The sequence below is a fragment of the Rhinolophus hipposideros genome, assembly GCF_964194185.1.
Source record: "Rhinolophus hipposideros genome assembly, chromosome: 2".
Classification (NCBI taxonomy): domain Eukaryota; kingdom Metazoa; phylum Chordata; class Mammalia; order Chiroptera; family Rhinolophidae; genus Rhinolophus; species Rhinolophus hipposideros.
Window position 1 is genome coordinate 39,056,253 of NC_138048.1, and position 288,358 is coordinate 39,344,610.

The following is a 288,358-nucleotide window of genomic DNA, read 5'->3' on the forward strand; positions in this document are numbered from 1 at the left end:
GCCAAACACTCTCCTGAGCTCATTTGGGTACTTTTGATATTGTTCGGGAGTCACTGTGTGAGTGCTTGTCTTACTTCTCTGAACAGTCTATAAATTACTTGACAGCACAGAGAGGTTCTTCTACTTTTTATGTATGTTTCCTTTGTTTTACTTTGAGATAAACAAGCTTCAGTTTAGGCACAAATGTTCCATCCATGTTTATTGAGTGGAACAAAATAAAATTCCGGATCACAAAACACTGGAATTTAATGACCCTTTACATAGTCAATCTTGTGTGATATTCAACAGGTAGATAAGGGAAATGGTGAAGGGAATATTAGAAGATGGGGGGAGGGGTTGCCAATAATAACTTGTCCAAAATTCTAATACATCTGGTAAGTTCCTCTATCATCATTTCATTAATAATCATTGTCATAGTGAAGTATTGTTACTGATAAGATATCTCCTATATCATTCAGGAGGCTTTGAGCAGGAAAAGTTAAAAACCAGTACCCTATTACAGCCATTGAATACATGATCTGTACAATGAAGTTTTCTTAGAAAATACAGCGACTTATAAAAAAGATGTTGCACTAAACCACAGCAGTTTAGGACCAGATGAGTGTCTGTTTAGTTCTACAAATCAAGAATAAAGGCCCAACTAATATTGATTTCAAGGTTGTAACAATAAACGGGTTTGGGCTTGTCAAATTCTGGGAAAAAAGTTTTTCTCTAGAGACATTCAAATTGGGAATAAACAAATATTAAAACTATTTGCTCCACATGATGTCCCCAGAAATGAATTTAGTTCTCTTTGAAATAGAGAATGACAGGAGTAGCTTGTCACCTACAGCACTTAGTGCCGTTAATGTTTTGTTTTGTTTTCTAAATATTCAATAGGCATTACAATGCCAAAAGCTTTCTCCTACAAAATAGGCACTAGGCATTTTCAGAGAGCCTAGCTCATGAAATCCTCTAAGTCACCTATGGGGTGTTAATATCCTCCTTTTTTCAGATGAGGAGAACAGAGATTAATGAGTTTAAACAAATACCCAGTTACACAATTGCAAATGGGAAAACCAGGATTCAGTATTCATATTTCAGTTTTTTGGTGTTTTTTTTTAACTTTTAAATCCAAGGTCAGACAGATATTGCCTATTAGGTTGGTGCAAAAGTCATTGCGGTTTTTGCAATTGTTAACCTTTTAAACCACAATTACTTTTGCACCAACCTAATACTTATTATATACAGTCATGCACCACTTAATGTCGGGGATACGTTGTTAGAAATCTGTCGTTAGGCAATATTGTCTTGTGAACATGATAGACTGAACTTCCACAAAGGAAGATGGCATAGTGTACTACTGTAATTGTATGTACTATTCTTTATCTGGCTGGCAACGTAGGTTTGTTTACACCAGCATCATCACAAACATGTAAGTAATGTGTCGCGCTACCATGGCAACCGCAAAGTCACCAAGCAAAAAGAATTTTTCAGCTCCATTATAATCTTATGAGACCACCGTTGTATATCCCGTTGTATATGCGGTCCATTGTTGATTGAAACATTGTTATGTGGTGCGTGACTGTAACTATATAACATGTAGAATTAGATAACTTATAGAATTAGAATAGAAACTTGCTTCATAATTTTAATTTTAAAATAAAACCAAATATTAAATTAGGATGAATGGTAGCTTTTAGAAAAGCAGTAATAGAATTCTTGTTTTATTTTTCACCTATTATCTTCTCTATATAAATTTTAGCCAGAGATTCTTATTGAGCATCTCAGGCCAAGTAGTAGTTTTGGTACTAAATACTGACTGAAATGTGTTCTTTTCCTTACTTTTACACCCATTATAATTCTGCTTTCTTTCAAGTAAAGAGACAGATATCAAGGAGATATTTCTCCAGTAGTTATTAAAGATCCCAGTTACTGTCTCATCACTGTCTGTGAAGGGATCCATTGTTCTGCTCACCAGAAGGCCTACCATTGTAATAGTCCAGCATTGTGTGTTTTCACAGGCATCCTAGAATTAGAATGGTGATTACAACTAGGAAAGAAGTCAAGTTCACATAAAAATCATTTGCAATAGAATTCCAGGATTTTTAACTCATTTAAAATTATGTAACTTGTTTAAAGATTCTTTTAATCCGTTTTGAGGTTTCCTCTTCATGTAGACTATTTAAACCTCTATTAAGTAGCATTTCTTGGGCCTCTCACCAAAGGCAGGACTAACTCTAAGGCAAGGGGGTGGGGACACAAGGATCTCAGCCAAACACTTACTTCCTGTAGCACTGTGAACCAGTAGGGTGATAACCATGGGCCTCAGATAACCCATCACAAAGGTTCCACGATGGGAGCAGAGCTGCAATGCTTTAAGGTTGACAGAATATAGCTCACGCAATTTGCACCAATCCAATCTCCCATACACAGCCGTTGTCCTCATGTCTCGAATTTGAAAAAATGAAGAACAGCATTCCTTGACCACACAGTCCAGTGGTTTGAATCTTCCAGTTTTGTTGTTCTTTTGTCTTGAAAGAGGGCTTGTCAAATCAGAATGAAAAGAATTCTTTAAAGCGTGAGAAAATTCAAATTTCCTATTTAAAGCCTGGAGTTCATTAGCAGGAATATAGTCACTTATTTCAAGGGTCACTGGGTTACACAGAAGAGCCTGTTCTCTCTGCTATCCAAGTCCCAAAGCATTCAACTGAAAACAGTTCAGAAACACTCCTAAGTCTATTAGCTTTCTATGAGACCTAACTCATCTTTGTTTTGCTCTGTCTTGTGACTTTGTCAAGTGACAAGTCAAGGTCCCTGTTTGATTATATGCTATCCCTTTTTTTCTTGATCACTTTTCAGTTAAGTAATTGTTTGAATTTAATTGGTTGTAATGATAAAACTTTGTTTATATTACATGGCAATTTTCTTTTGTCAATGACAGTTAACTACTTTATTACTTACTGCCCAATACAAAAATTTTACTTGGAAGAAATAGTTTTGTTTTGTTTTTAATTGGGCTACTTTTATTGTGTATGCATGTATTAAGGCTAAATTCTAAATTTTGGCAAATAAGAGAAATTGCCTGTTGTTAACATTACATACAGAGTTAGACTAGAAACAAAGAGATTTTACAATGTTATAATACTGAAAGATAGGATGTAATGCACACAGGCTTCAGAGACTAACAGACCCAGGTTTGGACTCTGCTTCAAGACTTAACCAGTCCGAGACATTTCTGAACTTAAATGTATCTCATCTATGAAGTAAAAATATCAACACCAACCCTATGCAGATTTCTTGAAAATTATAGATGATATGTAAAAAGCACAGTATTTTATCTAATGTTAGCTATTACTTGTTTAAGCTTTGCCATTAACCAACTATGTCATCTTGAGAGAGTTAATTTTTTTGTGTTTCAGGTTCCTCTGATAAATAGCGGGCAGGACTAAATAATTCCTTCCTTTTCTGTCATAACTCAGTTAATAAGTAAACACTCTCAATTGGTTCTTTGTATAATTTTACATTAGCCAGAGTTTTTTCATTTAAAATTTTCCAGGAAAGTAAAGATGACATTAGTTGCAATTTGAACAGTAATGTGCAGACAAGTTGACAAAAACAAAATGGTCAGCAGAAAGTGTTTCTACATGGAATGATGGGACAAGAACCAGAGCAAAAGCAATCATATTTATAAAATAAAATCATAGGATAGTGGTTTAATAATCAGTTTAAAGAACTTATATTATAATTCTCTATCATATTTAATGAACGACCCTGAAAAAAAACACTCAGAAAGTTTAATAAACCTGCTTAATCTCAGCTTAACTTTGCATTCCCATGGGGCATAAAAAGGAAATAAATACATTAAATGTGATTACCTTTATACTTGTTATTTATTTCTGTTTATATCACATTTATAATATCTGTTTTTCTGCCTTGCAGGGGAAACAATTTTTAAAAATGACCCCTAAGCTTTATTTCTCATCAGTAGTAGTAGGCTTTACGTTTTGTTTCTACCTTGATATAGCTGTATTATTTTTCTAAATATATTTTGCAAACACAACTTTATTAAGCCATAAACCATGTTTAATAATTCAAAGCATAAAGACAGTAACAGACAATATGAAATCTACAAACATACACTTTCTTGTTTACAAATGCATCAGAAGGGACGTGGACATCCTTTCATCTGTTTACGAAAAAGGAGTCAAGACACCTGAGCAAAAGAGTTTCCAAACTAAGTGCTTCTAAAGAGCTTTTCTCATCTGAAATCTGTATGTTAAATTTGGAGTAAATAAACCTTATGAGAAAATCAGTATTACAGATGGGATTAAGGATATGGCTAACTAGACTCCAACTAATAGTTTTTTCTATAATAGAACAGCTCATCGTCAAACAGTAAGATAAGAAACAATAACAATAATAAAGTATTAGTAGCAACACTAAAACTATCTTCCTTTCAGCTTTTAATAATAGGCTCTATGACTCAGGACTTTAGTATATTATGCCTTGCCTGGGAGTATGTTTCTTGCATTAAATTCAAAAAATATGTTTATGAACTACATAACTATAGGTTAAGTAATTTGAAATTTCATATAATACCTTGAGCCCATCTATAATGGTATATTAAAACTCTATATTCTCTAAAACAAAAAACCAACCACTTTTTAAACAACTAAAGGTATCAAAGCATGACTGACTCTAGAAAGCTCTCCCATTTTACTCTAAGCACTGAGTATGACATTTTACAAAATTTCTAATTCTAATTTGAAAAAAAAAATTATCAATTTTTTTTGGTTTTGGTTTTTATCAATTACCTCCAAGGCAACCCTTAAGGCCACTGCTCTTGGAACTCATTCTATTTCCTTCCCAACTACATTCCTCCAACAATACAAATCCCTGTTCCAGGGGAGCAAAAAACAAAACAAACCTATTGGTCATCTTCTCCAATTCTAGTGTGGTAACCATCAGGGTCAGTTCTAAGGAGGAAGAAAATCATGGATACAACTTCCTTCTTACGCAGATACTTCACAGCTTTATTTATATTTGTACTTTTATTTATTATTCTTCTATGAATTGGGAAACTGGGACAAGTAGAAAATAACAACGGGTAATTAAAGCTACAGGGAAACTCTCAAACTCTACTTAAACCTCCCTCAAAAGAGGGTATAAGATTATATACTTGTTTTATACCACTGGAAGAGGATTAATTTATCATGCTGGGACAACAAGGGGGAAATAAAATGATCTTGAACTTTTTTAAAAAAGTACTTATTTTCTTTAGGATTCTCAAAAGAACTCAGGATTCTGTGAGTCTGGCTAAAGAATGACAAGGAAGGAGCTTTACCTTGTGTGACTATGTTTTCAATACCGATGGCTAGAGAACACCAGAGGCACAGTTCGGAAGGAAAACCCCATATCTTATTAACAAGTGACAAAAAGAAAACTGAACATTGGTTAGAGATGGGGAGGTGATAGTGGTATCCTCTCCAAGAACAGTAGCAATCACCCCACCCCACCCCGAGGTATAACCAAATCAAATACAAAGTGGCACAATTTCAACAAAGTACTGAAGATGAAGAATACAACATGAATTTCTAGCCAAAGGGAAAAGAACGTGAGAAAAGTAGGAAATGAGAAGTTTCCACTTGGACAATATCAGGAGACATTACTCAAAATAATGAAATTGTACAGCTTCCATCCTAAGAAAAGTTAGCGAAAATTAAGCCAACTAAATACATGAGTGAAATACGCATGAATTTTGGAAACCACGGCTCCAGCGTGAGTCCCACTACAGCCTAATGGGAGTAAGTAGGAAGCCATCCCACTACTGGGTTTAGTGTTAAAAGTCTCAACGTTGCTTTGCTTTTACTACCTCTTTCAGCTTGAGGATCTCAGCATACAAGCAGCTCTCTCTTTGACAGACAAGAACAACGACAGAGAAAAAACTATAAAACTAAACACAAGGGAAACCTATAGTAACTTCAACTTGCTACAGGCTTTCATGGGGCAGCACTTTGTTTTTGCCCATACGCCTCAGCAGGCCAGGTTTCTGAGCCTTAGCATCACCTCCTGCCTCAGCTTGCTTGGTGCTGTCTCTTCCGGAAGGCTTCTGCTTTCTAGACCTCGAGAAGGTCTGACAGACACAGCTGAAGAAACGACCGAAGCAGTGTGGTGGTGATGCCAAAGATGTCACTGCAGGAGAAGAGGGCCCAGGCTCCGGGGACATTGAAAGCTCATGGGGCTGGATCTGATATTCCCGCTGCGTCATACAAGCACCCTCATCCTGCTGACTCTGTAATCTGTCCTGCAAGCAGAAGAAGTTAAAAGCTCTTAATGACAATGCACATATGCAGAAAGGACACGACCCTGTGAGCAGTTCTTTCGTGCTCTGTCTGGGCCCAAGGATCCCTGTGTGTTCCGCCAGCTCCTTATCCTCAATTCACTCATTCCAGGTGAAGAGTTACCATTATTTTTCCCATGGAAGTGTGGCAAGCCCAGAATGCCAGCCATGCCTCATCCCTACCTCAGTGGGAAGGTCAGGATCGTCTTCCTGGGCACTGAGTAGTGTTGACTCTGTATCTACGGCCTCATTTTCTTCCCTTTGTGATGGTAGCAAAGGTGTTGGAGGAAGGGTGGGGTAGTGGGGCCCCACTTTCTCCTTTTTCTTCGTCTTTCTCATTCTCTTTGCCCTTACGACATTCCTAAAATGTCTATGCTGTTTGGGGAGTGGATCTAGCTTTTTCTTCCGGACTGAAGGCATGAAAGGATCTTGGGAAGCATCACCCACGTGACTCTCAGATGGCCCCTCCAAAGGCTCTGATGATGATTCCAAACTTCTGCTCAGAAGGTCATTCTCCCATAGGTGGAATCTATCCTCTATATCTTTAGTATCTGGTGATGTGCTCAAGTCGTCAGTGACATGTTTTGAGATGGGAGATTCCCAACCTGTCTCATTGAGGATTTTTTTTTTACTCCCTATGCTGATCCCAGCCAGCTTTGCAGAACAAGGAACACACCACAAAAGGACCAAGATTCAAATTCTAAAGGAATTAGTAGACTGACTCTTTCTGACGATTTATCCTCGGTTATAATAGACACAACAGCTGTACCAATCTCAGATTCCTCCTCTGGACTTATCTAAAAATGTCCATTGGCCTTCAAAAATAGAGTCTTCAGGTTGTTCTTGGCCTGAGAGATACAGATTCCCTATAAGGAGAAAGAAAGTCATTGAAGTGATTGCTCCATGGTTCCTCCTAATCACACTAAATCCATGGTTTAATAAGACTAATTCACTTCTTAGTTTTCCACAGTGGCTTGCCAGTACGAACAAGTGGAAATTGAGTAAGTGAATGAAAATATGAATAGACTAATATGTCAATGTACAATGACTGCTATGAGATGAGGCTTCTCTGTAGGGAAAGTTATAGAGTAATAGACTGCTAATAAGGACATGGGAACTGCGGACAACCTAATCCAATTCCACAAATTTACAGAGGTTCAGGAAGTTGATTTTCAAGTAAGATAATGACCTGCCTAAAGGTGTGGCGGGCATTTTTTTTCTGTGAAGGGCCAGATAGTAAATTATTTTAGGCTCTGTAGGCCATAGGTTCTGTCCCAAATATTCATCTCTACATTGTAGCACATCCATAGATAATAAGTACACAAATAATCATGGCTGTGTTCCAATAAAACTTTACTTACAAAAACAGGTGGTAGTACAGATTTGACAGTAGGCTGTCATTTGCTAACCCCTGGCCTAAAGTCATACAACTAGTTAACAGCATAACTGGGAATAGAAATCAAGTCACCTAACTCCCAGCAAGTGTTCTTTCCACGAAAAGAATAGACTACAGAATGAGAAAGAGCTTTTTCAATTAAAAGAGGAGTTTTAAAGGAAGAAGAGATCAAAATATGTCTGGGTATGTAGTACTTTTAAGACGATTTCTGATGACCCTTAGTCATTTATACAAATAGCTAGTGGCTGAATTCTGAACTGGTCAGTTTTCAGACAGATCCATCAGTTGGGCAAGGAGTGGAACAGACTGCATATTTTCTATCACAGCTGCCTAAGAAAGCATTCTATTTCATCCCTTGTTGACTGAGGAGAAAAATCCTATAGATAGCTAATGGAAAATATTTTCATTGTTCGTTTTGTGAAATTATCATGGCCTGTTGGACACAATTCCAGAAACAGTCCAGTGGTCGAAAGTTTCAAGTAACTAGCATGGAGGCGAAGATAGGATAAATATCTAAGAAGCTAAAACCTCATTTCCTAACCCAAGATGCTCTTTAATAATGCAAGTGACCCTAGTATTAAAGATTAAGTTGCCCAGAGTCCTAAGGTTATTTTTAAATTCTGGGCTTTCTGGGAACTCCGAATTCCATCCAGAATTATCAGATCTGGATGGAATTTTTATTTCCACCCCTAATGTGTTCCTCACGTCATTACTTTTCCTTCAAAACGTAGATGCTTAACAAATATTTGCTGAATGATGGATTAATAGATGGATGAGTGAATTAATGAATGAATCAACAAACCAAATGCTTTTAGAAAGTTCCTTGGTTTGTGACTGTAAAGAACAAAGCAGAGTTGGAACATTCTGCAAGAGGACGTCTAGTAGTTTTTAAGTCGCCCTTCCATGAAGCCCACAGTGCCTTCACATAGCAAATGTCAATAAAAGTTTCATGAATGGATTAATGAATTTGATGTAAGCTCCTTAGAATATATGTCAAGTCCAAACGATATTGCTTGTCACAAAAAAAAATCGTATCTAAGGACAGAATTTATGAACTAACATGTTAACATGGAATTTTTTGTAATTAGCTTCAATTTCACGGTTAAGAAAGTTTGGCAAACTCTTCAAGAGAGATAAAAGTTCTACATAATAAATAAGAGAATGTAGGCTCTAGTTCTGTGAGAAGCAACTATGAAGGCAGCAACTATAGATGCAGCAAAAACGTGGGGACAGAACTGAAAAAGAGAAGCCAGCTGGCCTCTAAAGCTAGTGGCTGAGAGGCCTTGTCAATGGCTCTACATCAGGCCTCCATCATGCGTTAGCTGTACTCTGACAAGGCCCCACTCCCTCTAATCCATCCTCCCCAAAGGAGCTAGAATGATCTTTCAAAAACAAATCTGATCGTGTCACTCTCCGATTTAAAGCTCTGTTCCCTGGTTCCCCAGCAAGATACAGGTCCCTTGTGATCTGACCCCACGTCATCTGTCCAACTTCAAGTCCACCACTCACCCTCATATATCTTATGTTGCTGAGCAAAACAGACTACTTGCCATTTCCTGAGAGCACTCTTCATACTTTTTTAAAATACTCTTCATTTTGCCTGCAATGCCCCTTTCCCTCTTCACCACATGCCCTAGCTATAGTATCACCTCTTCTAAGAAGACTTAGCTGATTTTCTCAGGCAGAAAAAAATGGATTCAATTCAGGTAACATTTTGTACCTACAAAATTGTAGGTACAAAATTGTACCTAGAGCTTCAGGTGTTGGAGGACAACACTGAGCAGCTCTGGCCAGGACTCAGAGCTATAAATCCAGCTACCAATCCAGAGCCTGTGATGTGTGTAGCTGGCTTCACTCAGAAAAGAAAGAACTGCTCAGCAATGGTTAACACTACTCGGCTGATTCTGTACTAGAAGCATCCTCCCACCCACTTCTCCACTAAATCACAGTAGTGCTGCCTAAGGAGGTCCTACAATTAGATTCCTGGCTCCCTGCAGCCCCTCTTCCCTCCTGCCTCTATCACGTTTTTCTCTCTCCCGGTAAATTCTCAACACCCCTTGACCATCTCTCCCTCCCCACCCTGCTCCATGTGGAGCCTCCCCCAAATCTCAGTGATCCCTGGATTGCCAGTCTTTATCCAGAATCTGCTATTGCATTCCTACAGGACACACAGCCAACTTCAGGCCCTGACTCTCCATTTTGATGCCCCACCTGAGGAACCTCTCCCCAAAGGCTAGATGTGCTGAAATGTGGGATGCTGTTCATTGAACCCACAGAGGCCGTTTGCCTGACAAGATCCAAAAGAAATGTGTACTACATGAGTCTCACTGAATCTGAAGTCCATGATTCCCCTGTATTTCACACATCAGAAATTACTGGGAGTATAATACATATGAATTCACATGTCACAATCTGAACACACCTGTCTCCATAAACCTGTTGCACTTCAACATTAATTATGACTGATTTCCCCCCCTACCCCCCTCCCCGCTTTCGCATATTACTTGAAGCAACTGAGAGTATTAAAGCCCTTGGATGAATTTGCTGCCTAAGCAGACTAAAAGTCAACTTAGAAGTCCTAAAACAACAAATGTTTGGCCACGGAACTTCTGGTTGGTCCTGCAGAATGGACAAAAGAAAAATTTCACTAATCACTGTTGACGGTGAAGTGACTCCCTCTTTAAAAATGGGAAATAAATGATTGGTATGAGCCAACTTTACCTCTCAGTGACTCTTCAGAGAATTAAATAACTGAAGCATCAGACAACAATTTTCTTTGAAGATGACTTTTCATATTAAAAGAAAATCTGAAGAGCTAGTCTCAAAAGGAAAGAAAATGAATAATATGTGAGGGCAACTACTCATTCCTGAGTATACAGTGACAAAAAGACTAAAATATGGTAATAAACATCACAGGCTGTCACATTACAAATTAACTATAGTTTCATATTCAGCGTAACATTTTTTGAGAGACTACTCTAAATTAGATAATGAGAAAATTATTTGATATGGCTACCAAAAATGTACATAGATCAATATAATTTAAGTCAGTTGTTTTCTAACTTTAGCAGGCATGAGAATCACACGGAGGACTTCTAAAACAGATTGCTGGGCCCCATCCCTAGTGTTTCTGACTCAGTGGGTCTGGATAATCAAATGAGAATATATATTTCTAACAAGTTCCTGGGTAGTGCAGTTGGTCTGTAAACTGCACTTTGAAAAGGAACCACTGAATTAGATCATCTCAGCTGTAAGATGAGACACATTGACTCAGAAAAGCTTAAGGGGGGGAGGGCATTCCTAACCACTTATTATGGCCAAACGAAGCTGTATCAAGTCAGAAATGATTATGTGCTGCTGCATTGAATCCTCCAGCCATGCTGCCTTCCTAACTACATTTTGAGCTTTTAGGAGGATATGGCCAGAAAGCAATATGCTTGAAACGTGAATACTACATATTAACACTGGGCTTACCAGCGGGTCTTTTCTTCATGAGCACTTCTGTTCTCCCACAACTGTCCTTCCAGTCTCAACCTGGGACTAGCTGCACGCTTCAGAATGTAAATGTCAAAGAAGCTCTCTATTAAAAAGCTAGGAATGCACATATAAAGTAGTCATGAAATAGTTTCATCTTTAAGCAAAATATTTGCATATTATCCCTTTATTAAGTTCTTGCTGCTTTCTAAAATCTCATCATCTCATTTTAAAACTTTACCCCTCTGGGCTGAAACTGGTGCAAAAAAAAAGGGATGTTGTAACCTTTGATCTAGCCTAATAAAATAGTAACAAATAGCACACTTAATGGGTAGTTAAATCTGATAATATTTTGTGTTGAATTTTCTGTAGTAATTCGATTAAAATCACCATTCAATTAAGATCACCAAAGGTTTATAGTATTGCATATTTGGTCTTAAAATAGGCTATATTAATTTGGTGTCTTTATTTATTAACCTAAATACTTCAAGTCGAGTTTCATCCAAATATAATTTAGTATAACCATTAGTATTAGTACTGTTTAAAAACTTCAGCTAGCTCACATCATTATGGTGCTTAAAATTCCAATTAAAGAGAGAGAAACACTAATTGGAAAGAGAGTACATTACAAAAGCTGTATAAATATGACCACCATAATATTGCTGCTTCTTAAAGGTTCTGGGGAACCAATTCATGCTAGCTCCTCTGTGTTCTCCTTCCATCAGCAGGGACTCTGGAAAAAGACTATCCCCCCTCAAAGCAAACTGAATCGTTCAGAATCACTGAATTGTTTGGTCCCATCTATTCCTGCCACAGTTCCTAGCCAAAGACTCAGTCAGTGATCTTGGGCTCTCTTCATGCCTTCTGTAATGACAGCTTTGGAGCATTCCAAAATACTTTAGTACTTCCTTTTTTTAACCATAAATTGCACATAACTCTTCTAATTCTCAGTCTATAATTTCTCATAAAACTCTTTGAGATCCTCTGGTGAAGATAAGTGGCAAGAATTATTGGACTTTAAATTGTTATCGTTCAATGTTATATGCACGGGATCATAACACTATGGCTTTGGTTCTCTCATAAAACTAAACCATGAAGCCATTCCTTTTATTTCAAGCTTAGCAGCACACCGGCCCATGGGTGAAGCAATATAAACACTTGAGTAAAACCAAATCTCTTCTGCAAAAACAGACTTGCAACTCAGTGGTGTATAAACTCTCCTCTGAAACTGTGAAGTCTGTAGTCCTCAGGCCACCCAAGTAGAATGGTGAGAATGACGTTCACAGGTTAAAGCAGGATAGGCCTGAGAACTGGCTGTAATTATAGAACTTAGGTTTGTCCCAGCTCCACCACTCTGTTACCCTAAGAAAGTCACCAAGTATGTGATTGTTTTCTGGGGAAAAGGTGAGACCTCAGGTTTACAGAATTAGTTTAATCAAAATTATTGGTTCATGACAACTCTCATCATTGCTCCTTGCATGGCCTTCTTTTTTGATTTATTGTCTTAAATGTTCATTTTTAACATATATACTTGTGGGGACAGAGCCCCAGAGAGCAGTTTCCAGGCTCTTGGCCTCACATCGAAAGGTGCTGGCTCAGGTAGTAGATGGCTGTCAGCTGTGGCTAGTTGGCTGTCAGCTATAACCCATGAGCCATTGGCCACTAAAATAACTGCCCCGGCTGCACTGGGGAGTGGAGTCGAGGAGAGTCGTCAGTCGGTTGGCAGAAAAGCGGACAGCAGGTCGCACGTCATGTGAATCCAGCCGCTAGTGAGACTATAGTGGTATGACTTCCCTACCTATGGCTCTATGGGTGTTCCTTTCTGGCCTAGCCACATCCTGCGTTCTTATGTGGGGAGCGGGAGCAGAGACCCTCGCAGGCCACCCCGCATGACAATACTCTTAGGTATATAACTGAGAAAAAATCATGCAAAACGTGCACTGGAAATATGCATATAAATGTTCATAAATGCACTATTTACAATACAAAAAAACCTGGAAAAAATCCAAATGTCCATTGTTAGAATAAAGTGGTAGACTCTCACAATGGAATAGTAAACAACAGTTGAAGAAATTACAGTTACCTACAACAATTTGGAGTCATTGTTTCTGAGCCTCTTTTTTGCCCTCTTAAATGTACACAATAATACACCCACTTTAGCTTTTTCTGAGGATTAAGCAGATTTTTACTGCATATAAAAATCCTTTGAAAGTTATAACTAATAAATGTTATTTTCCTCCTATATTTTCTATTACTTCTCCACTCATACAAGAATAATCTAGAAACATCATAGTGAAGAACAGGAAAACCATATAATCTGGAGGATACATATTTGGAGTTACATTGCAGAGGTTCAAACCTCTAATCCAGCAATTATTTTCTGTGTGGACTCAGGTAAATTAATTAACCTCTCTAAACCTCAGTTTTCTCTTATATGAAATGGAGACAAAATTAGTACCTACTAAAGAGAGCTTCATTGAGGTAATTCAAGTGTTTATTTAGCACACTGCCTGATAACACCGTAAGTGTTCACATCGTTAATAATTATTATACTAATAGGGATCTCTTACATTTGTCAAATGGACAGAGTTGCTTTCCCTTATCTTTACTAACCTTTCACTATTCCAACACATGCAGACCATGTGTGCACACATATATTTTCTTTGCTTCTGCTTGTGCTTTAGGTGCTCATACTAGATTAGGATTGAGGGTAATAAATAAGCACAATAATAGGCATGGAGTTCCTGCCTTGGACACCAGGACAGAAACAGGCACAATTCTGTTAAGACTATCGCACCCTTAAATATAAAGTTCTTCTCAGAAAAATTTTGCCCAGAATTTCTATTAAGAGCAAGGTTCATTTGCATTTTATTATTTAAAAGACCGGCAAATGGGGACAGGCAACCATTTTCACAATCTAAATAGAGTAATAAAACATGTGGGAATAATTCTTTAAATGTAACACAACCTAACTGGAGTAAAAATGATGAAACTACAGTATTGAGACCTAACATTTTGAAGAATGTGTTTTACATTTGTTGAATTCATTAAGCCAGTCCTGGGCAGGTCATAATGGAAGAATCTGGGACCTGAAACTAGACCCGCCACCAAGGAGGGATGACCCAGCTGCAGGTGCTGGGAAAATGTCCGGTCTGGCAGGCAGAAAAAAGGGCTGAAGAATATGGCAGTACATAAGAGTTGATCATGCACCCAGGAAATTGGCATCAGGAGGCAAACATGAAATAGCAGAAGTTCACTCAATGTGAAAGCACAGCATGGTGCCAAGGAATCCAGAAGCAAAAAGTGTCCCCAAATTTAAGCAGACAGTGTCAGATATCCTAATCTGGGATAGCAGAGCCTAGTCAGCCTATGGTGCAGAGGCTGGTGCAGTTGCTAAGAGAGAGGGGGACTGGCAAATGTGAGGTAGGGTCCTGTGTGTTCTCACAGGACCTGGGCAAACCTGGCAAATCTCTACAACAGGAGCTCAATTCTGGGTAATGAGATGAAAATCCAGATACAAGAACTGCAGCACAACGTAGATAGATACTATATCCAAGGAACAAGAGACATATACGCATACGAGTCTAGAAATTATGGCATAAACCACAGGCTGACTAGAAGCCAAACTAACCTATTGCGGAAAAACAAAAGTATTGGGTTAGAGTTCCTTAAATGCCTCCTCTCCCAGGTCAAGTCTAACCACAGAGAGCTGGGAAGGCTCAGTGAACAAGCTGCGGACATGGTGAGAAGAAGGCAGTAGAAACTGGAGAATAGGAAGGACTTGACATAACAAGATCAGGAAAACCAGGCCTGCAGTTCTGAAATTACCATCAACATAATTATCCTGAAACTTTCAAAACAATAAGTAGCAGCACTCTTATTTAAACCAAATCCCAGTACAACAACCACAATGATAATTAGGAAAGTCCATGTGAGTTTTGTTTTTTGAACTTGACCTATAGTAAAAAGAAAGTCTTGTTTTTTCTTCCCTATCCACAGAAAATTGAAAAGCAGCTCTTTCCCTGTCATCCCCTCCTTTTCATTACTATGTGAATTTAACCTATGAGAATGAATTGCCTTTTGAATTTCCTTTCATCTCTGAGATACAAAGGCTTCTTTTTGTCCTTGTCCTCCCTCTAAAAAACAATAAAGATATTTTGCAGTTCTTTGCCAGGCTGAAAGTAACAGCTCCTAACAGGACCCTAAAGCACTGCACTCTGATAATAAAATGCAGTATAAAAGTTGTTTATGTATTTAGCAAACCACTATGATCTACTACCTGCCACAAAATGCCACACATACACAAATGACTGTCACACCCATAGCCCAATTCATTTAAAAGAAGAATCACCACAAAGCCATCCTCAAGGGTCTCCTCTTTTGGGTGTGAACATTCATGAGACAGATAAAAAGTAGTTTCATAAGCCAGACATGCCCCGTTTCTGCTGTGGCGGCCTACCCCTTTCAAGTGGGATGACTACTGGCAGCTTAGATCGCTAGACTCTGCAGACACAACCAATCAACAACTGGTAAGCATCTTCACAGTGGATGTGAGCATGTCCTAATGAGCAAGTGATCTTTAGCTAAATAGGTATTCATGAGCAACTGCTCCTGGAATGCTCCCAAGCCTGATAATTAACAGCTGTGTGCTACAATTAATTTTTATTTATGCCTTAGATATTCAGGCAAGATATTATTTCTTGTGTATGACAGATTCATACTTCATGCTGAGTCTTAAAGCAACAGCAGTAAGAAAACAACATCAATTTTGTTTTTGTTTCTATTTTCTTCTTAATTCAACTGGTCTATAATTTGTCTCAAAACATTGTGCTGCCTTGTATTTGGCAAGCAAATTCCAGAGCCCATGCAAAGGACCATGAGGGGGTGAGGGAGGCGGGGAAGAAGGCAAAGGCATCCAAGGCTTTCCCCAGGCATTCACAAATCCTTAGAGGGTGCCAGAAGGGACAATCTAAGTTAAGGCAATGACACTGTGGTCTCAGCAGTCTTAATTCACCTCTGTGGCCCCTGTGGCCTCTGTGGGTATGTTATTTCAGCAATTGTTAATTGAATGTCCACTATGCATATGGTACTGTTCAAAGGTTTGCAAAGTGAAGAAATTAGATAGTGTTTTTCCAGGTTCTTTCCAGCTGTATTATTTTACAAGTTAGTAAATCTAGAAAATACTCAGACTGGGACCTCATATTACACAAAGAAAAAAAAATCATAATGTAAAGTGCCATCAATAAGCACCAAATATAAGAGGGAGTGTTGTAAAACCAGAGAGGAGAGAGTGCATTGAAGGCCAGGTTGAAGACTTATGCCAAACTCCAGCATGCATCAGGGTTTCTTAAAACGCATCAATGGGCCCCGAAATTTACATTTCTCACAACTTTCCAGGTAGTGGTGATGCTGCTGGTTGAGAACTACATCTTGAGACCCAACGCTCCGTGGGAAGCCATCAAAGTTTACTGCACAGGAGTAAATCATGATGGAAGCAGTGTGTTTGGAGAAGTTAATCTAGAAATAGTGGGTAGGATCAACTAGAAGGAGTTCAATAGATTTATAACAGGCCCCAGGGAGGGAAGTGGTGCAGGCCAGAGGACTTAGATTTCAGAGAAGAACTGGCTTGACTAACAGCAAGAATTGACTTGAGTAGCAAATTGGGTATTTAGTGACTTTATTTAGCTCAGAAGGATTCCTGATACATAGAATGGAACCTTGAATAAGAATAATTTAGCAAAGCTGTTACCGAATGTCTCCAAGGATAAAGAATCCCTTGGAAACCACAGCTAACCTTAATATGGAGCTGTCCAGATCTGAGAGGTACAGGAGCCATTATCCACATTTCTCTCAAGTGTCTCACAGTACTTGAAATTCCCACCATTTGAGTCACTACTTTGGGTTAAGGTGTGTTAAAGATCGTTTGGTGTGTATTATCCTGAACCTCAATTAGAAACTCTTGCTCCTTTGTCACCACCAAAGGACAAAAGTGGTTTTTCTCTTGAAACTCCAGCTTTAGGAACTCAGCTCTCCTTAATATGCTCTTTCATGATGAGTAATCTGGATCTGCACACATTTCAGCTAGTAATTTAAGACATAAGAAGCTCTGTAACTTTACTACATGGAGAGGAATTTTGAAACAGAAGTTATATATGCATGTCAGCAAACTGCAGGTACGTGATTACTGAGTTGTTTTTTTCTAGCTTGTCTTCAAAGGATCTGCCCTGCTTTACTGTTTCAGGGCAGCCAGCCAAGGCCTCTTAGCACCCACCTCTTTTCTCAGCTTCCCCAAGCCAAATGTCCCAGCAGATTTAGCTACTGAACTCCCATCTGCCCTGCCCTGCACCTCAAAACAAAGGTCATCCCTAAACTTCATCATAAGGTTACAGAGTTTAAACCCAGTCATAGGGGAATCTACCTGGTCACACTGAGCGGCTTATTCCCAAGACCTGGTCCCTCCTTGCTTTGGCATTCATGGTATATGCCAAAGTCCCTGTCTCTATTTCTTGTGGATGTGGGGCCTATTGACGCTGATATTTGTCACTGTCAACCCAGGCCCTGTACCAACCCTTTTTCAAACATTTCAGAGTGAATTTATAGCTCTCTGTAATCCACCCAATCCCTTCCCCCCACTCCCTCAAGAAAGGAACAAGAGAAAGAGCTTTAATAATGGTCTTTGCTATTCATTGTCCGAAGTACAAAGCTTCCATAGCTCAGTAACCATGTGGAACAGATTCCAGCCGGATTCCCCAGCCATCCTCTCCCTGCTCCTCTCCAATTTGCCTGTACCATGGTAGTCTACTCAGTCCCCCTCTGCCCAGGTCACTTAGGGTTTCTCCGTCCTTTATGCAGTCACCCTTCTCCTGGGCAAGGAAGAGAGCTCTATTCTGTCTCCTAGTCAGCTGCTTAGGGGCTTGCTACTACCTTGTCCTGCTGGTACTTACTAAGTGTCAGGCCGTAGGCCAGATGCCGAGGATACAAAGATGAATTACAAACAAGTAAATAAACATCGTTCCATTTTTCCTGAAGCTTTCAGGCTGGTATTCAGGTACTGCTGCTCTGCCTTCCTAAATTTAGATAAAGGACCACAAAATTAATGTGGAAGTGAGAATCCTAATACTGTTTGGAAATAGGCCAGAGTTTTCGTTTTTCTTTTTCTTTCTTTTTTTTTTTTTAATAGTCAATGTTTACCTCAATTTGTACGAAGTCTGCTTGAAAATTGCTTAAAAGGAAGAAAACAGGATATACACCTGTTCCAGTCTGTTTGATGGCCCAGACAGAAAAGCATTTCTAAAGATTTTGTCACAGTGTAATACAATCTCCCTTGGTTGTTGCCCCAGGTGCCTTCCCTTCATTGAAATCTATCATTAAAAGAGGCTCCTACACGTCAGATGAAATGAAATGGGAAAAATAAAAGAAAGTCCTTTTCCTACCTTGCAAAGTTGACAATAGTAAAAAATGTATTCATGAAATTTTGTTTCTAATGCAAACATCAACTTTTCACCTAGCAGCAAAGTTCTTTTTTTCACTTTTTTGCTAATGTGTTTCTGAGTATAAAAGTAATACATGCTTATTGTAGAAAATTTTAGAAAATACCGGGAAGTATAAAGAGAAGAAATCATCTGTAAACTTACTGACTAGAAATAATCACTTCTAATATTTTGTTTTATTTCCTTCCAGTTTTCTTTGTTTTTCTATATACCCTCACTATTAGACAAAAAAACATGTCCTTGTAGACTTAAATATTTGAAAACATCAGCAAGGTTAAGTCTATGTACTTATAATGAGGTAATTTCTCCCATTCATGTAAGCCCCAATATTTTGTGAAAGAGAGATCCCTACTTCTCATTTACTCTAAAGTTTACCTTGAAATCACACCAAAGGAAAAAGGGAAAAAAGGAAACAAAATTACTGATAATAAAATCTCTTTAGTTAATTGAGGAATAGGGCACTCCTGCAAACTGCACTTCCCTCCATGAAGAATTCCAGTCACCTCGAAAAAAGTGAGGCTGGTGTCCAATTCTCTCTTCAGACCTACAAGAAGGTATTTAAGATTTCACAGTAGAGCCCAATCTCCTGGCTATAGACCCTCATCCTGGAAGCATACAAGGTATTAAAAAAGAACAAAAAAGTAAAGTTCAGAATTCCAGTTTGCAAATTTGAGGTAACCTGGCCTGGCAACAATCTATAATTTAAAAAAAAGAAGTCAAAAAAAAAAATTCAGGGATTTTTATTAATTGACATGAGCTTGACATGAGCCAATGTGTGGTATGTTTTCCATAAAAGCAACAGAAAAAAAAAAAAAACACGTTTAAAAACCTAATAATGTGCATTTTATATGGTGTTTTCAGGTGATAAACCATTTTCTTTTTTGTTTGTTAATTTTAAAATATATCTTAATTTTTAAATAACCAGTATTTTGAACATAGCTTCATAGCTATGTTGATTTTATTTTAAAAGGAGCACATAATCTTTCCAAACACTTCTACTATATTTTGTTCTCTAAACAGCCCTAGGAGGTGACTGAGTAGGCAGAGGAATATTGCTGCTATGCCAGTTTCAGAGAACAATGTCTTTTAGAGTGTGGAAATGTTCAATGACTTATCCAAGAGCACACAGGAAGTCAAAAGACATGGAGTTAGAAACTTTTCTTTTAAATACACCATTCTTTTCAGACAATCTATTTCGAGAATTTTTCATAGCAATATGGTTTGTCTATCTTTTGTCCCATTCAAAACTGTATAGCATTCTATCCAATTCTGTCATAAAACACATTTTAAGAGGAAACTTGGTTGTCTCACGTTGGCCCCAGAGGAGGGTGACAAGATTTTGAGAACTATAGGAACTATCTTGTATGATCGATAATGGATAAAGGAACTTTGTATATTTAGCTTGCAAAGAGAAGATCAAGAGGAGATACGAGACCTCTTTTAATGTTTCAAAAGACATTCAAACGCGCAAGTGAGCAGACTTGGTTCATGTTGCTCCAAATATAAGGCAGGAACAATGGACAGAACTTCAGAAGAAACAGATTCCTACACAGTTAAGAGATTTGTCTTTTGAACCAATGGAACTGTTCCACTGGAGGAAACTGCTCTCTCTAAAAGACAACGAACTCCTCTGCACTGGACATATTGAAGGAAAAGCTGTCAGGAATGCTGTGATGACTTTTTTGGTTCCTGTAGCTTTCGTGGACTTTCCTTTTATTTTTCTTGGCTCACTAATGCAACGTACAATGTACAGAATGTGAGAAAAAAGAAACTGTTATGGGCCAAGTGTTTCCAAACTGTTTTTCCCCAACGATAAGAATCTCCTGGGTTGGCTGGTGGCCCCTGCAGAATCAGAAGCTGCAGAGAGGGCTCAGAGGAGGAACCTGGGAGACTGTTGGTTTTACAAGTGCCCCCAGGTGATTTTTGTCATCATGGAAGTTTGAGAAACACTTTTCAAAACATTTGTGCATTTAATTCTCACAGCAATCCTGGCGGGCAGATGAGAAACTGAAGTTGAATTATTTAGCAGTGAGCCCAGATACACAGCTGTGAAGTGGCAGAGTACGGATTTGCACTCAGGGAGTTTGACCTGGACTCTGAGATCATTTTTACCCTCCATGAGATTCTGAAAGAAATACATGAAGGTAGTGGGTAACTTGAACATGGGTTTTATTAGATGTGCTTTTTTTGTTTGTTTGTTTTTAAAATAAGTCATGAGTTGTTGGCATGCAGGGTAAAATTGGAGGAATGCAATTGGAATTATTCTGATTTAAGGTGATACTATGTTGAAGTTCACTTTTTTGACGTCCATGAATAATTGGGAAAAGGGTGTCCTAACAAAATAAATAATTTCAACATCATTACAAAGAGAACAACATTTTTATGCACTAAGTAGAAGCAATTTACATGCATACAATTAATGTGCTAATTTCAGTGATCTTTAGCTATTCATTAAAAGAGGCCTGGCAGGTCCTATACTTGGCAACACATTGTTAGTCATTTCCTGCTATGACTTTATGTACTCAAATGTAATTAACCATCTATAATTTAAGACTTTTCACTAATTAAATAGCCCTGTCTCTCATTATGTCCAAATTAGAGAGGTTAGTATGTGGATAAATATGTTTGTATTTGGTACATTATTCAGAGATAATACAGATTTCTCTGTATGTGGCAACAAAGACCAGTAATGTGGTTGACAGTCTTTAACACAGAGCAGAAGGGAATGTTAGAATGCCAAGAAAGACCTTTTCACTTAAAAATCTGAGCAGCAGAGGAAAAGTATTCTCTTTGAGATGAGCTTATGTTCAGCCTTGTAAACCCACCGAAGTCTGGATTTGTGGACTTTCAGGGAATAATACAAGGATCATTTGTTTTTTCAGGCCTTTGCCTGAGAGATGAAATGGAATGAGGGTTCAGGGAGCAAAGGAGTTAAAGGTTGTGTTTGCAGGAATGTGTTAGCTGACATTGATCAATGGGTAATTTTGTGATTGTAGGTTTATTCACACGGAGGGTTCGAAAAACAGATCAATAATAAAGCAATGGTGAAGATGCCAAAGAAAAGGTGATTAATGAAAAATATGGTGGAGGTGCAATCTGCCATGTTGTATAAAAGCTCCTTCATTCAGCACCCTATAAATAAAAATATGCATCAGATGGAAAGAGAACTTTCCCTTGGAATGTCTTTAGAGCCAGGCAGAATCTCATCAGAGCCCATGCTTCAAAGAGCAGTTCCTCTTGTCCACAGAAGCAAGTTTAAATTCTCTTGTGTAAAGTCTCTGTAAGCAGTTCCACTCTTGCATTATTCATGATTCTGACATCTTACAACATGAGCAGAGTTCTAATAGTGATTTCCAATTTTATTTCCTGTGTTATGTTTTAACGATGCTATTTAGTTTGCATTTAACTTTGCCTCCATAATATCTCGTTACATTTCCTTGTGTAGCATTTAATTATGGTAGCAGTACTATAACCTACTAATATATAGACAAGAATTTAGTGTAGCCTTTAAAGAATTTGTTGCTTTTAAAGCCAGTGCTTTGTTCCATCATTTTCATTGTGCCAATTTAATACATAATGATGAGTGTTGGGCATCCCAGCTCCTTAGACCAGGGAACTGATAATAACAAATAATGAGCTGTGCTAACAGTGAATACCAAAATCTAAAACAACCAAACATAACAGTGGGTTGTATGTCTTTCTTAGGGTGAGAACAACTTCCTAAATATATAACCTCAGGAAGGGTTAACCTAGGTAATCTTGTGAAGAAGCTGAAAACTTCACTCTTCCCAGTTTGGTGTCCCCCTATTCATCGTCCTTTTGTGGAAGCCCAGGCTTTTTTCCCCATTGAACTTTGCTTTTATAAAAGGATTTGACAACAGTCTAGATTATATCAAGTCAGGGAATATCCTCTCCACATTTCCAGTGTATCTAAGTCTTATTTATTAGTTTGGAATGTCAGTCCCTATTTCAATTATTCCATCAGATAGTAGATAAGTCATGGGTAGTATCTGAGTACCAAACGTGACACCAATTTTCCTTCCAGAAAATTGGAAAGAAGTTTTCTAATAGTCCAGAGAGAATATATCTACACTGTATTAAGGGTAAAATTAAATGCTTTCAATTAACCTCTTAATTTGGTCCATGGGTTAGTCACAGAGTTGAGAAATACAATGATTCTTTTACAACTTTTATGAGACAATTTAAGCATCTTTACTGATAATCAAATGACTACCAGATATACTCCTCTCCATAAATAGTGTAACATCTAAGAAAATTATGTTTATGTGTAATATGTGCTATGTATGTGTCATGCGGGACAGCCTTCGGGGCATCTGGTCCTGCTCCCCACATAGGAATGCAGGATGTGACTAGACCAAAAAGGAACACCCACGGAGCCATAGATAGGGGAGTCATATCAATATATTCTCTCTGGCGGCCAGGCGAGACACACGCAGTAGCAGCCACAGGATCCGCAGTCCGCCATTCACTTCTCTGCCTGCCAACCAACCAACCAACCAATCAACACAGCCCCACAGTTACATCAGTAGCCAATTGGCTAGCCAGTTACGCTGATGGCCAACCAATCACAGTTGATGGTCATTCACTACCTGAGCCAGCACCTCCCCACGGGAGAGTCTGGAAACTGCTTTTCTGGGACTCTGTCCCCTCAGTATGTAATATACTGTATGAAAAGCAAGTATTATATTCCAGTTGCTTTACATACATTATGTCATTCAAGAACTCTGCATACACTTGTATCCTGGACAAAGGTGTGCAGACGAGCAGGCAGAAGTTCGGGCTGAAATCCAGCCCAGGTTTTCCTTGCCAAATTTAGGAAGACACATGGACATTGATAGCCCCAATAAATTAATGTTTTTTTTTACTAACTTGTCCTCCGAAAGGGGCACCTTTTTCTAATTCATATAAAAGCACTAGTGTTTTTGTGCTAGTGTTAGCCAAATTTGTGCTAGTGTTAGCCAAATTTCATTTCATACTCAGAACAACTCCATGAGGAATGTATGCTTATAGATGAAGAATACAAGAGTCAGAGAGCTTAAATAACTTATTTCAAGCCCCACAACTACTAAGACATATCAGAAGTTGACATGAGACCTTTAAATACCATGCCTTCTTCCAAAAAAGGGAAAGTGGTGGGGAGGACTCACGTATTTCCTTTATCTATTTCTGCTTAGCTCAATTGTTCGAAGCACTGTGCTAATGAAACTATAAAGCCAGCAGGTTTAGTTAAAGGCAGTGAACTCTACTTCGTGCTAAATCATGGCAGCACTCTTTCTAGATGTATGCTACTTTGGGACACAAAACAAGGGAAAGAGGGAGGGTAGTGTAGTTCACTGATGCCCAAACTTTAGTGGGCTTCAGCGTCACTTAGGAAGGTCGTTAAACAAGATTGCCAGACCCTCACCCACAGGGTTTCTGATTCAGTAGGTCTGGGACTGAACTGAGAATGTGCATGTGTCACAAGTTTCCAGGTGACGCCGATGCTGCTCACCCAGGGACCATATTGGTCCAGTGTACAGGTCTATACATTTAAAAAATTAAAATTAAAACTAAAAAAAATCCATTAGTTTGCAAGTAACTCAGGAATGTTATCTAAGAACATAAAAAAAGCACAGGTCTTGGATCTTTTTGCCTCTGTTCAAATGAAACTACTTGCAGGATTATAATGGTATCTGTAGCTTTCTCTTTACAGCCACCTTGTAGTAAAGATTAAAATAAGAGATAACAGGACACCAAACTGACTAGTTTGGTGTTAGATTTACCTTGTAATATTATTATCTCTGGGAGAAATGGTACTGCTGAAAATGTAAGAAAAGAAGGAATTGGAAGCCTGCCATACTAATTACATATTTATTCTTATCCCTTTACTCATTTTTGATATATATGGACAATCACAGTGAATCAAAGCATTTCTCTCAGTATCCTTCTTAAAGTATGAAATTAATATTCCAATAAAATGTTTAGTAGAGGGTATCTATCCAATTTAAAATTAAAGGAACATGCTTGTATGGTGTCATGAATTCCTTCCACAAAATATTTCCTTTGTGCAGAGATACTTTATGGTAAATCTTAAAATAACCCTATTTTGTAAGGATAACTTAGAGCAGTGTCTGGTGAATTCCCCTATTGCTACCTACTCCCCACACACCCTAAGGAATAATCTACACAAAATAACTTGATCTTATCCATGTATGCAGTCAGCTAGTGTGGTGTGAAAAGGCATTGTTAATCATCGTAGTAATCAATACGTATCACACCATAATCAATACGGCTAGTGTACCACCTGAGTGATCTCGTAAACCAATTCTGTCAACACATACTGAATAATTATCTAAGGCCACCATCCATTTATCCATAGGGGATCCAGAATAGCCTTGTCCTTAGTTTTTTTTCTTTTTCTTACTGTGTTTTTTTTTTTTTTTCTGTCCCTTTCATTCTTTTAATCTTCTTTTAAAGAATCTCAATCCTCCTACTGTTATGAAGGGGAAAAAAATAGTAATAATAACCCACAATAAGGCAATCCATTTTCTGAATGGTGGAACAGTAGATTCACAGCACTTAATTAGAGCTCATTTAAGAGAGTTTTCTTAATCTTCAGGACAAATCCCTCAAGGGTAATAGTGATGCAATTGTTTGATGTCTTTCACTCAGCTGGTTGGCTCACCTTTGGAGTTCTGAGTTATGTTTGGGGGAAAAAAATCAGACAGGTGGGCTTGTCTTGATTACCATGGAAGCAGCACTGTCCTGACAGTTTGGTCACAGTTCTGGAAATCAAGTTTTTCTGGCTCTGAGTTACTGACAAGTCTGTCTCTGGCTTTAAGGACAGACTTGCTTAGAGAGCTGTTTTCTTTGATGAGGTTGTCAAACTAACAGTAATCACACTGTAACAATAAGGCTTTTTCTCTTTTTGTTAAAGCTACAGGTAGAAGGTGGTTACCTGGTTTTCATGTGAACTATCAGAAATGAGAATTTATTACAGCCTTTTAAAAGGGAAAAACTACTGAAAAAATTTTAATTAAAAAATGTAATTGCGATCATCTGAAATGAACCTAAAATTCAATATGTCATATAAGAAATCTTCATTAGAAGTCCAGGGTATCTTCTTGTACAGTCATGTGCTATTTTAACGATAGTAGTATGTTCTGAGAAATGTATCATTAGGCAATTTCATTGTGCATACACAGAGTGCGCTGACACAAACCTAGATGGTATAGCCTACTATTCACACAGGCTATATAATATACCACCATCATCTACGTGGTCCGTCATTGACCAAAACATTGTGTGACTTTATGTGGTAGACCAAAGCTAGAATGGTAATTGACCTGGATTTTAAAAGGATCAGATTTGCCTCTTTTTCTCAATTTGTCTTCTCAAAGAATTTTTCTTAGCTCCTCAATTCTCAACTGATAACAATAATAAGAATAAAAATAATACTGTAGAAGGATCACTGGTGAGGCAGAACTTTAACTTTTCTACTGAAAGAATATGCATTTTAAACATTGCCAATCCCCTTAGCTTCTACAAGTGCAGACATCAATTAGCTGCGGGAAGAACCACTTTTAATTAAGTAGTGTAAGACAAATAAGCATCCAAGTTATGGGGTAAAGGTATAAATGCCTTCCTTTTTATTTTTCCCTCATGACTAAAGTAGTTTCACCCCAAATCCCTTGGAATAGTGTGGGGACTGAGCCAGGAGTGCAGTTTCCAGGCTCTTGCCCTCATATGGAAAGGTGCTCACTTGGTTGATGGTAGTAAATGGCCATCAACTGTGATTGGATGGCCATCAGCTGTAACCAGTGAGCCATTGGCCACTAATATAACTGCCGTGGCTACGCTAGCAGAAAATGGGGGCTAGCAAGAAGATGGTGGCTGAGCTACCAAGAGCGGATTGCAGTTAGCACAGTGGATTGCAGCTTGCAAGTGGGGTTTGTTGGTTGTCAGAGAGAAGTGGACAGCAGGTTTTGGATCGTGTGGCTCCTGCTTCCTGTATCTCCAACCCAGCCACCAGCACGAATATAATGGTGTCGTGCAGGGCGGCCTGCGGGGTCTCAGCTCCCGCTCCCCACATAAGAACGCAGGACATGTGAGGCCAAAAAAGGAACACCCACGGAGCCATAGGTAGGGGAGTCATACCACTATAGTCTCTCCGGCGGCCCTATAGTCTCACTAGAGATTGGATCCACACGATCTGCAACCTGCTGTCCGCTTCTCTGCCTTCCAACCCACCGACTGACTCCCCAACCAGCATAGCCGCGGCAGTTTTATCAGTGGCTAATTGGCTAACTGGTTATAGATGACAGCCAACTAGCCACAGCTGATGGACATTTGTGGGGACAGAGCCCCAGAAAGCAGTTTCCAGGCTCTCAGCCTCACACAGAAAGGTGCTGGCTCGGGTAGTAGATGGCCATCAGCTGTGGCTAATTGGCCGTCAGCTGTTACCAGTTAGCTAATTAGCCACTGATAAAACTGCAGGTGCTGCGCTGGTTGGTGAGTGGAGTCAAGTCGAGTCGGTTGGTTGGCAGGCAGAGAAGCGGACAGCAGGTTGCAGGTCATGTGACTCCAGCCTCCAGTGAAACCATAGTGGTATGACCCCTATTTATGGCTCCATGGGTGTTCCTTTTTGGCCTCACCATATTCTGTGTTCTTTTATGGGGAGTGGGACTAGAGACCCTGCATGCCATCCTACATGACAAATAGGAAGCTTTAATTATGCTGGGATGGGAATGGGAAATTTCTAAGATTATTTCTGGAAAGAAAACAATGGAAAACTTCACAACTGAGGTTGCAGGTTATTCAAACATCTTTAGCTGATTAAGGCTGACATGGCTGAGGTAAGCTGGTGGTTTAGGATCTCATGAGTTGCTCAGAGAAACTCGCCATTAGAAACAGATTTCAGACTAGAGAACCAGGCTCCAGATTAGGCCTGGATTGTCTTAAACACAAATTACTTCTGTGGAAAAGTTGCCTGAACCAGCCACTCTGACATAATTTGCTTTGCCACAGGAAAAAAACAAAAACAAAACAAAAACTGTGTGAGTACATGTATATTTGAGCACATGTATGGGCAAACCTAAGAGCTATATGACATTAGAGGTCTGTCTGCTGACACTGGGTGACCATGTGTGTGGACAGAGCTCCAAAGAGCAGTTTCCAGGCTCTCGGCCTCACATAGCAAGGTGCTCGCTCAGGTAGTAAATGGCCATCAACTGTGATTGGATGGCCATCAGCTGTGGCTAGTTGGCCATTAGCTGTAACCAGTGAGCCATTGGCCACTAATATAACTGCTGTGACTACGCTAGCAGAAAATGGGGGCTACCAAGAAGATGGTGGCTGGCAAGCGCGGATTGCGTGGAGGAGAGTTGAGGAGAGTCGGTCAGTTGGCAGAAAAGCGGACAGCAGGTCGCACGTCGTGTGAATCCAGCCTCCAGTGAGACTATCGTGGTATGACTCCCCTACCTATGGCTCCGTGGGTGTTCCTTTTTGGCCTCACCATGTCCTACATTCTTATGTGGGGAGCGGGAGCTGAGACCCTGCCGGATGCCCTGCGTGACACCATGGCTGGGATGACCCTGGCAAGAATGCTTCCACTCCCTATGCAGATCTGCACCTTGAACAGCCTCAGCTGGGCATAATATGAAAACACTACCATTTTCAACAGCCAACACCTAACCAGTGTGGCCAGAGGCTGCAGGCAAGCTTTTCGTTGATGGGATTTGACTATAATTTGACTATAATTCCAGCTAATCACAGGATCTGAGATGGCCTTTGGGTTCCTGGGCTCTGTCAGGACAGAGATGTTCTTATAATGCGACGATAGTTGCTCCAGGACATGTTGAATAATATATGTAAAGAAATACGACTCGATTTTATTCTGGGATTTATAATTGCTGATGAGTCTGTGCAAAACTTCATCACCTAACATTTTTTTCAAAGCTTACTATATGCCAGACACTGGCAAACACTTCACACATATTAACTCACTTAATCTTCACCATGTTTTATTCTACAAAGGGAACTGCTTTGACAAAAGATCACACAATTATTAAATGGAGAGCAAGGATTCAAACTCAGTCCCATCTGACTCAAAAACAATTTAGCAACAGAATAATTCAGCTATCATTGCCAATCTCAAATTTCAAATGCTATTATGAAAATCTTTTAGTAAAGAAAATAATAATTAGCTGGAGCCCTGTTCATTTAAGGAGTTAGCTACTTAATCTTTTAAAATAAATACCCTCAGAGATAAAACTGACTTCTTAGAGAAAAACAGATGCAGTGCTATATAAAAGTTACATGTTCAGAGAATAACTTCTAACAAATTCTGAGGGGAGTGTAGTCAATGAGGTTGTCAATATACTTAATGCTTTACCTATGTACATGTTTTACACTGTACAACCCACCTTCACATACCTAATCTTAATTGTTCTCAATAGATGGCCTTTACAGGCCTTGAGAATTGAAAGGAATTAAAGTTTAATTTGCCAAGTTGAAGAGGTTTATGTTTAAAAAAGACATTTAAGAACTCTTAGCAACGATCCAAGCAAAAACTACTGTACTTTCTTGATTTCCTACTTCTGTTAGTGGTCCCACTATGGTCCTAGTCATCCAAACTTAAAACACCGAGGTCACTTCTCGTTCTCCCCTTTCCTTTTTCTTTAGAGTCAGTAAGTCACCAAGGCCTGTGACTCTTCATTTGTATATTTATTTATTTAATTATTCCCTCATCCTTGAGGTTTTCCTTTCTAGATCAACCATCAGCCCTTATAAATTCTACTAAATTTATCACCCCCCACAATATTCCAAGCCTCTTAATTGACCTGTCTATTTTCAGTCTCGCCTCTCCTACAATTCCAAGGTTGACTTCCTAAAACACTACTGTGTATATCAGTTTCAATGGTGCTCTTTTTGAATATTCAATAATAGAATAAATCCTTAGCCTAGCATTGAAGAGAATTCACAACAGAGCCTCAACCTGAATTTCCAGCTTGCTTTCTATGGCTGTGCTCCTAACCTCATTGTTTTGCTCCAACCTAAATGGACTACATCCGGTCTCCCCCAGATATCTTGTATTTTCCTGTCTCTGGCTTTTTTACTTCATTTCTCTAACAAAAGTGTTCCTTTTCTCTTACTATCAACCTATATTTACTTGTGCCGCCTTTCATAGTCCAGTTTAGATTCCTTTTCCATAGGAAACTCCCCTGGCCATCCCAAACAAAAGGAATACCCCATCCTAAGTGCCAGGTGTCTATTCCACTTATTTGGCACACAATTATTTCATGGAATTACCGGTTCCTTTTCATATCTTTATTTGAACTAGATTATAGAAACTTGCAAGTAGGAACTACTTCATATATATTGTTAATCTCTTGTGACACTTGTTGTTACATATATATTTATACTTATTCTATTATATATTTTATATTGTATTTAAATATTCATATTTCTGCCTCACAAGTTTCTAATTATTTTGGGAAATCTACCCCTTTGTGAAGATTTGTTTCCATGACCCTGAAAGAAATAAAACAGAGTGATGGCAGCAGATTGGGACTAGTCAGGTCAAATTTAGCTTCTGTTTTAGTTGCTACTTAACATTAAGCTCTTTTTTTCAGAGCCCTAAGGTGAGCTATCTGTCTAGTGACTAAATCAGTTCTGTTCTTCCTCATGTACAGACCGTAATTGGCATAAACCTTCAATTTCTGCAGATATGCCAAGTATCACCTGTGTGACTTCGTGACTCAGATGGATTTTACAACTCATACCAAAGAAAAAAGCCTCTTTGATGACCAGTGACATCCCTTAAGCTGACAAATCACTTCCTTGTTACCCCTGGCATCTCCCTCACCTAGTGCGTTAGTAAGTGGCAGCTCTAAGAGAGGCTGTAAGTTAAAGTGAAAAATAAGAACCAGTACCAGTCATTTAAATACTGAGAGGCCTTAGGCAGACCAGTTTTTTTAAATTAGCCATTCTGAGAAAGATATAGGATTTTGCTGTTAAGATCAAAAAGCTAAGTCCCATAGCTTTCTTGTGTGGCAGATTTTAATGTCTGGGAGAAGTTTTAACTGTGACTCAGATGGTGGCTAGTCATATACATTGTGCCTTATATAAACGAGTTAACATCTTCCTTAAATTTGCTTAGATGAGCATTATCGATATGAATTCTGCCATTTCAGACCGTGTTTCCCCAAAAATAAGACCTTGCTGGACCATCAGCTCTAATGTGTCTTTTGAAGCAAAAATTAATATAAGACCTGGTCATATTTTAATATAAGGCCGAGTCTTATATAATACAAGACTGGATAGAATATAATATGATATAATATAATACTGGGTATAATATAATATAATATAATACTGGGTCTTATATAAGACCCAGGATAATATAATATAATGTAATGTAGTGTAATATAATATAATACCAGGTGTAACATAATATAATACCAGGTATAATATAAGACAGGGTCTTATATAATGTAATATAAGACTGGGTCTTATATTAATTTTTGCTCCAAAAGATGCATTAGAGCTGATGGTCTGGCTAGGTCTTATTTTCGGGGAAACACACAACTGAGATTCAAAACTGCCTGGGGAGCTCTGGTGGACGAGAGACCAGTTGCTAAAATCTACTTGTCTAAGGGACAGTGGGACCTCTTGGAAGATAGTTCTTCCTAAGAAAAGAGGGATTTGGGCCCAAAGTCCCAGCTAATACCATCATCTTGGTTTCTGCCATTCCAGCCCACCAGGGACTCATATCTGGGTCCTAAGTAGACAGAAACTGTGAGGAAAAACTAAAAGACATTGGAGTACAAGTTACTAGTACTTTGGAAGAATTCTGATAAAGGATAACCCCCAAAATGGGAAATAGGTATTCCTCCTCACCCCAATTCACGACAGAATCACCCAAATTTCAGTGGTGGCAGCAGTCCCCAGCAGAAGAGGCAGCAGTGCAGGAGCAATTAGCAGCAAGGAGTGGCAGTACCTGCACCTGGGAGAAGCAGTGGCGCTGTGCAAACGCACCAGTGGTGCCTAAAGACACCATACGGTACATAAACAGTCTTGTTGACGAGCACACGAGCACCATCCTTGCTGCCTTCTCAGAAATACCTGAGCAAGGGCAATAAAGCTGTTCAGAGGACTAGAGTCCAGCAATGCCAGTGACAGCCACTGAAATATGGTACAACTATCAAAAAGACCTCGTTTTCCCTGAGGGTACCTTGAGTAGAAAAAAATATGTAGTTAAAGTTTACTGAGTACTTTGAACACATCAGTGTTTTTTTTGATTTCCAGTCCTTTGATACTCAAGTCACTTCTATATGACAGGTATTAATATTTTCTTCATTTTATAAATGAGAAACCTGAGTCTGAAGGAGATTAAGTAATTGATCCCAGGGCCAGGAGCTGATCAGTGATAGCTTGGGGATTCAAACCCAAGCTGTGAAGTTCCAGAGTCTGATGATGCGTAACCACTAAGGCGTTCAGGCCTCTTGCTTGAGCTGGACACCTGAAATATAATGAATGTCAACTGTAATTGAAAAATTAAAGGCGGGGGAGGTGAAGGGGAATTAGAGGTTCAAATTTCCAGGTATAAAACAAATAACTCATGGGGATGTAATGTACAGCATGGGGAATATAGTCAATAATATTGTGATAGCGTGGTACAGAGTCAGATGGTTGCTGGACTTATGGTGGTCACTTCTTTAGGTCTATAAATGCTGAATAACTATCGTGTACCCTTGATACTAATATCATATTGTATGTTAGCTATAGTTTAATAAAAATATTTTTAAATGATTTAAAAAGGTGCTAGAAGGGGCTTGTAAAAGCTAAATATAAATTATTTGTTCCAACAAAAGCCAGAATGGTGTAGCTGTTTAACACTAGTAGTTGAGAATTCTCTAAAGCTAGGTGACGATCAGGACCCCACTCTGTAAACTCTGTAAAATGATCCAGGGAATCACCATATCCTGCTAAAAGTACATCCCAGAGCAGGCAGCATGACAACCAACCAGACCAACTGAGGCAGGTGCAAGATTCTTGACAATTCCTGCAGCCGCTGCCACACCATCTTTAAGATTTCATGGCAAGTGCTTAGAGGTTAGCACATTTTGGGGGGCGGGGGGGTTATTAACCCTTTGATGTGGGCAGAGGGAGAGCAAGAGGAGGTATTCTACTCTCTGCACGTTGGGAAGGCTCATTATTTATTGGTACTTTCCCAGGCTAGGTGTTTGGGAGACTGGAATTTCTCCTAATTTTTCCTGGATAAGCACTTCCTCACCCTTAGTATCAGTTTTTCTATGTTGTAAAATGAGGGAGTTCAGGGCACTGCACAGATAGGAGACTGAAACACACCCCCAGTATTTCTGAGAAGGAAGCCAGAGAGGTGATGGGAGGGTGGGCAAAATGGGTAGAAGAGCTCAAAAGGAACAAATTTCCAGTTATAAAATAAATAAGTCATGGGGATGCAATGAAATGATGGCGACTTTGGATAACAATATTATATTGCATATTTTAAAGTTGCTAAGAGTGTAAATCTTCACAGTCTTCCTCACAAGAAAAAAGAATTGTCACTATATATGGTGACAAATGGCAACTAGACTTATTGTGGTGATCATTTTGCAGTGCTTACAAATGTTGAATCATTATGCTGCACACTTGAAATAAATGTAATGATATATGTCACTTATTCCTCAATTTTAAAAATAATAAAAAATAAAATATGGGAGTTGGAACTGTTCACATCTGAATTTTTCTATTTGACTAAGAAAGACTGAATCAGAAAACTGGAAAAGAGGCTTTTACATATTTACTGTAAACCTTTACTATGCTAAAAAAACAAAAAAGAAAAAAGAAAATTAACATTTCAAAAAATAACCAATGAAGATAGGGCTTAAGGACAGTAGTGACAGTAAGACAGACAAAAGAGGTAACAGAAAACAAGAGAGAGGGAAAGAAGGCATCCCAGTTATAGTCGCTCCTGGAGAGGGGTAAAAGGTTTTCTCCAGGTTTTAACAGAAATAGATTAAGCCTTTCTTCAGTGTGTTAAAACATCCTGCAGGGTATTTTATGGGCCAAGATAAGTCAGAGCTTTCTCCATTCAAGACCCAATATACAAAAGGAATGAGGTGGAGAACACTAAGAAGTTCTGAAAGTGACTCTGTGGGCTGACAATCAGGGACACATTTCTTGACCTTGTAAACAACGGGATTTTTGGTTTCATCTCCTTTAAAAGCGAGTGAAACCTTTGTCCCTTAGAATGTTTTAAACCAACCTAGACAAAGAGTGCTCTGTTTTAGAAACATTCTGTATTGTATTAAAGAGCACACGGCAGAGAACGGTCTGGTGGAGATCCCTGGAGGAAAGAACTGGGTGACCTATAACTTCTCTATTCTTGTGCATTTCTGCTATCTTAAACCCTTTGCTGAAAGCAGTCAGATCCCTGAGGAATGGAGAATTGAAATACAACAGGTGGCTTGGCTGGCTTTTTCCAACAGATGTAGAAGAAGCATGCCAAGCATTCTGTCACCAGCATCACCCAGCTCTCTCTCTCTCTCTCTCTCTCTCTCTCTCTCTCTCTCTCTGTCCTCTTTTTCACATACACACACACACAGCACATGCACACTCATCACCCATACCTCTTCTCCAGCCCTGTCTTTCTGGAAGGGGCTTATACAGGCAAAATAAGGAAGAAGGCTTTACTATTGTGCAGTGTTAGAGCTCCCAGAAAGTGGTACCCATGCAAGAGGCCAGTCAGGCTTTTTATCTTATATTTTGTCTACCAGTGTACTCAATTAGATCTACCGGTAGGCAGTTGTGGCTAGGAACCTAAAAACAAACAAACAAACAACAACAACAAGGCATCCTGAAATGTAAAAAACAATAAGAATAGGTTCACTCAGGAATGGATTCCATACTGATTCTAAATACGAACAAAAACAAAACAAACCACCAAGTAGAAAAACTGAGCTGAGATTATGGTACTGTCCATTAAAACTTTCGTGTCATATTTTATAATATCAGATTTTAGAAAACAATGTAAAGATAATTTTCAATATAGAAAATTGGAAGGCAGGATGCAGGAGAGAGGGAAGAAGAATCATGTAACTCCCATTTTCTTAAATGCCATCATATTTTTACCAAGTATTTAGCATGTATTACACAAAAAAAATATTATCCCTGCCCTCAAGTGGCTTTCAGCTTACTAGAGAAAAATCAGCATGCAAACACCCAATTATAATAAAAGGGAGTATTTTTATAACTGAGACAAAACAAGCATGATAACACATAGGAAGGAAGGATTCTGACTGTGAGATACTGGTTAGGGTCATCAGAGAAAGCTTCATAAAAATGAGGAGGTCGAGGAGAAGTCAGAGGAAAATATATATTTTTATCACTTAATAATCTTACATTACCCCCAGTTTGCAGATGACAAAAATTAAAGCTCAAAGGGATTAAATAACATTCCCAAGATAGTAAAAGTGTTAAGAGACAGAACTTGTGCCCTGGCCTCTTTATGTCTGCCCTGTCCTTCCCTGTACCTAGATAGTAACCCTTGAACTGATCCATCAGGATGAGAAGGGTCTTAATAAATGGAGACTGAGAGGTCAACACGAGTAAAGACACAGAGGAATGAAAGTGCACTGCACATTTGATGAACTTCAAGAAATTTAACGAGGCTGGAGCACCAATCACATGGGTAGGCATACAAGATGAGATTGCAAACATTTTTAAGTGACAAATGGAGGCCAAAAAAATTCAACTCTTAGAAAAATAGAAATCAAAGTCACCCTCTCAGTTGCTTATCTATGTCTCCCCCACTCTCAGGTCAATCTTGATTTAAGAATGCTCTATTACATAGGGGGCATATATGTTAGATACTAAATATTCAATGGATGACTAAAATCATGATTCTTTTAACAATCAGATGAGAGATGAATGAAATATTTTAAAGTATGACTTATTAATCAACTTGAAGAGAAAGGAAGTGCAGAGGAAGATCAAAATGGGAACGTATAGCCTAGAGAAATCAAATACATAGATTATCTTCAAATCAATATTAAATAGTCCTCAAAGGACTAGAAATTCTATTTCTGGCACACGTAAACCTATTGCCAAACTTTAGAAAATGGGATAGGCGGAAGAAAGGCATTTGGTGTATATAATTTGTACAAAAAAACCCCAGAAAAGTAAATGTCTCTTTGGCTGTTGTCAGAAATTAAGCTTTATGTAGAACTTTCAAATTCAGCCTAACTGTTAAACTTCACAAAATGCTTTATCTCGTAACTCAATTTATTCTCAGGCTATAATTACACCAAACACATGATCTACAAGATGTACACTTAGTAATTGAGATTATTGTAGTCAACCATATCCACATTACACGATAAAATCCTTCTATACATGGTAATCAAATTAACTCAGCAAATGTTCATTCTTTTCAAGACTATGCCTTGTATTCAAAGAATTAAATCTGAATACATTCTCCTTAGTACTACTTCACTACTTACAGAAAATGGGTGTTCACGTTTATATGCTTCATTATCTTTATAAAATATCAAACAAAAGTACTTGCTATATTTCCCTGCCAAGTTAAGAAAAATCCATGAATTTACCGGGTTTCTATTGACCCAGTAAATGTAAGACAGAAATCTAAAGGCACTTAACATTGTTTATGTGGAAAATATATCAAATTCTATTCTGAAAGTATACTGACCTATAAAAAGTATTTGTCTTGCTCTGGTAAATAGGAGCCCTATGTAAATGGATATCTCAGCTTAAACTGAAGTTTACTGTGTTCTAATCAGAACTGATGTATCAGATCACTTAATGATGTCCTTGTTACACAGGAGAACCATCCATTCCCCAGCCTGTCTGCACTGCAGCACATTGTACTCGACCAAACCCATAATGAATCAAGGAAGTCAAATTTTTTAATCCTACAAAATTGATAAATCTCTGAAGATACATCATAACAAAAAGATAACTTGTTGAAGTTTTCATTCTCAAAAATACATTCCTCAGAAGTAAAAATAGCAAACAATTTTCAAAATGGGTTTTGTACAGTCTTGCAGCCCAGAAGATCAAGAATCCAAAGGCATTGTGGGTATTCAGACTCCAAGAATAGCAATTCTGTCACGCCTGTGACCTTGTAAAGCACTTAAAAGGGTATTATGAATCTAAATTTACATTCAGCATTTTTTCAGAATAACTTTCTTTCACTTTCTCTTGCATTTTGCTCTGTCTACACCATAGCAAAGTATGGAATAAGATGTCCCTTTAAAACTGACCTCAGTTGTCACCCAATGGCAAGTCCTCCTTTACTCCTCAAGCTCCATTTAAACCTCTCTCCTCTGTGCTCCAATAGCCCCTATGCACAACTCTAAAGCTGCAGTTACTTACACTCCTCGACAATCTTTGACTTACTTGTCTACTGGTCAGGAAGAACAAGGGGCATGACTTATTCAACCATGTTTTCCTATAGCCTAGCTCAGGATCTGGGACAGAGTAGCTGCTCAACAAATGTGACTTTGAATGAATAAATGACAAATGAACAATACCTACTTATATGATAGAAAGATAATTTTGTACATGTGTCCAAAATTACATCTACAGACCTTTTCTATTTATTACCTCTCTTATTTTCTAATATACAATGATATCCTAATTTTGGCTACTGTGCATAATCTGGCACATTTTGACTTTAAGCACTGTGATTTCCATCAGGCAGCATACCTCATCCCGGGTAAAAAATAAATAAATAAATACATACATACATACATACATACATACATACATATATATATATATATATATATATATATATATATATATAAAAACTCACACACACATATGTTTTACCTAAATATTACTTGAAACAATGGCATGGGTTTATGAACACAGTGATGAATAAATAATCTTAAACTCAGTGAATAAATAATCTGAAATTTATGTTCCACTGTGACTTGTGTATATAATTCTTCAGGCAAGGTGCTGTCAATAGGTAGCTTCAAAAAATAATGAACGTTTGCAGCAATAATTTCATGGGTTGACTGAAACTTAATAGCCTTTATTTCCAATTTAGGCTTGTGATATGCTTCAGTAGAAACAGTTTCAAATGATATACGTATAGTAACAATACTATCTAACCCTCTCTTATTTTGTTAATCCTTTGTTGCTGTTTTATTTGGTTTTGTGTTTATAGGTATAGCAGACTGTGTAAGCCACTTCATTTTTTACTTTGTGGCATCTGTCTCAGCCTCTCTCAGTCAACTTTCCAGTCTCCAGGAGATGGATGTCCAATGACTAATTATCTGAGTGATGAGGATCCTTGCTTCAGCTTGCTACTACCTACCTCTTTCTTGGTCCTATTCAGCATCGGGTAAAGGAGGAAACAAAGACAACAAAATCTAGATTAGTTCATCCTGCTTATTGTCAGTAGATCAAACAGGGAACAAGGTTAAGACTCTCAAATTAAAAGTCTTGGGGGTTCATAGCTATGGAAAAGTTTGACTGCCAGGGATCCAGAATCCAATGAGCTTGAGTTTGCAGGCCCACATGTACAGAGACAACTGAGCAACTCATCAATATGTACAGAGTACAAAAAAAAAAAAAAAGAACAGAGAAGGAAAAATAAATAAATAAAATAAGCTATACAAAAAAAAATATGTACAGAGTACAATTTTAGCACTCTGAAAAAGGAAGGAATTCACAAAAAAACAGGGTAGTATTAAAACCCTTGTGTTGCTGAGTGCATGATATACAGCAGAACAGTCTTTAAAATAATGGTTCTTATTCAGGGGTATGCATCAGGTTGAGATGGTCTTATAAAATTACACATAGTTGGTGTCTCCTAGAACAAATGAAACAAAAGCTTCAGAGGTGGCCTTTTAAAAACAGTAGTTTAAAAACAATCAATCAACCTCTCCAAGTGGGTCTGAGGCACATTTTTGATACTAATAAACCATTGTTTAATTATTGTTCGGATAATTTGATGGGAAAAAAATGAATAAAATGGCGTAAGGTAGTGAAAGAGCAAAAATTCATTGTCAGGGCTTTCCCTTTGGATCTTCTGTCATGGTGGTCCTGGCAACAATGGCTACTAAACTTTCACGATACTGATGTTCAGAGTAGTGTCTCACACCACTGGCTCATTCTGCAAAAGAACAGGTCAAGCCAATAAACATAGTAATCACTTTGAATCACCTTTTGTCTAAAATACTTAAAAAATCACACATTTAGACAAAATTTCACCAAGGGTTTATTTTTAAGCCCAATGAATAAACTGCAGTGGATAATGAGAGTTCATTCAGTGATCCCCTTTACCTGCTCTAGAATTAAAGAGATGCTCATACAAGTCTAGAAACTAGATAACATATGAAAGTGAATCTACCATGCTACTAAGCCATATCATTTTAAAATACTGTGAGATAGTACTAGAGAAAACGTATATGAACCAGGGTAAGTTTCTTCTCTTCCAGAGTGGATGCCAAAGTCATTGAGCCTAACGAGATGAGAGCAGCAGTACAGGCAGAAATAAAATTTCAATGGAAACATAATATCTGGGGTAGGAATGATAAAAGACACATTCATCCTTTGGTTCAAGTGAAATGACTCTTCTATCGAGTTAAAATAGAAGGGAAAAGAACACCAAAAAGTGACCTCTTTACCAGAATCAATGATTCCCTGAACAGACATCAAGAATGCTTCTACGTTCTCAACAGTGCTCGTCATCTTGCTGGCCTTCAGTCAACGTTAATAATTATAACGTGTCTGTCCCCACTGTGACCTCTGAGAGAACTTGTCTTCCAAGCCCTTTCTCCTGAGAAGAGCATCCCTCTCCTTCTGCTCCAGGGCCCGCCCATTTCCTTAAGCAGAGATGGCCCTCCTCCAGACCCAGACCATTCCTGCTGGCAGCTCTTGCCTGGATCCAATTGGCCTCAGCTGGAGGTCCAGATGGCTCATTCCTTATTCCCCAGCAGGGTTTCAGCAGCATCCGCCCCTTCCTGGTCTCTTTGCCATTAGTGCCATCGGGCCTTGAATGTTTTCCCTAAATCCTAACAGCAGCTTAGTTAAGCTTTTGGATTTTATTCCCATAGAATAGAGTCAGCAATAGAAGGAAGACAGCTTCAGAAAGGCTATGATATCTTTATACGATGTAAATGAGCGAGGTCCAATTGTGCAGTATTTGGAAAGTTGGTTTTTATTCATGGTATTTACTGAACATATAAATGACCTTTACATCTATATGTCTGTGTCTATCAATATAGAGACATCCATGTAGCAATTGATAGATATGTCAGAATGACAGACGGACAGAATCTGTTTGAAAAATACCATAATACACATAAATGGACATAATAAATATAGATATATAGAGATACAATAGATAGATATCCACATCTATAGCTATACCTATATACACATAAAATTTTAAAAATTATACCAAATAGGCGCCCTGTTTAAAAAAGTTATAACTTTTTTATAATATATCTTTATAAAAGATAAATCTATATCCACAGTCATCTATCTATATAACCATTCTTAAAGAGTTTCTGCCAATTTGTCAGTTTACCTGTGGTTGTCGTACTATACAAGATTTTCACCAAATTTGAAGAATATGTTTGAGATGATATGCCTTCAAATACAGCCTCCATGTCAAATGCAAAATTCAACCTGGGAGACTTTCTACAGTAGCCAAAACTGATAATATATTTTCACCTGAGTTGAAGTATATACTTGGAAAGGTCTGACTTAAGACATGGGTTGTATCACATATACAAATTTCCCTTTGTGAAGCCCAAAGAACCTGTCAGTCATCTTTCAGAACAGGTGAATTGAGGAACTGTGTTAGTTTCCTAGGGTTCCTATAACAAATCACCACAAACTGAGTGGCTTCCAGCATCGGAAATGTATTCTCTCACAGTTTGGAAGACTAGATGTCTGAAATCAGTGTGTAGGCAGAGCCATGCTCCCTCTGAAGGCTCTGGAGAGGAACCCTTCCTTTCCCCTCTAGCTCTTGGTGGTCTCTGGCAATCCTTGGCATTGCTTAGTTCGTGGCAGCGTAACGCTGCCTCAGTCTTCACAAGGCCTTCTTCCTTGTGTCTCTGCTGTGTCTTCAGAGCTCTTCCATTTAGGACCCACCCTGGTCCAGTGTAACCTCATTAACTTGATTACCTGTGTAAATACCTGATTTCCAAATAAGATCATGTTTCCAAATATAGTACTGGAGGTTAGGACTTTAACATATCTTTTGGAGGAACACAATTTAATAAACAACAGGAACCATTTAACCAATATGGGTGGGAAACCCACCTTATGCCAGGCTAAACACCAGTCTGAGGAGATAGGCCTCAGGCTGTAATATGCTAGGAACACAGAAAATAAATTAGACTGCAACTAGGACCCTAACAATGATAAAGAAAAAATTATTGTCCAAACTAAAATACTTTTGATAGTGAAAATGAGTGCAATGAATAATTATGCCAGAACAAAGGGTATAAACAAGTACTGTCTTGAACAAACTGTGATATGTATTCACCTTAGCCCCAAAGGGAAAAATTTTAGACTCTTAAATTACAAGTATTATTTTGCATTTGAGTTGCTTCTCAAATGGCAACTCCATGTAAGGTGCTCTAGGGTTGGGTACTGCAGGGATTTTTAATGATGCATAGTAATTTCTTTAGAGCAACACGAGTTTATTGAAAGAAATTATTTATAAGTATTGAGGTGTTTTAGTTTACCTAATCATCTGCAACTGGTTTTGTTGTGAACTTTTTCATGCACTTATAAATAGAATTATCTACGTTTAAGTCTGAATCTCATTTTCAAATTATGTTAGTTGGCAGCTCCCAAAGAACTGTCTCTATGTTGTTTCCCCTTAGTGAATTTGATCACATTTGGCAGGAATGTTACTGATTATCTTCCCTGAATCTTGTTTCTCATGCCACCAAAATTAAACCCATCATCTAAATACTTAAGAATAGACTGTACAAGAAGTGCTTAGCTATCCAAAGTCACTGAAATTCAAATGCAATAATAGAGTGAAAAGTTTGCTTTGGTTTTAATTTTTGCAAGAAAAAAATGCAGGAAAAATAAAACTCAACCAGCCGATAGTTTGATAGTATTGAAAAGTAGGTCAGTTCACAGAATAAAAGGATGACTGTTTAATTAACTAGAAGCTTGAAATCCCAAAGTGGGAAAACCACTGTGTTTATCCTTTTCGAGATTAGCCTTTTTGACATCTTATATATCTGTCTGGGTCCTGGGAAATAATAAATTACACGGTTTGGATCTCCTAGATTACCAACGCACAATGTTAGTTAGGTACTAGCGTAGCTAAATAAAAATAAACAACACAAGTCTACAGACATTTTTGTTGCTATTTAGGATATACTTACACATATAACCAGAAAAATGCAATACAAACTGGTGCCCGCAACAAGAAATAAGAGCATCTTAAAGCAAGATGTCAACAGTGTGGACTAGTATCCTAAAGAAATTCTCTGCATGTTCTAAGTGCTGCTCCTTGCAGGTGAGAAGATAGAAGAGAATATACCAAGAGAGAAAGAGAATGCACAAAGGTACAAACAGAGGAGAGAGGAAGGAACTAACATTTATTGAGTAACTAGTACATGCTAGTCAGAGTACTGGCCACCTTACCTACATTATTATCTAACATGGCACTTACAGCAAGCCTGAGATGTAGGTACAAGTGACAAATAAATCATTAAAGCGACACAGCTAGAAGGCAGCAGAGAGAATATCTGAGCAAAGATTGTCTGAATCCAGGACCTATTTTTGTGTCATGCTCCCCCATGGGGCCTATCCCACACCGTAGGGAGACTGGCCTAGCAGCACCCAAGGCCCTCGTGATAGAAAGGCACAGGGTCTCCTGAGCAAAAGAATCTCAGCTCTCTGGAGTACTTCTGCAGGAAATGTTACCACGCTGAGGGGAAGTTTCCTAATTTGGAAATTGGCACATAATCTTCATTTTGTCTTCTACAACTATTTAGAGGAATAAGACTTTGGTTATTATGAGAAAATATGTAGGATAAAAAGTGACTTTAAACAGCTGCCTGTGGGAGTAATTTTTAGCAGCTTGAATTTATATTAAAATAAGCTCTAACGTAAGTATAAATGTGATGAGTCAATATACTGCCATTTTGTATATTTCAGAGCCACTTTTCTTTACTTATTTGACATGAATCACCAGATTTCATTTTCCTCTCACATACAAAGGACTATACTGGAGGGGAGGGGAAAAATACTTATCTAACTCATTCTAGAAGTTGTTCAGCTTGGCTGCACACTTAGGGGTCAAAGTTCCAAAAGTTTCCAAATAATTACAACATGGATAGTCTATATAGGAATGACTAACCGCTAAAAGGTATCCTAGATAAAGAAATTCTTTGGACTGATATAACTTTTAATGTGTACTTTCTCATTAGTGGATAAGAATCTATGGGTTTCTTAATTCACAATGACAAAAGGACCTACTGATGCCATCTCTTTACCTCTACATATGGGGCCTTATTTCTACTAGTTAATTAGTATTGGAAAAGCCATGTAAAATCCTAAGATAAAATGGCTATGCATTATACATATGAGATGTTGGTGAACGTGCCATCAGATGCATTACCTGAGTTTTCTTAAACTGAAATATGGATTCTGCTTAAGGTGCTTCTTATTCCTTAAGATGGGAATTTTAGCAAGTTAAGTTTCATACTCATTAAACTCAAGGTTTTAGCCAGGTAACCCCAAGAAGATAGTAATGTGTAAAGATGCATCCCTGCCTCGATTAATTGGGCAGATGTGTAATGCATTAACTTATAAAATAAACAGATTAAGAGCAAGACAATGTTCCTTCCTCTGTAATTTGTGAAAGAAAACTATCTAGGAAAAGGAAAGGGGGCAGGTGGAAAAAGTTAAACGCATTTACAATGTTACTGGACAGAGTCAAATAATAGCTCCCTCAGTTTAGAACACTGGCTCATTTGAAGACTTGTACTATGTGCCAGGCATTCGAGGTACAACTCAACACGACAGACACAGGGCTTGTAGTCTAGTCAGGGAGGCATACAAGGAAGTCAGCAATAAACACAGAGCGTGGTAAGTGATGAGGAGATGGCTCTCAGACTTGGAATATCAAGGAAGATTTCTTGGAGAAAGCGATATCTAAGCTGAGGCATACTACATGAGGATGAGTTACCTAGATAAGGATTTGGGGTGGACTGGGATGGGAGTCAGAGTGGGGAAAGGGTTTACCAGGGATGTTCAAGACAAAGGTAACCATAAGTAAAAGGGCCTATGACATATTCATATTATATTCCAGAAACTAAAAACCATTCAGTATGCCTGCAGCAAGAGAGCTCCTTAGCGAGGGCCTGCTTCATACAAATACACTGAGTGACACAGTTATGAACCTTACCGTCAACGAGGTTCAATCTATTTGGGCAGATGAAACTGAACTGTGAATCAGTCACGGACTAACTACATAGGAAAGCAGTGTTCAAAGAAGATCAGATCCAGGAGGGAAAAGGGGACTTCACTTTGCTGCCTCCTCTCATTAGCATCCCTCATGCACTGTGACAGTTTTGTGGCACTGAAGCGCAGGCCACCCATAACAACTCAAGCTACTTAGAAGATGTTTAACATCTGTCTAAGTATGCTCTCTGGTTCTCTTGCAAGAGGAAGAGGTAAACCAAAAGTGCACAAGGAAATACAAGTGAGTGTCAGTATTTGACTGAGGATAAGAGCATGTGGTAAAGAAGCCACATGGCAAAAGCATCAGGTAAGCTAGGAGAGGGCAAGAGGTGGTCAAGAATTTAGTGAGTCAATACATATGGCCCTTTGATCTGAGTGGGAGTTCAGTAAGTGGACCAGAAAATTGCAACAGGAGGTATATATAGTAAAGAGGATAATTTTAGTATTCCCTAGGGAAATTCTAAGACCTAGTCACAAAACTATTGGGGAAAAAGTGTGCCCTGAGCTACCTTTTAAATATCAAATCCCTTATAATCTCAGACAAATTGTGGAAAGAAACTCCAGCTGCTTCCATCACTAGAAAAGGCAAATTAAGACTGAGACAGCCACATGAATTTTAATGCACTAGTCACTGCAGGGGTCAATCTTCATAAGGCTTATATGTCACCCTTAAATGGGTCATTTTCCATAGAGGGTTATTAGATACTTGAATTAGTCACGAGTTTGGAGACATTATCCTTCTTTGTTGGTGTGGACTTACTGCTCTTTTTGTGGTAGTGAGGATCCCATCACTTGGAGGTTTCTATGGGAAGGTCCACCAGCGAGAGGATGGCTAGGACTTGCTCTGCAGTTTTTTCCAGTGTACAGTTTAGATGGTCGTGTGTGTGTGTGTGTGTGTGTGTGTGTGCGTCTTATAAGAAAAAAGAACAGAGATGAAGAAGAAAAAAAAGTGAAGAGAATGGAATGAGCCAGATAAAAGTGCAAACGAACAGAAAGAACATGCAAGAAAAAAAATGAAAGGAAAGACAAGGAAACAAAAATAAAATAAGGATAGAAAGTGAGGAAATAATTGTTTAGGTGAAGACTATCATTTATATAAATTTTTACATATACAAACAAAACTATATGTTGTTTCAGGGATTCACATTCATAAGTAGTTTTTAAAAACACTGACTAGAAAGGTCATATCAAGTTCATGCAATGGTTCCTTCTGTGAGGGAAGTAGGGAGAAGAATGGGACTGATTAGGTAAAGAAAAGAAAGTCAACTTTATCTGTGCTTTAAGTCCAAAGCAAAATATGAAAACAGCTTTATTTTTAAAATTCCAGGTGGGTACATTGGTATTTGGTATATTATTCTCCATAGTTTTATGGTGTGTGTGTTTAATTTTTCAAAATAGAAAAAGAAGAGAGGGAGAGATGGAAAGGGTTTTGATGACAAAGTATAAAGCATCAAGGTACATGGTCTACCAACTATTACCAGCCAAGAGAGGCAGGCAAGTATTTAATGGCACAGCATTCTGGGAGTGACTGGAGGGCCGTTTCCTATCCAAGATAAGGACAATTATCTTTGGTGTTCCTTCTGCTCTCGATATGCTTTTCCTAGCACCACCTCCAACCACTCTGGCTGCTAAACGATTGCTCTCTGTGGCTCAGCTTTGTTTACTTTCTGAGGAGGCCGATTAACTGATGTGTTTTCTGTCAACTGAAATTTACAAACACGGAATGTTTGACAGGCACTGTGAGCTACACTATAAGAATTTCCTGAGGAGCAAAGTGCAGCAGGCACTATTGGAGGGCTTCATTCCCTTCCAGCCAAGGTGGTATTTCCTAAAATTCTCCTTCATCAGGTATTTGTATTTCTAAAAGTTAAATCTTCTTCTAAGCCAACACATACTAGTGTAATAGATACTTGTAACAAATATTCTTATGAGTACTAATCGGTTATGTTTACCAAGCAAGACAAGCTTTTCATGTCTTATGAAGCGGGCAGGAGTTAAAACTTCCAACCAACAGGTTACCCAGACTCTGAACAATTGGAGAGCTGGGAAAAAAGAAACTCAGGTGTTGTGAAAGACAAATGAATAGAAGTACATAGAGAAAAAAAAGATTGATTTGTATATTTTATTTACGGAAGCTAGAATAGCTCGAAGGAATGGACAAGTTAATGAATTTCCTGAGGTCATCACATATGAGGTTAATAGCAGATAGAATCAATGGATCACCCTACATCTGAAGGGGAAGAAACAATTGTAGAGCAATTTTTAGATATCCTCCAGGCACAAAGAGAGCCTCGAACACAAAATCCAGGTGTACAGAGAAAGTTTCACTGAAGATTAGAGGTAAAGTGGAATTCTGTGATTTAAGAAGTACATTCTATTTTTTTTTTGTCTATTTGTCTAATATAAGTCATATCAGTACCCACTATCAGCCCACTAGGCCTGTTTTACCAGAAATGAAACTAAGTAAAAAGTGTCTGAGGGTCATAAAGCAATGTAGACTATAAATTACCACTTCTAGGCCTGTTGCCTGGCTACCAAACCAGCCTGTCTTCTTATCCTGTACTATCTGCACCATCATTTGTAGTTGTTTAGTATAGTTGAGCAAATTTTAAAGTACAGACCAAGAAATTATTATATGAATCCAATTAAATGAAACAAAAATGCTTGAATACTTAAGATAAAATCTCTGGCCTGGGCTAGAGTCTGAAAGTATTGAAAAGATAAACTGTGGCTTTGGAGTATTTCTGATCCATGGTAGAAATTTCAGTAGTAGAACTGGAAACAAGGGAACAATTGATCGCTCACCTGAAAGCAACTGCCAAACAGCACTGTCTCTGGTGGTTTCTTGCTAAAGAAGAGACTGGTTTGTTTCCTGTCTGATAGGAATTGACAGTTGAGCTGCCAATCTGCCAACCTTGTTATAAATATATAATTACATACATGACCATGTGCATTTATCCAAGTGAAATACACACATAGAGAAATATCACTCCCAAATAGATTTACATAAGTATGAATTTATTAAGGACACACTGCTACCTTGTCTGAGATGTTTAAGAGCCAAGTATTACATAAATAACTATGGTATAGTTTCTCTCATTACTAAATGAGTCAAAAAAGAAAAGAAAAAAATAAACACAATGAAATTGAAACAGGAACTGGAGTTGTGGCAGATGCTTCTCTTGTGTGCTTTTTTTTTTCTAAAGAGGATGAAATGCAGATGCAAATAAAAAGTGAAAGTTTAAATGTGTTTTGTGTAAATGTGAGGAGTAAACATTTTGAGCAGCTGAATTAGTTGCATATGTGTTGAGAGAAGTGTGATATCATTTGAAGAGCTAAAATTGGAGGTGAGCAATGACGGTGACCGAGAAACAAATTGTCTAGGTGTTAGTTTCAATAGAGGAGATGAGAAACAGTGAAGAGAGGCTAGAGAAAAGGCAGGGGAACATTCTGATCAAATTAAGATCGATCAAGGTTTGAGAAGTATGTGGGGAGAGGAACGTGGGCTAAGTGCATGATTAAGGAAAGGGAAGAGAGACACTATACCATCATACTGTAAGCAACTAAATAAATTTAATTTGAAGTTAACTTGTGAAGGTGATACTAAGACACCATTATAAGGATAGATGCAAGTAGCAGAGTAGAAGAGGAAGAAGCATGATGTTTGGTAACTAAGAGAGATCTGAATGTTTATATTATGACTCCTTAGTTATCAAAAGTGGTCCCAGGAAGATGGACTGTAGGTCTTCCAACTCAGCGGTTCTGCTCTGCTAAGTAGCAAGTAAATGAGATTCACGCAAGAGCTGTATTCTTTTTTAGAGATATATTATGCTAAATTTGGGATAGTGAAAATTATATACTTCTTGATAATTAGGGGATGGGGTGCCTTGGTATTATCACCTTGCCTTCACTCATCTCTCATTTTCCCCTTACACTCACCCTTGTTCAGACTGTCCACACTCAGCCTTGATCATTTTCCAGTTTTTCACATTGTTATTTCTGGGCTGGAGCAAAGGCTCCAGAGAAGCCTTGCTCTGTTACACGGTCCAAGATAGGATGTACACAAAATTAGCACTTTTGGAAAACATGTCACCAACTTAAATAACAACATTGTCCATGACTCTTACTCCTTCCCCATCCCTCGTTTCAGAAAGAAGACAGGAGAGGTTAGATGAAATGAGGCAAAGCATTTCCTCCCTGGAGAATCTGCTTGCTCAATAACTTAAGCTCTTGCTACTACACCTAGTATTTCCTTTGGTTTAAATGTATTAGTTACAAGATACAGCCACACTGAATATGACTGTACACCCAAGCTTCATGCAAATGACCTGGACGCCTCAAGGGGAGTTTTTTTAATACTTCCCTCTGAAATTACTAGGTATAGATAAATGACACATCTCATTTCAGAGGCACAATTCTGTGTTTTTCATTTATTTGGCTTTGTTTTGTGTATTTATCCTTATTTAAAAGGGATGTATCCTGCATTCAGCAGTCAGAGAAGTTTCTTCATTGCTTAGAAGAGAGGACAAAGCATAGACAGAGTGAAAAATCTTAATCCCTTAACAACTAGACATGGGAATCTGAAAGTCCCTCCAAGTAAAAGAGCAACAAGGAACTCAAAAAGAAGGCAGCGTGAGTAAGCAAAGAGAAGGCAAAACAACAAAAAATCAAGGAGGAGACACTGACCTAGACTCAGTCTAGAAGGATACTACTCATTCCTGAAGAGGCAGCTGGGAGTCAAATGACAAACTGTTCTTATGATATGCTTCTTTCCTAAATGGCTGATAACAAGACGCCTCCAACTCTTACGTCCTCCAACTTTCTGGGGTCACCCTTCCTGTAGTCTATATTTCAAGCTTTTATCCTTCATTACCCTGTGAGGATTTTACATGTTTGGCAAGACTTCTAAGAATGGTCACCTTTTATCCTGCTTCATGAAAAACCAACAACTTAAACTCAGATATTACACCTCTGTGTTTTAAAGCCCTTCAACAAACCTCTACTCTTCCCTTCCTGCCACCATGGAAACATCTTGGTGGAAAACCTTTCCTCTTAAAGGCCAGCTGCCTAACACATTGCTGCATCACCCACCTAAGCACCCTTAAACCTCACCTTTTTTAGCTTCTCTAACCTTCATCTCCCAGGTTAACAGGGTAACCTCTACATTCTTTTTTATGCAGAGTTATTCAGTGCTTGGCTTTGCCCTCTCTTTTACAATTGTGACTACACATTGGAATCATGTGAGAAGTTATATGCACACCAATGTCCAGGCCTCACCCTATACCAAATGAATTCCAGTTTTTGTGGATGAGGCCAAAATAGCATTATATTTTAAGGACCCAGGTTCTTAAATGATGTACAGGTAGAGTTGAAAAACTTTCGTAGCCCAGTGCTTCTTGAGCTTTAGTGTACATAGAAACAACTGGGGGATCTTGTCAAAATTCAGGTTCTGATTCAGTAGACCTTAGGAAGGGTCCAAGATACTATATTTTTGTAAGCACCCAGTACCACACTTTGAGTAGCAAGATTTCACTCCAGTGGTTTCCAAACTTGCTGCATACTGGAAACACTTGGTGAGATTTAAAACTGATGCCTGAGTCCTAGCCCCAGACATCATGATTTTTAGTTTCCTAGGTGCTTCCAAATCCCTGTTTTAGACAATGAATGCAGGAAGAGTGAGTTTGTCATATCTGTCATCTCTTTCATTTCCAAATCAAGAGCCATCTTTCCAACATGTATCTGGCTGCTCACCTAGTATGCAAAAACTTCTGTATTTGGTTCTTTCTATAAACAGCATTTTCCCGCCCTAGTTAAAGAATGTTGTATGTGTGTCTAAGACAACTATTTAGTAAGTCAGTATTGTCAACTAATACTTTTATTTCCAAAGACCAAATACCTTTAAGTTTTATCTTTAGCAGATATTTCTAAACCCAGGTGGACTTCTTCACCCATCAGGTCTCAATAATAAGAACAATAGGAGATTGCTCCTTAATTGGTACCCTGACATGGTTCTTTATAAAATTGGTACTTAAATAAGGATGCCAAGGTCTTATCCTGGTAGCCAGTGAGTTATTCACTGCATAGGAGTCCCACTTAGATGTCACCGTAATCACTGGTGAGTCTATATGGAGACAGTCAATGGTTGACTACAGCACTGGCTTTATAGGCAGACACTCCTGTGTTCAAATTCTCTATTCAACGTATGACTTATGTGACCTTGAACAGGTTTATTAATTTCTGAGCTTATTTTTTCCCATCTATAAAAATTAGAATAATTAAGCCTGTGTTATACACATATACATAAACATTATATATATGTATATATATACACACACACACATACATATATGTATATATGCATATACACTGGGGATGCCAAAAAGATGTATACACATTTTAAGAGATGTTATCTATGTATTACTTTTCGAAGTTGAATTGAATTACAGTAGCAATGTCTAGTATGACATTCACTCAAAAGAATGAATGAATGCTATCATCAAATGAATGCTGGCATCACCATGCGTTAATCAAATGAATGCTAGCATCATCATGCAACAGGCAGGACAGTCAAAGAAAATGGCAGAAGCACGGTTGTCATTCGAGGAGTGCAAGACTATCTTGAAGTGGCATTTATTTGAAATTCAAGAATGTTATAGAAGTACGATGACAATGGAGGCATGAATATGCAACAGAACCTCCAATGTAACACCCCTTGACTTCTACCTAAGGGGGACCATAAAGGATGGGTGTACCGTAGAAATCTGGCTACATTGGCAGTACTTCAGGAAGAAACTGGAACAGCATGTGCAATGACACAGGTGGACACTTTGGTCAACGTTGCTCAAGCAGTAGAATGCTATAATCAGAAGTGTCTGGACACTGATGGTAAACACTTTGGGTACTTCTTGTAATTGCAGAAGTTAAATGTGACTTGTATTCATCTTTGTTACTGGCATATATTGAATACTACAATTTTAATATAACTTTTTCCTTTCTTAAAAGGTATATACATTTTTTGGCACCCTTTGTATGTATGTATGTGTGTGTGTATATACATATAATATATATTATACAGTGTATATATATATAAACATATGTATATGGTACATATATATACATATATATGTATATATATATATATATATATATATATATATATAGAGAGAGAGAGAGAGAGAGAGAGAGAGAGAGAGAATTTAAAGAAAAATACATATATTAAATCACTGCCTGTCCATATCTCTGTGCCCAATAAAAATTAGGATCTTTTCTTTGCATATTATACCCCAGCCAGTTTGCAATTATAGATGGCAAGTAAGATTTTTCGAAATGCCAGTACTTTCATAGCTTGATTTGATATCTTTCTATTTCTAATTCAAAGGGACCCTATAAAGCAGAGCAGTCTACTAGATGTTGTAGAGAGCTGTTTTCTGTATTTGTAAAAGCATATCACTCACTGTCACACAGGATAAACATAAATATATAAGTATATAAAAACACATACTACAATACACAGCTAGTTTCAGCTGTACAAAGAATCAGACATAAGGACTGTATTGTTGCTGAGAGACCAGGTTCTGGGGCCATTTATCTACTAAAGTCACATAAAAATGATGAGTCTGCATAGCATTTTTAAGGCACAAAGGAAGGGTCTTAGTGTGACAGAAAAGGGAGAAAGGTCAGGTGAACAAAGATGAGTACTATTTAAGCAGTGTCTTTGGTAGCGTGCAGTAGCGATATACTCCCATCAAGAAAACTGTACAGAGCAGGATTTAAGGACCTACATTTTTTAATGACTAACTATAAAATGAATTAAGATTTGTAAAACTTAAGATTAAAAGTAGTCTGGGATTCCCCTTTCTCTTCTCTGTCAATTCTGTAGTGTTATATACAAAAGAGATATAGTTCAAGGGATATAAAGGGTATCCTATTACCTTGAAGATCAGTCTGATCTGCAATTGCCTTGCTGTTGTGTGCTCTCTCTGAAGAAACTAGAGACCTTTGAATAGTTTTCACTGCAGAGTACTTCTAAGTCTTTTCCTAAAGTAAAATGTGTGTTTGTCATGTGTATTTGGCAGGAAGGACAGGAAAGCAGATAGAACTTTTATTGTACTTGATACTCTGACAATTTGAGTTTCGTTCACCTATAATGAGATGGTTAAATTTCACAATAAATAATAGTTGCACCATCCTCTGATTAACAGGTTCCATGCTTGTGTAACCAGATGGTATAAATGTACATGCCAAAAAGTCAGCAGTCTCACTGCATAGTAACAATGTTGAACAGATCAAATATCCTTTAAGATTATAGGTAAATGGATGGTGTAATATGAAATAGCTGGAATGTACAGCAGGTTTTCCTGTACTATTGAGCACTATTTGGAGCTCAGCTATCTTTTTATCATTTTTCATTTTTCCTTCTTTCTTAAAAAATCATCTATTAAGGGCACTTGAAAACAAGGATTATTGCAAAAGTCAATTATTTTACTATATTGTTGCTACTCCTAACTTCTTACATGTAGAGCCTTAAACAAATGTGTCATCTTTACTAGAAAAGGCACACACACAACCTTTCAGTATGGGAGCACCCCAAGATCCAAGTACTATATATAGAACTGATTGGCTTCAATATCTGCTTCAGTTCTATACTCAAGGTGTGGTATTTAAGTTCCACTTTAGTATTTAAGTTCCATGTAACTGCACACTGAGTACACAACAAAATGCTGTAAAATCTGCAATACTTGAACCCACTGTTTAGCTGAAGTTGCACACCAACAAACTAATCTGAAATCTAAAGAAATACTCTAAGGATAAATGAAAAGCAAGAACCTGCTGACCTGGGGTAGATTCCTCTGGACACATGTAACAAGAATTCAGCTAAAATATTTAAAGAATTGCCACTGGCTCATTGTGGGCTAGCCAGAAAATATAGAGCCCCTGAGGGCTGCAAACATAAGGAGAACTTGTACCCACTTGCAGGCCCACTCTGCACAGATCTTGCCAAATATTCACAAAAACACTAGTGAGAGTACTAAGGAAGCCTCCCTTAAGATGCACTCCTGGGGGAAGAGTCGGCTGGAAAAGCACAAAACCCCACGTGGACCCTTCTCTCCTAGGATTAAATGCCTTAAACTGCTGAAGAAGAAAGGCAGAAATAGAAAACAAAACAAACAACTTCTTCCCCTAGGGGAGGGGCAGAAACAAGTGCTGGGCCCAGACCATTAAAGGACTCTCCAGGTGAGTGAGCGACACCGTGAGAAGGTCCTACTCCCATGACCTGAGACACAGTGCCTGCCTAAAACTAAATCTTAATCTGAACAACCGAGAATACCCTAACACACACACACACACACACACACACACACACACACACACACACACACACATCTACTACCATGCAACTAAACTTGAGTAACAAGGAACAGCAGTCTACTTTTGGGAAAGGAGCGAGATCATGGAGGGAAACCCTCTCTGAGACACAGCTCAAAGGGAAGATCTAAAGCAGGGGGTGGAATATCCATTCAGAAAAGCTTTCCAACAATCCAGCCAGCACCCTAAGCACAAGGTAACTAAAGGATTTGAAATGGTTTTACACAAAGGGTTCCTATAGCAACCACAGAATCCCAATGAAGCTCCACTTCTGACTTAACTGACTCAAACTCCCCCTAAAAGCAAAGGCCTAGCAGAAGAAAAGGTGTTATATCATCTTTAGGCATAAAAATATTTTATGTCAGTCTTTGCTATTCTATACAATATTTAACATCCTATAGATGTTTAAATGCCAACAAAATTTATAAGGCATCCAACAAAGCAAATAAAAAAAACAATACATGTCAAGAAACAAAGCAATAAATATACCCAGTTTCAGATATGGTACAGATGTTGGAAATAACAGACTAGGAATTATAACTAACTATGATTAATATGTAAAAGGCTCTAATGGAAAAGATAGACAACATACAAAATCACATGGTAATTTCAGTAGAGAAACTGAAACCATAACAACCAAAAAAAAATCAAATGGTAATGCTAGAAAATAAAATGTAACACAAATGAAGAATGCCTTCAATGGGCTGAACAATAGACTTGACTTAGGAGAGAAAAGAATAGGTGAAATTTAAGATAAGTCAAAAGAAATTAACCAAATGAAACAGAAAGGAAAAAATGGGCAATAAAACAAATAAACAGAGCATCCAAGTGTCTACTGTCAAACAGTATAATATATGTGTAATCAAAATTCCAGAAGGAAAGAGAGAGAACGAAACAGAAAAGAAAAAATGTCATGAAACATAGCTGAAATTTTTCCAAAATAAATGACACGCATCAAACTACAGATCCAAGAAGTCCAGTGATCACCAAACAGGATAAATTCAAAAGCACAAAACAACTAGACACATCATATTCAAAATGTTAAAAAACAAAGAGAAAAAGAAAGTCTGGAACAGAGCTGAGGGGTAGGGAAAAGCTATATTATACAGTCATTCACCACATAAATAACATTTAGGTCACTGAAAAATTCCTATCACCTAATGACAACATAGCCATTGTAACACTGAAGCACAAAGCATTACACACGTGTTTGTGGTGATGCTGGTGTAAACAAAACTACTGGGCTGCCAGTCGTATAAAAGTGTAGTACATACAGTTAGGTACAGTACATAATACTTGATAATAATAATAAACTATAATGTTAATAGTTTTTATACTTACTATACTATTCTTTTATATTTATTTTAGAGTGTACTCATTCTACTTATAAAAAAAGTTTGCGGTAAAATGGTATGCTGTGTTATGCCTGCAGTGGCCTCATATATATTATGTATATTATGTCTCTTGATTATGTCACTTTTGTCTTGTGCTTGATTTAATCTTGCATTGTTTTCTAAGGTAACATTCTGTACATGCTCCTAGCCTAGGAGCAATAAGCTATACCACATAGCTTAGGTGTATAGTAGGGTATACCATCTAGGTTTGTATAAGTTCACTCTGTGATGTTCGCACAACAATGATATCTCCGAACAATACATTTCTCAGAATGTATCCCCAACATTAAGCAGTACATGACATGATAAGAACAAAGGTAAGAATGATAGCAAACTTCTCATCAAAAACAATACAATGAAAAAAAATTGAGTGGCAACTTAAAATTATTGAAAGAAAAACTGTTAACCTATTGTTATACCCAATGAAATTTGTCAAAATAAAAGAGAAATAAAACTTTCCTCAGACAAATAAACCCAGAGAGAATTCATGGCCAGCAGACCTGTACTATACCCAAAGTTAACAAGTTTTTCAGGCAGAGGGTATATGATACCAGTCAGAAACTTGGTTCTACAGATATAAATGAAAAGCATTAGCAATTGAATAATAATAAAATGTAAAATTAATTTTTACTCACTTTTAACTGCTCTAAACCATAACTGACTGCCTAAAGCAAAAATAGTAGCAATGTATTGTGTGCTTACAGTATATGTAAAAGTAAAATGTATGACAACAATAGTACAATGAGAGGGAGGGATTGCAAATATACTGTTGTAAGGTCCTTACACTATATGTAAAGTGTTGTAATTATTTAAAGATGAACACTGTACATGGTTGGGCAAAATAAAAAAATTTAAGAAAAATAACAAATAGTAAACCAACAATGGTTAAAAAAATCATAAAAAATGCTCAATCCAAAATTAGGAATATGAAGAGGAATAAATAAAAAGTATTAAATAGAAAACAACTATGTGACAGATTTATAGATAGTCCAAACACCTCAATAATTACATTGAATGTAAAGGGTCCAAGCACATCAATTTACAAGACAAACTGTTATATTGACTACAAGAGCACAAAACAACAATATACTCTCTATGAGACACCTACTTTAAATATAAAGCCACAGATTGATTAAAAAACTAAAAGGATGAAAAAAAGATATATCACACAAACACGAAAGAAAGTTGGAGTATCTATATTAATATTAGACAAAACAGACATGAGAACAAAAACTATCATCTGGGATGAAGAGAAACATTAAATAAAAATAAATGGGTCAATTCTCCAAGAAAATATAATAATCCAAAATATATATGCATTTAATAACACAGATTAAAAATACATAAGGCAAAAACTATTATAAATAAAAGGAGAAATAAATTCACAATTATGGTTGGAGATTTCAACACTACTCTCTCAGTAATGGAAAGAATAAGTAGGCACAAAAATCAATAAGGATATAGAAGACCTACCAACCAATTTAACCTAATTTATGTTTGTACAACACACTATCGAACAATAGCAGAATACACATAATTTTCAAGACCACATGGAATATTCACTATGATAGGCCATATTTTGGGTTATAAAATAAACCTTAACAAATATAAAAGAATTGAAATTACACAAATTATCTCCTCAAACCTCACATGTAATCAAACAAGTACAATTAAAAATAAAGATAATACTTTCTACCTATTCACTTGGAAATGAGTTTTTTTAATACTAAAATACAATTTTCAAAAAGACTGCCAGAATAGGCACACACACTAAGGGGAGTGTACATTGGTACAATCATTCAAGAGAATATAAGACAATTTATTACAACCCTTAAATTTTGCATAACTTATATATTCACCTTGTGAAAATGAAATGCTAAATAAATCAAAAAATCTGCAAAAAGATATGTATAAAATTTTAATGCAGTATTATTTACAATAGTAAAAACAGCAAGTAACTTAAATATGTATCAATCTATTAGTTCATATAACAAATAAATATCCATTGAGAGACTACTATGTACCAAGAACTGTTCTAGACACTAAACAATAAGACAATCATGTTTCCAGAGATTTCATTCCGGTAGGGGAAAGAAACCATTAAAAAGTAAACAATATATATGTGATATAATTCCCAGGAGCAATAAGAAAAATTATAAATTTCTAAGTAAATGTTGGTGCATTTATACAATGGCATGCTATGCAGTCATTCAAATCAAATGAAGGAAAAAAATATTGACATGGGAAGATGTTTCCACTATACTGCAATTTGTAACATGCTCTATAAGATATATACATACATAAACTGAATAGTACCATGTTTTTCACAGAAAAAAAAAGTATAGTATCAGAAAAATAATTCAAGAATATACCCCAAAATGCTAATAATTATTTTTCAATTGTATTTTTCCCTTTGAACTCTTTGTTTACTAAGTTTTCATAATTTTATATATTTTACTTTTGTAATTAGAAAAAATATTCTTGAAAATGAGGTTAGGCCATGAAAGAAAGTAAAAAAAAGAAAGAAGGAAAGAAAAGGAAAGGAGGAAAGGAGGGAGGGAGGGAGGGAGGAGGGAGAGAGAGAGAGACAGAAAGAAGGAGAGAGAGAGAGAGAGAGAGAGAGAGAGAGAGAGAGAGAGAGAGAGAGGGAGAGAGAGAGAGAGAGAGAGAAAGAAAGAAAAAGAAAAGAAAAACATTTTTGGACTAGTGGTTCTTTGTTTGTATTTCTTTTTTTTATATTTTAGGATGGGAACTTTCATAAAATGTATAGGTCTCAGAGAAAGAGTAAATGCAGGAAATGGTAAAAAATGCAAGAGAGCATGGGTGTTCAGACAAGATCCAAAACAAAAATGGAGGTTATATGGCCCTAGGGACAGGAAGTAAACCTGACTTGAAGTAAACCTGACTTGAAGGAAAAAAAGACACATCTTCCTCTGACAAAGGAAAAATTAGAAGATGAACAAAACTGCAAAAACAGTTTAGATAATGCATAAGAATACAAAGATAGTTTAGAAGAAAACAAATTTGGGGAATTTCATAACAAATATGTATACTCTCCTTAATTAAGAGGTAATTGTGTGTCCTCACAGTTAAACAATCAGGGATGAGTATATGAGTTTGGCAGGGCAAAGTAAGATTTGCATGGCCAAATAAGAAATGTGAAAAGGCGTCAACTTGGATGAATAGAGGATTACTGAAGAACTATGAGGCACCAACCACATTCAAAGAAACCCAGTAATAGTGAAACTTAGCAATACAGACATAAGACTTTCTCCAGACTACCTTTATAGTATGGAAACAAGAGTAGAATTGAGATTAAAAAATACATTGGTTCTCTCCATTAATGCTTACAAAACACTTTAAATTCCATAGGTGAGTTATACCATAGGTATAGTCTCTTAACTGAGTATTTTATATTTTGGAAAAGCATAGAAATGAACTGTTTGCTTCGTGAGATTCTTCTTTTACTCATTGTGTAGTTCATCTTATCTTTAAAAACAAAAAAAACCGAACCTTTTCTCATGTTTGTGAATGAAGCTCATCAGTGTTAAAATGAAGTATATCACATATCTGAGACATATTTGAATTTGGGTGGGGTGACTAACTCGATGTGGTATCAGTAGAGCCAGTGTTTTGTATTCCACTATCACATCTTCACCTTTTAAATCCAAAACTTTCCCTTATCTATAGTTAGGGAAACAAGACAGAAAAAATATATTTCTTTCACATTACTTCAAAAGGCCTCTGATTAGCATAAGAGCAACCATATCAAGTGGCAATGAGCTCCTTTGATTCTTCTGGCTTCTACAGACAGTATATTCAATCACGATCATGATTGAAAACTGCCACCAAGTTGACCACAGAAAATCCCACAGGAGAGCTGAGAAAACTGAAGGCATCACCACCAGAGACCTTATAGAGTTAATGATAAATGATATTCAGCCCGCTAAGTAACAACTAAGGACAACAGGATAGTTAGCTAATGCAACCAAAACATCACTTACACTAGTACTGAAAACTTGAGTAGAAGTTTGGAGCAACAGTGGACCTCCTAACTGTGAACTGCAGGATTGGGCACACGAACCCGACAGTTACTGGCAGCGTTGGATAAACGGCCAGAATTCCCTTATACCGGTAGGTTAAAACTTACCTTCCCGACGAAAGACAAACTCTACCTGGTACACCACGGAGGAGCAGGCCTCAATTTGCACAGCCTTAGAGGTGAGCACTCCCAAAGATGAGCCAAAAGAGCAGAACCGGCAGGCCCAGTTCCACCCTCCCTCAAACCCACCAATAACACGACGTCCTTCCTCTTCTATGCTGAGGGAGGAACCAATGAGGGGTAGGAGGATAACGGATAGTTCACGAGAAAAGCCTTCCTCAAGAAAACTAGAGGAGCAGGAAATAAGCATTCCTCCCAACAGGGATCCTCAGCCTTGCCTTTGGTTAAGGTCAACAATGCCTTTAAGAAAATATTTAGAAGGAGATGGGTCCTCAGGTACTCCAAAGCCTCTGGTTTCCACTCCAAGCTGCATGTCAGGATGAAAGGAGAAAGAGTGCTTTCATTTTCTCACCCCTCTTTTAGGGTACCAGAGATCTTTGGGCTCTTTAAGCGTCAAAGTAAAATGGATTGAGCTTGCAAATAAGATAAATCCCAATACTCCAAAAAGTAATTGTTGATTTTTATTTTTATCAAAGTACAGGCTTTAAAAGCTTAGAATGGAAACAACAGTCCCCTGTCTCCAACCTATCATGCTTCCCAAAGACAGTTACTTTCAACGTTGAGGCTCTTTTTTCTGGCATTTAACTTCATATTTAAAAATAACCCTAATCTGCTATGCCTTGATTTATCACTTTAAACATTAGTTCTTAACTTCCTCATATTTGAAGACATTAGCAATCTTATCCAGCTTTCTATTCCCCATCCCACAAAATTAAAACTATTATAAGTGTTTATTAAGTCAGTATTTAGTATCTACATTGTTTTTTTTACACATGCTACATACTATTACATTTTCTTCCTTAAATTCCCTTTCCCCTAGAGTTAACAGTTTATTCATTTTTTTAAGTACAATTTTAGTTTTCTTTATTGTCCATTGTTAGTTTTTCTCAAAGCTTCTAACAAGCCATTGTTTCACTTTTCCATATAGTCAGACCTCTTTTGAAACTATCAGTTTTATGCTTTTCGTACAGTAACTCTGGTCTCTCTTAACTTGCCGCTCTCTGGGTTTGCTGCACAGCTATCATCCTGGCACTTGCTTTGCCATCATCTTGGGAACTGCTTTCACTTCTCTCCAGAGTTGGATCTCCTGTTTCCAAAATCCATGTCATCTTTTTCTTGAATTAACCCCTGATTTTAGAGTAACTACCTAAAAATTAGAGAAGAGGAGGTATAAGTGTTTCGATCTTACCTGTTTGAAAGTGACATGTTGTTCTCACAATTTCTTTATAACTTGTGTGCAGATAGAATATGGCGTTGAAAATCACTTTCATCAGAGTTTTTAAGACATTTCTCTTTCAGAAGGCGATTGAAAGATCTGATGTCATTCTTAATCCTAATAATTTGTATGTCACCTGTCTTATTTTTTCCTGTGGAGAATTTTTGGATCTTTCTTATTGTCCTGGTGATCTGAATTTCATGAAGAAGTGCCTTGGTTTGGGTCTATCTTACTTTTTTTTTTTTTTAATTAATTGTCCTGGTCCCTCAGAAGTCACTCTCACTTTGGAGATTCATATTCTTCATTAATGGAAATTTTCTTGTATTATTTCATTAATAATTTTTCTTCTCACTTTCTCTGTATCCTTTTTCTGAGTCATCTGTTATTAAAATATTAAAATGACTGGGCCAATCCTTGATTTTTCTTATCTTTTCTCTCCTTTTATTTACCCTTTTATTCTATTTTCTGAGCTATTTCTTGACTTCATCTTCCAACAAGTATATTGATTTTTCCTTATTTCAGGTATCATGTTTTTATTTTCAAATACTTTATTCTTAATTTGCAATTATTTGAATTTTACCATCTAGTTCTTATTTTATGATAATAGTACCACTTCTTCTTTGAAGGTGTGTCGTAATTTTTTAAAGTTTTCTTCTGATTCCTAGATTACTTACATGTTTGTCAAGTTCCTTTTCTTTGTTTGTTTTACTCTTTTTCATGGTGGATGAATTCCCCAACTTGCAGGTGATTCTTGCTGGCTTACTCATATTTATGAGTGATTTATGAGGCTTATTGTAAACTCCATGGGTGGGCAAGGTTTGTTAAGAGTGTGCACCCTTCTCTGTGACGATTGGGTGGCCCACTAGCCTTTATGCTAGTTCATAAAAAAATATTGATATCTATAGTTATCTTCTCTGTGGCTTTTCACTTGCCTCGGAGAAGGATCCTCGGGGAGGAGGTAACTGCTGATTTTGTGGGGTTTGAGTAGGGAATGGGGGGGGGGGAATATGTTCTCATCATTCGTTGTATTCACTTTCACTTAATCGATTCTGCTTTGAATTAGCCAACTTACCCACATCCATCTTTGTGCCTGAAAACCACAAGTCTAGAATCCTTATGGTTAAATTTCTTCTGAAACCAAACCTTTAATTTCCTCTGGAGGTGACAGAAGAGTATCCACTCTTCCACATCCTATCCCATGTGTTGCATGGGATAGGGTAGGGACCTAGATTACTTTCTAATCTTAATTCATATTTCAAACCACTTCAATTGTTTTTAGTCACCACCTTACCCCTTGTCTTAGTCCATTCAAGATGCTATAACAGAATAACATAGATTAGGTGGCTTGTAAAGAGCGTAAATTTACTGCTCACAGTTCTGGAAACTGGAAGTCCAGGTTAGGGTGGCAGCATGGTCAGACTCTGGTGAGGACCCTCTTCCAGGTTGCAGATTGAAGATTTCATGTGTATCCTCACATGGTAGAAGAAACAATGAGATTATCTAGTGCCTTTTTAAAATAAAGTTTCTAATCTTGTTCCTGAGGGCTTCATCCTCATGCCCTAATTACTACCCAAAGGCCCACCTCCCAATACCATCACTGTAGGGGTTAAAATTTCAATAGATGAATTTTGGGGGGAGGGAGATCACAAACATTCAGACCATAACACTCTCCTTCTGATTATCTGATACCTCTAATGTCTGAGCCTACCCACAGTTTGGCAAATGAATAAGTTTGCATTTTGTTCTCTCCCTCTGCTTGCTTTTAATATTCATCTTCCCCTGCCCTGTTAAATGTTTCTTCCATCCACTTTCCATACTTACCTCAATTTTTATCTTTCTTGTCCACTGCTATCTTCTCTCCCATTCTCATTACCTTGTATTATACAAATCAGTACTTGTTTTATTCCTTACTGTAATTTTGGTAGAAATTTTCGAGGGAGCAGAGATGAACACATTTGTTCAATCAGCCATGTTTAACTGACAGGTTTCAGTGAATTTTAAAGGGCCTCTAGTATGCTAGGCACGGCATGCCAAGCAGTAAAGGATTTGGTTTTTGCCATGAAAAATCTTAAGTAAATTGCACTTTGAGATAATAGCTCAGGAATAGCCACAAGGATGTACAAATGAATGCTATAGATAAGAAGTCATATGATTGTTTAGATGAAGGCTTGAGTGATATATGACCTTGGTGTGAAAGAATCAATAAGCTCTGGGTCTTTAGGAAGACGAGATGCTGTGTCCCAGGCACAGGAACTAAAGAACTATGTGTCTGAAAGAATGCACCAAATTGTGATGGAATAAAAACGCCAAATTTTACAGGTAAAACATGTTTTTCATTGATGTTGAAGTAAGTCTGTTTGCTCTATTGATCTATTCCTAAAGTCCCTTCTCCTACTTATCAGCATAAATAACTCCTAAAATGCTTTAATTGATTTGCTGTAGTATTATAGCTTGAATTTCTTTGTGGCTAGCATCTGAAATTATAATAATTTTTAGCTAGTTCCTACTTAATATTCATCTCTAAAATGTTTTGTTGAAACTTAGTTAGTCAGCCCTATAGTCTCTTAATTTTTTTCTTAATTTTCTGAGTAAAAAATAAAGATAATAAGTATATCTCTGATATCTTTCTCCCCATTCTCCCAAAGTCCCAGTAAAAATCACATATACACACTGCATTCTTAGCTGGCATATATTTATAGATATATTTACAGATATAGATATATTTATAAATACATTTCTCTAAATCAACAGAGGGAGACTTGTAGCCGTGTTTGAGGTAAATGGGCCAGAAGTTGTTATTGTCTGATTTTACAAAATAAAAACATGAAAAAACTCTGTCATAGCTGCAAGTTTTGAAGTTTCAGGGCTTTACAGAAACTTTCAGAATTTCAATCACAGCTTCCTAGTATCTTATGGCACTGCCAAGTTAAACAGCAACAGTTTGTGAGATTTATCTGCAGAACACGTGGCTAATGACCTTTAAGGCAACTAGCCTCATATGTCAACTAGAAAAAGACATGAGCTATAACTATTGAGATTAGTTGCTTTTCTTACTTTTATCCATTTGTGCAACCCAATATCTGGTATAATAGATGTAACATAAGGGCGTAGAGGTGTTTTTAAGACAGTTTTCCTCTAAAAGATGTCATTTTAAAACTAATTATTAAGAAAATTAGAGTTTTTGGCATTGTGATCTAAAATATGTCAGTGTTTCTCAAAATAATTTGGTTGAATTTTTCTACAAATGTGTATATTGGCTTATATTAATCTTGGCTGAACAAACTATTACCGTGAGATTGTGTTTAAAATAACTGGTGGGATTTGTGAAAAACACATTTCAACCACTAATAACATGCCTTCACATTACACATCTCTTCTAGCAGCTCAAAAGAATTTATGAGACATTTGTTTTTATTATACATGTCTTGTAATTCCAGACATTACTTTTATTACAAAAAATTTGTATCCTTCCCATAAGGAATGATTATCAATAAAATGTTACAGATAAGAAAACTGAAATATTGATGTAGGTTTTATTCACCAGTAAGAGAGCTTTGTTCTAAAACAGGTAGCAACAATGCTTACATTAGGTTCTGTATTTATGATCCTTAGTTATTCTCATAAGTAAGATAGTGTCTAAGTTAACAATAGTCTACAAGCATGAAAACAGCAAGGATTCTTGTACTCCCGGGTGTTTAGTGAGATGTTTTCTGACTTCAGTCACACAGGCCTGAGGTTAAATACTAGTCTACTGCCTCTGAGCTGTTTAACTTGAGGCATATTGCTTCACTTCTCAATTTATTAATATAAGTAAAGCCACCAGATTATGGCAGAGAACAAATGGACACTATGAGGGAAGGGCATATAGAATGTTAGGAACTCAAAGGAGTTTGGTTTGGCACTATAATAAGGTGAAAGAATTGCAAGAGAGTTAATGATGGAGAGGTAGGCATAGACCAGAATTTTGAATGCCAGGATTAAGACTTTGACACTTATCATGAAGGTTATTAAGAGCCATTGCACACTTTAGGGAGGAGATGTAGATGATCAGACTCGTATTTTGGAAGGATAATTTCAGAAGAAATACAAAGAATACATAGCAAGAAAATGAGACTAGTGATTTAAAAAAAGGGAAATTACTGGAGACACAGGTTCTGATGACTCTGGAAGTGTGGGGTTGGCTGGGGGTATAAAAAGAAAGGGATAAATCTTGGAGTTAAAAATAGAATCCAAGGGTTAAGAATAAAACTAATCTGGTCCCATCAATTACAGAGTAACGAATATTGGGCATTTTCTCCACCATAAATACCTATTAAACTAGAAAAATAAATTAAGCAATTGCAATTTTTGTTTCTGGCATTGGATAAGAAAGAGAAGAGCTATTCTCCTAAGAGAGAAAGCAGATAGATGATGTAAGCTTACAATCACCCTAGGTTTCTGGCTGAGTACATGTTCCAAACTGTAACACAGATTAGTAGAGCCCACATTGAGAGAAGTCACCCTGCTAGTGAGAAGAGAGATTAACATTCACAAATCCTAAAGTGGCTAGAATTAGTTACACTACCAGAGAGCAGGGACCCGGTAGAGATAGAGCTGCAAAAATTTGAATAGAGCTTCCCTTCAGTTGGCTGTATTCCAAGCTATACAAGCACAAGAAAAAAGTAAATTATACCTAGCAAAAAACAAGTACTGAGAAACTATGAACTGAATGTAGATTTTGAAATTGCACAACGCTGGAAGAGAATGCAGTCAAAACCAACAGAAGTAATGAGACTTGCTGAACACTGTGGACATTTTGAAGTCTCAGGATGAGGGCTTTTCCAATCCTAAAGTAAGGATTACTCTAGTAAGGATTTATCCTAATAAAGCCTAAAACAAAAAATAAATATTTAGCAAGCAAAGTGGCCGGTAAATTAACTCACCCCCTCAAAGGGTCAATACTCTAAGGAAGACAACATAATCCATATTCTCCACATTGTGTCTTCCAAAACATCAAGCATGTAATCAAAAATTATAATACCTATGAAGCAGCAGGAAAATGTGACACATGACTCACACACACGCTCCCCAAAAAAGAAAGAAAAAAAGAAAAGAAAAAAAAGGAGGAAAAACAGAATAAGAGATTACAAAGATGTTAGAATGACCTACCAACGATTTTAAAACAGGTATTATAAGTCTATGTTCAAAGATTAAAAAGAATATAATGAGTGGAGAGATGAAAAATCTCAACAGATAAATGGAAACTCTAAAGAACATTGAAATTAATTTTAGACCTCAAAATAAAAATACAGAGAGTTGTTGACTTACAATGGTTCGACTTACAATTTTTCAACCTTATAATGGTGTGCCAGCAATACACATAATAAATTACATGAGATATTCAACACGTTGTTATAAAATAAGCTGTGTGTTAGATGATATTGCCCAACTGTAGGCTCGGTTTTCCAAGCACATTAAAAACAGGCGAGGCTAAGCTATGATGTTTGGTAGGGTTAGGTCCATTAAACGTATGTTCAACTCACAATATTTTTCCACTTACAATGGGTTTATCAGCACGTAACCTCATTGTAAGTAGTGGAGGAGCATCTTTATATATAATGGGAGTAAAATTGCTAGCTGGCCTTAACAGCAGATTGGACTCTGCAGAAAAATGACCAGTGAAATTGAATATAGATCAATAGAAAATAGCCAAACTAAAAACACACAGAAGAAAACAAAAGCAAAAAAAATAAAAAGAAATAAAAAGAAATAAGAGTGGAAGATTTTCAAGAAGTCTAGCATAGAATTAAACAGAGTTCAGGAGGAGAAGCAAAGGAGATTGGGAAGAAAAATATTTAAGTAAATAATGACCAAAGTTTTCCCAAAGTTAATTTAAAAATCAACACACAAAGCCAAGAAATGCAATAAACTATTAATAGTCATAATACTGAAAAGCAAAAATAAAGAGAAAATGTTAGATACCATCAAGGAAAAAAAAGACACATACAGAAGATTAGCAAAAAGAATGATCGCTGACCTTTCCTTAGAACCAATGCAAACCATAAGACAATGGAATGGATTCTGTAAAGCACCAAAAGAAAAAAGAAAAAAGAAAAAAAAACTATAAATCTACAATGTCATATTCTTCCAAAAAAAAAAAAAAAAACTCTCAAAAATCTGAAGGAAAAAGAAATACATTTTCAAATGAACAAAAGCTAAAAGAACTCTTTTTTTTTTTTTATCAGTAACCCTGTACTACAAGTAATCACAAAGGAAATTTTGTAAGTCGAAATGAAATGAGAATACAAGTAGATGAAACCTCAGACTTATATCAAGGAATGAAGAGCACTAGAAATGGTAAATAGTCAAGTAAATACATAACATTTTTGTTTCTTAATATGTTTAAAGACAATTTACTTTTAAAAGATAAAGTAATAAAAATGAATGTGGGGAATTTTATAAATGTAAAAGTAAAATGGATGACAGCAATGGCACAATAATCCGGAAGACAGTAAATGCAAGAATAATATTCTAAGATTCTTAAATTATACATCCTCTGATATTATATTAATTCCAATTATATTGTGATATGTTAAGGACCATATAGGAAACCTTAAAGAAACTGCACGCAAAGGAGAGAGAGAGAGAGAGAGAGAGAGAGAGAGAGAGAGAGAGAAGCCAAGAGAAGAGATATAATGGGATACTTATGAATACTATATTAATCCCTCCAAAAAAGGAACGGAGGAAAAAAATGAACAAAGAACAAATGGGGCAAATAGAAAATGAAAAATAAATGGTAGACTTAAACATGAAAGTATCAATAATTATATTGGACATAATAGCACTGAATATATAAATTAAAGTGCAGAGATTTTAAATTTATAATTGTTTTTAATTTGCCCAATAAAAAGCAAGATCAAAATATATTCTGTTTAAAGGAAATGTAAATGAAATAAGTAGACACAGAGAGTTAAAACTAAATGAATGGGGAAAAAAATACCATGAAAACACAGTAAACTTATATTTACTATATATTATATATTGTATAATACACAATGGTGGCTATATTATTAGCAGGCAAAATAGACATTGAGACAAGAAGTATCACTACAGATATAAAGGGACATTTTATCATTGAAAATCAATTGATTCACTAAAAAGACGTAATTATTAATGTGTTTGCACCTTATAACAGATTCAAAATACATAAAGCAAAAACTGAAAGAATGAAATAGAAATAGACAAATGAGAGTGTGACAGTCTAAAACTTCTCCTTAAGTCATTGATAAAACAACTGGATTCAAAAAGTAACACTATATGGAAGATTTGAGCAACAGTAGCTACCAACTTAAATTCATTGATTTTACAGATCACTACATCCAACAATGGGAGAATACACATTCTTTACAAATACACATGCAGTATTCACCAAGACAGCTTTGAACCCTGTAGCTTCCCACAGTTGCAAGGCAGAAAACATAACAATCCAAGGTCAGAAATAAAGGACTTTATTACTTATGGTAATAGCTACAACCAGAGGATCAGCATTAATGCCAGGTCAATGGGCAGCAATTCCCACTGGATGACACAAAGATGGTCAGATGATAACTGCCCACACAGTGGAGTACAATACAGGAGAGGAGCCCTGAGTTTAGGGAACCCAAACCTTGTCATAATAGATAGTAAGCCTGCCTGCCCTTTACCTAGGAGGGAGACATTACCTTTATTGTATTTATTATAGTGGACAATAAACAAGCCTGCCTTTTATACTGGAGGGAGACATTATCTCTGTTTTCCAAGATTGTTTACTATATAAATAGACTTGAACAGATGTTCCAGAACAAAGGCCATGAGCACCTCTGCTCATAAGACATGTAGAAATGTAAGAGATCCATAGAGATGTCTTTTCTAACAGTGGCATTGGCATAAAGATAGGCAAATAGATGAATGTAATGGAATAGACAATGCACAAAGAATGCACACATTTGGTCAATTGATTTTCCATAAAAATGCCAAAACAATTCAATGGGGGCAGTAAAGTCTTTCCAACAGATGGTGCCAAAACAACTGGGTATTTATAATTAAAAACAAACAAACAAAACACTTTTCTTTATTTCATATAATATACAATGATTAATTAGAGATGGGTTTCTAACCTAAATGTAAAAGCAAACTTCCAATGAAAATATATAGAAATTCTTCATGACTATGGAGTGGGCAAAGATTTTTAGGACACAAAGAGCACTAACTATACAAGAAAATTGGATAATTGGACTTCATAATTTAAAATTCCTGCTCATCAAAGACATTGTTTTAAAAAATGAATAGACAAGACATAGAGTGAGAGAAATATTTGCAATTGATATATCTAATAAAGACTTTCATGAACAGAAAAAGTTAGACTGTACATAGATCAAGGACTTTTGGTGTGGGTACATTAGAACAAGGAGCAAGATAAAAGAGAGTACTGCATGAGTTTTGAATCTTGAGTCACAGGTGTAGACTGACAAAAAAAAGAAAGTGGACTTGATATATTGGAAAACAATTTAGCAGTATTGGACTAGAGGTTATAATGCTTTCTGAAAGCAAATACAAATGCAAAGAAAGAATGAGGGTAGAGAAAAAGGAGACAGTCATCAGAAAGAGCATTACTTGGAATTTAAGATTTCAATTGTAGAGCAGACCAAGGAAAGAGTGAGATATGACTGATAAGCAGATATGACTGATACCACATCAGTCCCTGACAATGGACTGTTAAAAAGCAGTGAAGTAATCATAGCATAGGAATACTGAATGGATGATGTCAGGCACTGAGTAGGAAAGGAAGCCAGTGTGAGCCAGGTACCAAAGCTTTCCATAATTATGAAATAATCAGAAATTCAGCTGTTGAAAGTGACCAGAAGAGAGTGCGAGTTATGAGTTTACAATGGCATAATGGACACTTATTATATACCATGTGTGGCTAGGCATTTTCATATTCAATTTTCATAATACCTTAGATATTACTACCTCATCCTCATTTCACAGATGATTAAACTGGAGTTCATAGAAGTATTTCACCCCTGGTCATAGAGTCGGTGAATGACAGGGCTGGATTCAAAATCATATTTTCTTGAATCAAAAGTTAGTGTCCTTTCTACCATATCAAACTAACAGCCAAAGAACCTAGGCTAGAAGTGAGAAGGAATGTGAAGGAATAGTTTGGTCTGGAAGCAGCTAGAAGGGTCAAAAATGTGTGAACAATCTACTCCTAGGCCCAGAAGACTAGAGTAGGATGATAAGTACCTACCACTGAGAGGGTTGAGAGAGCTTGAAAGAGATCTTTCAAGCAAGGTGTCAGTTAATCTAATCAAGCTGATGAATTGTTATATAAAGACCTTGGGTGTGTAATAGAGGTTTTTGTAATTCTTAGGGTTTACAATGAATCACTCAAAGACCTATTACGCCAAACCTAAACTGAAATTTTTGACTAATTAGGTCCGTTATTTATAGATATTTTCATTTTTTCTCTTTTCAAGCTCACAATTTTTACTTCTTATAGTTGCCAATGTCTTTGAATGCAGAAGCACCTATCCCTTCTCCTACTGTATTTCTTCTGAATTCGAAGAGGGTAATAAGCCAGATAGCCAAGTTTATTAAAATCACAGGTTATATAAAGCTCAGTAAAATTATGTGCTACATAAGAGCAAATTGGTTTTGAGAGAGGGCCTGAGAAGACCTTCCATAAATGAGGAGCAACAGCTTTTATTCATGTGATCTATTCTGATTATTTTTGCCTGTTTATTTCAAGCTATGGTCTGGGTAGGTAAGGTTGTTGGTTGACTAAATTTCAGATATGTAAGATGTTCCTATACATGGACAGTATAATAAAAATATTAAATATAATTTATTTAAATAACATTTAATTAACCTTTAGTAAATTTTAAATAAACAATATTAAACATAACTTTTTCAATTCTATTGTCTTCTTATTAGCCTATGCATTTGTTCATCATTTGGAAGATAAACTAAAAATATTTTAATGAACCAAGACCTAAATTCAAACAAAATGAAGTTCTTTTGGGCAACTGCTGACAGCATCCCTGGATGTTTCGGCTGAGCCTGGAGCCACACTGGATTGAAATGGTGGTATCATAATTTATAAGGAGACAATAAATTCAGAATGAAGCCTAAGAATGATGAGGAGATACATTAAACTTTAGGGCCACATATCTTCTGGTAATTTCTGAGAAATTCTAACTATATTCTAATTTTCCATAAGCATTGCTTTTCCCCATAACACAGGTTGTTTTAAGCTATTAAGAATGTCTTTGGAAAAGCTTATAGGAGACATATTTCTGTAATATTTGGATTTTATATAATGACATGTATTCTCTTGTGCATGACAAAAATGGGGGGGGGACTAAGAAAGATATATACAGAATTTGCTAGGTGCTCAAATGACACTGGAATAAAATTGAAGTTCTACTAATACAGAAAGTGTGTAACAAACTAATTATTGAAGCAAATGGTCTTTGTCAATCTTTGGCTAGCTCTAAACTAATGTGTGGGCACCAAGAAATCAGTCCAAGTGCCTGCCACATTTTTTGACATATTAAAATACCTTAAAAAGAAGAGCCAATACTACTTAAAAAGAAAAGAAGAAGGGGGGAAAAAAAAGACCAACCTTTTTTTGCCCTGAGGAGGACATGTGAAAGGCAGTGTATATAATCCAAACAATTTTTATTTGGTGAAAGCTTGTATCTGAAGATGAGGACAGAGACAATGGATGCCCTGGGCTTTTCTTTCTTTCTCTCTTTAATCCTTCTGACTGTTCCCTGGAATACTGACAAATCATCAGATTTTTATACCAGAAGTCTAATATAGGTAGCAACTGCCTTTATTTTAAGAACTATCATCACCTACAAACAAAAGAAATGTTGACTTGCTTATGTTATTTTTTTTCCAGCTCCCGAATATGAAGGAAACTGAGATTGAGGCATTTTTTTCCTACTTTTCATAAAACAAGTCCATGTTATAATTTATAAACAAACCAAATTTGTCAGTTGCTTTTAACTCATTAATTAGGTGGTTGTTGCTTTTTTAAGAAAAATTATATTTTTATATATTTGAAGTAATCTTAAATTCCAAGTTTGATTCAGTAACCAACATATTTTCAGTTGGAATTCTGAGGAAAAGTATGAGTAAATATGATTGTTTTTCTCTTTTGAATATGTGTTGTATTTAAATTTGAAGTTGGAATTTTGGGCAATTCATATATGAAGTAATGGAACTTATGTTGTAATCAATATATTTGAGTTTATTTCCTAACTGCATTAATGTTTACATGCAGAACATAAAATAGAGGGCCTTCTAAGAAGAAGGAATCATAAGGAAATTTAACCTTGAAAAATGAATTGTCTCTTCAACTATTCTATAGCCTTTTGTGAATGTTTACAGAATGCATAGAGTAGCTAGAGAACATGCTGGAGAATCTAGGGAAATAGTGTGTGTTTTTTTCAAAAAAAAAATAAACAACAGCCTTAACATTTAACACCATCTATGTTATATCGATTTTCTTAACAGAAGTTTCATAAAGCCAAATTGCCTGTACATGTTTTCCAGCATGTAACATTTGGAAAGAAAAAAAGAATCCCACTGGAAATGATGATCAATTCATCTTTTTGTAATTCACTCTGACCATAGCCACTTAGTCTGGCCAGCGGCACCAGCATGAATATTGGTACAAGGACCAGGCAGTGGATATAAAATCAGACCACAACTATAGCACTGTGTGGAAGCGCATAGGACTCGCAAAATTAGATTCTTGCCTTCATGTGGGCAGAACATATAACCACTCACCAAGTTTGAATTAGAATCACAGAATGTTACATTTTATGGTAAATCTGAGGACCAAAGAGATGAATGAGCAGATTAACTACTTAATTGCGCCTGTGCTTCACTCTCTATTTTCCTAGTCACCATCCTGCCACTTGGGCACTCTGGGGGAGGGTCTTCCCTGCTTTATGGTTGCTTGAAGTGGAGTTACCAAAAGTCTCAAACACACTTTTTTTTTTTTTAAGATCAAAGTGTGTAAAACAGGAAAGATTGAAAAGGTGTACCATCATATATGTGCTTTCTCAACTCTTCTACAACCCATCTAAAAGTCCTTTTGACTTTTATGGTTCCCAGCATTATCTCAGTGCACCAGAATTTACATTCCTTCAGGGGTGGGTTTGTGCTCAGTGTGTGGCCCAGGGGTGCAAGAGGGCATTTCTCAGCATTCCTGTCCTACCCTCAGCTTTCATCTGTCCCTGCATTCTTGCACCAAATAGGGCATTTCTCTCCAAGCACTGGTCCCCTGCCTCAGCAACAGATTGGTGTTGCTTATTTTTTGGTGCTAGATTCCTGCTGGGATGGGATGGTTCTTGATTCTCCTACTCCAGTCCCAGTGATAGGCAGGGTCTGTGCACCTGGGCCGTGGGGATGGGGTCTTTTCAGTGTTTCTGCCTCTAATCCCAAGACAAACAAACCTCTTCTTTTGGGGGCTCTCCAGAGCTGCTTTCTCCAGTCTTCTGTCCCAATCTTTCTTGTGAGCATCAGGGTAAGCCCATGGATAAGAGTTTGCAATGAACTCCCCCTTGTGAAAAAAGCTCCCAGTTTTTCTAAACTGATATGCTAGCCTACATTTGGCATATAGGAATTTTTTGACATTTTAGCTGATTTCTTCTTACCTGCTTCTGTGAAGGCCACCTCTTCCACCCATGCTCTGCTGAAGGTGAAAGCATTTGTGTCCTGCCCTTCCTGAGAGGGGCTTGTCACTTTGAGATTCAGTTCCCTTAGCTGCCTTGCAACTATAGTTCTATGATGGGTTTAAGAAAAGACATGCTTTTTTATTAGACTATCTGGATTATTCCTGTTAGTATGGGGATCGGGGGAGACATTTTTTTGTGTGTGGCTTTCTAGTCCTAAACAAAAATGGAGTCTCTAGTTTCTCATTATTGTCTAAAACACACTTATGTTTTCCCCAATGGACACAGCTCCTTAGCAGGCACTTCCCTTTCCTGCGTCCTTTCTTTGCATATCTGAAAGGCTTCTTTTTAAATTGATTCCTTCATTTAACAAATACTTACTGAGTACTTACCATGTGCCAGGCATTGTCCTGGGATGTTGGATTGTATCCAAACACAAAACAGACAAAGATCCCTGCCTCTAGTGTGGAGTGTTCATTCTAGTAATGGGAGACAGTAATGAACAATACATGTCCCCTGGAGCCTACTCACTCAGCAGCCGCCATCACTGCCCTGCGGGAGCCCAGGGAGGAGGCAACAGACCTGGAGTCTTGAGAGAGCAGTGACAAGGACCCACCGTCCAGCAGTTCTGAGTTGACTAGCCCCCAGCCCTGTGCCATGGTGGGCTGTTGAGGAAGAATATTGACCACCAGTGTGGACCTCCAGAGACCAAAATAACAAGGTAAAATACAAAATGGTTCGTTGCATCAGAAGGATGTTCATGACAATGACTTTGAGGCCTACCTTTCTGGACAGTCAAATTAGAGTAACAGTTACCCCTCCATGGCTGATCCCCACCTGTCCAGCCAATACCCATGGTCCATCAGGTTCTCTTATGTCCTCAATGAGGCATCGTGGTCTACGGGAGGAGATCCTTCCATCCCATGACTTACCACCTACCGACAGCCCCGTAATGGGCAAAGAAAAAGGATATTTGAAAATAGTCTGTAGAATATGGTCCCATTTTTGTGTGTGATTATATGTAAATTCCCACAGAAATACACACACACACACACACACACACACAGGTATGTGTGTGTATCTTTAGAAGGCTAAAGATATTATGTTAATATGGGTTATTGCTAGATTTGGGGATCAGTGCTGCTTTACTTTTCTCTAATTTTAGCATTTTATGATTTAACTGCATCCAGTGAACTTCAATTTTTTAATTCTTTTCTTTTCCTTGTTTTTTATACCCAGTAAAGTGAAACTTTCTTTGTTTTCTTCCTCTTCTTATTTCTCTCTCTCTCCCTCTCTCTCTCCCCCACCCCGTCCCTCTCTGTCTCCCTCCTTCCTTTCCTCTCTTCCTTCATTCCTCTCTTTCTCCTGCTCTTGCCTATCCTTCCTTTCTTCCTTCTTTCCTTCCTTCTTTCCTTCCTTCCTTCCTTCCTTCCTTCCTTCCTTCCTTCCTTCCTTCCTTCTTTCCTTCCTTCCTTCCTTCTTTCCTTCCTTCCTTCCTTCCTTCCTTTTCAAGAGAAATTACTGCTAGTATCAATATCTCTGAAATTACTTTATGGAATCTAATTTGCATAATATCAGTGACTTCTTGGGTATAACAGTACAGGAGCTCAAACCACTTTGCCCCAAAGGTTCAAGATTATTGAAATCGGTTAGAATAGATTAGGATAACCCTGACAGAGGCTTAGTGCTAAGCAAAGGCCAAAAAAAAAAAGAAAAAAAGCCACGGAAATGAAGTCACCATGATGGCAGAAAAAACCAGGACCAAGAGACATGGCTGATAGAAGAAAGGTTTTGCATAGGTGAACCTTTCCCAAATCAGTCTTCCTATAGACAGGGTACGTCTTCCTGAAGTAATTGTGTCCATGAATATAAAAAGCTAGACTATGAGGGCCTCAGGATGATTTTACCATGGAACACCGTTGTCCTAGTAGAGCACTGAAGAAGGTGTTGAGGAGAAAGATGATCCTTCCCTGAAATCTTGAAGAATCATTGGACAATGATCTGCACTGGCTGATGCAAAAGCTACTGAAGCATGAAATCCACTCTAAGCCTCATTCTCTTGGACACTAGCCAGTCTTAATGATTATGGGACTTCCGGTTGCCTCCAACTTTGGCTGCAATGCCAGCCACAGGGCAACAGCACAGTGTTGGAAGAGTTAGTGGCTTCCAAAAGAGCAACAAACATCTGCTGTTGGTTGTGAAGTTCTCCAGCTCACAGTGTAGGGTTGCCAAATTTAGAAAACTACAATGCAGGATGCCCAGTTCAATTTGAATTTGAGATAAATAATGAATACTTTTTAGTGTAAGTTTGTCCCAGTTACATGAGTCCCACTTACATTTTAAAAAGTGTTCATTATTTATCTAAAATTCATATTTAATTGGGAATCCTATCAAGGCCATGAGTTTAAATCCCCACTCTAACAAGATAATCACATAGTCTCATTTTTCTAATTTAAAATGTTACTAAATAAAATATTATAATGGAAACACTTAAGTTACTCCTCATTGCAACTCTAATGTCTTAGCAAGGAAATATTACTAAGAAAAGATGGGAGAAGGCAACAAACCTCAGAAACTCTTCTAATGAGAGGATTCCCATTACCCTTGAGCCAGAAGTCTCTACAAATTACATTTAAAGAACTTTTAGCCATGGAAATTGTTTTAGGCATCTTTTAATTGCAAGAAATATAAAAGCAATAGAGCTGGCAACAAGACAGGAACAAATTAGACTGGCCCTTGAAATATGAAAGGGAGGTTGGGAATGAGATGGGTGTCAGGGAAAAAGAGATTGGATTTCTTGCTAATCTGCTAATCTAAGTGGCTAAATAAAGTCAAATATAATATTCAGAAACATGGTTCACTGCATAGGACAGTTATTCACACCTCAACTGTAAATTGGGACACCCCCCAATTACATCTGCAATGATAATTTGTTACTTGGACAATAAAGAATAATGGTTATTAAGAAACAAAAGAAATAAGCAAAGCTTTTGGAAGCCAGGAATTCATGTAAGAAAAGTGAGAGAAATCAGATAGATCACTGATGTCAGGGCAAGCAAATCTGTAATCTAGAAAACCGCATCATAATCAACAACCCTGCCATGAGAATAGGGATTCCTAATCCCTACCAAACACCAAGGCAGGAAGTACTTGACCTCTTAAAGTTTCCTGCCAGAGGTGCAAGGTGTGAGCAAACTTAGTGTTCCCTGGTGATTGCAGGGCCTCTATCGTACTTACCCTTGTGTTCATGATGTCTAGACTTTAGTAGTATATAAATCATTGAAACTGTGTAGAAAGAATTGATATTATGACGAGAGTCCTAACATAAGCTATAGGTTAAACAAAATTATTAAGCTTTCTTCAGTAACAAAGGACAGAGCCCTTTTACACTAATCTACTTTGCAATCATGATTAAATCTGCAATACAATGAATTACTAAGTGCTTAATAAATGCTTTTTGATGGAAATGTTTTGAATAGTAATAAAGGGCCAGAAGGATGGATACTTGAGGGGAAAATTGATTGCCACCCATACAGAGACAAACTTGACAGAAAAAATCAGCTGGACAAATATTTGTCTTACTGTACTTGTTTCTATCTGTCCTCGTGCCAGAAGGTTTTAAGAGGGCTCAGCTGAGCAAATGTGTTCTTGTTTGGTGGCCTAGCAATGAATACACATGATGGAAATACGTTATCCTTTTCTTGTTGTACTGTGTTTTCTTCAACAAGGGTTAAGTTCTTGGGGAACAGGTAAATCAGATTAAACAATTACGAAGTCTTCACCTTACATTCCATCTGCAAATATGTTTGTCATATTTGTTCCTCACTACATATTTGCTAGGAAATATTGAAAGACTTTAAATCAACTATCAAATTATATTATATTCACTCAAGCATTTCTCAGGGCCTACTATGTGCAAAGATCTTTACTTTGTGTTAAAATTTTTTTTGAGAGAACCAAGCAATCCCAATATCTAAGAATGTCCATGAGCATTGTCAATAATAGCAACAACTGGAAGAAGACAAAAATCCATCAATAGTATAATGGATAAACAAATTGTATATTTATACAATGAAAGATTATTCATCAATGAAATGAACAAACTCTATGAATACTTATCAACATGAATGAATCTCAAAATTATCTCGCTGAAACCACAGACAAATTCACGCAGTAAGATTCAATTCGTGTAAAGTTGAAGACTTAAGGAAACTAATAATAATGTTGAGGGATAGATACCTAGGTGGCAAAAGTACAAAGGAAAACAAGAGGTATGAAATTTAGGATAGAAGTTACCTTTGGGAGAGAGTAGAAGGGATTGCATTTAGAAGGCTGCCTCTAGCGTGCTGGTAATGTCCTGTTTCTTGGTGCTTAGAGGTGGGTACACAGATGTTTATTTTAATATTATTTAAACTTTACAGATAGGTTTTATATACAGTTTTGAATGTATGATATATTTCCAAAATTATTTCAAAAACAGGTTTAAAAAATAATTGAAGGAGAAGCCACTGGGGATATTTTTTTTTTCTATTTGGATCTCTATGTTTGTAAATTTCAGATGTTGACGTACCATGGGTAATTTAGATGATTGAAGGAGGAAGGTGGAGGAACGTGGAATATTTCTAAAGAGTATCTGTTCTCCTACTTTGTCTTTAAAATAATCACATCATATTAAATAAGAAACTCATATTTCTACTTAGTGAAAATTTGACAAGAGATGGTGAATTAACTGAGATGGCATCCCACTATACATGACTGTAATATTTAGTAGCTAAGAGTAATTAACTGAATGTCAAACAAAATTAAGCCTCAGAATTAACTGGATGAGGTAATGACCCCATTATACAGATGGTGAGACTTTGATATAGAATTAGCCAGTATTAAAAATATATCTAGTGGGCTGGCCCAGTGGCTCAGGCTGTTAGAGCTCCATGCTCCTAACTCCGAAGGCTGCCGGTTCGATTCCCATATGGGCCAGTGGGCTCTCAACCACATGGTTGCCAGTTCAATTCCTCGAGTCCCGTAAGGGATGGTGGACAGCGCCCCCTGCAACTAAGATTGAACATGGCACCTTGAGCTGAGCTGCCTGCCAGATGGCTCAGTTGGTTGGAGTGCATCCTCTCAACCACAAGGTTGCCAGTTCGACTCCCACAAGGGATGGTGCAACTAGCAACGGCAATGGGCAATGGGACCTGGAGCTGAGCTGCGCCCTCCACAACTAAGATTGAAAGGACAACAACTTGAAGCTGAATGGCACCCTCCACACCTAAGATTGAAAGGACAACAACTTGACTTGGAAAAAAGTTCTGGAAGTACACACTGTTCCCCAATAAAAAGTCCTGTTCCCCTAAAAAAAAAGTATAGGCACTGAAATATATAAAGCCAACTTTAAAAAATATATATTAGAGATGTTTAAAATATTTTATTAGAACACTTAATTCACAGAGTAGTCTTTCTTTTGTAATGAAGAAGAGAAAAAAATTATTTTTAAACAGATTTACCAATGAAAAAGTAATGGAATTGGGACAGATTAACCTGGAGGAAAGACAATTAAAAGCAATTAATAGCTGGCCTCAGACTCATGAAGTTTATACAAGAGAACACTGAGCAAATGTTTCCTGTGTCTGAAGAAGAATAAACAAGAGACATTGTATTTAAATTGAAATAGGAATAGATGATAGATAGATGATAGAAAGAAATATATGAATGTACACTGATGTATGTTTTTTGTAAGTACATAAATCTGGAAGAGTGTGCAACATTAGTTAACAAGAATTTACTTCTGAGGAATACTATCAGGAGAGAGTGAGTCTTAGAATATGCATTTTTAACTCTCTATGCTTCTGTATTATTATTTTTTTTTACAATGAGCATGTATTTTTACTTTTCTAATTTAAAGTATCAATTGAGAAAAATTATAATGGTAAATATTTGAGTCAGACAGCATGGTGTCTCTGATATTGAGTCTATTGTCAATAGACTGTTACTTTATTAACCCTCCAAGTAGAAATACAGAACTTTTAATAATAAGATTGTCTTATTTAAGCATCGTTTAATTCTAAGAAATAGAAATTCACTTGAGGTAACTTTAATAAAGTTATTTCAGAAAACAGAAAGTACATCTGGATGGCCAGGAACTGGAAAGCTTACAGGAAACTCCAGCTCAAATGCTCTCTTTTCCCTGCTCCTCTGTGCTTATTTGCTTTACTCTTCTCTTTTTCTATGTGTAAGCAATTTTCTTCTATTTGTGCACAAGAGATTGTGTCCTCCATCTCTAAATCTACATTATTTCTCAAGTCTAGTTTTTACAGCCAACTACCTAAAAATTCTAAATCACATTTTAAAAACTCAGATAGTCCCTCTGAAATCAATCATTTGTACCAGAATGTGAGATTTACATGTTTGTTTTTCCAGTTCACAGGATTGAGGAAGAGCTCTGAGAATGGGAAATGGGCAGGTTCCCTAAAATGGAATGTGGGGCAGAAAGGAAGGAATAGCATATTTTTCTAAAGATTCCTAAATCATTGTAATGGGCTGCTAAGGTTTAAATTTGAGGAATATGCTGTTCACTCCAGGTGTTCCAAGGTTCAATGTCGTATGCATTTATAATACTTATATATAACTCTTAGTAATATTATGTTTGAATTTTCATCAGACTATTTTATTCATAGAAATTTGTATCCATATTATTAAGAAAAGATAAAAGGATATGGGTTGCTTTATAAATCAGAAGCATCTCTGCAAATTCCAAACCCTGGGAAACCTAATGAACATAAAATACCGGTGCCATTAGGAAAGATGAAAATAACAAAAGTCACCCTGGGACAACAGAGTAAGATGGTAGGTCATCCATTCCAGATAACCTTAATGGTGGTATGTCTATAGAGATGCTGCCCATCTCCTCTAGAAAAGACAGTCTATCTCTGAGGTGAAAAGACAGGCTGAGAGCAGAAGTCACATCATTAGGCATAGGAGTATTCATGAAGATAATGTGTGGGAAATGAGCCAGAGATACCATTTTCTAATATAAAACTGGGAAGTCCCAATATTATGTTTAGAGAGACAAATGAAATTAGGTAAAGTTAAGCAAAAATTTTGAAAGGATAATTTCCTACTTATTGCTATGGCCCTGAAAGTGGATTTTTCTACTCCTTTGTTTCTTATTTTTAGTTTAATAGAATCTTCCTTCAAACTGGATATTTAATCGAACAAAAGATAGTTGAGATGTGAGGCATTTATTTGCAATGAGAATCTATCCATTGTGAATCGTATCTTAACCACTGGATTGTACATCTGATAATCATTTTTTTTTTTTCAGGTAAGGGAGATAAGAAAAAGTACAGACCAGATCAAGGACTCTTTCAAAGTAAGCTAGGTTCAGTGCATTGATAAAGAGTTCCAGAAATTCGTTTAGTGTAAATCAAGGAGTATGTAATGAATGTAATCCAAACTAGAAGATTTTCATCTACTATTATCTATACTTTTTTGACTAAATTCTTTTGATTGGTATTAGGAGGTTGTGGGGATAGAGCCAGGAGTGCAGTTTCCAGGCTCTCGGCCTCACGTAAAGGTGCTGGCTCAGGTAGTAAATGGCCATCAACTGTGATTGGATGGCCATCCGCTGTGTCTAGTTGGCCGTCAGCTGTAACCAGTGAGCCATTGGCCACTAATATAACTGCTGTGGCTACGCTAGCAGCAAATGGGGGCTAGCAAGAAGATGGTGGCTGAGCTAGCAAGAGCGGATTGCAGTTAGCACGGCGGACTGCAGTTAGAAAGTGAGGTTGGTTGGCAGAGAGAAGTGGACGGCAGGTTGTGGATAGTGTGGCTCCTGCTTCCTGTGTCTCCAACCCAGCCACCAGAGAGACTATAGTGGTATGACTCCCCTATCTATGGCTCCTTGGGTGTTCCTTTTTGGCCTCACCATGTCCTGCATTCTTATGCGGGGAGTGGGAACTGAGACTCGCCTGACACCCTGCATAACAGAGGTGTAAGTAAATATATAGATGTTCCACTATAGTTAGAACTATAAGGTACTATAGTTAGGACTTCAAACTTTGCATAAGTCTGCAATGATGGGGACATTTTCTGTTGGCAAGTTCCAAGGAGGATTTGGTAAGACACAGAAGGGAGCTCGGTGCATTTTAAAAATCATGTCTCAACAATTTATTTTAAACATTTATCCTTGCATGATAAATAACATCTTTCCAATTAAAGAATAGACATAAAATCAAACAAACTGATTTGTAAGGTAACCACTTGCCTTAATTTAAACTAGTAGTTCACTGTTCTCACAGTATAATCCCCAGACCAGTATCATAAACACCGCCTAAAAACTTCTTAGAAATACAAAATTGTAGGCAGCACTCCAGACCTACTGAGTCAGAAACTCTGAGGGTGGGGCCCAGCAATTTGAATGAGGCTGCCAGATGACTCACACACAGTAACATTTGAGAACCACAGCTTTAAATCATTCTAGTCTGATGACTTGTGTTGAAAAAAGAAAAAAAAATCTAGGCCATTGATAAAAATGAATTCCCTATCAAAATACCTACAAATGTAGTTCTAAGCATGGTGGATTAATCATCAGCCTGGGATATAAAGATTAACCAAAATACTTGGTTAATTCAGCAGACTTTAAGCATTACATTATTTTAGATAAAAGAAGTCAAGTTTCATTTTTCAGGTGAAAAGTATTGCAATAGTATTACAATAATTTTTCTTTTGCTATTGAAATTTCTAATTATGGCAATTCTCTGTAATCATAGCACTGCAGAAATGATAACTCTGGTAATGACTGAGAATGTTTGTTTAATGAGATTATCTAATTCAAGAACTTGAATTAAAATTTTCAGAGTATGCTTTCCTGCGGCCTAAAGATTTAATACTGGTATTCAATGCTTCAAAAGATCATTCTTTATTTGTGTCTTATTTTTCTCACCTTCATATTTTTCCCCCGGCATGAAACTTCTGAGGACTTCAAAGGGTGGTATCAGCTAGTTAACATAAGGAATTGATTATCCATTTATGACCTAATGGCTCTGTTTCCCCCCCCCCCCTACATCTCTCTTTATGCTTTTCAGATCCCCCTTGTTGATCTACAAGAGCCCTTAGAGGATAGTAATACTGTCAAGGGATTAATGAAGCTATTAGAGGTTAAAAAACCAATTTGAGCTACTAAGGATATTAACAAAACTCTTAGAAGACTTTCAAAGAAATCTGTGTTTGGATAGATTTTTAGGCCTAATCAAGCTTTCCGGCAGACAAACAGCCCATTTTAAAATAGACTTTTTAAATTATGCTATTCTGAGGGAGGGTTTTTAATGCACTGTCATTTATACAGAAAATAAAGTGTTACTTTGATTAGAAAGGAGAAAGACATTGAAGATAAAGGCAGGAAAACACAACCACACTTACATAAAACTATGTAAGCTCTGTAAAAAAAAAGTTTGTCCTGTTCATTTACAAAAAGTTTTCCTTTTTGAGTTTTTTTTTTTTAGATCTCTCTTCCTTTGCAGTGCATATTCTCAGTTATTTAACTCTGAATAAAAGGTATACAAAATACAACTTTTGAGAAAAACCTTTGAAGTTATTGAATTAAAAATTGATAGTTAAAAATGTTTCTCTATATGAATTTTATGATGAATATAACTTAGATATCACATATCTTAATATTTTCTCATTACAAGTATCCAAAGTTGTAGCCAAACTTTCCCTAAAAGGTAGCCAAGTATTTGAAGCTATTCATTTAGTACCAAATATATCTTTCTTAATCACTGTTGGTAGTGTTGTTGTATGTAATAGTTTGGAGTGATAGTAGGATACAATGTCATTATGACAATTTAGTCAAAGATCAAGAAATGCAAAAATTTTGTCCCAGTACCATCCTTCACTATAGGAAGGGTGACATATCCATTTATTTAGTCAATACATATTTACTGAACACCTACTCGCCAGATTCTGGGGATATAATAATGAACAAAACAAATTATGTTGCTACTTTCATGGCACTGACCTTCTACTTAGAATGACAGATCATAAACAAATACATCCAATAAATATTTAACGTATCAGATGATAAAAAGTGCTGAGATGAAAAAGTTATATAAGTATTCAAAAGTGAGTGGATATAAGTGGACATGGAAAGGTACTTTTTTTTTATTTATAAGGTGAGCAAGTTAGGAAAGGCCTCTGTGAGAATGTGACAGTTTTTGAGAGCAGAAAATTAAGTGAGAGATGAAGCTTTATGAACATAGGGGTTGGGAGTGAGGGGTGAGTGAATGACGAGGAATTGAAGAGGATGAAGGATTAGGTGGCCAGGAGCCAGGTCATTAAGGGCTGTGTAAAACATGATAAATCCTTTGGGTTTTATTCTGAGTGAAATAGAAAACACTCAAGTATTGAGAGCAGAAGCATGACATGGGTACTAACATGATCACTCTGGTTGCTGTATTAGTAGCAATGTTGGAAGCAAGGACATGTGTTAGAAACCATTATAGTAGTCAAGGCAAGAGGCAATGGAGACTTGGGTTAAGATGGTAGAGGTAGCCGGGTGAAAACTGGTCACGTTTTAGATATATTTAAAGGTAGAACGAAGAGGGTTTACTTATGAATTAGATATGGGATGTGGAAGAAAGCCAGGAATCAGGATGGTTGGGATTTGAGACTTAAGCACTACGAGAATGAAAGCTCAGCAGAGAATATCCTTATGGCAGGACAACAGAAGATACTTTATTATTAGTGGAGTTTTGACTTCCTGGAGGACTTGGTCACATCAACTGAAGGAGGACTAGGCAGGAGAAAGAAATAACTGGCAAGAGAGAGTAATGACCAGAAAGAATGAGGGCCATTCCCATCAGAGCAGCAAGTGATCTGTGGGAGTCAGAGACACTTACTATGGGCCACCATCATGTAGACAACAGGTCCCTCAGCTTCAGGCATCCTTAGATGTGGGTCAGAGTTGGAGATAAGGAAATGGAGATAAAGAAAATGCATGACACCATATAATAGCTGATGGAACTTGGGCATAATGATAAAACATCCAGGAAACCTTCAGAAGTAACTGAGGAATTTTGCAGGCGGCAGGAGGTTCTCCAATAGCAGATGTGGAAAAGACCATCAAAACACAGGTTAAAGTTAGTTTAATATTTATTTCACTGAGAATATGGCTCATCTAGGATTTCTTACACGTTTCTTTGGTTTTAGAGATGTTATAAATTGAGAAATGTGAAATTGCTTTCATTGTTGCCATTTTTCACTAGTCAATGCTTTGCAATTATTTTTCTATATTATGGTATAGAAAATAAAAGTCCTGAAGTGGCACAAAATGGCATTTAAGATGTCTAAAACCTTTTTTCCATATGATTTTTATCAATAAAATGTATATGCAACTATCAATATACATTTCAATGCTAATAAACAGCAAAGAGGATTTCTATGTGATTTTACTTATTTTGATATTTTTTAGGCAAGATATTTGTACTCTTCTAGAGTATAATCTATAAAGATAGCTCACCAACAGCTTCATCTGAAATAGGTATGTTCTAAGGTATATTACATCTTTATGTAGATAGTATACGTAGTGCATGCTACAAATGGTATTTTAAATCACTGCAAATATGGTGAAGAAGAGATAAAAGCTTTCCATATCATATCTAAGAATATATAAGACTCTACTTTGAATATAAAATATCAACTGTCAGTAAGAGCTGATGATTATTTATGTAATGGAAAAAAATGCATTTTGGCTTTTGTGATACACACGGCTATTTTTCCCAATTATTCTTGCCATTTCACCCATTATACCAAGAACTACCTCAGAGACAAGAAACAATGACCATTTTCTTCCAGGAACAAAGTGAAAATTATTTTGTTTCATGGTGTGATTTTTTTTTCTTTCACAGTTCTGAAAGCCTTATTGGTGTGGAAGAGTTATTTCTTAAAATCTTCACACCAAAGATACAATTAAAGAGAGAAAGAGAAATCATCAATATAGTACTATTTTCATATTTAAAGGGCACTGAAGAGAAATTAAAATCCAAATGTTCGGGAGCAGTTTTAAGATCATAACTGAGGGAGTCTCAAATGGAGGACTGAGTTTCTGGTTCAATTGACATTGAAAAGAAAAAGTGAAGCCTATGAGTTAGGTGTGGGAAGTACAGTGATTTACTACAAAGCTTTGCTCTTCAGAGCAATGTTATGACAATTAGGAACCACGGTATATTAGAAACAACTGCTTATGTGTTTATTCTTGATATTTTGGTGAGCTTGTCATTGTAAAAAGGAATAGAAAGAACTACTTTTACAAAATCTATAATTAACCCAAGGTACTTTCCTCTGAATTTATAGCTTAGTAAGGATTCTAAATGGATTTAAAAGGTAGGCGAATGTAGCTATTGCATTTTCCCAAACAACTCTCTAGGGCTGCAATTGACATAAAAGGCATATCACTTCTTTCCAAATGCCAGCACTATTTCCAAGAAGTGTGGAGAATTTCAGTGAGATAGAAGTAGAAGATTCCTTGAGCGACACTTGGAACATAATTTCTATTATATTTGGGAACTTATTGGTCTTTTTCATCACTGCATCTTTAGCACCTGCTGCAGTGTCTGGTACATAATCGGAGCTCAGCAATATATATTCAGTACATGAATGAGTGTATTTAGGAATCCATGCATGTTAGTTATATGACAACATGAGTCCCTGATATATGACAGTGAGCCAAAATGAAAGATTATATGGAAATGTTGAAGTAACTCTCTTCAAGGCTAATTAAAGAATTCCTAGGATCTCATTTAAAAGGTAAAATTGATTGCAGGAAAAGGTGTCTACACTTTAAATTTTTGAACCTGTGGCAAGCATCGTTGGGGTCCCACCCATACCTCTTTGAGCTTGAACCACTATACTCTATTCTAGTCTCCAGCTACCAGTGTCTTCATCTCTTTGTCAGAGGGCTCATCTGGCTGGCAGAATCAGGTCTGGTCTAGGGTGTATGACCAGCGCAGGCTTACAGGTGCCTGTACTCAGAAGAAAGCCCCATGCTTGGGGTTTAATTCTCTGAGTTGCTACATTGAAATTCTTGGTAGTGTATCTCTAACTCTGCGTTTGGTAAGTGAAGTCCAATGGGGCAACAGCACATGGACAGGGAGGGGTCTTGGAGCCTCCAGTCACATGCACTTCCTTTTCTTGCTGCCTCCCTACCTCTCCCCTATCCTGACCTAGTGACTTCTGTTACCCTCTTCCTGTGACACAAGTTGGGTGAGAGTCAGGGTCAGGCACAAGCATACAATACATCCCATGTGCCCCGTGGTGGGATGGAATGGGGGAGGGACAAGGCCACTGTGAGGATCTGCAGTTGCCCTATGAGTATCTGTGTGCCAGAGGTAGTGTGACATTAAATAGCAAACACACACACACACTGTGACAGAGAGAGAGAAATTTAGAGAGGTACCTTTTTCTGGCCTTTTGAGCAAGGAGCTCCACATTCTCGTTTTGCTCTGGGCCATGCACATCTATTAATACAAGCTGACTGAGTGGAACCCTCTCTGCCCATAGGCATGGCAGACCCGCAGTGCCAGAGCATTAATCTCTACCCCATTGCCTTCACCCCACCTTTAACTAGCGACTGATCATTGGAGTCGATGGGAGACTTATGAGGCCTATGCTCTACATTAGCTTCCGCAGACTTTGGCTCCTTTTATCTTGTGGTAACTTGCTCCATAAGACACTCTGATTAGCTGCCTTCCCTTCTTTATCTAACTTCTTTACTGATGATCATCTTCCAAATGAACCATTTGGATATGGATTCTTGAGTCTGTTTCTGGAGAAACCCAAAGTTAGATAGATTTATAAGCCAACATTTGAGATGTTTCTAATATCCTTGACTAATTGAAAAATAATATCTCCAGTAGAGTGGGGTCCTTTCTTCCATGGGCTTCTCTATAACTCAGAGGCTTTGGGGTTTATATTTTTACTTTCTAGAATGCATAACCAAACTTCATAGTTTCCCTTTTATTTCCTCCTCCTCTGATTTGAATATAAAGGGTTCAAGCTGCCAAAGGCCCCTCCCTACTCTATAATTCTGTGAATCTCGTGGCCTCTTTTTGAAAGAAATGGAAAAGTTGTTCTATACCTATTCAGTAAGATGCAATAACTTTTGGTGGATTTCTGAATTCTGCTGTTTAGGTATTTGTTTTTGTTAAATACGACCCTCAAATTACAAGAAACTACACAATGTATTTCTGATTATTTGTTCTGGAAAACAAATATGTTCAACTGAATCTGAAAATGTAACTTCAACATTTCATTTCAGATTTGGTGAAGAAATTGGAAATAATGGAAAAGTATTAAAAGGTATGGGGTATTTTTTTTTTAGACAAAAATGTTTTTTACTTAAATTTTTCTAAGTTTTAAGTCTTCATTTTAGAATTTTTTATACCCTGAAACTTCATTATTATTATTGTTATTATTATTTCCTAAGACACTGCTGCTTTCTGCTGACATGAAAGCATTAAGAGAGTTTAGGGAAGGGGATATCAGGGTTCTGGTCAAACCCCATTTAGGGAATGTTTTAGAGAAAAAATATGTATAATTAGACATAAAAGAAATATATAATTATATAAAATGTATAATTAGAAATTAATTTCCACCTGCTCCCTCTTCCCTCCAATGATTCATGGATGCTTGAATAAAACTAGTTGCACACATTGATAAAAATGGTCCTGTTCCTTGCCATATCTGAGACCTTATCCATCCTAATAGGAGGAGTAAAATTAACCTAGGGATGCTAAGGGAAATCCCAGATCATCTCTCAACACATGTACATTATGATTACCTCATTCCCTCTAGGTAATTACCCTAACTACCAAGCCTCTTGACTTTGAGCTATCTGCTTGACCTAACGGTCCTAACAGTCCGTTATATCTAGTTCTAACGGTCCTCTATATCTATCCACATCTCTGTCCCAATTCCTTGTCCTGATGAAAAGGTCATTCATTCATTCACTTGTTCATTCTTTGAACAAAAATTGTTAGCCTACAGTGGGATTCAATGATCATTCAAGTACAAATGTGATCTGAAGAATGGCAACATCAACATTCCCTAGGGATTTGTTAGAAATGCAAATTCCTGATTCCCACCACAGACCAACTGAATCAGAATCCCTGGTGGGACCCAGGAGTCCATGTTATAAGTAGTTGTTCAGGTGATTCATATACATCTAACATTTGAGAAGCACTGGTCTCGGTCTGGATTGGGACCCAATGATTTGCATTTCTAATAAGGTGAGTTTGATGCTGCTGGTCCAGAGACCACACATGGAGAAACACTGGTCTACGGATTCAGATTATTATTCCTGCTACCTAATACAAGCCGGACTCCAAATCACCCCCAATTATTTGTCTGCTTCAACCTCTGCTTTGTCTAAATTAAACCCAATTTTACTGTGAATGTTGCAGGTACAACTTGCCAATCCCCAGCTTTTTATGTTTCATAGCAATTTGAGACAGCAGCTACTGTACCTTGTGAGTATTATCACTCTCAAAGTTTTTATTTTTGTTTCACGTGCTTTATCCTAAAATCTCATGGCATGTTGAACTTGTCACAAACTTAGAATTAGATTCCATGAGTTTAAACTGTAAATTTACTACATTACCTGTCTAAATTTAAACAAGTCTCTTAACCATTTCTGAAATTTATTTTCTTATCTGCACAATGGAAATGAGATGGATTGGAAGAGATAATGTATTTGAAAGAAGCTGGCAAAAAGGTCTGGCACGTAGTAGGTATTCAATAAGTGTTATCTAAATTTTTATATCGCAGTACTCTTTCTTTAATACCATCTGACACCAGGTAATGACATAAGATGTGTTAAAAGTCATTAAACTTTTTAATCTTGTATATGTCTTCAGTGTGCATTTAGTTTCATTTAAAAAATAATTTAACTTTATTGTCTATATATTATCATTTTGGTGACCTCTAGGAAGTATAAAAATGCTAATTTTCCTTTGAGTTTTAAAAATATCTAGAGTTTTAAAAAGTAAAGCAAACTATAATAGAATGTTACAGTGGTAGTTCTAATGTTCCCATATTTCTTTGTCATTTGATGTCAAATAAAAGTCATAGCTAAATGTACCCTAAAATTTCTCATTAGAAAAGTAGCTTCAACATTGACTAAGCCTTTCATCCAAGTACCTGAAAATCCCATTATAGGCATTAGCTAATTAAGTTTTAAAACGCCTCCATCAAGGAAGTAAGAATTAGAACAGATGGACTACAACCAAATAGACGAGTTTAAGAAATATGGACTCATACTGGATCCATCAGAGTAAACTGAAGATTACAGCACAGCCAGTCTGTTGATGTCTATTATATAAAATACCGATGTAGAACTCCAACTTTGAAATAGTTTTTAAAAATCATATTTACATAAAAATAATGCATGCATATGCTTACAAAAGTCAAATGGAACTGAAAGAATTATAATAAATATCAACAATTTCTTTCCTCATACCTCCCCAACCCCAGGTCCTATTCCCTAGAGACAACCTCTCTTTAACTATTAGCTTATATATTTATAAATAGCATGCTTGTATTGCTATTCTTATTTTACCAATGCTACATACCATTTCTGTGATAAACAAGGATTTAGCTATGACAACACAACCACTACTACCCCACCCGCATTCTTTCCACTGCAGTTATATCACTTTTAATAGAATAACCTAACAGTGATTAGAGTATTTTGAGTACATATGAATGTTCACTGCAGAGTTAAATAATTGTATTATCAGCCGAACAGTCGACTCTGGCTACATTTCTTTTCTTGAACAGCTTTTTAGTTTTATTCCTGGAATCCCTAATTATTTTGCTTTGTTCCCCCCAGTTTCTTCTTATAATCATCCTTATTTTTTCTCTGATGTCACATAATATCACACATTTATCAAATGAGTATGCCTCTTCTTTCTTCCACATCAACTTCCTGCTTTATTTAGGGCTGCTGTCCTTTACACCTGCTGCACAAGTATCCTGGGACTACCCTTGGCTGCTGGGTTGCAGCCAATATTTCCTGGACTTCATGTCTTTCTATTTCCTAGTTTACACCCTGTATTGCTGGAGGCAAGTTTTCTGAGTCTTTGCTGTCTGAAAATGTTTTTCTTCTACTCTCTACCTCACACTTGACAGATAGAATTCTAGGTAGAAAATCATTTTCCTTCAGAATTTTGATGAAATTGCTATGTTCTAAAGATAATAAATGATGGACTATTAATAAACTCAAAGGTAATGGATTAAACATGCTATGGTCTAGTTTAGTGTCCCCATATACAAACCTCTTAAAAATTCTTTGAGAATGAAATAATACAGATCACATAGTAACAAGATTTTGGTTTAAGGCAAGACTGGCTACAAAATTTGAGGATCCCAGTGCAAAATGAAACTGTGAGGACCTCTGATAATAAATTGTTTAAAATTTCAAAGCAATGAGAACAGAGCATTAAAGCAAGCAAAAGGGCTTTTTAAGTTCAGGGTGCTGTGCAACTGTATAGGTAGCACACCTGTGATACTGGCCCTGGCTTAATATCTGGCTCTATAGACCATCGCCTAAACTTCAATCCCTCACTTAACTTCATTGAGCCTGTTCGGCCCACTTATAAAATAAGAATAATTATATCGATCCTTCCGACCATCCAAGGTTGTGATAAGTTATATCTAACATGGTAAAAATAATATATGTGTAAGCACTCTGTAAACCATAGGAGTGTAAAGAAGACTAAGTATATATGGAATAATTTCCTATCCCATTGATAAAGTGTTTTAGATTGGTATGTGCTTCATCGTACCTCTTTTATGGATGGAAAACTGATGTACAGACATTTCATAACTTCAAATATGTATTTTAGAGTTACTCCAATACTAGAGCTTTGTAGAAGAGAAGCTACAATTCATTACTGATCATCATATTATAATCTGAAATTCTAAATTTCTCAGACCAAGGCTTTACCAACTATTTCCCACTACCTGTTTTTGCACAGCTTGTGAGCTAAAAATGATTTTTATGTTTTTATTATTTTTATTAAGATATATTTGACATACAACATTGTGTAAGTTTTAGGAGTACAACTTATTGGTTTGATATATTTATAATTATGATTGCCACTGCAGCATTAGCTAACACCTCTGTGGTATTACGTTATCATTACTTTCAGTGTTGAAATAATTAAGATCTAGTCTTTCAGCAAGTTTAATGTTTTTTGTCTATAATATACTTTCAAATGGCTGAAAAAAAATAAAATTTTGAGACATCTGAAAATTATATAAAAGTTAAATTTTAGTGTCCATAGTTTTATTGTAACAGCCACACACATTCATATACATGTTATCTATGATTCCTTTTGCAATACAACAGCAGTTGAGTAGCTGCAACAGAGACTTTGTGGCCTGCATAGCCAAACATATTTACTATCTGGATCTTAAAATTATTTTGCCAACCCCTCATTAGATTATTAGTCTTGACTTTTCACTATACAGCTACAACTCAGTGAGACAATCCTAGCACCCTCAAATTGTTTCCCTCTGTCTGGAAATAAATCACCTGCAGCACACAGCGTTACACCCGTCAAACGATCCTGACCCCAAGCTTCCAATGCCTTACCCATCTCCTGTTATCTGCTGCTGCTCTGGTGCTCTGAACTCAGTTTTTTGTCTTAATCATAGCTCACACCTCTGACATGGTATCTACTTCCGCTAATCAGAGAAAAGAGACCAGCAGATCCCATTCGGATGCAAAACCCTACCCTAGCAGCTAGTTCATAAGAATCTTCAAATGTTTTCTGGATGCGGTTTTGGAAAATTGGGTGCATTTCTTCACCGTATATATTTTCACTCTTATCCACTATGGATATTAAACATCTGCTATATACTTAGCACTCTACTATGTAGGAGGAAAGGGGCTAGAAGATGAAGAGAAAGCTGATGTAGGGATGAGTGAAGGGACAGAGGAAGGTGGTGGGATAAAACAATCAAGAAAACGAACCAGATTGGTGACGGACTGTAAGGCACAGAGTGACAGACAGACAGACAGACTGACTGACTGACTAAACAAACACACAAATAAACAGAGGATTAATGGGAGTGAATGAGAAAGACTTTGCTGAGAAGATTGGATCTGAGATATCTAGGCCTTAAAGACGGTATGGATTTAAAGAGTGCCATGTTAGGGGAGAGCAGAAAAAAGAAATAGGTGGATGAAATGAGTTCTGCCTCTGAACACCCTACAACAGGGGTCATAAATTGTGGAGCCACCTCTGTTCTCCAGTCTTCCAGCCTCTGTCACCAATGTCCTGCCATCCAGTCCCCATAGCAATAAAGGCACGTCCTGCAGAATGCATATCCACTGACTAGATTAGAAAATGGCACTCTCTCTCCCAGCAATGCAGGTGCACCTGCACTAAGACTCAAACTTAAGTGAACAGGGATGGCTTTCAGTCTCCATTTGTAACCCCATGGCCAGACACCCTCAAGTACAGCACAACCTGACTAATAATACATTGCAGATCTGAAGTGAGTGGATCATTAGCTGTGTCTTATGTTTAGATATATTGTGTTGGTATTTTCAAGTGCATTACCACGTTTCCCCGAAAATAAGACCTAGACAGACAATCAGCTTTAACCCGTCTTTTGGAGCAAAAATTAACATAAGACCCGGTCTTATTTTACTGTAATATAAAACTGGGTCTTTATAATATAATGTAATATGATATAATATAATATAATATGATATGATATGATATGATATGATATGATGTAATATAATATAATATAATACTGGGTCTTTTATTAATTTTTGCTCCAAAAGACGGATTAGAGCTGATTGTCCGGCTAGGTCTTATTTTCAGAGAAACAGGGTAAAACAACTTAATGTTTGATCATATGCTCTGTTGGTTAGGCTGTAGCTAAACAGGTACTCTCATACATTGTTGGCAGGAAAGCAAAAATCATGCAATCCCTACTGAGAGAAATTTGCCAAATTCTAGAGCAATCACATATGCATTTACCTTTTGACACAGCAATTTTAATCCTAGGCATCTGTTATAAAGATACACTGGCAAAAATACAAAATGACTTATGTCCAAGGCTATACTTAAAGACATTACTTAGAATAGCAGTAAATTGGAAACAACCAAAACACCTATTAATAGTAGACTGAAAAAGCCAGGGTTGGCAAACATTTTCTATAAAAGTTCTAATGGTAAATATTTTAGACGTTGTGGGCATACGATCTCTATTGCAATATTCAACTCTACCATTATAGCACAAAAGCAACCATAGACAATAAATGAGTAAGTGTGGCTGTGTTTCAATAAAACTTTATGGACACTGAAATTTGACACTTATTAAATTTATTGGGGTGATATTGGTTAATAAAATTATACAGGTTTCAGATGTACAGTTCTATAATACATCATCTATATATTGCATTGTATGTTCACCAGCCAGAGTTAGTTCTTCTTCCATTACCATATATTTGACCCCTTTATCCCCTTCTACCTTGCAGCGTTCTTCCTTACCTTCTGGTAACCATTATACTGGTCTGTGTCCATGAGTTTTTGATTGTTTGTTTGTCTTGTTCATTTATTATTTTCAGTTTTATTCGTATATCTCACATATGAGTGAAATCATAGATTCTTGACTTTTTCTAACTTATTTTTTTTGGCATGATAATCTCAAGATCCATCCATCCGTCCATGTTGTCACAAATGGCAGTATTTCATCTTTACTTATGGCTGAGTAATATTCCATATATATAATATTCCATATATATATATATCACATCTTATTTATCCAATCACCTATTGAAGGACACTTTAGTTGTTTCCATTTCTTGACCACAGTAAATAGTGTTGCAATGAACACAGGCACACATATTTGTATATCTTTACAGATAAATGTTTTTAAATTTTGGCGGGTAGATACCCAGAAGAGGGATTGCTTGTTGGGTCATATGACAATTCTATTCTTAATTTTTTGAGGAACTTCCATATTGTTTTCTACAGTGGCTGTACCAATTTACCTTCCCATCAGCAGTGTAGTTTAGTGTAGTCTAGTTTCAGTCTTTTGTGTATGGCTTTCTAACTTTCCCAGCATCATTTATCGAAGAGGCTTTCTTTTCTTCATTATATTTTTTGGCTCCTTTGTCAAAAATTATCTGCTCATATATATGTGGGTTTATTTCTGGGTTCTCAATTATCTTCCATGGGTCTGTGTGTCTGTTTTTCTGCCAATACCATGTTGTTTTGCTTATTGTCGCCATATAGTATAATTTGAAGTCAGAGAGTGTGATACCTCCAGCCTTGTATTTTTTTTCCTCAGGATTGCTTTGTCTGTTCAGGGTCTTTTGTGAATCCACACAAATCTGAGGATTTTTCATTGTTGTTCTTTTTCTTTAAAAAATACCATTGGGATTACATTAATTTTGTATATTGCTTTGGGTAATATGGCCATTTTAACTCTGTTGATTCTTCCAATCCATGAACACTAAATATCTTTTCATTTCTTTATGTCTTGTTCAATTTCTTTTAATAACGTCTTGTAGTTTTCAGGATATAAATCCTTTATATCCTTTGTTTATTCCTGGGTATTTTATTCTCTTTGTTGCAATTGCAAAAGGAATTGTTTGTGTTTTTTCTAATTTCTTTTCCTGAAATTTCATTGTTAATACATAGGAATGCAATGGATTTTTGTACATTGATTTTGTATCCTGCAACTTTACTTTATATCTCGTGTATTTGCTCATTGTTTCTAATAGTTTTTTGGTGGAGTCTTCAGGGTTTTCGATATAACAAATGATGTTGTCTCCAAAAAGTGACAATTTAACTTTTTCATTCCTAATTTGGATTCCTTTTATTTCTTTCTCTTGTCTGATTTCTCTGGCTAGGACTTCCAACACTATGTTGAATGACAGTGGTGAGAAGGGGCATCCCTGTCTTGTTCCTGATTGTAGGGGGAAAGCTTTCAGTTTTTCAGCATTAAGTATACTATTAGCTGAGGGTTTGTTGTCTATCGCCTTAATTATGTTTGAGGTACTTTCCTACTATACCCATTTTAAGTGTCTTAATTATAAATGGATGTTGTATCTTGTCAAGTGCTTTTTCTGCATCTATTGACATGATCATATGATTTTTATCCTTTACTGTGCTTATGTGGTCTATAAAATTGAACAGTTTGAATATGTTGAACTAGTTTTGTGCCCCTGGAATGAATCCTACTTGGTCATGATGCATAATTTTATTAATGTATTGTTGTATTTGATTTGCTAGTATTTTGTTTAGGATTATTGCATCTGTATTCATCAGATGTACTGGTCTGTAGTTTTCTTTTTTTGTGTCATCCTTACCAGATTTTGGTATCAGGATAATGTTGGTCTCGTAAAATGTATTACAGATTATTGTCTTTTCTTCAGTTTTTTGGAAGAGTTTGAGAAGAAGGACAGGTATTAAATTATCTTTGAACGCTTGGTAAAATTCACTAGTGAAGCCATCTGGACTTTTGCTTTTGGGGAGGTTTTGGGTATTTGTTTAAATTTTTTTTTACTGTTCATCGGTGTATTTAGGTTTTCCAGTTCTTGATGATTTAGTCTTGAATGGTTATATGTCTAAGGACTTTTAGATTATTGAATTTGGTGGTATATAATTCTTCATAGTATTCGTGCATGATTTTTTGTATTTCTCTGGTATCTGTTGTAACTTCTCCTCTTCTATTTCTGATTCTGTTTATTTTTTCTCTTTTTCCTTAGTGAGTCTAGCCAAAGGTTTGTCAATTTTATGAATCTTTTCAAAGAACTAGCTTTGTTGCATTATTTTTTTTTCCGTTTCTTTTTGTTTTCTATTTCATTTAATTCAGCTTTAATTTTTGTTTTCCTTCCTTCTGCTGACTTAGGGCTTCATTTGTTCTCCTTTTTCTAGTTCTTTAAGGTGTAACGTTAGATTGTTTATTTGGGATTTCTCTTGTTTCTTGAGATTGGCCTGTAATGATATAAACTTCCCTCTTATTAGCATTTTGGCTGCATCCCCCAAATTTTGATAAGTTGTATTTTTATTCTCGCTTGTTTCTATGTATTTTTTTTAATCTCTCCTTTTATTTCTTCTTTGACCCAGTCATTTGAAATTTGACTTTTATATAACTTTTATGTCACAGAATATTCATTTTTAATTTTGTTTTCAGCCATTTAAAAATATAAAACTCATTCTTAGCTGTAAGTTTATTCAAAAACAGATCATAGGCTAGATTTGACCCTCAGGCTAAAGTTTGTCAATAACTGGAATAAACTATGGAACAGCCCCACAATTCAATGCTGCATAATTGCATTAAGAAATGATGAAGATGTCTATTTACTGATATGGATCCAGAATGTAGTAAGTGGAAAAAACAAGAGGAAGAATGGTATTTATTGTATGTGTTGAGAAATTGAAGAAAATGAGAGTATATACTATGTATAATGTTTATATTTTCAAAAGGAAATGATGGAAAGACAACCCAAAAACTAATGAAAACAATTACTTATAAGAGGAGGGCTAACACAGGATGGAATGGATAAGAATAAAAGCAAGACTTCTGTGAATGTAATTTGTAATATTGTTTTGACTTTGAAATACAGTTTTGAAATAATTAACAAATAAAATGAAATAACAAACATTGATTTAGTTGTCAGCATTTAAAAATTGGGATATTTTACAAAGAATCTTAATTTCCTTTCTTTTGAAATATTGACAGATTTGGCTGACATCACCGAGCCTACTTTTCCACGTTGCACCATCTGAGTTAGCCAAGTTTTAGCAACTTCCTTTTCAGTAAGACATACTTTCTCTGATTTGTTATGGGACTACTCAGTTGGCTTTACTTTGCCTTGCCTGCTTGGCCTGTATGGGCACTAAGTTTGTAACTTCTGCCATAGGAGAAGCAAATGAATTAATTTTTGATTCTTAGTGTAGCGGTAATTGGAAACTAATCAGTATTTTGAGGATAAATGTACAATGATAAAAGTAGTATTTCTGGGAGATTGACCTGCTAGCATTATATGTAATGATTCTGGAGAGACTAATCAAGAGCAGGTTATGATCACACGGCCATGGGATAAATTGACCTAGATGGTGGCAGGATGGACAGAAACTAAAAAAAAAACCATCAGCATAGGGAAAGAGAATGAGAAATTACAGTAGAGCTAGAAAGGACTTGAAAGATCATCTAATCTCACACCCCTCTTTTATAGGAAACTGAAGCTCAGAGTGTTAAAGGACTGTATTTGATATTTCACATCTGGTTAACATAAAAGTTAAAACCACTATCTAGGTTTTTCAAGTCTTAATATAATGCATTTACCACCAAATTTTATTAATTTGAGGATGCTATTTGCAGGCAAAGACAAAACTAGTTCAAGAACTTTCTAATACTCATAGCTATATGGCATTAGTTGCTCCATGGTGCCCCCAACATAGAAAGCAGGAGTCATTCTGCCTGCTAACAAAGTTGTACCACTGAAGGAACTAGAAACTTGGAGAGAGAATTTTTCTTGTGGAAGAATAAATTTGAGTTTTAAATATGGTGGATAAAGTGAAACGTGTAATTTGTGATTCCAGTAAGCAGTTGTAAATCTTTGCAAGTAGGCAATTTTACATAAGATATTTCTCTGTTTATTCCTGCTGTATATTAATATCAATTTATTTAGGGTACTGGATCTTTTATAGCAGAAAAGAGAATTGTTACTATCCATTTGTGGAAATACATAGATTGCACAAGACAAGGAGTGAATCCTAATGTAAACTATGAACTTTAGTTAATAATAATGTATCAATATTGGCTCATCAATTATAACAAATGTACCACACTAATGCAATATGTTAATAATAGGGGAAAATGGGTGGGGGAATTACATGGGAACTCTCTGTACTTTCCACACAATTTTTTTGTAAACTGCTCAAAACAATAAAGTCTATCAATTACTTTTTAAAATTATATTGGTGGAAAGATCCACTAAAGTGAAGCTACAAAATTAGAAGCACCAATTTTCTCCCTCAGTGGCTCCATTGGAAAATATATTCTTAGAAAAAGTGCAAATGACTAAATGCTAACCCAGATTTAGAGTGAATATTACTTTTTGCTTATGAAAAAAAAATTGTGAGAATGTTTTAAAAATCAATTTAAAAACAGTAAAAAAAATTAAAACAAACTTTTTTGTTGTCTTAAAAAGGGAATTGCTTTAACTGATAGACAGTTTTCCAGAATTTTTCCTGCTAAAAACTCAGCTGTTGGTCATTGGCATTATGACATTATTGGTGAGATTGGTCTTGATACCTGACAGAGGTTTTGCATTCTAATGTGGATTGCAACACACACTCACTGATTCTGTGGTGAATGGCTAGACAATATACATACAAGACTATTGAAATGACTCACATTATCACCAATCTAAATATTTATTTCCTAGGAAGGACATAAACAGTGATCTCTAAAGCTATATTGATTATCTGGTAGTTTACTTGGACCATTATCTTTAGAATAATTAAATCAATCCAGGGTTGTTCACATAGTAATGTAATCACATTTTTATGACCTTAAAGCAGAAAAAGAGTGACTTGTTCATATTTGCTCTCCAAGGACATTCTCAAAATTCATCTTCTCTTCTTTCTCCTTCTTTGTTATTATGCTTTTGAAATAAGCCACTGCAAAACAAGGAAATAAATGAGAACATATGTAGACACTGGCTTTGTTATGGCACAGATGTAGAATATTGGAGTTTTAGAGCTTCAAGGGATTGACTTAATTATTTGATTCCAATGGGACTCAGCTGGGAAGCATGCACCCACTCCACTGATACCCATTACTGCAATTTGAACTCTTCATTTTAAGATAAAGAAACTAAGGTTCAAAGACATTGGTTAATTTGCCCAAGCTCTTTAGTGATAGGTCCTGGGCTTGAATCCATTTATCTTGTCCTGTATAACATCCTTTCTTTTACATCATGTTACCTCAGGTCAATTGATTCAGTTCTGTGTATCATTGACCTATACCAACAACAAGTCAGTATGTTAACATGCTATGATTGCTAAGGTCCCTTCCAGCTCTACAACTCTATCAGTGAACCGTGTGTGGAAGTGGGTGTGTAGGAAGAGGTAGTATGATACTATTTGGCTTCCCTTGTTTTTTCCCTTTCCCTTAATTGTAAAGCAAATAAGGAAGTAAAATATATTTGATCCAGCATGCCTATGGAAATTAGACTATAGCTGGTCTCAAAAGTGACTTCCAGCGTATTGTGTGGGGCGGCCTGCGGGAGGTCTCAGCTCCCGCTCCCACATAAGAATACAGGACATTGTGAGGCCAAACAGGAACACCCACGGAGCCATAGATAGGGGAGTCATACCATTATATTCTCGCTGGCGGCATCCGTCTCTCTGCAAACCGCTCTTACTAGCTTAGCCACCATCTTCTTGCTAGCCCCCATTTTTTTTTGCTGCTAGTGTAGCCACAGCAGTTATATTAGTGGCCAATGGCTCACTGGTTACAGCTGATGGCCAACTAGCCACAGCTGATGGCCATTTACTACCTGAGCCAGCACCTTTCCATGTGAGGCCAAGAGCCTGGAAATTGCACTTCTGGCTCTGTCCCCACACAAGGTCATCCTAAAAGTGATACAGGCACAGGGAGGCTCTCATGAGGTCCCATCCTTCACAGGTAGACTAGCCTACCCCTTTTCACCTTCCACCCAACTACTTCTCCAAGAGTAGGGTTTTAGTTAACAAAATACACACACCTGCACAAACGCTCAGTCTCAAAGTTCGACTAGTTTTCAGAGCATTCAGGCTGTAAATACCTGTTAGAAGGAATGATGATTCCTTCTTCAGGTGAGTATAGTTATATATAAAATCACATTGCATAAATTAAATACCTTTTTTATGACTGTCTTTCCTCTCTGGATTGGGATAAGATCTCATCTTCTTTCTGCCTAAGAGAACCTCTGAGACAAGCTTTAGGGAGCCTGGTAAATTACTCTTTGTTTATACTTCTTCAACGCTGTAGCTTATATTCACTGTCATACAAGGGAGACTCCTTTTCAATACACTCTCAAGTTTTGAGAAAAACAAACTAACAGGAGCTGAATTGTTGTCCTGCTGCCGACAGGCAATTCCTGGCTTCTGACTGTAACTACTCTGTGTACTTCTCTCAACTGTGAAGTTTAAGGGCACAGTAGGTCACTGTGGACATTGCCCTGTGAGACTGCCTGTTGCTAACTGTGCTCTCCTACTTATTCCCCGAGCCAAAGACTACCTATAGCAGGAAATGTTAAGACAAAGGTATGCCTCAAACACAAGTATTATAATCTTTGTATAGTGGAACAGGAAATCCAGTACCTTAGCGAAAAAATAAAATTGGAGGTACAATCCTTGAATATGTAGAACCTGTGTTTTACATAGGATCCTATTAATGACGAACACATCTGACATTATTTATCTTATAAACTGAGGGGAGTAACTTCAAGTTATGATTTATACAATTGGAAATCACATTTGCAAAAAGATGACTAATTCTACTTCACAATGTTTACTATATCCATTCACATGCACATACACTTCAGGAGAAAAAATATCAAGAAAATATTGTTTCAAATACACTTTTTCTTTATATTTCAAGATAATAACCACAGCTACCAGGACAGGCTATTTGGGAGCTTCAAAAGCATCAATCAGTTTCATAGTTAGCAGCGGCATCTTTCTTTGGGGAACACTTTGTATGAGGTGGAATGTGCCCCTGTCCTCACCAGGGCAGACAAAGGGAGCTGAACAGAGCGGATGAGAGCAAGCCAGCTTGTTCTCCATGGCAGGACAGGGAAAGGGAGAATTAGTCAGCACTCACTCTTCCACCTGCTTCCCAGATAGATACCTCTTACTGTTTTTGCCTTATTTGTCTTTTCCTTCTAAAATTGGACTATTTGTACACATAGGCCAAAAAAAAAAAAAAAAAAAGGCGGGTTTATAACCTTGCCACAAACACTGAACAATTAAATTGGATTTTCATGAATTGCCTGATACCACTTCCTCTGGATAAAATTTTCAGGTTTGGGATCTGGAACTTGAAATAAAGGAAAATCTCAATAAAGAATGTCTTTTAAATTTTCCCCCTTTTTTCTCTTTTCTTCCTGCCTTTTTTTTTACTTCCCATTTACAAAAAGAGGAAATATATGAATAAATATGGAATATACTCATTAAAAGCATTATCTGTTCTATGCTGTTATTTATTAGTTTATTTAACAAATATTTTTAATATGTATATGTTAGCTAAGTGATGGGTATGTATGCAGTAGTCAACAAAATAGACAAGATCTTAATGAAGCTTATATTCTTGTAAGTTAGACATTAAATCAAATAAATATTTGCTATGTGAAGAAATGACCAACCGGGGTAACTAATTTAAACTGGAGGGTTGAAGACGGCTTCTTTGAGACTGTAACACATGATCATCTGAAAAATATTTGGTGATGATTCTAGATATTCTGGTCAAATTATTCTAAATCTCATGATATAAGAAATATCTCTGAGCATGTCCACATGTCTGCAAAATAAATATAATGGAAAGGTATGAACATTTTTTTTGTAAGTAGAGGTCTCTTCATTTTTCCTGGATTGAAACTGGTTTCATTCAGTAAACTTGCATTTTCTAGTACTGTGAGAGAACACCCCAGATAAAGATACTTCTTTATTTGATGTCAGTGGGGTTTACCAAGTAAAGTGGTAAAGACAAAAGCAGTGGACCAGATAACGAAAGAATTTAAAGACAAGAATTTCTTGTATAAAGAAAGAATTTAAAATCTCTATGTGAATGAGAGAGGGTGGCTGCCTAATATTATGAAGAGACTCAACTGCTTTTTGATTATATTTTTGTTGTTATTGCAATCAATGCAAAGGAAACAAGGAATGAACAATATAAAGGAGTAATTTTTCTAGACACTGTCTTGGTTAACTTTAGAACTTTGTTATAAATCGTGAAATACAGTCCATCTCAGAGTAGGCCCACATTGGAAGGAACCCCAGTGAAATTACTGAATTAACACATTAAAATTGGCTTCTGTCGCGCGGGGTACCCTGCTCGCTGCACCATGTGTCAGGCAAGGCGTCCGGCGGGATCTCTGGTCCCGCTCCCCACATAGGAACACAGGATATGGTGAAGCCAAAAAGGAACAGCCACCGAGCCATAGATGGGGGAGTCATACCACTATATTCTCGCTGGAGGCATCTGCCTCTCTGCAATCCTCTCTTGCTAACTCAGCCACCATTTTCTTGCTAGCCCCCAGTTTTTGCTAGCGTAGTCACAGCAGTTATATTAGTGGCAAATGGCTCACTGGTTAAGCTACTGTTCTGATGGCCAACTAGCCACAGCTGATGGCCATCTGATCACAGTTGATGGCCATTTACTACCTGAGCCAGCACCCGTCTATGTGAGGCTGAGAGACTGGAAACTGCTCTTTGGGGCTCTGTCCCCACACTTTCTCATTTATAAAGGGCTTAATTAACACCCCACCTGGTTCTCAAAACAGATCTTTGAAGTATTATTATGATCCTTATCCCTATTTCAAAAAAGAAATAGAAGTAATGAGTGGGGAAACTGAGCCTCAAAACTTAGGTTTCTGACATCAAATCCTGTGGACTAGCTGGTGTATTACACTGCTAAGCTTTATTTTAAGTGAGAGAGTCCCTGAGGCTGTCTGTCACGCAGGGGACCCTGCTCGCTGCGCCATTTGTCGTGCAGGGTCTCAGCTCCCACTCCCCGCCCAAGAACGCAGGACACGGTAAGGCCAAAAAGGAACACCCACGGAGCCATAGATAGGGGAGTCAAACCAATATATTCTCGCTGGCGGCTGGGCTGGAGACACAGGAAGCAGGATCTACATAATCTGCCTAACAGCAGTTTGTGCTCGCCAGCCACCATCTTCTTGCTAGCCCCCATTCCCTCTCTGCTAGCGTAGCCACAGCCGTTATATTAGTGGCCAATGGCCTACGGGTTACAGCTGACGGCCAACTAGCCACAGCTGCTGGCATCTGATCACAGTTGATGGCCATTTACTACCCGAGCCAGCACCTTTCTATGTGAGGCCGAGAGCCTGGAAACTGCTTTTTGGGGTTTTGTCCCCACACTGTCCCAAGAGAAGTGACAGACAGATATCACACAGTAAAATGTCAGTTGGACAATCATACTTTCTGCCCTGTCACTTCATGGAGATCACGGAGTCAAAACTTCAGCTCTTAGTTTTCTTCCAAGATCCATTATAGGACCTCACATTTAAAAGCAGAAGGGGAATTAAATCTTAACTTTTGACATGGTTTTGATGCATTTTGTAACTAGCACATGCAAAAGCAGACTTTGCTCAGGTGAGACTCCCACCTGAGTCTCATAGATATATTTCTGCCTTGAGTGTCTTTTATAAAGAAAAATCCAAAAGAAAGGGGATAGAAGTCCCTGAATAAGGAAGGTGAGAACTTGCAAGCATGTTGAGAACATCTTCTCCCGGAACAATATTTAACGGAGAGGTATGGGGACAGAGCCCCAGAGAGCAGTTTCCAGGCTCTCGGCCTCAAGTGAAAAGGTGCTGGCTCAGGTAGTAAATGGCCATCAACTGTGATCAGATGCCAGCAGCTGTGGCTAGTTGGCCGTCAGCTGTAACCATTGAGCCATTGGCCTCTAATATAACTGCTGTGACTATGCTAGCAAAAAATGGGGGCTAACAAGATGATGGCTGAACCAGCAAGGGGCAGAGTGAGGGTTGCAGATTGTGTGGCTCCCGTTTCCTGTTTCTTCAACCCAGCCGCCAGACAGAATATAATGGTATGACTCCCCCATCTTTGGCTCCGTGGGTGTTCCTTTTTGGCCTAGCCATATCCTGCTTTCTTATGGTTCTTATGTGGGGAGCGGGAGCAGAAACCCCGCAGGAGACCCTGCACGACAAGAGGGTTCTTCACAAGCCTGATTCGCTCTTTAAAGGAAACCTAAAATCCTTCTGAAAAGAGGTGCATGTGTCCCAATAATTTCAACATTTAAAGGAAGCAAGTTTCTGCCCTTAAGCAAGTTGACGGTAACAGTAATAATAATAATAATAAAATAATTAATTGCAACATGGAGAATAGGACACTTTTAATTATTTTTGTCTTCATTATTCTGAAGTAATTCCACTTTAGGAAACTTAAGCATCACTGAATTATTTTCTATCTCAGAGTATTTAGGTAAATATAGCTAATTTCTAATTATAAGAAAAATTGTTTTCTAAAATCACAATAACTGTTAGTGACCGACATTGTAGGTTGGCCAACACCACAATCATTCATAAAATGATTCTTACACAGATCTAGAAAGGCTCATACTATGAGAAGCCTTATTGATCCAGTCCTAGCCAAAAGAAACATGAGGGAGGTCTCTTGGAAGGCTTCTGGCATAGTTTCAATACTGTTGAAGAGATGTTGTTGACTTCCAATTCTCCCTTCTTTTTGCCTTTAACTTAGTTATGATGCCTGGAGCTATCACAGCCTTTTTGTGACTATGAGTATTGAAAGCACGAGGGTGAAGAGCCAGAAATCTATGGAGACCATGGTAGAAAGACTGAAAGAGCCTATGTCTTAAATGTGTTAATCAGCTGAATTAATACCAGCAATTGGCTACTTCCAGTTTTCCATTATAAGAGAAAGTAAATCCTTTTTTGTTTAAGCTACTGTTCTGAGAGTATCTGTAATGTGCATCTGAAGGTATTCAACTGCTAACAGTAATCAGCTTGGAGCTAGTTACTTCAAGGGTTTGCACCTAACTTTCCTTGTGTATAAAATATACGTAGGCTGAATGCTTTTGGATCTAAGAATTCTGATTCAAAATTGTATTCAGAAACAATTTTTTTAAAAAGATACTGTACATATTTCAAGTTTCTGTATTGAATTTTATAAATAGCATTATCTTTGCAGTGGCATGGGGATGTGAAACAGTACATATTTTGTTGTTATTTGTTTACCATTTAAATGGTTATATCACCTTAATGCAAAGTGTTTTGAGTTTTTATAATTCTTCACAAGTGTGGGTCCTAGTCAATACAATGGGACTATTACACTGAAATTTATGGAATGGCAAAATGCATAATTTATATTTCCTAATACAAAAATGTACAGAACTAATGGCCTATCACTAAAGAGTATCTATTTTAAGAAGACTAAGACTTAATTGTCTTGATTATCCTTATTGTCTGTGATTGTCCTGATGTATACATAACCTGTGGATTGTGGACAGAGAGCCCACTGCCAGGAAAGAATATGAAAAGATAATGTTTCCTATAATCAAAGGTGTCAGACAAGAGTGTATTTTATCTCCCTATTTGTTTAATATGTATGCAGAACTTATGAAAAATTGGGCTAGGCTCAGAAGAAGGGGTGAAAATTGGAAGAATATCAATAACAAGACATGAAGATGACACCATTACTAGCAAAAAGTAGCAATGATTTGAAACAACTTCAGATGAAAGTGAAATAAGAAAGTGCCAAAGCAGGACTGTATCTGAACATCAACAAGACAAAAATGATTATAGAACAAATACACAACTTTAAAATGAACAATAAAGATATCAAAATTGTTAAAGATTTTGCTTACTCTGGTTCAGTCATTAATTCAAATGGAGACTACATCCAAGAAATCAAGACAAGGTTGAGACTTAGAAGGATAACAGTGGAAGAAGTAGAAAAGATCAAGAACAAAGATATGTTATTAGAAACAAAGGCTCAGACAATCAATCCAAACCCTCATATTCCCAATTACTATGTATAGATATGAAAATTGAACAGTGAAGAAGGCAGATAGGGAATATATTATATATACATATATATATATATACATATATATATGTTATATATATATATATATGAATGAATATATATATATAATGAATATATATATATATATACACATATATATATATATATATATATATATATATATATATATTCATTTGAAATATAGGGTTGGAGGAAAGCTCTACAGATACCTTGGACCACCAGAAAGACCAACAAATGGGTCCTAGAGCAAATTAAGCCTGAAACATTGCTGGAGGCAAAAATGACAAAGCTGAAGTTGTCCTACTTCAGGCACATCATAGGAAGGCAGGGTTCTTTGGGAAAAAACCCACAACAATGCTGGGAAAAATAGAAGGCAGCAGGAAAAGAGGAAGACCAAATAGGAGATGGGCTGACTCCATAAAGGAAGCCATAGGCAGGAGTCTACAGGAGCTGAGTAGGACTGTTGAGGACAGGACAATATGGACATCACTGATTCATAGAGTCTCCAGGAGATAGAGGTGACTCAACCACAGGTAACAAACACAAGACTTAATTACAAAAGGCTTATCAATCCAGTCCTGATTCTAAGCCCAGCACAAGGAAGAGAACTTTTCCAGTGACAACTTTGAGTAAAAAGTATTTTTATTGTTTATTTAAAGATCACTATGGAAGGTAATGCTTGGTCATTGAAATGGAACTATCTTCATAGGCAAAAGAATGAAAGTAAGGGATTTTAAATCACTTTCTAAGTAGATTTGCAACAACAGATTTTGAGGGAATGAATGTCACCTTTATTTTCAACAGAAGACCATGTTATCATAACAAAAACTATTGTGTCTTCTTACATATAATTTTAAAAGTTTTAAATGATAGAAGGGTCTTAGCCACTTCTGAAGATTGAATTACTAAGAAGTGACATTTATTTTCAATATTAAAAATTCAGATTTTTAAAAAGCAATTCTAGTGAGCAGAATCTTTCCGAGTATAATGTTTGTGGTGAAAAGCTTAAAAATAACAATATTATTAATTTTATGTATTTCAATTTTTAACAGGTTAATATGTCAAAAATAGCTGTTATACACAGTCTTTCTGCTCTTAACATTTCAATAATTATTGTAAACCAAAATTAATTTTAGACTGTAATAAAGAATTAAAAGCATTTATTTGAGCAAAAGCAGCTGCAGCCCAGGAGACACAGATTCAGGTAGCAACCTAAATTGTTTTCCACTGAGGCAAAAGGGAGGCCACCTTTTATTGCAAAAGGTTCTGTCCAGGTTCCCAATTAGTCCATTTTATGTAAATGAGGTATCCAAATTGTGCAATTCTGATTGGATAAGGCAAATCTCAGCCAATGGTAGAAAGAGGAAACCAGGATCTCCCTGCAGTAGTTGGCTCAGACAGAGTAAACAAGCAGGATACAGTGAGGGAAACTGAGAGCTGCAGTGTGAGGTTACTCCCAGAGTATACAGAATATATGAGAATTCCCTGCCAGCAAAGGCTGCTGGGCTCTTATTATTATAAAATTTGGGCTTTTGATTGACCAAGGAGAGTCCACCTCAGCAGATAAATTCCTTCTCAGGGGTTTGCATCAAATAAATCTTTCTTCTTGGAGTCCACAATATAAATCAGCATGATTCAGGATATGTTCTAAGTTTGGCTTAAATGGTAGAATACTTTAAACATTCAGTTTAGTATAGTACTCTTTTTTAAGTTCCTTTTAAAAATGACTCAAAACAGATTCACATTATACTGGATCTAATATGAGTAATAAATAAATAAAAAAGTTTGCAGTGAGCTGACAACTTGTTTATAGTTTTTATTGATGAAGTTTAAACTAGTCATAATCTTGTAAAATTTCTGAGAACTTAAGAAAATCAAATAGAAATTGTGTTGCTTCTGTATAAGCAAATCCTTGTAAATTTGTTTTTCTCTCTGTGAGACAGATGACGGTAAACAGTAAAATTGTACTTTTCCCTACCAGGGTGGCATTTCCAGGCAGCTTAATAACCCAGTGTTAGGGTGTTATCCTATTCACAGAAATCATCTCTTCCTCAGCTTTCCTGTTAGCAAGAAAACAAAAGTGAAAAATTAAACATTTGACTTTTTTAAAAAATTTTATTGGGGAATATTGGGAAACTGTGTTTCTCCAGGGTCCATCAGCTCCAAGTTGTTGCCCTTCAGTCTAGTTGTGGAGGGCATAGCTCAGCTCCAAGTCCAGTCACTGTTTTCAATCTTAGTTGCAGGGGGCGCAGCCCACCATCCCATGTAGGAATTGAACCAGCAAGCTTGTTGTTGAGAGCTTGTGCTCTGACGAACTGAGCCATTCGGCCGCCCTTTGCCCTTGATTTTCTTTAACCTCTCACTCCAACCAACTAAAAGTTGGAGACAAATCAGACAATCAAGCAGATAGGAACTAGTTTGGATCTCTAATAACCAACCTCTACTTGGCCATCAATATGGCCTTACAACTTAACCATATTCCTAAAGCCAGCTCACTCTCCTACACTCCACAACAATTATTCAATAATTGTTCTTCTTAGATTCCATCCTCTTCTGTACTCCTTATACTCTGAGGATTTGCATTCTCCTTTAAAAAATAAAAACTTTTTTAAAAGCTTCAAACAGCAAATTTCTTCAACATTTCAATCTTCTGCCACCTAATCAATGCTACTACTTCTCCCCTCTCTTATTTCTGACCCAGAAAAATGTTTCCTTTTATTATTCAAGGCAAATTTCAACAAATATTCTGTGGATTATGTTGCCTTCTACACAAACTCAAAAAGATTCAAAAGGCTTTGCTGGAAAGGAAGTGACAAAGATTTATTGAAGGGTCTTAGAGTCTGCAAACTGGAAACACAGCTAAGCAAAACCTAGACATGTTTTGAAGGAGAAAGAAAATCTAAGGATTCTTATAGTAAAAAGTACATTCTTGAGAAGAATCAGTCCTACATTCTTAGCATCAGGATTGGTTCAAGATAGTAATCTTCAGATGTCCATTGGTCTGGACATGCAAGAATTTCTTTTAAGGTCATTTAAATGGTCATCTGAGGGTTTGATCCATGTTTAGGTATTGATGCACAATGATCTAATGTTCCTCCAGGTTTTGACAAAGGACTGGACAGTTCAGAAGTTTATGTTCCCAGATTAGTTAAGGCAACAATAGAATTATTTCCTCATGCCTCAGCCTACTTTATTTTAATAATTTAGCAACTTGACCATAGTGACTCCATCTTATTTCTTCACTCAAGATTTTTGTTCTCAAATTTTAATCATTTTGAGTAGGCAATCTGTATATAAATGGCTCAAAGTTCAAAAATTACAAAATGGAATATGATGAAAATTCTCTTTTCCATTTCTAGACCCAGTCATCTATCTTCTCCTTGGGACAAGTATCCTGCCAAAGATATTCTATGCACATGCAAGTAAATGATGCAAATATATTCTTTCCTAAGTGTTTTAAAGTAATACACATTATTACATATCTTGCTTTTTTCATTAAAAAATACATCTTGGAAACGATATTAATTCATAAAGTATTGGTTTATTCTTTTTTAACTACATAGCATTAATTATGAGTGTCCCATAAATTACTTAGTCTGACCACATTGATAAACATTTAACTTGTCTTCATAATTTTATTGTTATAAACAACATTGCAACAAACAATTTTGTACATTATTTCACATATATGAAGATATACCCATAGGTTAAATTCTTATTAGTAGAATTACAGGGTTAAAGGATAAACATAAGTGTAATATGGATAAATACTGCCAAATTATCTTCCATAGGTGTCAAAACAAACTAAAGTCCCACCAAAAATGTATAAGAATGATAATACCCAACAGAAAGGCCTCACAAAGTTTTTTGCCAATCTCATAAGTCTAAATAGTGTTTCACTTATTATAAGCAATCTTTTCAAATATATAAATGCCATTTGTAATTCCTGTTTTAAGAACTCTTAGTTCATATCCTTTTTTTATTTTCTCATGTTGTGTTCTTAAAAATTTGATTTGTAGAAGTTACTTATATATAAAGACAGCTTTTGTAATATGAGTTGCAATTGTTCTTGGCCATGCATACAATTTTTTATAGTCAGATTTATTAAAGTTTTACTTTTATGGATTTTGGCTTTTGTGATATACTTAGAGTCCTTCTGTACTCCAAGTTTATGGGGAAAAAATTCTTATGGTTTCCTCTACTACTTTTATGATTTCTGTTTTAAAGTTTTCTTCATAAAAATTTTACATATTTCTTGTTCTAGGTATTTTGTCATTTTTTAATTCTTATTGTTAGGTGGCTCCTGTCTTTTATTAGATTTCCTAATTAATTTTAATATATAGTGTATTTCCCCGAAAATAAGTCCTAGCCAGACAATCAGCTCTAATACGTCTTTTGGAGCAAAAATTAATGTAAGACCCAGTCTTATTTCACTATAATATAAGACCCAGTATAACATAATAATATAATAACATAATAATATAATTAATATAATTCATATAATATAATATAATATAATATAATATAATATAATATAATATAATATAATACTGGGTCTTATATTAATTTTTGCTCCAAAAGACACATTACAGCTGATTGTCCAGCTAGGTCTTATTTTCGGGGAAACATAGTATGAAGGTTACTGATTTCTGTATATTGATTTTTTAGTCAGGCACTTTATTGAATTCTCCAATTCTAATAAGTTTTTAGTTAATCAACTTGGGATTTTTAGGCATACAATTATATCACCTGCAAATAGTAAATTCAACTTCTCTCTCTTTAATGTTTAAACCTCAAAATTCTTTCTCTTTATTTTTCTCTATTTAGTACCCCCAGAGTAATGTTAGACAATAGTGTGATTGTAGACATTCTTGTCTTGTTACTCGGGTAATCTTACATTGAAGATTGACTTCTAACTCCCTAATATCATCAGCTTCTCCGTATTTCCTAGATCCTTCTAATCTTGAAAAACTCTCTGTGGATACCACACTGCACTCCAGCTACTGCTCTCTCACTTTTCTGTCAAAGCCAAATGCCTTGAAAAAGGTATCTATGCTTGTTCTTCTCATATCCTCCTCTTTCACTCCTTCCTGCATTCATTTCAGTCTAGTTTCTGTTTCTACCACTAGGCAGATCAGATGCACTGGCTCATGAATCATGTGGTACTCAAGAAGCTCTCTTTAGTTGTGGTGATGGTTGCAGGAAGACTGAGTCCTGAGGTAATAGTGGCAGCAGTGTAAAAGATGGTATCTGATGGCGTTCAGAACATACTATCCCAAAATATGGTGCTTTGGCATATTGAATATTTTAGGCTGAAGAAGTTTAAAAAAACAGAAGAAACAAGTTCACTATGACCTTCCCGTCCTTCTCTCCTGAAGCAGGTCATAAAACCCCCTTGTGAAAGGTGACCTCTCTATACCCAGAGAAGAGAAGAATTCTTATCTCCAAAGACAAGGGGACACTGAAAAGATTCAAACAGGCCTTGCTAATTTCCCCTGTTTATTACACTTAACTTCATACTCTTTGCCCTATCATATCTCACTGTGATTGTCTACTGTTCATCAAACCTAGGACAAAATACTCAGGTTTAACTGTTTCTTTGGGTCTTCATTTCCTCATGAAGGCTCCCCTGTCATGTAAAACTTTTATGAAATAAATCTGTACGTTTTTCTCCTGTTGATTTGTCTTTATCAGTTTAATTTTCAGACCCAGCCAGGGACCCTAAGAGGGCTGAGGAAAACTTTTTCCTCCGCTAATTGTCTAATGTACAGTTCCAGCCTTCTCCATGGTTCCAAATGTGGCATCTAGTGTCCAGTGGCTACAGCAACAGTATCTTCTTTTGGTCACTTCTGCACTGTGATTTTGGACATTGTTTCTGGCTGCTAGTCTCCAATTTGGTTTACCAAGCTCCCAGAGACTTAATGAATTATGCAATATTCTTTGAATACATTCTGTTATATTAATATATTACATTATGTTACTATATTAATATAATGAACTTTATTTATATTAGCCACTGGTTTTTGTTACTCTGTCTTACAGAGATTTCTAGTGTCCTCATTCTAATCATAGCATTCAATCTAACTGATCATTCCCTCTTTCTAAAAACATTCTTGTCCCTCAGTTTCAATGATACCATATTTATAGTTTCACTTTTTCCTTTCTGGCAAGCCCTCAGTCTCTTTTGCTAGAGCTGCCTCTTCTTCAACGTGTCATTTAAATATTCCTACTTATCTGCTCTACTAGTGTCCTAAGTGAACTCAGATACAGTACTTACATGTCTTGAATACAATCAATTTGCTAATTACCTCAAAACTTATTTCCCCCACCTAACCAAGGTTATGAGTTCTGTATCTGAATATCTAATAGTGTACTCAAAATATCTGCTTGAATGTCTCATTACCCCTCCAAGTTATACTTGCTCCTAAAATTGTCATATCTCAGTGTATGACATCACCACCTACCCAGTGCTCATGTCAGAAACCTCATAATCATCCTTGACTTTATTCCTCTTACCCTTAAAATCCAACCAATCTCCAAATCCTACCAATTTCTTTCCAAGTTGGTGAAGTTCTTGATTTTTATCACTTTGGCTCTAACTATAATCATTTCTTGCTTGAATGCCTGTATCTACTTGAATTTAATCTTGATTTTAATCTTGAATTAAATTCTTGAATTTAATCTTGATTTTATTAGTCCATTCTCTCTATGGTACTCAGATTGCTATTTTTAAAAATGGAAAGTCGATCATGTCACTTCTCTATTGAGAACATTTCAATGGCCTCCCATTTCTGTTAGAATGAAGTCCAAAATACTTAAGATGATCTATAAGACTCCTTTACCTGCACCTTTTCTACCTTTCTATTCTGTATTAGTCAGTATATAGTCAGAAAAATCAAATCCAAGGACAATTTCAATGAGTGAGATATTACCCGAAGCTCAGGAATATGCTATCCCCCTGGGCTGGAGTCCACTGGCCTTCACTGCTCTTTGCTATGCTGGAGACAGGGATCTGTTCCTGTTGCTGTTAGAACTAAACAGTCACTTGCCTTTCTAAAGGTGCTGCTAAAAACCTTTACTGACTACTACAGCTCAGAGTCTTTTACCACTTCTCTGGCTACTACCTGAGACTGTATCAGAAGCAGAAAAAAATAGCTTCGTTATTTCTCCTACTCTAAATGTTCCATCAGTGCTGCATAGTGGCAGAAATTAACAGAAAATATGCTGAAAACGAGTCTGCAAAATGTAGTTTTCTGACTTCCAGCCCTTGTGATTCAGAGAACACAGAAGGCCAGGAATGGAGCCAAGAACTACACACAAATAACTGGCACATGCTCCTATTCTAATTTTTCAAACTGACCAAACTGTGAGCTTTACACTGAACCCTTTCAAGACACACACACACACACACACCTAATATGATTTTCATATGGTCAATACCAATTCATTTTCTGGGTTTTAGCTTAAATAATGAAGTTATTTTTTTAATATATTAATTTGGGTCCCCTAATATATACTCTCTGGCACCCTGTGTCTTTCTTCACAACATTAATAAAATTGTAACTCAAAAGTTGCATAATTATTTAATACCTGCCTCCCTGCTAAACTGAAAAGTCGTGGAAAAGAAAGACCTCTACATCTTCTTTACTGCTCCATCTCCACTGCATGGAGCATGGATAATCTGGAATATTTACTGAATAAATGAAATGTACCTTCTATCATAGCATTTGAAAGGATAGTTCATTCATAGTCAATATCCCTCCTGGGGAAAAATATTTAATAGTTCTGAAAGGTTATTTTATTATTAGCAAAAGGGTCAGTTTCTCAGGGATTTCTCTCATGCTGTTATAAATATAGATATCAGCAGAAATGACATATTAGTTTTTCTACGTGAGTTGTTTTAAAAGTACGAATGCCTAGATCTTTTTCAATAACATAGTATATTTCAGTTATTTAAGTAACTGTATAGATAGTTATCAAATTAGATAGGAAAAGACAAATTCAAGGAATTAAATAGATGGAATTCTTATAAAATACATAAAGGGCAGAGTAAAGAGGTCAAGGAAAATTAGAAAGCATAGATTCCTTCTAATCCTGAGGTTCTAGCCATCTAATAATGCAATCACGTATGAAAATAACAATAAAACCTGTTTATTTACATAAATATTTACATACATTTTATACCAAAATGATATTTCAAACAGTGGATGGCAATAGCTAAGCATTAAAATATTTGATCATAAGAGGGATAGAACTGATTTCCTTGGCTTATAGCTCCCCAATTTCGTTTTGTTCATTAGGTCAACACCTTTGGTATATTCCCATAACAGGCTGAGGGTAGCAGAGCTATCAGCCGTCTATTATCTTTAAAGCTGGGTTTCTGATTCTGAAATTGGATTTTAAGAATTCTAATACTCAAAGTGTTTGATCTGTTTCTAAAAGGTGAGTTATATCTATGCCCTTCCAGCCTCACCTCCTTAGAACATAACAACCCATAGGTTCTGATTTGTGAAGGAAAGTGGAGATGAAGTTACTGTCACTGGACTTTTAAATTATTTCTGAGGGAGGGACAAGATAAGGTAATTAGGACATGATTGATGCAATTCATCTAAGAAAGCTTCAATTTTTTTTTTTCAGGGAAATAAGAAGCTATGTTATCCAATGAGAGTGCATGGGCTAAGGAAAAAGATGGGAGCCTGAGGAGAAAGGCAAACATTTGGAGCACTCATTGTAAAGATTTCAAAAAGGATCATTATAAGAACTACTGCTACTGCATAGCTTTGAGAATCTGAGGGACGTTTGATACCATGAATTTCAAGAATCATAATTGGTGCCTTTTGAAATTTTATCAAGCAACTCCTGATCTGCGACAGGAATAGGGAATGTTGTCAGTGAGGGTTGGCCATGCAGACAAAGGTGAGTACATTATTGAAAAGTTTACCATAGAATCCACTCTGGATGGGAAGGTGGAGAAGCCAGAATGAGAATGATGGATTTGGAGATAAGTGGTAAAAGACAAAAACTGGAAGACACAGAGTAAATTCAACAGTGTTGATAAACTGGCAGGAAAAAAGGAGACTAAGTTAGAAAAAGTTCTTCAGTGAGAAATTCCTACTGAGACCAAAGGTCCACCAGAGGTTGAAAAGTATTGGTTGTCAAGGATTTGAAGTAGAAGCAGAAGATAAAAGTGTACACAGATGTTAAAAAGAGGACAGGTTGTTGAATGAAAGCTATAGAACAATCATTTAAAAATAGATACACCCAGCCCTGTTCCAGAAAAACACAAAACAAAACCCAGAAACTTTCTATAGAAGATGATGCAAAAATATCTTAAATTTTAAGAGAAAATCCAGTTTTCATTTAGTGTTAGAAGGTACAAATGTTAGTAAAGGCAAAGATATGGGCCATGTTAAGGGCAATCTGGTGGTGTGATGCCCACACTGAACAGCTCTCCAACCTCTAGACCAGGGGTGTCCAAACTTTTTTCTACATTTTTCACCAAGGGCCATATGCGGTAAAATACACAAACAGCCAGGCCACTCACTTGAGGTGAAGTACGTATTGCCTCGCCTGGTTTATTTAAGTAAACTAAATATATTTTTGGAATTTGCTGCAGGCCAATAAAAAATGGATCGCGGGCTGCAGTTTGGATACCCCTGCTCTAGACCCAATGGGTATCCTACAATTCAGTTATAACACTAGCTACCTGGAATTTGCACAGACTCCACAAGTTAAGGGCCCAGTCCCACAAGACGGCCCCCACTTCAGATGCCAATCACAAGTCCCAAGCTGTCACCTGTATCTCTAGCCAACTGGCTATAAATCTATGACTCCTGTTTTGCATTTAATAATTTGCCAGAGGTCGCTCAGGACCGAGGGAAACACTTATTACTGGTTTATTATGGCCAAAGGGAAAAGATGCATAGGGCAATATATGTGGTAGGGGAGCAGAGCTTTCATACCTTCTCTGAATGCACCAACTCTCTATGTGTTCACCAACCTGGAAGCTCTCTTCACCTTGGATGTTACGGGTTGGAGGAGGTGGGGCAAAAAGTTCCAACCCTTTAATCACAGAGTTGGTTTCTTTGGCAATCAACCCCCATCCTCCAAGAGTCACCTCGTTAGCATAAATGCAGATATGGTTGAAAGGCATTTGTTATAAATAAGACACTTCTCTCACCCTATTACTCAGGAAACTCCAAGGGTTACAGGAGCTCTGTGCCAGGAATCAGAGAGACTAAGATCAAATACATATTTCTCATTATATCACAGTTAGTTTTCTACTGCTGCTATAACAAATTACCACAGACTCCATGGCTTACAACAGCACAGATTTATTATCTTACAGTTCTGTGGGTTAGGTTTCTAGCACTGGTCTCACCTGGCTGAAATCAAGGCATAGGCAGAGTTGCATTCCTTTCTGGAGGCTCTAGCGGGGAATCCTTATCTTTGCTTTTCCATTCCAAACATTGCCATCTTCTTTGGTTTAATATCCCTGTCCTCTATCTTTAAAGCCCTTGACGCTGTATCTCTGATGATTTTCAGTCACATCTCCCTCTGATTCTTCTGCCCTCCTCTGACTTTGAAAGACCCTTTGTGATCATATTGGGCCCACCTGAATAATTCAGGATACTCTCAGTGTTTTTAAGGTCAGCTGATTAGCCACTTGAACCATTTGCAAACTCAATTCACCTTTGCCATGAAACCTAATGTATCCACAGGTTTCAGGGATTAGAATATGGAAATCCTTGGGGAACCATTGTTCTGCCTACAATGGGAGGAACACTGCAGAGGTATGTAAGCAATAAAGAAGGATGCTGAGGGGTATAAATGTCTAACTAGTATATTGTTTTATATACCTGAAACTAATAAAAAAAAAAAAGAAGAAGAAGGATGCTGAATTAATGCATTCTGCTTAATGGAAGTCAGTTTATCAAAACTTGTTTCAAGATTTCAGTGGGATGTGGGAACATGAGCCTTAACAAAATTTTTCTCCCAGGTGGCTGATCATTAATATGCAATTCCTGAATCTATGTTTAAAAATACTAACACATAGTACTACTAATAATAACAAAAAAGCAAACACCTCTTGGGCTTTATATATCAGGCTTGTTCTAAAGTTATTACAAGAACTAATTTTGTCCTTAAACAACATTGTAGAAAGGAATAACCATTTTCTCTATTTTCACGTGAGGAAACTAAGAGACTCAGTAACTTGCCCAAGATCACAAAACAGAGAATTTGAACTGAAACCCAGGCAGTGAAGCTCCAGGGCTTTTAACATTACATACTACAGCTTCCCTATGTGCACCCCTCTGGGTTGAGAGAAGTGGAATGCCTGACAAGTATCTGTTTTGGTTCAGATACCAAAGGGTACAAGTTAGAAACAAGCTTCAGGCAATTAATTAGGGCAGGATCTGTTGAAACACCCACAGAAGGAAAAGCAGCTCTTCATTGTATTGAACCTATGTATCATACACCAGATTTTAGTTCAGGTCAATCTAAACACAACAGAAAAACCATCCATAAAACTATTCTTTCTTTTCTCTCCCTTCCATTCAACAAATATTTATTAATTAAAAATATTAAAGAAACTGTACAGGACATTACATGAATCTGAGATATGCCCATAAGAATTGACAGAATAATATAAAGTGGAAGTAAATTATAAAATTTGCCCAATAATTTATAAAACTGTCAATTATATCACTGCAACCTTTGTCATTTGATCCTCCCCATTTTCTTCTACATATTCTCTCCTCTTTCAATATCCCTCTGCCTCTATCCACATTTTCACTGCCTTGTTGGAGTGCTTCTCTTTTGCTCAGGAGTTTTTTGCATTTTTCTTCTCTCATTTCTGCATTACTATCTCTTAGCCATGCCACCTGCAAACCACTGTGGAAATAAACTATTTTATTTTAAAATACTAAAATTCTCCTGAATGCATTTTCTCTTTTCAACTTTATCGCTGCTCAAATTCAGACTTTCATTCTCTCTGCTCCTTACAACTTCTTTACTAAATGTCTGCTTATACTTCTCCCAAATCCCTTGACAATCCATCCATCTTCACCTTCACTCTTCTTTGACTTTTCTAGCAAAACTAATCTAGCAAAACTACTCAAAATTCTTCATTTGTTTCCAGGATTTACTGGATAAAATTGAAACTTCTTTATAGTTTAAAAATGCCCTGTCTACTCATCCAACTTCATTTTTTACCTGTTCCCCTAATTCCCCTTTGTATTTAACCCTCTAGCAGCACAAAAATACTTGTGGTTTCCAAAACACATTATACTCTGTCATGCCTCTGTAACCTTCCATCTGTGGTTCTCCTGTTCCCTCTGCTGCTTTTACCCCATCTCTATGGCAAACCTCGTCATTCTTTGAGACTATTCAAATGTCATCTTTGCTGTTAAGCCTTCCAAGTCTCTTTTAAAAAGCACATGCAGAACTGCTCCTCTGCCCTCTCTTATACTGTACATTGTTTACAAGAATATTGTTATTGGTTTTGGAGGTCAAGACTTGGGTTTTTTCCATTCCCAACACCTAACATAGACTCCAGGACATACTAGTAGCTCAACCATCTTTGCTAAATTTAACCTACCCTTTTATTCAACCTACCGTAATGCCATGGCATAGTTCTTCTTTCTGCCTAAATATTGGTTCCTCAAGCTGTATTCTTTAGAACCCTATTGCTCTACAGAAAAATTGTATATTAGAAATAGAGTTAGCCTTTTGATAGCTATGTGAAGTGTATGTTTGTGTTCATTGTCTAAGTTTAGGAGAAAAGTCCAATTCTTCTCCCAAATAATCCTCTTATTTTTCAGCTCCATAATGATTCTCAAGTGCGATCAACGTCCATAAAAGAAATAAATCACCAAAAATTAGAAATTGTATTTGTTTTTACCACAATCTCTATGAGGAATATCAACAACAAAACAAATCATATGTATATATGACTAAAACACCTTCCAATTTACTTATTTCAAACCTACCTCTGCTCAATCTGGATTATTGCAGATGAAATGAACAAATTTTGCTCATTTCCCTTATTGCTTTTATTCACGTTAATAGATGGATTGATGTTGGCTCTGTGATTTTAAACAGTTTGACTTAGAGAAAAATAACTGTCACAAGGGAAGCTTTTGAGAAATAGTCACTGAGAAATAGAGCATCAATCAAGGTCTGATCTGGAAAGCAGAAACCATACTATGTTACCGAAGGAACTTAATAATAGAGTGTGGTTATGCAGGAGTTGGAAGGGGCGTCTCCAGACTAAAAAGTGTAACATTGAGGTGACCCAGAGATATGAGATGTAGGAAGTCATTACCACTTTTAGAGCTGGGGGAACAAAGGGAAAAGTTTGAGTTATTAGAACTCATAAACTGAGAGGAGGAATACTGTTGAACTAGGGACTGGATCTCTGAGAAGTGGGCACAGCCTGGCTGGTTACCTCTAAGGCGTCGTAATGAGTCTGGTTCTTAGAGTATAAAACAAGTGGGAGGCTGGAACCAACTGCTGATGAGAGGGCGGAGGGCTATTACTGCTGAGGTGATGCTGGTAGGAGCAGGAAGCAAAGGAACAGGAATCTTCTCCCCTACTCCTGCCTTCCACCTTCCCTCCAGAGATTTCTATTAATAGAACCTACCAAGAAGTAAGCTGGCAAAAGAGACAGATTGCAGAGTCACAGCCTGTTTTACAAACCCAGAGTGTGGAGGTATGACTATGGAGGGGAGAGACAATAGTTTAATAAGTAGCACTAAAGGCAATTAAATCAAGAGTCAGAAGCAACAGTCAGTGTAATTGTCGTCCAGCTTAAAAACTCAACACGATCGTATACTCAAGACGTTAAAAAATTAATACTTTTGTTGAGTTTATCTGCCATTAGACATGCACCTGAGTATTCTGTCACTATGCTTATCATGGAATCATCCAATCCGGAACCTATATGGTAGATATTGTTCTAGGTGGTTGAGTTTTAAGAGTGAAAAAAATAGACAGCTCCCCACCCATCATTGTGGAATTTTCATTTTAGTAAAGGGAAAATAGACAATAAATAAAGACATAGCATGTCATATGGTGAGTGCAGTGGAGAAAATAAAGTTAAGAGGGGATAGGGATTGGGGATGGAGTGGCTCTTCCATACGGGGTGGTCATAGAAGATCTCAATGATAGAATGAAATCTGAGTAAAGACCCAAAGTAAATATAAGGAAGAAAGCAGTATGTACCTGTGGCAGGGAGATCTTTTCAGTAAGAAATAGTTGCATTTGATAAATGTGAGGTGGGTGAAGATTTGCGAGAAAGTGGTTTTTGTTTATTTTTTTCTTGTGAGTTTGCGGTTTGTTTCTCAACTATTTGCATGGTTCTGCTTTAGAAGACTGCGATTATAGCAGGGTAAAATCAACTTATTATCAAATATAGTATCAAGTTCAAACATTCCACAAAGTATTGCTCATCTCTTTCACTGAGGAAAAAGCTAAACTTCTTCAAGTAGCAGGTTATAAAAAAATTGCTGATGGTTAAGTGGAACTACCAAGAGTACATAATGGCCTACCTCTACTGTAAAATACTTCCTTTGTTTCGGAGACAGCTATGAAATTCTAATAATAGTCTCCAACCCTTCAACTGGATTGAATAAATGTAAAATGCCCAGCGCTGTACATAATTACTTCTTTGTTAACATTTCAACCTTTGTTTTAGTTAAGCGTTAATGAACTTCAGTGACTGGCCAACAGTCTTTGAGACTGAAAGTGGAATGGATACCATCAGTACTCTTAGCCCCAAACAATAAAACCATTTTTGGCACTAGGATCACGTTGGTTTTTATTCAGATATTTTTCTTGGAAAACATATGCATACTTTGCATTCAATGGTCTTACTAATATTAATGTTAGCTGTAATTAAGTATTCCTTTAACCATTTTGTCCTTTAAACAATAAAAGTGAACTTACCTATAAAGTTAGAAAATAAAAATATAAAACTCAGTGATACTCCCATGCTAAAGGTTTTTGAAAAATCAACGTTATTCTAGTCCTTGAAAAAAATGAACTGTACTACGTATGTCATGTGAAATCTTTTACTCTAGCTAGTATTAATAATGTCCAACAGAAAAGCTTGGGGTGGGTATGTCTTTGAGGAGAATGTAATTTAAGACTGGACACAGAAAGTAGAAACTTAAGTTACTTCAGTAACTTTGTTTTTTAACTTTAGAAGGAATCTTGAGAGGTCAGTCAGTGGTGCCCAATGGAAGGCAAGCACTGGGGTTTAGCAGGAAAACCATCACACGTGGCTTGTAGTATTTGCACTTAACCTCTGTGCCTAGGTTCCTTCTGCTGTTAAGTAGGGATAATGGTAATTGCTACCTTCTGTGAGAAAAGTGTGCCTTGACATTTCTGGCTGAAGATGCTATATCAACACAAATTATTATTAGAACATAATGGGTGTACTCATATGCACATAAAACACCAGCATGGTGCACTTTTAATGCTTATATAACATCTATAAATACTGCTCACCCAAGCTTTCTCACTTTAGGTCAGAGGAGAATATAATCATAGCATGCCACTAATCCAATTTCTCAAAATATGGAGGGAATATATTTTCTAAAGCTCCATATCATCCTTTTGAGAAGCACTAAACCGGCTAATCCCTCATGGTCTCTGTAGCAATTGCACGATGGCCCTCATATTAAGCCTTTGGCACCTTTTCAAATGTTAGCTAAATTACTTGTTCTGGAGACTGGAACCATCGGGGAAAGGCTGGGGGGATGAAATTGACTAGCGATATTAAAATTTGGGTTAACATTTAACTAAGTATCAACAACTTGTTAAAGTGCTATCCAAACAGGTAATTAGCTATGTAGTAGCTGTGCAGAGTGCTGTCTAAATTTAGCGGTGAAATTAGGTTTAGGAAATGCGAGAATAGGAAAATAAATTTTCTCAAGGGAAACCGTGGTGTCACCATAGCTGAGGAATGTCACAACAACTACATTTTGTCAATTATGATCATCATCAGGCGATCTCCGGAGCGAATGCAGGACAAGGTTTATTTGTAAGTGCATCCGGAGGATAGGAGATGGAAAGGAGTGGCCACTTGCGGGAGACAGGCTTACAGGGAATGGCAGAAGCACGCAGGCAGAGAGAGGGAAAGAAAAGGGGATGGAGTAAAAAGGTTCCAAACTCAGCGCTAGGAGACAGGATGGCAGGTAGAAGTTAAAGGGAGCGGTGGGTAGATCGGTGTGCAGCCCTGGAAGTGAGTTAAACATTGTAAGCTAGTGGGTGGAGGCTGGGAGACGCTGGTGATTGAAGGGGTAGGACAGCGTGATCGTGGTGGCAAGCAAACATTAGTTTAGCTGAGACAGACGGTTAAATCATTGTTTGACTTTCTTCTTCTTGGAGCACATTTGTGGCTACCGGTGGAGACGGCAAGACCCACGTAAAATTAATGGTGTCACGACCGAGAACGTGCGTCCTCTGCTTCCTGTCCCCATCCGGACAGTCCAAACTGTCCACCACCCGCGCAGAACCGCGGGTGGCTGTGGCTCCAAGGCCAGGCCACCAGGGCTGTGCGTGGCAGGCAGAAGAAGAGCGCAGGGCGCGCAACCCGTCCGGGGTGAGGACGCGTCGTGAGGGACCACAGGTGCTTCTCTTAATAAGGGCAAATGTTTAACACTTCGCGAGGTCGCTTTCCCGCAACCAGTTCAAAAGGAAAACGAGCAATGAAAATGAAATTACACGTGCTAACATGCAAAGGAAACAAACCCAAAGAAAAACACCACCGCATTCGAAGCGCTCCGATCGGGGAAATCCAAGGCCTCCTGTTGCCAGTCGCCGGACGAGGACCGAGGACAGCCCGACAGCCAGGAGAAGCAAAAGTGGGAGGAGGGCAAACCTTCCGGAGCCCCTCTCCTCTCCCGGCGACGCCGACCCTTCCACCAAGCCGCCCTCCCAGGGAAAGGAACAAGAAAACGCCCGTGCAAAAGTGCCTCCGCGTGCTGGGGAAAGTGGGGCTGGGACCAAGGGAGGAATTCGGAGGGCACAGCCGACCCAGGAAGCAGGAAGGAGAAAGTCTCCCCTTTCAGCCCCCCGTGTCCCGGCGAGGAGACGGATGGCTACTAGTCCAGCGGGCTGCGTCCAGCTTCCTAGACAGGAATCTTTAGCACGGGTAACGGAAGGGCCACACCGTCCTGCCTTCCTCCCCCACACCCTCCCCGGTTCCCGGTCCCCGCCGGAGGGAGAGCACCGCTCCGGCGAGGCAGGCCGCGAGCCGGATAGTCCCGCCGCCCTCCGCCTCTGTCTGCGCCGGGCGGCTGTGGACCCGCGAGGGTTGGAGTGGGCGAGACCATTGGAAAAGCTGGGAAGGGGGGACAAGGCAGGAACGAGGGGCGGGGCCTACTAACCTATTCCAGATTTTCCAGTCCTTTTTTAAAGCCCTGCTTTGGGAGAAACCGCGTTATCAAAGTGGAGAGAAGAGATTTTTTTTTTTTTTTTTTGAAAGGGGAGGAGCGTGTGTAGGGCAGGGGTGGGAGGAGAAGCGGCTGGCACTCTGGGATCAGACGGGAGCCGGAGTTGAGCGGGGAGGGCGAGCGAGTTCTACGTCGCGCCCGCTCTGAGGGTCGGCTTCCTCCCCCCCTCCCGCGCGGGGCGGGGTGGTGCGTTCCGAGTTCCCAGGAGTTCGAAGCGGGCGGGTGCCGGGGGGAGGGGAGTGGCGGCGGCGGCGGCGGCGGCGGCGGTGGTGGCGGGCGGCTCCTGCCTCAGCCTCGGCAGTGGCGTTGGCGACGGCAGAGGCGAGGCAGCCGCGAGCGCTCCGCTGAGTGTCAGCCGGCGGCGACGGCTCAAGAACTCGGAGTTCGGGACGCGCGCGCCGGACCTTCCGCTGCCGCCGGAGAGCGGCAGCTGCTGCCGCCGCCGCCCGGAGCCTAAGCAGCCGAGGCTGGGGGAGTCGGTGGGGGCAGGCGTGCGAGCGGGCTGGGGGGAGGGTGGGGAATGGCGCGGACCCCGGGGCCGGCTTCGCTGTGTCCCGGAGGCGGCAGAGCACAACTTTCCTCCGCTTCTCCCCCTGGGGCCGGGCTCCTGCTGCCGCCCCCGACGCCCCCGACGCTGCTGCTCCTGCTGCTCTTCCCGCTGCTGCTCTTCTCCCGGCTCTGTGGTAGGTGAACCCCGGCGGCCCGCGCGGGCTGAGGGAGGCGAGGCCGGCGGCTCTCCTGGGCGGCGAGGCGGTTGTGTGCGGCCGTTGGCTGCGCGAGCGGGCGCCGCGGACTTTGGCTGGAAACTTTTCGCCGCGCCCGGGGCGAGGCCCGGGAAGGGCCGGGGCCGGCGAGTGCGGCGCCGGCCGCCCTGTCCCCTCCCCCGCGGCCGCGCAGCCGGCCCTGCTGGTGGCCAGGGTCGGCGGCGGTGCCTTCTGCGCGACTCCTCCGTGCGCGCGCCGGCGACCGTTACTTCCCCGCTCCTCGGAGCCGGAAGCCGAGGGCACGGACTTCTGGGCTGGGGCCGAGGTGCCGGGACGCACGTTTGCCGCCTCCTTTTCTTGCCCGTGAAACCTGAGCGGTGAGACCAGACACCTTTAGGGACCGAGCCCCGCGGAAGGAAGCCTGCGGTTCCACCCCTCGTAGCCTCGCACTCCGGAGAAGGCGCCGCCTTAGCCCACCCTGCAGCATCCCCTGCAGTCCGTTTTCTTGGTCGTCCGGCCAAAGGTTCTGTCCTGGCTGCCCCCGGAGGGCTTTGCCACTGAGCCCGTCGCTGCCTCCCAGTTTGTGGGACGTCCGTCACCCTGTCAGTGATTATTTTTTGCAAACACTGTTTGTCCTCAGGAGCTTAAATGCCCGATGGCATCGACTCTTCCACGATCAGAAAAGCTTCACGCCCCTTCCGTGGTTCTTTCCCCTCGTGGTGTTGGTTTTCCCGTCACTTTGGGGAGCTAGCCTTTCTGTTAGTTCTGTTCCTTAGGTGTCAGGAGACTAGAAGCCTGCTTGTTAAGGATCGTGTAAACTGTGCCCTTCGTGCAAGAGAGATGGACGTAAGTGATCACTAATGGAAGGTGGTGAGTTGGGAAACTAGGGTTACTGGTGTTGGGGGGTGAGCCCCGTCTGTCCTTCGGTAATACCGAAGCACCGCAGGTTATTCATGCCAAGACTTACTTGGTGAGGATGGTGGAGAAGCAAACCTTAACGCTTCCTCAAAGATTGGTTTATCTGAGATATTTTCCCTGGTACCGAAGGCTGCTGTTGGATCTCGCTAGGTAAGGAAACCTGAAATGAAACCAGAAGTTTTACCAGCATTCGTGAAAAGGAAAGATGTGTGCGGATTTCTTGGACAGTGTGATTTAGAAGAAAGAAAATTGTGTTCCGGGTAGGTGTGTCAGGGTTGTTGGTTCCGAGGCACGTAAAGTTTTCAAGAGATGGAGTGCCCCTCATAGGCTGAGAATTTCCACTACCAATTCACCACTGCGTTTCAAGCACTGTAAAGCAAGTTCCAGATTTTCAGAGTATAGTATGATAAGTGGCATGTTATCTAATCTACAGTGGTTTTGTAGCCCCGCTCTCTAGATGTTTGGTTCCACTGCACAATTTCTTAATGCTGTTACAGATTGAATTTGTGTACTGTTCTTTTCCATGAAGGACGATTTGTGGATTACAGTTGGGTGGGAGAAAAATTGAAGGGGGCATTAACAGTTTTACTACCTAGATTGTGTTGAGAACTGAGAGAATATTATTTCTACCTCCATAAAGGCTTGTCTAGCTAGGCAAAAGCCCCGTGGAAGACTGAAGCTAGGTAATGTGTACAGCTAATGCAGGGAAATAGAAGTTGGACAATAATTTCACAGTTATTGTGCAAGTGAAGTATTGATTTCTTTTTGAAAGAGCACTATTGCCTTTCACATGGAAGAAACGAGTTGTTGTTTTTTTCAAATCTCTTTAATAATGTGCTATAGAAGGGACTTCTATATTTAGGACTCAGAGTCCTAAAAATTCAAGCATTATAGGTAAATGGACTGTGATTTAGAGGAGGTGTGAATTGAAATTTTTAGAGACAACTTTGTTTGTAGTTGTAGAAACAGACACTAGCTTTGTGTTACTGTGCATTGCTCGTTTAAAGAGCTTCCATTTTTGACTTACGGTGTTATCACACCCTAATTTGTGAACCCTTGTGATGAGTTTTTTTTTCATCAACCTTTCTCTATTTTAAATTCAGTCTTTGAGTAGGACACAGTTATAATGGATGCTTAGTAAGTATGGAAACAGAATTTTCTTCAAGTAACCTGTTCATCTGACATTCATAGTACTGCTTGTAAGGTTTTGGCATGTACTAATGTTCGAGTAGTCAGTTTTAAAGTTGAAAAGACTTTTTGGCTTTAAAGAGATTTGCTAATCAGAGTGCTTTCCTTTTTTTATTACATACAGATTTCTTTTGCTTTTTGCTTGTGTTTTTCATATGCAGCTTACATCTGGCACAGTCTTAACTATGCTCAACTTCCGCAATATCATCTATTAGCACAAGATAATTATCACATCATGTTAATTTGATTGCTAAAAGAGCCCTTGAAACTAGTAGACTTGATATTCTGAAAGTTATAACAAAAATTACATTAGATTTCCTGTTTTGAGGGTGTATATTGTCTGTCATATTTGAAGAACTGAACTTTTATTAAGAATTTTACAGATTGACAAATTACCAGGTTTTTTGTGTTTTGGTTTTTTTTTTAAGCCTAATCAATTCCTAGGTATAAAGGTTGAGGAGACTAGATTTACAACACCATCTGACTTGATAAAACCAATTTATTTATTCTGGAATTCTGTATTTCTTTATGATCAGTTTGTAGGTGATCAGATTTATCTCACTTTTCCTTCCAACATTTTTCTTGTGATGTACAGAATATTAGCAGGGATATGGTCTTGATGAAAGAGAAGAGAGACTATTTGACCTTAGTAACTTTATTAGAATCTAGGATTTTACTGTTTCCATTTTCAGCAGGGTTTTAAGGTTACTGTTTAGAAGCCGACAGAAAAGAATACCTAATATAATATTGAACCTTTAACAGCACTTTCAGTACTTTTAATATTCCTTGCAGTTGATAGGTACTTCGTGATGTAGAACAGGAACAAGGTGGAATCCTGGCTTTAAGGATCTTTATAGAATTGTGGTAGACAAAGGAAATAAAGGATTTTAGGAAAGTTTGGTGTTTATGATAGAGATCTGCATGAGGTGCTGTGCTCAGAAGAGGGATACCTAACCTGTCAGGTAAAGGTAGATGGGTGCGAACTGAGCAAAAAACAAAAGGCAAAACAGAAACACACTTTAAAAAAGTTGAGATCAGACGTTGTGATAGATGGTGCAAGTTTGTTCTCTGTCTGTGTAGTTTATAGTTAGATACTAAATTTGATCCTGAAAAAAAAGAGCTGCCACTTACTAGATGTTTGAGTCATTGGCAAGTTATTTAACCTCAGTCAACTTAAGGTTTCCCATCTTTTTAAAAAAGGAAAATAGTATCACCTTGCCTGTAGAGTTCTTGTGAGGATTAAATGAAAGAATAAAATACTTAGCAGAGTGTATGCAATGTAGTAAACATTCAAATGTTAGCATTTATTATATTGAACATCAAAGCTGCTTAGCCTTGGTATTTCTGTCATTCTTAAATTGTACCCTGATGTTTTGAGTAACTGAGTTTTCAAGTTAATTGACTGGCTCTATTTGTAAGTTACATCTTTATTTTCAGTGTATAGCCCAGAATGTTCTTTAGATGTTTGTTAAATTGACTTCAGATAAATATATAGATGAACAATTTTCAGAATATTAGGATATGGTGAAATCAACTGTGTAGTTTTATGAAACCTAGTTGAATCTCCCCTTCACGATGTAGAATGCATTTTAAGACTTGGCAGTTCCATAAGGTCACTTAGAATGTTAGTGATTATATTGAAAATGTGTTGTGGAGAGGAGTCTCAATTTCACTTCTACTTTATCAAGTTATAGTATCAGATTGGGGCCTATAATACATATTGCTCATATGAATCTTCCTGCATCCTAAACAGATAGAATTGGAAAGAACCAAATTTAAAAGCAAGCAAAAAAGACCAAATCTTCTTGTATGTAGTTACAGTATCAGGAATTGGAAAAAGCTGGGCAATTATATATTTGTATGTGCGTTTGTGTATTTATTGTCTTACTTGTTTGTCACTTACTCTTACATATATTTTTACATATATAATTTAGTGATTCAGCAATTTTGATGTACATTTTATATCTGTGTAGTTAAGGAGTAAAACTTATGGCCTATTTTCTATTATTTGAAAATTATTGAAGAGAAGATCGCTGTGATATCCTGGTTAAAAAGTAGTGTTTTGACATTCTGTAGTTTACTCCTTAAAATTAGTGAGTAAATAACATATTGCTCTAGCATATTCTGTAACCTGTTAAAGGTCTCATAAAAATTGACAATAAGGACTATATGGTTTACAAAAGATGTGGCATTTAATTAATCATAGTTATTAGTCTGTAAATGTAGGATGAAATCAAATAGCCCTTGAGTCAGTAATGGAATGAATACTAAAGAGGATTTTGTGTGCCAAGCACTCAGACCCAAAAATCTATGTACCATTAATGTTGTACTTTTGATTACATTTTATGTTTTTATATAAAATTGTCTGTAAAGTCTTGAACCCGTATCCTTTCCTGAATTTCATAAAAGTTACAATTTTTATTTTTATGACAGGCTCTGACATAGTTTAATCATTATTTAAATAAAATTTGTGTGAATCTTTATCAAGAGTGAGCTTTAAGTTTTTTCCTAAATGACTTTTTATAGCATAGGTCATTACTTTAAATTTTCAGTTATAACTGCCTCCTGTGAGTATTAGATACAGCTATCTTGCAGATACCAACGTTGTTTTAGAAAGGATATTGTATTACATACTTACATTTTGAATTTTTAGAGTTCAGGCAGGTTGTTTTTCTTGCAACCCTACTGACTACCCAGCATTCATTCTAATTAAAATGAGTTGGAAAGAACTACCTGTTGCATTCTGAGTAGATATTCATAAACTGGAATTTGAGGCATGTGTGAAAACCTACCAGCTCATGACGATTAAGTGGCTAAGAATTGACAGTATACTTTTCAACACTTGAGATGATTATTTCTTGGTGTAAGATAGTAAATTATACCTGTGACTTTTATAAATGGGAGAAGTTATAATAGTTTTTGAAAAACTTTACTTGGTTTCCTTTAACTTTAATCGCTAAAAATAAAATCAAACTTGTTCTTATTTTAAGTAGGCTGGCCATTACACCCAGTAGAGGCTCTTTAGTCTCTTAGTGTAAGTTTCTTCCCAAGAAATAAAAATTTTAAAAGTGAGGTGGGGCTATAAGTTACTATTCTTAGACGGTCGGCAAAAATAGGGTCTGCGGGTGGATTTAACTCATAGTTACTAGGGAATCTTTTTTCAAAACAACATTCCAGGCACTGCTATGGACTTACTGGGTCAACAGTTTTTGCTAGAGGGGCAGGGAATGGAGCCTGAGGATTCGGGCATTTGTATTTTAAGAGACATCTTCAGTTAATTCTTCCCTTGACAAGTGCTGTTTTTATAGCATTTATTTATGATTTGATCAAATGTAGTCGCTCTTCTAAAAGAAACAATACTCCACTGTCTTGTTCACTATTTATCCCCATGTGCTTGGCATGGAAAAGGAACTCAAATTTCTGTATTTCAAGAATTTAAACAGCAAAATCAAATTTAGTCTAAACCAGCACTGTCCAATAGAAATATGTGAGCCACATACATAATTGTAAATTAATGCTGATGGCACGCTGAAAAGTAATAAATAAATCAAATTAATCTTAATTTATTTAACACAGTATAACCAAAATATTATCATTTCACTATGCAATTAATATTAAAAAATTGAGATATTTTACATATTCTTTTGAAGTAAGTCCTCGAAATCTGGTATATATTTTACCCTTACAGATGGTTATTTGGGTTCGCTGTATTTCTTGTGCTCAGTAGTCAGTTGTGGCTGGTGGCTTCCACATTGGACAGTGCAGGTTTAAACTATTTGTTGTCTCTGAAGTAGGCTATGCCATTCTCTGGTCCTTACTCATACGGCCTAAAATGACATTATTCCTCTTTCCTACTTTTCAAATTCTGCAGTGCTCAGTTTAAGATAATTTTCCCTATGAAGCCTTCCCTCACCACTTCTTACATACTGTGAACTTTTCTTCTATCTAAAGTAGTTACTTTTTCTGTTCGTTATCTAGTATTTCATTATAAATTGTTTTGTGATGTGTGCTCTTTGCAGTAAAGACCTTACATCAAGCTTCATTGTAAGTATCATAGCAGGTATCACTGAATACACACAAATTATTTTTTAAATTATATATAATTTTAACATTTGCTTTTTCTCCCATTATAATTGTTTAAGGAATTGGTCAAATTTGGTATACCATAAAATGGTGTCAAGAGAATATTTGGTTTATGATTTCATCCTCCATATTAAAATAGAATAATACCTATAATAAATAACTATAAAAAGTTTTCTTAATTTCATTTCCTATCTGATCCGAGATATCTTTCAAATCCTTAGTCCCTGTAGGCCTATCCTGTTCTGTGTTTAATAGTTTGACATGTGGTCATTAGTGGGAAATGCATCCAAATTCTATCCACTTTTTTCATGTTTTTAGGTATAGAGCAATGTTTGCCAAAGTATTTTAGTGGAATACTAGTCTCAGAAGATATGTTTTTAGAAGAAAATATCATGGTTGAATACATTGGAGAATGGGAAAAACTAACCATGTAACCCCCTCATGGAAAGTCACTATGTGCATTAGTTTGTTAATGGTCTAAGAATTATCCAGTAAAATACTGTTTTACAAACTCATTAAATACATTTTAGGGAGGTAATACCTGTTATGTTGTGCAGAACACACTCTAGGAAATACATATTTAGGTTTGTACACTTGTTATTGTTCCTACGTTATCATTATTCCTGTTTCTACCTGCCAAGATGGGAGGAAGAATGTGTGTGTGTGAGTGTGTATGTGTGTGTACACATACATGTACATATGTAAAATATAGAGGGTGCCAAAAAAAGTATACATATTTTAAGCAAGGAAAAAACTGTTAAAATTGTAATACTCAATATATACCAATAACAAAAGATGAATACAAGTCGTGTGTACATTTTTTGGCATCCTCAGTGTATATACATAAGTATTTACTTAATAAACTAGTATTTACTTAATAAACTAGAGAAAGTTGATAGGTGTTAAAGATGTTGCTTGATGAGAGAGTTCTTCATTGTCCTTTTCCTAAAAATACTCTTTGCTTTCTTTAGTTCTATCTCTTTATTCCCCATTGTCTTACCTGTTTTCAATCTGAGATATTTGCAGACTTAACCAAGGAGGAATACAGTCCTTCCTGTGTATTATTTACCTCAGAATACATGTAGTTTAAGCAGATTCTGTGGGACATACCTCACTTGATGCACAGCACATCTTACTCTGGGTTTGAATTTTAGGAATAAAATGGGTAAATTTAAGATAGCTAATCTATTTTGTAATGGAAATATGCCAGTGCTCTTATTGGGAAGGACATGAAAAAACCCTAGGGACAAATATGAAAAATAGGTGCACAGAGGTGAAACTTAACTCAGTGTTTAAGAACATTGTTTATAATTCAGAATGAGGTGGGCTTGACTCTTCTAAGGAGTTCAATTCAGAGGAAAAGCAAAATATTAATGAAATGTCAGTATTGGTAAACTGATAAGGTCACTTTCATATAGTAACTTTCTATGAGTTATTCATAATAGACATGACTGTCATTACTAAAATATTTTAGGCCATCATTTTTTAAATTATTAATATGATTTCTAATTTAGTCATAGCTGCTGTGGGCTACATTAAGATTCATTTCACAAGTGTCTTGCCATTATGAACTCCAAATTCCCTTCTAATTTGATTTAGATTAGAGATAATCATTCATGGTTATAAGTTCAATTTAATACTGAGTCAGACAATAAACTGTCTAGTTTTATCATCTACTCAGAGATACCCAGGTTTCTTTATTTTAAATGCAAAACTTTATAAAAAAGCTTCTCAATTCTTTCTTTATTGAAGAGATTCAAGTGGAAGAAGGTATATAGCTAACAGTTCTATCCTTCTCATTATGGGTAAAGGACTAGAACATGGCATTTTTCACTCAACTGTGAGTCTACATATGTTAATGTCTGTAGCAGCTACTCTAAATCTCTGATTTCTGCTTGTTAAAGGAGGTAAATTACCACCAACCAAAAACCTTATGAAACATATGCAAAGAGTAACAGTTGTGTTGAATATCAACTTTTACAGTTACTTCCCCATTCCTAAGCAATTTTGAGATTATGAATATATGATTATTTTGATGATGCAGTTTCATTTGCCTAGTTCATATTAAAACCAAAATGAATTTTAGTATTGAAATAATGGTAAGGAACTTCTATTCTCTTTCAAGTTTTTACCTTCTGTTTGTTGTACACTAGTACAATGGTAGAGGATTTATTATTTTTTTCTTTCAAAGCTGGGATAGACCCTACAGCTGATCGACCTATTTTGAATAACAAGAAGAAGGAATATCAAGGCCAAAATTAGTAATACTGATGAAGATACCGGTTCTTAGCAAGAAACAAGACTGTTTAGTTTAGACCATTGGCATTTTTTTCTGTATTAAGGTAGATTATTTTTACACTTTTGAATGAAAAAGCATTTTCAACTTTCAGATTCGTAAGAATAATTATGGCTGTTTTGAAGCCATACATTGTTTATCAAATTTATTTTTCTATTGGGTATAAAAGGATCTGGGGCATTGGTAACATTTTTGTTGTGTTTATAATTGATAGTGAAAATGTTTAAATATATGAGTAGCTGGTGAAATTTGTATATAGCATACTGAAAAGTCTCTTGCCATGTAAAACCTTTAATCATAACAGCATCTGTTAAAATAAAAGAAAACAAATCTGAAGTTCCCTGAGAAAAATACATATTTTTCTTTGAGGATACTTCTGTTGCTTTGCTGCCCTCTACAGTCATCTGAAATAGTCGCTCTAGATTTTTCTCCCATCATGATTAAACACTGCCTTGACCTGTGAGCTTTCAATTTCAGGAGTGGGTTGAGTAATATTTACTGTTAAAATATGATAATGTTTAGTTAGTCACAACAGTTGATCTCTACCTGTAATGCAGAAAATAAAGAGCCTAGAAATTGGAGCAGTAAATAGTTGGGGGACTATTCAATCAGGAAACAGGTGATAGAGCACCGGTAAGTGCTGGGTAGTACAGAGGAGACCGCAGGGAAAAAAGCGTGGTGGCTGTTCCCAGTCTTACAGATGTATTAGTAAGACGTGTGTGTGTGTGTGTATGTGTGTGTGTGTGTGTGTGAGAGAGAGAGATAGAGAGAGAGAGAGAGAGAGAGAGAGAGAGAGAGAGAGAGAGAAAGACAGAGAGAGAGAGATTGGTTTCCATTTGTGAGGGAAAGTCAATGAAAAAGTGGGCATTCTAGGCTGAAAAGAAACCACTGGACTAAAGACTGCAAGGAATTAATGTTCTCATGTGGTTCAAGCATGAGCTTTATGCTTTAAATACTTTGCTGAAGAGATTAAGCTTTATGTAGTAGGCAGTGAGGAGTTTCTGGAGGCAGATAAATACTGAGTCTGTGATTTGAGAATATTGTATAGCTCTGACAGCAGTTTAAAATATATATTGGACATATGAGAGACAAGCGAAAGGGAAAACCATTGCAATCATTCATGGGAAGAGAGGACTGTGGAGATACATGACAATTTGGCAGAGGGATTTGAAGGGAGTGATGGATCTGAGAATTAAATTACATGGTATTTGGATCTCATTATGGGTGAAGAAGGAAGAATTGGATGTGAACTTAGGTTTCTGTCTTGAATAACCAGAAGAGGTTGGTAAAATGATTAATCAGTCCATTACTTTTTTAGAGGAATTTTAATTGTGATGCCTCTGGAGTATATTTTAAAGCTATAGTTGGAAATTTGTTGCCAGAGCATGTGGGGTAGTCGTGGAATGGAGGATGATCAGATTTGAGGTATTTGGATTAGAAGAGCTGTTAGAGGAGGCAGAGGGGGAGGAAAGAAGAGAAGGAAGAAGGGAGGAAAGGGAAGTAAGGAGGGAACTGGGTAAAAATTTCAAGATTGAGGTATTTTTGTTTGGATGAGAGAGAGGAAGGGGAGGATCTTACTTGATAAATAGACCAATATGTTTAGTAGTTAAGGGGTATGCATTGATGACTCAGTAATTTAGTAAAAGTGGTTAGGAGAAAGAAGCCGAATTCCAACAATTTAATAAACAAGGGGATAGTGAAAAGGTAGTTGGGTAGGCTTACTTTTGGGAAAGATGGGGAAGAGAGAGTAATTTGAGGAGGAAGAATAATGTATAAGTTGTTATGGACTGAATGTTTGTGGTCGTCTCAAAATTCATATGTTGAAGCCCTAACTCACAGTGCGATGGTATCAGGAGGGGTTCTTTGGGAGGTAAGGAGATTTAGATGAGAGCATGGGATTAGTGTCTCCATGATGGGATTAGTACCCTTATAAGAAGAGGAAGAGACGCTACAGCGTTCTCTCTTCACAACATTGAGGATACAGCAAGAAGGCAACCGTCTGCAAGCAAGGAAGAACATTTTCACCAGAATTTTACCATGCTAGAACCCTGATCTCAGACTTCCTGTCCTCCAGATCTGAGAAATAAATGTTTGTGCTTTAAGGCACGTGGTCTGTGATATTTTGTTACAGCTGCTTGAGCTAAGACACCAGTTAATGTTCCTAATTACAGACATTAGAAATTTAACTTTGGTTAAAACAAAATTGATTGAAGGATATTAAGGGTTCAGGTGTGGAAATCAAGAACCAAAGGAGTCCAGGCATCCAGAAGCACAGCCAGGATAACGTCAAGAGGCTGTTTTTCAAGACCATTGCTTGCCACCCCTTGAGACACTGGATGTTATAGTTATGGCTCTGACACTGGCTTGCTGCTCTTAGAAATTGGATATTGTTGTTAACATAGTCCAAGAGAATGTATTTTCCATGGATGTCCATGGATGTCAAGAAAGTTGAGAAAAAGGCTTTTTAATTTTATGATGAGAATTCTCTGGCTTTGAGAGGGGGGTGGGAGAAGCACATTGATATGGCAAAGTCTAGGAACAGAAAGTGGACACATTAAAAGCACAGATGAGAGATGCTAGTCATAGAAATGGTGAGAAGTTCTTCTTTTGATTAGATAGAGAAAAAGAAAATAATAGGTGAAGATGGAGAGACAGTTCCAGGTATAAGAGAGGTAAGTTATGGAGAGGCTTTGATCTTCAGTGATTTATGTGATATATTTTGAAAACAAATGAGTGCAGGGTGATGTTGGGGCTTAGTAGTAGAACCTTTGGGCAAAAATGGAGTAAAACATCAAGTAAGAATGAATGATGGATCAGTACTGAAGGCGTGAGTTGACGTTAACATGAACTTGTAAAATACGCGTGTTGGTGTGGAAGTAGTAGTAAGTTTAAGTTAGTATTTAATTGAGCACTGTGTCCACCAAAGATTATTCTAGGTAGGTACTGTGAAAAAACAGCTGATAAAAGAATAAAATGTGTTCTTGGGGACCAATCATGTTTATGTATTGAAGGAAGTAGACTAGCACTAGATTACCAAGTGCCTTTTGGATATGTAGTAGGGTATTGTTGGAAGTTTGGGAACAGAGACATGATAGAGGGAAAGTAGTATTTATGAAATACTGACTTATCCTAAGCGTAGTGGTCTAGATGTACAGTTATTAAGGCCAGAATTAGGCTGGTAATAGTAGAAATAACAGGAAAATGTTTAAAAACAAGATAATTGAAATGCAAAATAATGCCTTTGATGATCCCAGGATATGAGGCGTGGGGAAAAATTAGTGCATTTGGCGCTTTTGTATTAGACAGATGGGAGAATAGTATAAATTGCTGAAAGGGAGGTTGAGGTAAGGATTAGATGTTCTATGGAAGACTGTATTAGTTTCCTAGGTTTGCCTTAACAAAATACCACAAACCGGGTGGCTTGGAACAGCAGAACTTAATTCTCATAGTTCTGCAGCCTAGAGGTTTGAAATCGAGATGTCAGCAGACCATGCTTTCTCTGAGACTTTGGGTAGAATCCTTCCTTGCATCTTCCTAGCTTCTGGTTGTGACTGTCAGTCCACTGCGTTCCTTGAATTGCAGCTGCATCATCACATCTCTGCCTGTGTTGTCACATGGTGTTCTCCCCGTGTGTTTCGTCATGGCAGCTTCCCCTAGTAAGGACTGCAGTCATATGCATTGAGCCCACTGTACTCCAGTATGACCTTAACTTACATCTTAAGTACATCTGCAAAGACTGTTTTTCCAAATAAGGTCACGTTAACAGGTGCTTGGAGTTAGGGCTCCAATTTATGTTTAAAGGGGGACATAACTCATAACAAAGAGATAATGATTTGGGATTTGACTGTTAACTGTGAGATTTGAGGCTTGATTCAAGTCAGTGTTCCAGGTAAATAAAACAGCATTTGAAGATGTGTGGTATGAGCTGGTTTGAACAAGATTTGGATTCATGAAATTTAAAACTTTTTTATTGACATACACTGTATATATACAGAAAAATATTCATGGTACGTAAGTGTGCAGTTGGATGAACTATTACAAAGTGAGCATATCCATGAAGCCATCACCCTGGTCAAGAAATAAACCTTTACCAGCACTCCAGAAGCCTCTCTCACACTCCTTTCCAATCACAAATCCTTCTCTCTTTCCCAGTAATAACCACAGTTCTGACTTCTGACATCATAAATTAACCTGTTTTGAACTTCATGTATCTTCATTGATATTGTGAGATTCATCCATGTTGTTGCATGTAGCACTAGTTTGTTTTTTTCTTTTTTTAACACCACTGTACAGTGTTTGGTTTCATGACTAATCCATAATTTTGGTCAGGCATTTGGATTATTTTCATTTCGAGGCGTTTATGAATAGTACTGCTGTGAACATCATTGGACCTCACTTTTGGTGGTGGAATTGCTGGTTCCTTTTATGCATGGTTTTATTGAAAAAGTTTTCCAGTGCCTATAACAGTTTGTACTTCCCATCAATAGTTTATAAGAGTTTCAGTTGCTCTACATCCTCATCATCCCTTTATAATATCAGTATTTTTCTTTTAACCATTCTGATCAGTATTAATGGTATAACACTGATTGTAATTTGTGTTTGCTTGATGGCAGAGTTCTAAGGATTATGGTTCATTTGAATATTCTCTTGTGAAGTGACTGTTAATTCTCTCCCCATTTTATTCAGTTTGATTGTCTTTAGTCTTTTTATGGCTTTGTAGGAGTTGTTGATGTATGCTAGGTATGAACCCTTTGCCAGTTATATGTATTGCAAATATCTTCTTCCACTCGAGCCTTTTCACTTTATCAGTGGTTATCTATAGATGAATAGAAGTTCTTTAATATCTATCCATGTAAGTCAAAACCAGTCTTTTTCTTTAGAGTTATTTCTTATTTACAAAATCTTTCTCTAGTACACCATGATGAAAACTTTTTCTCTAGAGCTTTTTTTTTTTTTTAATTAATTTTATTGGGGTGACAATTGTTAGTAAATTTACATAGATTTCAGGTGTACAATTCTGTATTACATCGTCTATAAATCCCATTGTGTGTTCACCACCCAGAGTCAGTTCTCCTTCCATCACCATATATTTGATCCTCTTTACCCTCATCACCCACCCCCGACCCCCTTACCCTCTGGTAACCACTAAATTATTGTCTGTGTCTCTAGAGCTTTTTTATTTTGCCTTTACTGTGATAGATACATCTAGAATTTATTTTTGTGATTATTAATAAGGTTCATATTTTTAATCCTATCACTGTTTCGTCAGTCATCACTTTTTATGGAAAAGACCCTCCACTGTGCAGTGCTGCATTTGTAATAAATTAAGTAGCCATATATGCTTGCATTTATTTTTGGACTCTCTCCTTTTTTCCTTTGGTCCATTTTACTATCTGCACAAGTATCACAATGTCTCATAGCTTTATAATGTATCCTGGCATTGGGTAGAGGAAGGCCACCCGTTCAAGTTTATCATGGCTACTCTTGGTGGACCTTTTCTTTTCCATATCAATTTTAGTAGCAGTTTATCAATTTCCACAAAAAACCTGGGGTGTCTATTATGAGCACATTAAATCTGTATGAATTAATGTAGGGCTAAATTGACATCTTTATAGTATTGAATCTTGCAATTAGGGTTTCCAGGTGGGAATTCCCACCCATTCTCAGGAATTTTTTTCACTTTCCCATTCCCGAGATATAAACTGTTTTCTGTTCTCCATAATGAATCATTTCCACAAAGTGATGGCCGTTACTACCAACCACCTGGATTCAAGGAGCCGATTTTCCCAATTTCCCGACCAACTTTTCTCAGGATTCAAGAACGGGAAAAGCGAAGAAAATTCCTGAGAACAGGTGGGAATTCCTGCCTGGAAACCCTACTTCCAATCCATAAACCTGGTTTACCTCTCCATTTACTGAAGTTTTCTTTATCTTTCATAAAACTTTGTGTTTTTTTTTCTGTGTCTAGTGGTCTTGCATTTTAGTGGTCTGTATATTTTAGATTAAATTTAATCATAGTTTATAGATTTCAAAATGTTACTAATTGTTTTCGACATATAAAAATACAGTTTATTTTGGTATCATGACCTTATATCCAGAGATCTTGCTGACTTTATTTTCTTCTCATACTTTGCTGAATCTTTTGGATTTTCCAGGTATACAGTCATACCATCTGTGAATAACAAAAATCTTATTTTTCTCCAATCCTCACACAATTTTTTTTTCTTTTTCTTTACTGATTGCACTGATTAGGATGTCCACTGTGATGTTGAATTAAAGTGGAGACTGCAGGCATCATTGTCTCATTCCTAATCTCAGAGGTAAAAAAGTGTTCAGCATTTCAAAATTAAGTATGTTTACTGTAGCTTTTTTAATAGAACCCTTTTTAAAATCAGATTAGGAGTTTCTAGTTCTAATTTGCTAAGAATGTTTGTCATGAATGATGTTTAATTTTATCAAATGATTATCTTAATTTTGAGATGATCATATGATTTTTTTTTCTTTTTTTATAATGTGGTACCCATGGAAGTACAGACTTGGGAGAGGTTCAGACTTTGTTGAGAAGGTATATTTGAGGTCACCTGATACGAGAGGAGGCTGGAACTGGTTTGGAGTTATTAGGCAAGGAATAATGTATCTTCTGGGAGTGCAGGTGGTGGATGAATGTGTAGCTTGAATTTGGTGCTAGTGGGGGCAGTAGACCTTCAAGAGCATTTGGGCTGCATGGGATCTTTGTTTTTGTGTTGTGAGGACTGAGGAATAGTTATTGCCAGGCCAAGGCTTCAAGGTTGTAAAGGGACTGAGTCTTAGGCCCGTGGCTGGTTCTGCCTGATATTCTCACTCACACTGTTGACTCCTAGTCTGTCTGCATTGGACATGGAAGGAGAGTGTCTTCCTTCTGCACTACCCTTATAGCATTATCTGAGAAATCTTAACACCATGTTCACATTAAAGGAGAAATATTTAAAGTCATTTCACTTACCACACAGCATATATGGAAGGTTTATTTGGAGTTGAGAGACAATGAATTGATAACATGTACATCTCCATAGCTTAAAGTTACTTTAAAGTTCAGACATACTATTAGAAGCTAAGTATTATGTATTTTGTATAACTCTTAAGCCAAATGAAATGAGAAATGCATGTATAAATGATTTTCTAGAAACTGAGAAGTAGAGATCCGTGTAAATAAAACGTTTAGTTGAAATATTTAGAAAATGTATAGAATGTAGAAACCACATAAATGTAATTCTTTTTAAATCTCTAGTAGTCGGCTTTTTGAACATCATAACTTGTATTGACTTCTGATTTATGTGATACTTGTTCTGTAGATGCTTATTTACTGCTTTAGGATATCAGATTTTGACAATTAACCATATTTCATCAAATATGAGAGGCCATTAAGAGATACATTATGATTTTACATACTATTAAGGAAGAAAAACACAAACTGCTTTCCTATAACTTAGAATTTTTATTTTATATGTATTGACTTATTTTATACTTATTGGACTTTTATTTCATTCTTATCAACATTGTAGTCATAGGCATATTTTTTTTAATTACCATAAATTGTGTGCATACATGAAAAGCAAAATATAAGTGGAAAAATGTTTAAGGTGTCCCTGTTACTTCTTCACATTCAGAGCCCTACTTCTTCGTATTGTTTTTTGCCTCCTGTGCCTTGAGGAGCTCTTTAATGCTGTCTTCTTAAAAGATGTGTTATACAGTCCCCTAGATCACCCTTAGATTCAGGAATTCTCTAAGAAGACTCACAGGACTCAGCATATGGTTGTATTCAAGGCTATGATTTATTACAACGAAAGCTCCCACAGTCAGCAAAGGGGCATGAGGCAAAGTCTGGGGGAAACCAGGCACAAGCTTCCAGAATCCCTTTCCAGTGGAGTCACACAGGACACACTTCCCCCAGGAATGACTCCTGACAACCTGAACGAAATGTTGCCAACCATGGAAGTTCGTTAGAAACTCTGGTTTTTATTGCGGGCTGATCACATAGGCACTCCCTGCCTAGCGCATACCCAAATTCTAGATTCCCAGAAGGAAAGTAGGTATTCATCATAAACCATATGGTTTGTATAAATAGTATAAGCACAATGAGCCACTGTTACCAATTAATGGTGAGAACTTTCTCAATATCTAAGGTCCCTACCACCAGCCAAAGGCTATCATTGTAAAAAGGCCTTTTCAAAGATAGCAGGTTAGGCTTGCTGTGGTAACTCTTTACTACACAAAAGACCATGTCTGAGATTTTTCTGAAAAGCCTCTAATATCCATACTGAAACTTTTTATTCTGGCGCTATCCTGATCCTGCCAGAAGGAATTAGTGGAACATATGGTCGTTTGATTTAAAGTTCATAGGTTATAGGGTTTCATGCCATCAGTCAACACCATCAGGCATAACAAGGAAGTTGGCATATGCTCAGGCTACCTGTACCCCAGTTTTAGAGATGTGGAAAAATATGCATCTTGGAGTCAATGGAACCCCAAAACTTTTTCGCAGATTGCTTGCTGTATTGAATGCCATATTGAAGAACTTACCCGGATTCAAAGGATAACAAATATTTGCTGCTGAGATGATTTTTATGGAAATTTTGGTGGAAGAGAGTAGAGTGAATTATAGCATAAATTTCTTGGGTTTGACCATCTTTTGCACAGAATGCAGACGAAAGGACAAATTGCCAAACATTGCTGAAAACGAGTAAACATCTAGTCTAGTAATATTCAGCCTCCTTCTTCCCAGTACTCTTCCCCCCTGAACAGTTTTACACGTACAAAAGTGAAGCTGCTCTAGTAGAAGTTCTAAGCACTGTCCTTTGAAATTCTCTCGTGTACTTTTTACCCACCTCTTCCTTAACTTACATTATTAGAATTGGAACTGGAGAACAATTTGAAACCACTTTTCTAATCCAGATTTTTCCTTCTCTAGACGAGGACTCTGAGACTTATTGAGGTTATAATTGTGCTTTTCTTTGGTCTTAGTCTGTAAAATTTTTCTCTGGATTTGGAACAGAGAGGGAAAATACTTCTAAATCAGCACAGTGATTCTGGGACTTTTGAGTGGTCTGTAAGTCTAAACATCTTCCTTGTTTCCATTTATATTGTCATTACTCTTGTTCTGGGCATTTATTCTCTCATGCCTCCTATAGAGGCACCTAGAGCCTCTCTTATAGAGGTTTCCTAGAGCCACCGGAACAAATTACCAAATTTCCATAAACAACATGGTGGCTTAAAACAACAAATTTATTCTCTCACAGTTTTGGAATATAGAAGTCCCAAGTCCCATGTCAGCTGGGCCACATTTCTTCCAGAAAGCTCTATCCTTTGAGTCTTCTGCTTCTCGGGGCTATCAATGTTGTTCTTTGATTCGTGAGTGCATAACTCAATTCTCTGCCTGTGTCTTTACATGGCCTTCTCTGTCTTTCCTTTGTGTGTCGTTTATAAGAACACTTGTCATTGGATTTAGGACCCATCTGCATAATCCAGTATGTTCTCATCCCAAGATCTTTAATTAGATGTGCAAAGACCCTTTTTCCAAAAAATGGAATGTTCACACCTTCTAATTGTTTTTTCTGCATCTGTGCTTTCGTTTTTTGAACTATAATATGTGAACTTCTGCTAGAAGAATTTTCTTAATTCTCCTGCTCATTTTTTTGGCTTCCTATATTTTCACTCTACGATATTACTTATTGTTTCCTTCTTGCTTATTTATAGTTTCCGTGATTTGGCTGTAAGCTCTTGAAGGGTAAGGAACATACCTTCTCCTTCTCCTCCACAGCAAAAGCCTAGCTGATTCAGGTAGGTGTTAAGTAAGTGTTAGTGAAAAAAATGAATGTGCAAACAAACTGAATTAAGAATTTGCATTTCTGGCTTCACCTTTGTTATTCTGTTATCAATACTTGGATTTTCTTGACTTCTTCCAAACTTTCCTTGCATTTTCTGTTTCTGTAAATTTCTTCACTTTTGTTCTTTGTGCTTTCTCTGCTTCGAAAAACTCAACTTGCCCATGATCTCGCTTACATTTCACTATTCTTCCACAAATTTACCCAAATAAAATTAGAATCGCTAGTTTAGGCTTAGCTGAAGGAAAATTTTGCTTTCTCAATGGAGCTTTTAACACACTTCTCACATTCCTTCTCCTGAATCTCTGTATGTCTGTACCCTTAGCTAGGGTGTCTCTATAAGAGTCATATGTTCCATTTTGCCTTGGAATGTCTAGGTTTACGACTGTTATTTTGGCATAATTATCAATAATGCTCCTCCACTACCCTTTCACTCTAAAAAATGTTTTGGCTTGGATGACAAGTTATATGGTCACTCTACCCATAACATTCTTGTATGTCTTTTCTAGATTCTCAGCTTTTAGAAATCTCAGACTATTACTGTTTTCTACCTTACAGTACCTAGTACTTAATATTCAGTAAATAAAACTCAGTCATTATTTGCACTCTTACTATGTGCCATACATACTATATTTTGTCCATATTAGTTCACTATTTTTTTCAACCTAGATTTGTCTTGTTCTGTCTAATCCCAAATGTCTTTCAGTTACACCAGCCTTGCAAAATCTTAACTCTAAATTAGTCCAGCTGTACAAATTCTTTGTAGTTACCTCTCTTCTACTAGTGGTGTTTGGAGAGGGGAAGAAAATCATGTAACCATGAGATTGGCGCCACTACAGAATCAGGCTTTGGCTTCAACTGGACATCAAGCAATTCTTCTAGCAGTTCTTCCTTCAGTGCTTAGTCAGAGCACACTCCAGTGTTTGAATTTTTTGTTAATTTTCACTGAAACCTTATTAAGTGATAATAGTCCCATTTTATAGATGATAAAACAGGCTTTCAAATACCCAGGGTCATACTGGCAGTAATTTAGAGGTCTGTGTGTTCTTGAATCTAGGTTAGTCTAGCTCCAAAGTTCTCTTTTTTATCCCACCCTGTTCCACTCACAATTTTAAGTCTCATTCTTGGGTCTGAGAAGTATCATACTGCTGAACCATTAGCTCCATGTATTTGTTTAGAGATAACTCTTTTAAAACAGTTAAGTTTGAGATTGACTTTTGGATTATTAATGAATGCATATTGTATAAATATGTGTATACATTTTATGTGGGTCATTATAGGCTATCATTTTTGAGAATTGATATTACATTAGTGTCTCCAAAGCATTAGTTCTTTAAAATGTCTGCTTCATCTGAGAAGATTTATATGCTCATAGGCCTTCGGTTTTTATGTATTTGTTAAAATAAGGTTAAAATAAATTAAAGAATCGGAAGCAAATTCATTCGTATGATTAAAAAACTTTCTTTGGTTGAAAATTGGTTACTGTTGATGATAAATTTTAATGTTAGAATAATAGTAAAGCCTAAGATAATACAGTTACTATAGTATTGGGGGGGGATACATTTTATTATGATTACAACTCATAAATTCATTTAAACAATTTCATTGTTTAAAATTTGGCACAGTTTCACAAGTGGAGATGGAAATTGAAAGAGAAATTCTTAGTAATTGCTATGAAATTTCATTCTGCCATACATTTCACCTCTGCTGGAAGTAGTCCTGACTTAAGAACTACAGTCCCCCTTCACCTTTTTATTTTGAAAAATTACTGAGCTTTTGAACATCCCAACTAATAGTCTTTCTAGGTGTTCTTTCTGTGAAATATTTAGAATTTCTTCATAATGTACTTAGCATGATGGAGTTGAAAGATTACGTTTTGAAGCCCATAGACTGTGTTTTGCCACTGGCAGAAAATAAAAACAAATCGTTTCACTGTCACTATAAAACGAGATTACGTAGGTGCCCTGTAAATTCTCTTCCTGATGTAAGATTTTGTGCTTCTGTTCTGAAAATATGAAGGAATTGTGTTTTTAAGTTTAAATTCAGCTGAAGAGAACCTTTATTTACATTGGCTAGTTAAATCAGGATATTTTTTTTATTTGAAATTAAAAGGTACTGGTTGAGAATAGATGGTAGAAACGACATTTTAGAAACATCATTTTTATAAAGGCTGAAATTGCTAAAGATTAGTAGAAATGATACAATGGGATGGAATCTATATTTAATGTATAGGAGATATTGTAGTAGATATATGTGATCTCGTATCTTTTATTCCTTGTGTTGGTTACTTATAAATCATTGTAGTAATCTGAACTTTTGAAACTTACCTCTTTGAGGATGATTTTTTTGCTTTATAGAAAACTCTAGAGCTGTAATTAGAAAAGTTAACCTTTATTGAACTTCGGTTCTAGAGTTTCTGTATGTAGAACTTTGTGTAATGAAGAAACGTAATCTGCACTCCTTAGTCCTAACGTCACTTGCTGCATGTGTCAGTTAAGCACTTGACATACGGCTAGTGTAACCGAAAACCTGAATTTCAAATTTAATTTTAATAAATTTAAATAGTAGCCACCTGTGGCTAGTGGCTGCGATGGTTCTGTTCTAGGTAGTGTTCAGTGCTGTGTCAGGATAACTGGAGGACTAGTTCTAGTTCTCTGCTGTGTCGTTTCTGATTACTGCCTTTTACCCACTGTGGATTAAGCCTTCTTTCCAATGTTATTTCCATATTTTGGCCTCATAGTAGGTCTGTACTTAGCCTGGGATGGTTTTCCTAGCCTATGAAAGTCTTAGAATTCCAAGCACATCTTAAATACCACCTGTTGCAAAGCTTTCCTTGATCCTCTGGACTATGGTAAATGGCCTTGTCTCTTATTAGAGTACTTTCCCCTTAATCACTGGTGTGCATTCCAAGACCCCCAGTGGATGCCTGAAACCATGGATAGTACCAAACCCTATATATGCTATGTTTTTTCCTATTTATACACATGTGATAAACTTTAATTTATAAATTAGGCACAGGAAGAGATTAACAATACCTAATAACAAAGTAAAAGTTATAATAATATACTATAATAAAAGTCAGGTGATAACTTTGGGGCCATTATTAAGTAAAATAAGGATTATTTGAACACAAGCACTGCGATACTGCAACAGTCGGCTGCTAAGTGACGTACGGGTAGTGTACACAGAGCTGGTATGCTGGGCAAAGGCAGGCTTCACGTCCTGGGCTGGATGGCGTGAGACAGCATAGGATTTCATCATGCTATTCAGAACAGTGCACAGTTTAAAACTTATGAATTGTTTATTTCTGGAATCTTCCATTTAGTATTTTCGGATCTTGGTTGATTGAAGGTAACTGAAACGGCAGAAAGTGAATCCAGAGAGAGAGAGAGAGAGAGAGAGAGAGAGAGAGAGAGAGAGAGAGAGAGAGAGAGAGAGAGAGAGAGAGAGAGAATGTGTGTGTTGGAGGCTACAGTAATCAGAAAACACCTTTCACTACCATATATACCAACCTGCCTGTCTGTACTAGTAGACTCTGCCTGCTACAATGGGTGCACAATGAATAGCCAATAGTATCCCTTCTAATCCTGTACCACACTGTCTCCTCTTCTCAAAGATACCACTGTAACAATTGTCCCATCTGTTGTCTCATAAACGTGTCTTTTCAGTAGTTTTAATCAGCTTAAAAATATGCTGTATCTTCCGTAAAAACAAAACATTCTCTTGACCCATCGTCTCTTTTGAGCTACTGTCTAATCTCTGCATGCCTTTGTAGTGAAAATTGTAACAAAAGTTACCTATTAATGTATACTAAATGCTCTAATCCCTCTTCTATTTTCAGTTTTTTTATAAAACATTTACTGGGTATAAGTGACATATCGTAAGCTGCACATGTATAAGATGTGCAATTTGATAAGTTTTAACAGAGGTGTACACCTGTTAAATCATCACCATAATGAAGATCGTGAATGTTACCCATCACCCCCAGAGTTTCCTTATGTTCTCTGTAAATCGTCCCTCATCCCTTTCTACTCCTTTCCTCCAAGCAAGCACTGACCTGCTTTCTGTCACTATAAAGTAGTTTGCATTTTGTAGAGTTTTGTATAAATGGAATCATACTCTGTATACTGTTTTTCTGTCTTCTTTTAGCATAATTATTTTGAAATTCATCTATGTTGCATGTATCAGTTTAATGCCGTTTGTTGCTGAGTAGAATTTGGTTATATGAGTAAAATCCCTTTTACAATTTTAGAGCAGTTTTAGTTCACAGGAAAACTGAATGGAAAGTACAGAGTTTCCATATACCCCTGGGGCCCCTCCCACACATCTTCCCCTCCCCTGCCATAGCCAACAGATCGGCATCCCCTACCAAAGTGGGACATTTGTTGTAATTGATGAACCTCATTGACACATCTTATCACCCAAAGGCCATAGTTTACAGTACAGTTTACTCTTGGTGTTGTACGTTCTGTGGGTCTTGTCCAATGTGGAATGACAAGCATCTGCCAACTATAGTATCCTACAGAGTAGTTTCACTGCCCTTAAACTTCCCTGTGCTCCACTTGTTCATTTCTCCCTCCTCTCTGACCCATGGCAACCACTAATCTTTTTGTTTTTTAGTTTTGTCTTTTCCAGAATATCATATAGTTGGAATCATTCAGCATGTAGCCTTTACCGAGTAGCTTTTTTAACTTAATGTGATTTTAAGATTCCTTTATGTCTTTTTGTGGCTTAATAGCTCATTTTTTTATAGCATTGAGTAATACTCCTTTGGATGTACCACAATTTATCCATTCACCTGTAGAAGGACACCTTGGTTGCTTCCAAGTTTTGGCAATTGCTGAATAAAGTTGCTGTAAACATCCATGTGCTGGTTTCTGTGTGGACATAATTTTTCTACTCATTTGGGCAAATATTAAGGGGAACAATTGCCGAGTCTTATGGTAAGACTATGTTTAATGTTGTAAGAAACTGCCAAACTGTCTTCCAAAGTGGCTGTACCATTTTTCATTAACACTAGCAATGAATGAGAGTTCCTTTTGTTCCACATTCTTGTCAGCATTTGGTTTTGGCAATGTTTGGATTTTAGCCATTCTGATAGGTGTGTAATGGTACTGCATTGTTGTTTTAATTTGCAATTTCTTAATAACGTGACCCGAGCATCTTTTCATATACTTAAATTCACTCTTTATATATTTTCTTTGGTAAGGTGTCCAGGTTTTTGACCCATTTTTTTAAATTAGTTAATTTTTATTAAACTTATTGGGGTGACGTTAGTAAGATTATATAGGTCTCAAGTGTACATTTCTACAATACATCATCTATATATCACGTTGTATATTCACCACCCAGAGTCAGTTCTCCTTCCGTCACGATATATTTGATCCACTTTTCCTTCTGTCATTCCCTTCCCCGCCTTACCTTTTGGTAACCACTAAACTGTTGTCTGTCTATGAGTTTTTGTTTCTTTGTCTTGTTCCTTTCTTGCTTTCAGTTTTATATCCCACATATGAGTGAAGTCATATGGGTCTTGACGTTTTCTGTCTGACTTATTTTGCTTAGCATAATCTCAAGATCCATCCATGTTGTTGTCAATGTTATATACACACAGTGGAATGCAGTTTAGCCCGTTTTTTTATTGGGTTTGTTTTCTTATTGTTGAGTTTTAAAAATCATATTTTGGATAATGGTCCTTTATTAGATATGTCTTTTGCAAACATTTTCTCCTAGTCTGTAGCTTGTCTTATTCTTTTGATACTGTCTTTTGCAGAGCAGAAATTTTAATTTTGGTGTTGTCTAGCTTATCTATTATTTATTTCATGGATCATGTATTTGGTGTTGTATCTAAAAAGTCATTGCCATACCCAAAGTCATCTAGATTTTTTCTTATGTTACCTTCTAGGAGTTTTAAAGTTTTCTGTTTTACATTTAGGCCAGTGATCAATTTCGAGTTAATTTTTGTGAAGGATGTATGGTCTGTGTCTATTTTTGCATATGTATGTCTAGTTACAGTATTATTTGTTTAAAAGACTCTTTGCTCCATTATATTGTCTTTGCTCCTTTGTCAAAGATCAGTTGACTATAGTTACGTGAATCTATTTCTGGACTCTGCTTCATCAATCTATTTGTCTATTCTTCAGCCAATGCTGCACTGTTTTGATTGCTTTTTGAAGTAAGTCTTGAAGTCAGATAGTGTCAGTACTCTTGACTTTGTTCTTCGTAGATATCGTGTTGACTATTGTGGGTCTTTTGTTTCTCCATATACATTTTTAGAATCAGTTTGTTATATCCACAAAGTAACTTGCTGAGATTTTGACTGGGATTGTATTGAATCTGTAGATCAAGTTGGGAAGAATTGACATTATGACAATATTGAATCTTCTATCCTTGAACATGGAATGTCTGCATTTATTTAGTTCTTTGATTTCTTTGATCATGTGTCAGTTTTTCTTATGTAGATCTTGTACATATTTTGCTAGATTGATACCTAAATACTTAATTTTGGGGTACTAATGTAAACAATGTTGTTGTTTTTATTGCAAATTCTACTTGTTCATTGATAGTATATATGAAAGCGATTGTATACTGCAACCTTGCTATAATCACTTATTAGTTTGAGGAGTTTTTTTTTGTCAATTCTCTCTGATTTTCTACATAGACCAGCATGTCATCTGTGAACAAAATTTTATTTTCCTTCCCAATCAGTATACCTTTTATTTCCTTTTCTAATTTTATTAGCTAGAACTTCCAGTATGATGTCGAAAAGATACAAGAGAGGGGATGTTTTTGCTTGTCCCTGATTTTACTCGAAAAGCTTCTCGTTTCTCACTATTAAGTATGATGTTAGCTGTACCTTTTTAAAATAGATGTTCTTTATCAAGTTGAAGAAGATTTCGTCTACTCATAGTTGGGTATTTCTTTTTATTGCCGAGTAGTATTTCATTGTATGGGTATACCATCATTTCTTTATTCATTTACCTGTTGGTGGACATTTAGGTTGGTTCCAGTTTTTGGCTATTGCAGATAAAGCTGCGGTGAACATTTGTGTATAAGTCTTTGTATAGACACATGCTCTTTTTTCTAATGAATAAACATTGAAATGGGTGGATAATATGGTGTGTTTGTGTTTAACTTTATAAAAAGAAACTTCCAGTGTGGTACAATTTTATAGTTCAACCAGCAATGTAGGAGAGTTTCAGTTCCTCCACATTATCTCTAATACTTATCAGTCTTTTTTTTTTTTTTTAAAGATTTGATTGGGGAAGGGGAACAGGACTTTATTGGGGAACAGTGTGTACTTCCAGGACTTTTTTCCAAGTCAAGTTGTTGTCCTTTCAATCTTAGTTGTGGAGGGTGCTGTTCAGCTTCAAGTTGTTGTCCTTTCAGTCTTAGTTGTGGAGGGTGCAGCTCAGTTCCAGGTCCAGTTGCCGTTATTAGTTACAGGGGGCGCAGCCCACCATCCCTTGTGGGACTCCAGGAGTTGAACCGGCAACCTTGTGGTTGAGAGCCCACTGGCCCATGTGGGAATTGAACCGGCAGCCTTCGGAGTTAGGAGCATGGAGCTCCAACCGCCTGAGCCACCGGGCCGGCCCCACTTATAACTCTTTTTAATTTTAGCTACTATAATGGATGTGTCTTGGTATATTTTTGTGTTCTTAATTTGCATTTCCCTAATGATGTTGAACATCTTTTCATATGCTATTTTGTGATATGTCTGTTCAGATCTTTTGCTTATTTTTATTTTGGCTTCCTTGTTTTCTTTTTAAAGAGTTTTGAGAGTTCTCTATGTATTTTGGATTCAAGTTGTTTATCAGATATAAGTTCTTTATCAGATATGTTTTGCACAGATTTTTTTTTTTTTTTCACGTTGAAGAGCAGAAAATTTTAATTTTGAGAAAATCCACTGATTGTGCTTTTGGTAACATATCTAAGAAACATTTTACAACCCATCATCACAATGTTATGTTTGAATTTCCATATGAATCTCAGAAACAGCAGGGCAATTATTCTAAAATGTCTGACTGGATTTTTTTGGGAATGTGTTGAATCTCTAGATCAATTTAGAGAGAATGAACATTGTAAACATGTTGACTCTTCTAATCTATGAACAAAGTATATCTTTCCATTTTTGGAGGTCTTTAATTTTCCTCAGCAAATAAAAAGATAGTTTTAACTGTACAGGTTTTTCATAGCCTTTGTCAGATTTATCCCTGTTTCATCTTTTTGTGTGTGTGGTGCTATTCTACACTGGTTTTTTTCCTCCAATTTTCTATTGGTAATACATAGAAATTCAATTAATTTTTGTATATTGATCTTGGGTACTACGTAAGGACTACTACTGTCCTTGCTAAACACTTATTATAGTAGTTTTTGGGGTTTTTTTTGTAGATTCCATCACATTTTCTACACAGATGATTATTTTTATGTAAGTAAAGACAATTTTACTGTTTTGTAATCTGGATGCTTTTTTTTTTTTTTTGCCTGATTGTGTTGGCTAGAACCTTAGGTGCAGTGTTGGATAGAACTCAGGGAGACTGCCTAGCTCTTTTTTTATTATTTTTATTTTTTTATATTTTTTAACATTTTTTTTAGTTTCAGGTGTACAAAACAATGTAATAGGTAAACATTTATCATTTATATCCCTCACACAGTGATAACCCCCCATCTACTACCCCTCTGACATCGCACACAGCCGTTACATTTCCACTGTCTCTATTCCATATGCTGTACTCTACTTCTTGTGTGTATATATATATATATATATATATATATATACATATATATATACACATACATACATACATACATACATACATATATATGTATAATTATAGTTGACATTATTATTCAGCTTTGGCTTCAGGTGTACGGTGCAGTGATCAGGCATCTACATCATCCCTGAGGTGGTCTCCCTAATGAGACAAGTGTCCATGGGATACCCTACAAAGTCCTTACAACATTATTGATTACATTCCCGAAATTAATTTTCAAAACCCCGTGGCTATATTGTGGTTATCGACTGTTTCCTAATCCCCTCACCTTCCCCCTTATCCCCACCCCCACGCCCATCTAGCAACCCTCAGTTTTTCCTCTATGTCTCTGAAACTGTTTCTGATTAGTTCATTCGTTTAGTCTTTCTTTAGATTCCACATATAAGTGAGATCATATGGTATTTATCTTTCTCTGTCTGACTTATTTCACTTAGCATAATGTTCTCTAGGTCCATCCATGTTGTTGCAAATGGTAAGATTTCATTCTTCTTTATGACTGCGTAATACTCCATTGTATAAATGTACCACAGTTTCTTAATCCAGTCTTCTACCGATGGGCATTTTGGTTGTTTCCATCATTAAAACAAAAATGGGATCCTACTGAATGGGAGAAGATATTTGCCAATGATATATCCGTTAAGGGGTTAATATCCCAAATTTATTAAGGGGTTAATATCCCAAATTTATTAAAAAACTCACTCAACTCCAAAAAAAAAACAAACAACCCAATTAAAAAATGGGCAGAGGACATGAAGAGACATTTTTCTAAAGAGGACATACAGATGGCAAACAGACATATGAAGAAATGCTCAACCTCCCTAACCATCAGAGAACTGCAAATAAAAACCACAATGAGATACCACCTCACCCCAGTCAAAATGGCTATCATCAATAAATCAACAAACAACAAATGCTGGCGCAGATGTGGAGAAAAGGGAACGCTTGTGCACTGTTGGTGGGATTGCAGATTGGTGCAGCCACTATGGAAAACAGTATGGAGGTATCTCAAAAATCTGAAAATGGAACTGACCCAGCAATTCCACTCCTGGGTATCCGGAGAAATCCAAAACTCGAATTCGAAAACATTTATGCACCCCTATGTTTATTGCAGCACTATACACAGTTGCCTGGCTCTTTAGATTCTCTCTGTGTTGAGGCCTTGATATCCACTCCAGGTGGTAAGCTGAGGCCAGTCATTACCAGGCTCACCTTGTGTGTCAGGTATCAGTATCCTTTGTTGCCTGTTGATCAAATGATTGTTTTAGGCAAGAGACTAAATCCTGTTACTCCTCCTTGGCTAGAAGCATCAGTCTCCATACTATTATACATCTATTCCAGTCAGGCTTTTATCCTCACCACAGTTGCTAAATTTATTGGTTACCATCAGTCTTTCCTTTTTTTGACCTATTAGCGGCTTTTGGAGTAATTGATCGCCCTCTTTTTTCAAGGAATTTGCTTTACTTACATTGCAGGATGTTTCTTGATATTCTTTCTTCTTCACTGGCTATCCTTTTGCTATCTTCCTTTTTGAATTCTACTCAACTTCCAAACCTTTAATGTTTAAATGCACCATGGTTGCTTGGTCTTTATTCTATTAATACTCTATAGATGGTTTCATTCAGTCTCATGACTTTATGTACCTTTTATATGTTAATTACTGTAAATATATCTGCGGTTCACTTTCTCCAAACAGTGTGTGTATATTTTTATATATATATATATATATATATATATATATATATATATATATGTATATATATATGTGTGTGTATATATATGTATATATATATATGTATGTATATATGTACGTATTGTTTTTTCCTAACATATTCATTTGATTGTGAAATAGGCAACACAAACTTAGCAAGTCCAAAACTGCACTTCAGAACTCCTGTAACACTTAAAAATGCTCCACATGCTAGTTCTAATTTTGGGAAATGGCGACTCTATCATTCCACTTGCTTCAGGCCAAAAACTTTGGAGTAATTTTGTCTTCTCTGTTTCTTTCAGACACAATTTTTTGTTCCATCAGCAAATCCTGTTTGCTTGTTCTCAAATACAGTATATCCAGAATTTGACTACTAATTTAACACTACCACTTTAATTACCCTGCTCCACACCCCATCTTCTCCCTCCTGCATTAACAAAATAGTTCATACCTGGTGTCTTCGGTTTAGTCGTTGTCTTCCTCCTATCTATTCCCAACAGCAGTGATCCTTTTAAAACGTACATTAGAATGCCATGTTCCTGCTACAAATTCTCTATGGGTTTCCCATTTTATTCAGGATTAAAGCCAAATCTTAACTATTACCTCTGTGGTCTGGTCCCCTGCTACCTCTGTGGGCTCACCTCCTGCCATTTTTCCTCACTTCACTCTGGAGATATTGCGAGGTTCTTCTCACTCTTTCACTTTTTTCAAGTCTGTTCCAGTGTCCTCTTAAAAAGGCCTTCTTTTATCACTCTTAGATCAAAAAACTATGATGCTACCTTAAAGTAATTCCTATTCCTCTTCCTTTATTTTCTTCCATAGTTCTGATATCTTTTTATTTTCTTAATTTTGTTTCTCTGATTAGAATGTAAATTCCATGAAGATATGGATATCTGTTCAGTACTGTTCCCAGCACGAAGAACAGTGCTTGGCACAAAATACGTACCTAATGCATACTGATAAATGAATGCCCTGGGTTCTTTCAGCCTTTTCTTGGGGAATGTGGTCGAAGTTTCTCCTTAGAATATAGCATTTCCTGTGATCACAGAGTTATCTAATCATAACATGACAGGGAGTTAGAGATCCTTTCATACTCTTAATAGTATTTGAGTTTGCAGTTTAGAAATAGTTTTCACATTTTATTATTTAATTCACTTGGCTCTAGTCTTCTATACGTATTTCTGTTTTTAGTCTCTGGTGATTTTGTTGAAAAGACATTTTTGTTACATTTTCAAAGTTGACATAACTAACATTTATCAATTTAAAACAATTTGAATTATTGAATGTGGTAATAAATTTGATTCATCTAAAATGTTTTAAGTATGCTGAAATAGTTGAAGATGTCTAGATGCTGTGATTTTGCTAGTTTCTTGAAAATGTATACTTATTTCAGTTGCTTCAAAACATTCTAAATTATTGAAGACTCTGAAAGGATCTATACCGTAGAGATCTTTGGAAGTATTATTTGGAGTTGAACACAGAATATAATAAAAATGTTGCATTTGCAGAATATTTGCATATACCTATTTTGTAGATCCTAATATTTGAAAGATCTTGGAACTTGTAATGTCCAAGATGCCTGTCCTTTCCTATAGGTTGAGGAGTGAGATGTAGTAAAAGATAGTATCATAGTATCAAAAAGGATAGTATTAAAGATAGATTTGTGATGACTTCTGTTACTCTTTGGTTCATTGCTAGAAGTGGGAGAGGTAAGCAGGTGAACTGATGCCAATTTATTCATACTTCCATTTCAAACGCTTTAATGTGATCTCTATCTAATATGAATCTCCAGTCTTTTTGTTTTTATTTGTAAATAATCCATAGAAGTTATAGCACATGAGTCATTATATTTTGTTTTTCTGTCACAAGCTTATTTTAATAGAGGCTGGTTTTCTTTCTTCTTTTTTTTTTTAATTAAGGAGAGCGCAGTTTTTAGTGGCCCATGCGGGGATCAAACTGTCATCTTTGGTGCCATCAGCATCACGCTCTAACCAACTGAGCTAAGCAGCCACCCTAAGCTTATTTTTAAGTACATGTATTTCCAGATGATTTGTATCTTCTGGGCATTCTAAGTCCTTACTGAATGACTATTCAGATACACATGAAAACTCCAAGCTGTTGTTATTTTCATGGATGTAGTGTTTTCATGAGAGCTACAGATAGTGGAAAAACACTTCTTTCTGAAAGATAATAAGTTCAGTTTAATTAATTGGCTAATGATACAACAGTTATAAATCAAGAGGACACACAGAACAGAAATGGAGTATCAGATTTTCCCATGTTTTTCGTGGGCCCCTAGAAGGTGCAGTAGCCAGGAACACCTTGTGACAAGTTTAGGGTCTTGCCAGATATGAAAGGTTCAATCCTTTGCTGTTCTTTAGCTTCTTTATATTCTAAGCTTACAGCGCCATTAATGAAGAACATGCTCCAAATAATGGAGGTCTTTAGTAATAAATATTTATGTTCCCCCAGGACACATTCTGCTCTTCAGTCAAACTCCGCTTCATACGGGAAAGGAGGGGGAAGGGAGTAGGTTCAATGTTTGGGAGACTTTAAGTGGTGAGGCATTCTGACATTGATTTTGGTCCAAGAATCACCATAGAAAATCTGTTTCTCTATGGTTTTAAGATTCTGTGGGGGACAATCTTACGCAGTAGTGGTTTTTAAAAAACACTTTGGGTTTAGTTTAGGATTGGAAATGCAGTAGACACTCCTGTTTGCAAGCAATGGCAACTAACTCTGGCTAACCAAACTACGGAAAAGGAGACACATTGGTAGAAGCTTATGGAATCTAACAGAGAGCCAAATTATAAATACTTGAAGGGTAGTATAAAGTCTTGCTCAAAGGTTTAAGAGTTGAACCAAGAAAAAATTTACATCATCATTTACTTTAGCAACTAGTAATAACTCAGGATATTTTTGTAGAAAAAAATTAGAAAGTAAAAATCACTCATTACCTCCTAGATATGAAAACAAACAAAGAAGAAAAACCTGATGTTTACATCGATATTTGTTTACTAGTAAAGTTGAACACATTAAAAATAGCCATTATAGTTTGTGTTTTTGTTTGTTTTGTTTGTTTTTTTTATAAAAATCTACCCAAGCTCTTTGTTTAGGGGCTTAGTTTTTCTGGTCAAATCTATCAACCTTTTTCTTGATGATTTTCCTGTCTTTGCTGTTATGCTAAGAGCTGCTTTCTCCATGTAAATGCAGACTATTTTAAAAATATTTTTGATGCAGTGGACACATATTTTCTTTTTTCCTATCTCCACAAACTCCTTTTAATAATGGTGGTCCACTAGGCCGTGGTTCTTACAGGTTGCAAGAAGATACAATAGCACTACCCATCCCAGATTATTCTGATATTTGCTAGAACAAAGCAGTATGGACTGGTTGGCTTAAACAAGACATTTATTTCTCACAGTTCTGGAGGCCGAGAAGTCTAAGATCAAGCTACAAGCAGATTAAATTCTTGGAGAGGACCCTCTTCCTGACTTGCAGACAGTCAGCCTCTGGCTTTGTTCTATATGGTGGAGAGAGAGAGCTCTAGTTTCTCTTCCTTTTCTAATGTCAGCATGGCGTCCCCACCCTTATGACCTCATATAAATAGAATTACTACACAAAGGCCCCACCTCCAGATACCATAGAGGTTAGGGCTTCAACATTCAGGTTTTGGAGGGACACAAACATTCAGTCCATAACGCTTCCTTTAGCCCATCTCTTCTCCACCTCCACCTGAGGCAGATAATTCTGTTTATTTTTAGTTTGCTTTTCATTGTGAAAATTACTTATTGTAAGTCATTGTGACATCACATAAGAACACAAAGTAAAAAGTAAAGGTTCTTTCTTTAATCCTCAGTAATCCCATTCCCTAAGAATAACTAGTTATCAACCAGAATATATAAAAAGTTGTTGTCAGTAGGTGTATAGTCATATGTGGCAATTTTTTTACATTTAGATATTCAGTCTGTGTGTGTCTGTGTGTGTGTGTATGTATGTGTATTTTCAGTGTAAAATGGGGATCTATTTCCAAATATTTAGCTCTTATCCTTTTAGCATGTCTTGGCTAATTCATTATTTCCCCACTCATACAAAATTAACTTTATTATATACCATATACCATTATATATGTTGGCCTGTTTGTGTACTTTGAATTATTTTTAAGATATTAATAGTAAGTTTTTTATTTTAATATTATTTCTCTCTCCTACTGGACCATTGTGTTTTTGAAATATTTCTCAGCTGTTGTCCCTAGTCTAGTTTCAAGAATTTTTTTTCAGGGTTTTTACTGCAATAGCATTGAATTTGTGTGTTAATATGGGGAGATTTTTTTTTTTTTTAAGATTTTATTGGGGAAGGGGAACTGGACTTTATTGGGGTACAGTGTGTACTTCCAGGACTTTATTTTTTTCCAAGTCAAGTTGTCCTTTCAATTTTAGTTGTGGAGGGTGCCATTCAGTTTCAAGTTGTTGTCCTTTCAGTCTTAGTTGTGGAGGGCGCGCTGTTGCCAGTTGCAGGGGGCGCGGCCCACCATCCATTGCGGGAGTCGAACCGGCAACCTTGTGGTTGAGAGGACGCACTCCAACCAACTGAGCCATCCGGGAGCTCAGCTCAAGGTGCCATGTTCAATCGTAGTTGCAGGGGGCGCAGCCCACCATCCCTTGCAGGACTGAGGAATCGAACTGGCAACCTTGTAGTTGAGAGCCCGCGAACCAGCTGAGCCATCTGGGAGGCAGCTCAGCTCAAGGTGCTCACGTGTTCAACCTTAGTTGCAGGGTGCGGAGCCCACCATCCCTTGCGGGATTCAAGGAGTTGAACCGGCAACCTTGTGGTTGAGAGCCCACTGGCCCATGTGGGAATCGAACCAGCAGCCTTTGGAGTTACGAGCACGGAGCTCCAACTGCCTGAGCCACTGGGCCAGCCCAATATGGGGAGATTTGATATCCATATAGTGTTACTGTGTTTCCCCAAAAATAAGACCTAACCAGACCATCAGCTCTAATGCGTCTTTTGGAGCAAAAATTAATATAAGACCTGTTCTTATATAAGACTCGGTATTATATTGTATCATATCATATCATATTATAATAAGACCCGGTCTTATGTTAAAATAAGACCGGGTCTTATATTAATTTTTGCTCCAAAAGATACATTAGAGCTGATGGTCTAGCTAGGTCTTATTTTCAGGGAAACACGGTAAGTATTTTCATCCTTGAACATGACATATCTTTTATTTATTTAAGTCAGTCGCTCAGTTTTATAGGCTCTTTACAACTTCATTCATAGGTGTTTTAAATATTAATGGTTTGCAAATATTCAGTCATTTTGCACAATAAATTTGTAAAGGTTATCACCTGTTATAACTTGTTGCTTTTATATTTTGTATACATTTTGCTTTCTTTATAGGCACCCACATTATTAGGTCTGGTAGCCCTTTATGGCCTTCTTAGATTTTCAAGTAATAAGTTTTTCAAATAATGAGTCTATCTGTTCCTTTCTAATACTTTTTCTTCCATTTCTTTTTCCCATCTCCTTGCATTGGAAGTTTTAGTCTCAGTTGAACAGTGATAATGATAGTACACCATCTTCTCTTGATCTTTAATAGTCCCCTTTTTTCTAGTTTATTGTGATGGCCACTGATTTGAAAAATCAACTTTATTATTAAGAATCCTTTTTTCAGTTGTTAGATTTTTTAAAAAATCAGATAACGAACATTAAATTTTATTCAGTGTCTTTTCAGCATCAAATGAGAAAGTCATGTGAGCTTTCAGTGTAATGAATAGTCTGAAAATATCCTTACATTCTTGGAGTATCCTGCTAATGGTTCTTATTCTTTAAATACAGAGCGGGGCAGTATTTCGTAATAATATATGAACATTTTAATAAATTGCTCTTTCGTTGTCCATATTTTCTTATTTAGTACCAGACTTATGATAGATTGCTAAAATACATTAGTAATTATCTACACTTGAAAGCATAATGGGGGCTTGGTACTTTTAGGGGGCATTGCTTTAAAAAAAAAAAAACACAAAACTTTTTATTCCATAGCTGTTAAGTATAGTCAGTGTGAATTGTTCTTTTTTTTGTAACATTCTCAGTCATCTCTTTGATGGTATAGTTTGCCCTCTTTATCTATGTATCTGTCTATCTTATTTATTTATATATTTATGCATTCATTTATGGGTTTTTTTCTCTCAGAAGTGCTCATAGAAATAATATAGTGTAAAATTTTTGTTGTTTAGAGCTGTTTGAATATGTTTAAGCATGTTTTTCTTGATTATCTTTTAAGTAATACCCTTCTGCATTTTTGTATTAAATTAAAAATATTGGGGCATAACTCTAAACTGTAAAGGTATTGTTTATACTTTCCACTTTTGAGTGTTTATAATGGTTTGCTTCTTAGTTTGAGTATTTAGTTTGTCAGAATACACGAGTCGTAAATTCTCCAAGGACTTGTTTATCTTTTAATATATTTGTTGATGAGCAGCATCTTGCTTGACTTTAGTATTCGTGAATATTAGCCTTATTTCCCTTAAAATGATTTAGATTTGGTCCACTGCTTTTAGGAAGGACATTAGTATTATAAGGAAGAAGTTTAATATCATTTCAACTTTTGCTTGTGGCGTTTTTTTCCTTCATTCCTGAAATGGAAAAAAATGATTTCACATTTATGTGTTTTTTAAATTAATGTTTTCTGGTATATCTTAAATGAAGTTTTATATATATATATATATATATATAGAGAGAGAGAGAGAGAGAGAGAGAGAGAGACAGAGAGAGAGAGAGAGACAGAGAGAGAGACAGAGAGACAGAGAGAGAGAGATTTTTGATAGAGGGAACCTCCAGAAGAAGATACTTTGGTACTATTTTTGGTTTGACAGATCCTACATATGTTAGTTATCTATTACTGAGTAACAAATTACTGTAAAACTTAGTAGTGCTGGAAAAACATAAATTTATTATCTCTCAGTTTCTTTGGGTCAGTAATCCATACATGGCTAAGCTGGGTCCATTTGCTTTTGTCTCTCACAAGACCGCAGACAAGATGTCAGCTAGGGCTGGGGTCTCATCTGAAGGCTTGACTGGGGAAACATCCGCTTTCAAGCTTAGTCTTGGCCCATTGTAGTGCTTTTTCCACCGCAACACATGTTGGTGGTTACTTGTTTTCTTTGAGAGTCACTCTTTGTGTCTTACATCCAACCTCAGGAACATCTAGCACTTTTCAGTCTTCGTTTTATTCAGTCGTGTCTGTGTGTGTACCTGCAGGAGGGGAGGAAGGGAGGGAGAGGGCAACAGAAGGGGAGGGAGATTAGATTGATCATTTTTAGCATAACATTTTTCCATTTTAAGAACTGTACTTTTTTATTTTCCCCCAATAGGTGCCTTAGCTGGACCAATAATTGTGGAGCCTCATGTCACAGCAGTATGGGGAAAGAATGTTTCCCTGAAGTGTTTGATTGAAGTAAATGAAACTATAACACAAATTTCATGGGAGAAGATCCATGGCAAAAGTTCACAGACTGTTGCGGTTCATCATCCTCAATATGGATTCTCTGTTCAAGGAGAATATCAGGGAAGAGTCTTGTTTAAAAACTATTCTCTTAATGATGCAACAATTACTCTACATAACATAGGATTTTCTGATTCTGGAAAATACATATGTAAAGCTGTTACATTCCCACTTGGAAATGCTCAGTCCTCTACAACTGTAACTGTATTAGGTAAGTATGTTTGAATTATATATTTTGGTGGTAGTCGAAGATTATAATAAAAGTATTTTCAAGAATATAAATGATTGAAATTATATATAAATTTCGGTTTAAACTAATTCAAATATGATTTTTCAAGTTCTGTCTTAAAAGTCTGATTCTAGGTTCTCTTGAAGTATTATCTGTATCTACCTACCTAGCTATATAATACTATGTAGTTCTTAGCTATTTTACTTTTTTCATGAAAGATTGTTTTTGTTTATTTATAATACTAACTACTGAGTTTCTTTGAAAATAATGTTTCATTATTTTCCCTCAAATTTTCAACTTTTAATTAAATTACCATCTTTAAATAGCTTTTCTGTATTTTAAAGGACTGTTCTGGAGCCATTGACACCTCATGTTTGTTTTTCAAATCAAATTTTATTTCTGCTATTGTGAATTTACATAGCTATTTGAATCTTGGGCTGTATTACTGTTAATGAAAGATACGTCTTTTTTTGTTAAAGTTTGTGGTGGAATTTAGAATGAACTTATTAGCACTAAGATAGCCACTTACAGTGAAGGATAAACCAATTTGGAAATACTGGTGAGTACTTTTGAATAATAGAAACAGGAGTAAGGAGTTATAGCAACCATAGCCATTTCCCCCAAAGTGGGCCTTTTTTAATGGGGGCAGTCTTTGCTCTAAATCTGACCTTTTGCCTGTCAGTGACTTTGTCAGATCAGCTGATAGCTCCCCTACACAATCTTTTTTCTTCACTTTTCTCCCAGATGTTACTCTTTAATAAGCCTTTTGCACTCCTCGCTTGGTCTCAGTATCTGCTTCCAGAGAACCAAACAAGTACACAGCCTCTAGTATTTAATGGCGTAACTTCGGAGTCTGGAATGCAGGAAAGCAATTTTGTCCAAATTTGTTATATATTTTTTTCACATTGAGAGATACTATGTAAAAATAGAAATAAAATGAAATATTTTAGGACTTTATATGTTTAAGACACTGTCCTGAGAGCTGTGGGGAAATATAACTTACGTTTATGAAATCGATCCTTTTGAGAAATGTATTAATGGGAAGGTATAGCATAAATATCTGAAAATTCAAGTGCAGGCCTTCAGGATAAAAAAGATCACAAAATATTCAGTGTCAAGAAAATACCTAATAGACAAATAGTTTGTATATGGAAGAGAGAGGTCATGAGAATAAACTTTTTTTGCTTAAAATTTTAGTAATTTTCCCTAACTTAATATGGTACTCAATGTTTTAAAACTCAAGACTCATGCATACTTCTTTACCTTCACCTGGTTCATTCCTTGCTCCCTGTCTCCCAAAGTCCAAATATCATAATAAACTACTTGTAGTTCTGTTAGCACCTATGTTTTCACATGTGTTTTTTCCTTCTGCCTGGATTGCCTTCTTTTTCCTTCTGTCTCTATTCGTCATACAATAGCCTTTTGTAAGCCAATTTTGAAAAATCGGCTCCTCTGTAGTTTGATGGTTTTTTGTTTTTGTTTTTTACTCTTTTGCCATTGTATCTTGAGTATGCCTGTATTGCAGTAGTTACCATATTGTTTATTATATATTTTCTTCACTGTAAACACGTAGTGGACTGCAGCTCTGCTCTTTAAAATTTAACATTATATCCCTAAAGACTATAAGAGTTCCTGGTATATAGCAGTCATACACTAAATGTTATTTAAGTAGGGTATGGAATGGATCGGTGAACCTGATAGTTTAGAAATGTATGTACAAAAAAAAAAAAAAATAGGTGAGCCAGTTCTGGAATGGTGGATAGGTTTGAGGTGGTCAAAAGGGGAAGAAGTATAGGGAGAGTAAGTGAGCCAACAGAGGCAGACAGAAAACTATATATATACATTGGGACAGAATTTTTTCAACTTTAGCATTGTTGAAATTTGGGGCTGAAATTCTTTGTTGTGCTTAGCTATCCTGTCCATTGTAGGCTGTCTAGTAGCATCTATGGTCACTAGATGCTAGTAGGAGTCCCTTAGTTGTGACAACTTAGAATGTCTCCAGACATTGCCAGATGTCCTCTGGGGAAGGAAGGGAGAGGTCATTTACTGTTAATGGAATCACTGAATAATTTGTTGATTGTTCAAAAGGTTTATGTAAAGTACAGTCAATCATTAAAGACTAGAAGATAGAGTAGGACCATGTTAAAGTAACTTGAATGTTAGGATGAGTTATTTGAGCTTCATATTATTGGAAATGTGAACTTAGTGTATGTACAGTGTTGTGCTTCTTCTCACCTTCCTTCGACTCTCAGTCTCTTACGGTTTTAAAGTGTGGTTCATGAACCAGCAGCTTTGATATCACTTGAGAGCTTGTTAGAAATTCAGAATTTCAGACTCTCAAACTGACTGAGTGATAAATCTACATTTTAGCAGAATCTCCAAGTGATCTGTGTGCACAGCAAAGTTTTAGAAAAACTGCTTTGATCACCTCACCTTGCTTAGAGGGATGCCCAACTCGTAGTAGACCTTATTTAGGTAGCAGTGGGATGAAAATTGTGACTTAGGATGATCAGTCTGCTGGTGTTGATGAATTGAAATGACGAGGTTCTGAAATCATGATGCCTCAACCGTGAGGCCATGAAATTAATTTTCTTATTTCTGCCACTTAAGTGAAGGGAGCTATTACAAAGGAATAACTAGGATGTGAGAAACGAGAAGTTTGAACATTAACAGGTTTTGAATCTTGGTAATTTAGTAGATTATGTTACCATTAATTTAAACAGGCATGTCTTTGAAAAACAGGTATTATAGGTGGTAGAATGAGATGATGAGTTCAGCATTTGGTTTATTGAATTTGAAGAAACATGGGCAAAACTACCAGGCAGGTGGTTAGAAACTGTAGAGTCAAGCCTAATCTCAAAATTGGAGAAAATTAGGGATCATCTGGGTAGTAGTATTTATCAGATAAAAGTTTTTAAAGGTGATCAAAAAAAAAAAACTGAAGACCTTGGCCTTAATATTTATTAGCGCAGATGTTGATGAAATAGAGATGAAGAACTCAAAGAGAGCTTTAGGAAAAACTTGAGCAAAGTAGTATTCATGTCAAGAGAAGATAAAGGTTACTCTAGCAGCCTTTTTTTCAACAGTGAGAATTATGCCTTATAGAAAATGATTTAGTGACCATTTATTCAGTTCTCCTAATTCTACAAAGTTAGTCAAAGAATAGGCAAAGAAAAATATCAAGCCTGTCAATTAGATGATGATATTACAGTTTCAGTGGAGTGGTAGTAATAGAAACCAAATTAAGGGAATATGATACAACAAAAAGTTTTGGCAAAATTTAACAACAAATGTCCCATAGTAGAAGAGTTGTTACATAATTGGTTACTTCCCCTTGATGGGATAGTAGTTGTTAAAATTATGGTCAAGAAAAATGTTACTATGTAAAAAACAATGAGCCACAAAATTGTAGGTATGCCATGATTACATTTATATAGAGACTGGAAATATAAATAATGAGAAGGAAATGGGAGAGTATGATAATTACTGTATTAGGACACTGTAGTCATGGATAATTTTTCTGTTTTTCCAATTTTTAGTAATAATACTTTTGCAATTAAGAAATAGACTCCCACTGCTGGACAAGATGGAGTAACAGGGACTAGATTTACCCTCTTTCTCTAGGAACAAGGAAACCAGGCAAATAAACAGTTTTTAGTCATTGGACAATAGTCAGTGTAGGATTATGATCTGTGAAAGAAGGTAAGTCCTACAAATGTTCCAGCTTCCTCCTAAGGCAGTTTCCAGGCTACAGTTTAGTGACAAGGAATTAAAGCAGAGAGTGGTGGTTTCACTGAGTTGAAGAGACAGATTGAAATTCAGGGAGGACAAAATGATTAGAATTTGTGGAGCAGAATTCTGGGGAAAAGGGAGCATGGGGGGAGGGCAGGAAAGGGAGGAAGAGAGCGCACAGAAGGGGGCACACACTTGAGATATACAGAAGGCCCTTCTGAAGTCTTTGGCTTAGTACTGATCTTAGTACTGACATGTGAGAGGAAACTTTTTTTTAAGTTTATTGGGATGACAATTGTTAGTAAAGTTACATAGATTTCAGGTGTACAATTCTGTAATGCATCATCTATATATCACATTGTATGTTTACCACCCAGAGTCAGTCTCCTTCCATTAACATGTATTTGACTCTATTTACCCTCTTCTAGAATCCCCCTTCTCTTTTATCCTCTGGTAACCACTAATCTATTGTCTATGTTTATGAGTTTTTGTTTCTTCATTTGTTTGTCTTGTTTTTTTGTTATTTTCAGTTTTATATACCACATCTCAGTGAAATATGGTTCTCGACTGACTTATTTCGCTTAACATTTTTTTGCTTATTTTTCTGTTTGACTTATTTCGCTTAGCATTATAACCTCAAGATCCATCCATGTTGTCACAAATGTTCCTATATCATCTTTTCTTACTGCCGAATAGTATTCCATTGTGTATATATACAACAACTTCTTCATTCATCTATCAAAGGACATTTTGGTTGTTTCCATATCTTGACCACCATAAATAAAGCTGCAATGAACATTGGAGCACATGTATCTTTATGTATAAATGTTTTCAGATTTTTTTGGTAGATACCCAGGAGAGGGATTGCTGGGTCATATGATAATTCTATTCGTAATTTTTTGAGGAACCTCCATACTGCCTTTCATAGCGTCTGCACCGGTCTGCGTTCCCACCAACAGTGTTTGAAGGTTCCTTTTTCTCCACAGCAGACTTATCAGACACAGACTGTTAGCACTTACCATTTGACTTGATAAGTCAATCTACAAAATTCCTTCAGAGAACAAGAAGCTATATATATATCACATAGTAACTGGCCTTGAAGTAGAGAAGTATTTCTTAGTGTATAAAGGCAGTTAACCACCCAAGGGATCTAATAAGTGATACATTTTACTACATTTAAATGAAAAACTTCTGCTCATCAAACACACCATAGGGTGAAAAAACAAGCCCTAACTGATAGAAGATAGTAATCAAAAAAGGACTCTTCTCCCAAATCAATAAGAAAAAGAAAATGGCTTTAATAGGCATTTTGTAGAAGAAGAAATTCCAAATGGCCCATAAAGGTCCTTAATGTCACTTGTAATTGGAAAAATTAAAATCTCAGTGAAATGTTATTGCATACCTATGAGACTGACAAACATTGAGAAGTCTTACAATATCAACTGTGGTGAGTGTTTAGACCAACAAGAACTCTAAGATTGGGAATAAATCGGTACTTTGGAAAGCTTTTGTCATTAGTGAAACTGAAAATATAGTAATAACAATTCTACAGTAAGGGCTAAACTAGAGAAACGTTTGCACAAATATACCAAAATGCATGTATGACAATATTTCTTGTAAAATCACTTATACCAAACAGGAAACACCATCAATGTTCAACAATCAAACCGTACAGTAGTTAAAATTAATAACTTACACAATTGTAAGTAAATTTAAATGATCTATAAATAAAAAGTTAAAAAATTCTAAAATAATTAAGGCTAAATATTCCCACATAAACAAATAGTGGGAACACAAAATTGAGTCAAAACTATACAAAAATACATGTAGTCGGATTACATCATATAAAGTTCAGAAACAGATGAAACTTGGGTAGGTTTGCATTTGTTGGTTATAGAACCAACATGAAAAGTAAGAAAAATTTATTTCTGAAGTCAGTATAATGGTTTCACACTCGGGCAGGCAAGGTGTTAATGATCAAGAAGAGGCATAGGAGAGACTTGGGAGGTGCAAACGTTTTTTATTAGGATGTGTGGTGGTCACATGGATATTTGCTCTAAATTATTCAATAAGTGTGTGCACTTATTTTCCAATAATTCGTCTTACAAAAGAGGAAATACATAAGGAAAAGAATATTCCTTAAAGTAAATGATGAAACAAAAATACGTAGATACAAACCAAGAACACTTGGCAGTGAAAGAACCAAGTGGAAATCTTGGAAATGAAAAAATATCATTGAGATTAAAAATTTAATGCACAGAATAAACTGTAGGCTTCAGCCAAAGAATTCATGAACTGGGTACTGAGGAGTTTATACAGAAAGAAGCAGATAAAATTTACTGAAAAATGTGAAACGATAGCTAGAATGTATGGAGTGTAGATCGAAAGTGTCTAACATTAAGGTTACTTTTCTTGGATGAGCAGCTTTCTTACCCCAGAAAAAGATAGGTGGTATGTACACTTCAATAAACATACCTTTTAGTCATGTTGCATTTTGACAGTGTAGCTTCTATACGGATAACTTATTTTAAAATAGTTTTCCTTTAAGCATTTTTCATAAATGCTTCATAAAATGAAGCATTATATATTAAAACTACTTGTTTTCCTTTCAGAGTAATGATACCTTTAATCTCATACTGGAAATTATGATCCAATTCACAGGAATTTTTTGTATTGCTAATTTGGGGAACTCATCTGCCCCTATAAAGTATATCTCTACCAGTGAGAGCAATCTTTGTAATGGTTATATAAAATCTTGGCTTCTTATTTAACCTGGCTCGTGATCTTGTTCCAAGAATCCAGTTGATGTTGGCATTACCTAAAAAGTGTGGGTAGATTTTTTATGCAGTTATCCCTAAGTTTATGAAATATAGCTAGATGTGGTTTGGAAAGAGATATATGTATAGTCTTAATTGAAATGTAACTAATTTTGTTTTTAATTTAAACAGTTGAACCTACTGTGAGCCTGATTAAAGGGCCAGATTCTTTAATTGATGGAGGAAATGAAACAGTGGCAGCCATTTGTATCGCAGCCACTGGAAAACCAGTTGCACATATTAATTGGGAAGGTGATCTTGGTGAGATGGAATCCACTACAACTACTTTTCCAAATGAAACAACAACAATTGTCAGCCAATACAAGCTGTTTCCAACCAGATTTGCTAGAGGAAGGCGAATTACTTGTGTTGTAAAACATCCAGCCTTGGAAAAGGACATCCGATATTCTTTCATATTAGATATACAGTGTAAGTAAACGGTAACATTTGCTTTTTACACATCATGTATTTTATTTTCGTTTTCTTTTTACATAATTCTATATCAAACTTTTTAGTTTGAATATTTAGCACTCAGAAATTCTTAACAGCTTTTCCTTACTGACATTTCTGTTCTTAATTTTTAAAATATTTTCATGGAAATTTTATTTAACCAGAGCATTTTTTATCAGTTTGTAAAGATGGACAATGATTTAAAGTTGTTCTCAAGCTTATAATTATTTAACCTTATCTTTTTTAGATCTTAAAAATATGTAGGACATAAGCAAATTGTGAAAATTTATACCTCAAAATGTGCAATATTTAGAGACAAACAACTGCTTCTCCGATTAATTTAGCTGTTATTCAGTTTTATTGATGCCATCCATGATGTTTTCATTTTTCAGCAAGAATTTTTTACTTCCTAGATGCATTTTAATTATTTTGAAAATCTGTATTCTTCTAATATTCTAATCCAATTTTATTGATCGTGTAAGATTCTCAGATAGGTAAAACAATATTTTGAAGACATCATTGGGATAATAACCATTGTAGATAAGGTTCAAAGCTGGACCATTTTTGTATTTTTATTTTTTTTGTTATGGGATACACTGTGTGTGTGTGTGTGTGTGTGTGTGTGTGTACAGAGGGTGCCAAAAAAATGTATACACATTTTAAGAAGAAAACTTAAAATTGTAATACTCAGTATATACTGATAACAAAAGATGAATACAAGTCATGTTTAACTTCTGCAATTACAAGGGGTGCTCAGATTGGTCTAGACACTTCTGATTATGGTGAACTACATTGCTTGAGCAACGTTGAACTAAATGTCCACTTGTATACATTTTTTTGGCAGCCCTGATACATATACTTTCCCCTTTTCTATAAAGTTTCTCAGTTTTTGATATATTCTTTGAATAGCATTTTAAAATTTGTTGAGCGAGAGAAAAACTGATGGTGCAGATAGCTTATAGCAAAGATAATGACAATTAAGGAGATTGAAGTAGAGATAAAATTAGGAGAAATGTTTAGGTTCTGCTATCATTTCCATCCATACACAGATCATGTGAAGGAAATGTTCTGTTTTTTCTTTTTTTTTTTAAATTTTTTTTTATTTTTGGTATGATGTGTAGAATTTTAAATTACACATTCATTACACTTGATGTAATGGTTTCTAAAGCTAATTCTAAGGATTGTTTTCAACATTTATAGGATTAAACTTGAGAAGCTATCCTACGTGAATGTTATTACTATTGTATTCTTGAAAACAAATACCTTCTTTTCTCTTTATCTCTCTGGAGAATCCAATTAAAATTATTCAATTTCCTACCTTGCTTTCACAGACTCTTTTTCCTTTTATTCATAAAATTTAGATCCCAATTGTAAGTACTATTAATATTTTCTCATATTCTTCCTTCCCTGTGTCTAATAATGACTGAAATTTTCATCAATTTATATAACGTATATTATTATATTTTTTGTTTGCTTGAGTTCAATCCTAAACATATAAGATTATTTCTTGTAAGATTATCATTTAGATTTATTGGCATGCTCCTGAAATGTTATAGAGTCCTCATGACATTTTTCCTTTTTTAAATTGGGACCTATAAAACATGTGAACAAAGGATAAGTTAAAATCTTATATTCAAAATTCATATCTCAAAATCTGGAGATATTCTGTGGGGATACTTTAATACCTATCCCTTCCTCCTTTTAAGAGAAATTAAACTCACAGATAACCGTACTGTTCTTTGAGCAACATTTTTTAGTACCTGTTTTAGGTTACAAAAATGTTAATTCTTGGTGTTTATAAGAGGCAGGCTTTTTTTTTTTTTTTATGCTAAGGTAATTGTACCCTAGTAAAAGGTTAATTTTTTCACTACCTTTTTGTAAACCTTGCTTGATAGTAGGTCAGGTTTTCCTGGCAGAGTTAAAGACTGACCTGGTCTCTCTGACTTCCAATTGACTATGTTCTGTTTATCTAGTTTACTATGTAGCTCACATGAAGATGATGGGTCTCTGTACCGTGTATAAGTAATGTTTCCTTAGGGGTCTTTCATGACCTCCCTAACCCCATCCCCAAACTAAATTAGACCCTTCCTCTTGTCTTCTCTCTTAGCATCCTATTCTTTTCTGTAACAGGTTTTAGTTAAATATTTTTAAAATGTCATCTTTCCTATTCCTATTAGAATATAATTCTACAAATACAGAGTCTCTCTCTCTCTCTCTCTTTCTCTCCCTATCTGTCTATCCCAAATACCTAAAACAATACCTGTCGCTTATTAGGAGCTAATCAGTATGATAGTTGAAGGAATGATTTTTATTGGATTTTATAGTTTGAAAGTATAAATTTATATTGTTGGTAGACATGGATAATTGCTCATTTAACTAATTACACTGTATACATGCTAATCAACCTTTGGGTACACTACTGAATGGATACATGTTCATACAGTTGAGGCCTTAGATAATTTACTTAAATTATAATTATAGGCTTAGAAAGTTTGTGCCGCATTTCTACATACATACTCAAAGAACATTAATTAATTATAGTGTAGGGAACCTAATCCCTGTATTGACTTGATATCTCTGGGGATATTTCCTTTCAGATTAAACATTTTGTTAAAAACAGTTTTATATGATGACTTGATATTTAAATGCCATGCCTCATTATCGAATTAAGTTCTTAATGTATTTTCTTTGTTCATATATCTCTACCTGTTTCATAATAGGACTCTTAAATTTTGCTTTTGGTGATTATAGTTTTGTCAATATTCTTCTATTCAGTGTTTATAATAACTAAAACTGTATATGCTTGTAGTTGCCTACTGTTTGGGTACTCATTGTCCATTCATTCATTCATTCATTCTTTCAGTCAACTATTGAGTACTGTCTTCCACGTTGGTTATGTATATTGAGAGAAGAAAGTTGTTTTTGCTTTTCTAAATTTTAGTTTATCATTGTATGTTGTATTTATCATTAACAAAAGATAATCTGTTCTGTCATGCATTTATTTTATAGACGCTCCTGAGGTTTCAGTAACAGGCTATGATGGAAATTGGTTTGTAGGAAGAAAAGGTGTTAATCTCAAGTGTAATGCTGATGCAAATCCACCACCCTTCAAATCTGTGTGGAGCAGGTAATAATGTTAGCTACTTCTAAAGAGAAATTATTTAAAAGTAAAAAGTATTTTTAAATGTTTAAAGTTATTTTTATCAGTGTACTACATAATTATAGTAATAGCTGAAAATTAAATGAAAGGTTTCTAAATGTTCTCCTGTCCCACCTCTCCCCACCTTCCTACCACCCACAGTTCTGTTCAGGCTACTTTAGCAATTCCTTCTGGTAGTTGCTATTATAGGTCTTAAACTGCTACTTCTTCATTTACTAATTTTTAATATGATCTGTTCACTTCTTGTGGTAGATGAATGTATCTACCCCTTCACAAACAAATATACCCACATACATATACACCCTTCAATAGTCCCAATGAGATTAAGTTACTTTTAGTTAAACTCTGTAATTATTGTTTGCCACCCTACAACAGGTAAATATTATTTACTGACAGCTGTGTAGTATACTGGAATTGTTTTCTTTTGTTTAAAGCTGTTTTCCCTGAGGCTGTTAATTGCTTCTTTTTACTTGTATAGCTTACTGTCTGAATATCATTAATTCTTTTTATCTAGGAAATTCCATCTGTTACACTAAGGTTTTCATTCATGTTTCTCAATAGTTAGGGCCCTCCTTCAATCTAGAGACTTATATCTTTCAACTGTGGATAATTTTCTGGTATTTTTGGCATTCTCTCCCCCGACCCCCTTTTTTTCTGTTTGTTCTCACTGGAACTCCTATTTATTGTATACTAAATATCCTTTCTTATTTTTCAAATAATTTTTATTGTTTTATTATAGCAGATTTGCTTGTTCTTACCCCCTCCTCCAGTGATTAAAAAAAAAATAGGTGGACATATTTTATTTTCTAAGAGCATTTTATTGTTCTGTGTTCATTTTCATAGCATCCTTGTTTTGTGGATGTAGTATCTTCCTTGTTTTTCCCCCCAGAGATTAACTAGAGTTCTTTCCTCTGCAGAGATTTTCTTATTCCTACATATTGTCTCCTTTTTCCTCCTAGTTCTTTTGGTTTTGTTTTTTTGTCTTTCATTTTGTAGGTATTCCTTAATTTTCTCATTTGTCCAGTCGTTTCATAATGATGCATTAAATTATTATAAAATGCTGAATGGAAACTTTTTCTCTAGTGGGGATTATTAGTAGATTCTATTCAGCATCATTAGGTAGAGAGGTGGTTATTTCCCTGGTGAACCTTCTGATGTCACCTGTGGAAGAATAGAAGTCTTTTTTTCATGGCCATTCATTGTATTTATTGAATTAACTCTCATTCTTTTGCCTAACACATGAATGTCTGGTACCTGTACCGAGTTGGGAGGATCTATTTTGTTTTTCAACTAATCTCCTTATTTCTAGCCCTTTGCCTCACTCTGGCCCTCTTGTAGTATAGTGAGCCCAACTCCAAATCTATTTTGGGTTCTTTGGGTCAAATTGGCTGCTTTCTCATCCACATTCGTCCTGCAAGCCCAAAGCAGAGCTGCAATCTGATACTTCTGATATTTTGTTTTGGACTGGATATTTTTTTTTTTTTTTTTGTGGGAGGCAGTCCTGTGAATTGTAGGATGTTTAGCAGCATCCCTGACCTCTAATCTCTGGAGCCAGTAGCACCTCTTCCCCCAACTGCTCCCCCCCCACCCTGTTGTGACAATTACGTCTTCAAACATGCTGCCATCCAAAAATGTCTCCAGACATGCTGATGTCCCCTGGAGTCAAAAATCCCTCCTGATTGAGAAACACTGGCTTAAAGTATATACTGTTTTTTCCGTTTTCTGTCTTCTAAAAGTTTGTTCAACCATCTTACCTAATGAATTCTACCGTCTGTTATCTTCCTTTTCATAGGTTTAATAGCTTTTTAATTTGTCTACTCTTGTTTTAGGTGGGATTTTGTTGGGAACAAGGAAACAGTATATTTGGTCAGTTTGTTTTCTTTAAGCAAACATACAGTTTTATATTTTCTTAAAAGTGGGAAGGAGTCATTGGTTAAGATGTGTGATAGGGTATTTCTAAAAGTCATACGATTCTACATTCTCATCCTAGTGTCTGTACTTGCAGATGTCTTTTTTTGAGGAAGTCGTTTAACCTCTCTAATCCTTTGTTTCCTCATTGATAATAGTGCCTTGTAGAGTTTTTGTGAGGGTAGGGACAACGAATATAAATCATATAACGTAAGTGCAATCGAGTGGGAGGTGCTTAGCATGTCATTTGTTGGGAGTTCAACATGATATTTAGATTTTTCTATGGCTCATTCCAATGAACAACTTCAAAGGATTTTAAGACATTTTGCTCAGAATTAAAGGAATTAGAATTTGGGGCCCAAAGTAGAGATAGTTGGTAAAATATGCGTGTATATAATTCCTATTCATTCTTAAGTATCTTAGGAAAAGAATTCCCCTTTTGATAGCTGATGCTTGTAAAAATGTTCTTTCCAAAGTTCTATTAAGAATGTTGGGTGTTTTTGTTTTTGGTTTTTAAACATTAAAATATTACCTTGATCCTTCACTGCTAAATTACAGTACTATTAACTTTAAAAGATTGGACTGATTGTTCACCCACCTACTGCCCTTGGGAATCATAGTGAAATCATTCCACCTATTCACCAGTGTTGATTTGCTTTATTCTGCCTTCTTATTATTCTTTGTTATTTTCTTGGTAATTAGTTGTTCGGTCTCCTACTGTATACTTAGATCATTGAAAGTAAGGACCGAATCTTACTTAGCTCTGAATCTCAGCAACATCAGCAGGAAACAGGAGGGTAAATAATGGGTGGCTGAGTGAAGGAATGAATGAACTTTTTGAAAATCTGTTTATCTGAAACTATAGTAGTTGAGTTGCTTGGGTTTATTTGACTTTTTCATTCTCTTGTCTTAAAAAAATAACTTAAAACCTTTAAAAATAGTTTCAAAATCAAGATGTATTGGTGGTTTTTATTGTTTGCTTGTTTTTTGTACTCTAAAGTTGGAAAAATTATGTAGAACTATATACTCAGTTCCAATACAATGAATGGTTTTAAAGTTCTTACAATGGGATTTTACTCCCATTATGGTTTATAGTAATATATGTGTATACACTAGATAGGACCTCTTAGCTGAATTGGTGTAGGCACCATTTAAAAAGAGTTACTAATACCAAATGGTGCCTTGTCTTTTTGTTGTTACCGATACCCACATTACAAATTAAATTATTTTATAAGAAGACCTTTCTTGGTGGTTTAGAAACTAACCATCGTTGGATGGGGCACAGTATAGATTTGTTCTGCATTAAGTGATACTCTTTAAATAGTGAATTTTACCCTTAAGAAGTTAGTTCTTTCACTAACATTCAAAAGTTAATATCTTATTTAGACAGCTATTAATGAATATAGACTGAAAATATTTAAAATAATGCTTTACTTTTTAAAATCTAGGTTGGATGGACAGTGGCCTGATGGCTTATTGGCTTCAGACAATACTCTGCATTTTGTCCATCCACTGACTTTCAATTATTCTGGTGTTTATGTCTGTAAAGTGACAAATTCCCTTGGTCAAAGAAGTGATCAAAAGGTCATCTACATTTCAGGTAAGTTACTGTCTACTTGTAAAACGAGTTAAATTATTTCTGTAATGACAGTCATAACAGTAGCATTATGATTGTGGTGGTGATTTATACTTGTGAAATTCCTAAATGTGAGGTTTTCCAAATACTCTAAAAGAGATACAGTGGTACCTCGGTTTTCAAACGTAATCCATTCCAGAAGACCGTTTGAGTTCTGAAATGTTTGAAAACAGCCGACAGCTAAGCCTCAGAATCTTGCACTCATCGGAAGCCACATGACATGTTCGACTTCCAAGGTGTGTTCAAAAACAAGCATTTACTTCCGGGTTTACGGCATTCGTAACCCGAAATGTTCGTCGAGGGAGATGTTTGAGAACCGAGATACTACTGTATAAGAAAGTAGCCCTATCTGAAATATATGTGTAAAGTGGCGTTCCTTTACTTAAATGTCAAAATGTCTGTGCAACAAATTTATATACATTTTAAAACCTATGTATATAGTTAGTTTTGCAGTTAAATAGTATTAAATTATTCCTTTTATAGGTAGTATGTGCTTTTCTAGGTTCTTTTGTGTACATCAAGAACAAACACTGGTTTTGTTTTATTTGTTTTTGTGACTACTCTGATAAAATAGGATATGAACTTTGATGATCTGGCTTGTTAAATAACATTGTCACTCAGTATGGTGATCATATTGGGTTATTGAGGTGAACGTAGGAATGCTACTAAGAATGTTCTAATGAAATAAAATGTAAGATGTTTTTTATTGTTAGTCTTTAAACCACTAAGAACTTAGACTTTTCACATTCCATTTATTTCACTGTGAAATTTTTTGTCAGTTTGACAGTATAAATTTGAGTATTCTCAAAATGTAGTTACTGCTAAAAATACATTGTTTCCTTAGCGTGGCTATAAATACTAAATTATCAATGGAATTTGTATTTATAAAAATCATGTAAAATATTTTGAGCATCTCCTTATTGGCTATAAGAATGTAGCAGTCTTCGTGTCTAACAAATGGAAAATTAAAGGCCAAGGGAAGAGAACTTTGAGAAATGCAGGTTTGTATGGTAATTATGTAATAGGTAGTTAAAATTTTTATTTATTTTAGAGGAATGTTAAGCTTGCTTTTATGTTATATTCTAAGTTCTTGTGTGATCACTCAACCTAAGAACAGTCCCCCATATTATTTACCACAATTTATAGTTGCGTGCTTAGCTTACTTACTATCTATCCTCACGTTTAAGCAATTTGTATTTGCTTTATTTACCATTGTAAATGATAGGGACTGGCAAATGATAGGGACTCAACTTTTTTTTTTTTTTTTTTTTTTTTTTTTTTTTTTTTACTTGAATCTCACAAGAAACTTAGAGCTGTGTACATCTCTAACCTATCCCTTTCTACCAGCAGCAATGCTTTGGTAGAAATGTGAATGAGATTGAGTATTAGTATATTAGTCCTCCTTTCTTCCCTTAGAGGTTTCTTATTTTTAAAAAATCATAAAGCCACAGAAAATGCATATTTAAAATGTACTTAACTAAGGATTTCTTACTTTTTGTTTCTGTTGTACAAAATTTGGTATAGGGTATTACTTGTAAATCTTAGGCTCAATGTGTTATAATTATGTAATCATTTAAGTTCGAAGGCTCAATTTATAAGGCATTCTTACATATAGATTCTATTGGTGACAGCCTAAATTCTTACCTTTTGGCGTTCTGTACTCCTGACTTGTGTGTCCAATTGCCTGTTAATGATCATTAACCCTATGTAAAAGTATAAATAGGCATTTACAATTTAATGTTCAAAACTGACAGTTATTGATAACTCCATTTTTATATTTCCTGAGGGTATAATCCTTGATACTTATCCTTGATTTCAATTTTTTTCTCACACCTCACCCAATTTATCAACAAATCGATGTCAGCTCTCCAATTATATTATATACAGAACCTTACCAATTCTCTACTTCTAATATTCTGGTCTAAGCCATCAGCAACTCACCATTCTGTTTCCCATTTTACCCACAATGAAAACGAGGTCTTTACAGTGACAAAGACTCTGTACGTGTTCTGGTCCTAGATTCTCTCTCTGACCTCATCTCTCATTACATCTCTTGCTCACTTGGTTTCAGTCACCCTGGCCTCCTTGCCTTTCGTTGAAAACGGCAGGCACATTTGTACCTCAGAGTCTTTGCACTTGCTGTTTGCATTGCCTTGACTGCTCTTCAGGTATTTTCATAGCTTTTTTTTCTCACTTCTTTTAGAGCTTTACTCAAATAACACCTTCACGACTGTATTTAAAATTGAAACGGCTCCCTTCTCACCTCTTCACTGCATTCTGTCTTCTCTCCCTTATTTTTCTTTACTTACTGCCATGTGACATCATACATATTTTATTATTAGGTTGGTGCAAAAGTAAAAGGTAAAGGTTAAAAATAATTGCAAAAACCACAATTACTTTTGCACCAAACTAATATATGTGCTTGTCTCTTTTTATCCAAGCTAGAACATAAATCCTAAGAGGGCAGGATTTTTGTCTGCTTTAATCACTACTATATTCCCATCATCTGCAATAATGTTTAGTATATACTAAGCGTTCAATAAATTTTCGTTGCCTGATTGAATAAATTTGAGAAGAAAACAGTCAGGAAAGAATTAAAAATCCAAAATCTTCTTTTATGTAACTCTCTTTTCTTTGACAAGGTAACTAATGTAACACTGGTGACAAACTTTACAGAATTTTTGATCATCCTCTACTAAGTCTTATAAGAAGGGAAGTCATTTTGAGTAAATTTGAAAAATCACAGTTTATTACCACCAAGGACTTTATAAAAAGATAGTATTATATGAGATGGTTTTCTTAAGGTAATCATCAAGAATTAGACTCTGCTTTTCTATCTAGAGTCTTTAATACAGTATACTATGCTGAGTTTAGTTAACTCCTCTAAGGACTTCTTGTAGTATATCAAATATCCTAGATAAAATACTGCCTTTCCAAAATAACTAGTAAATCCTAGTATTCTTTTATCAGAATAAAAGTTCATAATGCACACAGTAGATGATCAGTTTATCTTTTTCATTGAGTTCTATGTATCATTTTTCCTCTAGGAAAACATTTTTTACCTCAGTATTAAAATTGATGTTTAAAAGTTTCAGAAATGATTTTTAAAAGTATTTGTAAAAGGAATGTATCCTATGACTAGAGACTAAAGGTTCTCCTCAGAACAGAGCAGAGTTTACAACTCTCAGAGAAATTGCTCATAATTTTATTATACATTTTCCCACATTGCGAAGCATAAGATTTTGGACAAGAGGTGATTGATTCAAGATTGCAGTATTCAACTTCAATTATTACTAATGGGAGTGCAGTGACTCTGTCCAGTGTTAACTGACTTCTTGAAATTGTGTTTTTCTAGTTGTTTTGTTCTGTATTGTTTTTTTTTTTCCTGATACCTCTTCTCTTTTAGAATAGGGAAGTGAATTTTTATGTATCATATAAGTTCCACATGCCTAAAACTCAAAGTATATTCCTATGCAAATCTTGAATTTCAAATACTGATTTTAGGATCCAGACATATTATCAGGCTTAAGAATCCACACATTCTTAACAAGCCTTGAATTTTAAAATTCATAGATTTTGTTTATTTAAACAATTCATATAAAGTCTAAAAGAAAAAATAAATCAATTTTTAACATAGTAATTATTGTGCTAAAATACATTTTAAAGCTTCAGAGGCCTTACTGGATTGTTTTCCTATTTGACAAAAGTCATTAATTTGAAAAAGAAGCTGAAGAAGTTCTTCATTTAAGTGTGGTGAACTCAGAGTCTACTAGTTCATTACATTTGTTTTACACTCATATGTTCAGCAAAGAATATAAAAAAAATATTGTCTGATGGAAAAAATCAGGAATGCTGTTAGGAAAGATTTTAAACCACAATGAATAGGTAGCTATTGGTGATTACAAAATATTAGTCCTCTGTCTCCTTACACAAATTGTGATTCTCACTGTAATTATCTTGGAGGAGGGCAAGAATTAGAAAACATAATAAATGTCTTATATGTGTTATCATATATCCGTTGTTTAAAATGTAAAAAAATGAAGTATTAACTGTAGTCCCGCTTCCGTGGAATCCTAGTAATAGTGAGTCTGTGCTATTTTTAACACTGGTTGAGGAGGGGATGGTAAGTTAAAAAGTTTCTAGCACCACTGGCACATAATAGAAGATTTTTTAAAAGGATTTTTTTAGTACTCTCTTTTTTTAGTTAGATAGTTTCTGAGGGCTGTATTTTGTTAGTTAGATATCTATCTATGTTCATATAAAGAACATTGCAAGTAGAAATAGTTATTGTTTTCTTTTTTTTTTTACATTTAGCAAAAATGTTCAGTTATATATCTAATAGATGGTAAAAGCATCTATTCTGAGAAAGATGGCCTTTCATTAAGAGCTATCAAAAACTATGTGTACAAAAATTGTGTGGATTATAAATAATTACTTAGGTGATTTGCACTTTTGTTTAAACATGCTGTTGCAAGTTTATTGTAATACTTTTCCTTTGGGAATCATTGTAAATATGACATTTAATATTTAAAACTTGACTTTTCTGTTAGTCTTTCCCCTTCAGAAAATACATGAGTTATCTTACAACTGATTAATTTTTATTTCTTTAATATCTTGGTTCTGTGAAGTTGGATTATATGATGCTGTACTACGTTAGTACTAGAAATGATCCTACAATTCCACAATTGTTTTCTTTTAAGATTAAATTTGTTCAGCTAGTGAATGTGTTCTCTCAAATTACAACTCTTTCTTGATTCATTTACTTACATATAATATGATAACTAACATTCACTTCAAGTTACTTGACAGGATTGCCTCTTATATTGGTTTGAACTCATATAGGAAATTAGTTATACTGTACTTATTAAATTTTATACTGTACTTGCTAAATTTTTACCACATTCTGTATATATGGCATTCCGTGATGAAACCTGTCTCAGTAAGTATTTTTCTTTAGCTTGTAATTGTAGAGTAACTTACCCCATGTAGATTTAGTATTTTTCTAACAATCATTTTTTAAAAGCTCTATCAGTACTGCTCATTTAAAAATTAATTATAGGAGATTACCATTTGGGTCATTTGTTTTTATCAATGAAGAAATTCAAAATTTTTTACCTCATCATTTCTTCAAACTCTAGAGTTTTGTGTAACATGACCTACAAATACCACTTACTTGATAATTAACCAGTATTTAATTTTTATTGTTTATGTTTAGTTGCTTTTTAATATTAATGGCTATTTACTCTGTAATCTAATGGCAATACACAGGATCATTTGCATCTAATATTTAAGTGTTAGTAGAATGTTCTCTCTAAAATATTAGCTACTATTTTTGAGACTCCATCCTAAAGAAATGTGACATTAAATTTTGCAGATATGGTTGAAATCCTTCAATTTCCTAAATGTTCAGATTTCTTACCCATGGGGTATAGACATGATTATGACATTTTTATAACATTTTATAGTTTATAACATGTTTTAATTTTGTCTTTTAGTCTCATTTGATAATTACCCATTTGGCGAACATAATCGCAGCATGCCTTTGATTTTTTAAATTATAAAATGATGTTATGTACCACATAGATCCTTTTTAAAAATTGAAGAGTTCTCTTTATTTAAGGAAAATATTTTTGAGAGAATTATTAAAACAACAGCTTATACTGTGGCCACTTAACAAGATTCTATAGTTTTTCATTCTTTTACAGATAAGTTCAGATCTTACAAAAATAAACTGTATTAGTTAAAAATGGATATTAAGGAAACATTTTAATTTTTCATTTTATTTCTTTGTGTTACTGGCACATTTGCATTATTTGATATTATTTAATTTTTTGGCATGATGATTCTTAAGTCAGCTATATGTAGGACACTTAGGTAATACTCTTCATCGAAAAAAGACACACACACAATAAAACTTATTTCTTTGAGTACAATATCATGCCTAATAATTTAGGATTTACACCATAGATAATTTTTCATTCCTTTTACTTCATTGGTAACTAAGTGTCAGTTTTGTTATTTTTGAAAAATATATAAGTACCAATGCATTCTAATCTTAAATCAAATTAAGAATGAAAAACTATTGTTACTATGAATATATATTCATTAACTGTGCTGTCTTTTCAACTTGCTGCTGAATCAGCCTGCATTGACATTCTTTGCCTTTCTGTGTCTTGTCTATCTTTACTGTTTCCATTAGATCCTCCTACTACTACCACCCTTCAGCCTACAGTTCAGTGGCATCCCTCAACTGCCGACATCGAGGATCTAGCAACAGAACCAAAAAAATTGCCCTTCCCATTGTCAACTTTGGCAACAATTAAGGATGACACAATTGGCACGATCATTGCTAGTGTAGTGGGTGGGGCTCTCTTCGTAATACTTGTAAGTGTTTTGGCTGGAATATTCTGCTATAGGAGAAGACGGACGTTTCGTGGAGACTACTTTGCCAAGAACTACATTCCACCATCAGATATGCAAAAAGAATCACAAATAGATGTTCTTCAACAGGATGAGCTTGATTCTTACCCAGACAGTGTAAAAAAAGAAAACAAAAATCCAGTGAACAATCTAATACGGAAAGACTACTTAGAAGAGCCTGAAAAAACTCAGTGGAACAATGTAGAAAATCTCAATAGGTTTGAAAGACCAATGGATTATTACGAAGATCTAAAAATGGGAATGAAGTTCGTCAGTGATGAACATTATGACGAAAATGAAGATGACTTAGTTTCTCATGTAGATGGTTCAGTAATTTCCAGGAGGGAGTGGTATGTTTAGCAACCACTAAATGTGACTTAACTATGTACAATGTTTCATTCATACTAGTTGTTCATTTTTCAGATTGTTCATACTTTTTCTTGAGGAAGAATAAGCTTTTTCAACTTGATTTTCAAGCTTACTTTTTATATTCTAATTTGACAAATGAAAATGTAAAATCTGAGTTCAATGTATCTGAGCTGCTTTACAGTTTTTTTTCAATGCTGTACTACTGTCTCAAGATTTAAATTTTAATGCAGAGTACTTTATTGGTCTAAGGCACACAGGTAAGAAGAAATGTCAACACTAAATGTATGACTTTTTGGTACAAAAATTAAAAAAAAAGGAAACTACATTGGCATTGTGTATTAAATGTTTACCTAAGACTATAATCTCAAAATATAATGTTTATAAACATATACCTCTCAAAATTTACACCACTAAATGATACTACATCAAAATCGACTATTAAACTAATTCAAGAAATGTTTATGTATATTTTAGTATACAAAAAAAATTTCAACCTGATAAAACGCTTTTTCAAACATTATCTTCTAAGTTTCTATACAAATGGAATCTTTACCTCTGCATTTTAATGAGCCTTGCCATAATTACTGTAGAGTGGCTTTTCAAAGGTATTTTGTTGCACTAAAACTGTGGTAGTAAACTCAGTGAACATAATGTGTGGAAGAGCATAATTAGCTGCTCAATATTTTTGTCCAAAATACATACAAGAGTAATAAAAACATGACTTTTAAACATCATAATTATTATAACGTTTTTCATCTCCAAAGGACAACTCTTATGTAGTCATATGAAATGGATTTTGGTACAGTAAGTGGTAGTTTTGTTTTAATGCTTTATGTCCTAAATATAAGACTAATAATGAAAAAATGATACACAGTTAAATATAGTGCAGAGAGGGTATTTCAGTATATGGATAAACATGGGTAAAGTAGCATTAAAGTGCCAGTTTTAGAAATGAGATGTTTCATCCAAGAATCTATATAAAGAATATTCTAGAACTTCTTTTAGTCACTTAATATTGATGTTCAAACGGATAAATATACAGAAATAAAATTTAGAATAAACTTGGAAATTTGAGATTTAACGAGAAAAATCTGAATGACTGAACCAATTACACTTGCTGATGGATATTGGCATACCATCCCTTTTTCCCTCCTAACTGTATGTATGTTTCAAGATTTTTGTTTTTCCAATTAAAACTGGAAACATCTTGAGGTTTTTTGTTTCATTTTTGTTACATAATTCATTACGTATATTCTTTCCAGAAATCATGTATCGTTTGGGGGAAAAAAATGTTATCTAAATCTTGAAATGTAGATTTTCTTTGTGAGGTAATTAAATTTCTTTTACAGTGGAGTCCTATTAAGTTGTAATAATGACAACTATTTTGAAGCCCAAAGAATATGTTTTTTCAGTTGATGATTGATTTGAAAAAAGGACTGTGTAGAATTGCCTTAGGTCTTTTGCCAGGGAATTGAAATGGAAGTTAGTAGGAGAATCATAAATTAATAAATTATTTTGTTAACAAAAACGCAAAATAGGTACTTTTTTTTTTACCCTCCCAATTACCCCTTCCTGATCCTTGTCAAATCAAAAATAATATTTTATAATGCAAAGTTCTAACATTTTCATACACTTTTGCATGTAGGGAAGGCTTTATTCTAAATGACTAACCTAGTTTCCTTTATTTTAACTGGCAGTATTTTCTGGAAATTAGAAACCTATTTTATTTCTCTTCCCAAACACTCAGTATAAGATTATAATAGCAGTTAAGAATACAGTTAAGTTCACTGATATCTTGTTAAAAAATATCTGTTTTTAAACATAATTAACCGTTGATATACAAACTCTTTGGTCCAATCATTGGAAGCAAAACTTCTTGATAATACTCTGTGATTGAAGTGACTTTTTAAAAAATTATTATCAGCAATGATATGGCCGCAACAAAGATGGTCACTATGGAAGATGTGAATTTGTGGCTTTTTTTGAACAATATTTTGTCTTTTAGAACAATAATTTGCAGTGCTATATGAATCAGCAGTCACATTTACAATACTGTATAAATCTCAGCTTGAGTATAATCTGAAGGAAATTAGAATTTATTTCAAGAACTATTTAAAAAAAATCTACTTAGTGATTATGAATTTTCTTTTATATTGTGGCCATTGTGCAGTTAGGGTTTTTTGTTTTGTTTTTGGCTGGAGAGGGTGACATGGAAGGCTGCAAGTGAGTATTTGATGTATTGTCTACCCTTAATCTAAACTATTTGGCAAACTAAAAGATTTCAAAATTTTAAGAATCTGACACTAATGCTTAAGACTTTCTGAAGCATTGCTGTTTGTTTATTTGAGCTTTATATATGTTTACATAGAGACTTGTTTTTAAGCATGAATAGTATAAAATAAACATTTTTGCTAAATTAATTTTTGAATATCAGAGATGTACACAGCATATATATGTGTGTGTATATATATACATATATATATATATGAAAATCCTACTCTCTCCTTAGAAAAGATGAAAATAGTTTATTTTTGCCATGTTTATATTTATTTATTTCATATCCTTTGAATTGGTTTTTCATTTTTGTGTTCACTTTAGGTTTTCTTTCACACTGGTTAAAATATTTCAATAATATAGTGGAGATGACTGCAACTCTTATTTTTTCCTGTCATTTTTATTAAAATACATTAAAACTTTAATAGGCTGGGGTTAACTTTAAGCGTGATGTTTGAGAAGTACTTTATAGTTGAAAGATTCAGTATTTTACCATGTGCCTAAAAGGATTCTATTTGATAATTTTAACATTAAAGAAACCATTAAGGTTTTCCAGTAGTAAGTTCTACTTACTCTAAATTGCTTCTGATAGCCATATATAGGAAATTTTTATAAAGATAAGCCTGGCTAAATGTTTAGCATAATGGGCCATAGGAAGTACAATCTGTAAGTGCAAAAATTGAGAGGAATGTAGCAATTTTATATGTGAAAACATCTGATTTGAATTTTATTTTTGCTTTTGGTAAATCATGCTAAAACAAAATATATGAACAAGAAGAAGTTGTTCTTCTCACAATGTAATTAACGTAATCAATGTAATCAATGTAAAATATAAGAAATTGGAAGTAATCAATGTAAAATATAAGAAAGGAAGTACCAATATTGAATTTTATTTCTAATGGAGTGATTTATATATTGTTTTTCCTGTTTACTTGTTAATTAGAAATATATCATCCATAAAGCGCTGCTTTCTCAAATTTTAAGTATATTGGGTTTGGATTGAATTTTAATTTGTACTGAGTTGTTTTGTTTTTTTTTGTCAACTTACTTATTAGCTAGTATTCCCAATAGTCATACAGATATTTAAATGAAAGTTTTCTTGTTGTTTTTTAAAAATTCTTTAGAGACATATTTCTATAACAAGCCTATGGCTCTGTATTACCTTCTTTATCCTTATGATATTTGGCGGGGGAGGAGGGGTGTGGAGAGTGAGAGAGACATAATTAGTTTCCCTTTAATGATGTTTTGTGGGATTTAAAAACCCTTTTTTATTTCTCTACCCAAATAAGACTATCAGGTTAATGATACAGTTAAATAAAGTTTGAGGGAGCATCTAAGTTGGTATGTTAGCTATTATAAACTTTTAATTAACCATTTACTTTCACACACACACACACACACACACACACACACACACACACACACACATTTCTCTAGAATCATGAATTATCTTGTCTCTCTAGCCCTAGTAGTTTACTAGGTGAGGTAATTAAATTGCTTTTACAGTGGAGTCGTATAAAGTTGTAATGATGACAACTATTTTGAAGCTTTGAATATGTTGAGGGAACTATTTTTTGCTTTGACTTTGACATAAGTCAGATTTTATGGATTGACTTTTAGTTTGGAATTAACACATTTCATGAGATATTTTTTAAGTTGGCATTTAGTGTTTTGCTTACTGCTTGTGAGCTACTTTGATTTGAAATGCCGTTGTTTCTAACTGTAATCACCTTCCTGTTTTCTATCTCTCATGTTTAAAATTATAATACATTTTTTCTAAACTTTAAATTATTTTAGAGCAAGCAGCAATTTTTTTTGTTTGTTATATTTTAATATACATTTTGACTGGATTAAGTTTAATTCATGCATTAAAGAATCTTTGGAATAGTGTATACAGTATACAACTTTTCTGTTTTTTAAAATGTTTTATATTCCAGTAAGCTATACTTTTTTATTGAGTAGTGATAAATTTCAATCAAGAACTTGAAACCAAATATTGCTTACAAAAGCTTTTGCTGTATATACCCTTAGGAGTAATTTTTTTTTCTTGAACCTGGGTAATAGTTATTTATCATGTTCATTTCAATTCAGACAGATAAAACTTGATTTAATTTTAGGATATCTTATTTCACTTGCCTTTTAAAAGTTAATAGCTGCTGTTCTGGCTGAATGCTATGGGTGAACCAGAGTTAAAGTGACTTTCATATTATAGAATAAATATAAATAATCCTCAAAACTTGAGAATAATGCAAGGCCTCATTTGCTGACATGCATAATATTTATATATATATGTGTGTGTGTATATATACGTATGTATATATACATATATACATACGTATATATACACACACACATAATGCCTAATTTCACAGTCTGAGTTATGAGAAATGTCTTAGGGAAAACCTAGTTTTGAAGGTGGGATGGTTTGATTTAAAAGCCAGAGGTAGTCAGATCTAGAGGCCTTAGCCTTTTTGAAAAACATTTTATTATGGCAAATTACACAAAGGTAGGATAGAGGAATGAAATGAACCTCCATGTACCTGCTTCAATTATTATCAATTCGTGGTCAGTCTTGTTTCATTTAAACTCCTACCCACATAGTCCTTCCTGCCGTAGTTTGTCTGTAAGGTATATCAGTATATAGCTCTAAAAGATAAGGAACAGTTAGAAACTAAGTAACCACAGATACTTATTTCAATTATTTGATATTAAGGAAAAATTCCTTAATATCAAGTATCTAGAGAGTGTTCAAATTTTGAGTCACCTATTTTTGCAGTTTTAGTTAGTATGTACATGTGACCCATACATTGTGATTGGTTGCAGTGTCTCTTAATCTATGTGTTCTCCACATGCCAGCCTCCCTACTACCATTTTTCCCTTGCAATTTATTTGTTGAAGAAATGACTTCATTTGTCCTATGGTTTCCTAGTTTGGATTGTGCCAGTTGCACCTCTATACTTTCTGTATAATTGACAGTGAAATCGAGAGCCTTGATAAGATCAAGATTTAATTTGAGGGCAAGATTACTTCTTAAATGGTGGTATGTTCTTCCATCAGAAGGCACATAATGGCTGCTTTCCTTTTGCAATTAGCAGCCACTTGATGCTCAAAGCCTAGATCTACTAACAGGAAATTACTTAATGTCTAGATCTGTTAGCTGTTCTTTTCCCGTACCATGTGCTTTGCTGTCTGAATAATTATGCCCATGCTGTTCCCTCTAGCTGGTAATTCCTGTTCCTCCCCTTTCCACACTGAGAAACCAGTACATATTCAAGGTCCAGTTCAAATGATAGCTTTATGAAACTTTCCCCTGTAGGATTAATAACTGCTGACTATATTTTTTTATATCATATCTACCATAACTTTACATTTTTGTTTTTACCCATCTTCTCTACATCAGTGGTCTTAAAAACTTATGTACCTATCAGCTAAAAATTAATACGCACTCCTAATATGTATAAGTTTATAAGTTATATATGTGCTGTTATAGAAACTTGCTCTATGCATCATAAAATATTCAATAGGAAATTTTAGCATCTGATGAAATATTTTTAAAATACTGATTTTTTTTCACTAAAACAATATTTGGGGAAACAATGTATGCTTCATTTTAAAGGTTAACTTTTCTTCTTACTAAAACATTTTAATAAAATGTGGTAAAAAAATAATGTAAAAAAAACACATGATTCAATGTGCTTCATTTACTTTTTTTAAATCTTGGTTTCATACTTTCTGATTCAGTGATTCAAAGGTGTCATTCCAGGTTCATTATATTTTGATACTTGGTTTTTAAATATGATAGCTAACATGCTACCTCTGGAAAAACAAGTAATTGGAATGGACGAAGTATTATATATTGCTGGGGATCACAACAATTTGCCTTCCAACTACTGGGTTTAGAGTTTGTCTTCTTGTTTGAGATGTTTGGTTTTTCAGTGTCTTGCTAATCACAGTAACCTCACCGTTCACCTTAGCTACTACCATGTTTCCCTGAAAATAAGATCTAGCCAGACAATCAGCTCTAATGTGTCTTTTGGGCAAAAATTAATGTAAGATCTAATCTTATTTTACTAAGACCGGTCTTACATAATATAATATGATAATATAATATTGTTTAATATAATATATAATACCAGGTCTTATATTAATTTTTGCTCCAAAAGACGCATTAGAGCTCATTTTCCGGCTAGGTCTTATTTTCGGGGAAACACAGCTTTTCAGCACAATATGGGTTTAGTGTAAGATTTATTATTAAGAGTGAATGTAAATTTCTATTTTACTTGATCTAATGTATTTGATTTTTTTTTTGACCTGTCACATCTGATTAGATTGCCATGGTTTTACGACATAATATAATTGATAAAGTTTGTGTATTTAAGAATAACCTATTTGTGTTGGTTTTTGGGTTTTGTTATTTGTGCCTATGTTGTTGGTATTAACCTTTATTCTGCCAATTCTTTGCAGGAATGACTTTTACTAGGAAGAAATGGTTACTAGTATATATCATGGTTTAGCACTGATACCCTCACTTGGTCCATGTGTCAGATGTTCACCTGTCACACGGGGCACCCGTATCGTTCCTCCTTTACGTTTTTGACTGTTAGTTAACTCTAAATGAGTTATTACTTCATTTAGCTGAGCTCTCATACATCGTAATTTGTCACACAATGCTGACTGCTAAGAGGGAACAACCAAGAGAAAATGGAACTGTGTAATTGATTTCCTTCTGGAACTATCCCACTCCACACTTCACATAGAATGCCACAGATACCTGTGTGACAGGTGAACACCTGACACATGGACCACATGGGGCTTACCAATGCCTATCCATGTGTTATATGCTATGTAGTACAGATTTATTTTTATTAAATGCCCTCTCCCCCCTCCTTTTTTTAGATAAGTGACAATCTCTTTCTGTACTTCATTGGAAAATATATTTATCGATTCTGTGACTCCACTTTGGGGACTTTGTTATATTGTGAGAACAGAAACTATGTAAAACTCATCCTTGCTTTTTTTAGCACTTAGCATAAGGCCTGGCATGTGTTAGGTTGCTATAAGGTATTTATTGGATGAGAGACTGAGGAAACTAACCTGACCCAAATAGAGGACTTGTATTAAAAAGTAGTGATAAATATTTGGGTGGATATAAAGACTTAGATGTCATATTGAAAAGATAAGTATTAAAAGAGGCCTGTTGAAAAATAAATGGGATTAGGCGGGAAAATTGGCAACAACACAGTGATATGTATTATGGGAACAAAGAAAAGGTGGGAAGGTAAGTTTGTAGGGAGTCACAGTAGCCTGTGAATCAGGATGGCCTCATTGAAGTTTTGGTGAAGGGAATCAAGAGGTGAAAAAAGGGACAAAACTTAACATTTCATTTAATTGTTAGGACTTGGTATCTGAATGTAAGTGTGAAAAAGTCCTATAGATTTCAATACTCACCCATTTTAAATGGTTTTTAACAAATTACTATAAACAATTATTTTAATGTATAGAATAGTATTTAATTTTTTTAAATGTCACGTCTGTTTCAGATGTGAAATAGGTGAGCACATGTTTGAATAGCTTTCACATATTCTTTATCAGAGTAATAAACACAGACTTTAATTCAGTTTAATATCTATTAACATGTTTTCTTCTCTAAAAGTAATAAAGTATTATATTTATTAAATTAAAAAGTAATTAAAAAAGTAATTAAAAAATTCTTATATCTATTTAATTTTTTTCCGGTATGATTTGTAACTGATTTTTGAACATTTTCCTCATAAGACATATGTATGATATCTTTAATTATGGGCAGTATACTTTTGTTGTATTGAGGAATGCTGTTTCTGTGTTTTTAGAGGTGAGTTTCCAATGCATGTGGGTAAACATAGCTGCTATGATAACAGGAAGCTATTGTTTTGATTGAGAGATACATGCACCAGTCCTTTAATACTAAATATTTTAACACTTTGGTCTTTTTGTTTGCTGCTGCTTCTAAGCATATAATTAGATTTAGTAGATTATCTCCTTAGATGATGGTAATGTTACTTCATGTCATTCATTCAGTAAACTAGCTTAATGTTTAAAAATGCCGCATTTTTATGTATTTGCTTACTTAATTTTTTTCTTAATGTAGTGATTTAGCTAGAATATAGAGTACATAGATTATGTGGGCAAGGATGTGGGGGAGGCAGTGTTAGGGCTACATTTTCAATTTTCACCAAAATTCTTTGACTTGAATGTAAGAAGTTTCAGCTCTTCCTTTGCTTTTCATACTAGTGTTCATCACCTGTTTGTATCCTTAAATATATTCTTCTTATTTCTCAATTAGTAGAAGAATCAGAACAGGAAACAGGAAATATAGCTCATACATATTTAACAATCAATTTACCTACATAGAGTAGATTATCCAGTTGGTAAATAGCTTTTCTTCCAGTACTTTCTAGCCTGTTCTGATACTAAGAAAACTAGTGCAAAAAAGAGGATAAATATGAATAAAAAGTGAATAGAACCATGTGAAATAAATATGTCCCAATGAAGATAGCAGGAAATGCCATAGTATACATATAGTCACCTCAGTTAAAGAATCCAAGAACTAGAAATGATATGACTAATGGGACAGAATTTGGTAAGTAGACCATAATTTAGATGTTTAGAAAGGTTTATCTTTTAGACTTGAGAGTTACTCCAGGATATTAAAAAATAGTGTATGTTCAGAGTTGAGAATTACTTCAGGATAGTAAAAGTCTCTGATTATGTTGTATGACTTAAAAAACACCACCAAATTTAATACTGCTAAGATTAGATAAAAGGCTTTCTTGGAGGATTTGTGAGATTTGATGAATATAATCTGTACATTGAGAATCTCAATTTGGACTAATGGTACTAAAAGAATAGCCTGACTTTTTGAAAAATAATTTCAGAAGTATTACTCTAAATATAATATTAACTTTGCTGTTGTCATCAAAACAAGAACATTCGAAATTTAAATTCTGTACACTTGGACAAAAATCATAGCACTGCTTCATCCCTTGGCAAAAGAAAAAATTTCATTAAAGGGAAACCTTTAGAATAACTGGTGTGGAATAGGTAGCATACTTGACACATTGAGATTTTTTGATTTATGCCAATAACGAGGTATATGACATTAGCCAAATAAGCCTGGCCACGTAACTGTAATAGTTTTCAGTTGGCCTATTGTTAAAGACTGAATACAAAGCTATAATTTCTATAATTTCATGGTGGGAAAAATAACCAGTGTAGAATAGAACATTACCCCTAAGTCATCCCACATGTCTCACAATGATAAGGGCAGAGTAAAATTGGACGGTTTAGGTTTCAAATATTTTTCTCATCTAGCATATATTCAAGTGGAGATAGTAGGGTGTATGTAGAGCAATGCGCAACAATAGGAAGATAAACCAGACATGTATTAGCAAATGAGTGTAACAACCTGAATTATTGGGCTGGTTTTATTGTTTAAATTAATTGTATTTTACTATTTTTAGATTCTACTCATTGTTTGAAAGGTTATTGAAATGGATTACTTGGTACTCATTGGTGTAAGATTTTTAGTCTGGAGTGAGGCTAATAACGAAATGACCCATAATAAACCGAGGATTTTTAGTTTGCTGAAGAACTTTTTATAATTGGAAAGAAAACATGTTTGACAATCTAAAGCACCACATGACTCACATTTTAATAAAAAGAGTTGGAAAATATTTAAAATAATGTGTTTATTTGGAAATACCACTGATAAGTAGGTGAAACATACTTCAAAACTGATAGTGCTTTAATTCCTTTTAAATTTGCCACATCTGGATCCCAACAGTAATTAACTATTTAAGAGTGTATGTGATTGTCAGTTTAACTGAAACCTAAGAGATCTTCATTATCAAATAGGGAATCCAAAAGGAGAGTCTGCATCAGATGTCACAGCCATTCTCTCCCAATAAGGCCATAAAGCTTCTTTCCTACCCTTACCTAGCTTTATTTCAGTCTTATTTCAGTCTTGTGTTCTGTACTGCTCATTGATTGAATTTTTAACTTTCAAACTGCAATATCTTTATTTATAGAATGTTATCTGAAATTCTTACTGGTTAGAAGGATAAAACAAAATGTATATATTGAAGGTACTTTGTAACAAAATTTAGTGATTGGATTTAACATGGCTGAAATTGTCAAAATAATACATTAAGGACTAATACTTTTGTCATATCCAGAATACTTACATTTGAAAATATATACTTATAATAGTTTTAGTAAATTCTCTTATTTGGTAGTTAATAAAATAAGGTGACGTAATTATGTGACATGTATGTTTTTAAAATCATTTCTTATATAATTTGTGGTGTGAAGTCTGGGAAAGAAATTGGTATTCAAAAATGATATGTAGTGTATAGCTAGTGTATAGTGTATAGCTAGGAGATAGGGAAGAATCTAATTCATTTAATTTTGTAATAGAGATACTGTCTTAAGCAGACGTTTTATTAAATGCATGAATCAAGGGAAATTATAACAGTATTTTAGTAACACTTCTATTTTTCAAACTTTTCAGTTTTACAGTGTCACTTTTGACTATTAAGTCTGGGATATTTTTGTTGATGTTTTGCTCCTTCTGGAAGATTTTTGGTTTCTTCAATAGAATTTCTTTTATATTTAAATAGAATAAAAATGGTAAATGTCTATATCGTTGGTTAACTGTTAAAGGATACTGAAAATTTTTTTGTTTGTTTTATCACCTTTTAGAGCAAGAACTTAAAAGTTTTCATCCTTTTCTCTGTCTTCTTTTCTCCTCCAGACGTTCTTTGCCCATAGAGAATAGATTCACTCATTGATACATGGTTGGAGATACTATTTTCATAACTTGAGAAAAGCAAAGCTGGAGTGTTAAGGTGACATCTTAAAAGCAAGAAGGGTGTTAGCGTAATGCTACAAAAAGCAGTGAATCAAGTTTGGGGTCCTCTAAGCTTGCTATTGGATAACGTACTTGCACATTGTAGAAATTAGGGCAGGCAAATTAAAGAACTCTTTAAAACTGAAAAGCCTAATTTTTGTTACTTCACAGATGTTCCATTGAAGCAGACCTCTTCTATCGCCATAGCTGGAGCTGTAATTGGAGCTGTCCTTGCCCTTCTCATCATCGCTGTCTTTGTGACTGTGCTGCTGACTCCTCGAAAAAAGAGACCTTCCTATCTTGATAAAGTGTAGGTAACTTTTTTTGCCTGTGTTCAACTATGAATATTCAGTATGTGCCAGTCTTTATATCGTGACAGCTACTCATACATAAAGTGTCTAAGGGATGAAAAGCTATTGTTAGATCTTTGTGAGATGACCATGGTTTCATCAGAACATCTCAGACTACATCTTGGTTAATAAACAGTGTCAAGGGGCTGCTGGAGACAAATATGTTAGACATCTTTTTCACCTACAGTACATTAGACAGCTTTCCAAGTGGTAATGTGATGGCATTCTATATTGCCCTGCTTTTTGAAAAAAAATGCAGGTCTTTGATGTAGCTGAAAGACAGATACAGAAAGTCTTAGAAGTTTGTTTCTTCAGATTATATATACCTGTCTTATGTATAGATATAACAACTGCTATGACTTATTCAATCTGTCGAGTTTAAAGCTTTTTCCTTAAAGAATTTTGGTTTTGGTGAATTATAAAATGTGCCTCATTTTTCTTTGAAGAGAAAGCAGTGTTTTGGGCTCAATCTTTGAGATAGAATTATAAAGCTGAAATTGCTCTTTGCTGTAGAATCAAAAGACCAATGTCCCAATTCATTTAATTCCATCAACAGCTTTCTTGCTTCATCTGTGTAATGTGAATAATACTTTTCCTACTTACTGCACAGGGTTGTGATGAGAGTAGAGTAAGATAATATCATTTATGGACTGTGAAGTTCTATACAAATGGCATTATTTCTTGTGTAGTTATTGCGGTTTTTATATTAGGACATAAGGTTGTCTCTCAAAGAATGTATTTCTTCTGTCTTCATAAATGCTGTGTGTATGTCTCAAATCTGGCACAGTTATAAGACTGATCTTTTTGGATTGAAGACACTTGGGTGTTAGTCTTAGCTTTGTCACAATCAAATTAGGAGCCTGACCATGAACAAGTCACATCACCTCCATGTTGTCTCACCTAAATTTGCTGTCATTTTTGTTAGATGAAGGGAACTAATTACTTTAAAAAGACTGTAAAGTACTCTTGCAGTGCAATACCTGTAAGACTGGATGGAGTTCTTTAATATTTCAAAAGTAACTAGCATTTGGTTAACTTCATCTTAGTTCCCACATTATCTCAGGCTTTTCTATAATTTCAAAAACATAATTTACTTATAGGCTAGTAAATCTATGTAACCATTTTAATTATTTGAATTCTATTCATTTAAAATATTTCATATCCACACTGAGAAGACCACAGAGAATTTTTAATTATTTTGACCTCAATAGCTTTCATTCTCTTTATCCTTTAATATAGATAATATTTTTGTTTGATTTACTAATCATAAGTACTGAAAAAAGTATATAATAAGTACTGAAACTTACTTATCTGTGATCTTCAAAAGTACGAGAATACATAAAAAGTATGAGAATACATAAAATGCAAAGGGCTACAGGATACATTTAATTCTATTTTTTTTGTAACTCAACAATGTTTAAAATACATGAAATATTGTGGTTTTTAAAATAGATTAGATCATTTTGACATCAGGAAATGCATTTCCTAAGGTTTCCTAATGATCCCTTTGTTTATTTCAGGTTGCAAGATTTATAATGGTCTGTAGATTGAAAATCTAAATTTGCATGATCAATATTCTAAGATTGACCATGCTTTTGAAAATTAGTTTTGGAAGTATTTCCAAAATACAGTATAAACTTTTTTATTATTTTAAGACATAGTCTTTTAAGTCGCTTTTATGACACTTTGGAGATAGTGCCTTCCATTACACACATATTTGACTGTCTTTAAAGTGTTGGTAGGCACAGGTAGATGTAAAAATGTGTAATACATAAGTAAATTGGTCATATACCAGATTACTTGCTTAGTAATAATTTGCCCAAAATGCTTCTATTTAAGACGCTTCTTTAAATATGAATTGAACAGATTGTCTTAAACATTGGAATCTTTAAACTGGTTTGCTTTTTTCCCCATCTGTTATAACCTAATGGAAATAGGAGCTGAATTAAACAAAAAGTGTACACTAATATAAATATTAATATGAGGAAAATGTCCTCAAAATTTAAGAATCTTGATTGTTTTTCGTCTTAGTTATGTTTTTTAAAGTTTTGCTAAATGTAGAAGTCACATTTTTAAACCTCTTTAATGCAGGATTGACCTTCCACCCACACATAAACCACCTCCTATGTATGATGAACGATCCCCCCCTTTGCCTCAAAAAGACCTTCTATTTCAGGTAAGTGTTCAGGGACACGCTTAAAATTAAAATGAAATAGAAATGTTAAGCAATGTATATTATTTGTTTCAAAAAAATATCCAGTCATGGTACATTAATTATTGCATAATAATATGTAACCATTTTTCTGGAACATATTGGGGATCAAATTTTGTCTACAAATTACTAAGAAGGAAAAAGTTATGGCCACTAAGACAAATTGACGCAGTATTAAGAGTACAAATTTTTACTAAAAGCTTATGGCTGAAGATTTATTGTTATACAGTTTTATTCATATACAGATTCATTATAAAATATGCATTTTTACATAAAATAAAAGGTAGGAAAATTGAATGTCTTTGGTAAGCTATGATGAAGAGCTTTTCCTCCTTGGAGTCTGTGTTTTTGTTTCTTTTCAGTATACTCAACGTCTAAATTTTAACATTCCTTTATTTACGAACAAAAGGTTTGCATTACAGTTTAAAAGTCTGTCTATGAATATCGGATCCCCTATTACATTTATGATAACTTTTAAAGTTTCTTTTGGAATCAGTTTACAGTATTCATGTGAAAGTATTGATTCAGTGCTTCTATTTCATGTTCTATAACTAGATTAATATGCTCTGCTTGGAAAAGTTTAAACCATCAGAATATTTGAACACATTTATTTTTAGCTTTATTTTTTTTGTTTTTGTTCTTTTCCTCTACCACTCATGCAACTTAATGGGGCTGTAACCCTATATTGTGGTTTTATTACCTGTGGCAATGTTCTTTAATATTTTCTTCCTAAAAAATGTCCTATATCTTCAGCTTGAATAAGGCAAATCATTTGCCCACCAATTAATTTATTTAATTTGGTGGAAAAACTCCAAGGGAATATATCTGTTAAGATATTATCAGTTTCTGTTCTTTTGTTGACCATATAGTCAGTCCCCTGTCTGAGCACAGCATGTGTACTCATTAACAGTGGGCAACCAGCTTTGTCATCTTACACAAGTTTGATGTCTTAGGGGCGAAGACATGCCATCTTTTATGACCTCTTGTTTTCACATAAAGAGTGTAGCTTCACATTTCTTTTGGTGATAAATGAACTTAACAAGTAGTAAAAAAAGTCAACAAAATATTTAACTAGATTTGTTGTGAATTGCTACAGAAGAATAGCTCTCTTCCTTCCTCCACAAAGCTACTCTGTTTCCCCAAAATAAGACCTAGCCAGACAATCAGCTCTAATGCGTCTTTTAGAGCAAAAATTAGTATAGTAAAATAAGACCCAGGTCTTATATTAATTTTTCTCTAAAAGACGCATTAGAGCTGATGGTCCGTCTAGGTCTTATTTTCACGGAAGCACGGTAGTAGTTAACCAGAGGATTTCTAGATTCAGTTTTGGGAATGTTTTTAGAATGTTGTTAGTAATTTTCTTGGACAATTCTAACTGCATATATGTTTATTGTCTGTAAAATTAATTGAATATACAACTTGTTATTTAATATTTAAAAATTAAACATTCTTAAAAGCTTATGAATTGGGGAACAATCATTTGGCTCAGATCATGTATCCTCGGTTTTAGTTAAGAAAATATGAATGATATATATGTAGGCCCTTCTAAATAAACAAAAAGAAGATTTTTCTTGAATGATTTGAGTTGACAGTGGTGCAAACTGCAATTTTTAGTATCCTTGAAATCAGAGAAAGAAGGCTTCCTGGATGGATTGATTTTGGAGGCAGGAGTTTTGAAACTTGTGATTAAATAACTCAGTTGTTGATTAGAGTAATTTGACTTGTAGTAAAAGGCATAATTCAAAGCATAAACCTGGGTGGAAATGAAGTTACGTGGAAAAGTGATTGAAATTTTAGAAAGAAAATTGAGGGGAGAGCACCTGCAATGGATAACAGCATCGGACTTTGGGAGTCAGAGACTACGTAGTAATGTTGTGACTTTGTCCTCATCTGTAAAATTAAGCAGGTGAAAAATATAATTGTTTGTTTTCCTCTTCTAGTTATAAAACTGATTTTATAAAATATTGCTGAGGGTCGACTGGTTGCTATCATTTTGCTTAGGAGAGTCAGAACTTGAGTTGGAGATGAAGTCATTCTTAATTTTATAAAGATTTTAAGAGTAATTTAGGATATTCTCATTATCCATGAGTAAGACAATTTATAATTCATTCATTATAATGTCATATGTTAATTATATGGCTGTTTGTGTTTTAACAGCGATCACTGTTGTTAGGGATCTAAATATCCTCCCAGACTTTTTCCATGAATTGACTTTCATGTGTACATCATTCACATTTAAATCTACAAATAATTTTTAAAAACACAAATGTGGTCAGAGAATACATATTGTTCTAGAAATTGTTTTTCCAATCTATTACAGACCAATATTTTTCAGAGGGGCCAACGTTTTCACCATTACCAAAATCCTCTGGGTTGTTAAAAATGAAGATTCTTGAACATAAGTTCAGGTTTACTGAATCAGAATCTCGGGGGTTGGAGACAATGGTCATTTTATCTAGCTCACCAGGTGAATTTCAATGCACATTCAAGTTTAAACACTATTGCTATCTCTGTATCTCATTATTAATGGCTATAATAGTATTCCATCATGTTGATATACCACAAATTACCTAATTATATTCCTAGGTTGTTTCCAATTTTTTTCTATAACTATAATTTTTATAGTGAGGGTACTTTTATATACTTTATTGTACACATGTATTCATAAAATATATGCAAAATACGATTACTGTGAAAAATTTTGTAAACATTTAAATGGTACCACATTGCTGGCCAAACTGGCTGTATCAATTTATGAGTCTATAAATAGTGCAGTAGTCCACCCTTATCTGTGATTTCACTTTCCATAGTGTGTTACCCACGGTAACCACAGTCCAAAAATATTTAACGGAAAAATTCAGAAATAAACAGTTTGTAAGTTTTATATTGTGTGTTGTTCTGAGTAGTGTGATGAAATCTTGCACCATCCTGCTGCACCTAATTTGGGAAAGAAATTCTCCCTTTGTCCAGTGTATCGATGCTGTGTATGCCACATTAGTCACTTAGTAGTCATCTCAATAATCAGATCAACTGTTATGGTATCACAGTGCTTGGGCTCAAGTAACCCATATTTTACTTAATAATGGCCCCCAAACCATTCACAGAACTTCTATTACAGTGTATTGTTATAATTTTCTATTAATATTTGATTAGTAATTCATTTCTTACTGTGCCTAATTTATAAATTAAACTTTATCATAGGTATGCATGTATAGGAATAAACATAATAAATAAGGGTTGGTACCATCTGTGGTTTCAGGCATCCTCTAGAGGTCTGGGAACATACCCACATGGATAAGGGGGACGACTGTATATTAAAACCCATTTTCCTCTTTAATAAGGTTTAGTGGAAGTTTCTTTTTGCCAGTTTGATAAAACTGGAAAAGTAGCTCATTTAAAAGTTTTGTAGATTAGTTGACGAAGTTTCATAACTTCCTATTTGTTGTTCTGTAAACAACCTATTTCCATAATTTTTAAAATTTTCAGTTACTTTTTGAACTTTTCTTGTTAAATTTTTAACAATTCTGATATGGACAATAATCTTTGCTTACAACCACTCTTATTTTTCAACTTTATAGTGTCTGTACAGAAGGTTTAAGTTTTTATGTAGTCAAATTTCTTTGTTTTTTTCCTTATAGTTTCTGGATGTTGTGTAAAGTCCTTTTTTGGTTTGTTTTTTTTTTTGTTTTTGTTTTTTTGTATATGTTTTCCACATTTCTTATTACATTTATTTTAGGCATTTTAGGTAATTTAATTTTAAATGGGGTTCTCCCCACCCAGACCCCATCCATGGCTTTTTCTAATTGGTTAGCATTAGCTTGTATAAATGCTTTGGCTTTTTAATATGAGTCTTGTATCTAGCCTCTTATCTCAAATTTCTTATTCATTTTAATAGTGTTCTAGTTTGTTTTCTTGAATTTTCTGGATGTATTATCTACTTGCTACAAATATTAGGTTGGTACAAATGTAATTGCGGTTTTTACAATTGTTTTTAACCATTTAAACTGCAATTACTTTTGCACCAACCTAATAACAAGTTGTCTTTTTTTATTCCTTGTTTATTTCACTTTCAAAAAGAAAGCAATGATTAAGACCTCTAGCAGAGTGGTAAATGTTGACAGGGGGCTTTATCTTATTCAGCTTCAAATCCAACATGAAATACTGAAAAATAGCTCATTTAAAAGCTTTGTGGACAACACTGTGCATTCTATGAATAATGCTATTTTTTTTAGCCTTGTATTGGAAGAGTTGTATACTTTGATGTGAAAGACAAATATTTCCCAAACCAACTAAATGATCCAAGGAACATTTTCAGGGATATATATATATATATATATATATATATATATATATATATATATATATGTGTGTATATATATATATATATATATATTATATGTATATCTACTGAATACAGTTTGGTTTCAGATACAGAAAAATCTCAACATAAATATAAATCTTTTATATTCTGTGTTTCAGCCTAAAATAGCATTTATTCTTGGAAAGTCAGGACTAGTAGCGTCTTGAAACAGCTACTATTACTTGACTCTACAGAGGATCATAACAGGAATTTCAGTCAAACAGCAGCAATATTACTGGACTGGAATGTTTAATCAGTCTTACTGGTTATGGCAGTACTTCAGCAGAATCTACTGTCTGAAGAAATTATGATATTTCCCTAATAATTCACTATCGTAGATCATATTTTTTAACACATTTTTGTAAATGTTCATGGCAGAGTATTGTGGAAGAAGTGTTTCTACATATTTTTCTTTAGTAGATAATATATGTAAAACAGTATTAAAGAGTATTTTCTAAAGTCTCCCTCCCACTTCCATTCTTATTTACTCTACCCCTACCACCTGCTACAGAAAACCACTTTATAAATTTCTTGTCTCAATATGGATATTTTGAGCATAGACAGGAAACACACATATACAGTTTGTTTCTTTTCCTATATGAAAGGTAATGTGTATACACTGTTAAAGGTAATGTGTATACACTGTTACATGGCCTGCGATTTCTACTAAGATACACTGGAGATCTTTATTGGGATGTGGAACGTTCTCATTCTTATATTTACAGGCGATTCTAATGTGTATATATTACATAGTTTATAATGTCAAAATATTTTAATAAACCAATAATGCTGCAGTGAATAGTTTTGTATATATGTTATTTTGTATCTATGCAAGTATAATCTGCAGGGTAAATTTTTAGATTTGATCTTGCTACATCAAATAGTAAATGTGTTTATGCTTTTGATAGTCAAATTTTCTTTTATAAATACCGTACTAATTTTTACTTCTATGAGTAATGCTTGAAAGTACCTGTTTCTCCAAATTCTCACCAATAGCATATGTATTTTACTTGGTTATTGGTAATCTGATAGGTAACAAATAATGTGTGTGTGTGTGTGTGTGTATAATTGTAACTGCAATCTCATTACTAGTGAGTTTCAGCATCTTTTCAAGTCTTTAAAAAGCCTTTCTTTTTCTATAAGCGGTAATTCCTTAATACTTTCCTGTCCACTTATGACCATTTAAACATTTTATAAATAAATATGAAACTGTTTTGTTTTGATTCCAGCATGAATAGTACGTACATGGCTCCTTGGTATCCAAATTTGTAGTACAGAAAGTGTAGTAAGATGAATTATATATTACTTTTGATTTATAAAATAAGATAAAAAATGGAAAACTGTTATGACTAGAACTCAAACATTCTCAAACTATTTAGTTTTAGAAACACGATATTCCTACTTGTTATCAAGATCTACAGTTAGAGATATGCCCTCCAGGTATCTTAATTTCAGTTACCAATTACGCCCTATTCACTTATGGCTTTCTTAAACTTACTACCCTACTACTCTATAGTTTGTTTTTTGTTTTTTTAGTTGCAGGTGTACAAAACAATGTAATAGTTAGACATTTACACCCCTCACAAAGTGATAATCTCCCTCCCCCAATCTATTGCCCCTCTGACATCGTATATGGCTGTTACAATTCCGTTGACTCTATTCCCTATGCTGTACTCCACATCCTGTGACTATATATATATATTAAATTATAGTTCACATACAATACTACTCAGCTTCAGCTTCAGGTGTACAGTGCAGTGGTCTGGCGTCTACACTGTCCATCAAGTGGTCTCTAATAAAACATTTGCCCATCTGACACACTACAAAATCTTTACAAGATTATTGATTATATTCTCCAAACTGTTTCAAATCTCCGTGGCAGTATTGTAGTTACCAATTTATGCTGTCTAATCCTTTTCTCTTCTCTCTCATCCCACTTCACTCACTTCTAGCAACCATTAGTTTTTCCTCTATATCTCTGAGACTATTTCTTTATTGTTTTATAGATTCCCATTATTTCTTCCCAAAACTCATCTTTCCAACACATCACTGCCATTTTTCAATAATATTTTTAGTTAAGCTTCTTGTGTTAATTATAAATATCATCAATGGTGTGGTTTTCTCCCAGGTTCTGAATATTTTAACATGTTTTCAGATACTACCAGTAATTATGAACTTTGGGGTCAGGGAGGAAGACATAGAAGAGTTAGCATTTTTCTTCCAAATTAAAGGAAATTATATGACTGGGTGCATTCTTCAAGTAAATGAGGACTGAGTATTTCTAGCATGGTTTTGTACTTGAGTAGCAAAAAAGTTTTCATCTTTCATATTGCCTCCAGTTAATAGGCAGTGGCAATTAACAAGACAAGTTGTGGGGCCTTGTTCTGGTGTGAGGGAAGAAGTTTTGTGATCAACAAAGCTTGGCTAAAATAATGATTTATAAACTATTATAATAGCATTGAAATATGTATTCAAATATAGACGTAACATTTGAAGTATTTTTACTAAATCAAAGCTCTGACTAACCACTCTTATAAATGAGGAAAAAAATAAACCTTTATAAGATTTTATAGGGATTAATAAATTACCATCGGTTATATCCTTGGAACAGTGCCTGACACATAGTTAACATTATATGTTTGCTGTTATCATTATTGTTCACTTAAAAAGAAGTTAATGTGATTACTAATAAAAATATTGAAGAGACCAATCAATGAAATTATTTTAGTAGAAGAATAAAACTGATACTACTTTGACTCATGTAAACTCAACTTCTGTTTCTTTTGGAAATTATTGATACTTTTGTTATAAATTTAGTAGTGCTTGGAATGAAATTAAAATGTATGGAGTCTATACTTTTTTTATTCATAGTTCTGGTCATGTTTTTTTTCTCTTCGGTCATTCATTTATCAAACAAATATTACTTGAGTACTTAATATGGTCCAGTACTGGGAATACATAGCTAACAAAACAGATAAAATTACTGCCTTTATGGAGCTTACATTTTTAGTGACAAATAGATAAATGCTTATGATGACATCTGTTTTTCCTTTTTTTAAAATAATTTTATTGAAGGCTAATTGGCATACAACAAACTATACATATGTAAAGTGTCAGTTTGATACATTTCACATACTTTACACAAACGCATACATACATACATACATACCCAGGAAACATCACCACAATCAAGATAATGCACATAGCCATCATTTTCATAAGTTTCCTTGTGCCCCTTTGTAATCTTCCCCGCTCATCCTTCCCTTGTCCCCCTTCCCCCAGAGAACCAATCACAGATCTGCTTTCTGTCTATACAAGTATATGTTAGTTTACATGTTCTTGAATTTTATATACTAGAATTATACAGTATGTTCTCTTTTTTGGTCTCGCCATATAATAATTTGGGGATTCCTTTATGTTTGTTGATCAGTAGTTCATTCCTTTTAGATAGATATAACTTATAGGTATACTACATTTTTTAATATGTTTACCTGTTGATAGACAATTCAGTAGTTTCCAATTTGGGGCTATTACAGACAATACTGCTTTGAACAATTACATATAAGTCTTTGTGTACATATATGTTTTCATTTCTGTTGGGTAAGTGCCTAGGTATAAAATGGTTGGATCATATGGTAAATGTAACTTAAAAAGTGTAAATTTTTAAAAAGATGCACCCTGTCATCCTAAGTGGTTTTACCATTTATGTCCCCACCAGCAGTGTGTGACTTCCTCCATACCCTAACCACCATTTGCTAGGAACAGCCTTTTTCAAATTTTAGGCATTCTGATAAGTGTGTGGTTGTATTTCATTATAATTTTAATTTGTGGTTTTTCCTGGTTACTAACATATGGAACTTTTTTTTTCATTTGCTGGTTTATCATCTGTTTATCTTCTGTGGTGAAGTTTCTGTCGAATTATTTGCTTATTGTTTTTTATTGGATTATTTTTTTATTGTTGAGTTTAGAGAGTTCTTTGTATATTTTGTGTAATCGATAACATGTTTGTGTCTCCCCAAACTGCATATTTTGGAACCCCGATTCCTAATGGTATTTGGAGATGAAGCCTTTGGGAAGTAATCACGTAGGTCATGAGGGTGGAGCGCTCATGATAGGATTAGTGCCCTTAGAAGAAGAGATAGGAGGAAACTTATTTCTCTTTCTGCTCTCTGCCATGTGAGGGTACAGTAAGAAGACAGGTGTCTGCAAACCAGGAAGAGGGCCCTCACCAAGAACCAAAATCTTAGACAAATAGAAGGCTTGGACTTCCCAGCCTCCAAATGAGTGAGAAATGTTTGTTCTTTAAGCCACCCAGTCCGTGGTAATTTCTTAAAATAGCCCCAGTGGAATAAGACATTTTGGATACAAGTCCTTTGTCAGATACGTGATTTGGAAATACTTCCCCATTCTTTTGCTTGTCATTCTTTTAATAGTGATTATTAAAGAGCAGAAGTTCTTAATTTGCATCAAGTCCAATTTATAAGATGACTGTGTAATGCCATGCTTTCTCTCAGGATTGGGGGAGTTAATAACCTATTTTTGTTAGTTGCTATTAATAATGTTAATTATTTGTATGGTACATCATTTTATTTTTCCTGTATAAACTTCATCACAAATAAGGAAATTTAGTGAATTAATTGAAAAACAGTAGTTTTCCTTGGTTACTAGAGTTCCTTCAGTACCTAGTATCTTGAGTAGAAATAGATAGTTATAAGTAATTCTCATCTCACCTGAGAAATACAGAAGTTAGGAAGACTTGGCCTCTCTAATAGTGTTTTTTCCCATGGCGCCGAAGTCGCCATGAGCTCTTTATATGTTCTATTCATCTCTGTATCAGCCACAATAATTAGCACAGAGAATATGCTTAATATTTTTTTTTTACATAGGACATAAATGGTACATGAAGGAAAAATATTTTAGAGTCAAAATTTTTGACTCTAGAATCAAATAGAATCAAATGGGATCTAATAATCTTGTTAAAATTAAGGTTGAGATTCAGTTTTTTGACTTGCTATCATTGTAGAAATACTCTAAGAAAGTTCTAGACTTACTGTTCACATATAAACCAACACTGAACTGAATCAGTGCATTAATTATGTGACTTTTCAGAAGTTGAAATCCTCTGACCTTGATTCTCATTGCTATCTGTTTCTGATTTGTGGCTCAATAGTCTGAGTGGGAGTGTTAGTACTGTCTTAAGAAAGAAGGGAAGGGAACGGAATGGAAGGGAAGGAAAGGGAAGGAAAGAAACAAAACTTAATTATGCAATAGTTTCTTCAGTGCTGTTTCTAATTCTGATTGGATTATTTTATGCAGATTAAACGATCTAAAAGAGTTAGCTGGCTTTGTTCTAATCGCCAATACTCAATACTGAAAAAAAAAAATGATTAAAATAAAATAATTAAATGTTAGCCTTATAAAAGGTTCTGAGCAATCCAGAGAGAAGAGCTTCTAATTCACATCTTTTCATAAGACTTTTTATAGTATAATTCCACTTGGTTCTACGTTATAAACATAGCTCTTCGTTTTGAATCCTTGACACTGTTCCAAGAACTGATTTGTTATACAAATTACATACTATTTGTCCTTATATATGTATATTTGTGGTTCTCCTATTTTTATATTTTCTTGATTATAAGTTTTTTAGAAATGGAAACCATGACTGCTATACTGCCTTTGTAACCTTTCTTGATTTTTAATAAACTGCTCTGTACAGATGCTACTCAGTAATTGTTGTTGAGTTTCCGTTATAGTGAAATTAACTGTTTATAAAATTATAGTTTCTCAAGCTAGCTGAGGGTAGTCCCAGGAATTTAGGGAACAAGGAGGATATCAGAATCTGTCTACAGATGAAATGGGTGTGTTCAGGGAGTTATGGCCACACAGTGTTACCTCATCCTTCAGTCTGTGTAACGCCTAGGAAATTTGTTTTAAAAAGCTTGGAATTTTTATAGCAAGTCCGTCGCTGTTTTTTAACAAGATGATGTAGCAAATGCCAATCTATAATATCCTTTCCAAAGACTTATCACTGTCAACTCAGAATAACTGGAAATAAACCACAACTTTTTAATGTGACCACCAAAATATTTTTAAAGTACCTCAAAACCATGTTAAGGCTAAAGCATTAACTCAGATGTAATGCTAAACTTTGGAGGAAAAAAACCCGTTTAATGATCAATGCTACTTGGGAATTCAGGCTAAAAGGCATTATTCTAACCATTGATTTACATAAATTACGTTCTTTGCCTTGATTTTTAAAAAAATTAAATTTAGACTGCTCAGACTTGAGATGCAGTCAGAACATTAAATCTTTATTTGAAACTGTTAAATTCACACGGCCATCAGGGAACTATAAGTGTTAATTATGGGTGACTCTGAATTGACTCATGAGTAAGTAGAAGTAAAAGAACTACTGAAGTTAAATACAGTAAGCTAAATACAATGAAAGTCTCTTCCAAATTTTAGAGGACATAATAACTTTATTTAAAAGCACTCGTGATTATCTTTATTGGGAGTGATTCTTTTTTAAGTGCAATGAAATCTGGACAGAGGGTTGAGTTATTTTAAATGTTCAGAACAAAGTAACAAAATTGTTTTCAGAAAATATATTTATTCATTATTTGTGATTTAGGCTTTACATAGATATTATCACTCTAATGTCAAATTTCATTACTTAGTCTTGATTTTAGTCTTGGCAAATTTTTCTTGAAGTTCTTTTGCCATGTAAAAAATAAAAATAAAAAATTGGTAAAGGCCACATATGGACTTCTGAGAGAATAATGTAAATAATATATTATTTAATATAAATGTTACCCATATGTCTAAACTTAGTGTTCATTCATTCGTTCAATTGTAGTAAGCATTTCTGGGTGATTTATTTTTTAGATTCTTACTTTAAAAGTCAATTCAATATGGAGCCCTTGGTTAAATTAAGCTTACCTAAATGGAGAATTGCTTTAGGCAGCTACCTTCATGTTGTAATGTGTCCAATGCCAGTGAGGGCGTTCATGCCTGCTATGGTGCCTGACTTCTCATCAGAGAATAATAATAGAGATTAATAGGGATTAATATTTAATATTAATAGAGATTAATATTTATAATCAAGTTTAATAGAGATTAATTTAATAGTATCTGTTACTGCCTGTTAACATGAAAATGCTAACAGGCATTTGATTATCTAAGGCTATTGATTATTATCAAAATCCTTAGGTAGTGGTACAGCAATCTACATCCTAGAATTTCCAGGGTGGTCCTGATTTCATATAGCTGTACTCTGGTGTCAGTATGTATATAAGTGCACTTACCTCAATTTTGAGATGGCTGTTTCTCTAAGAGATCTCTCTAGTGCTTCTGACTTTTATCCCATACCTTTTATCCACTTCCATAATAGTCTCTTTCTCCATTTCTGATTAATACAATTCAAAATGCTTTCTTCCTATAATGAAACGGCTCCTACATCTTAACCTCCTCTAAAAAAATCTTCTTAAGCTAATTAGAGGAATAGGTACTTTAGAATAAAATGTACCAATGTGAACTATAGTAAAAGTACTTGTTATTGTGATACCATGTTATCCCGAAAATAAGACGTAATTGGACCATCAGCTCTAATGTGGCTTTTAGAGCAAAAATTATGTAAGACCCAGTCCGATATTATATTATATAAGACTAATTTTTATAATAAAATAAGATCGGGTCTTATATTAATTTTTGCTCCAAAAAATGTATTAGAGCTGATGGTCCAGCTACGTCTTATTTTGAGGGAAACACGGTAGTTATTTTCCAAAGTGTAATTGGGAAAGCTTATCTAAATAAGCTTATTTAGATAAGTTTAAGAGCTCCATGGTAACCTGGGTTCTAATTTTGTGGTTTGCTATGTATTATATCATTTATTTAATATTTTACTTTTAGTTTCTGTTTCATAAAATTGTGGAGTAACTAAAAACAGCATAAGGTATTTCAGGAAGAGCCAGAAAATGGATACTCAATAACTTTATTTAAAATAAAATTCATTTAAGAACAGATTTACTGAATACTTAACACTTTTGATTATTTTTTAATCTATTCAGATGTCTTAAATGAAATGAAATTAGAATGAACGTGTCCATTAAAATAAAATTTTAAGTTTGAAACCTCTTAAATATGAAGAAAGCATGTTTGAAACATTTAAATGTTCCTAAAGAGTTTATTGGTTAAAAAAAACTCATTGATAAAGCGAAGTCCATAATTTCCTTTTTAATGCTATAAGTTAGAAATCAGCTAGAAATAATAAGTTAAATTCAAGATGCCTGTTGGTTTAGAAATCTTTAAAATACCAACAATTAAGAAATTTTTTAAAATTTAGTATATAGAAAAACAAAAAATGGTTTGTTTTAAGACCACAGCTTATCCTTGGATGAATTAACCTTAGTCATTTGACCTAGAGCCACTAAATTAGTTCATTTTCTTATATGAGTATGAGAATCTTTCACCCAGTCTGCCTTGGCAACTTGTCAGATAAGTTTCCATAGTTACCAAACAACCATAGTACAAATTTCCTGTTCCTAGGATGGTGGTAGACATGGTTAGCACTCTGTTTCCCCAGAGACATGTTTTGACCACTGGTAAGTTTGGTTGTGGCATGAATCCACATTTATTTTGTTGATTCTTTGGCACATATTCTTACACCAAGATATTTGTCCCCTCAGTTTTATGTACAGTAATCTCCCTTTGGTTGCTTTACTGAAAATTCTTAATTAAGAATATGTGCAGGAAAAGCAATTAGCCTATTGTTAACTCAGTGTTTTGTTTTTTGATATATTGTTTGCTGTTTTGGAATCTGATTCTGAGAAGAAATAAGTCCCAATGTAACATATATTTCCTTGGGCATGTACATTAAAAAGTTAATCATGTAATTCAGACTAAGCAGCATTTTGTAATAAAACCCATTGTTTGGGAGAGAAAAAGTATCTAGAGTACATTAGTTTGAATCAGTGATGCTCCATACACATATTTTTCAGAAATAATTAGGCCTGTTAAAACCATTGCCATATGGACAAACATGTCACAACTCACTTTCCTTACCTTTGTGTGCTGATTACTACCAAATACATGTGTAACACGTTCAGGATCATCCTTTATAATGAAGTAGTTGTAGGATCCTAAAAGTAGTCTTTTAGGACTACTACTTGTTTTTCCAAGAGACCCAACCTGAGTTCATTTAGCACTTATATGAATACATAATTGCTTATGTGCTTTTTTAAAATTGAATTTATTGGGGTGACATTCCTTAGTAAAATTATATAGGTTTCAAGTGTACAATTCTATAATACATCATCTATATATTGTACCATGGGTTCACCACCCAGAGCTGTTCTTCTGTTATCATACAGTATTTGACCCCCTTTACCCTCTTCTACCACCCTCCCTCCCTTCTTGCCCTCTTGTAACCACCAAAATATTATCTGTGTCTATGAGGTTATGTTTGCCTGTCTTGTTCATTTGTTGCTTTCAGTTTTATGTTCCATATATGAGTGAAGTAATATGGTTCTTGACTTTTTCTGTTTGACTTATTTCACTTATCATGATAATCTCAAGATCCATCTGTGTTGTCTCAAATGGCAGTATTTCATCTTTTCTTATGGCTGAGTATTATTCCATTGTATATATGCGTATGTACCACATCTTTAGCCAATCATCTCTTGAAGGACATTCATTTGTTTCCATGTCTTGGCCATTGTGAATAATGCTGCAATGAACATAGGATAGAGGTACATATATCTTTATAGTTAAATGTTTTCAGATTCTTTTGGGTAGATGCCCAGAAGAGGGATTGCTGGGTCATATGGTAATTCTATTCTTAATTTTTTGAGGAACCTCCATACTGTTTTCCATAGTGGCTGTACCAATTTACATTCCCACCAGTAGTGTATGAAGTTTTCTTTTTGTCCACAACCTCTCCAATACTTGTTATTACTTGTCTTGTTTATAATAACCATTCTCACAGGTGCAAGGTGGTATGTCATTGTGGTTTTGATTTGTATTTCCCTGACAGCTGATGAAGTTGAGCATCTTTTCATCTATTGGTTGTTTGTATGTCTTCTTGAGAGAAGTGTCTGTTCAGTTCCTCTGCCCATTTTTAAATTGGGCTGTTTGTTTTGTGCTGTAGAGTTGTATGAGTTCTTTATATATTTTGAATATTTGCTCCTTAGAGGTGTTGTTTACAAATATCTCCTCCCATTCTGTTTCCTCTTTGTATTGTTGATGGTATCTTTTGCTGTACAGAAGTTTTTTTAGGTTGATATAGTTCCATTCATTTATTTTAGCTTTTACTCCCCTTGCCTTTGAGGTTAAATTCATAAAATCCTCTCTGAATCCAAAGACCATAAGTTTAGTATCTATGCTTTCTTCTATGCAACTTATTGTTTCAGGTCTTATATTTAGGTCTTTGATCCATTTTGAGTTAATTTGGGTATGTCGTGACAGATAGCAGTCTAGTTTCATTCTTTTACGCGTGGCTTTTCCGAGCATCATTTATTAAAGAGGCTTTCTTTTTTCCATTGTTTTATTTATTTATTTATTTATTTATTTATTTATTTATTTGCTCCTTTTTCAAAAATTATTTGCCCATATATATGTGGGTTTATTTCTGGGTTCTCAGTTGTATTCCATTGGTCTATATGTCTGTTTTTCTGCCAATACCATGCTGTTTTGATTATTGTTGCTTTGTATCGTGTTTCCCCGAAAATAAGACCTAGCCAGACCATCAGCTGTAATGCATCTTTTGGAGCAAAAATTAATATAAGGACTGATCTTATTTTACCATAATATAAGACCTGGTTTTATTTTTACTATAAGACCCAGTATAATATAGTATAGTATAGTATAGTATAGTATAGTATAGTATAGTATAATAATATAATATAATACCGGGTCTTATATTAATTTTTGCTCCAAAAGATGCATTAGAGCTGATGGTCCAGCTAGGTCTTATTTTCGGGGAAACACAGTGTAGTATAAATTGAAATCAGTGAGTATTATATATCCAGCCTTGTTCTTTTTTCCTCAGAATTGCTTTGACTTCAGTCTTTTTGATTCCATATAAATATGATAATTTTTTTGTTCTGTTTCTTTTAAAAATGTCGTTGGGGTTTTGAGGAGGATTGTGCTAAATCTCTATACTTCTTTTGGTAATATGGCCATTTGAACTCTGTTGATTCTATCCATGAAAATGGAATATCTTTCCATTTCTTTGTATCGGTTTCAATTTCTTTTAAGTATGTCTTATAGTTTTCAGTGTATAGTTCCTTTATGTCCTTTGTTAATTCCTAAATATTTTATTCTTTTTGTTGCAATTGCAAAAGGAATTGTTTGGGTTTTTTTTTTTTTTTAATTCCTTTTTCTGAAATTTCATTGTTAGTACACAGGAACACAATGGATTTTTGTACGTTTATTTTGTATCCTGCAACTTTACTGTGTTTGTTTTTGTTTCTAATAGTTTTTAGTGGAGTCTTTAGGGTTTTCTGTATAAAGAATCATGTCATCTGCAAAAAGTGACAATTTGACTTCTTTATTCCCAATTTGAATGCCTTTTATTTCTTTCTCTTGCCTAGTTTCTCTGGCTAGGGCTTCCAATACTATGTTGAATAACAGTTGTGAGAGGGGGCATCTTGTCTTGTTCCTGATGATAGAGGAAAATCTTTCAGTTTTTCACCATTAACTATGGTATTAGCTGAGGGTTTATTGTGTATGGCCTTTATTATGTTGAGGTACTTTCCTTCTATACCCATTTTATTAAGTGTTTTAATCATAAATAAATGTTGTTTCTTATCAAATGCTTTTTTCTGCATCTGTTCGTGTGGTCATATGATTGTTATCCTTAATTTGTTTATGTGGTATATCACATTGTTCAATTTGTATATGTTGAACCATCAAATGGAATGAACCCCATTTGATTGTCATGTGTAATTTTTTTAATGTAGTTGTATTCAATTTGCCAGTATTTTGTTTAGGATTTTTTCATCTGTATTCATCAGAGATATTGGTCTGTAGTTTTCTTGTTTTGTGTTATTCTTACAAGGTTTTGGTAGCAGAATTATGGATACCACAGAAATACAAAGGATCATACAAGAATACTATGAAGGACTATATACTACCAGATTCAATAACATAGAAAAAATGAACAAGTTCTTATAAATATATAACCTTCCTGGACTGAATCATGAAGAACTGAAAAATCTAAATAGACCAATCAACAGTAAGGGAATTGAAAGCATCATCCAAAACCTTCCCCCCAAAAAGTCCAGGACCAGATGGCTTCATTCAAAGATGATTTAATACCTGTCCTCCTCAAACTCTTCCAAAAAAAATTGAAGAAGAGGCAGTGCTTTCTAACTCATTTTATGAGGCCAACATTATTATGATACCAAAACCCTGATACTAAAACTCTTACCTGCGTTTTTCCATTATGCTTTTTTCCATTATGCTTCCCCATAGTTCTAGTGATTTAAATAGTATAATTTTTCTTTGTAGTCCTCTAAACCAGAGCTAGGACCAAAAGATGATTGTCATAGGAATATGGATTTGAATACTGAGTATTAAAAAGACCTTTCCAATAATTAGGTCTATCTGATAATTGGGCTGATACCTCAAGAAGTAATGTATATTTTCTAACTGGACTTGTTTAAAGGACTCAGCTGTTATCCTTTGTGGTATGTTATAGGAGACATTTCTGCATTGGGAATAAAGTTGAATTTTAAGGCCCCTTCTAGTTCTGTCTTTGACTCTTATTATTTTCCCCTTGGGAATATAATATAGGTGGTAGATTGAAAAAAAAAAAAACATTATTGTTACTTGGGTTTAATGTTCTATATAGATATCTTAATGTGATTCTTAGTGTAATATTTAACTATATATAATTGATTAGTTGGCTAATGAGTTACTGTCTCTATTCTATACATGTTTTCATTGATTTTGATTTCAAGATCCATTGCTATTTCCAGACATTATTCAGTCTTTATAAAAAGCAATTTAACATAAGCAAAAATTACTTTAAGTTTTTTCATCTTATTTTAAAGAAGAAAATGATTTTTTTCTTAAAATGCAAATTATGTATTGTTTTATGGTTGGTTTACAATTATGACTGACTGCTCACATAGACACTAAAGCTTAAAATACATTTTGAATGACATCTTTACAGTAACTTTAACTACAATGAATATTAGATAAGACATAAAACTTGCTAACTGCAGAATATTTCATGTACATAAGTAACTTCAGGAGAATGAGAATTGTTAAAGGTATTTAGAAGGAAATTTTTAGTGTTTTAATGATTCCTATTTTAAATTTATTGGTACTTTACAGAACATAATAATCTCAATTTCAAATGTTGAGTGGGCAGTAATTATTTAGGCTATCAATCCTGTTTATTAAAAGAAATGCCATGTAAATGTATTTGTTTGAAACATTTTAAATGCCTTATTATTGATGTGTATGTTCCCATGGAAACTACATATACTTCTTTAGAAAAATGATATAAAATAGTGGCTTTACTTTTAAGTAGAACCTGAGAAATTACAGGCTGTATTCAAGAAAAGGTAACTGCAAAGTTGAAAATGTTAACAGTGGTTACTTCCTGCTGAGCGGTGAACTGGATGTAAAACTGTAAAACCATGTGTGCCTGTAAATGCACACACACACACACACACATATACACACACACAATTAATTTCACTAGAGCATAAAACATGGAATATGAAAGGGAAACAAGTGATAAGGTAAAATTCATGAAATTTAAACATGTTTGATCTATGAAAAACACCATTAATAAAACAAAAGTGAACAATAGACTGGCAAAAAATATCTGCAACACACATACCTATAGACAAAAGAATCGTATTCAGAATACAGAAGTCTAACAACTCAAGAATAGGAAGACAGCAACCCAATTTTTTAAAAATGGACAGATTTGTATAGACTTTGCATTAAAGAAGATATGCTAAACTCTAGTTAGCAAATGAAAAGATGCTCAGCATAATTAGTCCTCAGAGAAATACTAATTAAGCCACAATAAAATGTAATTACATACAATTAGATGGGCTAAGAATACAAATGATTGACTGTAATAAGTGTTGATATAATAAATAATAACTCTGATTTACCTTTTATAAGTCTACCTTTGTGTTCAGTTTATGTAAAAGCAATTTATACTTAAATTTATTTTCCATTTTTGCTTTACTAGGTTAATTTTCCTTATTATTTTCTCAACTTATGTCTCAAAGTACTATATGTAATTAGAAGTCCAAACATCAGAATTGTTCTCACAGAATTCTCTCACCCCCTATCCACATTACAATTTTTATAGACAAGGATCGATAATGAACATATGATACGATATTTTCTCCACAAGAGTGACTCAGTTTATATTTTTGTTTTAGAGCCCTTTACAACTGAGTAATCCTGTTGTTGATGGTAGGTTTTTTTGTTTGTTTTGTGTTGTCTTCTTCCCTTAATGAACTAACCGCCTGTGAGCCACAAGTACTTAATTTTTCTAAAAAGGAGGAATGTGAATAGAGTTGTCAAGGCAGCAGATGGCAAATCTTTGAGTCCTTGCCCTAGAGGTGAAAATACCATTTGAGGTCTCATAGCCCAGCCTCCCACTCAAAGCAAAATTTCCTTCACGATCTTAAGAAGGTAGCCATCCAACCTCAAATTAAAACACTTGGCATTCACAATTTTACTGCTTCACTGTGCATTATATTTCATGTTTTATAGTTAAAATTGCTAGAAAATTAGAAATCTAGCCTCCTTTCAACTTAATTAGTTCTGATTTTGATTTCTATAATCCTCAAAAATCTTTTAAGCCTTTTAAGCTTCAGTTGGTAAGATCATGTATTTTTTAAATCTATGTGCTTTTCCTACACACCTCAAATATTTACAATAATACTTCAGGAACTGTTTTAGTAGCTTTTCAGGTATTTAAAGTTCTCTGACTTGCCCTAATTTTTAAACCAAGTTGAGTGTTTCCAGTGTTTTCAGCCATACCTTATATGATATAGTTTATCTTCCCTTCCTCTCCTTTGAGCAAATTCTAGTTTAATATTTCTCATAAAATATGTTTTCTGGAGCAAAATACAGTACTCCAGAATGATAAGTGCCAAATGAACGAACTTAGACTGTAACCTCCTCTTGTGTAAAACCTGTACAGGTAACCCCCATGTAACATGGCACTTTTATAACACGGTTCCACTCTAACACAGTTTGAGAATTGGGGTAAACCCTCATACAACGCGGCATCCTAGAACACAGTTTCACTCTAACACAGTTTGAGAATTAGAGAAATCCCCGAACAACATGAAGCATAATAAGAGCTTTTAAGAGCAAAAAATATCTCATCCGAAATAAGGGAAATACCGGAACAACATGGAACATAGTAAAAGCTTAGTAGTGATGACAAGAAAACATTATTTAATACATATTAATATGTTATACTTTTGGTGAAATTGCTTTAATAAAAATATTTCTATTAATCATAAAAATATAATAGTATGTGTTTTTTTAATTTTTGGAAATTAACCCCCTTTTTGTACTAGTTCTTTGTTTCATATAACATGGATTCATATAACGCAGCATTTTTTAGGAACCTAACAACCATGTTATATGGGGATTACCTGTACTCTGTTAAAATGGCCGGCTTCCACTTCTGTGGGCACGCGTAACAGCCAGCTACAAATGATTGTCCTGTCAATCCACACATCTTTTTCACAGCTATTTTGATTTTCTTAACTTAATTATGTTTCTATTAAACCTTTATTTTAGATCAAAATTCCAACCTACTGCAAACTTTTTGTTTAACTAATGTAACCGCAGTTCAGAAATTTTGATGTTTTAATGCCCTGAGCTGGTGTGAGAGATAGGTAACCAAAGTGATATGACTTAAAACCAGTAAGAGGAGCTGTCAAGATGTAGCTGGATTATCAAAATCAGTTATTGTAACATTCATGAATGCATATTTGAAGATAATCTCCTGCTGTTTTCTCCATGTTCCACATCAACCCTTTTTTTAACATGATTTTTTAAAACTTTATATACTTTTCACTGTGCAGATTTTTCAAGTAATGGGCACATAGTTTCTAATTTACAAAAATAATGATTTTAATAGGAGAAAAATATTACACCCTGGGGTGTAGGGAGGAACAATTGTTGAGAACAGAAGTATCTGGTAATGCATCTCTGGTAATCTTGAAATTGAAAATAGCTGTGAGGATGTGGAGTAAAAGTGAAGTGGGGAGAAATGTAAACTATGTATGTATTCTAAAGCTTTTCTAACACAGTCGGATGTGTTATGAGGTAATTACAGTTTCAAACAAAAATTAGTGTCCAAGGATTTTCAGTCTTGCACCACACCCACCTTTTTCTAGTGGTTAAGTGCTGCCACTTGGTCTCTGCCATCTTAGGATGCCATTTTCTCCATTTGATTCAGGGAGCCAGTTTATTGGCAGCAATACGCACTGTCATTCTTGACTTACAGAGAGTAGACACCACAGAGTTCTTCAGGGATGTCAGAGCTCCCGTCACAAATGCAGTTCACACAGAATTGGTCAAGAGAAGGTCTTCAGGAATCTCTTGGAGCACATAGTTAAGAAGTAGCTAAACAGGTCTTACATGATAATTTCACCGTAATATTTGGTCTCCTTAAGCTCTTGGATACTTTCTTTTAGAGTATCCCAAGGAAATTCCAGAATTTGACCTTCATTTAGTGCAGTCTACCATTGGGACTGGATTTCAGTCATCTAGCCAAAAAGTTAGAGCTACTACCAGCTACTCAAATTATAAATCCAAGATCTTGACTTAGTACATGTGTACAAGATCATGTCATCAGCAAATAGAGAGAATTTTACTTTTTCCTTTCTAATTTGGAGACCTTTTATTTATTTTCTTGCCTAATAACTCTGACACTATTGAATAGGAGTGGTGAGAGTGGGCACACTTGGCCCTTATGATTTTATCTTTTTCATATAACAGTATTATTGTATACTCATTAAGAAATTGTCTTAGCTTCCTCCATGTAAAGACACAGAGTAGGCAGCCCTCTGTGAACCAGACACCAAGTCTGCTGCCACCTTGATCTTAGACTTCCTAGTCTCCAGAACTGAGAGAAATAAATTTCTCTTGTTTATAAGAAACCTGCGGCAAGGAATTTTTATCCTAGGATCTACTGATGCTCAGCTGCTTAGTGATTAGAATTCAGAAAGTCCTATTTTATGAAGAGGAGAAAAAATTTGAAAAAATATATATGTTTTTTAATAACCTCTAATTGAAATTCAACATTTCCTTCAATTATGAATGTAGGCAACAAACCACAGTGGAATTGGCAGTACCTGTGACTTTATAACCTATAAAATTGTTCATTTTAAAAATCACATTAGAGTTGTTGTAGATGTCTTAAAATATAATTTTCACTCACCACCACTTCAAAATTATGGTAGCTATTATACCTCTTAATAGCTCTTGTTATTTGATAAGAAGCATATATATATATATATATATATATATATATATACACACACACATATAATATGTAATATACATATTATTTATATATAATATATACAGAAGGTGCCAAAAAATGTATACACATTGTAAGAAAGGAAAACTGCATTAAAATTGTAATACTCAATATATACCTATAACAAAAGATGAATACAAGTCACATTTGACTTCTGCAATTACAGGAGGTGCTCAAAGTGGTTACCATCAGCATCCAGATGCTTCTGATTATAGCAAACTACTGCTTGAACATAGATAACCTCTATTAAAGTGTGTATACATTTTTTAGGCACCCAGATATGTATGTATGTATTTTTTTCATATATATATATATATATATATATATATATATATATATATATATGAAAAAAATTATTTTAGCTAAGCTACTTTTTAATTCTTTTATTCTTTAACTTTTATACTGGTGTAAAGAAGTTAGCACACCACCATATTACAGTAGTAGAGTAGTCTGAATCTTACTATACACTTACTTTTACCATTGTTTTATATTTTTATATATTTTCATGTTACTAATTAGCATCCTTCATTTCAACATGAAGAACTCCTTTTAGCGTTTCTTGTAATGCAGGTCTAGAGGTGATGAGCTCCCTGAGCTTTTGTTTGTTTGGGGGAAGTCTGTCTTGCCTTCACTTCTGCTGGACAGTTTTTCTGGGTAAAATATTCTTGATTGGCACTTTGTGTTTTCTTTTAGCACTTTGAATATATCATCCTACTTTCTCTTGGCCTGCTAAATCTCTGCTGAGAAATCCACTTATATCATTATAGGGGTTCCCTTGTTTAAGAGAAATTCTTCCTCCTTTGCTGATTTTAAAATTCTTTCTTTGTCTTTTATTTGAGATAGTTTTATTATAATGTGACTTGGAGGAAATTGTTTTGAATTGAAATTATGGGGTGACTTATTATCTTCATGAACTGGGATGTCCAAATCTCCCCAGGTTTGGGAAGTTCTTAGCCATTATTTCTTTAAATAAGTGTTCTGCCTCTTTCTCTGCCCCTTTCTCTCCAGTGAGACCTCAGGAATGGATAGATTGTTTTTCTTAATGGTGTCCCATAAATCCTATAAGTAAGCCCGGTAATATAGGCCAGTGACTAGAGATACAGAGTGAATATGGGCCCACAAGCAGCTGTGGGGGCCTTGACTGTCAGTGTGTACTTTGTAACTGCCGGGTCTTGCCACAGGCCAGTGATGGGTATAAATCAGTGGTAAGCAAATGCACAGCTTTAGGGACTAGCTCCCAGTACATGCGTTATGGTGAGAGTCTGGGATAGTTGCTAGTGAAGAGGATCCTGGGCTGCAATGGGATTAGGGAGGGGAGGGAATGGGGAAGGACTCAGGTGGCTTGTGGTCTGTAAACACAAATACCTTAGAGTGAAAACTGATAAAATCTGCAGTGGTCCCATGCAGCTGTTTGGCTGTTGTTTTCTTCAGTGATGAAAGTTACTGGGGTCGTCTGCAGAGCTGGTCACTGGGGAACTATGGTTGCTCCCAGTGCATGGCTGATATTGGTCACCCCTGTTCTTTTTTCTTGTTTCTAGCTGTCTCTATATAACTCAGCTTTGCTGTTCTCTGGGTGGGTTGAAACCAAAGTGGAGTCTTCCTGTGGTGTCCCAAAAGGCTGAGGAAGCTGGTTGTTTTCCCCACCCTCCCTTTCCAGCAAGGGGAACTCTTACTAGCTGGAAAGTTCCTCTGGTTGAGCAGTGCTGGCCTGGAGGATGGGATGATGCAGGCAAAATGAAGCTGTTCTTCCTTCCCCTTTCATGTAGTTATTCTCAGTTATTTTTATTCCACTGTTCCGCTGAAGTTTCTCAGGACTCCTGAGCTCTTCCAGAGCTGTTTTTGTTTGTGGATAGCTATCTAATTGTTGATCTTTGTGAGGGGACAGAGATTGGGCTCTCCTACTCTGCCATCTTAGTGATATCACTCCCCAAAATGCTTCATGTTTTTAAATCAAAATTTGGCATCAAGCATGATATTGTTAATAAGCATTTTTTTCCTCTAGCAAATTGTGCTCTAGGCTAAGTAAAATGCACTGTCACAGAAAGTTAGTAGATTATAATCATGGTTAGCAGAGCATATTTTAAAGTTGTTTATGATGATTCCATTTACTTAATTTCTAGGGTCTAATATGAAGATATCACTTCTCCATTGAAATCTTCAACAATAGGTACATATGACTAGATACTGGAAAGTTATCTAAAATCTTGAAATAAGAATTGGGAAATCAGCTTTACATTTAGCGGCAGTGATTAGTTTGTGCAAACAAATTTTGATACACATGGAAGCATATCTATTAGATGAATTCCTAAAAAGTGAAAATTAATGGGTATATGGGTTTTCATTTTGATGGCTGTTGCAAAAACATTTATACTTTATACCAATATACACTGCTACCAACAGTGCATGAGAGAAAATCATGTCTTTTAGTTCCTTTATTAACTAATTCTGCATTTAACAAAATTGCTGCTATCCTACGATAAGGCCCTAAAAGCTATGCTGGTAAGTTGAAAGTGTTCTCATGCATCCACTTTTTCCTCTCTCCAAAGAGTCAGCTCTTATCCACTGATTGGATAAGTTTGGCTATTTATATAGTAAATGAAACCCTCTTTCTTAAAAACTTTTTTCTTCCTTCCTTTATTTAATGTTAAATAACAAATTCCCTACTCTTCTTTATTGGGCATAGGGATGGATAAAGGTTTTGAAAGGTAGAAGGAGGTAGGAGTGAGTAGGTGGGAAATAGGTTTATGAAAGGACGTTAAAAGCGTTCATTGAATTATTGTATTGTGAATACTACCTATTATTTATTGAGCATTACTTATGTGCCAGACACTGTTGTAGATATTTCACATGAACTATCTCATTTAATCCTTACAGTCACCTTCTCAAGTAGGAATTCCTGTATTCCTTATTCTATAGATGAGGAAACTAAGGCTTTGAGGGATTGATTTCTCCAAGGTCATTTCTATAAAGGGCTTCTAGGTTTGGGCTCTTCTATGTCTTGTTGCCTACTGACTGAGAGAATATTTGTAACACTAATTAGAGCTTACATTTATTTGGCATGTGTTAAATGCAAAGCATTTTCTTAAGTGTTTTGTATTAACACATGCAGTCCTTATAACCTTGTGAGGTACATGCTAGCATTATCCTTAGCTTCCAGATGAGCAAACTGAAGCTCAGAGTATTAAGTAACATTACCAGTGTCGCCCAGCTACAAGAGCCAAGGTTAGAACCCAGGCAGGCTAGCTCGAAAGTCCACACTGTATTGCAAATACTGGGAAAGATCTCTGGCTTGGGTGTCAAAAAATGTGTATCTGGATTTGTATCTGTGTGTGTATCTGTGTCCCAGCTCTGTCATGAGTGAATCCTCAGAGAAATCTCTTTACCTCCCTGGAACTCTGTTCCCTCATATGTGAAAGAAGGGCATTTGTTTCCAAATATTTCCTGAGGTCCTCTTGCACTAACGTTTTACAATTCCTCGCATGGAAAGGGCTAAACAAATCTGTTGCTTTGGATCCATCAGTTATTAAGAACAGTCTTAGACTTAAGTAGCTGTTATCCCACAGCCTCTGGGATCGTACCCAGAAGATGTTCAGTGGCTGCGATTTAATACATCACCCTTTCCCAACACATCAGGTACCTTTGCATCTGGGTAGAACAGGACTCCGTACCAGTGTGTATTGCCATTTGAAAGCTATTTATAAGGAGATGTCACATGACCCCTCTGCACATATGGGTGGAACCTCAAAAAAAACTCTAAAATTAAAAACAGTTGAAATATATGTATGTATGTCATCTCCTGGTAAGTTAAAAAAAAGTTCAACTACAATGTGAAGTGCATGTATTTTCTCAGAACAACTCACTTTGTCATCCAGCTTGCCCTGTTAAAGGTCTGTTGCACAGATTTGTAGCCAAGTACTTGAGGTAGGATTTTTTTCCCCAACATTTCACAAAATAGGGAAACATTCAGGCATTTTGTTGGCATTAGCCCTGTAAATATTTGGAGCCTTCTCTTTTCGTTTTGAACTGAACACATATAACTAAAATGGTATTATAAAACGAATAGAGAGCTTTGTACTGTTATACCTCCTCCTCCTTCTGGATATTTGTCATATTTTATGACTTTTCTCCATGAGTTCTATGAGTAGATTTTAAACCCTATAATCTTAGTGGTGATCTGTTCCCCTTGTGTGTGTGGCAGCTGCTTCCTTTGTTCTCTTTCTCCCTTATCCTAGCGCCTCGCGCCACCATTCTCCACCCCAGCTACACATGCACTCATGCATGAGCGCACATGCACACCTACACATCAGGTATCCCTCGGGCCCTGGTCACTTTGATGCAGAAGTCTAAACGGTGCTAAGTTAAAATACATATTCATACATGAACATGAGCTTGGAATGTTGTAATTCTAGATGAGAAAAGCTGGAAATAAAAGTAAGATCCTTTCCAACTCACTTCTACACATTTAAAGGATCTAAAGTTAACCAGGGTTCTGTGTCACAGAAAAGAAATTTGTATTCCCTAGCTTCCTTATATATTTGTTTTTAAAAATTTATATTTCCCGAAATCATACTAAATATAAGATGGTATAGTATTCAAAATTGATTTTAGCAGGAAAAAATTAAAGTGGGTCTTTACATTCAGTTATTGGACATGTTAAGCAATAAAACTTTCATCCTTAATGGTGGCTGTTAGAGAATCCTCCAGCCACAAATAGTTGTCAGGAGGATACTTTTCCGGGTGGCCTGTTTCTTGGGTCTGCCACGTACCACGCACATTTGTTGGAGGCCTCATATGTTCTGCAAACACAGTAGAGCACCTAGACTTACTGGGAAATCCTGCACAAGTCTTTCCAAGAACTTTTATCTCTTCTATCGATATTGCTTGTAAACTAAAAGTGAGATTCTAGCAAAGCACTCTCAGTTTCTTTGGAGGAAAAATGATAGACAATTTGTGCAGCTTTTGAATCCGCTTACATTGGCTATGTTTTTCCCCTCTTCTTCATTACATAGAAATGCAACATTAAAAAACAACAACAAACAGATTACGATCAAAAGCAAACATTATGCCTTTTCCTTTAACACACAGATGGTGCTCATTCTCTTTGATGTGTTACCCATTCTGGTCTGTTAGGAAAGCATGACACGTCTTCCAAGTGTATGCCACTCTTCTTTAGTACAACATGCTTCATCTCTGAACAGGAAGGTTTATTTCTGAACCTCCAGCTGCTCCCCATCTTCACGGGAGCAGCAGTATTTTCCTCCATGTGATAACATTTAACCCCTCCCATTTTGTTGCATCTTGTCATTTTCAGGCCTTGGGCAACTTTTCTTCCTCCTTGATCTTTCATCTATAATCATGCATGATGCTTTCAATCAGAATTCCTTGGTTCAACTCGGATTCTTCTTCATCATTTATTGGGGCGCAAATGTCTGACCCAGTTTTTTCAATGAATAGCAGCCCTGTCTCTTGTACTCCTCCCAACCTCACAATTGGTTCAGTGTCTGTAACATGAGCTGCTCACTCACTAGGCCGGGGGTTTTACAGTCTTTGTCAGCTCTTCAAGATTCGCTTGCCCTATAATATAATAAACTCCCTCCTACAATTGAGTTGGTATTTCTTTCTCCTTTCATTGTGCTTTTGAAAAAATCTATGTTCTGTTTTCCTGGATGGAATGTGATTGTTCTCACGATTCAACTCAATCGATCTATAGTAATAATCTCTGCTGTTATCCACACTCATTCTTTTCACAGACAAGTATACCTCTGTCCCATAAACTTCTAATGAAGCATGTGGCCTGCATGTATTTCTTTTTTCCTCGTATTCTCACTTTTTGTATATGCTTGCAGAATGCTCACACTTGATTTTCGTCTATTGGTGTTTTCTGCCTTCTCTTATTTCCCCTTTTCTGTTCCCAACTATTGGTAGTAAAACGCTGGGTATCTTGCCCTCTGAGGACCTAGCCACACTTATCATATCATCCTCATCCTCATCCTCATCATCCAGTCACATTAGTGTCTGCCAGGCCTGCTTTCATCGTGTTGCTCTTGAGACTTGGGACTCTCTGCCTGGTGCTCTGTGAGCTCACCCCACCATACCTAACTCAGTACGCTCCATTTGGTCCCACGAGTGCTACCACCGCACCAATAACGTGTGGGTGCTCACTAATACTGTGTAATCTTTACCTCTTCAGGCCATATCTTGATTGCTCTAGCCTCTTAACTCTTGTCATTCCAATGATATGTATTAGAGATCCACACTCTGTTACTTACATTTCCAAAAATCTCTAAGCATCTAAAGATTTTCCTCATTTTGCACCAAAATCTGACCTGAATTGTTGACTCTCATGAAGTTACATATAGCCATTACTTTCTTAATGTAGGTGGATACTCATATTTTCCACTGCAGAAATATTTATATTTATATTAAATATTTATATGCTTGATTGTGGGGTTCTGTACCAGACCCTGCTGGGGATGTTTTATAAATATATGGAATAAGTACCCATCACCCTTCTAAACATCTGAAAATTCTGAATTTCAAGATACGTCTCTTCCTAAAAGTTTCAGGTAAGAAATTGTGGATCTGTAGTGATTTGGGCATATAATCAGCTTAGTCCAGGAGATGGTTATATATCTATAGTGTGCTGGGTAGTATGACAGAAAAAAAAAGGAAAAGCATAAGACAAGCTCCCCACGTTTAAGGAGATTGTGTTCAAACTGCCTTGCTTTGTTGTTTAAATGTAAGATAAGCCACATGACACAAAATTGTAAACTCCTGGAGATCGGAGTCCATGAGTTCTTTCATACTGCTTTGGTAGAGTATTAACTAATGATGAGCTTATTTCAGAGTAGAGACTGTTGCTTTCCAGTCCATGAGTTCTTTCATACTGCTTTGGTAGAGTATTAACTAATGATGAGCTTATTTCAGAGTAGGGACTGTTGCTTTCCAGTCCATTTAGAGAAGACTTCAGTTCACCTCTGTAGAGCTCAGTTCTCATAGACAGCAGAAAAAATTCCCATCAGATCTCAAGCCAGATATCCCAGGCATGGTGCCACTTCTCATAAACACTACGTCAGAACTAACTAACTCCATGGGACTGAGGAAAGAAAAGACTGCTGCTGCTTCAGTGACACCTTCTGATGGCTCCTTGGGTCTGATCAGTTCCAGCCAGGGTCACCTACGGCCTTGGGCTGTTCCATCTTGAGCAGGGAGTAGATCACTTATGACCTTAAATACTGTTAATATTTAATTAATGTAAATACTTTTTGAGTTGGTATTTTTAAATTTGATTTACTCTCTCTACTGTTTCTCCCCAAGTCCACATTTAGTTCTTTGTTTCAAACAGTGGAAATGCTCGTGCCATAATAGAGTGACGCCTTGCACTATCAAGTGAAGGAATGTCATCTTGCAGTGACATTTACGAATCCCAAACTAAATAGATAACCTGTTACTTGTAGTTGTTAGCCTGTTTTCGGGGCAGGTACAAAATAGCCAAGTTCTGTTTGGCCATTTAAATTATGTGTGCACAAAGATAAAATGTTATCTTAGCTGTTGTTTACTTTTAGCAAGCCATGTTTCTTGCCTCATAGAAGAGTAGCATCCAGTAAGAAAATATTACTATGTAAACATTCAATACTGACACTGTAGGGTAAGTGGAGGACATAGAAAAGATCTGGACTCATTTTATTAGCTAAGCAACATATCTCCATGCGAGGAGTCCCCTCCTCTTGCATCCCCTGCTTCACTTTCCTCCTGAAACCACAGGTTGTGATAGCTTCCTTCTAATCCTTGACACGTCCAGTTGTGCTAAACACATGCGCTTGGATTCCAGCTCAAGGTGCTTTTGTGCAGGTCACTTAAGACTTTAGTGCTTGTGTGCAGGGAAATGCCATACTGCAATTACAGTTACTTCTCTAATTCAAATAAAATTGCCTACTTTAGGTTTAATATTTATAAAATGGGTGTCTCTGAAGGTTAATACTAGCTTTCCATAGCACGTTATTTCTCTTTCTGTCCCCCCTTCTTTACTGTTATTAGATTTTCTTCCTTCAGGAGGAGAAATAGTGTATGTTACCTATATTTTCTTTTTTCCTTTCAGGAAAATGGTGAAAAATACCATTTAATTAAATTTAAGACCCCAAAGAAAAATACATGTAATTATGAATTAAACATGTTCAAGAGATTCTTATCCGGTTTATGAGATAGTAACCATTAAGCAGTTACACCCTCAATAGAGAAAGTAGATTATTTATGGGAAATGATTTCTGTATTATGTAACCTCTCAATAGGCAGGAATACAAGGGTAATGGTGTTCCGCATTTAATATATTGCTTTTTGTTTCACAATCTAAAATAGTTTCAGTACTGAAGATTTGAGGAGGCTCTTTGTAGTTTTTTTTTTTTTAAATCCTTTTTGCCAAGCATAACATAAATTATTAACCACACAGAAATTTTTACCAGAGTATCTTTTCAGTGCCACGAGTTAAAGGAAATTAGAAGCTGGATTAAATATGAGATTTGGGAAGGCCTGCATTAATGATTTCTAGAGAGGAATTAGAGTTTTTATTTTAGCATGTGAAATTTTGACCATTACGATATGTAAGCCAGAAATGGGATGATGTTTACTCTGAAAAGACAACTTTTCACAAGGTATTATATTTCAGCGTGATGGATAATATCTCTGTGCTTAGTGGCGTGGGGTGCAATACTCTGCCTGATACAGAAAAGGCAATTAACATCTTCTATGAGGGCATTTGGGTGTGTGGGTGAAATTACATTAACAGCTCTGAATTGAAGGTTTACCTTGTGGGCAGTTTTGGAGATAAAGTGGTATGAGTGCGTAATCTGGTCCAGCATTCGTGCTAGGGGTTGAAGAGCAAAGATGACCATTCTGACAAGGACACCATAGCAGTCTGGTGTTACAATGTACAAGTATTTATTAGTCATGGAAAATAGCACGTATGAATGCATAATCATTTGAATTGCGCCAGGGAAATGGGTAGGATTTATAATTGGGGACATCCTAGCATTGTATGTGAGTGTCTAGTTTGCCTACAAATTATTTTCCATCACCTTTATCATCTGTCTGCTTTAATTAGATATTTTGCTTTGCATACATATTACAATTTAAGTGAAGTATCACTTTCTTGTATATTTTAATGTAAGGATGAAGTGAGACCAAAACCAAGATAAGAAATTTCATTAAAATGTATCACATCAAATTTCACTTTGAAAAATTAAAATCTAGAATGTATACTCAGTAGAAGTAATGAAATTTATTTACCAGTGATAAGAAGCAACACTGACTTCCTTTCGGATAAGATAACATTTTAAACAACAACTAGGCTGTTATAATTCTGTAGTGACTTAAGAAAAATTCAGTGCTATATTGTAGGATAAAATGTCCAATATTCTTCTGTCTTGTAAATAAATCTTGTGACTTACGCCTACATTTGGAACTTGCCATGAGGACATTCTGTGGTCCTTACTTCTTTTCAATCTTTTGCCTCATTTCAATCTTTAATATTATAAATTTGGGTACTGGACATTGCATTTTAAAGTACTAATTATATCTGCATAGTATAAACAAACAATAAAACAAGAGTGGAAAATGTTCGCTAAACTAATTTTTCAAAGTATTATAGCAAATGACCATAGGCTGGGGCAGATAAACACACACACACACACACACACACACACACACACACACACACAAAACAAACGAACAACAGAAAAAACTCCAAAAGTCTGAGAGTTTCAGACTGCTCAAAGAAAGCCTTGCATTTGTTTTCGTTTATATTTTTTAAATTTTTATTAAATTTATTGGGGTGACATTTATTAGTAAAATTACATAGATTTCAAGTGTACAATTCTATAACGTATCATCTATATATCACATTGTGTGGTCACCACCCAGAGTCAGTTCTCCTTCCATCACCATATATTTGACCCCCTTTAACTTCTTTTACCATCCCCTCCCCCCAACCCTCTGGTAACCACTAAACTGTTGTCCGTGTCTATGATTGTTTGTTTGTCTTGTTCATTTTTTTGCTTTCAGTTTTATATCCCACATATGAGAGAAGTCATATGGTTCTCAAGGTTTCTGTCTGACTTATTTCACTTAGCATGATAATCTCAAGATCCATCCATGTTGTCACAAATGGCAGCATTTCATCTTATGACCAAGTAGTGTACCATTGTGTATGAGTATATATCCCACATCTTCTTTATCTAATCATCTCTTGAAGGACACTTTGGTTGTTTCCATGTCTAGGCCACCATGAATAATGCTGCAGTGAACATTGGGGTACATATATCTTTATGAATAAATGTTTTCAGCTTTTGGGGGTAGATACCCAGGAGAGGGATTGCTTGACTAAAGGAAAACAAATGCGGTCAGAGCATTTGACCGCATTTGTTTTCCTTTAGTTCAGGCTGGAGCCCAAGCAGGAGATGAAGTAGCTGAGGCCATAGTTTCTATTTGACCAGTTCAGGTGAAAATAACCCAGAGCAGGGGCAAAGCTGGCAAGTACTGAACATCACCAGTCTTTCCTCTCGGTTTTAGGCCCTATTCTCCTTTCAAAAGCTCATTGTCTCCCTGCTTTTCAGTCCCTTTCTTCAGTCAAGCTAAGAACAGACAGGATATACTCAAGGTGTAGGCAGTCTTGTGTGATGGTGTAAGATACAGACTTTGGAATTACGTAAATATGAATTTGAATCTTAGCTCTTATGAATTTGGGAACATTGCTTCATCTCTCTAATCCTTAGTTTCCTCATTTTTATTATAGGAACAGTAATAAAATTACCTCAATGAGATAGTATAAGAATATGAGCACATGTAATGCGTTTTGTACAATGCCTACCTTAAGGGGCAGGGAGTAGGAGAAGAATGTGGTTCTTAAGTTAGGGATTCAGACCCCAAGGTTTCTAGTCCAACTAGTACAGGTTTCCCAACATGCTCTAGCATCCACGACCTCTGTGGGGACCACTGATTGAGAGTCAGAACAGATCCTGTGCATGGAGAGTAAGTACATCACCAAGTGTTTATTGAATGTCTACTCCGTGATAGCACCATATAAAGTTTTGGGGGAACCTCCCTGTCAACCTTGTAGGGGGTCAACAGGAAAGGATTTATAGGATAGAATGCATGCACAGAAGATATAAGGGAACCTTACTTTCCAGACATTGAGAAGGAGGACTTGTAAGCAAATAAATCTCAAGTCTTGGGGAATAAGATCAGACAGACTTTATACATTTAACCTGTATAAAATGTGTAGTAGCAATCTGCATTTATCATGATTGTAGATACTAGAGAACTAAGAATTAACTAAAAATTAATTTAAAAAAACTTCTAAATTTAAAACAAAAAGATTGATTAAGACTGCACCCCCTTTGACATTCATACAGTATACTTCACAGGCTTTTGAGAAATCCTACATTCCAAAATACCTTTTTTTTTTTTTTAACCCAGAGTTAAGAATAATAAAGACACCTTGAAAGATGGGTATTGAGCAGTTGCTAAACTCATTAATGAGCTAAATAATTACCCCATTACAGAAACCTCCTGGGTCTTGATTCAGATTTGTCTCAACAAAATTACAAATCACTGTCTGTCATAACCTTTCTAAACTCACTCATGAATGGTTAAAACCAGCAATGTTAAATCTGTGAATGCTAAGGATCTACTATAATAATAAGGGACATTCATGTGAATGGCTTACCCGTACAAGTAATTATCGTGGAGAACAGTAACAATTATGTATCTCATTAAACAAGTGCCTAATTCATGTTATAAACCTGGCTTGCTTAGAACACAGTCTGTATAGTTTTTGTTCATGCAACACGGTCAGATGTTCTCATGACTATTAAAACAGTGAAAGGGAAAATTGACCTTTGGTTCATAGTTTGAATAATGTTTTATAAATTCATTCAGAGGTTCTTAGTAGACAGGAATGTAATATCCTTTCTGCCTTGAGGAATCCATCCAATGTGAATTATGTATGGTAGCCATTTCTGTATGTGTTACTCCTTTAGTGTGGTGAAGTCATCTCTGTAGATTAGGAACTTAGTCTCTAGAACACAAATAAGCAATTGGATACTATAGCTCAGAAACTCCTATATCAAAAACAATCTATTACAAACTATTTATTGAGAATTTTACTATGTACTTGTATCATGCCAGATTCTGGACTGTCAGTGATTACTCATTCACCTCCACGTGCATGGTCCTCCACAATTGAATAACTATGATAAAATGGAAAGATACAGTTTTTTAAAAACTCAACTTTACAGAGATACAATTTACATAACATATGCCCTATTTTAAGTATACATTTGAAGGCTTTGCAAATACACACATTAACCTAACCACTACCCCAAATCTAGAACCTTTCTATAACCTGTAAAATTCCTTGTTACACCCTCTACCACTGCCACTCCACCACATACTTTCTGCCACAGGCAATCACTAATGTGATTTCTATCGCAATATATTAGTTATGCCTTTTTTTAAAAAAAAATCACATAAAAGGGATCATAGTGTGCTCTTTTGTGTCCAATTTCTTTTGCTCAGCATAATGTTTGAGATTCATGTTGCATGAATAAATTTCCTTTCATTGCTGAGTAGTATCCCGTTTTATGAATATACCCTAATTTGTTTATTCATTCAACTGTTGAGGGATATTTTGGTTTAAGGTTTTGGAATATTATGAATAAAAATCTTTAATTTCTGTTTTTGTAATATCTTTGTCTGGTTTTGATATCAGGGTGATGCTAATCTCTTAAAACAAGTTCCGAAGTGTTCTCTTTTATCTCGTTTGCAGAAAGAATTTAAGGGTAATATTAGTCCTTTAAATAGTTAATAGAATTTACTGGTAATTCCACCTGGACCTGGAGTTTCTCTGTGGAAAGGATTTCAATTGTGCATTTCAAGATATTTGTCCATTTCATCTAGGTTATCAAAATTTATTGGCCTCAAATTTTTCATAACACATCTTTTTTGTCCTTTTAATTTATCTGAGAGTAGTAGTAATGTCATCATTTTTATTTTGATATTGGTTTGCATTTTCTTTTTTTTTCTCATTAGGGCTTTTCTAATTTTATTAATCTTCTCAAAGAACCAACTTTTGGTTCCATTAAGTTTGTTCAATGTCCATTTATTTGTTGACTTTTTACTCTATTTCTTTCTACTATTTTTGGATTTAATTTGCTTTTTTTTTCACATTTTTAAAAAAGCTTAGATCATTAATTTGAAATCTTTCTTCTCTTGTAATACAATCATTTAAAGCTATAAATGTTTCTTTAAGCACTTCTTTGTTTGAAATACCACAAAATTTGATATGTTATGATTTTATTATCATTCAGTTCAAAATATTTTCTAGCTTCTCTTGTTATTTCTTTGGCTATTGAGTTATTTAAAATACATTGTTTAATTTCCAAACATTTTGCAGTTTTGCAAATATGTTTTTGTTATCGATTTCTCACTAATTCTGTTATAATTAGAAAATGCATCAGTAGGATTTCAATCCTTTGAAATATATTGGGACTTCTTTTATTATCCAACATATGGTCTATCTTATTGAATATTCCATGTGCGTACAAACAAATGTATATTCTGTTGTTGAATATAGTATTCTAGAAATGTCAATTAGGTCATGTTGGTTGATAGCATTTTTCAAGTCTTCTTTATACATAATGAAGACATTTCTATCAATTACTGAAAGAGTAGTGTTAATTCCAACCATATTTGTGAATGTGTCTATTTCTCCTTTCCGGTCTGTCTCTTATTTATGTTTTGTATCTCTCTTGATGGGTACCTACACATTTAAGATCGCTATGTCATCTTGATAAGTTGATTTTTTTTTTCATTATAAAGATTATTCTTTAGTTCCAGTAATTTCCCTTTTCCTGAAATCACTTTGTTACTAATATACCTGCACCGGGTCTTTAAACTTTTTTTTATTATCCATGTTTTCATGGTATATGTTTTTACATCGTCTTAATTTTAACTTATCTATATCTTTATATTTGTAATGTATTTCACATAGATAACATCTAGTTGAGTATTGGTTTTTTGTCCCAGTCTGAAAATACCCCTCTTTGGTTGCTATATTAATCTGTTCTTATTTAATATTCTTATTGCTATAGTTGGACTTAAGTTCACCATCTTATTTGTTTTCTGTTTGTCCCATCAGTTCTTTGTTCCTTTTACCCTCATTTCCTGCCTTCTTTTAAATTAACTGAGTACTTTTAGTATTTTTTTATTTCTTCTATTGAATTATTAACTGTACCTTTTTGTTTTACTTTTTTAATGATCTCTAGGTAGTTTAGCATGTGCATTTTTAACTTATTACTATCTACCTTACTATATATGTATCATGTATCATATAAGAACTTTATGTATCATATAAGAACTTAACATACTTCAACTTCCTCCCTCCCTTATTATTCTTATATATTTTATTTATTCATGTTATAAGCCTGTCAATGCATTCTTATTATTTTTGTTTTGAACTGTAATATATCTCTATAAAAATTTTAAAATTCATGAAGTTTTGTTTGAAATCAGTTTTTATCAACCTGTGGAACTTTCCTGTAGCATTATTTATGGTACAAGTTTGCTGACAACAACTTCTCTTAGCTTTTGTTTGTCTGAAAATTTCTTTATTTTACTTTCATTTTTGACTATTTTTGTGGAATATGAAATTCTAGTTTGACTTTGTTTTTTCACTCATCACTTTAAAGTTGTAGTTTTATTTTCTAGCTTTGTGTTTTTGTTGTTATTGATGGTGGGGTTTTTTGTTTGTTTTTTCTGGTAAGAAGCCAGTGATAGTTCTTTACTTCTCTGTATATACTGTATATTATTTTTCTCTTTGGCTACATCTTGGATTTTCTTTATCATTAGTTTTCAGGACTTTGATTTTGAAATATATTGGCATAGTTGTATGTTTACCCTCCTAGAGTTTATTGAGCTTCTTAGAATTATAGGTTTATATTTTTCATCAAATTTGGAAAATTTTAACAACTCTTCAAATGTTTTTTCCTTTCCTTCTGTGATTCTAATTATAAAAATGGTAGATTTCTTGATATTATCCCAAAGATTACTATGGTGTTTTTTTTTCAGCCTTTTCCCCTTTTTTTCTGTATGAATATTTTCTGTCTTTACTCGTAAGTGCACTGATCTTTTTTAGTGTCTATTAGGGCCATGCAGGTGACTTTTTCATCTCAGATATTATATTTTTTCTGTTCTAGAAGTTATCTTTGGTTCTTTTTCATAGTTTTCAAGTCTCATATCATGGGCATATTATCCTTTTTATTATTAAACATATTTAGTATAATGGATGTTCTAAAGTTCTTGTTTACTAATCCCATCATATTTGTCATTTCTGGGTTTGTTTGTATTTACTTTTTTTTCATGTTCAATACATATCAATTCGACTCTGGACATTGTGTTATGCTGGCAATTATTTGACTTTTGCTATCATTCCTTAATAAGAATTGAGTTATTTTCTGAAAGTCAGTGAATTTACTTTAAGATCAACTTGATCTTTTGGAAGCTGGTTTTTAAGGTTTGTTATTGTGGTTCTAGAATAGTCCTCTAGAGCTACACTATCCTTACTCCTAAGGTATGACCCTGGGGTCTCTGCTTAATGTCTCACATGCTCTGTGAGATTCTTCTTCACTTCGGTACCCGTCCCACAGATCACAGCCACCCCAGCTTGCCTGAACGGTCCCACAGATCACAGCCACCCCAGCTTGCCTGAACGGTCCCACAGATCACAGCCACCCCAGCTTGCCTGAACGCTGAACTCTTTATCTCCACAGGTCAGCAAGACCCTGTGTTCTTATTGGATTTTCCTCTTCCCGAATCAGCAGAAAAGTCAAGGTTGTCAGAAGATTACTGCGTGCATGCAGGAGTGTGCATGCTTGTGTGTGTGTGCGCATGTGTGTGTCCCATTCTCTGAGATCCCAGTGCTGTACCGCACAGTCGTCAGTGTCTGAAAACTGTTGTTTCATATATTTTGTCCAGTTTTCTAGTAATATATGGCAGGAGGGCTAGTCTGGTATTAGTTCTCCATCATGACTAGAAGCAGAAGCAAAAATGTATCACTTGTCAGTATAAGGAAGAAACATTAGGGCAAGGTAATGTCAATAGGATGAAACCCTTTTTAAAAGCTTTATGGAGACACGATCAGAAGAGAGAGAATGCCAACAGATTTATTGCATCTTGTAGAAAATAAACCAGGAAAACAGTGCAGGTCGTGAAACAAGTACTCAGCTCAGAGAAAATTACTGGGTGTCCTGTGACCCAGCAATTCCAGAAACTTAACCTATTTAGAGTTCACTGGAATGTAATTTCAACATGAATCCTAGATATGAATCTGAAGTTCTGATGCAGTGGGGGAAAATGAAACAGGGTTCCCCTGCTTACCAGTGGAATTGAGAGAATAATAAAAGCACAAATAGAAGCAAACTAAAAAGGAAAGATTCATAGAAATGTTGTATTATCTAGGATTCAGCGTTTCTTGACAGGCATGAGGGCAATGTATAGTAATTTTCTCCACCCCTTAGATTTCATGCAGAATCAAAGTAATTAAGTAATATACTTATTATTCATACATTCTTCATATCACCTATACTCTGAGATTCTCTGTCTCCATAAAAAATAGTGTTGGCATGTTAAAATATTTGGTTATGTCTGATGTGACAGTGGAAAGTTACTCAAGGATGTGACAGGGAAGCTTAGCAAATGCTTGAATTGGAAAGGCAGCAGTGGAGGAGAGACCAGTTACACCTAGGTGTGAGGTTGTAGGGCACTGAGTATATCTTCACTCATTGAAATGGAGGTAAGATGGATGGCCCTTCAGCAGGTAACGAGTTTTAGGTATCTTTTCAAGCTGAGGTTTTGAGAGGTAAGTTAAGGACCTTTTAGAATTTAAGACGTTGAAGTTTTATAGGTATTATCTTTCATTTCTCTCAAGATGAAATCATGAAACAAGATAGAAGACCAAAAAAAGAACTCAGAGTTGGTAGTAGTTATAATGGGTCCAAGTGGACACTACCAGAGAAGAGTATCCACAATTATTGTAGACCTCCTGACAATAGCAACTTGAAATTTTGGTTCTGTCATTACTGAAGATAAGTCTTAAAAACTCTGCAAGCTCTCATTATGGAATTTTAAAATACTATCTATCTGGAAACAGGTTAAAATATAGTACATAGTAAAGAGTGAAGGTTTTGGCTTATTTTTGAGCCAGAGAAGGTGAAATATTTATTAAGATAACATATACTAAAACTTGAAAAACTAGTGTTGTTAGCACCTTGGAAATCAGGAATGTAAGTCTATATGACGTTAGTAAATCAGGAAAATGAATACGGGTTGTAGCGCAATAGAAATTGCTGCCAGATAGTATATACATGTAAGTAGGGAAACCAAAATATGTATTAGAGATTCAGAGTAACCCAAGGCTTTCTAGGAAAAAAAAAAGCAAGAATAGTGGAATAATATATGCAATGCAGTTAAAGTATTATAGATTAATTCATTGCCTATGTATTAAGCACCAAATACATGTGAGATATTATGCATGCCATTTGGCTATACACTCTGGTCATTAACTTCTTTAAAAAATCAGAACATGCAGTATTTCAAATAGTTTGTGGACTAGCAGAAAAAGACTATATGGACCCACCCACCATTACATTAAATGAAGTTCCTTACTTGTGAGAAATTGGATGGCCACACAATGTAGAGACAAACACAACATGCCTTTCCATAGCCCTTGATTCCTAAGCAGGGAGGGTGGTGTGCATCCCTGGGAGGTGTGGGGCTCCTGTCTATAGAAACAATTTGATTAAATATTGTATTACAAAAGTCAAAATCCACGGGCTCATGGAGGTGTAGTAATGTATGAATGAAGGTCTACAATATTGGATAGAGAAGAGGAACTTAGGCGTTTGCTTATTGTCCATGTGAAGATTGTTCGTGGTGCCCAGATACCATTTTTTCCTATTCAGGTCTAGGAACTCTTTCTTCTTGTCTTTTCTCGTCAAAGTTACTACTTCCAGCTAGTTGTGTATCTCCTACCATGAGAAAAAGGTAGCAATGCTGTTATTACTCATAAAGTCATGGCTTTTTGAAATCTCTTTGTATTGAAACAAAATAGACAGATTTTCCTGCCTCTAATTCCCCAGTACTATTAAATTAATACAGGTTATATTGTTACTCATGAGTGTGTCCTCTATGAATACTGGCTTCTAAGGACCTAAAGGTGGTTAATGTGTTTCGTTGGTAATGGCCAAACACAGATCTTAGAGTGTTCAGGGAAAGTGTGAATGACAATTTATTTTCTGGTCACGTTACGTTTACCATTAGGAATTTTATAGCATAACAATAGAACAACGTATATTCCAATCAAGTCTTCTCTTGAACTCTTGCTCTCTTTCAGTATTGCCTGTACTTCTGCTTTACACACAGTGCCTCCAGCACGAGAGAGCCTCTTGGTTTTTCTACAGAGGAGCGTCTAATAACCCTGCCTCTTGTCAAATTAGATACAGCTGTGATGTAGAGTGATTTCTCAGTGACCTATTAATGGAAGGTGAACAGCAACAGGGATAATCTAAATCAGCAAATAAACAAAAGAAAATACTAATTTTAATTTTAGGTTGTTTTTTTTCTAAGCCTATTTTCCTTGAGCCAGAACCAGGTACATAATTTGTGATGCTTAGTGCAAAGTGAAAATGCAGGGCCCTTGATCAAATATATGGTGATGGAAGGAGAACTGACTCTGGGTGGTGAACACACAATGGGATTTATAGACGATGTAATACAGAATTGTACACCTGAAATCTATGTAAATTTACTAACAATTGTCACCCCAATAAATTTAATTTAAAAAAAATAAATTAAAAAAAAAAAAGAAAAAAGAAAAAGAAAATGCAGGGCCCCTAGTTTTAAAATTAAAAATGTCCAGATGGTAAGACTAGGTACCTAGATCAGGGATAAGTGAGGGGATTGGCCTCATGAGATGTGTCCTCCAGCCACCTGCCAGGTATGACATGAAGCAGAGGGGCATACAGTCCTGACCCCAGGCCCCTGCAGGGACAAAGGACAGCAGCGGTCACTGGACGGGGGGGGGGGGGACAAGGAGGGGAAGGTATTGGGCAGGAGGATATGGGGTGGGAGGGTCTAGAACAAAACAAAACACAAGCTGCAGGAGGCAGGACTCCCTTAAGCTGAGGCTACAAGTCCCTGAAGCATGGTCCATTGTCCCGTTAGACCACTTACAAAACATATTCACAAGGAAATTAAGAAATCTAAAATGGCAACCACAGAGTTACATTAAACTCCAAAGTGGGACCCTTGTGAGCGCTAGGTCATTCGTCCATGAAGCTGGCCCTACTTGGACTTTTATGTACGGTCAACATCAACTGGTCATGTGGAAAGCACATTAGACTCCTGCAGAACACAACAGGGGGAACAAATTTGTCACATCATGTATAACTTGGATAATCCTGACGTGGGATATCAAGAATTGGTAGTTTAGATTTCAGTAATTTCATTGGTTAACTGTTGACCTCTTAGTATTTCTAGAACCACAGGGTAGGGTGTGGGGATGGAGGAGGATGGCCAAGAAAGGCTGTGTTTCCTGGGCTTGAAAGATACGGACATCAGGAACTGTTAAACAGATGAAACATGATGTGTGCTCTAATGGAGATATGAACAAGAACAATAGGGAAACTGAGAATAAAGAAAGTAACTGGTGGGCAATGTGGAAAGCCTTGTCCGGGGGGCGCGGGGCAGACTTTAGTCAGGCCAAGATGGATGGGTAGTATTTCAATTACCAGAGACGACAGGACAGACCTTCCAGACCAAACAGATAGAATAAGAAGGGCAGTAAAATGGAGATCATGTTGATAGATACGCCTACATGCTGGACTTTCAGACATTCTTCTGTTGTATTTATTGAACATCTACTTTCCGGGCACTGAGCTGGAAGCAGGCCATAGGAGAGTATAGGATTAGGCAGCAGACCATTTTGTATCCCAGTCCGTTACTTCCCAGCCGTGTGGCTGCAGACAACTTACTTAACCCCTCTAAGCCTCAGTTTTAGTCATCTGTAAAATAAAGATATCCGTTTTATAGAATTATAGTGAAGATGAAATGAGATGTTTTTAAAATACTCAACCAGCACTCTCAATCTAGTGAAGGAGACGAGCGAATACACAGATAACTATGATAGGACATGCTATGAGAGCACAGAAAGGAGAGTGGCCATCGCTGCCTGAGGGTTTAGTAAGCACTAGGGTTCCCTGAAGAGGTGATGTTTGACAAAGGGGCTGAAGGCTAAAGGTGAGTTTGTATAAGGCAAGGGCAGCTGAGAAGGATCTTTCTTAGGGTTTGAAAATGATGAAACCTGTTTATGCTCTGGGTGGGGCCTGAGGCCAGGGAGTAGCTGCAGGAAGAAAAGGGTGACCATAAAAGACATATATAGATAAGGACAAAAAATAACCTTTCATTAGCACCCCAAACCAATTTTAGCTGATTCAAAAATAGCAGACTTCTCCACCGAGCAAAGATGAGAGAAAGCCTTCTGTGCCAGTTCTCCTTGAAGTAAGATGTAAACAAGTTTGCCTGAGAGTTTCTGCAGGAGAGATTCCATATATGGTGTTTTTTTTTTCTTCCAGAAGAAATCTGGAGCCAGGAGAGGGAGGGAACGAAGGAGGGAGGGGAAGAGAGAGAGAGAGAGGGAGAGCCTGTCAAGAAATGTACTTTTCCTGTCCTCATCTGGAACGTTTTGCTTAGTTGGCAGACATTTCACAAGACATGATTTGCTCTTTCAAAAAGGAGTCTTAGTGGTCTTGGTTGATGTGTTTTACCATGTGCTTGGTGCTTTAAAGGGCATGCCTTTTTCTCTCTTCTTCCTCCAGACTGAACATTTGCCTTTGCAGACTCAGTTCAAAGAAAGAGAAGCTGGCTGTCTGCAGCACTCTGTGAGTAATGCTGTCCTATTGTCGGGGTGTGCCCAGGTGGAGCCAGTGGCCACCGTGCTTATTAAAATATCATCTGATGTCTATGAAATTTCATTTTATTCACCTCTGCTCTCTATGTATCTGTAGTGTGATTTTGTAAAGTTCATGAGTTTGCTTATCCCTCTTAGAAGCAATCAAGTTTTATGAAACCAATAACCAGGTAGAGGGATCAGTACCAGAGTCATCAGAGCAGCATGTGGGGTTCATTTTATGTTGTCAGCTGTGACCCAAGGTCACGCAAGGAAGAAAGGTCAAGACAAGAGGGTAATTTTGATAGTGCTTCTTATTCTCAGTTGTGTTGGGCATAAGGTCCAATACCAGTTCATTTCGCTATGTCTCTTCCCTAACTCCCCACTGCTGAATCCTGAGGTTTCTTTTGGGGTTGGACTTTGTTTTGTTTTGGGTCGTTTGATTTAATTCTCTGTATATCCCATGCACTCATTTCGAGCTTGAGCCATGCCGAGGGACTCTTGAAGTCAAGCCTTGTTCTTCTCCAGTTTACCTTAACCGATCCTAAGTCCAAATTTCAAAACCCGAAACTGACTACAGTCCCCATTCATTAGTCACCATTTATTTAGGAGCTGCCACCAATCTTATTCAGGTATTGAAAGCAACAAATACCTGCAAAATGATAATCTGTTGAACTTTACCTTGCCATTCAGTGGTTTGTGAGATAAGCAATCAGGGACACGGAGGGTAATGAATTCTATCCTTGCCTGTTTTTACCACAGTGCTAGAAAAATACAAACAGCTGTTCCACTAATGTAAGCAATGTTTGAATTTTTAGAATGGAGGACATAGCAGGAGATTTGACTATGAAGATGAGAATCCAGTGGGGGTAGCTGGGCGTCAGCAGATGTACCCCCTTTACAATCAGATGTGCTACCAAGACCGAAGCTCTGGCCAACGTCATCAGAACGAGGACCCTGAGAGAGTCTACATCAACCCGCGAGAACATTACGTGTGACTTCCCTCTGGTTTCCAATGGGTGTTCTAACCAATGTCATTCTTAGATTGGGGAGAGAAACCCAGGTCAATAGTTATTATTTTATTCTCTCTCACATAAAACAATCCCAGTCTAAGCGTATCGCAAGTTGTGATGGACGCCTTGGAGCCAATAGCGAAGTTCTTTCTTTCATGAGTGTTTGCTTCACCACCAGCTGTGTTTGAGAACTTCACTATAGCTTTGTGCGTTTCTGTGGGGATGATGTTTAACTACTAACATTTGGCCTACAGTGGCACGTTCATTTAAAAGCAGAGCATCTGCTTGTGATGACAGCAGTGATTCTCCAGAAAGAAAGGCCCCAGCTGGGACCGTTCACCTCGCCGGGTCTCAGGCAGGCCAGCCTGTTCATCTGTAACTCGAAGGGGCAGAAAAAGGAGTTCAAAATCCATTTCACTAATTATTTAGCTGGGATTTGGCTTTTCCTGACATGGCTTCATATAGCTGCAATACCTGTGTACAAATAAGAAGCCTGAGGAAAGAGGCAATATTTCTTTTGTATCCAAAAAGCAACAACACAAGGCAGTTTAAACCTTCAAGCCTGTAGGCTTTAGACTCTTGTGATCCTGCCATGTATATGTTCCTTCGTGATCACCACGTGCCCGAGGATGCCCACTTTTTGCCTAGTCCACGTACTGACCTGCTCTTCCTTAGTAGGGTGCTCTCCAAGGCCCTTCTCCTGCCCTGTCACTGTTCCCACAGTTCTGTTCTTTCCTAGTCTATTTCCCACCTATTAAATTCTAAAAATCCTGTCTACATGGTGGATAGCCTTGAGCCTTTTCCTTCTTTTCTGTGGTATTGTATGTGATAGGCTCAGCTTTCACTACTGAAATTTCTTTCAAACGAATCCTATCCACACTGGCTTTCGCTCCCCTTTGCATTCTTCAGAGTACCTATTGTCCAGGTTTTATCTACCTCAGAAAAGCCTGCTGGAAAATCGTTGTGAAATAACTCCTGCTCTTAAAAGCCAGGTAGAAAATTTGAAAACTTAAAAAAAAAACAACAAAAAAAAAACACTTCAGTATGGCATACATGCTTAACACACATGTTGTCCTTCGCCTCCCCCCCCGCCACTTTACCTGATCAACAACAAGAAGAAAGAGATGCTAAGAAAAGTGCATAATATCGGGACTGCCTTACCAGTGTATCCTGCACCACTCTGGTGCCTGCCATTGTTTGTCTTGAGTTTTCTCCTTTTGCCAACTTTTCCTCGCTGAGATTCAAGGTAGTAATTAGAGTCAGGTGAGCAGAGGAGGGAGCACAGGTAGAAATGTCGATCACTCTCCCTCACATCGTAAGGAAAACATTCTTATATTGTGTGTTCTGGAAGATGAGAAGTACATCACGGATATAAAAAACATTACAGATTTGTCATGTATTAGGAAAGAGTGACATAAGCACTATGAGATAGTACCCATTTTCCCACCTAAGCTTCAAGGGAACAGGAGAAAACACAGATTTCTAAAGAGATACCAAAGATATGTTGAGATTCATGTTTTGCTGGCTCTAGTTCTTGTTTGGGTGTTTGTTTCCTTAGTGGCCACGCTTTGTCAGACAAATGTTCCTGTTGATCTACAGTACTAACACACTCCCTGCCTATTACCAGGTGACCAATGATTCTGGGAGAAAAGATGCTTAAATTCTAACTCAGTGCTTTAGCTAGGGAATTAGCAAGAAAAGTGATAGTTACATGGGTTCAAAGGGTAAATTCCACGGACCCTCATTGCTGGATCACTGTGCTACCTCAGAGCTAGTGTTTACTGCTCTTTGTAGCAGGCTGACACAGAAAGAAAATATTTGACTTTATTACTTGGAATCCCATTAGGAAGTTAGTGTAACTGAAGGTGTAGGAATCCTCGCAATTGTTTTCCAACAGAACAATGATTCTGGTTAGAGCTCTTCTTGACAAGGAAGTGTTTTATAAATACTGGATGCTACAGAGGAGGGGATACTGAAGTGCATCACCCCCTCTGGAAAGCTTTAAAAATGTCTTACACTTTGAGGATAGTTTCTAGGGTCCTGCTGGGTAACAGCTTGTTGAATGAATGTCACAAAAGCACACCCAGGACCTAGCATGGAGTAGAGATGCCTTCATTTGCACTAGGGAAAGAGAGTTAGAAGAGTGCATTTCAGGAGCCCTTTGACCTGTCTTCAGCACCTTCCCTACCAAGAAGAACCTACGCCTGCATTTTCCATATCCGTAGTGTAACTTTGGAAAAGAAATTGCAGGATGTATGTACCACCCTCACAGCCATCTTGTTCAACATCCTCTTTGCCTCTCTGTCAGCTGTGATAGTTCTTTAACAAACTGGTAGATTTTATAGCTGTTGGCCCCTTGCATGGGTCATGGAAGCTATATAATTGCTTGTCCTGGTGTGTCCCATCTGTTCTCTCTACTGTGTGGAATAGGAAGGAGTTTTAAAAGGTTTTGATCAACTAGCCCCCTCAACCAAAATGTACCATCCAAAATTAGCCTGTCAATCTCTAAATGCAGAGCCTAGACTACTTGACGATAGCCATTTAAATTTGGAAGTTAGACTCTTAAAGGTCAGTGAGTGAGGCTTTAGGTATATAAGCCACAGTGGATACCAGATACTCTTCTGGTTTACTAAAACACTGAGACAGAAATAAATCCCAGAGCGCTTATCCACTTGTGGTTGCGGCTTTGCATTTCAAGGGGGAGTGTGCATGCTCCATCTTAAACACGCAGCCTTTATTGTCTATTTTGTAGGCTGCCCAGGCTCCCAGAGTGTGCAGGGTTGCTGTAGTAGCGGATAACTAGGTTCTTTGCAGACCATGCTAAAATGAAGCAGCTGTGCCACTTAGGATTGGTCTGGCATAATGGGATAAGAATTTAAATTAATTCTTAAATGGCAGTGATTTGTTCTCCCTTCTGTGAGGGTTTCTCTATCCCTGGCCACCTTATATGTTCTAAATTTGAAGAAGTCCATGCCATTTGGGGCATGTAATACAAAATTCTTACCTGCATTAGATAGGCTTCACTGTAACATGCCCACAGTAGATGCGAAAGAAATATGCTATAAACTGAATTAACTGTCCCCTCATTAATTTGTTATGGCCTTGTTTACTCATAGGGATGATAGTTTCTTTATCCATCTTTGAAAATGATTTCCTCTCTTCTTTCACAGTAGTCTAAAATTTACTATTTTGATTTTTATCGTGCAGTCTTGCCCTGCATTGTGATGGTCTCCCCGAGCTATTTTTTATATACAGTAGAGTCTGTCTTCAAGCCTCTTATTCCCTGGTGTATGTAGAGGATAGACCAGTATACCAAGAATCAAAAGAACAGATTCTACTCCCACTTTCACCCCTTTCTAGCCATGGAAACTTGGACAAGTCACTTAACCTGTCTAGGGCATCAGTTTCCCCTATCCTTAAAGCAGAGATTGTAACACCTTCCCCCTCAGTCTGGCAGCAGTTTGGGGAGAGTGAAACAAGATAACAATGGATGGGAAATTGTAAGTTCTCTTCAAATGCGAATGCGTATTACTTTATTATTGTTTCATGTTGAACCTAAACTCCCAGTACCCTTGCCAGCATTTAGAGTACCATACTGTCCCCAGGGAGAACCAAGTGGCAAATGAAACTCTCAGTTAGACCTAATTTGAGTTAGACAAATGTAAGTAGAAGACATTCGTTTTACTACACTGAACATTGGTCATATGGAAAGCTTGGTATCTGGACTTTTAGCCTTTCAAGCTTTGCCTAGAATTGAAAACGCATGTTGCTATGACTAGTGGTTGCTTTTGTTTTACAAATTTCTGCTAATAACAGCTACCATTATTGAGCGCGTCCTGTGGATGGGATTCCAGGGCAGCACTTTACGTGAATCACCCTGCTGACTAGAGCTTTGTCCCCTTCTCAGGAGCCCTTGTGGAGACAGAAAGGCTCACACTTGTACACTGTGTACTCACAGATCACTGTTACTTATGTTACAACTGCTTTTGGAAAGTGGTGTTAGGGAAGAGGTCTTTTTGAATTTTTTTTTTTCTGAAGTAAAGGTATAAGAGGGTAATGGAAGAAAACCATAAGAAATGTTGATTAAGATGAAAGCAAGTCCCTATGCTTGTTTTTACTTAGTTTCTGTACTTCTCAAAATGTTCAGGAAGAGTCTCATATCTATTACGTTAACCATAGCTGCAAAAATAACCAGCCAAATAATCAAAACCACTCCATCCTACTCGGTGCATTTTTAGTGGGCACAAACTCCTAACACCTCTTCCCCAACTTAGTTCTTTAATATACTCATTGCTCTGTTTAGTTTGTTTCACCTTTAGTTTAGTTTAGTTCACCTCTGTTTAGTTTGTTCCCAGGGTGGTGGCACTCATAGTAGATAGCTAGAAAGAAAGATGGCTTTGGGAGAAAGGCAGAAGAAGCATAGGAAGGGTGTGAAGTAGGAATGTCACCTGTGGCTCAGCTCTCTGCTTCTCTTCCTCCTGTGCCTAACTGACACTAGACTAACTTTACTCTCGGGCTGTTTACAGTTTTATAAAACGACCAGGGACTTCCTTCCAGTCCTTCTGTTAAACTAGAAACTGCTATTTGTAAGCCTATTCAACTAGACACTATGACTGGATTAATTTTACTGCACCTGTAAACGTGTTTGTGTTTCCTCCTTTAAAGAAAATTGTTGTCAGCTAGACATGGCCAGTTTGGTCACTTGCAATTATTAGGTTGTTTTTGGTGGCCTTCCGTTGGTAGAGGTGGGTGAGGGCTGTAGATCTCCTCCCCACAACCTTACCAGGTGGTACTTTACACTGAAATCAGGCTTTCGACCATTTTCTGTATCATTCATGTTTATAAGCATACAGGCACCAGAAGAGATCCTGTAACAGTCAACCTGTCCTATAAGCTTGAAAAAGTCCCAGCTCTGTTCTTTTTAGGGAACCCAAAATATCTTGAAAGGGTTATTAGAAGTGAATCCGATAATATTCAGGCAGATTCAGCGTCAGGCAACTCCATTCTGTTTAAATTCTAGACACAGAATCTAGGAATCCTAAAGTTAGTGTGCTTGCTGGAGTCTCACTCCTGTTCATGGAAGGGCTGGAGTGCCCTGTGGTATCTGAACCAGTCCACATACGTTTAACACCACTAATGTGACCATGGAAAATAAACACTTATTAACAAAGTCTCTGGCGTTGAGCTCCAGGTAAAGCTCTTGTGGTAGTAGCCTCTGAAGGGACTAGAGTTTAAAATGCTAAATAATCACCTTTGGAGAGTGTGTTCCCAACTAGGTTACTTCAAATGTTAACTAACTACTCCCAGTGTGTATGTTAAGACTAATTAGCATATGCCAAAATAATTAAAATGCATGGAGTGTAACAGAATTTGTTAAGGATTCCTCACACTAGGGTGAGTTAGATGTGTTCACTGCTCTGAAATCAACCATGTGCTAAATAGAGTCTCCCTGGCATTTCTCCTTAGTGACAGCCTTTTCCTTCTTAGGGGTGTGTGTGTGTGTGTTAGAGGGAAAAGAAGGTGACTTAAAATTTGCAGTTGAAAAAAGTTTTGCAGCTCACATGTACAAGAGAAGCCTTACATTTGCAAACATCTCACTATTTCAGGCCCATTCTGTATTTGCTTTAACATTATCTCAAAAAAATGCTTAGCGATAGGAACATGCAGGCCATATTTACCTTGACAGCTGAACTATGTAAAATATTAGGTTTATTTCTACTCCATTTCCATTATTAGGTTAGTTATTCTCTACTCAAGTTGTGATTTGATTGTGGAGAGAATTGTCAAAAATTCAGATGATACTAAACATCTTTTTATCATACATTATCAATCGAGACCATGGTGTGGAAATTCCTTCTGTATCTCACAGAGGAGGAAAACCACCAATGACAAAAGGATTCTCTATTGCATTGGTTGAGAATAAATCCCTTCTACCAGTTCATTACCCAGAATATTCTAATCAGTGTTTGGGGGCTACGGCCAAGATATATATAGCAAATTACATATCTCCCTACACTAAAACATACCAGTTATAGTCTGTGAGGTGTAGGGATAAATGCCTCCATTTCAGGGGAACAGATGTTGCAAGTATTTATGGAGAAGAGCAACGTTCATGAGTGGAAAATGAGGATGGCCCTGTCCTCTAAGTGCCCCCATTCTATAGCTGTATTGTTTATAGTACACAATTTACACAGGAGGCATGTCAGTTGGACCCAAGGAGTCTGGACTTAAAATTATTATTAGGTTATAACTGCCATCCCAACCAATTTTCAACCAACACAAACTAGCTTTCAGAGATAATTTCAATCTTTCATGCCATCTAGAAGTGGGAGACCAAAGAGTTGCCTTTTGAAGTTTTTCCCAGCGCTACCATTAATGTTTGATCAGGGTCCCTATAGTCTAAATTGGGTATATTTATGATCATGGCCTGGGATTTAAGTGTGAAAGTCAGTTAGAGGAGATCTTGAGGGAAAGGCTCCCTGGGAAGCCAGACTATCCGATTTGCTACGCTGACTTAGCGCTGTGGCTATCCTGCTGCAAATATGTCTGATAGCCATGATGATGTGTTTCATGTGTCCCCTCTAGAGGTCAGAAATATACTTCAAACATTCTTAATGTTCCTTAATAGCTCACAGTGGACCTATGAAGCCCAAGGTTGCACGTGATTTTCCAAGTGAATGGGGTGCCCTTGTTTTGGTTTTCAATACTCTTTCCAATAATGACCAGATTTTGGGGTTTTTTTGTTTGTTTGTTTGTTTGTTTGTTTGTTTGTGTTTTTAAATCTACCCTAACACAGCTAAATTAAATTCCTCTCCCAAGACGTGCTGAAGGCTCAGTGTACATCATATTTTAACTACAAACAGCAGTACTTTGTCCTAAATGCATTAGTTTGCACTCACCCGCACTGTGGCCCATTTATGCCTCTGTTTTATCACATCTTATAAGAAATTATTGCATCTATTCCCGTCAACTGAGCATTTTAATACCCAGAAGTACATTTGTCATCTTAGGTTTCATTGTGTACTTGAAATTCCAAGTCGTTTGTATGTAAAAAATGTTAAGTAGGTGGTGTTGCTACTGGATCCCTGGATTATTCCATTCGTCCATCCAGAAAAGTTCCTGTTTATCTTCTACCTTCTGTTTCTATTTCTAAACCAATGCTTTAAGACATACATCTGCTCAGGCCTATTCACTCTCCATGTGGTCTTAACCTCTTCACGTCTCAGTTTCACCCCCTGTAAGTTAGTACTCTCTACTCACAGGGGTTTGATGGAGGAAAAATAAGATGTGTAACAATTGTCTTCAAGAGAGGTTTCACCTTGGCTTAGAAATGAGAAATTCTATAGCTATTATATTTTCCTGTTCTTGTTTTGTTATTTTTATTTCTGAAAAGTGACCTCTGTTTGAATAGGCTCTTTACTCTGGTTTTAACTTTCTTCCCATTAATCCTTTCACACTGAAATGATCCTCCCTACCTTATCCACATTCTGAACTTTTATTTTCCTTACGGAGCCAAATCTAATTCTCCCACACCAAATCCCACGTACTTTTACTTCCATCATTAAACAAATTAATGTCTTCTGTGAAGAGGCATCTGGCTCTGGACACATGACGTCAGAAGCTAAGAGGTCTCACTCTAGCCCTGACCAGATCTCACCGTGTGCCTTGGTTCTCCCTGTATAAACAAAGGTTAATTCTGCTATCTCACAGCACCTGGGTGTTGTGAGTCATGACTAACGATTGGTGAAAAGTATTTTGCAAATGTCCTGTACTATGTAATACATAGTGAATAATCTGGAGAATCTTCAAGTAGAAATGTGTTTTTTGTGTAGCTCAGTGCAGAATACTAATCCACCTATTGTTTTTAAAAAAAAATGTTTTGCTAAAATGTATTTTCTTTTTTTAGTGAAAATTAGTGTCTAGTCGTTTGAACTATTCTATTTTGATATATAGGAAGAAATCAATAGTATATATTATTGCTTGTCAGAAAATTCCCAAGTTGTACTTTAGGTGTTAAAACCGAAAGGGCTGCATAACAATGTAGTAGGGTAAGGAGGAGGATTCTAGCTCAAATGTGGCAAAACATAGAAATGTGAAGATTACCTTTGATTTTGAGATCATATTATAAATAATAAATGTTATAGTGGTTGTTTCTAGGTATTCTTTAAGTTACCAAAATTGTCTTTTATTTTTGCAGTTTTGCACTCTATGGTTCTTGACATGTTTTGAATAAAGGCTTTATCAACTAAAGTGTTTTCGTTTATTATCAATAAATCAATTATGATTAAAGTACATATAAAAATTAATCACCTAATTACATGACTGTAAAATTCAAGATTTAAAGGACATCTTTTATAGAAATAGTAAGTTTTATATGGGATCCCCTTTAAAAAATATTTTAAAAATTGTAACAAATGTACTTTTATACATAAGCAGTATTGGAAATGTTTTTTAAAATGTGATAAGTGACATATTAGTGTAATTACTTGGGACTTAATACTTTTTTAATGAAGGCTACATTTATTCCACTTAAAGAATTTTTCTTCATTCTTGATTAATCTTTAGATGTTAAAATGTCCTTTCTTTTATAAAATGATTTTGGTGCTAGATGATAACTTTTTAAATATGATTACTTACCAAAAAAAAAAAGGCATCTATGACGGATCCCTGAATTTTGTTTTAGGGATGAATGCTTTACTGGCCTGTGAAATCCCAAAGTATGGGGGACCAGTTAAAAAGAAATTATTGTGATATTATAAAATTAATCCTTTTAAAATATTCTTCCGTCTTTCCCCCAACCCCTGGCAACAACCAGTCTACTTTCTATCTCCGTGGATTTGCCTATTCTGGATATTTCATGTAAATGGAGTCATACAATATGTGGTCCTTTGTGTCTGACTTCTTTGACTTAGCATGTGTTTTAAAGGCTCACCCATACTGTAGCATTTATCATTCATTTCTTTTTATTGCCAAATAACATTCCATTGTATGGATATATACCACATTTTACCCATTTATCAATTCATGAACTTTTGGGTTGTTTCCACTGTTGGAAATAATTATGAATTATTATGAATAATGCTATTATGAATATTCATGTACAAGTCTTTGTGTAAACATATGTGTTTATTTCCCTTGCACGTATATGTAGGAATAGAATAGCCAGATCATATGGAAACTCTGACTTAACCTTTTGAGGAACTGCCAAACTGTTGTCCAAAGCGGCTGCATCCATTTCCATTCCCACCAACAGTGGATGAGGGTTCCAATTTTTCCATATCTTCAACACTTGTTATTACTTTTTTTTTTTTTATTATAGCTGTCTTAGTAGGAGTGAAGTACTATCTCATTGTGTTTTTTATTTGAATTTCCCTGATGGCTAATGATGTTTGTTTCCTACAACCGTGTAAGAATGTAAAACCATTCTTAGCCAATGTGCCATGTAAAAACAGGCTGCATGTTGGATTTGACCTTCAGTTAGCCAACCTCTGACCTGCAAGATAAAATTAGTGGACAAATACATTTATACACTGTGTGTTCGAGAATGTAGAGGGAAGCCTGAGCCTATTAGAAGTAGATATGGAATAAAAAAAGAATACAGTAGAGTGCTGATAAATCTGCTTGCTGGATTGAAAAAGAAACCTTGGTTGGCAACATTTGCTGACTTCCATGATATAAAGATGTAAATATTCCTATCATGGCCAATTTTAAGCTCTTGACGTGACACTATGAAACCTAAAGTTGGAAAGAGACATGCACAATTGGCACAGCAAGTGGAGCCAGCTGACTCTAGCATATCACTGATGTAAGCCATCTCTAACAGGGCATGTATGACATAGTGATCAGGAAACATAGCTACCATCTTCAGGGCTATCCTCGATCTTCTCCAATCAGTAGAAGGGACAACGTCTGCCCCTCCCCATTATGTCATTAGACTCCCAAATAGCCTTTGGCTCTTTCTCAGCCTTCATTACTCAGGAATCATGGTCACATTTCCACAGGCAACTAAGTACATACACATGCACGCTTCCAAGAATGTCAAAAAAGTGTTGGAATAAATAAAGTCCAAGCCTCATTAAAGAGATAGCTTTGATTGTGATATGATCAAATTCATAAAAACAAACAACAAACCAAAGGGGACATATTCTAATCCATCCAGAAGACTTCCTGGAAAATATATTTAAACTGAGCATGCTCAATGAATAAGACATGGCCAGGTAAACAAAAGAGCAGACGTGTTCCACACATATACATGGTTTGTGCAAGAGTTCAAAGGTGTGAGGGAGCCAAAAAGAGTGGGGAAGCTATGTCTCAGTGGTTAGATACAAGATCGTGAGCTCTTGTGATCAGATATTTTCCTGGTAAGTTTCTTCTACCCAGAAGTTCCAGGAAAAGATTCAACTTTAGATTTATGCTTTCAGCAAAAAACAATGTAAGGAACAGAAAATGTCCTTCTTCAGCCTCTGAAATTGCTGCAAGAAGGCTCTAGAGAAATGAGATGGCGAATCATCTACAAAATAAGTACTTCATATCTCAGACTTCAAATAGCGCTTTGAAATTCTGGTCTCATATGTTTCCAAATTGGTATTAGTTCATGAACTGTGTTTAAGTATAACCCAGCCTCTCGTCCACAATCTCCTGGGGCTCACCCTACCTTTTCCAAACTCTTCCTTTCTTGCTGGTAATAAAGTCCAAAGTTACAAGGTGGGATTGATGCATTTGACCTGTATTTGTCAGCTCAAATCAAAGAAAGCAGCAGGTTTGGTGGACAGAAATGGTCAGCATGTTACCTTGTTCAGTTTAGCAAGGGGTGGAGCTATTCATCACTCAGCACTCACAATTGCTAAGTCCCTAGTTTGAGATTTCCTAAGTAGAAATGTATAGTGCAAAGGGACTTTAATCTGTGACTGCTCTGTAAACTTGTTGTTCTCTTGTTGGCTAAAGAGAAAGCAAAGCCTTTTCTAAATTGCAAAGAACATTCTAGCACAGGTGTCCCCTGCTATGATTGACGTGGACTTGCTGGGTTTCCTGGCATGGTACTGCTTTCCAAAGTCAGCCGTTATACCTGTGTTCTGTTAACTCAGTGGTTTTCAAACGTTAGCTTCCATTAGAATCACCTGGAGAGCTTGCTAAGCCACAGTTCTGATCCCACCCCCAGAGTTTCTGGTTCAGTAATCTTCTGGTTGGAAGAGTCCTATAATCTCCATAACCCTGCAGGTCGGGCCCCCTGGGTTGCTACTCTCCCCTTGTTGTTCATTAGGAAAATTGTATCCGCCTGGCTTGCTTCAGGTGTTACACACTTGGCCTCTGTTATTTTGGGGTCCTATCATTTGGGGTCCTAGCCTATCACCATTTGTTGTGCTTTCATCATTGCTGAACATTTTAGTGTTGCTGGAGCCCCTCTCACCAATGTATTCCTGATGCCTATCCCTGATGGTCTTGGTTATTGGTATGTCCTCTAGGCTATTCTGTGAAACATAATCCTTTGGTTGCTTTGCAGGCCTCACAAAATGTGTAATGCATCCACTCTAGCATGTCCACAAGCATGTCCACATCCCTGAACCTTTTAATTCTTTCTTCCTCAATCTGCCAAGGAAATTCTGGCATTCCAAATGTGTTTACTATGGGTCACAGCTTTTTCGATGCTTCTAGGAACCATCCTAGTAGCAATGTGACACCATCTCCTGGGGTTCTTGCCGAGGTATAAATCTCTGGAGAGTGCTTCCCAATCAATAAACTCTCTTATCCAATCTTATGTTCCTGTTATCTTGGTCAAGAACCCAGTCGCCCTGGTACTGCCCTGGCATCTGTCCAGATATGTTGGCTCAGCCTGGCAGCTCCTTGGGAACAGAGTCCCTTTTCTCCCTTATGAGGCCCAACATGTCCCACGGTGCTTATGCTGTGACTGAATCCTACTTACCAGCCTATAACCGGGAGGAGAGCTTGGGATAGATCTTGAGTGGGACTTGCCACCTGAAAGGGGGGAAACATTGATTTCAAGCAAGAGGGAAGTGCTAACTCCAAGTAGCAAGAGACAGGCCGCTTCTGTAGGCTTAGAGGACTCACAGGAGTTACAGGGTAAATAGCAGCTCCAATTTGCCTATTTTTTGTCCCACTGTTAGCACAGAAAGTCCCACATCCCAGGAAACCCCTCCATCAGCAGAAACCAGGACAGTTGGTCACCTGAGGATTCTGGGGGTTTGCACTTTCAGGGAGCATCTTTCTAGATGTTTTTATCCCAAGTATCAGTCCCATTTCCCCCAGCTACACTGGGATAAGACGTCTGCTTGGAAATTTAACCATCTCTGGAGATGAGCACCAGATTTACTCCTGGGCTTGGGGGTCAGCTGCAGGGTATAAGAGCCTCTTTGTAAACTACCAGGGAGATTCTTTGGCTTTCCTATTTGGCTTTCGGTTACCTATTCATTCCTGCATCTTTTCATTTTTTTTAGTATATCAGTAGCTCTTGGCAATACTCATCCAATCCCATTGTTCCTATAATTACTATTTCTCCTAGTTCTCAACACCTGATAAACCTCACCCACTAGTACCTTCCTTTCTATGGATATATCTTTCCATTTTACCATCCAATGCACTGTCACCTTGAGCCAGGGGATGTCATATTCCATTCATTGCTAGTTGGGTCCTCATTGGATAGTGATTTGTGTCCCAAATCCCACCTTAGTAACTGCTTTTGAGCACCACTCCTAGACAAACTTGCTGGTCGTGTTTTCTGGAAGCAAATGCTGAGATGATTTTGGTGTGCAGGATACTTTTTAGAGATGAACACTTGTAGGAGGGAGGGGTGGAAGCAAGGTTGAGCAGAGGGACAGAACTGTGATGCAGGTTCGCAAAGCTTTGACCCACCCCACATGGCCCATCAGGGTTGTCCCACATTTGGCTGAAATGGCCAGGTTTCCATACCCCTACCTACCTCAGTCACTGGATGTGTGCTGCCCCAGGGAGGGCATGTGCTTGGGAGCAGAAGCCCTCTGCAGCAGGGTCAGCTCTGCAGGGTAAGAGCTCGGGCAACAACTTCTTCCTTGAAAGGGGATGTGGGCAGTGTGTTTCCACTGCCCACACCAGGAAGGAAGATGGTTACTTTTATTCAGATTTGCTGCTATCGATTTATTTATAGGCTAGGACGTCTCTATTAATGGCAAGATAATGTTTAAGCTATTAACTTATGTTTTCTTCCTTTATTTTACCCATTAATCTTTCCCCATTCAAGGGGTAGTGACCTTTCGTGTTTCCTCATCTTAGGGGAGTTTAATCCTTTTTTTTTTTTTTTTTTTTTTTTTTTTGCATTTTCCCCCCTAGAAGCCTAAAACCATTGCTCTGAGAATGGAGTTTGAAGAGAAGGCAATTTCTCTCAAACTAAAATAGATGCTCTAGGATGTTAGGTCCCACAAGAAATACAGACGTGTGTTGTTTCTGGTATTTCCCTGTGTGTGCAGGAGATACTCAGGTAATGGTTACTCAGTGAATATGGCGGGCAGAATGTCCTGTGTCCTAGTCCTGGCAAAGAAGCAGCACAGTGGTGGACCTAAAGAGACACATGGGTTGACACAACAGTGTCTGAGCAGTCATTTTCAATCACCGCTGCTGCCACCACCAGTACCACCTTGGCACTTTATATAATAACTCCAGGACTTTGAAACAACCTTGAAATAGAAAAGACAACAGAAGAATGGTGCAAGAATAGCTTTGAATTTCCAACTTGCCTGTTGGGATGGAAGCATGGCTTAGAAGAAGGTGACTGGAAGAAAATAAAGAGATGTGATATTTCTTGCACACCTGTGTGTTTTACACGTGTAGAAACCTCAATTATATCAGTCCCTCCATCCCTCCCCCTCTCTTAATTGCTCAGGTCCTCTAAGCCTCTCAGTACTGTCTACATGTACCTTCTGTGTCCTTAGGCCATCTGGACCACATATTGCCAGGTGGATGCTGAGAGGATGTTAAGCACTTTATGCAAAGCCTCCCTCTGCTCCTCTCTAGTCCATCTCAGAGCATGAGCAGGCCCACACCATCCCCAATCCCCACCCCCATCCCATTTGCTTGTTCTTGCATATCGACCAATCCTCAACTCTAGTCTGACAAGTATTCATAGCAGCACTTTAGAAAAAATCCTGACTCCACCCCTTTCTTGTTTTTAATCCTCATGTTTTTCATTCAGATTTATGTTTCTTTCCTTAATATCACTCATATCTTTTTTTCTTATTTTCAGTGTACACCTATCTTTGAGAATTCTAATTGTAAAACAATAGATTAAGATGTTTGTCATGAGAAACCTCAAAATACTATTTTTAAAATGAACTCTATAAGTGAAGAGAACACAGTAATACTGATTTTAGAATTTTGACCAGCATTAAAATGGATTTTGTTTTTGCATTAATATCAAGCAGAATTAAAGATAGAAGGAGGAAAGTGCATGTTTTAAAACCTCTTTAGGAATATCCTGGAAAGAAAAACTTGAGATTAATTAATGTAACAGGTCACTTAATGGGTCTCATTCAGATATTCATCATGCTTTAAAGATGATTCTCCTTCATTAAAACTCTGACCTTGTCAGCCCATGTTGCAGACACTTTGAGTATTAGCAGGACTTCTGCTGAAAGGACATGCATTTCCTTAATTATTCCTTCAGTAATTCAAAGGCTCTGCCATTTTTATACAATCTCTCCATAGTTACCCCTCCTCCTCCGTTCTTACAGCTGTCATCCACTTTACATTCTCAGTCCTTTTCAGCTTTCTGTGATAGATAGCCATCCATCCATCCAATACATATGGTTGAGTTTCTGCCAAGTTCTGCTCTAGGTGCTAAGAATATGACAATGAACAAAACAAACAAAAATCTCTGCCTCATAGGGATAGAGGGGGAGACAGCCAATGATTTAGTTTTTAAAAATGTGCATATTAGAAAGTGATAAGTATGAATAAAAAAACAAGGTAAGAAAGGGAGTTAGAAAGTGTTGGGGGCATAGAGTTTTTATGATTTTAGAAAAGGTGGCTAGGGAAGGCCTCGCTGAGAAAGTGATATTTAAGTAAAGGTGTGAATGGGTAGGAGCTGTGCATCTGGGGAAAGAACAAGCCAGGCAGAGGGAGCAACAAGTGTAAAGATCCTGTTGGCAGATCTGTGAGCACCACATTCAGGGAAAAGCATGAGTGAGGGAAGGGAAAAGAAGTAGAACATGAGGTCTGAGAAGGAATGGGAGGTGGGCACTGGATCAGGTACAAAGTTATGGGGCATTGTGAGGACTTGGCCTTCTCCTGGCATGAATTAGTAGCTACTGGAGGGGTCTCAACAGAGGAGTGATATAATCTGTTTAGACTTGAACAGGATCACTCTGGCTGCCACGTTGAAATAGACCAAATGAGGGTAAGGAGAGCAGCAGAGAGCCCAGTTTAGAAGCCAGTGCAAGCATTTGGCTGAGAGGTTGTGGTCGCTAGACCAAGGTGGTGACAGGAAAATCGAAGGCATACCCTGGTAACCGTCTGTTCATGCTCCATTCCTTTCTGCGTTCTCCAGAACTGACCCCCTTTCTAAATTCCGTTCTTCTCATGTCACTGTCTTCCTCAGGAACACCAAATAACTCCTTGCTGACCAGGTCAGGTTCTGTTCCGTTTTTTCTAGTACTCTGATCTTTTGCTCCTTGGTGTTCTGTCTACTTCATCTCCTCTCATTTCTCAGCATGAGCTCTCTATTCCCAGGTCAGCTGATTTACTATTCACCCAACACACATTACCTGCTATTCTAACCTTTGCAAGGAGAGCCCACACTCTGTTTTGCCTTGATCCTTCCCATCCTTAGGGCCCATTTCAAGTGTTCCCTTCTTGATGTCTTCCTAATGTCAAAAGTCCCTGCGAGGACTGCTGTTCTTTGGCCTGCCCCTTAGGTCCCGTACCTCACATGCTGGGTATTTAGCTTCCACTATTTTGCGCTATTTTCTCATTTGGTGTTTGGTCCGTCCATGAGTTCATAAGCTGCACAAAAGCAGAGACTGGATATATTTTTGTCTTCTTCACTCTCCCCCAGCACAAGTGAGGCATGTAATAGATATTTGGCAAGTATTTGATGGATTGAACAAAATATAACATGCTCTTCAAAACTAAGGTAGTTTTTTCCAAAAATGCCTCTGGCAAATGGTCTTGAACACGTTAGAGACATGAGGAAAAACATGACGATGTTGACCACTGCCTACAGCTGCTCCTGACACTTGTTCCTAACTGCTTGACCCTCCTGGGTGTTTCCTGGAGTGGGAACACATGCTAGTGCCTGCTTCCTAGGACTGTCATGAGGCTAGCTCACGTAGCGCTTATATAATGCCTGTCTCCTCCAGCAGGCTCCATGGCACTCTTCTAGGGGTTAAATCGGTGGCTGCCTTCCCTCCTCCTGCCCCTACCCCACTCTGCCTACCCCTTTCCCTGCACAGTGTGGATTATTTGTAGGCATCACTTCAAGGGTGAATCTCAACAAGACCTGCTGAGCTGCATATTTATAGTCTCCAGGTTTTTCTTACCAGCTGTGGACATTTTTGCAAACTCCACATTACCACCTAATTGAAACGGCTGCTTGGTTCCACTTCTCTTATTAAAGACAGGTTAAGAAAATCAGTTCACTATCTTAGCCATTTTAAAGTCACCATTAATCTCATGTTCTTGATTTACTATAAACTGGCTTAAAAAAAAACAAAAAAAAAACTATCCCTACGAATCCTTCGGTTTTTAGCCCCCACCCCTTTGCTGGTATCAAAATATGCTTCAGTTTGGCTATTCATTTCATTCCTTTTAGGCTACTTTAACAGTTACAGTTTTTGTTCATTCCCCATTGGGCCTCTTTTAATACATTTTTTTCCCCTCACCCATAAATCTCTTGCAATTTATCATTTGAAGTTTCCAGTTGTTCGTGAACTTAAATAGTGAGGATGAAATGCACTATTTTGAGTTTTATTTTGGGTGTCCTCGTAGCTCTCTGCTTCTTTTCTCTGATGACATTCCTGGCTCCTTGTCAACTCAGTTTGCCAGTGCCTGTCGCTGAGACCTTTCAACCCCCACATGGAGGCAGAATCTAGGCTCAATCCCAGGCCTTGAGTCGGGGTCATAGGTCTCAAGGATCTCCTCATCCAGCCCACACCTTGCACATCAGCGCTAGTAACTGGCTTCCTATTTGCACGTCTGGGTGCAAAGATCTGACCTAGCTTGTCCAGATCCTCAGATCATCCAGGGTCCCCCTTACCTGCTAGTCCTTCCCTGAACCAGAGTCTGCTTTTGCACGTTTTGACACCCTGATCTAGCCTCACATTTGGGCAGACAATGCATTTGCTCTCCATGACCTGTCAAGGTCAGGGACACCCACTAGGGGTCACGCAGAAACTCCTCAATGCCAAATACTATCTTGAACAACAGCTGCCACCTTTCACTCCGGATGGCATGCTCTGCCTTCCTAGATGGCCATCTTTTCACTGTCTGCTGCCTGATAAGAAGCTGCTCACCAGATGGGTAGGTCTGACCTCTTTCATTTCTAGCAAGCATCTCAATCTGACACCCTCTGCTCTAAGAGTGTTAATGATTTCTGCCCATTCTAGCATCCTCTCTAGGCTTTCCTCTCAATAATAATGTTTTCGGTAAGACAGGCTATTAGACAGTGTTTGTCTCAATTCCTTCACAGCCTTGAAGACTCTTGTGTATTTTCTTTCACTTCCTTTCCCAGTGTGCAAAGTCCTCCAGTTACAGCAGCTCTGACAGGGCCTGCCCTTCTCATGGTACCACTCCAGCTTTGAGAACTTCCCCTTCTTTAGGCCTGGCCCCCTTTCTCTCCTTTCTGCAGCCAGAATCTGACAGGCTGATTCTGCAAGGCACAGGCTAAGAGACGGGTGAGTTTCTCTCAAAACACTACACTGAGACTATCATAGTCACTATCAAATGGTTCCATTTCTGATAGTTAAAGGCTTTGTGGATAGACATGTACAGATATGAAGCCGTACATGTAATCAACTTCTTCTCTCCTGGAGAAATGAAACCTCTTGAAAACTATGAGGCTTGAAACGATGAAATGGCCATAGTTTGCTCCTTACAGTAATAAAGAATTTTTAAATTACAACATTCAATTTTGAAAACAGGATAATAAAATAACATTCTTATACACTGCTTCTAGGAATATAAATTAATGCATTATTCTAAAAATAAAGCCCATACTCTCTGAGCTAATAATTTCACATTCAGCAATCTACCCCACACAGTAAAACAATCAAAGATTCATGTCTTAAGATGTTTATTAAATTATTATTTAGAGGAGCAAATATTTGAAAAAATACAAAAACTCAATAGAGAAAAGTGCATAGATAATGATGTATTTAAACTATGGAACAGTATGCATTCGTTATAATGTTTTCATAGAATATTTCAAATTATAGGAAAATATTAACGATATATTATTAAGTGAAAACAGTAAGATTCAAAATACTATATTCTGTGGTCTCAGTTATGTTACAAGTGATGTGTTTGTATACATGTTTATTATATAAATAAGGCTAAGATAAATATATTAAAATGTTAACAACACTTGTTTATGGGTTAGAATTGAGTTTTTATTCTATATTTAGGTTCTCTTTTCTCAGACTTTCTATAATACACATGTATTACTTTTATAGTCACAATAACATAGTTAAAAGCCTACGTTCTTAGACTTGAGTTCAATGTAAACATTTTTAGCAACTGGAGCTGTTGAAGCACGGATAGCCATCGAGGCATGGACGGACATGCAAGTAGAATAGTAATGTGCATCTATCAGTGAATTTTCCTGTTTCACTGCTGGAGAAATTACACCCTTTCGGCTTCTTAACGTACTTGTGAAACTCATACTTTCTCATGTTCAAGAGGAGCAATTAAGGGGTTGAGCATGACAATCATACTGATATAAAACTGTCTTTGTTGAGATGAGCCCCATGCAGCAAAAACACTGGAACTTAAAACTGAGCAGCTAACTTTGACCATTGTCTCCTGATGATTCTTGTTAGAGTTCCAGAAAATAGTGTACGGATTAAGCCCACTGTGCTGGAACCACCCCCTTTTGTCCCTCAGTACAAAACTGTGGGAGTAAACTGGGGATACTTCCACTAAAGGAAGTATAAATAAACTCAGAATATATATAGGAAGATTGAAGGTAATTTTGAACTTTTTAGAACGATGGGTGTCTTCTAACTCTTCAAAAATTTTGTTTTCCCTGAAATAAACTTTCTTTGAGTAACTTCCTAGATAAATTGCTCTCAAGTGTTTTGTGTGAGGAAGAATAGATAGCTAGATGGAGGAGCCAGGCACGCAAGTAAGGAGGAAAGCAAACCTCAGACGCCTTCCTGGGCTGGACCCACATATGGTTTGGGTTTCCTGAACCACAATTCAGCTGTAGTGTAAAACACTGCTTCCGGATATTACCTTCCTCCCTGTTTCAGGGGACCCACTCTAGTTGGAAGACCTTGCAGGCCAACTTTTTGAACTCCTTACTTTTTTTCCTTGCGTCCTAGTCAGGTGAGACATCTCTCTCCCCCGAAAACTCCCACACTTGTCTGGCTTGGTAGCACTCAGCAGGGTTTCTCTTCCCTCAGCACAAGTTGCCCAGCTCTGACTTATGCATTCCTTATTATAAAGGCTATATTTTCCTAACCTCAAACCAGAACATGTGGGACAGGACACTTTTTCCCAATTTGTCTTAGCGAAGTCTTTTCAATATGAAAATTAGATCATATTTAGTTATATTTAGCAAAATGGTTCTTTTGAGGAAAAAATGCATGAAGTTGAGCTATCCAAGCACATCTGGTTCTTGTGGGCACTGTACTGCTCTCTGACTGTCCTGAGGAAGCCAGAGACAATCAGTGGGGTCTTCCCCGGGACTCCCTCTCCACCCAGGTCAGGTCATTCCAACCTAAATGTACAGCAGTGCCTTCTTCCCTCTAATACGCCTGTTTTTATTAGAACTTTGTGCAGAATTACATGACCACCTAGGAACTAATAGGCTAGCAGTTTTCAACCATCTCCAATCTTATTCCTAAAGGATACTTACTCGTAGTGTTTTCCCTGCTAAACTTTTAAAATAGTCTATATATTTGATAAGCAATAAAAAATTAGATATGTTTTCTCCTGTTTTTCAGTGGTAGTTTTATTTTTTTCAAAGGTCAACTAAGACAGGAACAATTTATCTCAAATTACAAATCATTTGCAGTGAATGTCTGAATAATCAATTATTATGGGGGAGTAGGCAAGGAGGGAGTAACTTCGGGGGGCTTCTCACAGTTTGTAGAGCCACTCTGGGTGAGTAAGCACCCCCTTCTGTATAAGGTCAGCTTTATGACTGAGAACTCTTGCTTTGAACTGTGAACTGCCTTTCATGAGTTCCAAGAGGGTTCAGTGCCTCATGGATGTTGTGATGTGACTCAGGATCTGAACTAGGATGAGAGTGAAGGAATTTTTCTTAGGGAGGAAAGAAGAGTCTCACGATGTTCTTTTAAAGATAGTTCCCTGTCTTGGTCCCTTTACTTTAGAAGATAGCCAAACTGAATGAGATGAGCACACCCCTCCCCCCACTCCTCCCACTTCCTTTGGCTTATGCTGTCTTCCAGTCTGTGTTTAGTCCGTAAAGCACAGAACTATCACCACTCCCTCAGGAGTGTGATGGTGTGGACTGGAAGCTGTGCTTTGTGCCATGGCTATGGAGAAAACCCATGTTCCCAGCCTGAGGCAGCCATCTTGAAAACATATACCTTAGTCAAAGAGAAGCAGAGCATAAGAGTATTCAGGAAGAGTGCAAATCCTTTACCCCGATGTACATTCGCTCAAAATACTTGTCCTGCTGTTGGAGAACAGCAGTGCCACATTTCTCTATGCAGAGGAGACCATTATTATTCTGGGTTGTAGAATTTTTTTATGTAATATAATTAAATATGCTGTTTCATTAAAATAGAAAACAATAAGGAAGTTTTTTAAAGCTATTGTGATAGAATGGCCTTGAAATATATTAATGAATTCGTCATTGGAGAAGATGAGGGAGTAAGGATGTCTTAGTTTCATTTTTATCTTTCATTTCTTTCCCATGGAGATTTAGATAAACTTATTTCTCTCTCCCTAATCATCTTCAAGAGTGGGAAAGGATTTCCTCACAGAATTCTAATGAAGGAAGGAACCTTAGAGAATGTCAAGCCTGGGGGTAGATTTTCAGACATTCAAAACAACCTTGAAGCTGGCTCCCCCTTCTGAGAGAGATTCAAAAAGGCCATTGATTCCCTCATTTAACGGGTATTTTCACCTTGGAAGACTTGATTAGGCAGGTAGTCAGAAAGCCAGATTTACCCAGGTATTTTTAATATAAAACAATGGAAAAGGAAATAGTTTTACTAATGACTGGCAAGAAAACAAAGGTCTTTGAAGGTAATAGATACATGTTATGAAATATAAGTTATCAAACAACACCTGGTAATAATGATACTGAGAGCTAACCTTTATCCATGGTAGCACTTGCTATGTTTCAGGTATTGTTCTGAGTGTTTTATATTAACTCATTTAATCCTTAGGTATACTATTGTTATCCACACTTTACAGATGGGGACACTGATGAATAGAAAGATGAAATAACTTGTCCAAGTTTCCATAAGTAGAAAGTGCTGCAGCTGGTATTCATAGCTCGGCAGTCTGGCTTCAGGATCTGTACTCTTAACCACTAACACACACTGTCTTGAACTGATGCTGATTCCTGTTCAATGGTTCCACTCTGTTACCCAACAAAATCTCAATAAAGGACTAGAACTAGCATTTAATGAGCACCTACTTTGTGCCAATTATTGGGCCAATTGCCACAAAACTTTGAGTGGTAATTTTCCTTAACTCCGTTTTACAAATGAGGAAACAGACTCAGAGAGGTGAAGTTCAGAGAGGTGAAGTCACTTGCTCAAGTTACAGATGGTGGAAAAAGAACGGACATTTGAGCACGTGTCTGTTTGACTCAAATTGGTATTCCTACCATTATCCTACACTAAGAAGTACAGGCAAGTGATCTAATATCTGAATTTCTTTTGCTGTCCAGGGTTTTAGGTTTAAAATATATATTTACTAAACATAACAAATGAGATTTTTATTGAACAGAATAACAACATAGCTGAAAGGATAAACAATGTAATTAATATTCCCAAGATAATATCTTCTTGGGTCATATAAGCATCAGCAACATGCATATAATTATATATCAAATCTAATTTGAAGGATCTTCTAGAAAGAGAGATTTGAGAAATAGAGACCAGTACCTGCTGTTTCAAGTCAGCCATTTGTCACTCCACTCTCATTAGGGCTTCTTGCTTGACCAGTGATGAGCAGAAGCTGAATTACAGACTTTGGCCTTCTCTGCAGTCCCAATATGCCAAAAAGTAGCTGATTCATCCATCAGATTTGTGTACTAAATAAAATCACCCAGATAAACAGATGGCCTGGTCAGGGTGGTATTTCATGGCGACATGTGTTTGTTTGAATAACGTGGTCATAAACCTTTCACTCTTGGTCTAAAATTAAATTGGATGTTACCTGGGGCTGTTCAGGCGAGGGCATTCAAATGTCAAATTTATGGCAGAGTTTCATCAGTAAGTTCTACTTAATTTTCTATATTGATTTATAAGAAGAACTTAAAGCATGTATATATTTTGGATGTGTGTGTATGTATATGTGGGAGTATTGTACATAAAGATCCAAACCCTACAATTATGATTTCCAACTAAACATACAGATTACTGCTTGGGTCTCTACCTTATCAGATGAAAAATATACTTCCTGCCATTCAGCCAGAAATCTCACATTCCAGTACAATAGCAGACCAGGACTCTGGGATCCATTCTGCTATAAAGATTGTCGCTGTATCTTTAAATATTAAGAGTAGGGAAAGACACTCTGTATAACACTCTGCCCTAACTGGAAATCTGATGTAGCTATGAGTCCCAAGGTGGTTGTTCTCAGGAGAGCAAAGGATAATGTAGGTAGGATGATAAGCTTATCAAACTTGGAATGGAATGAATAAGAGAGGAAACTGAGTCAGCAGTGCGATTCTGTACTATTTTCTTCTCATATGTCATATTTACAGAGAAGAAATAAGACTGAAATTTTTGGTCTTGTTAGAATCATTCATGATTTGAGATATTCTAATAAACTCTACCCTATTCTTTATCTAACTATGACCCACAAGAATAAAAGAAATGACCATTATTGTTATAATAGGGTGATAGCATTATAGAGATTATTTTCTTTCCTGTCTACTATTATGTTATAATTTTGAAACTATAATTATTTTGAGATAATTATAGTTTCATGTGCAGTTGGAAGAAACAATAGAGGCTTCCCTATATACTCTTCACTTACCTTGTTTCCCCGAAAATAAGACCTAGCCAGACCATCAGCTATAATGCATCTATTGGAGCAAAATATTATATAAGACCCGGTCTTTATAATATAATATATAATATAATATAATATAATATAATATAATATAATATAATATAATATAAAATAATATAATATAATATAATATAATATAAAATAATATAATATAATACCGGGTCTTATATTAATTTTTGCTCCAAAAGACACATTAGAGCTGATGGTCTGACTAGGTCTTATTTTGGGGGAAACACAGTAGTTTCCTCTAATGGTAAAGTCTTGAAAAAACTATAGTACAATATCACAAACAAGAAATTGACACTGATACAATTCATGGAACTTATTCAGATTTCAAGTTTTACAAGAACTCATTTTTCTGCAGGTGTCTGTGTGTATGTATGCATTTACTTCTATACAATTTTATCACATGTATAGATTCAGACGACCACCACCAGAGTCAAGATAGAAAAGAATTCCACTGTAAGTATCCCTCACACTATCCTTTTATAGCCTTAGACACCTCCTTTCCTCTCCCCACTCCCTAATCCCTCTTAACCACGAATTTGTTATCCATCTCTATTCTTTTGTCATTTCAAGAATGCCATATAAATGGAATCACACAGTATGTAACATTTTGAGATTGGCTTTTTAACTCAGCATAATTCCCATGAGAGCTATACAAGTAGTATTTCATGGTATAGATGTACCACAGTTTGTTTAGTCACCCTCTTTACTGAAAAAGGAATGGCTAAACAAACTGTTGTTTTGTTTTGTTTTGTTTTGTTTTGTTTTTATTGTTGTTGGTTTTGTTTGTTTGTTTTTTTTTTTTGCAGTTTTGGGTTATTATCAATAAAGCTTCTATGACCATCTGTGTACAAGTTTTTGTGTGAATAATTTTCATTTCTCTGGGATAAATGCCAAAGAGTGCAATTCCTGGGTTTTATGGCAAGCTTACATCTAGTTTTGTAAGAAAATTTCATACTCTTTTCCAGACTGGCTGCACCATTTTACATTCCCACCAGCAATATATTAGCTTGGTTTAATAATAATAAAGTGACATTCCACATATCTCTGATAGCACAGATCAAGTCAGGTTCTCAGTGACATCTTCCCTCCCTCACTATTTTTATCTATACTTTCCTCTCTTTATCTTACATTTCACAATATTTGAGCTATTTATTAATATTGGAAACTCTGAGTTCTAGAATTGTCATTTTCCTTGCTGAGCTTGGTACAATAATTAGTAATCAGAAAATAGGTTTTGAATGATTAAAGTTGAATAGCTAGAAAGTAATACTATTACCAAGAATGGCGTTTGCACCTCGGCTCTTATCTTCTTGAAGGAAAGAATCAGTCAATAGACAGAGTTTCTGCAGCATAGGACAGCAAGAAGTTTATTAGTAAAATCATGTACACACTGAGACATGGAGCGGGCTGACCCAAGAGAGGGAAGCAGCCTCTTCTCACACTGTGTGAGGGTTTTTATCTCGTAGGTAGAATTGTCTCGTGGGTAGAAATGTCTCATAGGTAGAATTGTCTCCTCCTCTCCCACTCTACTATCTCCCTGCTGAGGTGTCCTGTCATCCCCTCTGGCTCTCAAGGTTGTTTCTCAGGGCGTAAGCATAAACCTGTTAATTTCCCATGATTTATTTGAAAAAGCTCATTAAAATGGTCTTGAGGGCCAGCTCAGTGGCTCAGGCGGGTAGACCTCCATGCTCCTAACTCCGAAGGCTGCCGGTTCGATTCCCATATGGGCCAGTGTGCTCTCAACCACAAGGTTGCCAGTTCAATTCCTCAAGTCCCGCAAGGGATGGTGGGCAGCGCCCCCTGCAATTAAAATTGAACACAGTACCTTGAGCTGAGCTGCCTCTGAGCTCCCGAATGGCTCAGTTGGTTGGAGTGCATCCTCTCAACCACAAGGTTGCCGGTTTGACTCTCACAAGGGATGGTGGGCTGCACGCCCTGCAACTAGTAACAGCAACTGGACCTGGAGCTGAGCTGTGCCCTCCACAACTAAGACTGAAAGGACAACAACTTGAAGCTGAATGGCACCCTCCACACCTAAGATTGAAAGGACAACAACTTGACTTGGAAAAAAGGCCTGGAAGTACACACCGTTCCCCAGTAAAGTCCTGTTCCCCTTCCCCCCCAAAAAAAAAACTTTAAAAAAATGGTCTTGAGAAGCAGGATGTATATTCTGATAAGTGGGATGGTTTCTCTCCCTCTCTAGCATTTTCCCTTCTTCTAACAACGTATCTTGTTCTCAATATCTTGCTGAGCAAGGTGTTTGTGGCCCAAGTGAGAGCAGCTGCAAGGGGACTTGAACCAAGTAGGAACACCTGCAAGGGGCTTCCTCACCGGGGCTAGTTCCCTCCTTCCCCTGCTCATTTCTACCTTTCTACCTATGCTATCAATACAAATCAATGAAATGTAGTTTTCAAAATAATACTTTCTCTTTAAAAGTGTTGTTATCAGACTTAGGTAAATTCTAGAGCCATTGTTATTAAGCAACTTATTACAGATTTAGCAAACTAAATGTGCGATTATTCTGTTGTTCCCAAAATAATCTGGATACTTTCCCTATGAAGATATTAAACTGTTTGAGAAATATCAAAATATTGTACCAAACTTTTAATCAGAATGGGTTAATTCAGATACTGCGCTTATTGCCTTTCTCCAGGTGTTTCTTGCCTAGCCATCCTGGCATCAGTTGATATAAGAGCAATGACGTGCTGGTAAATGTGTCACAACCAGCTCTCTGGAAGGAGAAAACAATGCCCTGATATGTAGCCTTTGCTAGCTTCCATGAAGGAAAGACTAGGAACATGGCTAGGGTCAAGCTACCATTATGACATCACTGAATGCAGATTTGGGAAGAGAGGCTTAGAATAGGCTTTAATGAGCCCCTATGAACCAGCTCTAGCACACCAGTGTTAGAAATATATTACATTTAACTAGTGGGAAATGTTTAAAATAGGTATCAAAATTCAAATAAGTCATCTGCACACGGTTCCTGGGAGTTTTTGAGTGACTTCAGTCTCCACAATCTATTGAAGGCTTTCCCAGAAATAGCTTCCTATTTCCCCAGCTAACATATATGCTAAACATATATGCGTCCTTGTTGTCTACGTGCAGATGTCTCTTTCTTAGTTTTCTCTGCTTAGTTTTCTCTCTTAGAATTTTCTCTGCTTAGTTTCCACTGACAACTCCCCGAATCCTTCCCCGGCACACACACTGTGGGGACAAAGCCCCCAAAAGCAGTTTCCAGGCTCTCGGCCTCACATAGAAAGGTGCTGGCTCGGGTAGTAAATGGCCATCAACTGTGATCAGATGGCCAGTAGCTGTGGCTAGTTGGCCGTCAGCTGTAACCAGTGAGCCATTGGCCACTAATATAACGGCTGTGGCTACGCTAGCAGAAAAATGGGGGCTAGCAAGAGCGGATTGCAGAGAGGCGGATGTCTCTGGCGAGAATATAGTGATATGACTCCCCTACTTATGGCTCCGTGGGTGTTCCTAGCAAGATGTTGGCTGGCAAGCGCGGACTGCTGTTAGGACAGTGGGTTGCAGATTATGTAGATCCTGCTTCCTGTGTCTCCAGCCCAGCCAGCAAAAATATATTGGTTTGACTCCCTTATCTATGTCTCCGGGGGTGTTCCTTTTTGGCCTCACCATGTCCTGCGTTTTTGTGTGGGGAGTGGGAGCTGAGACCCCACAGGCCGCCCCGCACGACAAATGGCTCAGCAAGCAGGGTCCCCTGCACGACACACACACACAGTTTAACTCAGGACCACATGTCATAGTTTTTCATCACAGTCTTTACTTTTCCTTCAGAGTACTATATATGCAATTTATGGATATATATTTATTTTTGTTCCTAGTTAATGTCCACAACATTTACTAGCCTAGACACCACATGAGAGTGGGGACCATGTCTGTTTCATTTACCTCTTGTCTCAGCAGTACAATGAATGAATGGATGAATAAATTGCACTGAGTGAGAATTCCCGCTCAGCAATATCTCAGGAAGTGCCCTCTCCTTTTGCACTGGGTGGCCCTTCCTCTGTTCAATTGGCCCATGAGCTTTTCAGGCTTTTAAGACGTCATGGGGCAAAAGAAGCTGTTGTGTTTCCAGCCCTTTTCATCTGTTGGGGGAGGTCATTGAGAAGACGAGAGCTCAGGTTGACCCGAGAGCTCCATCCAGGCAATCCTAGGCTCCTGCCCCTTCCTGTCCGTGAAATGTATGTTCTGCGGCAGTTGGAACAGCTGCCATTTTCCACAGCAGGAACCATTTTCAAGGACTCAGGCTTGAGAGGGAGAGGTGTTTTCGAGACCTTCTGGATGGAATGCGGGACTGAACCCAGGTAAGGCCTCTCTCTACATAAACTTATGAATCCGGAGGGCGGGTGCGGAGATGTACTCATCTTATTGGTTGCTCAAGACAAGCCTCGTTCTGTTAAGTTCCCTTGCTTTTTAAAACCGCCACCTCCCAGTCTGGAGTGGCCAGACTCTTTGGTCTGTCCTTGTCTTCGCTGTAGGGGACCAGTTTCAGACTTCAACCGTTAGCTCCCGAGCTCTCTCGAATCCACAGCCTCCCAAATGAACCACATCAGCAAAGCACTGTGCACTATCACCATTGGTGGGGGGTGGGGAGTAGGGGGAACATTTCTTTTATTAACATTTACCAACATTTTTCTTTTCCTCTATTGTTTTTCCTGCTTTTACCATAAAGTTTCTTCCTGTTCATCTGATTAATTCATCCCTGCAAATGTCTCTCTCTCTCTCTCTCTCTCTCTCTCTCTCGCTCTCGCTCTCGCTCTCGCTCTCGATCAATTTTATCATTACAGAAGTAAAGGGGCATTAAGTGGTTTTTGTTTGCTTATTTCTTTGTTTTTGAAGCACACACTGGAAATTGCAAAACTAGAAAGAGAAACGTTTTCTTGGCTCTTTGTCTCTTTCCCGACTAGAACATAAGTTCTCTGAAAGCACATTTTGTTTTTTTCTTTTAATATTTATTATATGCTCTATCATTTGGGACCTAGAACAGCACCTGCCACGCACTGGGCATTCAATAGATATATTCAGTACCAATGAATTTATTTCACAGTCATTTTGATAAATAAGGAGAGTACGCAATGCATTCTAGAAAGAAATCTAGAGGACAGATGTTTTTACACAGAACGATACTTAAATATTTTTAAAAAATTTTGTAATACAAATTTTAAAAATATTTTAAACAGATTATTTTAAATTTTATTTTAAAATAATCTGTCAGTAGAAATAACTCTTAAAAAATTAGCAACCAAATAAATCTGAAGTTGAAATAATGGTTAATTTAACAGAAGTCAATATGTTATGGGGTGGATCTTAGTAATGTCCTGTAACACCTTTCAGACTCTGGGTGTTGAAAGTACCAATTTCCTGAATTAACAGCTAATAGACTTTTATCTGGAATGATAATATTTTACCCTTTTGTGGCACTTTATAGATTGAAAAGCTGTTTCTTATATTGTCACACTTGATTGTTATTCATACTAAATGGAGAATTTTCTCTGCTTGAAGTCAGGATATAAGCTATTGAACGTAAAAGAAATAAAGACACTGTGTCAGAGTATGCTACTTAACTTCCAAGATGCATTTCTCTTTCTTCTCTAGAAATAAGAACACTAATTTTGAGCTGGGCACAGACCACACAACTAAGCATCTATTTTCCTCAGATCCCTTGCAGATCAGTATGAATATGTGACTAAGTTTTTGTTAATGAGATTTAAGTGATAGTGTGGACAATTCATCCCTTAAAGGGAAGAGACATGTTCTTCTTTATCTGTCCCTAAGACCTAACGCCTGGAATGCATTTGTGATGGCCAGTGCTTTTTTTTTTTAATTAAAGTTTATTGGGGTGACAATTCTTAGTCAAGTTACATAGATTTCGGGTGTGAACAATTCTGTATTACATTATCTGTAAATCCTATTGTGTGTTCACCACCTAGAGTCAGTTCTTCTTTCATCACCATATATTTGATTCCCTTTACCCTCATCTACCATCCCCTAACCCCTTTACATTCTGATAACCACTAAGTTATTGTCTGTGTCTCTGAGTTATTGTTTCTCATTTGTTTGTCTTGATCTTTTGTTATTTTTGGTTTATATACCACATATCAGTGAAATCATATGATTCTCTGCTTTTTCTGACTTATTTCGCTTAGCATTATAATCTCGAGATCCATCCATGATCCATCCATATTGTCACAAATGGTTCTATTTCATCTTTTCTTACCGCCGAATAGTATTCCATTGTGTATATATACCACAATTTCTTCATCCATTCATCTATCGAAGGACATTTTGGTTGTTTCCATGTCTTGGCCACCGTAAATAAAGCTGCAATGAACATTGGAGCACATGTGTGTTTATGGATCAATGTTTTCAGAATTTTTGGGTAGATACCCAGGAGAGGGATTGCTGGGTCATATGGTAATTCTATTCGTAATTTTTTGAGAAAACTCCACACTGCCTTCCATAGTGGCTGCACCAGTCTGCATTCCCACCAACAGTGTATCAGGGTTCCTTTTTCTCCACAGCCTCTCCAACACTTGTGACTATTTGTCTTGGTGATAGCCATTCTAACTGGGGTGAGGTGATAATCTCATTGTGGTTTTTACTTGCATTTCTCTGATGATTAGTGATGTTGAGCATTTTTTCATATGTCTATTTGCCATTTGTATGTCCTCTTTGGAGAAATGTCTCTTCAGGTCCTCTGCCTATTTTTCAATTGGTTTTTCGCTTTTTTGTTGTTGAGTTTCATGAGTCCCTTGTATATTTTGGATATTAGCCCCTTATCAGAGGCACTGTTTGCAAAAATCTTCTCCCATTCATTTGGTTGCCTCTTTATTTTGTCGATGGTTTCTTTTGCTGTGCAGAAGCTTTTAAGTTTCATATAGTTCCATTTGTTTATTTTAGCTTTTACTTCCATTGCCTTTGGAGTCAAATTCATAAAATGCTCTTTGAACCCAAGGTCCATAAGTTTAGGACCTATGTTTTCTTTTATGCAGTTTATTGTGTCAGGTCTTATGTGTAAGTCTTTGATCCATTTTGAATTAATTTTGGTACATGGTGACAGATAGCAGTCCAGTTTCATTCTTTTGCATGTGGCTTTCCAATTCTCCCAGCACCATTTATTGAAGAGGCTGCCTTTTCTCCATTGTATGTTTTTTGCTTCTTTGTCAAAAACTATCTGTCCATATTTATGTGGTTTTATTTCTGAGTTCTCAATTCTATTCCATTGGTCTATTTGTCTGTTTTTCTGCCAATACCATGCTGTTTTGATTATTGTAGTCCTGTAGTATAAGCTAAACTCAGGGAGTGTGGTACCTCCAGCATTGTCCTATTTTCTTAAGATTGCTTTGGCTATTCATGGTCTTTTGTGGTTCCAAACAAATCTGATGATTTTTTTGTTCTATTTCTTTAAAAAATGCCATTGGTATTTTGATGGGGATTGCATTAAATCTATATATTGCTTTGGGTAATATGGCCATTTTAACTATGTTTATTCTTCCAATCCATGAGCATGGAATGTCTTTCCATTTCTTTGTGTTTTCTTCAATGTCTTTAAAAAATGTCTTGTAATTTTCAGTATATAAATCCTTCACATCCTTGGTTAAGTTTATTCCTAAGTATTTTATTCTTTTTGCTGCAATTGCAAAAGGATTTTTTTTTTATTTCTTTTTCTGAGATTTCATTGTTAGTATATAGGAATGCAATGGACTTTTGTACGTTGATTTTGTAGCCAGCAACTATACTGTATTTGTTGATTGTTTCTAATAGCTTTTTGGTGGAGTCTGTAGGGTTTTCTATATATAGCATCATGTCATCTGCAAAGAGTGACAATTTAACTTCTTCATTCCCAATTTGGATGCCTTTTATTTCTTTCTCTTGCCTGATTGCTCTGGTGAGGACTTCCAACACTCTGTTGAGAAGCAGAGGTGATAGGGGACAGCCCTGTCGTGTTCCTGAACATAGAGCAAAGGGCTTCAGCTTTTCACTGTTAATTATGAGATTAGCTAAGGGTTTGTCATATATGGCCTTTGTTATGTTAAGGCATTTTCATTCTAACCTATTTTGTTAAGTGTTTTAATCATAAATGGATGTTGTATCTTATCAAATGCTTTTTCTGCATCAATTGATATAATCATATGATTTTTGTCCTTTATTTTATGTGATGTATCACATTGATGGATTTGCGGATGTTGAACCATCCTTGTGCCCCAGGGATGAACCCCACTTGGTCGTGATGAATAATCTTTTTAATGCATTGTTGTATTCAATTTGCTAGAATTTTGTTTAGGATTTTTGCATCTGTATTCGTCAGAGATATTGGTCTGTAGTTCTTTTTTGTGTGTGTTTTCCTTACCAGATTTTGGTATCAGGGTAATGTTGGCTTCATAAAATGAGTTAGGGAGTACTGTCTCTTCTTCAAATTTTTGAAAGAGTTTGAGCAGGATTGGTATTAGATTTCAATCTTCTTAAATTTGCTAAGGTTAGTTTTATGTCCCAATACATGGTCTATCCTTGAGAATGTTCTATGTACAGTAGAAAAAAAAAAGTATAGTCTGATGTTTTAGGATGAAGTGCTCTATAAATGTCAATTATGTCCATTTCATCTAATGTGTTATTTAGGGCTACAATTTCATTACTTATTTTCTGTTTGGATGACCTATCCATAGCTGTCAATGATGTATTTAGGTCCCCTAGTATAATTGTGTTTTCATTAATTTCTCCCTTTAGTTCTGTTAATAGTTGCTTGGTATATTTTGGTGTTCCCTGATTGGGAGCATAAATATTGATGACTGTTATGTCTTCTTTTTTTTATAGTCCCCTTTACCATTATGAAATGTCCATCTTTGCCTCTTGTTACATTTTTCACCCTGAAGTCTGTTTCATCTGATATCAGCATAGCTACATCTGATTTTCTCTGGATACTATTTGCTTGGAGTGTCAATTTTCCACCCTTTCATTTTGAGTCTATGCTTGTCCTTGTAGCTGAGATGTGTCTCTTGGAGACAGCATATGGTTGGGTTTAGTTTTTTGATCCAATCTGCTACTCTGTGACTTTTTATTGGTGAGTTCAGTCCATTTACATTTAGGGTGATTATTGATACGTGAGGATTTCCTGTCATTCTATCTTTAGTTTTCTGGTAAGACTGTGTCTCCATTGTTTCTTTGCCTTTTTGTTGTTGTCTTTTATTTCTCTGTGGTGGTATTCTATGATATTTCGCTCTGTTTCTTCTTTTATTACAGTATATATTTCAGTTCTGGATTTTTTTTTTTGAGTGGTTACCCTTAAGTTTATGTAAAAGAAAGTTTGATATTTAGAGTATCCCATTTTCTTCAGCATGCCTACTTTCTCCATTCCCATATTCCGGTTCAGGCCTTTATTCTCCCCCTTTTTATGTTTCGGTTGCCACAAATTGTCCCTGTTGATGGTGGTTGAATAGCCTCCTTTAGTATTTCTTGTAGTGCAGGTCGTGTATTAGAAAATTCCCTCAGCTTCTGTATGTCTGGAAAGGTCTTTATTCCTCCTTCATATCTAAAGGATATCTTTGCTAGATATATTATTCTTGGCTCATAATTTCTCTCTTTCAATAGTTTGAATATTTGGTTTCACTCCCTCCTGGCTTGTAGAGTTGCTGCTGAAAAATCTGATGATAATCTAATGGGCTTTCCTTTGTAGGTTACCGTCTTCTTTTCCCTGGCTGCCTTGAGGATTCTTTCCTTGTCGTTGATTTTAGACAGCTTCAATACAATGTGCCTTGGAGAAGGCCTGTTGGGATTGGGGTAATTAGGTGTTCTATTTACTTCTTGGATTCGAGGATCTAGTTCTGTCCACAAGTTTAGGAAGTTCTCATCGACAATTTGAATATATTCTCTGTTCCCTTCTCTCATTCTTCTTCTTCTGGTATGCCCATTATTCTTATATTGCTCTTTCTGATAGAGTCAGAAAGTTCTTGTAGAGTTCTTTCATTTCTTTTAAGTCTCAAGTCTCTTTCTTCTTCCATCTCTGTCATTTCCAGGTTTCTATCTTCGATGTCACTGATTCTTTCCTCCATCTGGTCAACTCTACTACCTAAGCTGGTTATTTAATTCTTAATTTCTTCTATTGAGTTCTTAATCTCTAGAAATTCCATTTGGTTCTTTTTTAAAATTTCAATCTCTTTCGTAAAATGTTCATGTTGTTCTTTGATTGCGTTTCTGAGTTCATTAAATTGCCTTTCTGTGTTTTCTTGCATCTCATTGATTTTTTTCAGAACTGCAATCTTGAATTCTCTGTCATTTAATTCACATATTTCCATATTTTTAAGTTCATTTTCTGGAGACTTTTCCCTTTCTTCTAAGCTGTCTTGTTGCCTTGGTTATTCATGGCAATTAATTATTTATTTCTTTTCCTAGACATCTACAGGAATGGGTTCTGCAACATGTTGATAGGAAGAGGTCTTTCTATTGTTTTCCAGTATGTGTTTGTAGAGTGTTTTATTTTCTCTCCAACTACAGCCTTTTTTTCTCTCTCACACTGTAGTGTTATGTTTTCTCTGCACTATTCCAGCTTCTCACACAATGGCAGGATTCCCTGGAAGGCGGGCTTCTCTTCTGTTAACAGTTTACCTGGGTCATAGGGTACCGCGTCTGTATGGGGATGCGGACAGCTTTTGAAGTTCCAAAGCTCTTCCTGCACTAGATTCAGAGCCCGTGTGTTTCAGCAGTTCTGTTTACTCCTGCAGAGATCCGCCAGATAGGTGGGAACAGGGGCAGGGTGAGTTGTGAGAGGTGGCCCAGAGCAATGGCCCAGAGCAATGGCGCTGACCACCATCACAGCTAGTCCTGCTTCCACAGCTCCTTCCCTTTTGCTGGAAGTAGTTGGGCTGTGAATCTGTGTCTGCGGATCACAGTTCTCAGAACAGCAAATATTCTGTTCTTTTGATGTGACACTGCTACTTTTTCATTTCTAGCACTGGGCATGTGGGGGCGGGGCGAGCTCTGGGAGGTTGGGGAGGGGGCGGCTCATCTCTGTGCCTAAGGCTCCCATTCTCTGCTTGGCAGTGAGGGCTTAAACCACCATTTTCAGCCTTCTTCCCTCAATTTTTGCTCCGAGGTCTCTGACGTGAGCGTTGGTTTCAGCTGTGTTACATTATGCTCCCTCAGCCCTGTGGCCATAGCAGGGAGCCCTAGCAGTCCAAGTTCTTCCCTCTCCCGCAGCTGCAGTGGTTCCGGGATGCAGCGAGCTCAGAGCACTGAGCTAGGTCTGCGTCCTGTACCAGCGCTGCTCCGTCTCCGCACTTCTACCTTCCCTCCTCCCCTACTCGCGCAATTTGCCCACCTTTAGGTGAATTCAGTAGTGAGACTCTTTGTCTTGTCTGTCTGCTGTGCAGGGAGTCATTTGTGCAGTTATAGTTGTTCGATTTGTTGTAAATTGCAGGGGAGATTTCCAGAGGCTCACCTCACACTGCCATTTTGATGATGTCTCCACCAGAGCTTTAACAGTCATTTTAGACTGTGAGCAAAAAGGCCATAACCATATCCATTTTATTTCCCATTGTATTTTTAACAGCATAAGCCATAGCATATAGTAGATATAATAAATATTGAATAAACAAATAAACATGATTTCCTTGATTATATTCTCTTCTGCCTCTATTTTTTTGAGAAGCATTGGACGACTATATTCCAATAGTTATTTAATAGAGTTATTAAAAGTCCACATTTGCACAGAGCCATGCCATGCCATAAATCATCTCTAGGCATTTACACATTAAGTGGTTTTATAAAGCTATAGAATTATTTTCAAGTCTCCATTGTTGTTCTTGAGACAGTCACTAAATGTAAGGCTTTAGCATAGCATAAGGAACTTGTCCATCAAGTTTATATCACCAGGCTGATACCAAATAAAAGATACATAACATAAGGACTAGATTCTTACAAATCTCCCACAATTTCAATAAGCTAAGTTGAAGATAGGAAGCAGGAGACCTAAGAAGACGTTTAGTATGGTTGGAGCCAGAAGGTAAAAGAATTCAGGAGGGAACTGAGTTCCGCATTGGGATGTGATTCAGGGCAGGGATCTGAGTTTGGTGCTATTGCATATTCTGTAACTTTTACCCCTGGAGATCTTACAGGTGTCATTGAGTTACTGGTAATACTTGCAATTTCATGACTAACTTTATTTAAAAGTCCATGTTGGTGGTAGTTGCTGTCTCTGGTTGTCATTACATTACTGCTTTAAGATGTGAACTATATTAAATCTTTCAAGAACAAATATGAATACATGATATGGCTATTAGTACATTTCCAAATGAAATCATTGAGAATATCCCAAACTCACAAACTTCCAAAATTCTTTAATAAATTGCTCCGGCAAAATAACAGTGTAATATTAAAAAGCTTTTAAGGCAGTCTTTGAAACAAAGCAATAGCATATTGTTTATATCTTTACTGGTTTGAAAGATATTGCTCAGCAATGTCCAATAAAATACCTTGTAATGTTATGCATACTCAGTCTTACTGGATCCCAGATGGACTCATTGCCTTATCTTTATAAAAGATGGATTTTTGTATGTGTTTAATAGTGGTATTTTTTGCAGTAGCTAATGCTGAGATTTTAGGAGAGAAATTTGGTGCTGGAAATATTTACTATAGTGCTGGCACATAAACCAAGAGCTATTAGACTTTAATGCTTTTTTTCCCTAAACTTTATATAGCCTCCCATTTTTAATCGCTGCCAATCTGCTGATTTTATTTTAAATAGATATTTCAAGACTGTGCTTTGTCAAAACAGACAGATGTATCATTAAATTCCCTCCCAAATTACGCATTAGGCAATGCCTTTGTTTCCTGTGCTATTGAGGTATTTGAATTTGTTATAATCAGGAGTAAAAAGGAGGCCAAAGAGCTGATTTGCAGAGCAAAAAGCTCTATAATTTAGAATTGATTGTTCTGATTGCATATGGCTTTGTTAAATGCATATTAGCCAAAGTGAGTGTGACTGTGACTATGTGTGCTGATGCTTGCCGGTCACTGTGGCACGATTTTGTTGAAAGAGGCTAGTGGAAGAGTCCACAATAGAAGTCCCTGGGACTGCTCTTCCTGTCTACCAGTCATCTCTTAAAAGAAAGGAGTGAGGGGTAATTTGGGGAATTCTCAAATGTTCCTTTCTATTGTTATTTAAATAATTGCCACAAATGTGGCTTAAAACAACACATATATTTAATATATTATAGTTTTGGAGGTAAGAGTCTGAAATGGGTCTTACTGGGCTAAAATTAAGTTGTTTACAGTGCTTCATTCCCTCTGAAGGCTTTGGGGAAGAATCCGTTTTTTGTGGGGTTTTTTTGCCTTTTCCATTGTCTAAAGGTCACCTGCATTCCCTGCTGCATTACCCTTCCTCCGCGGTCAAAGCTAGCTGCATAGCATCTTCATACTCTCTGTTACTCTGAACTTCCTGCCTCTATCTATCACCTATAAGAACCCTTGTGATTACATTGAACCCATCAAGAAAATACAGAATAATCTACCATCGCAAGATCCTTAACACAGCTGCAAAGTCCCTTTTGCCATGTAAGGGCACATATTTACCGGTTCCAGGGATTAGGACATGGACGCCTTTGTGGGGAGGGGTGCATTATTCTGCTTTCCACAGATTGTTTATCTAATGAATGCATATTAAGCATTTTTATGTGTGTAAGGCTCTTTTCTAAAGGTAAAAGCCCATGGTGGATTTCCTTTCAGCATGGACAGCTCTTCTAGAAGGACATCTTTTTTACCAAATAAGTCTAATTAATGGTTTCAGTAAGTGAAAAGAAATAGAGATTATTTTGAGAAGAGGATCCTATCTTCTAGTAAGGGAGGCAGCTAAGTGAATTGAAGCTCTATGAGAACTAAATGCACATCTTTGCCCATTGCACCCACCCCGTAATACACAGGACAGAAATGCCACAGTATTGTCTTCAGTGACCTTTGAAGAAGCTCCATAAAGAAAATTCAGATCCCTAATCAGAATTGGGAGAGAAAATTGTTCAAAGAAAGGATGTTTGGTATGCAATGGCTGTTATGTTTGCATTACTGTTCATCTGGGTCAAAGATTGAGGTTAAAAAGACAATTTGGAATCTTCAGAAAAGGCATCTCTGGGTGGGAAAATATGAAAACTAGCAGTGGAGGCCCTCATTATGGGGATGATGATGAAATTTCTGTCAACTCTGGCAGCTGCCGTGTTCTTTGGGTGGTGTGGTTTACCAAGTTGCATGAAATGACTGCCTCCCAGAGTAGACCCAGCTACTGAGGAAAATCTAGTTGGTTTGAATGATAGGACATTGACAATAGTAAAGCAAGCCCTGCATTTTATGTATAGGCTATCATTGATGAAGCCTGTGTGTTGTTATTAGTGAGCCTTACTAAGTCCTGAATGTTTATGTTCTCTTTGCTCCTAAAACTGTCCCTACTTGTGAGGCTAAGTATTCTTTCTGTTCCTTTTACTGCCTCCAGGGTGCGTTTAAACACCTCCCTTTACTACCTAAACATGTGTTGGCCCCTTCAGTTTTGCTGACCCAATGGATACCCTATTTGGAGGCTCCTGGGTCAATTGCTTACTGGAGCTCCCTTGTGGGCACTGGATTGGGTTTTCGCTTTACCCATTAGGAAGAGATAGAGACATTTTCACATTTCTTCCAACTCTTTGGACCCCTTCAATCCAGAGAAAGATCTGTGCAGGCCTCCCTGTGCAATTTCCATCATCAGAGTCATTTTGACTTCCTCTCTGGGGACAGATCCTGGCACTTGATGCCAATATGTGTCATAGATGGTCGTAGATAGTCTATTTTTAAGGTGGTTTTGCTCTTTTTTTCCTATCAAGTTAAGGAAAAGGAAATTGATGTTTATGTCCAGAGCCTCTCTTTTTTCCCCATGTAAAGTATTGATCATTAATGTTCAAAACGTTTTGGTTAATTTTTCTGTCTTTCCAACCTTCATTTATGGGGGGTCTATTATAGACTAGGCACTGTGCTCAGTATTCATCAGGATTCTATTTCTGAGTCCAAACAATAATCAGCTTGAACACAGAGAACATACAGGTTCTCTCTGAGATTCCAGACCTCGGTTTGTTGTGTCACACGCAAAGTGAAACCTTGAGCAAATCCCGTCCTCTCTCAGCAACTCTGTTTCCTCTACTGTGAAGGAGGCTGGCATTGGTTCATCTCCAAGTTCACACCAGCCCTGGGTTCAAATGTATGTAAGGCCGGGGTGTAGCTGTCCATGCCTACCTTGTTTCAATAAGCAATGGGGAAATCTTACAGGAAGTCAGGATAGAAAGAGTCCTTCTAAAAGGTGATACACTTTAAGGGGAACACTCCCTTTCCTTCTCCAAGATAAAAACTTTCCTGGTCTCAGTATAATGCCAGAAATAAGAGATAAAGCCTGTTTAAAATAAACCAAGGCAAACAAACAAATAAAATGCTTAGTTATTATAAGAACAGGATGGTAGCAATTTTTAGAAAATTAACCAACTTTTTTTTAATTAAAAAAGTAGCACATATTACTGTCAAAAAATTAGAAAAAAATAAAAAAATCAAAGCGAGGGAGGGATGAAATTTAGCAATAATCCTGCTGTTCAGAGATATCCACTATTAACATTTTAGTGTGCTTCCTTAGATTCCTGTATTTTTTATAGTCCCGCCATAGATGGAATGTTCGTGTCCCTCCAAAATATACATATTGAAGCCTAACCCCCAATATGGTAGTATTAGGAGGTGTGGCTTTTGAGAGGTGATTGGTCCTGAAGGTAGAACCCTATGAATGGGATTAGTGACCTTATAAAAGAGACCTCAGAGAGCTCTCTTGCCCCTATTGTCATGTGAGGACATAGAGAAAAAACAGCTTTCTGTAAGCCAGGAAGTGACTTCTCACCAGACACCTAATCTGCTGGTAATTTGATCTTGGACTTTTCAGCCTCCTGAACTGTAATAAACAACTTTTTATTGTTTATAAGCCACCCAGTCTATAGTATTTTGTTATAGAAGTCAACATGGACTGAGACAAGTCCCAACTAAAATTGAAAATACTCGCCACATAATGTGTATTGTTTTTGACATTATACCATTTTGTCAATAATTATACAAAATATATACCTATTGTTATAATTTTGGAAACTACTTAATAGTGTAAAGAAGAAAAAGGTAGTCACCTTAATCTTCACCTTAATACTTAGATAGTGATGAATTTTTGTCTCTTTCCCATTTTGTGCTTCATGCTTTATTTTTCTCAAGGATCTCATTTGAAACTCAGCACTATTTTCTAACAGCATTGTTTCTTCAGAGATGCGTGACATTCTCCTCTTTAAGCACAGGTAAAACAGTATGTGGTTCCTGCCCTGTGGACACTTCCCGTGGCTGACACAGTGATTAGCCTGGCATCAATTACACTAAGTGCTATTTAAGGAGGGAGGATGTGCAACTTGGAAATTAAACCATTAATACTAAATTAAAGCCATCATGAAACAGCTGAGACACTTTTTAGACACAAATATGCTTCTTTGTTTTTCTGCTTGACGCAGAGACTTGGTGAATTCATCATGTTAAACTGAGTTGGTTAGGTGTGTATGTGAAGAGGCATGGCTCCTGGAATCACCCTACCTTGCAAGAGAAGTTTCTACTACTTTGTGCCAAGGCAGTGAGTGCCATGCTTTTCAGGGTTCACAGAGAATTCATTCATCTCCACACAAAAAAACAACAACAACACACATTTATGGTGTGTATTATTTATATTCCTTATTAAGGTGTGTGTGTGTGTGTACGTGACAGTTCATAGACTCAGGCATTTTTAGGTACACAGGCTAAAGTTATGAGTAGTGTAAAAGGAATTTAGCAAGGGATTTGAAGTCGGAATGCATTTTCTTTTTGTGGTTGATATGTGCATCAATCTGGCTAATTGTGGTTATTTTCTTACATCAAAGGTTTTAGTACGTCACACAATTTAAAATAGTCATATTTTTCCTAATATTTATTGAGGGGCTACCATGTCTCAGACATTCTAATAGGTATTGGGGCTACAGCAGTGAGCAAATAGACAAACTCCCTGCTCTCCCAGACTTTATGCTCCAGTGGAGAGAAACACAGAAAAGGCAAATAAATACATTAAATAGATGTTAATAACAAACAAGAAGAGATAATAAAGCAGAAGGATAGGGAGTGTATATGAATGTTGCTGGGGGTTGGGGAAGGGTTGGAGGGTAGCTATTTTAAATAGTGTGGTTAGGAAAAGCCTGAGCATATAACCTGACAAATCATGTACACCATAAATGTGAGTGAGAAGGAGGCACGTAATGAAGGGAGTCATGCAGCTATCTGGTGGAAGAATTATGTTGTCAGAGGGATCAACATGTGTAAAGGCCCTGAGGCAGATACACACCTGATGTATTTGAGGAAAAGCCAGGAGGCCAATATGGCTAGAATAGGAGAAGTGAGGGGCATAATGGTAAGAGTTGAGATCAGAGAGGAATGAGGGGGTGTCTGCAGCCATGGTGCTCAACTTCAATACTATTTCTTCTCAGTGCAGTGGGCATATCATTTTATTCATACTTTGACCCAGTTTACTTGGATTCCTGGGGAAAATTATACAAGAGAAAGTCCAGTCAAATGGACTGGTGGTCATTTGTTCTCCTACTTTGGTATTCTGAATGGGTACATTAGTTTTCCATTGCTGCATAACAAATTACCACAAATTTGATGGCTTAAAACAATGTCCATTTATATCTATAATTTCTGTGGGTAAGAAGTCCAGGCATAGATTAACTGGATCCTCTGCTCTGGGTCTCAGAAGCCAAAATCAAGGTGCTGATTGGTCTAAGTTCTTACCTGGAGGCTCTAGGGAAAAATTTGCTTCCAAGCTCATTCGGATGGTTGGCCAAATTTTCTTCCTTGTATTTGAAGTATTGAGGTCTTTGTTTCCTTGCTGACTGTCAACCAGGGCCCACTCTGAATTTCTAGAGTCTCCTACAATCCCCTACTTCATGGCACCGTCTGTCTTCAAAGTCAGCAATGGAGGCTATTCCTCATATCAGAGTCCAACTTTTACACCAAGAAGGGCCTAATCTCTTTTAAGGATGTAGGGACAGAGTCCCAGAGAGCAGTTTCCAGGCTCTCAGCCTCACGTGGAAAGAGGCTGGCTCGGGTAGTAGATGGCTGTCAACTGTGGCTAGTTGGCCATCAGCTATAACCAGTTAGCCAAGTAGCCACAGATGTAACAGCCGCGGCTGCGCTGGTTGGAGAGTTGAATCGAGAGAGCCGAGTTGGGAGTCGAGTGGAGTCAGTCGGTTGGCAGGCAGAAAAGCGGACAGCAGGTTGCAGGTCGTGTGACTCCAGCCTCCAGTGAGACTATAGTGGTATGACTCCCCTATCTATGGCTCCGTGGGTGTTCCTTTTTGGCCTAGCCATATCCTGCGTTCTTATGTGGGAAGCAGGAGCTGAGACCCAGCAGGCCGCCTCACACAACAAATGGTGGGGCGAGCAGGGTCCCCTGCACGACAAAGGGCTTGTCTAATTAGGTCTGGCCCACCAAGGATAATTTCCCTATCTTAAAGTTAGCTGATTGGGGAAATTATTTACATCTGCAAAATCCCTTCACAGCAGCACCTAGATTAGTGTTTGATTGAATTACTTACTGGAAGGAGGTATATATCACCAGGAGGCAGGAATCTTGGGGAGACATCTTAAAATTCTTCCTACCATATTGGGAAACTAACAACTAGAATACACTGTATGACAGAGGGGAACTTTTGTAGCTACATGCCCTTAGCCATATTCAGGCCCAAGTTTATATTGGAAATGGGTGAGGTGTGTAAGGGTGAGGAGAAGGGATTTGAACAGCGATAACTGAATCACCACTGATGGAGATGTGAGAAGTGGAAGAGGAAACTTGTATTTGTTGGATGTGATCACGTGCTACCCTACTCGAAAGTGAGTCCTAGTATGTAACTAGGGAGGACTAAGAGACTGTAAGGGGTAGGGGCTACATAAGGAGATCAAAGATTAGAGGGTTGGGAATACAGAATTCTGAGTAGCCTGAATGATGAGTTTCATCCCAAGGGGCACTAGGAGTAGAGCAAATGAGAAAAGTGAAGTTTAAAGAATAACATCTGGGAAGGAGTATGTCCAGGATGTCAACCTAGGCCTTTCCAAAGCCTTGTGTGGGTCCACTAATGCTATTCAAGGCGTGGCCTTGAATGGACAGCATCAGTGTGTATTACCAGGAGTTTGTTGGGTCCCACCTCGGACCTCCTGAATCAGAATCTGCATTTTATCAAGTTCCTCGTAGGTGACTCGTAGGCACATTAAAGTTTGAGAAGCACTGCTCTATCCTATTGCTCCTGAGGATGTGACCTATTGTCCAGGCTTCTCAATAATCTGGGAAAAGTTCTGCATTCAGGGCAACCCCTGAGTCTTGGGCACCCTGAGACAGTGGGGCACCCAGCCTTCTATCATCCAAGTTAGTTTCCACTATAAATGCCTGCTAGATGTCACCTCTCTGGCCCTGTGCCATTGCCTGCACTGTTCCCACTGTCACTCAGGGATTATATCATTCCTAGTAAGGCTTCTCACAAGAGGCGAGCTACAGAAAGTAATTTGAGATCCTTGGGGATGAAAGGCCTTCTTACAAACATCTAACCAGAATGATGAACGTTGCTCCCATGAACTCAGAGTTCATGTTGGATATGAGAACTCATGAGGCAGGACTCAATCTGCCTAAGTTGATCAAACAGAAAGGTTCTCCCCAAGAAGCCAGTCACTATGAGGGAGGCCCCATGAAAGCCAGCCAGAGTGGAAAAAGCCATTATTCTTATGAGCTATTTCTTTAGCTCTTCAGAAATAATGAGTCTGTCCATTGGGATGTGACTAAATGACGTTATAAAACTGAGCACCAACTGGGGGCCCGGTTCCTGCTAAACAAAACTGCCAACAGCCTCCACATAAGCCCCCTGCCCCCGCAGACAAGATGAATGGCCAGTCCACTTTGGAACGTCACCACAGCTCCTCCCTCTCCCGGGATGGCGTGTGAGGAATCTGGTATGCTGAGGTAATGATAAAAGCAGTTAGAATTGAATGGGGTGGACTATGGTACACAGGTACACTGCTAAGTGTTTTACTGTGTTTTCTCTTGTAAGTCTCAACAATTCTAGGCAGTCGCTTATTTCACAGATGGGGAAACGGGGGTTCAAAAAGGAAAATAACCCTGAGAGCAAGCAGCAGGTCTAGTATTTCCACTTGGCTCTCTCTGACTTCAAATTCATGCTCTTAACATCTTATCATCGCTGTAATCTGAATTTGCTTTGACCATTTTTTGCCCACTGCAGAAACAGTCCCCACAGGGACACATTATCCAGCAGAGGGGGCATCTGTAGGTATCACAGCTGACAGCCTAGCCCAGAACACCAAACCGTAAAAGGAATGCTATGCTGGAGGAGGCAATGATTAGGATATTTATATAAAGATTTGAAAGATCTATAATTAGGTTCCGTGCTAAATCAACAATTATGTAAGGGCGTGCTAGTTTAGTAAATACCACAATAATATTATCCAGCGTTTTATAATACATAATAGTTTACTTATAAATATTATATTCATTTATCTTCACAAGAATTTTGTGATATAGATAGAAGAGATATTATTTTTACAATAAAAGACACTGAGGATGTGGTCAAAAACCCAACCGTATGTATCCGGACTCCACAGCCTGTGCGCGTCCCATGACACCACAACTGTGGCAGCAAATACGACTGTGCATGGCACTGTGTCCAGGTCACAGCTCACTGTCACCGAGGAAAGTACTCAGGGGAAAGAAAAACCATGATAGTTGACATAAGACATGACAGACTCAAGTGATCTGTGCATTTGAGTTCCATCCACATGACAGCCGTTAGTGCTTATAAGGTGTGTTCACATAAGTTATCTCATCAGACGCAGCAGTCTGGTGACATACAGAGGCCAGTACTGACGCCACTGTACACAGTGGGTGTCGAGCTTTGAACTGGCTCAAATTGAAATGCGCTGCAGTGTAAAATACACACTAAATGTCAGGGAGGTAGTACAAAAAGAAATCATAGACTGTCTCTTTAATATGTTCTTGTATTAACTACTTATTGAAATAATTACATTTTGTATAGTTTGGGTTAAATAAAATATGTTATTCAAATTATTTTCACTTGTGGTTTTTTTTGTTGCTGTTGTTTTCACTTTTTAATATGGCTACTAGGAAACGTAAAATCACACATGCAGCTTGCTTTAACATTTCTTAGACTTGCCTCAAGTCCATAGTAAGTTGGTATCAGAGTGAAGACATAAAAGAAGGCCCCAGGGCTCTTTCCGATTAGAACACTTAAGAGAGCAGTAGTACCTTTGTCTAATGATTGACTCTCTCTGGCTTAAAACGTGGGGCTCTGTGTACCAGTGCTTCTCTAATTTCAGTTTCATGGGAATTCTTGCAGGTCTCGTTAAAATGCATATTCTGATTCTGTAGGTCTGAGGGTGGGACCTGAGGTTCTTTATTTTTAACAAGCTCCCAGGAGATGCTGATGCTGTGGGTCCATGTACCTACTTTGAATAGCAAGAATCTCTAGAAAATGAGCAGAAACCATAGCTTTGGGCAGGGGCCTTTCCTTGTTTCTCAAATCATGCCATGAGCACAATACAGAGTCAGAAGACCACCCCCCAGTAACATGCATTGAAGCAGGTGAGAGGAACAAGCTTGTGTGTGTGGTTGTGCAGGTAGGTGACACCCAAAGCCAATGGAAAGAGTGAAAGGAGTGTGGTGTGTGTTGTGTGTGGGGTAGGGGGGCAGGTGAGTCTTGACAAGGTAAGACATTAGAGCTAGGAATGCCTTTAAAAAACCTGGGTTGTTAGTGTGTTAACAGCCCTCTGAATCCTGGCTGTATAATTCATGCTTTAAACTATTTTTATGTCTACATAGAGCTGGAAGATTTTTTTTTTTTAATGATTATATGTTATTTTCTCAAATGAAGCTTTAGGTGAGAAGCTTGTGGGGGACGGGGTTTGATTGAACCAAACTGCAAATAGAACCTCTAATAACCCCTCAACCTTTCAGTTAAAAATGTCTCTAAAGACGGACTAGAATTTCTCTTTGTGTTCGGTCTAGCTAAGGTCAGTTAATAAAAGTCAGATATTTTTCTCTCCTTTGTTTCCCAGTGTTTTGTTGAGGATATATTTTTTTTTCTCCCACAACAACCCCTGAGTGTTAACCCTGGCTAATCTAAATTCTCCTTTTCTTTTTCTTTTTCCTTTCCTTTTCTCCTTCCCTCCCTCCTTCTCCCTTCCCCTTCTTCCCTGCCTCTCCTCTACTTAACATTTCCCTACAATCTCCTTGGCTTTCAGCTGCTTGTTTTAGGGGCTTGTTTAGTGGAGCCCCTTCCAGTAAGATCTCTACTAGCAAGCAGGCATTCTTCCTAGGGAAATCATCTGAGCCAAATGATAGGCATTATCTCCCTTAGCATTATTATTATTTTTTCGCCTCTTGCCTCTCCTTAAATCCAACATTATCTTGTAGCTATCAGGGGAACTAAGCCTTTATTTTGCAATTTGCAGAAAATTCTAAGAGCTTGATGTAGAATTCATAATCATTTTATAAATCAGGTGATTAAGGTGGCAAAAAACTAGTGTTTCAAACAAAAACCAAGAGGCCAGTAGATTATATTTGAGGAATAGCTGGCCAGTGGGAAAAGTTCAGTGAGTGTGGCTTTTGAGGATAGAATGCTGTGTCTGTGTTTTCACTTGCATTACTTTTTTAATAGACTTTATTTTTTAGAGCACTTCAAGTTCACCGACAGCAATGTTGAATAGAACTTCCAAGGTTTCCATGTACCCTCTGTCACCACACAGCTTGCCCCATTAACATTCCCCACCAGAGGAGTGCATTGGTTATAAATGATGAACCTACCTCACACATGGTTATCACCCTGAGTCCGTAGTTTATATTGGGGTTCACTCTTTGTGCTGTACATTCTATGTGCTTGGACAAATGTATAATAATGTGTATTTAGCATTATAATATACAGAGTATTTCACTGCCCTAAAAATCTTCTTTGCTTCACCTATTTTTCCCTCACCCCCCCAACCCCTAGCAACCCACTGATCTTTTTACTGTTTCTATAGTTTTGCCTTTTCCAAAAACTCATGTTGTTGGAATCATACGGTATATAACATTTTCAGATTGACTTCTTTCACTTAGTAATAGACACTTAATGTTCCTCCATGTTTTCTTAGGCCTTAATAGTTCATTTCTTTGTAGTGCTGAATAATATTATATTGTCTGGATATATCATAGTTATTTATCCTTTCACCTACTGTAGGACAAGAATCTTGCTCACTTCCAAGTTTTGGCAAATATGAATAAAACTGCTACAAACAACTGTATGCAGATTTTTTGTGGACATGAGTTTTCAGCCCCTTTGGGTAAATACTAAAGCGTGTGGTTGCTGGATTGTATGGCAAGAGTATGTTTAGTTTTGTGAGAAACCACCACACTGTCTTCCAAATTGTACCATTTTGCATTCTCACCAGCAATGAGTGTGCATTCCTGTGGCTCCACATCCTCTCCAGCATTTGGTGTTGTCCGTGTTCTGGGTTTCGGCCATTCTAATAGTTACAGTGGTGCCTCGTTGTTTTTATTTGAATTTCCCTGGTGACAAATGACGTGAAGCATCTTTTCATATACTTACTTATCATCTGTATGTCTTCTTTGGTGAGGCAGCTGTTACGGTTCTGTTTTAAAAGTAAAGTTTCCTTTGTTTTCCCCTTAGTACAAAACTATCACATGCTCAAAACTATCCAGCAGTTTCTCATCTCACTCAGAGTAAAAGTCAGAAACCTTCACATGGTCTATAAGACACAATGCAATACGGACCCCTGTCACTTTTTTGACTGAATCTCTATTCTTCCCTTTACTCACTCTGCTTTATGCACATTGTTCCCTCATTCAGGCTAAGCATGTTTGTAGTGACCAGACTACACAAAGAGAAACTCTTTTTCCACATAGCAGCACGACTCACTGTCTCATATCTTTCAGATCCCTGCTCAGCTTATCCATAAGGCTTTCGCTGACTACCATATATAAAAAACTTCTTACCCACAGCACACTGTCCCCTTTATTCTGACATATATGTATACATATACATTCTGTATCTCTATGTCTGTTTATCTCTCTTTTTACCATAGCACTCACCAACATCTGATACATATATTTTCACTTGTTAATAATCTCTCTCCTCTCATTAGAATGTAAGCTCCTTGTATTGATAAAATGGTGTTGACACTAAGAGGCACTCAATGAATTTTTTTTTTTTTTTTCACAATGAAGGCATTTTGTTCATGGATTCTTGAGCACCAACTATGCTTTTGGAACCCAGGTGAGGAATTCTCATCTCCTTAAATTGCAGTATATTTGTTTTTCCTTCACCAAGTGATGACCCAAATGATGCTTTTCCCCACCTTCTTGTACTATCCCATTCCCTAACAAGTATGATCCTCTCATTTGACGGGCATTTTGGAAATAACCTTGACTTCAGTTGCTCGTAGGTGCGGCTGCAGCCAATGGGCCAGTGGCACCAAGCGCCCTGGTGTCAACTTTTCATTGACAATCCAGACATAGCCTGTGGCAGGAGGGCAAGAAGAAGTGGTGCACCACAGGGAAGCCTTCATAATGCTCCACTGGGGTCAGAGCACACGAAATAAATATTGTCTTGACTCCCCATTAAAATAGAAATGAGGGAGAACGACTTGCTACAATGGCATGGTCGCTGTGGTGCTCACTTTCTCTCCTGCTGAGTCAGCAGCAGCCCTGTCAGGAACAGATCTTTGGAGGATGGCTCCTATTCCATTTTGCTCAGACAGATCTGACGCACTGGCCTCAGTTAGTTTGAGGCACATCATTGCAAACTAGTGTTCAAACGTAGAACCAGCCTCATCTATGAATTGCTCATAGACATTTTCCATAACGCTATTATATCATAGTTGGCTGGAGATTGTCAAGTCAGGCTAACAAAAGCAAATCTCATCAACTCCTGGGTAACAGAAACACTAAGATAGCACCCATCTCGAAAGCCTAGAATGGTCTAGTAACAGCTCACAGCATTAGTGCCTTACACTTCTCTTCAACACACCAACATGACAAGTTTCTCTCCTCTCATTGTGAACCCATCTGCTTTCACTGCTTCATTTGACATCACAAGTGTCACTTAGAGATACCTGAAATACGCAAAGCCATGGACTTGAATTTTATGTAGAATTTCAAATCCTTTCTCTCACCATGAAACCTGTATGATAACTCTTCGACATATCTCTTGAGTGTAGATGTTTGACACTTCAGAGTCCTATGCAATGTAAGGGAAACAGAAGTTTCAGAGACAAGTATGTGATGCTCTTTCACATTCTCACAATTGTTGTTGACACATTGTTGGAATTTCACTGGAAAAACAAAAGAAACTCATACATAAAGTGTGGTCTGTGACTCAGGAACTGACTTCAGTTCCTTTATTATGTCCCCTTGGTAATGGCAGAATCACTTATTTTGTGCTCTATGCTGTGCCCCATTCCTGTGTCTGATTTCTGTGGACCCTTCTCCATACTCTTAGGCTCTCATGCTCCACAATCATCAGCTTCCCTTTCCCCTCCACCCACTTTTCACAAACTCCTTCCCTATACTTCCAAATATGCACAGGACACTTCTATTGGGACGTAATATTTGATTATCCTGCTAACAATTATCCTATTTATTTGAACCTCAAATCCTCTCAAGTAAGTAGAGACTTATGACTGCATTTTCTGGCCCCTTCTGCTGTTCTTAATACTTTGAAATCTAATTTTTGCGCTTGGAATTTTCCTGAAGCATCATCATTCATTCTTAAAAATCTCTAATGACTACCTGCTTCCAAATTCAATAGTCTTGTCTTCATATCCTCTCTGATATATTTGCCAAAGTCAACTAACCTGCTGCTTAGCTGTAACTGCATGACAAACCAATCCCAAACTCAGTAATGTAAAACAGTGATCAGATATTATCATTCACACATTTTGCAGGTTGGAAGGGTTCATCTGATGGAGGATGGATTTGGCTGGTGGCTCTTTCTT

General features: G+C 36.5%; 1 protein-coding gene across 2 annotated transcripts; it reads left to right on the top strand.

Moving 5' to 3' along the window:
• Positions 1-123,623: 123,623 nt before the first annotated feature.
• On the top strand, positions 123,624-239,889 carry NECTIN3 (nectin cell adhesion molecule 3). Of its 2 annotated transcripts, XM_081076673.1 has the most exons (9): positions 123,624-124,075; positions 160,300-160,641; positions 167,340-167,636; positions 170,667-170,784; positions 174,174-174,325; positions 192,483-192,621; positions 194,753-194,837; positions 237,700-237,762; positions 238,589-239,889. In XM_081076673.1, exons 1-9 carry the CDS (start codon positions 123,913-123,915, stop codon positions 238,766-238,768), a joined length of 1,539 nt encoding a protein of 512 aa, XP_080932799.1. In that variant the 5' UTR covers positions 123,624-123,912; the 3' UTR covers positions 238,769-239,889. The 2 variants fall into 2 exon arrangements, with proteins under 2 accessions (XP_080932799.1, XP_080932798.1); XM_081076672.1 differs by lacking the exons at positions 192,483-192,621; positions 194,753-194,837; positions 237,700-237,762; positions 238,589-239,889 and adding an exon at positions 180,561-182,357.
• Positions 239,890-288,358: the final 48,469 nt, after the last annotated feature.

Coding starts and splice junctions, on each gene's coding strand:
- NECTIN3 (XM_081076672.1), top strand. CDS start 123,913: ATGGCGCGGACCCCGGGGCCGGCTTCGCTGTGTCCCGGAGGCGGCAGA. Junction 124,076..160,299: donor GCTCTTCTCCCGGCTCTGTG/GTAGGTGAACCC, acceptor TTCCCCCAATAG/GTGCCTTAGCTGGACCAATA. Junction 170,785..174,173: donor TTCAAATCTGTGTGGAGCAG/GTAATAATGTTA, acceptor TTTAAAATCTAG/GTTGGATGGACAGTGGCCTG.